This window comes from Ornithorhynchus anatinus, chromosome 15, assembly GCF_004115215.2.
Source record: "Ornithorhynchus anatinus isolate Pmale09 chromosome 15, mOrnAna1.pri.v4, whole genome shotgun sequence".
Classification (NCBI taxonomy): Eukaryota; Metazoa; Chordata; class Mammalia; order Monotremata; family Ornithorhynchidae; genus Ornithorhynchus; species Ornithorhynchus anatinus.
Genome location: NC_041742.1, coordinates 17,332,867 through 17,621,224, shown reverse-complemented (window position 1 = coordinate 17,621,224; position 288,358 = coordinate 17,332,867). Strand labels below are relative to the sequence as shown.

General features: G+C 45.5%; 5 protein-coding genes across 11 annotated transcripts; 3 read left to right on the top strand and 2 right to left on the bottom strand.

Moving 5' to 3' along the window:
* Window positions 1-6,777: 6,777 nt before the first annotated feature.
* LOC100083912 (arylsulfatase F) lies at window positions 6,778-21,144 on the bottom strand. Its single transcript, XM_029079582.2, has 10 exons — window positions 21,134-21,144; window positions 17,902-18,051; window positions 16,028-16,149; window positions 15,003-15,125; window positions 13,480-13,903; window positions 11,208-11,344; window positions 10,039-10,173; window positions 9,192-9,354; window positions 8,082-8,203; window positions 6,778-7,325 (listed from the first exon to the last, which is right to left on the bottom strand). Exons 1-10 carry the CDS (start codon window positions 21,142-21,144, stop codon window positions 6,940-6,942), a joined length of 1,773 nt encoding a protein of 590 aa, XP_028935415.1. The 3' UTR covers window positions 6,778-6,939.
* A 24,231-nt stretch (window positions 21,145-45,375) lies between these two features.
* On the bottom strand, window positions 45,376-64,657 carry ARSH (arylsulfatase family member H). The gene is made up of 10 exons (XM_007670450.2): window positions 64,623-64,657; window positions 59,083-59,190; window positions 58,502-58,623; window positions 54,734-54,859; window positions 53,990-54,413; window positions 52,924-53,060; window positions 50,322-50,456; window positions 49,698-49,860; window positions 46,383-46,504; window positions 45,376-45,746 (listed from the first exon to the last, which is right to left on the bottom strand). Exons 1-10 carry the CDS (start codon window positions 64,655-64,657, stop codon window positions 45,376-45,378), a joined length of 1,743 nt encoding a protein of 580 aa, XP_007668640.2.
* Window positions 64,658-68,649: 3,992 nt separating this feature from the next.
* Window positions 68,650-85,557, top strand: ARSL (arylsulfatase L). Its single transcript, XM_016228003.3, has 12 exons — window positions 68,650-68,735; window positions 69,250-69,646; window positions 70,342-70,450; window positions 71,365-71,514; window positions 72,993-73,114; window positions 75,256-75,378; window positions 76,289-76,712; window positions 78,431-78,567; window positions 80,236-80,370; window positions 82,290-82,452; window positions 83,653-83,774; window positions 85,036-85,557. Exons 3-12 carry the CDS (start codon window positions 70,428-70,430, stop codon window positions 85,404-85,406), a joined length of 1,770 nt encoding a protein of 589 aa, XP_016083489.2. The 5' UTR covers window positions 68,650-68,735; window positions 69,250-69,646; window positions 70,342-70,427; the 3' UTR covers window positions 85,407-85,557.
* A 3,874-nt stretch (window positions 85,558-89,431) lies between these two features.
* Window positions 89,432-107,912, top strand: LOC100083853 (arylsulfatase D-like). 4 transcript variants are annotated; one of them, XM_029080124.2, is made up of 10 exons: window positions 89,432-89,622; window positions 96,158-96,307; window positions 97,352-97,473; window positions 98,382-98,504; window positions 101,028-101,451; window positions 102,070-102,206; window positions 103,402-103,536; window positions 104,008-104,170; window positions 106,222-106,343; window positions 107,358-107,912. In XM_029080124.2, exons 2-10 carry the CDS (start codon window positions 96,174-96,176, stop codon window positions 107,726-107,728), a joined length of 1,731 nt encoding a protein of 576 aa, XP_028935957.1. In that variant the 5' UTR covers window positions 89,432-89,622; window positions 96,158-96,173; the 3' UTR covers window positions 107,729-107,912. The 4 variants fall into 4 exon arrangements, with proteins under 4 accessions (XP_028935957.1, XP_001514413.2, XP_039770162.1 ...); XM_001514363.4 differs by having other exon boundaries at window positions 89,528-89,604; XM_029080123.2 differs by lacking the exon at window positions 89,432-89,622 and adding an exon at window positions 89,959-90,039.
* Window positions 107,913-130,193: 22,281 nt separating this feature from the next.
* On the top strand, window positions 130,194-278,351 carry CDKL5 (cyclin dependent kinase like 5). Of its 4 annotated transcripts, none has more exons than XM_029079692.2 (19): window positions 130,194-130,293; window positions 185,688-185,878; window positions 187,988-188,022; window positions 220,399-220,444; window positions 226,456-226,592; window positions 230,285-230,405; window positions 232,830-232,889; window positions 236,168-236,258; window positions 237,719-237,908; window positions 241,410-241,490; window positions 243,435-243,595; window positions 249,572-250,541; window positions 254,691-254,792; window positions 255,020-255,125; window positions 258,407-258,530; window positions 267,992-268,091; window positions 274,483-274,605; window positions 275,753-275,872; window positions 277,910-278,351. In XM_029079692.2, exons 2-19 carry the CDS (start codon window positions 185,860-185,862, stop codon window positions 278,303-278,305), a joined length of 2,982 nt encoding a protein of 993 aa, XP_028935525.1. In that variant the 5' UTR covers window positions 130,194-130,293; window positions 185,688-185,859; the 3' UTR covers window positions 278,306-278,351. The 4 variants fall into 4 exon arrangements, with proteins under 4 accessions (XP_028935525.1, XP_028935523.1, XP_007668543.1 ...); XM_029079690.2 differs by having other exon boundaries at window positions 185,688-185,923; XM_029079691.2 differs by lacking the exon at window positions 130,194-130,293 and adding an exon at window positions 138,549-138,746 and having other exon boundaries at window positions 185,688-185,923.
* The last annotated feature ends 10,007 nt before the right edge of the window (window positions 278,352-288,358 follow it).

Here is a 288,358-nt window from a genome sequence, read left to right as displayed (position 1 = left end):
GGGTTCTAATTTCGGGCTCCACCAGTTGTCTGCTGCATGACCTCGGGCAAGTCAGTTAACTTCCCTGTGCCTCAGTTACCTCATCTGTAAAATGGGGATTCAAAGTGTGAGCCCCATGTGGGACAGGGTCTGTGACCAATCTGATTAACTCATACCCACCCCAGTGCTTAGTACAGTGCTTGGCCCGTAGTAAGCACTTAACCTATGCCACTATTATTATAATAAAGAACATAAGATCACAGGAAATGCCATTCATTTTTTTAAAAAGAAAAAGGTATTTGTTAAGGGCTTACTACATGCCAAGCACTGTACTAAGCACTGAGGGTGGAGACAAGCCAATCAGGTTGAATACAGTTTGGGTCTCCCATGGGGCTCACAGTCTTAATCCCCGTTTTGCAGATGAGGGAACTGAGACCCAGACAAGTGAATTGCCCAAGGTCCCGCAGCAGACAAGTGTCAGAGCCGGGATTAGAACCCAGGACCTCTGACTCCCAAACCTATGCTCTTTCCACTAGGCCACAGTACTCCTCTACGGGATCAGATGAACAATTTTTCCAGCCATTATCCCAGCTCTGACACTGGAAACAGGATTTTCTGAAGGAACAGTGTGATGATTGCTCTCTCTGACATCATTTCTCCTATTTATTGTTGTTTGATCCCTAACTTTCCCACTAATGATCCATTATAGGCCATTCATATGACACTTTTTCCGAACGCATGTTGGACGTGCTGATATTTTTGGCATGTAGATATTCCTGCAGTAAGAAATTCCATATGCATAACACCTGCTGGGTAAAGAACTGATCTTTATGTTTGTCTTGAACAATCACCAATAAGCTTCCATAAATGCCCCTCTTCCTGTTGTTTTAGGATTTTGGTGGAATGCAATTTTCCATTTGTCCTTCACTCTTCATGAGGTTTACTAAATTTTCCATCCTGTTGTCCCCTCGATCACTGATCTTCAGTGCCTAGCTTCCAGAGAAGCAGCGTTGTCTCATGGATAGAGCCTTGGCGTTGGAGGCCGAGGAACAGGGTTCTAATCCCAGCTCCACCATTTGCCTGCTGTGTGGCCTTAGGCAGGTCACTTACCTTCTCTGTGCCTCACTTCCCTCATGTGTAAAATGGGCATTAAGACAGTGAGCCCCATGTGCGACAGGAACTCTGTCCGGCTTGTTTTGCTTATATCTACTCCAGCACTTAGAGTCTTGAACCATGAACACTATGTAGCAAGCATTTTCTGGTAGAATATGGTAGGCTTTTTTTTATTATACTTTAATTTGCTCTTCGTGTCTAACTAGTTGTTTAGATGTTTACCAAAAGTTTGATGTGCCTTTGGAGAGTGGCTGAATTATGTTTCTCTATTACCAACCTGAAATCTGGGAAAAAATGGATTTAGTGTGTATGTGTTTATAATACATTTTTCAGACAAATATGATAGGGTGAATATGGAGGAGATTCTGGCTTTGTAATTTGGGGTAATGTGTGTGTATATATAGAGAGAGATGACATTTTTCTTGAATCATATTCAGGAAATAGAACAAACATAAAAAGTACTTAATGTATATGATTTATGACATCTGAATTCCACCCATCCCAGAGCACTTAGATACCTGTCTTTAAAACTGTTGCTTCCCCATACCTATCGTTTATTTTATGGTTGGTCTTCACTTGATAGTAAACCCCTTGAAAAAGGTATTAGAGCTAATTCTCTTGTACTCTCCCAAGTCCTTTTTACAGTGCTCTGAATTTTTAATTGATTGATTGACTTAGACTGGCATTCTCCCCTTCTTAGTAACGTCTAGGGTGCTGCGTAGACTAGTGGAAAGAGCTCGGGCCTGGGAGCCAGAGGACCTGGGTTCTATTCCCAGCTCCACCACTTGCCTGCTGCGTGGCCTTGGGCAAATCACTTAACTTCTCTGTGCCTCAGTTCCCTCGTGTAAAATGGACATTAAGACTGTGAGCCCCATGTGTGACAGGGACTGCGTCCAACTCGATTTGCTTGTATCTATTCCAGCGCATAAAACAGTGCCTGGCACATAGTAAGCGCTTAACAAATACCACGATTATTATTATTGTTATTATTCTTCTTCTGCTTGACTGTGAGCCCATGGTGGAACAGGGACTGAGTCCAACCCAATTAGCTTGTAACTATCCTCGTGCTCAGGATCGTGGCTGGCACTAGTAAGTGCTTAACAAATACCTTTAAAAAAAAAAAAGAGGGATAGCAACCCCATCAAGAGCTAAATGGCCACAGTGCAGGGAAATTAAACCAGTAAAAGAGATGACCAGATTTCCATAGTTAGCTCATGGCAGACTGGCACTGGATCATTTTTCTTCACTAGAGTGGAACCATTCACAATATGAATCAGGAAAGTGAAGAAAAAGGCAAACCCTTTGGGGAAAAAAAACAAAGTTTAAGAGCTACACCTAGTGGTACTCATTATCGAGTTTGTTGAAAACATATGGATTTGGGGGGATGAAAGAAGCTGTGGAAAATTAAAATTATGTATTAAAAACAATAGTGTAGTCATTTGTGTCTTTCTCTCTTTTTCCTGGAGAAAGAAAAAGAGAAAGAAAATTGCATTGAAATCTGAGGATGGGTATGCTTTACAGAGCCAGTCCAGGATTAAATTGAACTATTTCTCCACCTAGTGGCTCAGCTCCTGCAGCGGAAGAAAAATTATGGATTGAATAGTATGTGTAATTAAGATAAGCATTCTATAAATCACACATGTATTCAGTAATGAAATCCCTCTAGTCTAATGGAAAAAATGAAGGGCTAGGAATAAAGAGTCCCAGGTTCTAGTACCAGCTTTGCCACTGACCTGGGCAAGCCACTTCACCTCCCTGTGCCTGAAGTGCCTCAGCTAGAAAGTGGGGATGAAAAAAATCAGCCTCTGCCCATCTCTCAGAGAAGATGTGAGACTAAAATGAGGTAATCTATGTGACACTGCTTTGGAAAAAATAGAAGTGCTATAAAAAAGCAATCTATGAAAGAAAAGCTCTGGGAAAGTAACTGCCCAAAAGTGACAGTTTAGGAGTCCCAAAGAGAGACCTATTTTGCTATCTGACAGAAAGGGAGATTTTGGGGTTTTATGCTTGTTCATCTTGGCACTGGTAGAGATACATTTGAAGCTACCAGATAGTAATCTCAAAGCATCCTCTTCGGGCCTGCTTCATAATAATTGTAATACTTACTCTGGTATTTATTAAGCACTTATTATGTCCCAGACACTGTTCTAAGCACTGGGGAAGATGCAAGATGATTGGGTTGGAAACAGTCCCTATCCCACATAGGGCTCACAGTCTTAATACCCATTTTGCAGATGAGAGAACTGAAGCTCATAGAAGTGAAATGACTTGCCCAAGGTCACCCAGCAGACAAGTGGCGGAGTCAGGATTGGAACCCAGGTCCTTCTGACTCCCAGGCCTGTGCTCTACCCACTAGTCCACGCTGCTAGTCTGCCAACACTGCATGGTTGAGAATGCAGAGGACAAGTTCACTTTCTCGGTTTCAGCCTCGGTGCAGTCTTGAATTGTGGTTTTCATTAGGTGGTTCCAGTGTATGACCAATCAAGCCATTTAACAAACACGCAGAGGGAAAGGGAAATATCCAAATACCAGCCACCAGAGGGTACCTCGAGAAATCATGCATTCGTTCAATCCTATTTATTGAGCGCTTACTGGGTGTAGAGCACTGTACCAGGTGCTTGGGAGAGTACAGTCCAACAGTAAACAGACACGTTCCCTGCCCACAAGGAGAATTCAGTGGAGAACATAAAACTGATAGTCTTCAATCAACAGTCTTTATTGAGCGCTTATACTAGTGACCGGTCTTCAAGAATCCTAACACAATATACCGAGGGTACGTATCTTAATTCCTCACAAGGGTTCACCATAAATTGCATTTCCCAGCAACGATCCTTCAGAAACTGCTCTTAAATGTGCAGGAGAGAATGAAATTGGGATGAGAATTCTCCAGACGGAGTGGGTGGGATCCATAGTTTGAAGGGACTTCAGTTTCCTCCATATCAAATTCAGAGTGCTTCTGGCTCCTCGACATCTGTTTCTACCATTCTAACCTCTTTACAGCCTCATTACTAGCCTAAGTCTAGGGGGGACAGAGTTAGGCTGTTAGATATAGGGTGGAGAAATGGGTGGTCAGAGCAGGGATAGTTGTTCTGTCCAGGAATATTTCATTAGATGAAGAACAGGGGTATGCAGGCTTATAAAATCTGGGTTTTAGTAGGGTTCTGTCTGTCCACGATCAGTGATGAGTCTCTGGCAAGGTGGTGCTGATCTCTAAGGAAGAAGCAGAGGCTGCTTCTTGAGAAGCAGCATAGCCTAGTGGGTAGAACACAGGCCTGGGAGCCAGAAGGACCTGGGTTCTAATCCTGGCTCCTCCACCTGTCAGCCTGGGCCGTGCCACTTCTCTGGACTCACTTGTCAAATGGGGATGAAGATTGTGAGCCCCATGTGGTACAGAGACTGTGTCCGACCTGATTAGCTTGTATCTACCCCAGCGCTTAGTACTGTGCCTGGCACATAGTAACTGCTAAACAAATACCATTATTAGGGGATTCACAGTTGAGCCGTGAGTTGCAAGTATGGTCTTCTGTGGAACAAATCCCATCCCTTCCAAAGCAGCTAACCCTGTGCGGCCTTTGAAGGAACCTCATCATCACTTTTCAGACGGTGCCCTCATTGTGCCCAGATGGGAAGATCAGTCGGTCTGGGTGGCGTGCTATCAGAGAAATTATGACAGAGAACCCCAGAAAGAGTGGGAAAGCAATGAAACAAAGCTTTTCCACCTCACCACTTGTGTCGCCGGTGTACTCCTTATTTCTCTTAGAAATAGCCTGCGGCTTCTCTTTCTTTTATCCCTCAGCTCATCCCTCTGATTTATCCCACTCAAGAAGAACCTTTGTTTCTAGATAATCCCAATCACGAGTTAAGTCGCGTACTATTCATGGAAAATTCCAGGGAAGATTATATTCGAAGAGATTTTCAAACCCCAGTCCACTTTCATTACACCAAGTAGTTGTCCCAGGTCTTTCCCATCACCTTAAAACAACAATCGGAAAAGAAATTGTGATATACAGTTAAATCGGTTTTTGGTCCTGGACTGGACTATCTCCATGCCCTCCCGATTTTGGAGGAGGAAATTAAGGATGATTTTTATAAGCAGTGATAGCGGTTCAGGCCAGGAAAAGGAGTTGGGTCAAATCCCATCACCACAGATTTCGGCTCGTAGCAGGGTCAGGCTAACTGAGGCACACACACTCTGAAGAGGAAGAGGTGGAGAAGCAGTATGGCCTCGTGGAGAGAGCCTGGGCTTGGGAGTCACAAGGGCCTGGGTTCTAATCCTATCTTCGCCACTTGTTGGCTGTGTGACCTTGAGCAAGTCACTTCATTTCTCTGGGCCTCAGTTCCCTCATCTGGAAAATGGGGAGTGAGTCTGTGAGTCCCATGTGGGACGGGGACTGTGTCCAACCCAATTTGCTTGTATCCACCTGGTGCTTAGTACAGGGCTTGGCACATCATAAGCATTTAACAGATACCATGATTGTTATTATTATTCTTCTCTGGACCTCAGTTACCACATCTGTAAAATGAGGATGAGTCCCATGTGGGATCGGGACTGTGGCCATCCTGATTTGCTCGAATCCACCCCACTGATTAGTACAGTGCCGGCCCATAGTAAATGCTTAGCAAATACCGCAGTAACAGCTACCACAATGACGTGGAGGAATTACTCTAATTCACTTCCTGCCTATTGTCTATAAAACTAGTAAAAGATATAGTCTCTACTACCCACTTACCTTCCTATTTTCCCTCCTATTTTTCTTCTCATTTTTTCTTTCGTTCCACTTAGTGCTAGACTCGCTTCCCCACATATTAGCCCCTCCCCTCTTCCGGGGTTGCAAACCTTATGTCCCAAAATGGGCTACTAGGCGAGTGAATATGGTAGCCAATTAAAGATAACCCTAGGTCATTTTGGGTCAGCCTCTTCCTCCTCTCTGTCCCCCAAAATCCAGGAAGAGAGAAGCGGGAGAGGGCAACAGGATTTGAAGGATTCGTGCCTCCAAGACCCTCTGGACAAGGCCTGGCCCCAGAGATGCCCAGCACAGGCACTGGTTGGCAGTAGGGTAGAATGTCACCACTGCAGTCACGGAACCTCAGGAAACCCCGGCTCAGACTCCCTGACTAAGCTCCCCTTTCCTCTTCCCCCACTCCCTTCTGCCTGGCCCTGACTCACTCCCTTTATTCACCCCACTCCCAGCCCCAGAGTGCTTATGTACGTAACCGCAATTTCTTTCTCTTTATATCGGTCTTCCCCTGTAGATTGTAAATTCATTATGGGATGGGAATGTGTCTGTTAGAATGTTATTTTGGAGAAGCAGGATGGCTTAGTGGCTAGAGCACGGGCCTGGGAGTTAGAAGTTCATGAGTTTTGATCCTGACTCAGCCATTTGTCTGCTGTGTGAGCTTTCAATCAGTCGTACTTTTGAGCACTTACTGGCTGCAGAGCACTGTACTAAGTGCTTGGAGACACAATACAACAATTAACAGATACATTCCCTGCCCACAACGAGCTTACAGTCCAGACCTGGGACAAGTCACTTCACTTCTCTCTGCCTCAGTCACCTCATCCGTAAGATGGGGATTGAGACTGTGAGCCCATGTGGGATGAGGATTGTGTCCAACCTAGTTTGCTTGTATCCACCCCAGCGCTTAGTATAGTGCCTGCCACATAATAAGTGCTTAACAAATATCACTATTATTAGTATTATATTGTACTTTCCCAAGCGCTTCGTACAGCGCTCTGCACATGAGCTGACCAAGAATTTATAGTTTTCCCCAAAGCCAGTCATCAGAAATGGAAAGCTTGGAAAAAAAAAACAAACCCAAAAGCCCGTGTAGTGGTGTGGAAACGAGCTAGGCCGATTTGTCTCCGTCTCCCTGAGCCCCGGAATGACCGTCCTCCTTATCGCACAGGCAGAACGGGAAGACCCCACAGCACGGCTTCCTCCACGCGGAGTGCTCATTCTGCTCCGAGAGCACTTGGGGCACGGGGGTCAGCGACCTGCGATGACGCTTCAAGGCTTCCCCGACCGTTTGGATCACCGAGTCATACAGGGGCTCACTCTCCCGGGACAGGGGCTGGGACTCCGAAGGGTCTTTCGAAAGATCGAAGAGCAGAGGAGGGTCGTGATGGGTTACATTTTCCCCATAGCAGGCGCAAAATATTATCTCGTAGCAGGCGCCCGCTCCCTTGGGTTCAAAGATGGGGGTCACGTAATGGACCTTCCAGACGGCGGCACCTGGGAAAAACACACACACACAAACACACGCGTGGAGAAACAGAGATTAGGAAAACCCTCAGCCGTACATACAACCTCGCCTGCACTCTGTTCTAAGTCCGGTCTGTCTGTGCTAGATTAAAAACTCTTTTCACTATCTCCCTCCTGGGGAGATAATCTCAATAATAATTGTTAAATCAGAAGCAAGGTGGCCTAGTGGAAAGAGCATGGGCCTCAGAGTCAGAGGAGCTGGGTTCTACTCTTCTGGGTGACCTCGGGCAATTCACTTCACTTTGTCGTGGGCTGGGAAGGGTCTTTTTATTGTTGCATTGTACTTTCCCAAGCGCTTAGTACTGTGTTATGTCCACAGTAAATGGGCAATAAATATGATGGAATGAAAGAATCTTCCAGGAAGGCGAGGCCCAGAATAATAAGAACGATATTTGTTAAGTGCTGGAAAAATATAACTTAATCAGGTTAGACACAATCCCTGTCTCACATGGTGCTCACACTCTTAATCCCCATTTTCCAGATGAGGTACCCGAGGCCCAGAGAAGCAAAGTGACTGCCCAAGATCACCCAGCAGACACTTGGCAGATCCGGGATTAGAACGCAGGTCCTTCTGACTCCCGGGCAGGCGCTCTATCCACTAGGCCACGTTGCTTCAGAACACATGATAACAAGAACACCCAGCTTTGGAACATTTCCCCCAGAAGATGTCGTGCATTTAACTGTGGTCCGGAAGGCAGGGCAGATGGGGGAGTTCTCTCTACTTACTGTTTTTGGGTTGCCACCGTGCGGCATGTAGATAAGACCCACAGTAGTGGAACAGGAACTCGTGGTCCGAGCGCTGAACATCTCCGCGCAGTAACGGCATCAGGTCCCGGCCGTCAATCACCCTGACGGGACGGACAGAAAAGTCATTCAGTCGGATTTATTGAGTGCTTACTGTGTGCGGAGCACTGTACTAAGCACTTGGAAGAATACAAAACAACAATAAACAGGCACATTCCTTGCCCACAGTGAGCTTACAGTCTAGAGGGGAAAAGATGTCTCCCACTTGGAGCAGAGATCTTTGGACTTGGATGTTCGCCCCAACCCCACAGCACTTATATCCAGGTCTTTATATGTAATAAATTACTCATTTATTCACATTATTTTCTGTCTCTCCCTCTAGACTGCAAGCTTTTTATTCATTCAGTCATATTTATTGAGTGTTTACTATTTGTAAAGCACTGTACTAAGCACTTGGAAGAGTACAGTTTAACAACAAAGAGATACATTCCCTGCCCACAACGACTTTATAGTCTAGAGGGGCAGGGAGCGTGTCTGCTAATTCTGTTGTGCTTTGCACAGAGTAAGCACTCAGTTAATAACACACATTAATTGATGGATTGGAAAAGCTGGTGACCCCATGAGGGATATGTACTGAGCACCAGCTGGGCCCAGGCCACTAAGTTAGGTGCAGTGGAGAGTTACAAAGCAAATCATAGGCAACATCTTTGTCTTCCGGGAGCTGATCATCAATTGGGGAACAGGAAAAACTCAAATGAATCTTATAAACACAAAGGACAGAAGCAGCGTGACCTAGTGAGGAAAACCCAGGCCTGGGAGTCAGAAGGACCTGGATTCTAATCCCCGTTCCATCACTGGTCTGCTTTGTGACCTTGGGCAAGTCACTTTACTTCTCTGTACCTCAGTTCCCTCATCTGGGAAATGGGGATGAAGAATGTGAGTCCCATGTGGGACAGAGACTGGGTCCAACCTGATGATCTTGTATGTACCCCAGCGCTTAGTACAGTGCCTGGCACATAGTAAGCGCTTAAGAAATCCCACAGTTATTATTATGGTGATAAAATCTGTGGAGTAAAGGTGTGATTTCCATACCTGTCTTTTGGCAAGATTCCTCCGCCTAAGGCAGCCATGGTTGGGTAGAAATCCATGGAACTGGTGAGTTGGTTGATGACAGTTCCCGCCGGTAGCACCCCGGGCCATCGGGCTATGGCCGGCACGCGGATTCCTCCTTCCCAGCCGCCCATCCCTTTACCGCCTGAGGGGCAGACAGAACCACTTCAGTTTCCCTCCTCTTTAACTTCCCCAACCAGTCACTCAATCAGTCAGTGGGATTTATTGAGCACTTACCGTGTGCAGAGCACTACCGCCTCCTGCCACACCTGGCTACTCTCCTACTCCCAGCCTGCACACTTTTCTCCTCTAATGCCGACCTGCTCACCTTACCTCTTCTCGTTTATCTCACCGCCGACCATTGGCCCACATCCTCCCTCTGGCCTGGAACACCCTCCCTCCTCAAATCTGACAGACAATTCTTCTCCCCCCCCTTCAAAACCTTATCGAAGGCCCTTCTCCTCCAAGAGGCCTTCCCAGACTAACCCCTCCTTTCCTCTTCTCCCACTCCCTTCTAAATCTCCCTGACTCGCTCCCTTAATCCCGGCCCCACAGCGCTTACGTCCATGTCTGTCATATCTTTTTTTCTATTAATACGTCTCCCCCTCTAGACTTTAAGCTCGGTGCAGGCAGCGTCTGTTATATTGTTGTATCGTACTCTCCCGAGTGCTTAGTACAGTGCTTTGCCCACGGTAAGCACTCAATAAATACTACCGAATGAATGAATGATTGAACGTTTCCATCAGGGGGTCACCTTAGAATACGAAGGACAGCTCTAGCCGATTATAACGACCGATCATAAACACCGTTACGAGTCACTGCAAGTCACCTTTGTATATTCCATTCCAGCCTCCCATCTGGATATGCCCATTCCTAGCTTCCAGGTGGCCTCCGTGGTCTGAGGTGAACAGGATCAAGGTGTTGTTCCCCAAACCGTTAGCGTCGACGGCGTCCACGAGCTTCCCTGAGAGGATAAAAGGCGAAGCCCAGAATTGTCATTTTTGTGGGAATCGAGAATGGTAGTCTGATTAGGTAGAGAGCTGGGGTTGCCTGCATCCTTCTCTCTCAGAGTAAGGGAGTTGTTAGGCCATCCTCTCCTCTGTGTCTGGCGCATCACACTCTTCCACTTGTCTGCTGGGCAACTCGCTTCACTTTTCTGGGACTCAGATCCTTCATCTGTGAAATGGGAATTAAGACTAGGAGCCCCACTGGGAACAGGGATGGTGACCCTGGGGATGTCATTTCACTTCTCTGGACCTCAGTTACCTCATCTGGGGTAGAGAAGCAGGGTGTTCTAGTGGATAGATTTGGGGACTGGGAGTCAGAAGGGCCTTGTTTCTACTATCCCGGCTCTGCCACTTGTCTGCTGGGTGACCTTGGGCAAATCACTTCACTTCTTTGGGCCTCAGCTACCTCAACTGTGAAATGGGGATTTAGACCATGAGGCCCTTGTGGGACAGGGACTGTGTCCAACCCGATTTGCTTGTTTCCACCCCAACGCTTAGTATAGTACCCGGTACATAGTAAACCCTTGACAGATGTCACAGTTATCATCTGTAAAATGAGGATTAAACCCATGAGCCCCATGTGAGATAGGGGCAGTGACCTTAGGCAAGTCATTTCACTTCTCTGGATCCCGGGTCCCTCATCTGTAAAATGGGAATTAAGACTATGAGCCCCATGTGGGACAGGGACTTTGTCTAACCTGTTTTGCAGGTCCCTACCCCAATGCTTAGTACAGTGCCTGGTACATAGTAAATGCTTAACAAGTACCATTTTAAAAAAGGGGAATAACAATGATGATATGGTAGACACTTACTAGGTACCGAGCTCTGTGGTAGATAAAATAATTCTGGGATTTATTAAGCGTTTTCTCTGTGTCAAGCACTGTTCACACTGCTTCTAAAGGTTAATCCCCTGCCTCTACTTTTTCCACTAAACCTCACTGCTTCTAAAAGTTAAAGGTATGACCCTTTCTGCCGATCTCAGTTCACTCACCCAGCAGGGAGTCCATCTCTTCCACATTGTCCCCATACAAGCCATGCTGGCTCACTCCGAGGAACTCCTTCGTTGTAGGGAGGGGCACATGAACGTGTAAGAAGGAGAAAAACAGCAGGAAAGGCCCCTCCCGGTTTCTGAAAAGACAGAAATTGCCTCATGCCACCTCCATTGCACAGTCAAACTTTGATTTTTTAGCTGCTGTTCTTGGCTCTCTGTCTCGCCGCCGACACCTCGCCCACGTCCTGCCTCTGGCCTGGAATGTACTCCCTCTCCAGACCCGACAGGCGATCGCTCTCTCCCACCTTCAGAGCCATACCGAAGGCACATCTCCTCCAAGAGGCCTTCCCCCACTAAGCCCTCATCGCCTCTTCTCCCACTTCCTTCTGCATCCTCCTGCCACTTGGATTCTCTACCGGAAGCAGACGGTTTCCCCACTTCTCAGGAAGCCCTCTTGAGCCCATCAGGGCTATTGTTAGCCCCGAAGTGGCTGCCAACACAGTCAAAGCAAAGGTCACCAGTTGAAGTCTGAACGATAATAATAAAGATAATTATGGTACTTGTTAAGCGCTTTCTGTGTGCCAGGCACTGTTCAAAGCGCTGGGTTAGATACAAGGTAAGCAGGTCGGACAGAGTCCCTGTCCCACAGGGTGCTCACGCTCTTATTCCCGATTTTACAGATGATGGAACTAAGGCCCAGAGAAGTGTCTTGTCCAACGTCACGCAGTTGACACGTGACAGAGCTGGGATTAGAACCCAGGTGCTTCTGGCTCCCAGGCCCGTGCTCTATCCTGTTGACTGTGTGCACAACACTGTACTAAGCACTCGGGAGAGCTCAACAAAACAGTGAACAGACACATCCCCTGCCCACAACGAGTTTACACTGTAGGGACATTCATTCATTCAGTCGTATTTATTGAGTGCTTACTGTGTGCAGAGAGACGAACTTAAGTCTAGAGCTCCATGGTCCACTCAGGACTCGGTCACCAACGATCATAGGTTGTTCAATGATGATAGTATGTAGTAAGTGCTCACTATGTGCCAAACCTTGTTCTAAAGCGCCCAGGCAGATACAACATAATCCTGTTGGACACAGTCTATGTCCCATATGGGGCTCAGAGTCTTTGTAAGGGGAAGGAGGAGGCACAGAGAAGTTAAGTGACGCAGGACAGAGCCAGAGAGGTTTTTGGAGTAACCACGTCACAGTGGCCCCCTCAGACACTTAAATTGTCCCATCACTAAGGCTGGACTTCTCTGGGTCTCAGTTTCCTCTTCTGTAAAATTGGGATTAAGAGTAGAGAAGCAGCGTGGCCTTGTACATAGAGCACAGGCTTTTGAGTCAGAATGATTGGGTTCTAGTCCCGGCTCTGCCACTTGTCTGCTTCGTGACCTTGGGCAAGTCACTTCCTTTCCTCTGGGCCTCAGTGTCCTCAGCTGTAATATGGGGATTAAGACTGTGAGCCCCAAGTGGGATGTGATTCTACCCAAATGTTTAGAACAGTGCCTGGCATGTAGTTAGCCCTTGACAAATGCCATAAAAACGACTGTGAGCCCTGTGTGGGACATGGATGGTTTTCAACCTGATTAGCTTTTACCTACTCCAGGGCTTAGTAACTGTACAGATGTGCTCAGTAAATATGATTAAGTGATAGATCTACCAGCTAACAGTTCCCTTTTTTTTAAATGACATTGGTTCAGTGCTTACAATGTGCCAGGCACTACTAAACACTGGGGTAGATAGAAGCTAATCAGGATGGACGCAGTCCTTGTCCAACATAGCGTTCACAGTCTCAATCCCCATTTAACAGATGGGGCAACTGGGGCAGACAAGTGAGTTGCTAAGATCTATCCACTAGGCCACACTGCCTTCATACCCTTAAATTCTCCTCTTCCCTGTGTATCTATCCAGTGAGTAAATGAGTTGGGGGCATTTGTCCAGGGCGACCAGGAGATGTGTCACAACTGAATTTCCCAGGAAATGTCAATGAGAAAAACAGCAAGGGAACCAAATGATTAATAACATGATTAAATGCCCCCTGGCAGCTGGCAGTTCACCCCTCCCTTCACCCCCACAGCACTTAAGTACCAATCATAATTTATATTAACATCCGCCTCACCCTCTACTCTGTGGGCTCCTTCCGGGCAGGGAAAGTGTCTTCCCAGTCTGTCATACGGGACCCTCCCAAGCGCTTAGTCCAGGGTTCTGCCCACAGGAAACACTCAACAAATACCGTTGTACGACAGATGGAAACATAGGGCGGTGGCATTATACCTCTGAAGAAACGAAACCGCCTCCTTCAGCATGATCGACCCCGCTCGTTCTCCTTTCATGGGCTGCTCCGTGATCTCCTGGTTTCTCATCAGAATGCAGTCCCAGTAGAGGCTGGATGTGTAACTGGAATACCAGGAAAGAGCCAGGAGGAAGCCAAACGTAGCAATGAAGAGAATGAGGAGCCAGGGAGTGTCGAGCCAGCCTTTCAGCTTCATGAAGATCAGGGTGACCAGAGCGATCAGGAGGAGCTGCATGCATAACCACAGCCTCCTCTCGAAGGCCAGCTCCGTGTCCCTGGATGGGTCCGGCCAACACGGAGGAATGAGAGTGTAGGGCATGCCGTAGTACGACTGAAACCCGTAGTGGATTGGGTGGTGACAGTGGTCGTTGTGAGTTTTACAGTTTAGTCCCTGGTGCCATTTCCCTGAATGAAAAAAAAAGTCACCTCATGAAACCTAGGGGTTGGGTTCAGAAGCAGCCCAGTCTAGCGGCCAGAGCCCGGGCCTGAGAGTCACGGGATCATGGTTTCTGATCCCGCCTCCGCCACCCGTCTGCCGTGTGACCTTGGGCTAGTCACTTCACTTCTCTGGCCCTCGGGTACCTCATCTGGAAAATGGGGATTGAGACTGAGACCCCCAAGTGGGACAAGGGACCAACCCGATTTGCTTGTCTCCACCCCAATGCTTAGTACAGTGCCTGGCACATAGTAAGCGCTTAACATTCATGCAATAGTATTTATTGAGCGCTTACTATGGGCAGAGCACTGTACTAAGCGCTTGGAATGTACGATTCGGCAACAGATAGAGACAGTCCCTGCCATTGAAGGGCTTACAATCTCATCGGGGGAGACAGATGGACAAAAACAAGACAACTTAATTGCAATAAATAGGGTCAAGGGGATGTACACCTCAGTAAAAAAAATAAATAGGGTAATAAAAATCTATACATATGAGCACAGTGCTGAGGAGAGGGGAAGGGAGAAGGGGAGGAGCACAGGGAAAGGGGGCAAGAGGGGCTTAGCTGAGGGGAGGTGAAGGGGGGGCAGGGAGGAAGCAGAGGGAAAAGGGGAAGCTCAATCTGGGAAGGCCTCTTGGAGGAGGTGAGCTTTCAGTAGGGCCTACGGCGCTCTGCCCACAGTAAGTGCTCAGTAAGTACGGCTGAATGACTTTCTTCCAAGAGGCCTTCCCTGACTAAGCCCTCTTTTCCTTTACTACCACCCCCTTCTGCATCACCCTGCCTTGCTCCCTTTATTTGTCCCCATCTTAGCTCCACAGCACTTGTGTACTTATCATATGAACATTTTGTACATAATTTCTTTCTGTTAGTGTCTGTCTCCCCCTCTAGACTGTAAGCTCATTGTGGTCGGGGAAAGCGTCTGTTTATTGTTCTGTTTGTCCTCTCCCAAGTGCATAGTCCAGTGCTCTGCACACAGGAAGTGCTCAGTAAATTCGACTGACCGACCAACTGACTGGCTCCATCATCCTGGAATCACAGAGGTAAAAACCAAAGAGCTTCCCACTTACCTATAATCCCCGTGCTATAGCCTTGCTTCTCGAGTAAGGCTGCAAAGGTGGTTTCATTCCGAGGGAGCCCTCCAGAGACATCCAGGGATAGGAACACCCGGTTATCATTGTTGGAAGCCATTCCTAAAGATACGGTAGAAGCGGACAATTATCTCCAGATGCCAGTTGTTTGTTTCATTATTGTGCTCTCCCAAGCACTTAGTCCAGTGCCCTGCACATAGTAAGTGCTCAGTAAATACAATGGATTGTTTTCTGGTATGTGTCAAACGCTTACTATGTATTAAGCACTGTTTTAAGTGCTGGGGTAGATACAAGTTAATCAGATCAGATTAATTAGAGAAAGCAGCGTGACTTAGTGGAAAGAACACGGGCTTGGGAGTCAAAGTCAAAAGGCTAATCCCAGCTCCACCACTTAGCAGCTCTGTGACCTTGGGCAAGTCACCTAACTTCTCTGTGCCTCAGTTACCTCATTTGTAAAATGGAAATTAAGACTGCGAGCCCCAAGTGGGGCAATGTGATTACCTTGAATCTCCCCTAGCGCTTAGAACGGTGCTTGCACATAGTGAGCATTTAACAAATACCATCATCATCATTATTATTATTAGATCAGACTCAGTCCTAGTCCTGCATTGGGCTCACAGTCTAAGAAGGAGGGAGAACAGATAAAAATAATGATAGTATTTGCTAAACACTTACTATATGCCAGGCACCGTACTAAGCGCTGGGGTGGATACCAGCAGATCAGGTTGGACACGGTCCCCGTCCCACGTGGGGCTCACAGTCTCTTTCCCCATTTTACGGCGAGGGGATGGGGGGGCACAGAGAAGTGAAGCGACTTGCCCAGGGTCTCCCCAGCAAGCGATCGGCAGAGCCAGGATGAGACCCAGGTCCTTCTGACTCCCGGGCCCAGGCTCCAGCCACTTCGACCCTGCTACTTCTCTCCAGTTTGGGAGGAGGCGACCAGAACCGTTGTGTCTTGAAGGATAGAACGGTGTTTGCAGTGCGGCTGCGGGGCGGTGCCAGACCTGATCGGACGGGATATCTGCCGGTCAGGATAGCGGCTCGACTTGGAGTGCACATGGAAGCAGCAGATATGTGCTGTGTCAATCTCACTCCTTGTTTCGCAAGGCGGTCGATATTAGGGGTTCTAAAAAAAGAAAAGGAAAGACGGTATTGCAGCCAAAACTAATTTTTTTTTTTCAGATTGTCTCAGTAAAATATCCTGTATTTCAATTGATCAACTACCAATTCATCAGTGGTATTTCTTGAGCATTTCCTGTAAGCAGAACACTGTAGTAGGCACTTGGGAGAGTACAACAGGACAGTATAGGAGCAACATCAAGAAAAAAAATGACCTCTTTTTTCATTAGCATAAAGCATTTGGCTTTGCATTCTGACTGAGGGTGTGTCAGTGAGATCCAAGTATGAATGTAGTAGACTTTGATGGAATTTCAAAGAACAAAGAAAAATGGTATTTTTAAATTTTTTCAGGAGTAGCTAAAATGAGGCAGGGGAGAGAACCACAGGAGGTAATTCATTTATTATTTATTTACTCATATTGATGTCTATCTCCCCCCGTCTAGACTGTGGGTTCACTGTGGGCAGGGAATGTGTCTATTTATTGTTATACTGTACTCTCCCAAGTGCTCAGTACAGTGCTTTGGACACAGTAAGTGCTCAATAAATACAACGGAACGAATGGATGAATGAATATAATATCCACGTTCCCTGCCCACAACGAGCTTCTGGTCTAGATTATCCCAAGTCATCCATTCCAAGGGAGGAAAGTCACCCCCTGAGCTTCCTGGCCCAAGCAGGGCTGAGGGAATAGGACTCTTTCCAGCGTCAACAAGCCTCGACTCCTTGGGAGGAAGAATTGGGAGCATCACCCACTCACGCCCGCCCACTGAAATCTGGGCAAAGGCTTGGCACCCTAAAAGTAAAGTCTTGCTATTTCCTAAGACGTCCGACTGTCAGCCTTTAGTATGCAATTCAGAACGTCCACCTGGCTCTTTAAAGAATAACATTTACAATTCGGGTCAATGGCACCGTCGCCCCAGACCAGGCTCGATCAATCCGGCAGTCAGAGGTATTTCTTGAATGCCCCCTGGGTGCAGAACAGTGTATTGAGCGCTGGGGAGGACACCATCTAAAAGAGTTGGTAGGCATGATCCCTTCTGTTGAGAAGGTTGTGAGAGGCTTGTTGTGTTGTCCTGTCCGAAGCACTTAGTAGAGTGCTCTGTACACAGTAAGCGCTCAATAAATACCATTCATTGATTCACTGCTTGAAGTCATAGTCCTCTAGACTGTAAGCTCATCGAGGGCAGAGATCGTGTCTATCAGAATGTGTCTGTTATATTGTATTCTCCCGAGCCCTTAGTGCTCTGTACGCAGCAAGCACTGGTAAATACAGCGGATTGTCACCAACTCTTGTACTGTACTCTCCCAAGTGCTTAAAAGAGTGCTCTGCACACGGTAAGGGCTCAATAAATACCATTGATTGATAGCCAACTCTGTTTTATTGTAATAATAATAATAATGGTATTTGTTAAGCACTTACTAAGTGCCAAGCACTGTTCTGAGTGCTGAGGTAGATACAAGAAAATCAGGTCGTCCCGTGTGGGGCTCACAGTCTCAATCCCCATTTTCCAGATGAGGTAATCGAGGCACAGAGAAGTGAAGTGACTTGGCCAAAGTCACGCAGTCGATAAGTGGCAGAGCTGGGATTAAAACCACGACCTCTGACTCCTAAACCCGGGCTCTTTCCAGTGAGCCACGCTGCTTCCCTCTTCCAAGTGCTCAGTACAGCGCTGTGAATACAGTAAGGGCTCAGTACATCCGATTGCTGGGTCAAAGCTCGTCTAGGGCCCTCACTGTCCGGTTAAGGTGAAATCCTTACCTCATGGTGTCGTTGCCATAGCAACCTAGGTCCCCAATCCCGAGGTCATCGACGACTATCAGCATGATATTGGGCTTGGAGCCAGCCTCCCCGTTCGATCTGCAGGGTTGCCAAAACAGGCCCACCAAGGGCAGGAGAAAGAGACCCTTCCTAAAGTGAACATCAGAAGAGAGACGTTTTAGTAGACAACTCCCCTATCAAATCATCTTTTCCCCAGCTAGCTCTCATTCATTCAACTGTATTTATTGAGAGCTTATTGTGCGCAGAGCATATCACGTACATACCTTTAAATTATGTTGTAAATTACACATTTATTCATATCGGTGTCTGTCACCCCCTCCAGACTGCAAGCTGCTAGAATGATGATAATCCGAAGGAGAGCAAAGTCTCCGTAGACAGACTTGGCCTGTCTGAGAGAGTTGAGAACCCGAAACTCCCTGGGGTTGGCAGGAGAAGCAGCGTGTGATCAAGGAAAGGGTCTGCTAATTCTGTTGAACTGTACTCTCCCAAGCGCTTAGCGCATTGCTCTGTGCATAGTAAGCGCTCAGTTAATGCCACTGATTGACTGATAACTCCCCAGGTGCCTTCGGAACCGTGAAAAAAGCAGAGAGATATTGAAAAATCCGTGGTGGCAACAGCCTCTTTGCTTACACGGTCTGTCCCTACCCAAGGTGGATAGTAAATTGCTCAAGTGCGTTGACTCTTCACAAATAATAGGAAGCGGTGTTGCCTAGTAGGCAGAGCATATGGGCCTGGGAGTCAGAAGAAACTGGATTCTAATCCCGGCTTTGCTACTCAGCTGCTGTATGACCCTGGGCAAGTCACTTCTCTTCCCTGGGGCCTGTTGCCTCATCATGAGGATTAAGACTGTGAGCCCCATGTGGGGGACATGGACTGTGTCCAACCTGCTTAGTACAGTGCCTGGTGCGTAGTAAGCACCTAATAAATCCCATAAAAAAACCCCTCTTTACCTCTTTCCTGACACCCCATGCCGTTCTTAGTATTTGCAGACTGATGATTTATTCTTGTTTCTTCACTGCTATGCTAGTTATTCTGTAATTACCAGGATTAGTGTGGTGCTGTGTTGTTAGACCCAATACTTAATCACTACCTCCCTAGAGGGATTCGGAGAGAAGAGATAACATCTAGCACTAAGCTTCCTATATAGTAATGACTAAAGTCTCGGACACATATGTAAGATAGTGCACAAGGACAGCGCCTGAGAGAACAAAATCGCAGATCCCGGGCCCCAGACACAGTCCCTAAAAGCAGAAGACCGTGAGCAGAGTCATTCCTATGTCTCCCAAGTTCCTAGTACAGTGGTCTGCGCAGAGTAAGAATGGAATCAATGCCACCAATTGATCGATTCTTTGATTGGATTATACTCACAGCTCATACAAAACAGATTCAGCCTCCAGGAATGACACCACCCTTTGTTTTTTTAAGGTATTTGTTAAGCGCTCACTATGTGTCTAACACTCTTCTAAGCATTGGGGTAGGTCAATCAGTCAATAGGTGCTATTTATTGAGTGCTAGTTATGGGCAGAGCACTGTAGTAAGCACTTGGGAGAGATAGAAGTTCAGCAGGTTGGACCCAGTCCCTGTCCTACATGGGGCTCACACTGATTTCCTTGATTCTACCTTAGCGCTTAGTACAGTGCCTGGCACATAATAGCGCATACCAAATACCACAGTTCTTCTTAATTAATATAAGCTTGTAACATTGGAAAATGTTTTTAATGATATACAAAATTAGGGAAAAAATCCAAAATTTAACAATTTAAGTTAGCACACTTCCTGCTTAGGCTGGTTTTCTCCAACATGAAAGCGGCCAGGTGGGAGACAAAGAAGACAGGAAGGAGTCAAACAGTGTAGTATGGTGGAAAGAGCCCGGGTCCGGGAGTCAGGGGGATTGGTTTTTAATTCCGACTACTTCACTTATCTTCTGTGTGACCTGAGTGGAGCCACTTTGCTTCTCCAGGCTTAAATTCTCTCATCTGTAAAATGGGGATGAAGACCATGAGCCCCACCTGGGACTGGAACTGCATACAACCTGCTGACCTTGAGGCTATCCCAGCACTTAGTAAGGTACCGGGCATTTAGTAAGCACTTAACAAATACCACTTAAAAAAAAAGACAGGAGAGAATGGACTAATGTGGGAGAGCATTCATGCATTCAGGCATATTTATTGAGCGCTTACTGTGTGCAGAGCACTGAATGCAGGACCTCAAGGATGAGGAGAGAGGTGGGAAAGAACTAGAAAACAAAATAGTGAAGGGGAAGAGAAAACAGGTAGAGGATTGTAGTACATCTCCCTCTGAGGTTCTGCTTTTGGATGCACATTTTAATTAAAGCCTGACTTTTTTTTTCCTCCCCTTTCTGCCTTTTCTCTCTCCCGGCATGCCTCTTTCTTTCTCCTTCCCTCTCCCCAATTCCACACCCTCTCTGGCCTCTCCAAGCCTAAAGCGTACTTAATCCGGCCAAGAGACCCAGCCCTGAAAACACCGCAGATGTACAAACACAAACAATAATGGTGCAGACTGAGACATTTCAGGCATTCAGAGAAAGCAACAACCTTCCTATAGAAACAAAATGGAACAAAGGAAATGCTGACATTGAGCACAAGCAAAAAGATGTGTCAAATTAGTGGGATGGGTAGAGGAGAAGGGGGATTTGAATGTCAAGGGAGTTTTGCTGTCATTACACCTAAGCGGTTGAGACTTCCTCTTAGAACTGGCTCTTCGGGAGATATTGATTGAGCTGACAAGCAGAGAGGCGGATTGCGATTCCCAGGTGTAAGGGGGAGAGTGAGGTGCCAAAGAGATCTCTAGCATGTTGAAGAATTCAATAGCGGGTGTTGGCTGGGATATAGAATAGGGATTTGAATGTCACAGGAGTTTTGCTTCTGCTCCACCTAAGCAGTTGAGACTTCCTGTTAGAGCTGGCTCTACTGGAGGTACTGAATGAGCTGACAAATGGAGAGGAAGATTGCAATTCCTAGGTGTAAATCAGATGAGGAAGGGAGCTCTAGTGCTTTGAAGAGCTCAGCGGAATGGCCTGGGAGAAAAAAAGAGAGACTTTCAGAGCCTCAGGAGGATTAACGTGTCATCATCTGTTCTTTGCCAGGGCTAAATCAGAAGAGGTGGCAGGCCTGAAACTCCAAGGATAAAAAGGGTTTTATGTAGGAGATGTCCCAAATGAAAATCAGTCTTGCTTATATATTCTCCTTACCAGGGCTTCATCGGGTGTGTCCACATTTCCTTATCGATTTCTTGGAAGTGGGTCTATGATGATAATCTGTAAAATCAAAATGTCAATGACTTTGAAGTCAGGAAGCGCTCTCTCTCTCTGTGCAGATATACATATATGTTAGATACATATTTTAGGTGATTGAGATATATTTGTACATATAGCTGAGCTATGTCATGAGCTATCTTTAGATGATTGAGATATACATATAAGTATATATCTCAGTCATCTAAACTGTAACTCATAAGTCTCGTCTTCAACATCATCATCATCATCATCAGTATTTGTGGAGTTTCTTAACCTTTTGTAAAAGCAGCGTACAAGTCACTTAATAATTGTAGTATTGGTTGCTTTATCCATCCCAGTGCTTAGTACAGTGTCTGGCACATAGTAAACACTTAACAAATACGGTCATTATTATTATTATTATGAGCTAATCAAGTTGGATCCAATCCCTGTCCCACCTGTGGCTCACCGTCTTCACCCCCATTTTACAGCTGAGGTCACTGAGGCCCAGAGAAGTGAAGTGACTTTCCTGAGGTCGTACAGCAGGTGAGTGGCAGAGCCGGGTTTAGAACCCATGACCTTCTGCCTCTCGAGCCCGTGCTCTATCCACTACGCCATGCTATTCCCGAATTTACCGCAACACTTAAGCCGGCGACCGGCACATAGTAAGCACTTAACGAATATCATAAAACACACACACATATGCGCACACATGTACGTATGACCCCTGATCAAATCACGGCTTCCAGATTCTTTCAAATGTCCCGCTTTTTCCCATGGTATTAAAAAGACAAAGCAAAAACATCTTCATCAGTTATATGCCAGTCTCCTCCCCTCAAGCATCCAAACATCCCCAGACTTACCCGGCTGATTTCCCCATGCGACTGACTTCAAGAGGGAACTGGCTTCGCTCTCCTTTTCTTGGATCCCGGGGACAGAGTGTTTCCGGAAACACCCGCTGCAGCCCTGCCAACTCCCGGAGAATCCCAGCAACCCCCAGTAGAGCAGGAGTCTGACTGGCAGAGGAGAAGGAGGAGGAGGCAGGGCGTGGTTGGGGTTGAAGAGTTTGGCTGCGGTCGGTTGGGTCCTGGCTGGCAGGATCTTCCTTCCACCTGCCCTCGTCCTTGGTTAAGTGTCCGTGGCCCTGATTTGCATGACTTATCATGACTCTGTGGTTGAGTCTGCCCTGGCCTGACCCTGCACAGGGGAAGAAAGAACATGTAGGCAAGGGTTGTGTCTGTTTATTGCAGGATTGTCCTCTCCCAAGTGCTCAGTACAGTGCTCTCCACACAGTAAGTGCTCAATAAATAGGATTGAATAAATGAATAGTAACAATATTAATAATAATATGGGCTTGTTTAGCGTTTTCCTCATGCCAGACACTGTACTAAGTGCCGGGGTGGATACATGCAAGTTGGGTTGGACACAGTCCTCGTCTACCGTGGGGCTCACAGTCTCAATCTCCACATTATAGATGAGGTAACTGAGGCCCAGAGAAGTGACTTTTCCAAGGTCACACAGCAGACCAGTGGCGGAGCTGGGATTAGAACCCAGGCTCTTCTGACTCCCAGGCCCATGCTCTATCTTAGTCCATGTTGCTTCCCAGGTGCTCAGTACATGGTAAACCCGTAAAGGGCAGGGAGCGTGTCTGCTCATTCTGTTGGATTGGACTCTCTCGAGTCCTCAGTACCATGTAAACTCTTGATGGACAGGGAACGTGTCTGCTAATTCTTTCGGATTGGACTCTTCCAAGCAATTAGCACAGAGTTCTGCACAGAGTAAGCGCTCAATAGATACCATTGATTAATGGTTTTCTCCCAAGTTGCCTAGAAATGGATTTCATGGGACTCAAGGACCCTTCCATTAAAACATATTTGTATTTCTAAAGTGCTTACTATGTTCCAGGAATTGTACTAAGTGGATACAGGCAAATTGGGTTGGACACAGTCCCTGTTTCACATGAGGCTCAAAGTCAATCCCCATTTTCCAGGTGAGGGAACTGAGGAGCAGAGAAGTAAAACTACTTGCCCAAGGTCACCCAGCAGACAAGTGACTCAACCAAGATTAAAAACAAGGCCCTTCTGACTCCCAGGCCCGGGGTCTATCTGCTAGGCCACGCTGTTTCTATGTGCCAGGCACTGTATTAAGCAGTGGGGGTAGATACAGGATCATCAGTTTGGACATAGTCCCTGTCTCACAAGGGGCTCACAGTCTTCATCCGCATTTTACAGATGAGGGAACTGAGGCAGAAAGAAATGAAGTGAGTTGCCCAGGGTCACACAGCAGACAGGTGGCGGAGTTGGGATAAGAACCTATGACCTTGTGACTCCCAGGCTGGTGCTCTTTCCCCTAGGCCACACTGGTCCTCTAACCACCTAAATGAGGAAAACTTTCTCCGTGAAAGGAGAATCAACCAATCAAAAAGTGGTATTTCTTGAGTGCTTACTGTGTGCCGAGCACTGTACCAAATGTTTGGGAGAGTATAGTAGACACATTCCCTGCTCACAATGCACTTACAGTCTAGAGAAGTGACCTTCCCCTGGCAAAGGGAATGGGAAGCCACTCTACTTTCAAGATACACTGGCCTTGGCCCGATATCAGTTAGTGGTATTTATTGAGTGTTTACTGTGTGCAGAGCACTGTACTGAGCCCTGGATAGAGGACGATGGGACAGAGTGGGTAGACACATTCCCTGCCCACAGTGAGCTTACTGTGTAGAGAGAGGACAGACGTTAACCAATCAGTGGCATTTATTGAGCATTTACTGTGTGCAGAGCACCCTACTAAGTGCTCGGGAATGGACAGGAGAACTGAGTAGGGAGTGAGACATATGGCCCTGGACTGTCCTAACCCCCTGCTTGGATCTGGACCCATGGAGGGTCTTTCTTCCCCCACCTTCCCTTCATCAGAATGACCTGGGTTCTAATCCCAACTCCGTCCCATTTCTGCTCTGTGACCTCGGCCAAGTCACTTCAATTCTCTGGGCCCCAGGTCCCTCACCTAGCTCGTTATGGGTAGCGGAGGTGTCTCTAATTCTGTTGTACTTTCCCAAGTGCTTAGTACAGTGCTCTGTGCACATTGAGTGCTCATCTGTCTTGCTGCCAAACCCTCACCTACATCCTGCCCCTGGCCTCCCTCCCTCCCTCCTCATATCCAACTCTCCCACCTCTTCAAAGCCTTAATGCAGGCCCATCTCCTCCAAGAGGCCTTCCCTGATTTCCCTCTTCTCCCACTCCCTTCTGGGTCACCCTGACTTGTTCCCTTTATTCATTCCCCGCTTGTAGCCCCACAGCAGTTATATACATATCTGTAATCTATATATTTATATTAATGCCTGTCTCCCCTTCTAGACTGTAAGCTCATTCTGGGGCAGGAATGTGTCTGTTTATTGTTATATTGTACTCTCCCAAACACACAGTAAGCACTCAACAAATACGAGTGCAGGAATGACTGAATGAAAATATCATTGAATGATTGATTTCTAATAATCGGAGCAACATTGTGCCTCTACCTGCAACACACACACACACACACACAGACACACACACTTACATATAAGACTAATCTGTTAAGCAAGTATTATGTGCCAAGCACTGTAGGAGATACAATATAATCACCTCAGACACAGTTTCTCTCCCACATGGGCCTCACTGCCTAGAACAGAGAGAGAGCAGGGACTTTATCCCCTCTACACAGTTGAGAAAGCTGAGAGCCCAAGAAGTGAAGTGATTTGCCCAAAACCACACAACAAGCAAGTGACAGAGCTGAGATTAGAATCCACATCCTCTGACTCCCAGGCCTGGGGTCTTTCCAGCTCTTGGGCAGGGAATATTTCTGTTTATTTTTATCTTGTACTTTCCCAAGTAATTAATCTAGAGGGTGGGAGAGTGAGGAAGGAGAGAGAGATGTATATGAATGTCTGTCACCCCCTCTAGACTATAAACTCATTGTGGGCGGGGAATGCATCTGTTTATTGTTCTAGTGTATTCTCCTAAGCGCTTAGTTCAGTGCTCTCTACACAGTAAGCGGTCAACAGATACGAATGACTGAATGAATGAATGAATGAATAAATGAGAGAGATAGAGAATAAGAGAAAGAGAGAGAACAAGAAATGTCTTCCACGTTCAAAGATGACTGTTGCCAGTGAGATTTCCCTCCCATTTGTGATCGTGGTAGAAAAGACCATCTGTACTTCACCATAGATATCTAGATAAGTAGGACTTCTCTACTGACCTCTCGGTTAATAGAAGGAAGCAATTCGCATCTGCCCAGAACTCCTCAGACTCCTCAGAGAAATGCTGGGAAAAGTTTCTCCTGTTTCCCCAGAGACCGAACAGCCACAGCCGGACATTTCAGAAGCTGCTCGGTCTTTTGGATTATCCCCAGGGCCTCAGGGAAATCAGAAGTGTCTGATGGTTTCAAAAATTTCCATTAGCATAGGGCACGCCTCATCAAAATGGTACTCACGGCTTGCTTTTGGAAGCCGGCGGTCGGCGAGGTGAATTATATTTGCCGACTCAAGTCCGAGACATCAGACGAATCAGCAGAGTTAAAAGCTTGGTTTCCCCTTCTCTCCCTCCCACACCTCAAGGACACACAGGTAATTAAGGCCCTCCAATGAAGCCGTGAGGCACAGTCATCTGAACCATGAGATTTGAAAGCTCAAATTAGCCTCCTGACGGCTCGCCCAAGGGGCAAGGGACTGTTTATCCCTTAATCCTAAACCCAGATGGGAATCAAAGGTTCAGGCTTTCTTAACAGAAGCCCATTCTGTTAGCTCAGTGTAAACTCCCCGGCTTGATTGTAAGCTCCTTGAGGGTGTGGCTCGTCTAGGACTTTTTTTAAGTGCATAGTACAGAGGTCTGTATAGGGTAAGCGTTCAATAATGAGAAGCAGCAAGGTAAAGTCGGCAGAACACGGGCCTGGGAGTCAGAAGGACCTGGGCATTAGTTCTGGCTCTGCCACTTGTCTGATATGTGACCTCAGGTGAGTCACTCCGCTTCTCTGGGTCTCAGTTCCCTCATCTGCAGAATGGGGATTCCTTATCTTCAGAAGCAGTGTGGCCTAGAGGATAGAGCACGGGACTGGGAGTCAGAAGAATCTGGGTTCTAAACCCGGGTCTAGCACTTGTGTGCTGTGTGATCTTGGGTGAGTCACTCCACTTCTCTGTGCCTCAGTTCTCTGTCAATGGAGAATAAGACTGTGACTGTGACTGTGACCCTTTGTAGGACAGGGACTGTGTTCAAATTGATTCGCTTATATCCACCCCAGTGCTTAGTACAGTGCCTGACACATAGAGGTGAACACGTACCATCAAAAAATAATAGAGCTGTAGAGGGAAACATTACAAGAGCAGATTGGCAGGGAAGGTAAGGAGTGGAGGACAGGATGGGTGGGGATGAATTCACAGTGTTGACGTAAAGTCCAAGAAAGGCTCAAAGCTGCAGAAGCCAAGAGACAGAGTCAGTCAGTCCATCGTATTTACTGAGCGCTTACTGCGTGCAGAGCACTAGGCTAAGAGCTTAGGAGACCCATTCCCCGCCCAGAACGAGCTTACCGTCTAGCAGGAGAGCGGGGAAAAGGCGTGCGTGGCATCAAAGAAGTGTGACATGACGTCAGACCAATCAGTCGTATTTATTGAGCTCTTACTGTGTGCAGAGCACTGTACAAAGCGCTTAGGAGAGGACAGTATAGGAGTCGGTAGACCCATGCCCTGCTCTCATCTGAGCTAATGTTCACAACTTCTGTGGGCTAGAGGAGAGAAATTTTATATTCTGATGGCTATGAAGCAGCAACGGACTGCAGGAGCAGCACGGCTTAGTGGATAGAGCACGGGCCTGGGAGCCAGAGGACCTGGGTTTTAATCCTGGTCCTCCATTCATCTGCTACGTGACCCTAGGTGAGTCACGCTACTTCTCTGTACCTCCATTTCCTCATCTTTAAAATGGAGATGAAATATAACAATAATGATAGTGGTGGTATTTGTTAAACGCTTACTATGTGCCAAAGCACTGTTCTAAGCACTGGGGTAGATAGAAGATAATCGTGTTGTCCCATGTGGGGCTCATAGACTTAATCCCCATTTTACAGATGCGGTAACTTTGGCTCAGAGAAGTTAGGTGTCTCGCCCAAAGTCATACAGCAGATAAGTGGTGGAGGCAGGATTAGAACATACTTATTGCGAGTCCCACGTGTCCAACCTGATGAGCTTGTATCTACCCCAGTGCTTAGTAGAGTACCTGGCACATAGCAAGCGCTTAACAAATACCACTCTTTTTTTAAAAAAGGACTTCTGCAGAGAAGGAGATGATGGAGCATTTAGTAATTAGGATGAATCTTTGTCTAATTACTGTAAGAATTCCCTCCCCTCATTATAGATCTGGGTCCATCTGACTCATCTATCTATTTAACATCGCTCTAGCCTCCAACTATCACCCTATCTCCCCACCAATCTCTTGTCCTGCTTTCTGCCGCTTATAGGTTTTTGGCACGCTAGGCGGCAGGCTCTGTGACCCGAAAGGTCTGCAGTGAGTGAGATGGACCCCTAATTCTGAATCATTCATCGCCATTAGCTACCGCATATTCCAGACCTTGCAAGAGTATGGTAGGTTCCTTTGTTGTTTTTTCAGAGTTACACGGAAAAGTTTATTAAGTCCAAATGAAATCCCAGCTCTGCTATATTTCGAGGCCAAATTTTCCAACAGCCACCACCCCGGTAAGCAGATTTCTTGGGTCTTTCACCAAGGGTATTCCTGGCAGATGGGAGGCCTGCCTTATCCAGGAGACCATGAGCCTCCTGAGAGAAAAGGGACTGTTTCTTACCTAATTATCTTGTAATAAAATAATAATAATTATGGTACTCGTCAAGCACTAACTATGTGCTAAGCACTGTTCTAAACGCCGGGGGAGATATAAATTAATCAGGCTGGCCCCTGTCCCCATTTTACAGATGAAGTGACTGAGGCCCAGACAAGTGAAGTGACTTGCCCCAGGTCACACACAGACAAGTGTATTATTATTATAGGATACCACCAGGAGGATGCTGGCAAAATGCAGGCCTTCTAGTAATTATAAAGATGTCTATGGTATTGGTTAAGTCCTTACTATGTGCTAGGCGTTGCACTGAGCACTGGGGGAGATACAAGTTGATCAAATTGGAAACAGTCCCTGCCCCTTGGAAAGCTCACAGCCTAAGAGGGGAGAGAGAGTCTGGATAAAGTCCCCCATTTGACAGATGAGGAAGCTGAGGCCTAGAGAAGCAGCATGGCCTAATGGGTAGAGTGTGAGCCATCAGGGTTCTAATCCCGGCTCTGCCACTTGTCTGCTGGGTGACTTGGAGAGGATCACTTCACACTTCTTTGAGCCTCAGTTCCCTCATCTGTCAAATGGGGATTAAGACTGCGAGCCCCATGTGGGTCATGGACCATGTCCAACCTTGTATCTATCCCAGTACTTAGAATAGTCCTTGGCACATAGTAAGTGCTTAACAAATACCATTAAAAAAAAAGTTCAGTGATCTGAGCGAGGTCACACCAAAGGCAAGTGGTGTAGCAGGATTAGAGGCCAGGTCCATGACTTCGACTCACCCTCCCACCCTGCACTCTTCTAGACTGTCAGCTCGCTGTGGGCAGGGAATGTGTCTGTTTATTGTTGTATTCACACTCTCCCAAGCGCTTAGTACAGTTCTCTGCGTGCAGTAAGTGCTCGATAAATATGAATGAGTGACCGGCTGACCTGCAGCAATCAGTAGCAGCTCTGAGAAGGGTTGCCAAGACAGTCATTAAAGGGGACAATTTACCCCCTTAAATGCAGGGCCCAAGAATGTGGGCGGACTTAGTTCTGGCCAAGATTCTAGACCGTAAGCTCTTCTTCTAGACCGTAAACTCATTATGGGCAGAGAACGTGTCTGCTCATTCTGTTGGATTGGACTCTCCCAAGCACTCAGTACAGCGGAAGTGCATTATGGGCAGGGAATAAGTGCTTGCCCAAGCACTTAGTACAGTCCTCTAAACTGTAAACTCATTATGGTCAGGGAATGTGTCTTTATTGTTGAATTATACTCCACCAAGCGCTTAGTGCAGTGCTCTGCACATAGTAAGCACTCAGTAAATACGATCGATTGATCGATTGCAAGGTCGTTATGGGCAGGGAATGTTTCTGTCATTCAGTTCTCTTATACTCTCCCAGGCACTTAGGACCATGCTAGTAAGTGCTCAATAAATACCACTGATTGATTGCAAGAGACCACTGGGGCAGTGGAGTGTTTGGTCACTGCTCTGAGCACTAGGCATCAGGTCCAGGAGCAGAGCCCAGTGAAACGGCAAGATTATAAACTCCTCGAAGGCAGGAATCATGCTTACCAACTACATTGTTCCCTCTCAGGGCTTAGTCCAGGGCTCTGCACAGAGTAAACACCCAATAAATACCACTGAGCGATTGAGAGATGGTCAGAGAGGCAGCAGGAAAGGAAGAAAACAACCACAGTTGTAAGTTCAATTCTTGCTCCTCTCTTTCTCCCATCTCTCCTAGTAGGTGTATTTATGTGTATTTGCATCAGTAGATGTCCATCTGCTTTTTTACCTCAGGGCTCAAAACAGTGCTTTTTACACAGTGGATGCGTAATTCAATAGTATCAGTGTTACTACTACCAGATTTTCAGAAGGAAAAGAACAGGCCAGCCCAGCCCATTCTTCTAATTTCACTATGGCATGTTCAGGCTGTTTTGATTTTGGCCCAGTTACATTTCCAGGGTAGCACATGCCAACCTTGCAGGCAGATTTAGATTGGGGAATGAACCCACAGATGACGTAGGGCACAATCAACCAGACTAGGGAAGTGCATACACCCATCGTAAAGACTTTGCGCTGCACTCTCACTTGGAGGGGAAAGAGATGGGAGAGGGATCATTCCACTCTAGCTCCTTGAGAAGAGAATTACTCTCTCTCGCTCCCTCCCCCCCCCCATCTTCCTTCTCTCTTCTTTTAATCCCTCTCTCTTTCCTTCTCTCTATCTCCCTTTTTCTCCCCATTCCTTTCTGCCTCTCCTTCCTTTCCCCTTTCCTCATCTCTCTTTTCTCCTCATCTCTCTTTTCTCCTCTCTTCTTTCTTCTCTCTCTCCCCCACATTTCTCCCCCCTCTTTCCTTCTCTTCCTTCTTTGAAGTGAGAATCTCAATTGTTCCTTTCCCGGAGCTCTTCATATCCTCATTTTAAATGAAATTTTGTTCTCCCCAGAGGTCCAACCCAGGGATCACAGTTGCAGGGAGAATCATGTCAGCTTGTTTGGCTCAAATGTTCATCCAGAATTCTTTGCAGTGAGGGAGTTTGGGTGGGCAGGTGGCTGAAAAGGGGTCAGGGGAGTGGGAGAAAAAGACAGGCAATGACTCAGAAAGGAACTTTCTTGCGAGACGCGAGTGGGAAGGGGGAAGAGAAGCACTGTGGCCAAGAGGAAAGAGTACAGACCTGGGAGTCAGAAGGACCCAGGTTCTAATTCCAGCTCCACCATTCGTCTGACGTATGACCTTGGGCACTTCACTCCTCTGGACCTCAGTTCTCTCATCTGTAAAATGAGAATTAAGACTGTGAACCCCGTGTTGGACAGGGACTGCGTCCATCCTGATTACCTGGTATCTACTCCAAAGGCTTAGTACAGTGTCTGGCTCATAGTAAGTGCTTAAACAAGTACCATTAAAGAAAAAAGGAAAGGGGGAGCATTATTGGGTTGAAGACATGAATAAGTATCAGGTTTCTGTCTTCTCTAAACCGAGCGTAAGCTCTTTTCTTTGGGACCTTTCTCCTCATCTCCCCTGTCCCCCTACCCCCAACCCATCTTTCTCTCCCACTCCCTCTCTCTTGAGTTTTGGACAGTTGACCAGGACCAATAAATCCCTTTTCTCTCCTCTCCGCACCCTGTTTAAACTCACAGCTCTTCCAAGTGGCGTCCAGAAATGCCTCCTGATTTCAGATAGCCTTGTCTTGTCTTGTGCCGTTGAGTCGTCTCCGACCCGTAGGGAGGCCATGGACACATGTCTCCCAACACACCCCGCCTCCATCTGCAATCATTCTGGTAGTTGGATCCCTAGGGTTTTCTTGGGAAAAATCCAGAAGTGGTTTACCACTACTGCCTTGAGTCTCCGCCCTTGATTCCATCCCATGCCGCTGCCACCCAGCTGTTGAGAGAGAAATAATAATTGTTGTATTTGTTAAGCATTAGTAATTGTCTTAATAATTCGTTGATGGTTGTGGTATTTGTGAAGGAGGAAAGGAGGCAGATGGGACGGTGCCTGGGGCGGGGAGGGGTGGTAGGGGATGATGTCTCTGAGCAAAGTGAAGACGGCAACAACTTCTGAAAGACTAATCTCGCCTCAGTGATTCAAGCATTGTGACAAAGCCTCAAAGGAGTCGAACCCACTCTTCCTAAGGATAAACCTGAGGAAAAGTTTCATCTTTCAGGCTATGGCCTTTGTGGTGATTTCCTCCAAAATTAGATTTATGGCTGTTTTGCTACTAGAAGCCTTATCCTCAGGGGTAGAATAAGCATCTGAAAGATCAGACCCCTTGAGGGCAGGGATCAAGTCTACTAACTCTACTGTACTCTCCCAAGTACTTAGAACGGTGCTCTGCACGGAGTAAGTACCTAATAGATGCCGATGGTTGATTAATTGCTTGTCTTGGTCCCACCTCTTAGGATTTCTTCCTTGTCTGAGTTCACCACAGGTGGCCTCAGAGCTCATTCATTCAAGCGTATATTTTGAGTGCTTACTCAGCATGTGCGGAGCTCTGTACTAAGCACTTGGGAGAATCCAACAGAACAATAAACAGACACATTCCCTGCCCACAACGAGCTGACAGTCTAGAGCTCTCACTGTTGGCAGTTGGGTATTCTGCTCACGATAGGTGGCTTCTCTGCGAGCGCCCACCGTTGCTGTTGGCATCAGGACAGTCCCGAAATGTCATCACTAAGCACGTGGCACCACCGTGGCCCTAGGAGTGAGGCTCAGATGAGGGAAGTGACTTGCCCAAGGTCACACAGCACCGTGGCCCCCGGAAGGGGACTGATCACCATCAGAGGCCTCAGGGCACCACACAGTATTTGAGGCAGAAGGTCCGGCAGCCCAATCCATCCACTGTTCTGGTTCTCGTCATCATCATTATTATTATTATCGTTATTATTATTATTTGTTCAGCTCTTACTATGTGTCAAGCACTGTTCTGAGTCCTGGAGTAGAACAAGTTAATCAGGTTAGACACAGTCCTCTGTCCCACATCGGGCTCACAACCTAAATAAGAAGGGCAACGGGAATTTAATAGGGATCCAAAGCTTGCTCTCCCTCACCTGGAATGGGAATCAGTCTGTCATATTTATTAATAATAATAATAATGTTGGTATTTGTTATGAGCTTACTATGTGCCGAGCACTGTTCTAAGCGCTGGGGTAGACACAAGGGAATCAGGTTGTCCCACGTGGGGCTCACAGTCTTAATCCCCATTTTACAGATGAGGTAACTGAGGCACAGAGAAGTTAAGTGACTTGCCCAGAGTCACACAGCTGACAAGTGGCGGAGCTGGGATTTGAACTCATGACCTCTGACTCCAAAGCCCGTGCTCTTTCCACTGAGCCACGCTGCTTCATTTATTGATTTATTGATCACTCGCAGTGTGCAGAGCACTGTACTGAGCACTTTGGAGAGTACAATAGATCAACACAACAGAGTTGGTAGCTACAGTTCTGAACTCAATATCTACGTATCTCTATCAATATCTACACCTCAATATCTATCAATATGCTACTGATGCCAGTTGCTCTGTTTTGTTGTCTGTCTCCCCTCTTCTAGACTGTGTGCCCATTGAGTAGGGATTGTCTCTATTCGTTGCCGAATTGTACTTTCCAAGCACTTAGTATAGTGCTCTGCACACAGTAAATGCTCAATAAATACGAATGAATGAATGAATGAATGAATGAATGAACGAATGAATGAATATCTACCGCAGCGCTTAGTACAGTTCTCGGCATGTAGTAAGCACAACAGATTTAATCCACATTTTACCATTGAGGAAACTGAAGCGTGGGGAAGTTAACTGACTTGCCCAATGTCACACAGCAGCGTGGCTCAGTGGAAAGAGCCTGGGCTTCGGAGTCAGAGGTCATGGGTTCGATCCCCGGCTCTGCCACTTGTCAGCTGTGTGACGTTGGGCAAGTCACTTAACTTCTTTGTGCCTCGGTTACCTCATCTGTGAAATGGGGATTAACTGTGAGCCTCACGTGGGACAACCTCATTACCCTGTATCTATCCCATACCCTGTATCTATCCCAGCGCTTAGAAGTCTATCCCATACCCTGTATCTATCCCAGCGCTTAGAATAGTGCTCAGCACATAGTAAGCGCTTAACAAATACCAACACAGCAAGCAGTTGGCAGAGCTGGAATTATAACCCAGATCATCTGACTCCCAGGCGCGTGCACTTTCCACTAGGCCACGCTGCTTCAGATAAACAGTGTTGTTTATTGAACCTTTACTTTGTGCAGAGCATTGAACTAAGGACTTCAGAGAGTACAATAGAGTTGACAGATGCTCAGTGATCAATCAGTCAGTGGTTTTCAATGAGTGCTGTGTTCAGAGCACTGTACTGCACGCTTGGGAGATGCCACACAATAGAGTCGGTTGACAATCTCTGCCCTGAAGGAGCTTCAGTCTAGCTGGGGAGACAGCCGCTAAAAGAAACTATGGGTAGGGGAAGCAATTGATTGTGGGGGTTAGTGTTGCATATAACAATAATAATAATTATGGTAATAATTACGGTACTTGTTAAACGCTTTTTATATGCCAAGCACTGTTCTAAGCACTGGGATAGCTGTAAGTTCAAGTGGGACTCATGGTCTACATAGGAGGGATTAGGATTTAGTTCCCATTTTACAGATGAGGGAAGTGAGGCTCAGAGAAGTGAAATGACTTGCCCGGGGTCACACAGCAGACATGTGGCAGAGAACCCAGAAATAGCACTGTATTAAGCGCTTGGGAAAGTACAATACAGCAATATCCCAGACACATTCCTTGCCCACAACGAGCTTCCGGGCTAGAGAGGGAGATAGATATTAATAGAAAGAAATGAATTACATGGCCAGGGTTGGCAACCGGGAGGACAGTGCTCTTTGCCACCTGGGGATCCATGGCTCAAGCCTCTCTGGATTTTCCTCTGCTTCTTAAAGCCCTTAGTACAGTGCCCTACATGTGCTTACCAATAAATATGATTGATTAGTTGGCAGTGGCAGCAGTTACCTCTATTACTGCTAATAATAATAATGATAACTGTGGTATTTGTTAAACACTTACTTTGTGCCAGACACTTAACTAAGCCCTGGGGTGGATTCAAGCAGATCGGGTTGGATACGGTCCTTGCCCCACATGGGGCTCACAGACTCAATCCCCATTTTACAGATGAGGGCAAGGAAGGCCTAGAGAAATGAAGTGACTTGCCCTAGGTCATGCACAGCAGACAAGTGGCAGAATCAGGATTAGAACCCAGCTCCTTCTGACTCCCGGGCCCAGCCTCTATCCATTAGGCCACGCATTTGTTCGTTGCTTTCCTGTTTTGACGCATTCTGCCCTGCTCGAAGGGTGGTGGCAGTCCCTTTTTCATTTTTAAAAGTGAACTACTGGGATATTAGAGGGATCAAGATTGAAAAGCAGCATGGTGTAGTGGATACAGCCCTGCCCTGGGAGTCAGAAGGTCGTGGTTTCTAATCCTGGCTCTGCTACTTGTCTGCTGTGTGACCTTGGGCAAGTCACTTCACTTCTCTAGGCCTCAGTTACCTCATCTGTAAAATGGGGATTGAGACTATGAGTCCCACATGGGACAGGGACTGTGTCCAACCCGATTTGTTTCTATCCACCCCAGCGCTTAGTAAGTGTGTGGCACATAATAAGCACTTAACCAATACTATTATTATTATTTTAACATCAATCTGAGAGGGGAGAGAAACCGAGAAGTAGGAAATGAGGAGGAGAGGAGAAGGAAAGGAAAGAAGGGGGTCAAGTCCGAGGAGGCAAATCAATCAATTGTATCTGTTGAGCACTTACTATATGTAGAGTACTGTGCTAAGCCCTTGGGTGATCACAATAAAGCAATATAACAGACACATTCCCTGCCCACGATGAGCTTACAGTCTAGAGAGGGAGACAGATGATAAATAAATTATGGACATGGAGATAAGTTCTGAATATCTGGGAGGAGGGATGAATAAAGGGAGCAAGCCAGGGTGATGCAGAAGGGAGAGGGAGAAGAAGAATAAAGGGCGGCTTAGTCGGGGAAGGCCTCTTGGAGGAGATGGGCCTGCAACAAGGCTCTGAAGAGGGGGAGAGTCATTGTTTGTCGGATGTGAAGAGGGAGGGTGTTCCAGGCCAGAGAGAGGGCGTTCCAGGCCAGAGGCGGGATGTGGGCGAGAGGTCGGCTGCGAGAGGCACGAGACTGAGGTACAGGGAGAAGGTTGGCGTTAGGGGAGCGAAGTGTGTGGGCTGGGTCGAAGTAGGAGAGCAGCGAGATGAAGTAGGAGGGGGCGAGGTGACTGAGGGCTTTAAAGCTGATAGCGAGGGCAAAATTAGAGAATGGGCCAGGGGGTGGGGGGCGGCGGGGGAGAGATGGTGGTTGAGGGGGAGAAGAAAGGTCCTGACTCAACCCACGTTCCTCCCATGGCCCACAGCGTGGTAGTCTTCCGAAGGGAAGCAGAGCGCCCTAGCGGGTAGAACCCCGACCTGGTTCTAATCCCGGCTCCACCACTTGTCTAATGTAGAGTGGCCTAGTGGGTAGAACACCGACTTGAAGGCCAGAAGGACCTGGGTTCTAATTCCGGCTCCACCCCTTGTCTACTTGTGTGATCTTGGGCAAGTCACTTCTCTTCTTGGGGTCTAAGTGACCTCATCTGTAAAATGGGGGTTAAGACTGTGAGCCCCATGTGGGATGTGGACTGTGTCTAACCTGATTAGCTCGTATCTCCTCCAGCACTTAGTACAGTGTCTGGCACGTAGGAAACACTGAACACATACCACTAGGAAAAAACAAAAAATGAGTCAACCTCCCGTATCCTCCAGCAAGCTCAGCCGGTCTTTTCCGAGCTCCTCCAGGAAGTCAAACCAAGTGGGAAACTGCTGACTTGCAACTGGCTCGGGGGAGGACCTTGCCCTGCATGTTCACGATAGGCGTCTGCTCCAGACTGCTCAGTGGGGATGCCTCAACAGCGGGTGGGTGGTGCTTCTGAGAAGAAACACTGAGGCCTGGATGCTAAGATCCCTGTGAGCAGGAATTGTTGTCTGCATGGCCTGGTGGCCAGAACCTGGGCCTGGGGATCAGAAGGATCTGGGTTCGTATCCCGCTTCACCCCTTCCCCGCTGTGTGACCTTGGGCAAGTCACTTCACTTCTCTTGGCCTCAGTTCCCTCATCTGGAAAACGGGGATTACGACGGCGAGCCCCATGTGGGACAGGGACGGCGTCCGACCTGATTATCTCCTCTCTACCACAGTGCGTAGATCAGTGCTTGACACATAGTAAGAGCTTATCAAATGAAATTAAATAATCATTATTATTACCAACACTTCTTCATGGGAACTGGTAAACATGTACTATGTGTCAAACACAGTTCTAAGCACCAGGGTAGGTACAAGCGAATTAGGTCAGACACAGTCCCTTTCCCGCAAGGGTCTTACAGGCTAAGTAGGCAGGAGAACAGGAATGACATCCCCATTTTACCGTTGAAGAAACTGAGGGACAGAGACGTGAAGTGACTTGTCCAAGGTCACACAAGGGCTCGCAGGCCCGGGCTCTCTCTTCTTGGCCATGCAACACTCTTGAAGTGTCGTCTCCCAAGTGCTTAGTACAGTGCTCTGGACATAGTAAGCGCTCCGTAAATACCACTGACCGATTGATATGTGATGCCTTATTAGGGCAAACCGCGTTCCCTGCCCACAAGCTTAGCATCTGGTAAGGAGCTTGCAGTCGTGAAGAGCTAGCTCCAGAAAGGAAATAGAAAGAAACCTCCAGAAATCAGCCAGACAGGGGCTGCCGTCCCAGTCTCGGTGGGGAGGGGCTGACGAGATTCTTCTCCGACAGCCTCGACTGCCAGCAGGTCAAATTAGCCTCGCTTGATCCCCAGGAATCTGGGCTCAACCAACCCGGTGGCTTGTTTTATGATGAATCCATGATTCCCCTCCCTATGGCTCCAATCCAGTGTCTGGAGGCTCAGGTGAGACCAATTCAGGAATTGCTTTTGTTTTGGTTTCTTTTTTAAATGGTATTTGTTAAGCACTTACTATGTGCCAGGCACTGTACTAAGCACCGGGGGAGCTACAAGTTAATCAGGTTGGATGCAGCCCCTGTCCCGCCTGGGGCTCACAGTCATCATCCCCATTTTACAGATGAGGTTACGGAGCCACAAAGAAGTGAAGTGACTGGCCCAAGGTCCTCTAGCAGACAGTTGGTGGAGCGGGGGTTAGAACCCAGGTCCTTCTGACCTCCGGGCCCAGGCTCTATCCAATCAGCTCACCCCTTCCTACCTCACCTCACTGATCCACTCCAGCCCAGCCCGCAAACTCGGCTCCTCTAATGCCAGCTTCCTCCCTGGGCCCCGATCTCATCTATCTCACCCCTTTCCCAACTCTTCCCACTAGCCTGGAATTCTCTCCCCCTTCATATACGCCAAGCAACCCCTCTCTCCACCTTCAAAGCACTATTAAGGTCACATCTCCTCCGAGAGGCCCTCCCCGATTGAACCTTCTTTTCCCCAGCTCGCTCTCCGTTCTGCATCTTTTACACACTTAGATCTGTGACCTCTGGACATTTGATATTGGCCCCACCCACCAACCCCACAGCACTTAGGTCCATATCTTTATATGTTGTAAATTCCTTATTTTATTCATATCGATATCAGTCTCCCCCTCTAGACTCTAAGCTCTGCATGGGCAGGGAACGTGTCTGCTAATTCTGTTGTATTGTCCCCCTCACATTGTAGGGGAGAGGGAGGACAGCATGGCGCAGTGGCCAGAGCCCGGACCTGGGAGACAGAAGGTCATGGCTTCTAATCCCAGCTCCGCCACTTGTCTGCTGTTCGTGGCCTTGGGCAAATCACTTCACTTCTCGGCCTCAGTGGTCTCATCTATAAAATGGGGGGTTAAGATTGCGACCCCAGGTGGGACAGGGTCTGTGTGCAGCCCGATTTGCTTGTATTCACCCCAGCGCTTAGTACGGTGCCTGGCACATAGTAAGCATTTCACAAGTACCACAGTTATTAACATTACAGTGTTCTGCATGTAGTAAGCACTCAATAAATGCCGTCGATCGATAGTTTGACGTTGGGTCGTAGTTCAACCCCTTCGCTTCTGGATGGGTCGAAAGGCTAGGACACCCAGGCAGACATGTAAGCCAAACAAACACCTCTTATGCAAATCCCACCCCCGTCGCAGAAGCAGAAGGAGTTTCTTGGGAGGGTTGGGTTGGCCTTGGCAGCTTCCAGTGATGACTTGGTGACTTGAGCTGCCGTAAATCATGCCCATCGTGACCCAGATGTCACTCTTTCCAGAGTGGCCTTCCAGATTCTGGAATGTTCTCAAGTCACCGAGAATATCCCACCCTCCCCACCGCCATCAGAAATCCAACAGGATGCGGCTTGGCTCTGCAGAGTCAGGGCTTGGCCTGGCAGGGCTCAGATTGGCATGGATTCCTCCATCGCAATCAATCATCTGCGTGTTGATTTCGCAGTTCTTATCTCCTGGTGAGGTTCAAACCAACCCTACCCAGCCTCGCGGCATTCTTCTTAGCAGGAGGCCAAGATTGTCTCGTGACAGCGCTGATCTCTCATACTCTCCCAAGGACTTAGTACAGTGCTCTGCACACACTTAAGCGCTCAGTAAATACCGATGGTGACGAAGTATGGTGCTCTTGGAGTTCAATATTGCCAGATCATTTGGAGTGAGAAAGAATGACAATCTTTATTGAGAGAGATGCATCAGTCCTCTAGATGGTATGATCGTTGTGGACAGGGAATGCGTCCGTTTATTGTTCTACTGTACTCTCCCAAGCACTCGGTACAGTGCTCTGCACACACTAATTGGTCAATAAATAAGAATGATGGTATTTGTTAAGCGTTTACTATGTACCAGGCACTGTTCTAAGCGCTGGCACGATTGACTGACTGGTACTGAATTACTGACGTAGATTCCTAGGTAAGGCTCCTATCTCGATTCCCATGGAACTCTCACTGGTTTAGGGGAGTCTAGGCAGTAGATGTTCACTTGATTTCATCTTCTCCTTTTACACTAGAGTGGCTTTTACTATCAGTCAAACAGTGGCATTTACTGAATGCTTACGGTGTGCAAAACCCTGCACTAAGTGCTCGGGAAAGTCCACTGTAACAGAATTAGCAGACATGTTCCTTGCCCATAATGAGCTTCAAATCTAGAGGACCACCACTGTACTTCCATTATACCATGAGAATAATCACCACTACTAGCCAGAACACAGGCCTGGGATCCAGGAGCTCTGAGTTCTCATACCAACTCCAACACACGCCTGTGGTACGACCTTGGGCAAGTCACTTGACTTCTCTGGGCCTCAGTTTTCTCAAGAGGTGTTTTGTTTCATTAACCGCTTTGTGTCACTGATGACATTCACTTGAGTTATCTCTGATAACTAAAACATTCATCTCTGCAAGAAAAAAGCAATGTGGACTAGTGGGTAGGGCAAAGGCCTGGGAGTCAGAAGGACCTGGATTCTAATGCTGGTTCTACCACTTGCCTGCTATGTGACCTTGGGCAAATCACTTCACATCTCTGTGCTTCGGTGACCTCATCTATAAAATGGGGATTAAGACGGTGAGCCCTATGTGGGGCAGGGACTGGGTCCAACCTGATTAGCTTGTATCTACCCTAGCACTTATTACAGTGCTTGGAACTATAAAAAATAATAAAAAAAGCATTCCTTAACCACTTCATCTCAGTAACCTGTTGAAATAAAATGCTTTATTTATGGGAAGTTTGGTCCTTGAAGTCAGCACTTGGTTACGCATTCTAGCCCCACAATACTTATGGAAATAGTCTTATACTTGACTAGTTCTCCTATCTCTAATCTCTTTGGATGTCCATCTCCCCGTGTAACCTGTAAGCCCCTTGTGGACAGGAATCATGTCTACCCAAGCTCTGCACACTGTAAGTGCTCAGTAATTACTATTGATTGATTATAAAATTGGGATTGTCTGTTCTCCCTCTCCCTGACCACTGTGAGCCCCATGTTTGGGAGGAACTATGTCTGATCTGCTTGTATACATAGTAAGCACTTAACAAATATTATTATTACTATAAATAGTAATGGTGGTAACAATAATCCCACCAGTTCAGAAACTCTCAAGAATATGCAGAATATAACACTCAGGGATAAGTCTTTGAGTGATTTTTTTTTCAGCTCCCTCAAAGCCTAACCAAAATTCCAAAGTTCTCAATCAATCAATCAATCAGTCAATCAGTGACATGTATTGAGCACTTAATGTTGTCAGAGCACTGTAGTAAGCACTTGGGAGAATACATTACAATTGAATTGGTAGACGTGATCCCTGCCCACGAGAAGCTTACAGTCTACAGGGGGAGGCAGACAAAATGAATTGCAGATCAGGGAAATAGTAGAGTATAAGGCTGTGGACATAACTTTTGTGGGACTGGGGTGAGTATTAAAGTGTTGAAGCATCAATAGCATCTTCATCACAGCCTTGACAGTGTTCCCACTAAGTGCCGAGACCTTGACCAGACCTAGAGAGAACAGGCAGCATTACAAGCCAAGTCCAGTTTTATTTGTGACAAGACTGAAGACTGATGGATTCATGACAAGCTTAATGGGTCAAAAATAGGTCTTTTCCTTTCCTTAATGCAGCACGTATGTGTTAGAGCCCATATTCCCCCTAAGCACTTTGATATTCACCCCATCCTCCACCCCCACTTACGTACATATCCTTATGCTCTGTTGCTTTCCCTAACTGGAATTTAACAGTCAATAGGAGAGGAAATGGAGAAGAAACACAAATGTAATAAAGAGGACCATCTCATGAGGGGTTTTTTAGTCAGGAGAACAGCAAGCTCAGGAATGAGAAAACAGTCATCAAACATACAAAGAAGTTTTGAGTAAGATGCTGTTCACTTATTCTCCAGATGTACTACAACCAATAAGAGGAAATGAGCTGAAAATAAAGCAGTAAAGGGTTCACTTAGAAACATAGAGGCAGCGTGGCCTAATGGAAAGAGCACAGCCTTGGAGTCAGAGGACTAGGGTTCTGATCCCGGCCCTGCCACTTGCCTGCTGTGTGACCTTAAATAAGTCACTTCACTTCTCAGTGCATGTTCCTCCCACCTGAAAAGTGGAGATTAAATATCTGTTCTCCCTCCCCCTTAGACTGTGATCCCCTTGTGGGACAGGGACTGTGCCCGACCCGATGATCTTGGGCCTATCCCAGTGCTTAGTGCATTCATTCATTCATTCAATCATATTTATTGAGTGCTTACTATGTGCAGAGCATTTTACTAAGCGCTTGGAATGTACTATTCAGCAACCGATAGAGACAATCCCTGCCCAACAACGGGCTCGCGGTCTAAAAGGGGGAGACAGACCACAAAACAAAACAGATGCAGTGTCTGACACCCAGTAAATGCTTAACAAAGATGATGATTACTATTACTGTTATTGTGAGGACAACAGTAGACCCACAAAATCCCCAGGCCAGGGGACTGGACCAGATGAACTCTTCCGGCTCCTATCATTTCCCTGAGTCTATTCTATGACTTTGTTTTGACACCATTTAATGGTTTTGTTTGTGCAAAGTATTACACACTGAAGAGAAGCGTGCGCCGCTTATTATATACACTCTCGTTAATGCTAACCTCCAATTACGGTGAGCAGATTGCATTTCCTGGAACTGCACACTCCCATATTGCCGCCGCTATCGTGATGAAATTCTTCTACTTGTTGACAGTCTCCCTGCCTGACTCCTGTCACCAGGAAGATTATTAAAACATTTTCATAGGCCCAGACTCCAGGCCACAGTTTTTAACTCGGATCAAAAGACCCCTGGGGATTCGTTCAAGGATCAGAGAAGCTTTGGCATGCATTACGCCTTCGGCTGCCATCTTCTTTGAGTTGAGGGCAAGCCAGGATAATAAAACGATAATTTTTATTATACTCATATATGTGTTAAGCACTCACTGTGTGCTGAGCAGTGAGGAAGATACCACCTAACCAGATCACAGTCCCTGTCTCATAAGAAGACCAGGTTTTGAATCCCCATTTTCCCAATGAGGAAGCTTTGCTGAAATTCCCAAAGCAAATTTCCACACTAGGGAATTGGCCGTGGTGGTGGAATTGAAAGTTTGTTGTTTGGGGTTTTTTTAATAGGTATTCGTTAAGCACCTACTGTGTGCTGAGCGCCGTTCTAAACACCGGGGTAGATACGAGTCTATCAGGTCAGACAGAGACCCTGTCCCACATAGGAATCCCAGTCTAAGTTGGAGGGAGCGAGATTCATCGCTCAATACAGTGCCTGGCGTGTAGTAAGCGCTTAACAAATACCAGAATAATTATTAATATTATTATCGAATCCTCATTTTAAAGGTGAGGTGACTGAGGCGTAGTGAAGTGATTTGCCCAAGGTTCCACAGCCAGCAGTGGTCCTCTATCAGGCCCGGGCTCTTTCCACTAGGCCCCGCTGGTCTCACTTCTGCCTAGACTGTGAGCCCCATGTACAACATAGTCTGTGTCAGACCCGATTATCTTGTGTCTGTCACGGTGCTTAGTACGGTGCTCGGCACCTAGTAGGTGCTTAACAAATAGTATTTTTCTTATTCTTCTTCCTCCTCCTCTTCTTATTCAAAGTGAAATGAAGAAATGAGTACATTAATGCCTTTCTCCCCCTCTAGACTGCAAACTCACTTTGGACAGGGAACGTGTCTACCACCTCTGTTATACCGTACTTACTTACTCTGCACAAAGAAACCCATTAAATGGTGTCCAAACAAAGTCATAGACTCAGAGAAAGGATAGGAGCCGGAAGAGTTCATTTGGTCCAGTCCCCTGTCCTGGGGAGTTTGTGGGTCTATCTTTGTCCTCACAGTAGTAACAATAATAGTAAGTGCTTAGTCCAGTGCTCTGCACACAGTGAGTGCTCAATAAATACCAGCGATGATGAGTAAGAACATTTTATTACAGGCCGCGTACGTGTGAGTGCACGATAGTAGGCCAAAGTAAACAGGACTCCTAGTAATTTTCTGCTTTTGAAACTTCAGGATAAGAACATAATGAACTGCCGAGCTTTATTTTCCCATCTTTTGGAGGGTGGGAAATCTTAGGCAAATAAAGGTACTCTGCCAGGGTGTCCCAAATTGCCAAACAGTGGTACCTTGCCCTTGCTTACAGCATGTCTGTATCTGGCAGTAGCACAGAGATCAAACCACACACCCTTCACACCCTGCAAGGTTCTTGAGCGGGTATACTCACCCCTAGAAGCAGCGTGGCCAAGTGGAAAGAGCACGGGCCTGGGACTCAGAGGACCTGTGTTCTGATCCAGGCTCCGCCACTTGTCTGCTGTGTGACCTGGACCTCATCTGTAAAATGGGGATTAAATCCTACCCTCACCTACCTAGACTGTGAGTCCCATGTGGGATGGGGTCTGTCCCCGACCTGATTATTTCCTATCTATCCTGGAGTTTAGAATGGTGCTTGTCACAGAGTAGGCGCTTAACAATAACAATGATAATAAGAATGATGATCGCCCAAGATTATGAGCATCTGGAGAACCCCAAAACCTGTAAAAGAAGAGGCCTTCAGACAGTAGCATCAGAAATCACGTAACCTCGTCCTCTCAACCATAAGCTTCTTATGGCCAGGGAGCGTGTCTGGTAATTCTATTGTACTGGCCTCTCCTAAGCGCTTAGTGCGGGGCTCTGCACATAGTAAGCACTCAAAAAATATGATTGATCGATTGATAGATCGTGAACTTGGAGAAGCAGTGCAGCCCAATGGAAAGAGCCCAGGTCCGAGAGGCAGATGACTTGGGTTCTAATCCTGACTCTGCTGTGTTTCCGCCCTGTGATCTTGAGCGAGTTCACTTAACTCTCCTCTGCACCTCCGTACTCTCATCTGTGAAATGGGGATTAAGTGCTATTCCCTCCTATCTAGACTGTGAGCCCCATAGGGGACAGGGACTGGGTCCTGCTTTTCCTGAATTTATCCCAGCATGTAAAACAGTGCTTGGCACATAGTAAGCATCTAACAAGTGCATTTATAACAATAGCAATTATAATTATGATGATAAATGGAATTGTCCAAGAATTTATGAGTGCCTGGAGAACTCCAAAACCTGAAAAGGAAGAGGCATTGGGAACGTAGCTTTAGAAACCGTGTATTTGGAGAAGTGGTGCGGCCCGGTGGAAAGGGTCCACGCCTGTAAATCAGAACACTTCTAATCCCGGCTCTGTCACGTGCCCTCCCTCCCAGTCCCTTCCCCCCTGCGACCTAGGGCAAGTCGCTTCACCTCTCGGTGCCTAAATTCCCTCCTCTGTAAAATGAGGATTAAATCCTATTCCCTCCTATCTAGGCTGTGAGCCCCATATGGGTCAGGGATTGTGTCCTGATATTCTGGAATCTACCCCAATGCTTAGAAGAGTGTTTGACACATAATAAGTACTTAAATACAAAAAGAATAATGATATGCTAATCGTCCAAGAATATGACTGTCTGGAGAACCCCAAAACCTGAAAAGGAAGAGGGCTTGGGGAGCCTAGCATTAGAAATCATGAATCATGAATTGGAGAAGCAGCAGGGTGTAGTGGAAGGAGTCCGGGCCTGGGAGTCAGAACACCTGGTTTCTAATCCCAACTCCGCCACTTGTCTGCCGTGTGACCTTGGGCAAGTCACTTAACGTCTCTGCGCCTCAGTTCCCTCATCTATATTTAAAATGGGGATTGAAACTCTGAGCCCCATGCGGACAGGGACCGCATCTAACCAGATTTGCTCGTATCCACCCCAACGCTGAGTACAGTGCCTGGCACATAGTAAGCTCTTAACGAACACTATCATTATTATTATTATTATTATTATTAACGACCACCACGATGGTGATTGTCTTCCAAACGATAACTGGGGCTGGGGAGCGAATGAGACGAACTTCCGGCTAGCCCCCGGCGCCTCCCAGCTCTTTTCCTCATGGGACTGCGGGAAGGCTGCCGTTGTCCTCCTTGTCGCAGCCACAGAAGGGGAAATTGCCACAGCACGGCTGCAGCCATGGCTTCCAGAGAGAGTTGAAGAAGGAGAATTGTTGAGGCGCCGGGGAGAGACGCTCCCGGTGCTCCCTCACCGCCTCTGCCATTTTGGCCACGACGGCGTCGAAGAGAGCTTCGTTGTCGGGGGTCAGGGTCTCTGCCTCGCGGGGGTCCCGCGAGAGGTCAAAGAGGAGAGGGGGGTCGTGCTGGTTCACCTCTCCGGAACATGGGCACAGCTGGCTCCCGTAGCAGGCTCCGGCTTCCGGCGGGGTGAACTTGGGGGTCACGTAATGGGCCTTCCATACTGTCCCACCTGGAAGAGGACGCTTAGTGAGGGGGGCGTTCCGAGCCATCCGAGGGCTCTGCACACAGTAAGCGCTCAATAAATACGAAATATGCTAATATGTAAAATATGCTCATCTGAGTCAATCAGTAAGCGCTTTAACAACGTTGTTACTTAACAAATACCGATATTTAATGTTGTTAGCACAACAATAAACATATTTACATAATGTAGATAAAGCCCGGGCCTGGGAGTCAGAAGGACCTGGTTTCTAATCGCGGCTCTTCCGCTTGTCTGCGGTGTAACCTTGGGCAAGTCACTTCATTTCCCTGGGCCTCAGTTCCCTCATCTGTAAAATGGGGATTGAGACTGTGAGCCCCATGTGGGACAGAAACTGTGTCCAACCGGATTAGCTCGTACCTACCCCAGCGTTTAGTACAGTGCCTGGCACATTGAAAGCGCTTAGTAAATACCATAAAACAAAAATTACACCGCTCCCAGTGCTCCATCGTAACTGTAATGTATTGAAATGTCTATCTCTCCCATTAAATGAAATGCTCCTTGAGAGAACTTGTCTGCCAACTCTGTTGTATGCTCCCATGGGTCTAGTACAGTGCTCTGCAAGGGTAAGTGCTCTAGAAATCCCACTGATTGATGGATACTCACAGTCTTTTTGGTGCCACCGTATCGCGTGCAAATGGGTCCCACAGTAGTGAAACAAAAATTCGTGCCCTGATTGGTTGACTTCTCCCCGCAGTAAAGGAAAAAGGTTCCTCCCGTCGATCACCCTGAGAAAAAGCACGGAATGCAGAACAGAGAGCTTAGTACAGTGCCTAGCCCGTAGAGAGCGCTTAACAAATACCATAATTATCAGAGAGGAACCCAGGAGGAAACGAATGGTGCGTCCGATCCTCTTATAGAACAAAAAGGAAAATAATTCAAGATCTTGCCTATTAGAAATTCTTCATCTGTATTATCAATCAGTCGATCTGTTGTGTTTATTGAGTGTCTGCCGTGTGCAGAGCGCTGTACGAAGCACTTGGAAGAGTACACTGTAACAATATAATTAGTGTCGGTTGTCCCCCCCCAGACTGTAAACTCGTTGTATGCAGGGCATGTGTCTGCTAACTCTGTTGGATTGGACTCTCCCAAGCGCTTAGTACAGTGCTCTCCACAGAGTTAGGCGCTCAATAAATGCCATTGATTGAGTGATTATTCTGTGCGTAGTAAGTGCTCAAGGAATAATTTTGGACAGTTGGGTGCTTTTACTTGGAGGTATTTCTTGTTCAACACATCACAGCTAGGGAATCATTCCTAGCAAGATTTACTACAAAAACCGAAATACTCTTTCCAGCTTTTGTCCTGTTCCTGGGCGAGTTAATCACCCTCATTTCCTCCTTCCCTGGTATTTCAAGGTAGCGTTCCTATAGTTAGGAAGACGTGGTGTGGCCAAGTGGAAGGGGCACGGGCCTGGGAGTCAGAGCACCTGGGTTCTAATCCCAGTTCCGCCCCTTAACCTGGGGCAAAGTCACGTAACTTTTCTGGGCCTCGGTTTCCTCATCTGCAAAATGTAGATTCAGTACCTGTTCTTCCTCCTATCCAGACTGTGAACCCCATGTGAGACCTGATTATTTTGTATCAACCCCAGGATGTAAAACAGTGCTTGCCACATAGTAAGCGCTTAACAAATAGCATAGTTATTATCTCAACTCCACCAGTCGTCTGCTGTGTAACATCGGGCAAAGTCACTTAAACTGGGCAAAGTCACTAAACTTCTCTGTGCCTCAGTTCCCTCATCTGTGAAACGGGCATTCATGAGAAGTAGCGTGACTTAGTGGAAAGAGCACGGACTTGGGAGTCAGAGGTCCTGGGTTTTAATCCCTGCTCTGCCACTCTCCAGCTGTGTGACTTTGGGCAAATCACTTCACTTCTCTGTGCCTCAGTTCCCTCATCTTTAAAATGGGGATGAAGACTGTGAGCCCCACTTGATACAACCTGATAACCCCGTATCTCCCCCCCAGCGTTTAGAACAGTGCTTGGCACATAGTAAGCGCTTCACGAATTCCATCATTATCATTATCATTATTATTATTATTACCTGTCCTCCCTCCTATTTAGACTATGAGCCCCATGTGGGACTTGATTATCTTGCATCTACCTCAGCGCTTAGTGCTTAGCATATAGAATGCTCTTAACAAATGCCTCTATCGTTATTAGTAGTAGTGGTAATATCGTTGTGATTATTGTCATTATTAGTATTATTAGTATTATTATAGTCCAGATAGGCAGTCGGCCCACGCCCCCCGGTGGTCATCCACTACATTACGGTTGCATGAAGGAAATGAGGCTGGAAGGTCATTTAGGAGGTAGAACCTGAAAGGTTTCAGGAAGGATTAAGCGCCATTTGGCTTGTAAACTCTAGTATCTAGACCGTAAACTCCTTGTGGGGAAGGAAAGTGTCTACCAACTCTCCCAAGCGCTTAGTACAGTGCTCTGCAAACAGTAAGCACTCAATAAATACCATCGTGTGATTGAATCTTGGGGAGAAATTCTGCTCCTCTAGCCAAAGCTCCCTACTAACATTTTGCTTTTTATTTCGTGTCCTGCATATATCGGGCTTTGCCCCTTATGCTGTTTTAATGTTTTTGTGTTTCACTGTTCCCAGTCTGTCTACCCTCAGTCCTCCCCAGGCCTCCCCTGTATTCACGCAGAGTGGATAAAGCACCGACCTGGGAGTCATCCCACCTCTCTGGGTCTAATCAGGTGGTCATGGGTTTGAATCCCGGCTCCACCACTTGTCTGCTGTGTGACCTGGGGCAAGTCACTTAAATTCTCTGTGCCTCAGTTCCCTCATCTGTCAAGTGGAGATTAAGACTCTGAGCCCTCAGTGGGACCGGGATGGGGTCCAACCCGATTATCCTGTATCTATCGCAGCACTTAGGACAGTGCTTGGCACATAGTAAGCGCTTAACAAATGCCACAATTATTATTACCCCAGTCCTTGATGTGTAGTAAGCGCTGAACAAATACAATTTTTTAACCAGTGATTGTTGCTACTTTGAGTGAAATAAACAAACAGGAAACCCGATCTAATCAGCTAGAGTGGTAATAGTAATAATAGATTTATTAATAGCTTACTGTGTGCAGAGTACTGTGCTGAGCACTGGGAGAGTACCCAGGTGGATCTAAATACCATCCCTGTCCTTCAGGGGACTCACAGCCTAAAATAAAAAGAGGGAGAGGGGAAAGGTGACAGACCCATCAGGGGAGATGAAACAAAGCATTAAGACAACATAAAGAGAAAAGCCAAAGATCTGTAAGGGACGGGGGCTAGATAATGTTTGCTGGTTCAAATTAATCCATCAGCCAATCAATGGTATCAGTTGAGCACTTACCATGAACAGAGCCTTATACTAAACGCTTGAGAGAGTACATTACAACAGAATGAGCAGATTGGATTCCTGATCGTAACGAGCTTACCGTGTAGAGGGGGAGTCAGGCATCAATATGAATAAATAAGTAATTTATACTAGATCATTTAAAGCTACGTGCATAAACGCAGTGGCGTTGGGGGCGGAATCTAGGTGCATGGATGACGGAAAAGGGAAACTGAGCTGAGGAAAAGAGGGTTTAAGCGTGGAAGGCCTCTTGGAGGAGGTGTGACCTTACTATTGCTTTGGCGGTGGGGAGAGGTATGGCGTTTATGAAGGGGGAGGGAGTTCCAGGCTAGGGGGAGGATGTGGGAAAGGGGTCGGTGGTGACATAGAGGAGATCGGGGTCCAGTGAGGGAACTGGCACTAGAGGAGCGGAGTGTGTGGGTTGGGCTGGAGTAGGAGTTCAGTGAGGTGAAGTAGGAGGGGGCCAGATAATTGAGTGCTTTAAAGAAACCATTTTGAAATCGGGGACTTTTGTCGACATTGGTTTTGCTGTAGAGAAGCGGTAGAGATCTTAGAAGAGATTCAGTGGCTCCGGAGTCTCTACCTGTTGCGGGGCAGGGTTCCTCCACCCAGGAAGGTCACGGTAGGGTAAATATCCATGAGGCTCGTGGGTTCATCGATGACCACGCTGGCGGGCAGCACGCCCGGCCACCGGAAAATCCCGGGCACGCGGATCCCGCCTTCCCAGCCTCCCATTCCTTTGCCACCTGCAGGTCAAAGCAGTTTGCCAGAGTTCATCTGAGGAAAATGCTGAGAAAAATGTTATCGTACTCCCCCAGTAATAATAGCGGTGGTGTTTGTTACGCATTTACTATGTGCCAGGCACTGTTCAGCACTGGGGTGGATCCAAGATAATCAGGTTGAACACAGTCCTTGTCCATGGGGCTCAAAGTCTTCATCCTCATTTTACAGAGGAGACCACTGAGGCCCAGAGAAGCAAAGTGACCTGCCCAAAGTCACACAGCAGACAAGTGACGGAGCCGGGATTAGAACCCAGGACCTTATGACTCCTAGGCCCGTTGCTCTATCCACCAGGTCACGCTTCTTCTAATTAGCTGATTAGCTTGTATCTACCCCAGCACTTAGTACAGTGCCTGGCACATATTCGAAAGAAATAGGTCTTCAGCCTATTGGGCCCTACTCCCGGTCAACCTCTTTGTTTCCTCACCTTTATATATTCCATTCCATCCACCCAACTGCGAAGTTTGATCTTGAGATTCCAAATGTCCTCCGTTGTCAGAGGTAAAATACACCAGGGTGTTGAATCTCAAGCTTTCCTTGTCGATTACATCGATAATTTTTCCTACAGAGCACCAAATCAAACAAGAAGAGGGAAGGTGGGCTCTAGTTAAGCTGGTTCGTGTATATTTTTAGCAGGTGACATTTTGGGGAAATATCACAGGATGGGGAAAATTCAGAAAAGTAGAGTCAAGACTAAGCCCCAGAGAGCCACTTTTGATTAGCTAATGAAGACAGAAGAGGGAGACCGAGAGTTTGGTCGTCATGGAACTTATTGAGCGCTTGCTGTGTACAGAGCACTGTACTAAGCACTTGGAAGAGTACAGTACAATAGATATCCATCAATCAGTGGTATTTATTGAGGGTTTATTAAGTACAGAGCACTGGCCTAAGCGCTTGGGAGAATACAGACAATAAAGCAGCACAGCTTAGTGGATAGAGCACGGGCCTGGGAGTCAGAAGGTCCTGGGTTCTAGTCCTAGCTCTGCCACTTGTCTGCGATGTGACCTTGGGTAAGTCACTTCACTTCTCTGTGCCTCAGTTACCTCATCTGTAAAATGGGGGTGAAGCCTGTGAGCCCCTTATGGGTTAGGACCTGTGTCCAACCTGATCTAATTTGTATCTTCCCCAGTGCTTAGAACAGTGCCTGGCACTTAGTAAGCACTTAACAGATTCCGTAGTTATTATTATCATCATTACTATAGTTGGTAGATATGATCCAGCAGCGTGGCTCAGTGGAAAGAGCATGGGCTTTGGAGTCAGAGGTCATGGGTTCGAATCCCGGCTTGGCCACTTGTCAGCTGTGTGACTTTGGGCAAGTCACTTAACTTCTCGGTGCCTCAGTTACCTCATTTGTAAAATGGGGATTAAGACTGTGAGCCCCACGTGGGACAACCTGATTCCCCTGTGTCTACCCCAGCGCTTAGAACAGTGCTCGGCACATAGTAAGCGCTTAACAAATACCAACATTATTATTATTATTATCCTTGCACTCAAGGAGTTGAGAATCTAATGCGTTTAAAATCTAGCAATCTAACCTTATTCCAACGACTCCTCATTTCTCTCTCCATTTTAGCCCCTTACCTTCAAAAGACTAAGGGTCAATTTAAACAATGAGAAAGTAAGCCCCTAAGAAAAAGTCATATTTTTCTCTTCACGCATTTGAGATGTCTTCAACTTTCTTCAAGTTCTCCTAATGCCCCACTCACAAGAATGGGTGACAGCCCAGTGGAACTGTTCTTAGCATGTAGAAGAAATCCCCAGAGGAATTAGTGACCTCCTTTCAGGCTAGGAGATTGGGTGTGGGAAGTTTGCATTAGTAAGTTAAGGAATATTAAGTGTTTATTATTGCCGTTCACTGTGCTGTGCCCGGGGGTAGGTACAGATAGCACTTGAATCAAATGCTTTGGTATTAATTTTAACACCATTCTTCCACCATGGACTTCCTGAGGTTGAGGAGAGGATGGAAAAGCAAGGGAGAGAAAGGAAATCATTTCAGGAATCTGGTCCAGGAAGAGAAAACACAGGCAGCAGAATTAGGGCAAGACTCAGTATTCTTGCTGAAAGGAAGCAGTGTTTGTTTACAGAGAAAAAACGAGGGAGAGGCTCCTAAATGAGCCACCTATAAACACTCAAAAAAGACTCTTCATGTATTAACTTTTATCATCAAAGAGAGCACATCTTTTTTTCCCAAAGAAATTCCAAGATCTTTTCTTCATTTTCAATATGAACAACAGGACATCCCACCTTGAACTCTGTATCTTCAGTTATGGTCACCATATTATCACACTGCTCTTCATTTGGCTAAAAGTAATATTTGAATATTTACACTGTATTTTTCTCCCAAGTTGCTAATAGCATGTGTTTTTTTAAGCACACACCAGAGGATAGAAACCTTGCTAGATCCTTGGGTTGGAAGATGGGAGGTGTCTTAGATTAGACATGGTCCCTGTCTTTATTAACATTGCCGTTAACCTTTCCATTCATTCATTCAGTCGTATTCATTGACTGTGCACTATGTGCAGAGCACTGTACTAAGCACCTGGGAGAGTAGAATACAACAACAGACAGACACATTCCCTGCCCACAACAAGCTTAGTATTCATCAGAGAAACACCTGAGCCCCAGAAAGGATAAATAAGGGGCCTGCAGGCTCACAAGTCATTGCTAAGAAAGTTAAGGCTAAAGAAATTCCTAATTTTTTCCAATGTGTTCGTTAAGCACATACTGTGAGCCAGACACTCTACTAAACCCTGGGGGAAATACGGACTAATCAGGTTGGACATAGTCTCTGTCCCACATGGGGCTCACGGTCTTGATCCCCATTTTAGAGATGAGGTCACAGGCCCAGAGAAGCGAAGTGGCTTCCCCAAGATCAGTCAGCAGACAAGTGGCAGAGGCAGGATTAGAACCCAGGTCCTTTTGACTCCCAGGCCCGTGCTCTATCCAGTAGGCCACACTGCTTCACTTGTGGAAATTGGGTTGGAGTCAACGTCTGCAGTAGATGTCTTAAAGGGCTGAGAGCCACTTACCTGTCATCCAATCCATTTCTTCCACGTTGTCTCCATAGGATCCATGCTTGCTGTGGCCAACAGATTCCTCTGTGGTCAACAGGGGAGCCCGGACATGTAAGAAGGAAACATAGAGGAGAAAAGGGCCGTGCTTGTTCCTAGGGGGAAAGAGATTCAGTTTTTTTTATTTAATATTTTTACGGTCTTTGTTATCAATCAAGCAGTGGTATTTACTGAGCGCTTACTGTGTGCTGGGCAGATAATAATCAAAATAATAATGTTGGTATTTGTTAAGCACTTACGATGTGCAGAGCACTGTTGTAAGTCCTGGGGGAGCTACAGGGTAATCAGGTTGTCCCACGTGAGGCTCACAGTCTTAATCCACATTTTACAGATAAGGTAACTGAGGCACAGAGAAGTGAAGTGACTTGCCCACAGTCACACACCTGAGAGTGGCAGAGCCGGGATTCAAACCCATGACCTCTGACTCCCAAGCCCGCGCTCTTTCCACTGAGCCACGCTGCTTCCCGTGGTACTAAGCGCTTGGGACAATTAGCAGACACGTTCCCTGCTCATAATGAGTTAAGTGCATATCACATCCCAATCACTGTACTAAGCTCTGTATAATGCTGGACAAGTCACTTAATTTCTCTGTGCCTCAGTTACTTCATCTGAAAAATGGGGATTAGGACTGTGAGTCCCATGTGGGACCTAGACTGTGTCTAACCTTTCATTAACCCCAGCACTTTGGTACAGTGCTTGGGAGATAGTAAATGTTTAACAAGTACCATTAAAAAGAAAAAATAATAATGATAAAATGCTCCAATCACCTCTGCCCTCATTGAAACATTCAGAATGACTGAGAATACACTCTTTGCTACTCAGATATCCCACAGACTGTTAGCTTGCTGTGGGCAGGGAATGTGGCTACCAACTCTATTGCCTTGTAGTTTCCCAAGCACTTAGTACAGTTCCCTGTATGTAGTAAGCGCTCAATAAACATCATTGATGATGACTGTCCTTTAGAGAAACGGAACAAGAAAAAGAAGGGGGGCTTCATCTAGGGATGGAACTGAGGGTTCCTTGCCTTTCGATGAAGGCCAGAGCCTCTCTCAGCATAAGGGAAGTCACTCTTTCTTCCTCCATCGGCTGCTGAATGATCTCGTGGTTCTTCATGAGGATGCAATTCCAACGGCGGACGAAGCCGTAGCTGGAGTACCAGGAAGCGAAAAACAGCAGGGCGCCTACGGCGGCGACCGCGACGACCGTCCAGGGGACGGGGTACCAGCCGACGATCGTGGGGACGAGGAGGAGGGCGGGGACCAGGCCCAGGGTGACGCTGGAAATCCAGAGTTTCGTCCGGAGGTCCCTGTGCAGTTCGGGGGTCTTGGAGAGTTGGCAGTCATTTAACATGGTGTGTGGGGGCCCATAGAAATAGTCAAACCCGTGGTTCAGCGGGTGGAAACAGTGGTCGTTGCGTGACGCGCAGCTCAAGCCCAGGTGCCATTTTCCTGGCCAGAGAAAAAAAGAGGTTCTGTCATGAGAAGAGGCGTGGCATTTTAGGGAAGCGGCAGAGCCCAGTGGATCGAGCATGGGCCCGGGAGTCAGAAGGTCATGCCACTTGTCTGCTGTGCCACCTCACTTCTCTGGGCCCCGGTTCCCTCATTCGGAAAATGGGGGTTGAGACCGTGAGCCCCACCTGGGACGGGGACCGCGTCCAACCTCATTTGCTTGGATCCACCCCAGCGCCCAGCACAGTGCCTGGCACATTGGAAGCGCTTAACAAATACCACAATTATGATTATTATCCGAGAGGCCCCAGTCGTTTTACCTATCAGTCCCGTCCGATACCCTCGCTGCTGTAGCAGTGTCGCAAAGGTGGTTTCATTGGTGGGAAGCCCCCCTGACCCTCCTAGCCACGCGAGGGCCCGGTTCATGTTGAAAGAAGATGTCATTCCTGAAATGGAACAGAAGCAGGCAGATTAGTTTTAGCTAATCTCGAAGAAGGACGCAGTCGTCCTCAACCACCAGAATCTGGTTCATCGAGGTCCATTAGTAAATGATTTAGAGGCACCCATCGGAGATGCTCATGTTCATAATTCGTTTCATATCCTGGTTATTGCTGCTGCTATCTGGTTAATTTATTCATTCATTCAGTCGTATTTACTGAGTGCTTACTATGTACCGAGCACTGTACTAATCGCTTGGGAAAGTACAACAATAAACTGACACATTCCCTGCCCACAGAGAGCTTACAGTCTAGACGACATTAATAGAAATAAATGACAGATGTGGACGTAAGCGCAATGGGGCTGGGAGAGGGGAAGAACAAAGGGAGCAAGTCAGAGCGATGCAGAAGGGAGTGGGAGAGAGGAAAGGGGGGCCTCATCTGGGAAGGCCTCCTGGAGAAGATGGGCCTTCAATAAAGCTTTGAAGGCGGAGAGAGTCACTGTCTGTGGGATTTGAGGAGGGAGGGCGTTCCAGGCCAGAGGCGGGACGTGGGCCAGGGGTCAATGGCGAGAGAGGGGAGAGTGAGGCACAGTGAGAAGGTTCATAATAAGTACAAAACATTAAAACAACTAAAACAAAATTACATTCACCGCCTTACCCTTCCCTGGAATTTTTCCTGTCAATGAGAAGCGATGAATTAAAAGCAAGTCTATCCCTTGCATTCATTCAAACGTATTTATTGAGCACTGGACTTCAGCGCTTGGAAGAGTACAGTAAAATAACAGACACATTGTCTGCCCACAATGAAGTTACAGTCTAGAAGGAGACAGACACTATTAGAAATAAAAAGATTACAAATATGTACATAAGTGCTGTGAGGCTGGGATGGGGGATGAACAACCAGTCCTCCATCAGGCTTATTATTGCTTAATAGATTTGCCATTAGACCCACATCTCTTTTCTCCTATCATTTGATATGCATTAATTTGAGCTTGTAGGAATACCTGGATTAGGACTATCTAGAATTTGAAAGCATACAAGGAAGCTCTTAGAAATGTAGTTCTGAGAAATAAATGCATTCATATGGAAATTAATAATAATAATAATGTTGGTATTTGTTAAGCGCTTACTATGTGCAGAGCACTGTTCTAAGCGCTGGGGTAGATAAAGGGTAATCAGGTTTTCCCACGTGAGGCTCACAGTTAATCCCCATTTTACAGATGAGGGAACTGAGGCACAGAGAAGTTAAGTGACTTGCCCACAGTCACACAGCTGACAAGTGGCAGAGGCGGAATAGTCGAACTCATGACCTCTGACTCCCAAGCCCGGGCTCTTTCCAATGAGCCACACTGCTTCTCTAAATTATCACATCTGCATCTAATTTTACATAGTCCTCGATATGCTCGTTATAAGACACGTGCCGATTAGCTGAAGGAATAATACGTCCGCAGAAAAACATGAAAATGCATTTGTTTTCGAGAAGCGCTTTAGAAAAATGTAATGTTTTTTCCTCACAGGTTCTGGCGTAATTTGGAGGGGTTCAGATTCCCTTCACCTAGAAAATTGCTTGTGTCTAGCAGGAGACAGTTGAAGTAGAAAGTTTGCTAATCTAAAAAGGGTTAACATCAAATGCCCACAGTCCCCTTTTTGTGCTTCCATGCAGGAATTCTAAACCAACAGAATTCTCTTGGCAGTTGTGGCCATTAGAACCAAAGAAAAGGGGTGTGCTCTAATTATCTGGAAAGTTCAGGTGAAAAAGCATTTTGTTGATGTGGATAATAATAGTAATAATGATGATAGTAGTTTTTATTAAACATTTACTGTGTGCTAAGCACCGTATTAAGCACTGGGGTAGATATAAGATAAGTAGGTTGGCCACAGTCCCTGTCCCACACGAGACTCACAGTCTAAGTTGGAGGGAGCAGGATTTAATCCCCATTTTACAGATGAGTAAAGTGACCTGCCGAGACTTTCCCAAGTTCAGCCAGCAGCCAAGTGGTGGAGCCGGGATGAGAACCCAGGTCCTCTGACTCCCAGGCCCGGACTCTCCCCAACTGGCTAAGCTGCTTCTCTAGAGATGGTCTGCCCAGCCAAGGGTTCTGTTCCTGGGAGAATTTAGTGATCGTGACCCACAGTGGGCGTGCATATACTGCTACCACCCATCATAAACCTATCACCCCTTGTCATCCATCTTCTTTTAAACCAGATTTTGGGTTGGAGGAGGTTTCCACAGGCTTGATCAGAGCTGGAGGCCACCAGGAAATGGCTCAGATGGTAGGGTGCTTTCGGGGGGAGATATGAGGGGCAGTTTATGGTATTTGTTAAGCACTTACTATGTGCCAGGCACTCTACTAAACTCTGGGGGACACTCAAGCTAATCAGATTGGACACAGTCAATGTCCCATATGGGGCCCATAATCTTTTCTCTTTTTTTAAATTGTATCTGTTCATTCATTGATTAATTCATTCAATCATACTTGTCGAGTGCTTACTGTGTGCAAAGCTCTGAACTAAGCCCTTGGGGGACTATAATATAACAATAAACAGACACTTTCCCTGCTCATGAGCAGTTATTACTACTACCAACTACTGTTACTACTTGTGAAGCAGAGTACTAGTGGATAGTGCTCAGGCCTGGGAGTCAGAAAGACCTGGGTTCTAATCCCGGCTCCACCACTTGGCTGCCATGTGACCTGGGGCGGGTCACTTCACTTCTTTATGCCTCTGCGACCTCATCTGTAACATCGGGATTAAGACTGTGAGCCCCAAGTGGGACAGAGATTGGGTCCGACCCAATTTTTTTGTATCTGCCCCAGCCCTTAGTATAGTGGCTGGCACATAGTAAGCACTTAACAAATACTATTATTATTGTCATTATTTTTGTTATTTTTACTATACATCAGGCACTAAGCGCTGGAGAAGGCTTTTGTAAGTACCATGGACTGCCCAAAAAACAAACAAATGGGTTTTGGAGTACATTAAGCCATGGTGGTCTTTGGAGGGCCAAATGATTCAATTTAGATTAACATATTTTGGACATATCATCGGGATGACTGATTCTCTGGAGAAGACGTTAATGGAAGGAAAAGTCCAGGGAAAAGGAGGAAGAGCTGACCAGCAGCTAGGTGGATAGAAACCGTAACAGTGATAATGGAAGAACTGTTAGCAAGGTCATGGATTATGGCAGAAGATAGGACGTTCTGAAGAAAGTGTATCCATAGAGTTGCCGTGAATCGGGAATGACTCGACAGCATTTGTTAATAATAATAATAAGCGCTGCAGTAGATAGAAGATAATCAGGTTGGGCACAGTCCATGTCCCACATGGGACTCACAGTCTTTTTTTTTTTTTAAAAAAAAGGTATATTTTAAGCGCTTCTTATATGCCAGGCACTGGACTAAGCACCGGGGTAGATATAAGCTAATCAGGTTGGGCACAGTCCATGTTCCCACTTAGGGCTCATAGTCTTAATCCCCATTTTCCAGATGAGGGAACGGAAGCCTAGAAAAGCCAAGTGACTTGCCCAAGGTCACACAGCAGACAAATGGCAGAGCTGGGATTAGAAGCCAGGTCCTCTGACCTTCAGGCCCCAGGCTCTTTCCCCTTGGCCACGAGAAGCTGACTTTCTTATCCCTGAGGTTTTCCCGACCTGATCGGATGGGATATCTCCCTGTGAGGAAAGCTGCTCTGCTCGGGCTGCACACGGAGGCTGCCGCCAGGTGTTGAGTCAGCTTCACTCCTTCTCTTGCAAGACGGTCAATGTTAGGTGTGCTAGAAAGAAAAATGGACAATTCGGGGCCAATTTAATTCCATCAATCCATCAATCAATCAATGCAGCACGGCCTAGTGGATAGAGGACGGCCTCAGAAGGACATGGGTTCTAATCCTGGCTCCGCCACTCATCTACTGTGTAAGCTCAGGCTAGTCACTTCACTTCTCTAGGCCTCAGTTACCTCATCTGTCAAATGGAAATTAAGACTATGAACCCCATACGGTACATAGACTGTGTCCAACCTGATTATCTTGAATCTACCCCAGAGCTTAGTACTGGCCTTTGCAGATGAGGGAACTGAGGCACAGAGAAATGAGGTGATTTGCCCAAAGCCACACAAGAGACAAGTGGCAGAGCCAGACTCACACCCCAGGTCCTTCTGACTGCCAGGCCCAGGCCCTATTCACTAGGCCACGCTGCCTCTCTATACTAGGAAGGACTTTGAGGGAAATATTTACCTCATGGTGGTGTTACCGTAGCACCCAAGGTCTCCAATTCCAAGATCATCAGCCATAAGCAACAGAATGTTGGGTCTAGAGTTTATTATAAGATGATGCGAAGCGATTCTCCAAAACAGGCAGCACACAGACACAAAAACCCAACTGCTCCTGAAACATTTTTTTTTTCATTAGCAAAGCCATCGTTTGAGTTAGTATTTGGAACAGTCCGATAAGATAACAGAACAGAGAAATAAAAAAAAAACTCTTCAGTTCCTAGTGGGGAAAAATGGAAATCAGGAATCTCTATGGCGGTATTAAATCGAAAGGGAATGGAAAATGAGAAGCAGCGTGACCTCGTGGAAAGAGCAAGGGCCTGGGAGTCAGAGGGCCTGGCTTTTAATTCCGGCTCCACCACTCATCTGCTGTGTGACCTTGGGCAAGTCACTTCACTTCTCTGTGCCTCAGTTCAGGGGGCTTAGTATAGTTATGATTTTGGTTTTTAATGGTATTTGTTAAGTGCTTACTCTCTGCCAGGAAAAGTACTAAACACTGGGGTAGATAGAAGCTAATCAGGTTGAACACAGCCCCTGTCCCACATGGGGCTCACAGTCTTAATCCCCATTAATCCCCAGCCTTAGTCCCCACAGGGACTGTGTCTAACCTGATTTGCCTGTGTCCACCCCAGTGCTCAGTACAGCGCCTGACACATAGGCAGTGCTCAACAAATGCCACAATTATTGTTATTATTATTATATGGACACCTGGGGGGCTTGGATATGCCCTAACAATAATTGTAGTAAGTGTAGTGTGTGTTCTGTGCTCACTCTGTGCTCAACACTGTGCTGAGTGCTGGGGTAGGTCCAGAGTAAGCAGAAGAGACACAGTCCCTGTCCCACAAAAGGCTCACAGTCTGAAGGGGAGGGAGAACAGGTTCCTTATCCCCATTTTACACAAGAGGAAACTGAAGCGCAAAAAAGGGAAGTGGTTTGCCCAAGGTCACCCAGCAGATAAGTGGCAGAGTTGGGACTGAAATTTTGGTCCTTCTGACTCCCAGGCCCTTTCTCTTTTCACTAGGTCACGCTGCCTCTCAGCGTAGAAAGATATTCCTAAATCTATTGCCAATCCCTCTTGCTGCAGGGAAAGCAGTTAGCCCCTTAGGAAATCAACCTAATGCAATCCTAAATCTATCACCAATCCGTCTTGCTGCAGGGAGAAGAGTTAGCCCCTTAGGACATCAGCCTGATGCAATCCTAAATCTATCACCAATCCCTCTTGCTGCAGGGAGAAGAGTTAGCCCCTTAGGAAATCAACCTGATGCAATCAGCACAGCCCCATGTGTTTCAAGGGGAAATGTATTCTAATCTCATTTACAGGTATGGATAAATGATGAATTCTGTCCTATTACCTGCTAAGCAGTGGGCAGGTCATGGCCTTCTCGGGTATTTTTACCTAGGGAGGAAAGAGGAGCAGGTAAATGTACAAGGCAATTAAGTTGACTTTATGTATTTATAGTGTTTGTGAAGCACTTACTATGTTCAAACACCGTTCTAAGCGCTGAGGTAGGTTCAAGTTAACTAGGTCACCCAGGCCCTGTCCCGCTCGGCGCTCACAGTCTAAGTAGGAAGGAGAACAGATGTACCCATTTTACAATTGAGGAAACTGAGGCACAGAGAAGTGAAGTGACTTGCCCAGAATCATTGAGCAGGCAAGGGGCAGAGCCAAGATTAGAACCCAGGTCTCCTATCTAACTCCCAGGCCTGGGCTCTTTTCCTTCTGAACTTAAGAACCCAAATGGTCCAGCCAATCAAGAGTTCTGAGTCCGATCACGGGAAAGCAACATGGCATAATGGATAGAGCCGGGGCTGGGATATCAGAAGGTCAAGAGTTCTAATCCCGGCTCCGCCACTTGTCTGCTGTGTGGCCTCGGGCAAGTCACTTCACTTCTCTGGGCCTGTTACCACATTGGTAAAATGGGGATTAAGACTGTTAGCCCCATGTGGGACGGGGATTGTGTCCAACCTGATTTGCTTGTATCTACCCAATGCTTAGTAAAGTGCATAGCACATGGTAGCACTTGACAAATACCTCAATCATTATTATTATTATTATTATCAAAGAAGAGTATAATGCTTGCCTTCACTTGTAATGCTTGCAGATCACCTTTGATCCTCTGGAACTTTCTTCTCAAAAGTCTACCATTGGGATTTTTTTTAGGGGGGGTGGGAGGGCCTGCCCCTTTTAATTAGACTTCTACCCCTATATCAATTTTTGTTTATTAGAGGTAAATCTGGGGAAAAAAATCATTTAAAAAACCAAAAAAAACCTTAAACTGCCACAATGGACATGTCAGTTTTTGAAGACATCTTAATTCTGCCTTCCCAACCCATCCTGTTGACCTCTCTGCGGCCCCTCTTTCACTTTCTCTGAAATGGCCCCACGGTGCATCTTTGTCTGGGCCAAAGATCTAGGTTCCGAGCAAGGTTGTTCCTCCAATCCAGTCTTGAACTAAAGTTCAGCCCAAGCAGATCAAAATAATATTAATAATAGTAACTTCCCAAATTCGTGTCTACTCCGGCTCCTAACTCAGCACTGAGCAACTGTCGTGTTACCTCAGACCAGTTTAGGAGTAGAAATGATATCAACTGGGATAAGACAAGGCCTAAACACCAAATGTAGCACCCTGGGGAATGATGTTCAGTGAGCTTTGCAGAGAAGAAAACAGGAAGAATTCTAAATGTTTTTCAGTTCCCAAGGCCACATGTCAAGTCAAATGCTGGCAACTTGATGAGGGACATATACATCTCCTGGGCTTCCCCCTGATGCCTTGTAGATGCAGGAAGATACATTTCTTAATCACATATAATGATAATAATATACATTTTTATAGTGCCTTTCATCCAAGGACTAATAACATTTCCGAGCAGCCCAAGGAGGAAATTGGGAGATGAATGCCTCAACATCTTGACATTTTAACATGAGGAAAACCAACTCCAAACTAGTAAAACCACTTGTCCAAGCCTATGAAATACATTCCAGTCAGTCAGTCAATCACAGTCGTATTTATTGAGTGCTTTCTATGTGCAGATCACTGTACTAAGCATTTGAAGGAGTACAGTGTAACAACATAACAGGCACATTACCGTCCCACAATGGACTTAGAATCTAGAAGGGGAGACAGACATTAATAGAAATAAATAAATGACAGATATAGACATAAGTGCTGAGGGGCTGGGAGGGGGGATGAATAAAGGAAGCAAGTCAGGGCATTGCAGAAGGGAGTGGAAGTGGGATTCTGGTGAATCAAGCCCTGTGACTGGGAAAATTATTTAGGATAAATCCCTGCTCATGCTCTTTCTTGGTCAGGTCTTCCTGAACTAAAGTTCAGCCCAAGCATGATGGGCACATGTTGCTGAGCAGATTAAAACAATAATAATAATAAATGGTAGTATTTGTGAATTGCTTACTATGTGCCAAGCAGATTGAACACCACCCCTGCCTCATATAGGGCTCACAATCCAAGAGGGAGGAAGAACAGTGTTTTTTTCCATTTTACAGCTGAGAAAACTGAGGCACAGCGAAGTTACGTGAGTTGCCCAAGGTTTCACAGCAGGCAAGAGGCAGAGCTGGAATTCGATCCCAAGTCCCATGACTCCCAAGTCTGGGCTATTTCCCCACAGTGTGTCCCTGGCTGATTCATACTCTTTGTATTTTTTTTTAATGGTACTTGTTAAACACTTACTATGCGCCAGACACCATGCTAAGCACTGGGGTAGATACAAGAGAAATCAGCCCGTGTCCCACCAGGGGCTCACAAGCTAAATCGGAGGGAGGGTTTTACAGATGAGGTAAGTGAGGTGCAGAGAAACGATGTGACTCTCCCAAGATCCCACAGTAGAAAAGAGGAGGATCCAGAATTAGCACCCAGTTCTTCTGACTCCCACAGCTTCCTCCCCCTTACCCAAGCTATGGCTCCTCATATTAGAAGTCACTTGATTTTTCTTCAGAACATTTTTTGGGCTTTTCTGCTCTTTCATTGCCCATCTTGGAAGGTCATAGATTACAGCTTCCTGTCTCGATATGTAAAAAAAAACAACCCAAAACCCACTGTTGCTACTGTAGGGTTGGGAGGGGAGAGAAAAAAGCCAGAATGATAAGGGCCTGCGAAACAGCAGGTAAGAAGGAGAAAAGAGAGAATCGATTTTAAACGTTCATTTTCTCCTTTTCCTCTTCCTCCTCTTCTGAGGCCTCCTCAACTGCTCCTGCCTCTGCTACTAGTGCAGCACTTCTGTCTGTCTATATCCACAATTTATTTATTTTTATTAATGTCAGTCTCCCCCTCTAAGCCGTGAACGCATGTGGGCAGGGAACGTGTCTACCACCTCTGTTGTATTGTACTTTCTCAATTATTTAGTCCCATGATCTGCACACAGTAAGCATTCAAATACCAGTGATTGTTTTTTTATGGTATGTATTAAGTGCTTATTATGAGTCAAACACTGTTCTAAGCACTGGAGTAGGTACAAGTTAATTAGGTCAGACACAGTCCCTTGTTCCACATGGGCCTCACAGGATGCCCAGGCTCTTTCCAAACAGGCCATGCTGTTGATTGATAGCAACTCAGGCCCCGCCCTGCTCAATGCCCTGGTGGTTTTGAACCCAAGCAGAGGTCTGATGCCATAATAAATAAATAAATAGTAAATAAATGCCCATTAATTCATTCAATCGTATTTATTGAAGATGATGGAAAACTCTCCAGGCCAGGGAGTAGTAAAGCAAGGAGTTGAATGTAATGTAAGTCCAAAAAGCTCAGCACTGGAATTTTTCTTTAAGCAATGTCAATTCCTACTTTAGTTTTGAAAGGAATGGCGTTCACTCCTACTTGTTCATCGGGACAATTCTTGGTTCTCATCTTTTTTTTCCCAGAGTCTACCTGATTATTTCAGATTTCATTCTAGTGTATCACAGAATTTATCTCCTCTGCAGAGTCTCTACATTCAGTCCTACCCAGTTTTACACTCAGTCCGGCACTGTAGCGCTCCCACCCCGATTTCCATTTTCCCTCTTACATCTCCTTCATTTGGAGTCTTTTAAAAAGGTACTCTCCAGTGAATTCATTCATTCAGTCATATTTATTGAACATTTACTGTGTGCAAAGCACTATACTAAGCACTTGGGAGAATACAAAAGAAGAATAAACAGACCCATTCCCTGCCCACTATGAACTTATTGACACTAGTGAATGAGAGGTTTTCATATTATCACCTGTAAAGATGTAGCTACTCTCCATCTTAACTTCTCCAAACCTCAGTTCCCTCAACTGTAAAATGGGTCCTAAGAACATGAGCCCCATGAGGAATAGATTCAGTCCAACCTTTTATCTACCCCAGCACTCAGTACAGTGTCTGCCATATATTAAGCGCTTAACAAAAAGTCCGATATACCAAGGTTCAAACACTTTGAGAAACATGTCTAACCCTCCTTCAACCCTTCATCTTCCACTGTAATGACAAAGCATATCTAGAATGGAAGCTAAAATTCAGTTTGGCAAATTCACGTACCTGAAAGCCAATAGCGTCTCTTTCGCCTCCTCCATTTGTGTAAGCCGTGAGTACTGCCAAGTTCCCGAGACAACGCTCCACTTTAGTGACTGACTTTACATAATATTTATTGAACTCAGACAGAATGCTGGCCTCTGCCATGCAGAACATAGAATTAGCCCATCTACCAATTACTTTTATAATTAGGAAATAGCCTATCAGGCAGGGGTATCGAGTCACGATGGGTAGAGTCAATTAGTCACAGTCTCATCGATGGCTAAATCATATTTATTACCGGGGCAAATCGAAGGAATCGAGCATATAAAAACTGAATCCGGTGGCATGTTAAGTCCTCTTAACTGAAACTTAACTTCATTCCGAAATTGCCAGCCGGGAAAACTAGCAGAATGATCCCAATATGATGATAAAGTGGTTAATAATGCTTTGCACTCTGTAGCTTGCTTTTCATCCTTTGATATCAAAGGGCTTTTAAATATTACTTCGTTAAGGCTCACGACACTCCTCCGAAGCAGCTCAATATCATTAGCCTCCGTTAGTAGAAAGGGGACTGAAATCACAAAGGACACCTTAAGCACAAGGTCACAAAACAGGTTGGGGTTAAGATAAGAAGGCCGGAATTCCTGACAAGATTGCAGACACCAAATAGTTCTCTGCACTCTCTCCCCGCAGAGAGGCCCCATTCCCCAGAAACCCATTTAGGGAGTTATAGGAGGGACCCCCTAAAGTTGTATAAGTTTAATGACCATCATGAAAACTTTAATTTTCTCCCTGGGAATGATGGGTACTGAGAGAATATTACAGTTTCTACAATGTTGTGAATTGTTATTCCAGAGCTGGCAACGTATAGTTTCACCACATGAGGACAGTGTTTGGGGTTTTTTGGGTTTTTTGGTGGTACTTCTTAAGCACTTATTAGGTGTCAGTCATTGGGCTAAGCACTGGGGTAGATACAGGCTAATCAGGTTGGACGCATTCTCTGTCCCACAAAGGGCTCACAGTCTTAATCCCCATTCTACAGGTGAAGAAACTGGGGCACAGAGAAGTTCAGTGACCTGCCCAGGATCACACAGCAAGTATGTGGCCGAGTCAGAATTAGAACCCAAGTCCTTCTGACTCCCAGTCCCAGGCTCCATCCAGTAGGCAACACTGCTTCAGTATTAAAGTGAATCAATCCACAGTATTTTTTGAGTACCTATTCTTGTGCTTAGCACTGTACTAAATGCTCGAGAAGATACGTCTTGAGGCAGTAAGCATGACCCCTAACGTCAAGGAGCTTACCTACTTAGGGTTGTTATTTTCCTACTCCTAAAGATACACTGGCTGTTATAAATCTTTTGAGTCCTTCAGCCGGTTTTGTCACCATCTTTATGTAGCCATTCCGTTTCTTATTCCTATTCGCCAACTGACCTGTCTTCTCAGCATAGTAGTGTCCACTGCTCTGTAACAATATTTGAGGTTTTGGCTTTGTCGTGTATTCTTTCTGTCCTTTCCTATACTTACCTTAGTTTATCTCACCATAAAGTAGTGATTTTGGTATTCTATCATCCATAATCATATGTCGCACCCAGCCAAAGCATGATGAGGAAAGTAGAGAAGCAGTGTGATTTAGTGGATAGAGGCCGGGCCTGGCAGTCGGAAGGAACTGAGTTCTAATTCCACCTCCACCACCTGTCTGCTGTGTGACCTAGGGCAAGTAGCTTCACTTCTCTGGGCATCAGTGACCTCATAGGTACAATGGAAATTAAGGCTGTGAACCCCATGTGGAACATGACTGTGTCCAGCCTGATTAGCTTGTATCTATCCCACTGTTCAGTACAGTGCTTGGCACATAGTAAGCACTTAACCGATGTGATTAAAAAAAGCATTGGCTCTACATTTCATTGTTTGGGATCCTCTCTCTTGAGATAAAAGGCTATATGTAGATGGCAGTGATTGAACTGTTCAAGATATTGAAGTGGGTTGAACCTTTACATTTACGCTTTACCCTGTAGGGAAGCAATATAGCCTAGAGGAAAGAGCCTGGGCTAACTGGGTTCTAAACCCGGCTCTGCCACATGTCTGATATTGGGCAAATCCCTTAACTTCTCTGGGCCTCAGTAACTTCATCTGTAAAATGGGAATGAAGAGTGCGATCCCCATGTGGGACAGGGACTGTGTCCAACCTGAATAACTTGTATCTCCCCCAGCGCTTAGAACACTGCTTGGCACATAGTAAGCACTTAACAAGGACCATAATTATTATTATAATTATTACTGTTGCCTGTTGTGTGACTTTGGCCAAGTCACGTCAGTTCTCTGTTTCCCTCATCTACAAAATGTGGATTCAATACCTGTTCTCCCTCCGACTTAGACTGTGAGTCCCGTGTGAGATCTGATGATCTGGTGTTCACCCCAGTGCTTAGTATAGGACTTGGTTCATTGTAAGCGCCTATCGAACACCACAGTTATTATAGCCTGTGGGGTTATTTCAGCAGTGCGCGTCCACTGGTTTGTAGAAAGGATATTCAGGAGAGAATGCACAGAGATACTAACAATTATCCCAACCTGCAAACATACTGCAATTCCTAATTACATTTACAACGAAGCCTCATTACAGCACAAATAGGTCCAGCAGATGAACAGGTGTTCATTACTGTCAGGATTCCCTACCTGAAATCTCTCAGTTGAACTAATTTGAGGCTCATGTGAAAAAAAATAAATAGCGTATTTCTTAAGCAGTTACTATGTGCCAGGCACTAAGCGCTGGGGTAGATACAAGCTAAGCATGTTGCACACAGTCCAAGTTCCACATGGTCTTAATCCCCATTTACAGTCGAGATAAATGAGGCCCAGAAAAATGAAGTGACTTGACCAAGTTCACCCAGTAGACAGATGGTGGAGCTGGGATTTTAACCCAGGTTTTTCTGACTCCCAGGCCCATGATCTATCTGCTAGGGCATGCTGCTTCTCAAAGCTTGAAATATAGTAAGCACTCAATAAATACCAAAATGATCAATTATTATTATTATTATTCAGCTCACTGCTGAGCCAGAACTCAGATGACAATGAAGTGTTTTCAGTAATGATCTGCTCTCCTCGAGGGCAGGCATCATGACAACTAGCTAAACCCAAAAGAGATAGAGATAGAAAAGCAGCATGGCCTACTGGCTAGAGCCTGGGCCCGACAGTCTCAGTTTGTCTTGTCTTATGCCGTCGCGTTGTTTCAGACCCATAGTGACACCATGGACACATCACTCTCATAACGCCCAGCTCTTCATCTGCATTCATTTTGGTAGTGTGTCCATAGAGTTTACCTTATCTTTAAAATGAGAATTGAGACTGAGGCTGTGTCCAACCCTACTTACTTGCACCCACCCCAGCGCTTAGTACAGTCCCTGGCACATAGTTTATGTTTTAACAAATACCACAATTATTATTCTTATTAAGTCACCTCACTTCTCTGAGCCTCAGTTGCCTCATCTGTAATATCGGGATGAAAGCTGGGACCCCACGTGGAATAGGGACCGTGTCTAACCGGATGAGCTTATATTTACTCCAGCACTTAGTGCCTGCCACATTAGTGAGAACTTAACAAATCGAAAAGTGTACAGCTTTACCTTGGGACCTATAGAATTTTGGCTTAGATTAAAACAAACATCCCAGAATGCTAGTAGACTGTAACCACCCATGCTTCCCCTCCAACCTTTGTCTTTACGAGGATGGGAGGGAGAGAAGGGGGAAGCAATTTGGAGATTGGAACCAGATTTAACAGCCTGAAGGTGACAAGATCCCGAAATGAGTCTGAGCCAGCAATGCCAAGAGTTGAACTCCCCTGCTGCAAAGCCAAATTCTTGCCTTTTTCAATTACATCCCTGAGGAGCGTTTGACCAAAATAAAGACGTGCCCCGTTGCCCACCCTATCGGGTAGTAGAAATCACTAGAAAAATTTCAGTCGAGTCCCCTGCCAGATCCTAATGGAAGTGAGGTCAGCAGTGATGTCAGAGAAAGGAAGTATCAGCTCGAGTGAGGGGAGAGAGAGAGGGAGGCAGAAAAAGAATTCCAGCTCAAGGGCAAGGAGTTGGAAGGCTATTGGATAGTCCTGAAAAGAAGACAATTCTGGAAACCTATGAAAAGGTTAGAAAGCAATAAATACTCATGAGAGGCTCATGACGGGAGATTAGCGGTTCCAGGATAGGAGACGGGGGGAGAAGGGCAGGAACAGGACAAGCCAAAATCAGTATCTAGCTTTCTGTGCCAGCATCATTTTTGAAGTTCAGTCCAAAAGCAAATATGAATTAGCTTAAGTGTAAGGTCGTGGCAGGTATTTGCAGTTAAAACTTCAAAGATCTGAAAAGCCCTTTAGAGTTAGCTTACATTCGTACATTTTAGAACGTATAATTTATCTCGCTTCTAAATGTATTCAACTCAGACCTAAGGAAATACATTCCTTTGGGATTCCAGGCTTCTTTGCAGGGTCTGTGTTCCAAAAGTTTTGTCCTTTCCTAAGTGCCAAGGAGAGATGTCAGGAGGAAAAAAAATACATGAAAATGATATGACTGCCTTTTGAATTCAAGGATGTGGCTGCAGCAAAACAATTGCAGCTTTGAAAGGTTATCATAAATATTTGGGATCTTTTTTTTTCCCCTAGATCCTGGAGCTCATAGCTGCCCGACATGAATCACGTACTGTTCTACCGATAGCCTCGCCTGAGTGGTTTGAAAGTTACTCTCGGTAAACAAGAACAGGAGGTCCCATCCTCTGTGTAAGAATCAAATAAAACGAGCCGTTAGAGCGGTCTTGGAATTTCTCTGGGCTTCCTTCTCCCAGAGCAGTCTGAAACAAGGAAGCTTTGTCAACGAAACGGCTCCGGTTTCCGTGCAGTCTGGCGTTCGTGTGATGCTGCTACTCCAGCCTAAAGTGAAAATAGATGATATATTCCAGACTACCAGGGAGTGAACTGGTAGTGAGGAAGGAATTGCTCAATTCAAGGGCTCACCAGACGTGGAGAACTCTGAAGCCCCCCTCTTACGGAGTCACCCCTTCAGGTATTGATCAACTATGCCGGGGTTTTTTTTATAGTATTCGTTAAGCTCTTACTGTGTGCCAGGCACTCTACTAAGTGCTGGGGTAGATACAAGCCAATCAGATTGGACACAGTCCATGTCCTGCATGGGACTCACAGTCTTAATCCCCATTTTATGGATGAGGGAACTGAACACCAGAAAGTGGAGTGAATCCCCCAAAGTCTCACAGAAGATGAGTGGTGGAGCTGGGATTAGAACCCAGGTCCTCTGGCTCCGAGGCCTGACTCATTCCGCTATGCCACGCTACTTCCCTTTTGTTTATGCTTGTTCGGAGACAGGCAGACCCTTATTTATGGTTTACGTTCAGCGCTTCCTCTGTGCCAGGCACTGTTCTAAGCGCTGAGGAAGATAGAAACGAATCAAATTGGACACTGTCCTGCACGGGGCTCATAGGAATGTGTAGCTGCTTCTCTCCTTCCAACACAGCAGAGGTGGCGGACACATTGCCTGCCCACAACGAACAGTGTGGTTTTTATCTTTTTTTAATTTTCTTCCAGCCGCAGGTGAAGAGAGCTGGGTGGGGAGAGCAGAGATACAAGCAGTTTTTAAAGGTGGGAGGGTCTTATTCCTCAGCTCCCAGCATGGCTTGGTTCTATCAATCCCACCCGCACCCACCCTCAATCTGTCTCATTCTACTTGTTCACTTTTGCCATCAGGACTGGCTGATCAAGTCCTTTCTTCTTGAAGCCTGCATCACTGTTGACACGAATCTATCTAGCCATCCCTCAGTGTGAAGAAGAGCATGAGGTACCCGGCAGGTTGCTGGTAAGACATATTTCTTGGAATTTTAAAATAACCCTACACTAACTTTCGGTTTTTAAATTCTATCTAAAGAAGGTCCTTGGGCTATCTGTATTTTGCCTGGTTCGCCCAGTGGAAGGTTAACGACAGATAAAACAGAACCTTTGGCTCTCAAAAAACGGATGCACATCCTTTTTTTTTTTTTGGATGGTATTTGTTGAGCACTACTATGTGCCAGGCACTGTACTAAGTACTGGGGAGGATAGAAGATAATCAGGATGGACACAGACCATGTCCCACATGGGCTCAAAGTCTTAACCCCCATTTTAAAGGTAACTGAGTCACGGAGAAGTGAAGGGCACTTGTCCAAGGTCACACAGCAGACAAGTGGAGGAGCTGGGATTAGAAGCCAGGTCCTTGTAACTCCCGGGCCTGGGCTCTATCCACTAGGCCATGCTGCTTGATTGCATGAGGTAGACGCTCTCCTCTAAGGGGGCACACTTATCCCCGGTCTTGGGTATCTCATGATCTGGGAACTGGGAGAAGGCAGGAGATGCTCTCTTGGTGCAGAATTAGTCAGTCTGAGCACTTACTAGGTACCGAGCACTGTATTAAGCACTTGGGAGAGTACAATAGAACAGCATAACGGGAGAATTCCCTACAACAGCTTACACTCTGGAGGGGGAGACAGACATTAATGTAAATAAATAAATTACAGAAATGTACACAAGTGCTGTGGGGCTGGGACGGGGAGATGAATAAAGGGAGTAAGTCAGGGCGACGCAGAAGGGAGTGAGAAGAGGAAAGGACGGCTTAGGGAAGGCCTCTTGGAAGGCTTTGGAGGAGGGAAGAATAAGCGCTTAGGACAGTGCTCTGCACATAGTAAGCGCTCAGTAAATACCATTGATTGATTGACTGATTTCTTATCTTGGTTCCAGGCACTACGTGCTGATCACCCTTGGTTTATTCCTGGCTTTGCATCCATCAGGATCGATTGATTTAGCTGGCTCCCGGCCCAATATTGTCCTGTTCCTGGCAGATGATCTTGGAATCGGAGATCTCGGTTGCTATGGTAATGACACCTTAAGGTAAGAAGTTTTTCTCTCTCCCTTCTACATCACCTCTGCACTTCGGTCTTATCCTTTAAGCCCTTTGATAAGCAGTACAACCTAGTGGATAATAAGAGTAATAATGATATTTGTTAAGTGCTTATTGGGTGCCAAGCACTGTTCTAAGCACTGGGGGGGGGGGGGGGCAGGGGAATACAAGGTAATCAGGTTGTCCCACGTGGGGCTCACAGTCTTAATCCCCATTTTACAGATGAGGTAACTCAGGCACAGAGAAGTTAACTTAGTTGCCCAAAGTCACACAGCTGACAAGCGGTGGAGGTGGGACTGGAACCCATGACCTCTGACTCCCAAGCCCACGCTCTTTCCACTGAGCCATGCTGCTTCCCCCATTCCTTCACACAGTATCAAAACACTTGCTCCCTCCCTTCTTCCCTCCCTAACTGCCATATTCCACTGTTCGCTCTCCACTGGCTTCTTCCCCATTGCTTTCAAACGTCCCCATGTCTCCCCTCTCCTAAAAAAAAAAACAACCTTCCCTGGACCCCACGGCTCCCTCCACTTTTCACTCCATCTCCCTCCTCCCATTCCTCTCCAACTCCCTGTGCAAGTTGTCTACACCCACTGTCTCAGGATCCTCCTGTAGTACTGTGTGCCAGGCATGTATTCGAAGCGCTGGCGTGGATACAAGCTAATCAGGTTGGACACAGCTCATGTCCCACAGGGGACTCACAGATTATAGATGAGGGAACGGAGTCGTGGAGAAGCCAAATTACTTGCCCAAGGATACACAACAGACAAGTGGAGGAGTTGGTATTTGAACCCAGGTCCTTTGAACTCCCAGGCCTGTGCTCTATCCACTAGGCCACGCTGCTTCTCTATGTCACCATAACAAACACCATAATAGCACCTTTTTTTTTCTTTTGGTTTCTGTAAGGCACCACACGCTGTGGCAAACGTAGGCTTAACGGAAAGAACGTGGGCCTGGGAGCCGGAAAAACCTGCATTCTTATCCCAGCTCAGACTCTTGTCCTTTGGGTCCCCTGGGTGAACTCACTAGGCTTCTCTGCTTCTCAGTTTCCCCATCAGTAAAATGGGAATTCAATTCGTATTCCCCTTCATTCATTCATTGTCGGATTTATTGACCACTCTTTGTGTGCAAAGCTCTGTAATGAGTGCTTGGGAGAGAACAATATAACAGTAAACAGACACATTCCCAGCTCACAGTCTTGAGTGGGGGACAGACATTAATATACCTAAATTAAATTAAATTAAAGATATATACATAAGTACCGTGGGGCTGGGAGAGGGGATGAGTGAACAGAGCAAGGTAGGGTGAGCTCCATAAGGGACAGGGAACATGGCCTTGGGAACTGATGGGATTATCATGTCTCTACCCCAAGGCGGGACACAAAGCGGGAGGGGGAAAAATGATGATACTGTAACAGGCTTGACTGTCTTAATGAGGAGAGTTTGACTTGAGTTTGTTTCCGGGCTAGAACGCCCAATATCGATCGCCTGGCCCAGGAGGGAGTGAGACTGACCCAGCATATCTCGGCGGCGTCTGTCTGCACCCCGAGCCGAGCAGCCTTCCTCACAGGAAGATACCCCATCCGCTCAGGTCAGTCTCATTCATTTCCCTTTTTTATTTATGCCATTTGTTAAGCACGTACTCTGTGCCAGACACTATGAGCATGGGCCGGGGAGTCAGAAGAACCTGAGTTCTAATTTCGGCTCTGCCACTCGTCAGCACCTCACTCCTCTGGGCCTCTGTAACCTCAGCTGTAAAATGGGGATTAAGACTGTGAGCCCCATGTGGGACAGGGATCTAATGTTGGTATTTGTTAAGCGCTTACTATGTGCCGAGCACTGTTCTAAGCGCTGGGGTAGACACAGGGGAATCAGGTTGTCCCACGTGGGGCTCACAGTCTTAATCCCCATTTTACAGATGAGGGAACTGAGGCACAGAGAAGTTAAGTGACTTGCCCACAGTCACACAGCTGACAAGTGGCAGAGCTGGGATTTGAACTCATGAGCCCTGACTCCAAAGCCCGTGCTCTTTCCACTGAGCCACGCTGCTTCTCGTATCTGTGTCGAGCCCAATTACCTTGCATCTACCCCAGTGCTTAGTATGAAGCAGCTTGGCTTAGTGGAAAGAGCACAGGCTTGGGAGTCAGAGGATGCGGGTTCTGATCCTGGCTCTGCCACTTATCTGCTGTGTGACCTTGGGCAAGCCACTTAACTTCTCTGTGCCTCAGTTACTTCATCTGCAAAATGGGGATTATGACTGCGAGTCCCATGGGGGACGACCTGATTATCTTCTATCTACCTCAGTGCTTAGAACTGTGCTTGGCACAAAGTAAGTGCTTAACAAATACCATAATTATTACTTATTATTATTTGCAGCGCCTGACATATAGTAAGTTCTTAGAAAAAACCACTATTATTATTATTCCTGAGTGCCGAAGTAGGTTCAAGCTAATCAAGTGGAGCCTCATGTGTGAGGCTCAGAGTCTTATTCAACCCCATTTTGCAGATGAGGGAACTGAGGCCCAGAGACATGAAGTGGGGAGCAAGTGGCGGACGCCCAGGCCCAGGCTCTAGCCCCTGGGCCACACACTGCTTCTCTGTCACTGCTGACGTCCGGCTGTGGTGATGTCTGGAATGGCCTCAGAGGAGCTTTTTGGGGATGCCTTGAGCCAGTCAGTAAATGAAGCATCACAAACAGGAGCACATTCCTGTTTCCCAGTAGGAAAAATCCCAGAGAGCATGGCCATTCATGCATTTATAACTCTCTCTTCTGGGGGAATAAACAAAGTAACCTCTATCAAAAACATCACAGCGAAGGTTCAGAAACACTGAAAATGGTCTGCCCTAAAAGCAATCTCTATTTCTGGAGAATCTACTTTTTTTTAGTGGTATTTGTTAAGCCTTCCTTGTCAAGGGACTGAACTAAACTCTGGGTAGATAAAAGCTAATCAAGTTGCACAGAGTCCACGTCCCACATGGGGCTCACAGTCTTGATCTCCATTTTACAGATGAGGGAACTGAGGCCCAGTGAAGTGACTTCAAAGTCACTCAGAGGACAAGTGGCAGAGCATTCTAAGTATGCACCCTTACACCCCAGCCTCTAAGCTCCCAGACACATAATTAAACTAACTCCTAAGACACTCTGGAGTGGGTGTTTAATAAATGCATGCAAATCATTATTGTTGTGAACTATAATTCAGTGCCTAACCTGACTTATCTTAACTATCAGGGGAGCAGTAGGCCTCGTAATTATGAATGGAAGAGCTCTCTCGCGTGCCAATTAAAGGTTTTTTAGGCAATTTCAGCCAGGTATATTTAGAATCCAGAAAGGGAAAAAGGCATTTCCAGGCCTAGGCTCTTTCCTCTTGGCCACGTTGCTGCTCCTTGTTTCAATTATTTCTGTATTTATCAGCATCCTTGTCTTTTACATTTTTCTTTTTTCACTGTTTGATTGTTCTTTGTGCATCTGTGCACCACCTGCTCTCCCCACCCACTTATTCTCAGACTGTAAACCCCTAGGAAGCCAGGGACTATGTCAAAATTTTCCCCATGTAACTTTTCCCAGCACATAGCACAGTGCTCTTCACGCAGTGGGTATTTAATAAATACTACCACGACATATCTGGGCAGATGGGGCGAGAGGAATTTCTCCGAACTTTAGAACCGAGTTGATTTTTAAAAGCAAACTCAAGTTCTGTCTCCTTTTCCACAATTACATTTGGCTATCCTCAGGCATGATCTCCAGTGATGGATACAGAGTTCTTCGATGGACTGCCTGTTCGGGGGGGCTCCCCGCAAATGAAACAACTTTTGGAGAGATACTACAAGAGCAAGGCTATTCCACTGGATTAATAGGTACCGTATGTCCATTCCTGTCTTGTCTTATGCCGTCGAGTCGTGTCCGACCCACAGCAACACCATGGACACATCTCTCCCATAACGGCCCCCATCCATCTGCAATCGTTCTGGTAGTGCATCCATAGAGTTTTCTTGGTAAAAATCCAGAAGGCTTTTACCAGTGCCTCCTTCCGCAAAGTAAACTTGAGTCTGTGCCCTTGACTCTCTCCCAGCACGGGTGAGTTTTGACTTGTAGCGGATGGCCTTCCACTCGCTAGCCACTGCCCAAGCTAGGAATGGAATGGGTAGACCTCTGCCTGACTCTCCCTCCCAGGGTCGAGACCGGTAGAGAACTGGAAACTCTCCAGTGCTACCCTGAGATGGGCTATGTCCATCAGGACCCTGTTTAAGCTCATTAATGTGTGCAGAACGCTCCGTTTAGTGAGATAAAATGCATATCAACACCTGGCCATTTCTGGAAAAGCGTGCAACGGGATTAGGTAATTCACGCAGCAGCCATCAGCCATGAAGTGTTTGGAAATCTGATGGTGTGGTTTCGTGAAATAAAGACACAGTTCCGGCCTGGGACCCAAGAGGGTCGGCTCCCTCCTTCTCTTGGGAAGCAGGGAGTCAAGGGAGCTGGGCTCAAATCCCAGCTCTGCTACTTGGCTCCTGTGTGGCACTGGGTAAAGTTGCTTCACTGCTCTGTGCCTCAGTTCCCTCATCTGTAAACTGGGGATTCGGAACCTGTTCTCCCTTTTAAACTGTGAGCCCCATGTGACTGATACAGGGACTGGATCCAACCTGATTAACTCATATCTACCCCAGCACTTAAACAGTGCTAGACTCATAATAAACACTGACCAAATAGCGAGCACGCAATCAATGCGATGGGACGAATGAAGGAATGTCCCCGGTCCGATTGCAGGGAAATGGCACCAGGGACTGAACTGCGAACGGAGTTGGGACCACTGCCATCACCCCCTGAACCACGGGTTCGACTACTTCTTCGGGATGCCCTTCTCCCTCATGGGGGATTGCCAGCTCTCCCTGCACTCGGAGAAGCGGGCCCGCTTAGAGAACCAGTTCTCCCTGGCCGCCCAGAGCCTCGCCCTCGCCAGCCTCACCCTGGCCTTGGGCCGGGCCACGGGCCTGGTCCCGGCCCCGGGGAAGCTGAGCGCCTCCGTGGCCGGGGCCGCCGTCCTGGCGTTCGTCGCCTCTCGCCTCACCCACGCGCTCATCAAGCACGCGGACTGCTTCCTGATGAGGAACCACCTGATCGTCGAGCAGCCAATGGTCCTAGAGAGGACGTCGCCCCAGATGCTCAGGGAGGCCGTGGCCTTCGTCGAAAGGTAACCACGCCCCGATCGGTGGGCCCTGTTGGCCTGCGTCTCCTCGGGGAGAGTCGAGCTTCCTCAGGGACGGAGCCACGTTTCAGTCAGTCGATCAGTCGTAGTTGTGGAGCGCCGACCGTGTGCACGGCACCGGGTTTCAATCAGGCAGTGAGTGGTGCTTGTTGAGCCCTGACTGGGCGCAGAACAATGTGTTTAGCGTTTGGGAGAGCATGATCTAACAGATTTCTTTTTCATCGTTTTTCATGATATTGGCTAAGCTCTTATTATGTGCCAGGCATCCTGCTAAGCACTGGGGTAGGTACAAGCTAATCTGTTAGGACACAGTCCCTGTCCCACAGGGGACTCCCAGTCTTAGTAGTAATAATGGTAATAATGATGTTTCTGAAGCACTTACTGTGTGCCAGGCACTGTACTAAGAGCTGTAGTGGATACCAAAAAATCAGGTTGGACACAGTCCCTGAACCACATGGGGTTCACAGTCCGAATCCCTATTTTACAGATGAGGTATTTGAGGCCCAGAGCAATGAAGTGACTTGCCCAAGATCACACTGCAGACAAGTGGCGGAGGCTGCATTAGAACCCAGGTCCTTCTGCCTCCCAGGCCTGTGCTCTATCCCCTTGGGCCATGCTGCTTCTCACATGTAGTTCTTGCATTTTTAATTGTATTTTCTAAGCACTTACTAAGTGCCAGGCACTGTTTTAAAACGCTGGGATACACTCAAGCTAATCAGACCGGACACAGTAACCTAATTAATAGATCCTGTTTAGTTTTTGCCAGCAGAGGGCAGAGCTAGCGGCCTCTGTACACAAAAAAGGAGATTGGGAAAAGTGGTATTGACCCTCTCTCTTCTCTCTCAACTTTCTCAGCAATACAGTTTGCCCTGAAGGGGTCAGGAGATCGCTAGCCAGCCAGAAGCAAGATTAAAAAATGGGGCTAAAACTACAATAAAGGGAAACTCGTAACAAATGAATGAATAAAAGTAGTAACCTAACACAATATAGGTTGAGAATAATAATAATAATCGTGGTATTTGTTAAGCGCTTACCTTACGTTAGCCCTGTACTACAGTGCTGGGGTAGATATAAGATAATCAGGTCTCATATGGGGCTCAAACTACACAGAAGGGAGAACAGGTATTGAGTCCGCATTTTGTAGATGAGGGAACTGAGGCCCGGTGAAGAGAAGTGATATGCCCAAGGTCATAGGCCAGACAAGTGGCGGAGTCGGTATTAAAACCCAGGTCCTTTGACTACCGGGTCCGTGAGCTTTCCAATGGGCCATCCTGCTTCTCCAGGGTGGCTGTTGGAGTGATAGGGTCTGGGTGAGGAAATTCTTTGGAGAATATGTCTGCTGGCCTAAGTGGGTATTTTTTGAATGCTTACCTGTCCAAAGCACCGTACTGAGCGCTTGGGAGAATACAATAATTTTTTTTAATGATATCTGTTAAGTGCTTACTGTGTACCAGGAACTCTACTAAGCTCTGGGGTATTTACAAGCTAAGCAGGTTGGACATAGTCCCTGTCCCACATGTGGCTCACAGTCTTAATCTCCATTTTCCAGATGAGGTAACTGAGGTACAGAGAAGCGAAGTGACTTGCCCAAGGTTACAAGGAGAACTGGGATTAGAACCCAGGGCCAGGCTCTATGCACTAGACCATAATGTATTAGACATTATCCCTGCCTTCAAGAACTGTAATGCATTTTCCGTTTTTAGGAACAAGAAGGGACCTTTCCTCCTCTTCATCTCATGGTTGCATGTCCATTCCCCACTGGTGACCACAGAGAAGTTTCTGGGAACAAGCAAACACGGCCTGTACGGCGATAATGTAGAAGAGATGGATTGGATGGTAGGTGAGTGACTTCTATCACATTTCCGTATTGAAATTTGGGAAGCGACAGGCCTAGTGGAAAGAGCCTAGGCCCGAGAGTCCGAGGTTCTAATCCCAGCTTCATCGCTTGTCTGCTGTGTGACCTTAGACAAGTCTTTTCACTCCTTTGTGCCTCAGCTACCTCAAAACGGGGATTAAGACTGTGAGCCCCTTGTGGGACAGGGACTGTGTCCAACTGGAGTGTCTTGCATAATAATAATAATAATAATGTTGGTATTTGTTAAGCACTTTCTATGTGCAGAGCACTGTTCTAAGCCCTGGGGTAGATACAGGGTAATCAGGTTGTCCCACGGGAGGCTCACAGTTAATCCCCATTTTACAGATGAGGTAACTGAGGCACAGAGAAGTTAAGTGACTTGCCCACAGTCACACAGCTGACAAGTGGCAGAGCCGGGAGTAGAACTCATGACCTCTGCCTCCGAAGCCCAGGCTCTTTTCCGCTGAGCCACGCTGCTTCCCCATCTACCCCAGTGCTTAGTACAATGCCTGACACATAGTAAATGGTTAAGACATACCACCAAAAAAAAACCCCTGGCGGGTGGTGGATCAGTTGGAGGAAGAGAGCCCAACAAGGGACTTTAAACCAAGAATCAGGAGTTTCTGCTTGAGGTGGAGAGGAATTGGCAGCCATCGATGGCTTTTGAGGAATGGGGAGAGTGTGGAGAAACTAGATGAAAAACAACAGCTTTGGAGAACAAAATAAAACCTACACGGATTTTAAAAGACTGCCCAGAGTTCCTTACTGTTTGAGATCACACATGAGAATTTGTTTTATAACAGCCCCAAGCTTCTAAATAACTTGTGTTTGTTAATGTGTATATGTAACATGAACTGGAATGAAAACTCACTGCGGGTGAGGATTACAACCCAAGTGCTTAATACAGTGCTCTGCACACAGTAAGCACTCAGTAAATATTACTACTAGTACCATTATTATTAATTTGTTTTATTCATTTATTGAGTGCCTGCTGAGTATTGTGCTAAGCGCTAGGGAGAGTGAGATAGAGTAAGAAGATATGATCCCTGCCCTCCAGGAGTTTATCCACATTAGGGCAGAGGAGATCCATCCTTATTTGCAAACAGTGTGGAAGGTACTGTCCAACTTGCAGCAAAGCAGCATTGCCTACTGGAAAGAACACAGGCCTGGGAGTCAGAGGACCTGGGTTCTAATCCCAGTTCTGCCTACTGCTTGTTGCGTGACCTTGGGCAAGTCATTTAACTTCTTTGTGCCTCAGTTTCCTCTACTGTAAAATGGAGATTACATTCCTGTTCTCCTTCATACTCAGACCGTGAAACCTAGCAGGGACAGGAACTGTGTCCAATTAGCCTGTTCCGTGAGCTTTAGACTCTAAGTTCATTGTGGGCAGGGAATGTGTCCGTTTATTGTTTTACGTAGTCTCCCAAGCACTTAGTCCAGTGCTTTGCAAACAGTAAATGCTCAATAAATACAATTGATTGATTGATTGACTATAACTACCCCAGCACTTAGAACAGTTAAAAAAAAAACCGGTGAGGTCCACCCGGAAGGATAGAATCTTACTGACAGTAGCATCGTCTTTGAAAATGAAGTCCTCTCTCTTTATAAATACACTTCTGACTGACTAAATGTGGTGGGTTTTTATTTTCCCAGGCCAAGTTCTGGATGCTTTAGACAAGGCGGGTTTGACAAATCACACCCTCACGTACTTTGCCTCTGACCATGGAGGATCCTTAGAATCCCGAGAAGGGAATGACCAGCGTGGCGGCTGGAATGGAATATATAAAGGTAAGAATTCTGAAGTGGAAAAGGACATAGATTCCCAAGCACTTAGTTCTGTGCTCTGCGCACAGTAAGCGCTCAATAAATACATTCGAATGAATGAAGCGGGAGCAGAGGTCCATCATTATTTCGTAGAGGAGAAGCAGCGTGGCCTAGTGGAAAGAGCAAGGGCCTGGGAGTCAGAAGGACTGGGATTCTAATTCTACCTCTGCCAGTTGCTTGCTGTGTGACCTTGGGTGAGTCACATCACTTCTCCGTGCCTCAGATCCCTCAACTATAAAATAGGGATTCAAAACCTGTTCTCCCTCCTACTTAGATTATGAACCCCATGTGGGATGGAGACTGTGTCCAATCTAATTAGCTTGTACCTTCTCCAGAACTTAGAGCGGTGTTTGACCCAACGTGTGTGCTTAACAAATACCATAAAAAAAGAGGAATGGGGTGGGAGGAGGAGGAGTGGGGTGGGAAGAGGGGATGGAGAATGAGAAGAAAGGAATGGGAAGAAGGTAGAAATAGGGGAAGGAAAGGAATAAGGTACTAGCCTTTGCACTTGTATTATCACCTTTAGTGTAGTCTAGTGGTGAGAGCATGGACCTGGGGGTCAGAGGACCTGGGTTCTAATCCCAGCTTTGCCACTGCTCTGCTGAGTGACCTTGGGCAAGTCACTTCACTTCTCTACACCTCATCTGTTCCCTCCTCTGTAAAATGGGGATGAAGACTGTGAGGCCCAAGTAGGACATGTGTGAGATCTAACTCTGTGTCTACCTCACTACTTAGTTCAGTGCCTGGCGCTTAACAAGTACCCTTAAAAAAAAGAAAAAAAGAAGCAGTACCACCTGGATAGTAAAGAAGGGCAGTGGCCCAATATAAGGAGCCACATGCTGATTCAATAATTAGTAATTATTGTTAAGCGCTTACTATGTGCCAAGCACTGTTATCATAGCTGGGGTAGATACAAGATTTTCAGGTGGACAACAGTTCCCATCCCGCATGGGGCTCACAACGTAGGTATTAATCCTAATTTGCCAGGTGAGGAAACTGACACCCAAAGAAGTTAATACCCGAGAAAAAATGTTTAGTTGATTAAAAATTGCTCACATATCTGACAAACCTCAGGATTTCCAAACAGCAAAGTCATCACCTTTACTATTATCCACAGGGAAGGCCCAGTGGGCTTTAGGCTAGAGAACGCAAACCTTCCAAATTTCCCTGCAGGGAAACTTTATTCCAAAACTGAGATCATCTGAGATTTTTAAAACATAAAGGAAATTGAAATGGTGAGTAGCATCTGGCCGTTGGACAAGTGGTTTGAATAAATGCCCAGAAAAGCCGTTTTTTTTTGTTTTTATAAATCATACCGCAAGGTAGACGAAGGGTAACAGAAAAGGATTATTGAAACCTAAATAAAGGAGGTATGTCAGGTGACACCATAACTTTTGGAAAAATCCCCTGTGGTTTTTTTTATGGAACTTGTTAAGCACTTACTGTATGTCAAAGAATGTAGACTCTAGACTATAAGTTCACTGTGGGTAGGGAATTTGTTTATTGTTACATTGTACTCTCCCAAGTGCTTAATAGAGTGTGTTACACACAGTGAGCGCCCAATAACTACGATTGAATGGACTGTTCTAAGCATTGAAGTAGATACAAGCCAATTATGTTGGACACTGTCTCTGTCCTTCAGCAGACTCAATCCCCATTTTACAGATGAGGGAACTGAGGCACAGAGAAGCGAAGTGACTTGCTCAAGGTCACAGAGCAGACAAGTGGCTGGGCCGGGATGAGAACCGAGGTCCTTCTGACTCCCAGGCCCGGGCTGTAGCCACTAGGCCACACAGGTTTTATGACTCCACATCTGGGCTCTTTCCAGTAGGCCATGCTGCTTCTCACTCTGTTGTCTTTCTTTCTCACTCTTAAAACTGCAGGAGGCAAAGGAATGGGAGGCTGGGAAGGCGGGATCCGCGTGCCGGGGATTTTCCGGTGGCCGGGCGTGCTGCCCGCCGGCGGGGTCATCGATGAACCCACGAGCCTCATGGATATTTTGCCCACCGTGGCCTCCTTGGGCGGAGGAACCCTGCCCCGTGACAGGTAGCGAAACTTGACTCCATTCGCCGAGGCAATTTTCATTATCCCTGAATTCCTCATTATAATTAGGCGGTAACAGGATAGTGGAAAAAATAGTAGGCGAGCCTCTCTGACTATCAATCAAGCAATCAATCTTTTTTGATATTTTGGTATTGAGTGTTTCCTTTGTACAGAGCACTGTATTAAGCGCATGGCTTAGAGGAAAAAGCACGGGCTTGGGAGCCAGAGGTCGTGAGTTCTAATCCGGACTCCACCATGTGCCAGCTGTGTGACTTTGGGCAAGTTACTTAACTTCTCTGTGCCTCAGTTACCTCATCTGTAAAATGGGAATTAAGACTGTGAGCCCCACGTGGGGCAACACTGATTACCTTGTCTCTACCCCAGCACTTAGAACAGTGCTTGGAACATAGTAAGCGCTTAACAAATACCATCATTATTATTATCATCATTATAATGCCAGGCTCACTGTACCTCGCTCCCATCTATGTCGCCGCCAAGCTCTCGCCCACGGCCTGGAACACCCTACCTCCTCAAATCCGTCAGACAATTTCTCCCCCCCCCTTCAAAGCCTGATTGAAGGCCCATCTCCTCCAAGAGGCCTTCCCACATTTCCTCACCTCCCACTCCCTTCTTTGTCAACCTGACTTGCTCCTTTTATTCACCCCCCACCCAGCCCCAGAGCACTTATGTTTATACCTATAATTTGTTTATAATAATGTCTGCCTCCCTCTCTAAGCTGTAAGCTCGATGTGTGCAGGGAAGTGTCTGTTTATAATTTTATTGTACACTCCCAAGTGCTTAGTACCATGCTCTGTACACAGTGAACACTTAATGAATAAAATGGACTGACTGAGAGTATACAAGGACAGAATTAGGAGACACATTCCCTGCCCATAATGAGCTAGTATGTTAGCCAAATTAATAATTGTTATGGTATTTGGTAAGCGCTTACTATGTGCCAGAAACTGAACTAAGTGCTCGTGTGTATAGAAACAAATGGGGTCGATAGGGCTCACAGTCTCAATTCCCAATTTCCAGAGGAGGTCACCGAGACCCAGAGAAATGAAGTGATTAGCCCGAGATCACACAGCAGACGACTGGCGGAGCCGGAACTAGAAGCCATGACCTTCTGACTCCCAGGCCCGGGCTCTACCCACTAGACCATGCTGCTTCTAGCCACTTCTTCTCTCTCTTCTGAATCAGGGTGATGGATGGCCAGAACCTGATCCCTTTACTGCAAGGAACCACCCAACGCTCAGATCACGAGTTCCTCTTTCATTACTGTGAGACCTATTTACATGCAGTACGATGGCACCACAGGGAAAGTAAGTAAAAATACTTTCATCGGTTCCAAATTCTGAATGGCAACGGTAATGACAGTATTTGTTAAGCACCAAGAACGGCCCTAAGCGCTGGAGTAGATACAAGATAATCAGGTCAGACACAGTCCCTGTGTCCCTCATGGAGTTCACAGTCTAATAATCATAAAAATAATGAGAATTATGGTATTTCTTAAGCACTTACTATGTGCCAAGCACTATTCTAAGAGCTGCGGTAGATAAAAGATAATCAGGTTGGACACAGTCCCACATGGGCCTCACAGTCTAAATCCCCATTTTACAGATGAGGTAACTGAGGCACAGAGAAGTTAAGTGACTTGCCGGCGGTCACACAGCAGACAAGTGGTGGAGTCGGGATTAGAACCGACGTCCTCTGACTCCCAAGCCTGTGCTCTTGCTACTAGGCCATGCTGCTCCTCAGTCAGAGGGAGAATACGGTTGTATTTCCATTTTACAGTAGAGGTAACTGAGGCACAGAGATGATAATCATTGTGATAATTGTATTTATTCAGCACTTACTATGTGCCAAGCACTATACTAAGCCCTGGGGTAGATACCAGATATTCAGGTTGGACACAGTCCCCGACCCACATGGGGCTCACGGTTTAAGTATGATTTAGTCCTCATTTTACAATTGAGGAAACTGAAGCTCAGAGAAATTAGTTGACTTGCCCAGGGTCACACAGCAGGTAAGTGGCAGAGCCAGGATTAGGACTCAGGTCTCTGACTCCCAGGCCTGAGCTCTTTCTACTAAGCCACCTCTCGGAAAGAGAGAGGGCAGTTGCATCCATCATTTGTGGAAAAACAAAAGAAATTCCCTTTGGCTTTGGTTTCAAATGTTGAAATTTGCTTGAGCCAGTTCAGGAGGTTCAAACCATAAAGAACCACATAGAGCCGCAGTATGGCCTTGTGACTCGTGCCCAGACCTGGGAGTCAGAAGGACCTGGGTTCTAATCACCACTCCACCCCTTGTCTCCTTTGCCAACTTGGGCAAGTCACTTCACTTCTCTGTGCCTCAGATCCCTCATCCATAAAATGGAGATTAAGACCATGAGCCCTCTGTGGAACGGGGACCGTATCCAACCCGATTAACTTCTGTCTTCTCTAGCGTTGAGTACAGTTCCTGGAACATAATAAATGCTTGACATATACCATAAAAGAATAGGAATCGCTTAACAAATACCATTATTTATCATCCTCCTCTTTATTACGGCAAACCAGATGAGCCATCCTTCCCTTCTCACAGGCGGTGCCGTCTGGAAAGTCCACTACGTGACTCCCGTCTTCCATCCCAAGGGAGCGGGAGCCTGTTACGGGAGGTTGGTCTGCCCGTGCTTCGGGGACCGCGTGACCCATCACGACCCGCCTTTGCTGTTTGACCTCTCCAGTGACCCGTCGGAAGCCAACCCGCTCTCCCCCGACACCGAGCCGCTGTTCGGCACGGTGCTGGAGAGCGTGGAGCGAGCCGTGGAGGCCCACAGGAGGACCATCACGCCTGTGCCTCTCCAGCTCAACACGCTCAGTAACGCCTGGAGGCCGTGGCTGCAGCCCTGCTGTGGCACGTTCCCCTTCTGTTGGTGCGATTCGGAAGGGAGCCGCCCACAGCCTTCCGCTTGACACCCAGAAGATCGTGGGATTGACCGACGCCAATGGTGTGGGAAGGCTGGTTCCCGCTTCCTCAGAGTCCCTCAGAAACCAGAGTAGCAGCGTGGCCTAGTGCATAGAACACGAGCCTGGGAGTCAGAGAAACCTGGGTTCTCATCCTGCTACTGCCACTTACTTGTCTGCTGGGTGACTTTGGGCAAGTCACCTCACTTTTCTGGGGCTCAGGTACCTCATCTGTAAAATGGCGATTGAGACTTGTTCATTCATGCATTCAGTTGTATTTATTGAGCGCTTACTACGTGCAGAGCACTGAACTAAGTGCTTGGAATGTACATTTCGGCAACAGATAGAAACAATCCCTGCCCAATAACGGGCTCACAGGCTAAATGCAGAGACAGATGGCAAAGCAAAACAGAACAAAACAAAACAAGTAGTCTGGCGTCGCTATCATCAAGATAAATATAATCATAGATGTATACACATCATTTACAAAATAGAGTAATAAATAATATATACAAATATGCACAGTGCTGTGAGCCCTATGCGGGACAGGGACTGTTTCTTACCTATCTAGCTTGTACCTATCCCAGCGCTTAGTAGAGCGCTGGACACATAGTAAGTGCTTAACAAATATCATATTAAAAAAGCTCTGATATCAGCCATCTGATGAGCTGATTCTTAAAGAGATTTTCCCCTCATTTTCCTTCTTGATAGATATTCTTGCCAAATGTGTTTTTTGCATTTTCTACCTATATCAGGGAGTGAACAGAAATTTGTTCATCATCGTGGTTTGGAGCAAATAACTTTTGATATTTTTTTCCCTTGGTTGGGTTTAAATTTCCAGCTCACTCGCACAGGTCAGTGTAAAATAAGAAGTGGTGGAGCTAGTCCTAGCTCCACCACTTGTCTACCATGTGACCTTGGGCCAATCATTTCTCTGAGCCTCAGTTACCTTATCTGCGCATTGTAGGCAGGGAACGCATCTACAAACTCTGTTATACTGTCTTTTTCCAAGTGCTTACTGTGGTATTCTGCACACATTAAGCACTGAATAAATACGATTGATTGATTAAAATGGGGACGGAGATTGTGAGCCCCATGGGAGACATGGACTGTGTCATCCTGATTAGCTTGTATCTACCCCAGTGCTTAGTACAGTATCTGACGCATAGTAAGTGCTTAACAAGTGCCATTTTTTTTTAAAGGTGGCATAGTCATACAAGTTAATCATTGATACATGGAGTAATCCTAGATACAAAAATATCGGGTTGGACAAAATCCATATCCCACATGGTGTTCAAAAGTTAAGGGGGAGAGGTATTGAATCACCACTTAGCCTGAATCTGCCCCAGTGCTTAGTACACATCCTCCCGCTGTCCTGGAATACCCTCCGTCCTCACCTCCGCCAAACTAATTCTCTTCCCCTCTTCAAAGCCCTACTGAGAGCTCACCTCCTCCAAGAGGCCTTCCCAGACTGAGCTTCCCCTTTTCCCTCTGCTCCCTCTGCTACTTCTCTGCCCCCCTTCACCTCCCCTCAGCTAAGCCCCCTTTTCCCCCGCTTTCCCTCTGCTCCTCCCCCTCTCCCTTTCCTCCCTTCAGCACTGTGCTCGTCCGCTCATCTGTATATATTTTTAGTACCCTATTTATTTTGTTAAAGAGATGTACAAGCCCTTGATTCTATTTATTGCTATTGTTTTAATGCGATGTACAACCCCTTGATTCTATTTATTGCTCTTGTTTTTGTCTGTCTCCCCCGATTAGACTGTAAACCCGTCATTGGGCAGGGATTGTCTCTATCTGTTGCCAAATTGTACATTCCAAGCGCTTCGTACAGTGCTCTGCACGTAGTAATCGATTAATAAATACTATCGAATGAATACAGTTCCGGGCACATAGTAAGCACTTAAGAAATACCATTTAAAAAATAAAGTCCAGGAGCCAGGCCTAGGACAGAGAGAATCGCCCTTGGAGGTGGGAGATGAGAAGCTGACCCTTTGGGAAAGACAGGATACTGGTCAGATGGACAGTTGGCCTGACTCAATTGCCCAGGTTCATGGATTCAAAGAAAATATGTCCATCTGCTTTGCTCTGCGCTATCCAGCCAAGGATTATTGTCTTTGCTCCACCTCAATTGTTATCTAAAGGACCACACCTTTTTAATCCTTTGGCCCTGGGCCAAGGCAGCATTTTCTTTTAGTGTTTGAAACGCTCAGCGGGTGGGATTAAACTGGTAAATTCTAGGCCCCGCCCCACCGAAAGGAACCCGTAGTCTGGAGAAGGGGAGGTTAATTATTTTTTACTTTTTTTTTTCATTTTTCACTCACTAAGGGTCGGAGGCAAAAGCACAAGACAAAAGTTTTTTTGTTTGTTTTTGAATATTATGAGAAACACTTGGAAAATTAAAGGTTATTTACACTTATGCATACAAGAAAAAACCAAATGCAGAATTACTGCTACTTGATCCTGTTCCAAACCCAACGGATAGAGCCCGGGCCTGGGAGTTGGTGGAACCTGGGTTGTAATGCCGTGTCTGCTGTGTGACCTTGGGCAAATCACTTCTCTTCACCTTATTTACCTCATCTACCAAAGGGGGACTAAGAGTGTGAGTCCCACATAAAACAGGGACTGTGTCCAACAGGATTAGCTGCTATCTACTCCAGCACTTACAGCAGTGCTGGGCACATACGTGGTAAGTGCTTAACAACTACCATCGTTATTTTGAACAAGAACCATAATTATTATTAAGCCCCTGGAAAGCCCATAGTGCCCAAGAAGCAAGACTTCATCTTTATTAGATTCCCAGGGTTGGCTCCTTCATTGCCTTTGACAAATCCCCTAGCTTTTGGGGGTTTTTTCTGCTGCAAAATGGAGGCATTTAATGAGGATTAAATGACTGCTCAAGTCCTTCCACAGCTGAGAGCAGTTACAGACCATCATATTTCCCCTACAGACTGTAAACTCATTGCTGGCAGAGGCCATGTCTACCGATTTTATTGTACTCTCCTAAATGCTTAGTAATAATAAAATAATAATGGTCTCCGTTAAGCGCTTACTATGTGCCCAGCACTGTTCTAAGCATTGGGGTAGATGCAAGCAGCGTGGTTTAGTGGAAAGAGCACGGGATTGGGAGTCAGAGGACATGGGTTCTAAGCCCTGCCCTGCCACTTTTCTGCTGTGTGACTTTGGGCAGGTCACTTAACTTCTCGGTATCTCAGTTACCTCATCTATAAAATGGGGAATGAGGCTGTGAGCTCCACGGGGCAACCTGATTACCTTGTATCCATCCCAGTGCTCAGAACAGTGCTTGGTACAGAGTAAGAGCTTAAGAAATACAATTATTATTATTATAATGAGGATTAAAGCTGAGACCCCCACATGGGACAAGCAGATAACCTTGTATCCACTCCACCACTCAGAACACGCCTTGGCACAAAGTAAGCGCTTAATACCAAAATTATTATTATTGTTAAAATGGGGATTAAGGCTGTGGGACAACCTGCTAACCTTGTATCCACCCCAGCGCTCAGAACAGTCCTTGGCACAAAATAAGCGCTAAATAAATACCATCATCATTATTCAGTGGAAAGAGCACGGTTTTAGGAGTCAGAGGTCATGGATTTTAATCCCTGCTCCGTCACCTGTCAACTGTGTGACTTTGGACAAGTCACTTAACTTCCCGGTGCCTCAGTTCCCTCATCTGTAAAATGGGGATGAAGACTGTGAGCCTCACGTGGGACCACCTGATTACCCTGTATCGACCCCTGCGCTTAGAACAGTGCTTTGCACATAGGAAGCGCTTAACAAATACCAACATTATTATTATTATTACAACGTTTTCAGGTTGTTTCAGTGTCGTAATCCCCATTTTCCAGGTGAGGGAGTGGAGGCCTAGCGAAGTGATCTACCCAAGGTCACACTGCAGGGAAGTAGGGGAGGAGGGAGGAATAGATCCCAGGTGGTCTGAGTTCCAGGCTTGGGCTCTTGCCAGTAAAGTAGAAAGAAGAGAGGGAGAGACGTGCACAGCTGGAGCTCGTTCCAGTCCCTACCCTGTCCCTCTCGGAGGCTGTCGGGTGTTTGGTTTGGAGCACGAGGGACTGGCTTCCCCCCACCCACTTTCTCCTCCTCCTGCTTTTTCCTGCTTTTTCCTACTTTCTCCTGCTTCGTTGCTGCTGCTGCTGCAGAGACCCGAGGGCCGGGGTCGCCCCCGCAGGTTTGGGGTCGTGGAAAGGTCACTTCGAGTTATTGGGAAGGCCGGGGTCACCCCGAGAGATCTGGGGGTCGTTCTGGGGGGTCTCTTTGAGATGCCCTGGGGTCCCGGAGGCTGGGGGTGGCCTTTGGGGCCTCCGGAGTTAATAGTGATGGCATTTGTTAAACGTTTACTATGTGCGGGGGACCCTGGGGGGAGATCCCGGAGAGATCCGGGGGTCTCAGCAGAGCGGTGGGGGCTAACACGAATCGTTGCGGTATTGGTTACCTCCTGGCTAAGTGTCGAGCACTATACTAAGCGCTGGGATGGAGCCAAGTTCAACAAGTCCCATGTGGAGCTTACAGTCTCAGGGGGAGACCGGTGATTAAATCTCTCTTTTGCAAATGAGGGAACTGACGGCCAGAGAAAGGGAGTGACTTGCCCGAGGTCACCCAGCAGGTAAGTGAGGGAGGCGGGATAAGAACCCAGGTCCTCTGGCTCCCAGGCCCAGACTCTTTCCACTCTTGCTGCTTCCCCAATTTCTCACGGGGGAGAGGGGGAATTATGGTGGCCAAACTGTGACCCCCTGAGTGATCATTTTGTACCCCCATTAGAATCCCACCCTCTGACACTTTCCATTATTTATCATCCTACCGAGCCTATGATTTCTATTAATATCTGTATCCCCCTTTAGATTCTAACCTCGTCATGGGTAGGGATGTTGTAATGTACTCTCCCGAGCGCTTGGTACAGTATTTCACGCTCAAAAAATTCCACCGATTCCTCCCTCCAGAAACATCCCTTACGGGAGGCTCTTAGGCGGCAGGCCCTGCGAGAGGTTAATTTTCAAGTGGATGCTGAAGTGGAGACGTCTGTTTGATAGCTGCAGGGTTTTCTCTTTCTAGCTGGCTAGAGTATGTGTTGTGTGGGCTATGTATTGTGTGCCAGGGCATTGTAGTACAAGCTTGGGAGAATACAGAAGAATTAGTTGGCAGGATCCCGGCGCTTAAGGATGTTAAAGTCTAGCAGAAGATGCAGATACAAAAATGATTTCCGGATCACAAAAATGATTTATACATAGAAGCTAGTATGGGCAGGGAACATGTCTACGAACTCTACTCTTCCAAGTATGTAGCATAGTGCTTTACACACAGTAAGCACTAATCAAACAAATGATTAATAATAATGATGGTATTTGTTAAGTATGGGAAGAGGGAGGTGCACAAGAATTAATGCTTAGGTGATGAGATATGTAACATAGGTGTTTGAGGTTCAGGAACACTTAGCTCTTAGAACAGTGCTTGGCACATAGAAGTACTTAAATGCCATAATTACCATGATATTATTATTATTATCATTAATAAGAGAAGTGGCAGGGAAGATACCAGGTGGGGATGTTACAGATTAATCAGAGAAGGTTTATTGTCATTTTCTCCCATCTTCAAGGTTTTAAACGTCTTGGACAAGCAATTGTATTGGGTGCTTACTTTGTGCAGAGCACTGTACTAAATGCATGGGAGAGTTCAATAGAACAGTATATAACAATATATAACAAAGCTGTATATAACAGTATATAACAATATAACATGTACCCAGCCCACAGGGAGCTTTTCTGAGGCATTTTCTATTTAAGCGAATTAAAACCATTGGAAGCTTCCAAACCTCACCTGATAGCACCACTTGTGAAACCGTTTGTTACTCAAACATCGGTATTTATCGAATATTGTGTGCAAAGCACTGTACTAAGTGCTTGGGGAAGTACAATACGATAAAATTGGTAGATATGAATCCTGCCCCCAAGGAGTTTAGAATATAGGGGGGAGAGAGAGACATAAAATAAATTTCAAAGAGAGTATAGTGCTATGTAGGTAAATGCTGTGGGGTTGGGAGGAGTATCAAAATGCTCAAAGGGAAAGCATTTGCTAGAGGTGATGCCCCAGGATGGATAAAATACAATCACATCAGACACTGTCCCTGCTTTGGTGTGGGCTCACAGTCCGAGGGGGAAGGAGAACAGGGATTTATTCCCCATTTTACAGCTGAGGAAATTGAGGCACAGAGATGTAAGGTCACAGCAGTAGGCACGTGGCAGAGGTAGGATTAGAACCCAGGTCTCCAGACTTTTATCCCGTCCTCCATCCACCAGGCCGTGCTGCTTCTCACCATGATTTTTGCTGCCTCTTACCATTATTTTTGCTGCCGAAAGATATAAAATTGGTTTAACAGAACTGCTCCTAGTTCTTAGTTCCAGTCACAGGGGAACCCGGATTCTTGATTTGCAAATAAACTCCCTGGTGGCACAAGATAAGAAAGATAAAATACTTTGAAAGTAAGTGTTGAAAAGCTTGTGGTAATTGGTTTATTGCCTTGCCTAGCTCCAATCCATCTGATATTTGCTGTGGGTTTATTGTGTGGACCCTGATTTGGCTCCCTTTATTCATTTCCCCTTACAGCTCCATGGCATTTAGGTCCATATCCGCTATTTCTCTCCTCTGTCTCCCCATCTAGAACCTAAATTCGTTGTGGGCAGGGAATGTGTCTGTTGCTGTTCTCTCCCAAGTACTTAGTATTCTGCACACAGAAGATGCTCAATAAATACATATGTCTGACTGTAGAATGCTTTACTAAGTGCTTGGCATAGTACAATAATCAGTAGACACCACAAGTGTTTCGAGAGAGCTCGGTCTCTAATCTCTGCTGGGGCATTGAGCAAGAGGCAAGTAGAGGTGCAGTAGGTGAGGAAATGTTCTTAAAAGTTTTCTATTATACCTGAGGGACCTGCTTGTTGCCTAAATGACTGCAGCATTGAGCCCACACTCCGCTGCAGACTGACAACCCTCAGGTTGATTGAGGCAGATTGATCCTCAGAGCGGCCAGCCTGTTTTTCTGGATCCCTGTTAGATCGACCTGTTTGGGGCAAGGAAAGTGTCTACCCTACTCTGTTACACTGTCCTGCCCCAAACGCTTAAAACAGTGCTCTGCACCCAGTAAACATTCGCTAAATACCGATTGTTTACCCTCCAAGGTTTCTTAGTTGGAAAATTTCACTCGGCTGTGTAAGCTCATTGTGGGCAGGGAATATATCTGCCGATTGTTGTAATGTACTCTCCCAAGCGCTTAGTACAGTGCTCTGCCCATAGTAAGCAGTCAATAGATACAATTGAGAGAATGAATATAATACCATGAGACCGACTTTAAAGCAGGCAGCCGTTGTAAGAAAGTGAGGATTTATCTTTCCGCACAAGCAATGTGGCAAAGGTATGTTTTAGTCAGATTTGATCTGATCGATTAGTCATATTTAATGAGCATTGACAGTGAGCAGAACACTCTGCTCAGCACTTGGCAGAGTATTCATTCATTCATTCATTCAATAGTATTTATTGAGCGCTTACTATGTGCAGAGCACTGTACTAAGCGCTTGGGATGAACAAGTCGGCAACAGATAGAGACAGTCCCTGCCGTTTGACGGGCTTACAGTCTAATCGGGGGAGACGGACAGACAAGAACAATGGCACTAAACAGCGTCAAGGGGAAGAACATCTCGTAAAAACAATGGCAAAGTACAAAACACCAGAGTTGGTAGCCATGGTCCGTGCGCCTGGTGACCTCGCAGTCAGTTGACCATCAATAGCATCATCAGCCATAATGAAAGACAAATATCTCTATCAATCACTCATACTTATTGAGGATTTACTGTGTGTAGAGTGTCGTACTAGAAGCTGTGCTTATCTATACATACCTTTCACTGTGGAAATGAAATGTCTATCTTTCATATTGAAATGATATATAGGGGTGTATGTATTTCCCAGCATCCTGAGCCAAACATCGCTAAACTCCCCTTAGCACTCAGGTACATATATGTGTTTGATTAATCCTATAATCGAATTGTACTTTCCAAGCGCTTAGTAGAATGCCCTGTACAAAGTAAGCGCTCAATAAATACGATTCAATGAGTTGTTCGTTATGACAGCATTGTAGAGTTTTATATTTTTCTCCTCTGTTAAGCTCCTTGTGGGCAGGGAATATATCAGTCGATCAGTCATATTTATTGAGCACTCACCATGTGCAAGAGCACTGAGCTAAGCTCTTGGGAGAATACAATGTAATAGTTGGTAGTCACGTTCCCTGCCCAAGACAAGCTTGTAATTTCAGGGGAGTGACAGATGTTAATAGAAATAAATAAATTCTGCATATGGACATAAGTGCTGTGGGGCTGAGGGAGAGTGAATAAAGGGTGGAAATCGAAGTCACTTTTTTCATTCTGTATTTCCCAAACATGCAGTCAAGTGCACTGCCCCAAGTGAAGGGAAGCAGCATGGCTTAGTGGAAAGAGTACGGGCTTGCGAGTCAGAGATTCTGGATTCTAATTCTGGCTCCACCACTTGTCAGCTGTGTGACTTTGGGCAAGTCACTTAACTTCTCTGTGCCTCACCTCATCTGTAAAATGGGAATTAAAACTGTGAACCCTACGAGGGACAACCTGTTCACCTTGTATCTACCCCAGCGCTTAGAGCACGGTTTGGCTCATAGTAAGCGCTTAACAAATACCATTATTTTTATTAAGTGGGTGCTGAATAAGTACTACTACCGTGAAACCAGCAAGCATCTCCAAAATGATTTGTATCATTTTTCAAACAGGGTTATTGTCTCTGGGTGTCATTTTTCTCAGCGGCGAAAGCACAGGCGCGATTGACTCAGCCTTGTGATCCTTTGTGTCCCTTGCCTTCCCTGCCGTCAAGGACCGAAACAGGGATAGGAGGAGGAGAGGAAGTAAATCTAGGCAAGGAATTGAGAATGTTTTCAAGAGAATATTTTAGGTCTTTTGAGAGACTTAGTATTATGTCCCTTCTCCATTGAGTTGAATTCCTTAGAAAGCCCTTAATGGCAACTATGGTGCAAAACCACAGTGCGTTTAAATCAAGTTGCTTTGAACCCAATATGTGGTGTTAGCTCATTTGGAGCAAAACAGTGACTGAATCAAGGATTCTTGATCAGCAGTCGAAATCAGAATCGTTCAGATTTCTCAGCGGTAACATACCTTCACACGCACACTTTAATCAGTGGTGTTTATTGAGCACTTACTACGTGCCGAGCACTGTCCTAAGCTCTTGAGGGAGTACAGTGCAACAGAATTAGCAGACATGCTCCCTGCCCATAATGAGCTTACGGTCTAGAGGGGGAGACAGATATTAATACCTTTAAACGATCTATTAAAAGTTATTTTCATTCAATCGTATTGCAGATGTGTGCAGAGCACTGTACTAAGCTCTTGGAATGTACAATTCAGCAACAGATAGAGACAATTCCTACCAAACAATGGGCTCACAGTCTGGAAGGGGCAGACAGACAACAAAACAAAACAAGGAGACAGGCATCAATACCATCCGAATAGATAAAAAGAATTATAGATATGTATATATATACATATATATATTTAATAAAATAGTAATGAATACATACAAATATACACAAGCGCTGTAGGGAGGGAAAGGGGTAGAGGAGAGGGAGGGAGTGGGGACGATGGGGAGGGGAGGAGGAGCAGAGGAAAAGGGGGGCTCGGTCTGGGAAGGCCTCCAGGAGGAGATGAGCTCTCAATAGGGCTTTGCAGAGGGGAAGAGAGGATGTGAGGACGGAGGGCATCCCAGGTCAGTGGTAGGACCTGGGCCAGGGGTCGACAGCAGGACGGGCGCGAACGAGGGATCATGAGGTTATCGGTAGAGGAGCGGAGTGTACGGGGTGGGGAGGAGAAGGAGAGAAGGGAGGGGAGGTAGGAGGGGGCAAGGGGATGCAGAGCTTTGAGGCCAAGAGTGAGGAGTTTTTCCCTCATGCAAAGGTAGATAGGCAACCACTGGAGGTTTTTGAGGAGTTACTTTTAGTTGGAATTATTTCTAAGCTGCTTCATGTTTTATTTTCTCCTATGCCACCTGCTAGATCGACAGAGCAATTTAGTAATAATGATTCACTCAATCTTATTGACTGAGTACTACTATGTGCAAAGCACTGTACTAAGCCCTTGGGAGACTACAATGTAAGAATAGCGTGGCTTAGTGGAAAGAGCATGGGCTTGGGAGTCAGAGGACATGGGTTCTATTCCCGGCTCCACCACTGGTCTGCTGTGTGACCTTGGGCAAACCACTTAACTCCTCTGTGCTTCAGTTACCTTATCTGTAAAATGGGAATTAGGACTGAGCCCCACATTGGACAACCTGATTAGCTTGTATCTACCCCAGTGCTTAGAACAGTGCTTGGCACATAGTAAACACTTAAAAATTTACCATCATTATTATTATTTATATTCCCTGCCCACAATGAGCTTAAACTCTAAAGATGATATTTAAGCACTTACAGTGTGTCAAGCACCGTTCTAAGTGCTGGGATAGATACAAGCTAATCAGGTTGGACCCAGTCGTTGGCCCCCATATAGGAACCTGACTTTCATATTTGTTCTTTGCTTTGTAAGTTTGATCATTCAGATCTAGTACATGCACTTTGAGTCAGTGATACGGTTGAATTCAAGTTCTTGCCTCGTGAGAGAGTTTCGATACCAGCGTGGCTGATGAATTGATTGATTTTTCAGGAGCAGCTTTGCCATTATGCCAGTCATATGTCTGCTTCTTGGGGCCCTGGGCCTGTGTTCGGCAGCTGATTCCAAACCCAATATTCTCCTGATAATGGCCGACGACCTTGGTATCGGGGATGTTGGTTGCTATGGAAATGATACTCTCAGGTGAAGATTCCGTATCTAAGGATGCGTGTTTGGATTGTCGGTGGTATTTAGTGAGCGCTTTCCATGAGCAGAGCACTGTACCAACCACTTGGGAGAGTATCCTAGAGTGGAGAGGAGTAATTGTGTGATGAAAAAAAAAACCAAGAGCCCGGGCTTGGGAATCAGAGGTCATGGGTCTGAATCCCCGCTCTGCCACTTGTCAGCTGTGTGACTGTGGGCAAGTCACTTAACTTCTCTGTGCCTCAGTTACCTCATCTGTGAAATGGGGATTAACTGTGAGCCTCACGTGGGACAACCTGATTATCCTGTATCTACCCCAGCGCTTAGAACGGTGTTCTGCACATAGTAAGCGCTTAACAAATACCACTGTTATTATTATTATCATTATGAGGAAATTTTTTCGGAGAAAGGGGGCTTCAAAATGATTACTGGCAAAAAGAAATCCAGTTGTGGGTGTCTCTCAGACTCTGAGTTTGTATGTCTCAAATCACATTTATTGTGGTTTTATCTTTGGCAGAAAGCCAGTTTGGGGCTAGGTTTAGCAAAACACTACCAAAACTCGTAATTGAGGAAGAGGCCGAGACTCTTTCCATGGAACGAAGCGGATGGAATTCTCGAGTGTAGCGCTTCCCCCTCCTCTCTCCTCCGGCCGTGGTCCTGGCGGGAAGTCCGGCAGGTGGGGTGAGCTTCCATGGGCTTCAGTCCAGCCCAGCCCTGCTCTCGGGCCTGAAACAGTCTGACAGACCATGGCAGACTTCGACTCCTTTGCTTAGCCTCCATGAGGTGTAAAGCAAGTCATTTAGGGAAATGGAGCTCTTGTGGGCAGGAAATGTATCTTTTCTTGTATTGGACTCTTCCAAGCGCTTAGTAGGGTGCTCTGCACACATAGTAAGCGCTCCATATGACAGAATGAATGAATGAGTCAGTTTCTCAGGGAGAGCTTTTCAATCACGTGAACTTTTTTTCCCACTTATTTTCAGTTCTGTGATGTGCAGTTTGGAATTTGCCACCAGTAAGCATGGGTTCTCGTCCTGTCTCCTTTAGGACCCCAAATATCGATCGGCTTGCAAAAGAGGGGGTGAAACTGACTCAGCACTTAGCCGCCGCTCCCTTGTGTACCCCGAGTCGAGCTGCTTTTCTAACTGGCAGACACGCCTTCAGATCAGGTGAGCCGTTTTGGGGCAAACAGTGGATTGTGTGGAATTTGTGCAGATTTGAATACGCATCTGGAATGGTTTATTCAGCAAAATAAGGCTTAATGAAAAGGGTGAAAGAAAATATTCAAGATAAAGAAAAAAGAATCCTCACTGTCTTTTTGCATACCACAAGAGCACCTAACCTATTTTGGATGAATCGGAGAAGCTGCATGGCCTAGTGAATACAACAAGGACCTGGGAGTTAGGAGCCCCTTGGTTCTAATCCTGGCTCTGCCACTTTTTTTTTAAAGGTACGTGTTAAGTGCTTACGATGTGCCAGGCACATGGAGCAGGGGTTAAATATGAGATAATCAGGTTGGACAGAGTCCATGCCCCACAAGGGGCTCACAGTATAAAACTCCAGATGACATAACTGCGGCCCAGAGAAGTGAAATGACTTTAAGAAGTGAAGGTCACCCGGCAGACGAGTGGCGGATCTGGGATTAGAACCCAGACCCCGCTGACTCGGAGGCCCGGGCTCTATCCACTAGGTCGTGCTGCTTCCACTCGCTTTAGATAGTTGTTCTGCTACTAAATATCTCGATTCACCGAGTTGTGACACTGGTTTTTGGTGCTCTTTGTTCTAAAGTGGGTCGTTTCTATTTGGCACGCTCTGACGTACGGAGAAACACGCCTGTGTGCTCTCTTTCCCTCTCCTCGAAAAGTATGAGTCTGCTCTCCGGTCACTGATCCGTTCCTTAATCCAGATAGCCTCCGCGCTGTAATTTTGCCTGGTTCAATTCAGTTTATTAGTGCCAGAGAGAGGCCTGTTCAGAGACGGACCGCTAGCCCTGGTGTCTGACTAGTTTAACCGTCGGCATAGGTTTGCGTCGGGTTTTTAAGTGGCCCAAAATGAATCCGCTTTTAATGTTCCATAGGCATGGAAGCCAGCAACGGGTACCGTGTCCTACAGTGGAATGGGGGGTCAGGGGGACTCCCCATTAATGAAACCACCTTTGCCAAGATACTGCAACAACAAGGCTATGCCACGGGACTTATCGGTAAGCGGAAACGTGTTCCGTATTGCATTAGTGCAGTAATGTTTCCCAGAGGGAGATAGAGTTTTGCTTCCCCACGGTCTGATTAGAATGAAAGAGGGTCCTGCTGTTCACCCTATGATCGGGGACGGGAGAAAAACAACCTCCCCACTCCCAGTGAACAGAAAGCTTTATTTGATCCACAATGGTGTGTTACATTTGGATGGGGTTGAGGGACAGCGTCATCTAGATCAAAAGCCTCAGACAGTGGATTCATCTCCCTGTCCCAAGAGTAATCATTGGTATTTATTGCGTACTTTCTGTGTGCAGGAGCGCTTTACTAAGCCCTTGGGAGAGCACCGGGTGACAGAGTGGGTAGGCACGTTCCCTGCCCACAGCCAGCTTCCAGTCTAGAGGGATCTGCGGGTCCCCCTTTGGTCATATTCTCCTCGGAAAAAGGAGGAGGCCCGTTGTTCTCACAGGTTGTATTTCTGAGCTTGCACCCTAGTCAGCGAGTGGAAGGCCGACCTGTTTGGTCAGTGCCTTTGACAAGGGGCTTATAATCATTTATTAAATCAGTCATTCCATTAAACTGATCCACCCTGAGAAGGGTCCGTTTTTCCTTCTACAAATACCTTTTTTTTTAAAATGGTATTTAACCGCTTACTATGTGCCAGACACTGTACTGAGCGCTAGGGTAGATGCAAGCCGATCAGATTGGATGCCGTTCCTGTCCCATGTGGGGCTCACAGTCTTAATTCCCATTTTACAGATGAGGGATCTGCAGCACAGTGACTTGCCCAAGGTCACACAGCAGACAAGTGGCAGAGTGGTTATTAGAACTCAGATCCTTCTGACTCCTAGGCCCATGCTCTAACCATTAGGCCGCTGCACCTCTGCTATAACGTCTGACCGTTCTAGAGCATTGTTATATGCTTGTTTTATGTAGAACTCAGTTTTTCCACATTATCAGAGACTTAGGTTGGTAAGTAAATTTTTGGCAGGATAATGGCATCTATTGAGTGCTTACTATATGCAGAGCACTGTACTGATCGCTTGGATAAGTGTCCTCCTCTCACTCTAATAATAATAATAATAAGGAGGAACCATAGTGTCCGTTTTAAAACTTTAAATTTTTGATGGCATTTTCTTCTTCCCCTCCTCCTCATATGTTTTCCTCCTCCTCCTTACCGAATCAAGGTCAATTCGAAATACAGTCAATCTATCAGTGGTATTTGTTGTGCTCTTAGTGTTTACAAATGACTGTACTAAAGGGCTTGGGAGAGTAATGATTTGTTGTGCTCTTAGTGTTTACAAATGACTGAACTAAAGTGCTTGGGAGAGTAATGATAGAATGAGTAGACAGTCCCTGCCCTCAGGTTTTACAGCTTCAAATAGCTTTTGGTTTTTGAATGTTGTCAATTTCCATCTGTGTGTGAGCCTCTCAGCCACACTGCACTAAAAGCAAGGGAGAGTACACATTATTAGTAGTAGTAGAGTTGGATAGATGTGTTCCTTGCCCACAGCAATTTAATAATAATAATAATGTTGGTATTTGTTAAGCGCTTACTATGTGCCGAGCACTGTTCTAAGCGCTGGGGTAGACATAGGGGAATCAGGTTGTCCCACGTGGGGCTCACAGTCTTAATCCCCATTTTACAGATGAGGGAACTGAGGCACAGAGAAGTTAAGTGACTTGCCCACAGTCACACAGCCGACAAGTGGCAGAGCTGGGATTCGAACTCATGAGTCCTGACTCCAAAGCCCAGGCTCTTTCCACTGAGCCACGCTGCTTCAATTTACACACAAGCCTGGTAGTCAGGGGACCCGGGTTCTAAGCCCAGCTCTCCGACTTGCCCGCTGTATGACCTTGGGCAAGTCACTTAACACCTCCGCCCTTCAGTTTCCTCAGACTGTGAACCGCATTTATGACAGGAACCGATTATCTCGTGTTTACAGCAGTGCTTAGAACAGCGCTTGGCCCGTAGTATGGACCTGTGCCCGATGGGCATTGGATATTCAACCTGTCCTTAGCCGCACAGCACCTATGTACATATCTGCAAATTGTTTATTTCCCCCTCTGACTCCTAGATTGTAAGCTCTTATGGGCAGGGAATATTTCTGCCAGCTCTATTGCGTTGTACTCTCCCAAGCACTTTACACGGTGCTCTGTGTGCAGTAAGTGCTCAATAAATACCTTTGATTAACAAATATCTTAATAATAATAATAATTTAATAACATCAGGAAGGTGATGAGCAGAAGACAGTGCCATTTTAAAACCAGGTGACATTCAATCCTTACTCGTTGTGTGCAGGGAACAGATCCTACCAACTCTTTTGTATTGTATGGTCCCCATCAGTGGTATTTACTAAGTGCTTACTGTGTGCGGAGCACTGTACTAAGTGCTCGAAAGAGTCCAACACAACAGAAATAGCAGGCGCGCTGCCTGCCCAAAATGAGCTTACAGTCTAAAGGGCTCTGCGTGTACTGAGCACTCAGTGAATACCGTGGATTGATTTTTTGTATTGATTTTTTTTAATCTCCAGGGAAGTGGCATCAGGGAGTGAACTGTGAATCTCGGAATGACTCCTGCCATCACCCGTTGAACCATGGCTTCGACTTCTTCTACGGCATGCCTTTCACCCTGATAAACGACTGTCAGATAGGCAAGCCCCCTCATATGGATGCGGCCTTTCGAGCAAAACTCTGGTTTTCCACGCAGGTCATGGTCTTGGCGGTGCTCACGCTCACCCTGAGTAAAGTGACCGGCTTAGCTCCCGTTTCCTGGACCGTCATTTTGGGTTGTGGTCTCCTGACGCTTCTGTTTTTCCTCTGTTGGTACTCCAGTTTGGGTTTTGTACGCTACTGGAATTGTCTCCTGATGAGAAACTATGAAGTTACTCAACAGCCAATGGTTTTAGAAAAAGCAGCCCCTCTTATGCTGAAGGAGGCGATTTCATTTATTCAAAGGTAACCCAACTTTCTCATTTTCTCGGAGAGCGTGCGTTGCCTGAAATGTCATCGATGGTACTTACTGAGCGCTTCCTATGTGCGGAGCACTGTACTAGGCGCTTGGGTCACCCTATACCAGAGTTTTGATTTATATTGGAAAATTGTGGTATTCGTCCATTCATTCATTCTTTGTCAAATTTATTGATCACATACTGTGTGCAGAGCACCGTATTAAGCCCTTGGAAAGTACAATTCAGCCACAGAGACGATCCCTGCCCACAGCGGGCTCACAGTCTAGAAGCAAGGAGACAGACATCAAAACAAGTAAACAGGCAATGCTTACTATGTGCCACACGCTCTGCTAAATACTGGGGAAGATGCAAGATAATCAGGTCAGACATGGTTCTTGTAAGCTCCTTGTGGGTAGGGAGCATGTCTACCAACTCTGTTATTTTGTAGTTTCCCAGGAGCTTAGTTCAGTGCTCTGCACACAGGAAGCGCTTACACGCCACTGATTGGTTGACAACATTCCTGTCTCTTGGCATGCAAAGGAACAGAAGCGGAAAGTTAATCGTGCCTTTCGATCGGGGTCCGAGGGAGGCCACTCGTCTTAAAGAGATGATTTGATTCTTTTAGAAACAGGAAGGGGCCATTCCTCCTCTTCGTTTCTTTGCTGCATGTCCACATTCCACTGGTCACCACCGAGAGGTTTCGGGGAAAGAGCAAACACGGAGCCTATGGAGACAGCGTCGAGGAGATGGATTGGCTGATAGGTTGGTGAACATATGGCTGGATCATCTCTCGGACTTAGCTGAACGTAGAAAGCAGCCCAACAAATATGTCTTTTTCCATCAATTTCATACGCCCTAATACTTGAGCCTTTTGGTCCTGCTTTTTTTTTTAAATGGTATAATTTGGGGAGAGGTGCGTCCGTGGAGTTGCTATGGTTTGGAGACGTCATGACAGCGTAAGACAAGAATCACTTGTGTCAAGCGCCAGTTCTAAGCACTGGGTAGATACAAGTTAATCAGGTTGGACACAGGTCCTGTCCCACGTGAGGCTCACAGTCTGAGGAGGAGGGAGTAGTAATAACTGTGATATTTGTTAAGCGTTTACTCTGTGCCGGGCACTGTACTAAGCGCTGGAGTATGATTTAATCCCCATTTTTCGGTTTTTCAGTTCTCTGAGGCACAGAGAAGTTAGATGACTCGCCAAGGTCTCACAGCAAGCAAGCAGCAGAGCCAGGATTAGAACCCAGGCCCCTGCCCTTTCCACTAGGCCATGCTACTTCCTTGTTGTCCTGGAAGAAGGAGTAGTATTTATTAGGCAGTTACTGTGTGCAGAGCACTGTACGAGGCACTGGGAGAGAAAACACAGGTCGGTTTTAGACATAGTCCCTGTCCCTTAGGAGGCTCTCAATGACTGTCAGAATTAGAGCATTGAATGAGGTTGACATGTCCCTTTGAGGGACAGGGACCCTGTCTAATTCCCAGCTGTGTATTCTCTCCCAGAGCTTAGTACAGTGTCCCGCACACCACAAGTACTTAACAAATGTGATGATTACTATGGTAAGCGGCACGGCCTAGTGGATAGAGCGCGGGCCTGGGAGTTAGAAGGACCTGGGTTCTAGTTCCGACTCCTTGGCCAAGTCACTTCACTTCTTTGGGTCTCAGTTCCCTCATCTGTAAAAAGGGGATGAAGAGTGTGAGCCCCATGAGTGACAGGGACTGTGTCCAACCTGATTAGCTTGTATCTACCCCACCGCGTAATAATAATAATTGTGGTATTTAAGCCTGGCACAAACTAAGCGCTTCAAAAACACCATTAAAAACAAAAAATCCTCGGTGGCCCGAGAGTGATACTGTCCTTCCCACACCAGCAATTTAGTGTTTTCATTTGTCGAATCGAGAGACAGTAGGGTCCGTTAGTTCCTATGGTATTTTTCACCACCTTTCTCTTTCATTGCAGGAGAAATTCTTGCCACCATTGAAGAGGAAGGCTTGACAAATAGGACTCTGACTTACTTTACCTCAGACCACGGAGGACACTTGGAGGCGAGGGAGGGGGTCTCTCAGCTTGGAGGCTGGAATGGAAGATATAAAGGTGAGACCAGCAGGATTTCTTAAAGCAGTAGGCAAGCAGGACACGGGGCGTTTAAAGCAGCCTTGTGTCGTGGAAAGACCATGGGCCTGGGAGTCAGGCCCTGCCCCTAGGAATCTCGCAATAAACACCATTGATTGATTGGAGGATGTGAACTCGTATGAAGATGAAGCAGGTTGCAACTGAATTAAACATTTTTTGTTTCTTCTGCACTTACCCAGAGAGGTTAAGTGCCTTGCCTAATGTCATCCAGTAGCAAAGTGGTGGAACTCATTCTTTCCACTAGGCCGTGCCCAGATGTTCAGTTATCATTTATTGATTTTTATCAGTGATACTAAGCACTGACGGTATGCAGAGCACCATACTAAGGACTCGATTTATCCCTAGGCCTGCCCAGTCTAGTAAAGAATGATCCTGTCAACAGCTTGAGAGTCTTACGGGCTCATTGTGGTTTCTGCTGTTGTCAATCTGCAGGAGGCAAAGGAATGGGAGGCTGGGAAGGCGGGATCCGCGTGCCGGGGATTTTCCGGTGGCCGGGCGTGCTGCCCGCCGGCGGGGTCATCGACGAACCCACGAGCCTCATGGATATTTTGCCCACCGTGGCCTCCTTGGGTGGAGGAACCCTGCCCCGCGACAGGTAGGGAAACAAAAACCTTCCGGGAAAGATTTCGTTCCCGTGTGAATATCTGTGGTGTTTCTTCCTTTCTTCAAGCACCATCAGCGGTGTTAGTGAGGAGGTCAATTTTGTTCCAAATGGATTTTATCCCCCGTGTTTTCCGTCGGAGTGGGACAGGATGATTCTGGAAAGCCAACGGTCAGCAAGCTGCGGGATTTCATGTGATTATGGATTGTGTGGGCCATTTAATTTAGAAAGGTTGATTGTGTTTATGATGATGAAACCGGTGGAGAATGCCAAGGATTCGTTTTTTCAAAAGCTGTGAATGATTACCTAAAGTTAAGTATTCTGCCACATTTTGGGCAAAGGATATATAGGCCTTAGTTTCCCCTCCTGGATCCGGGCATGTGTGTGTTTGTAAAAGTGTGAGCTTTTTAATAAGGTGCAGATGATCACCAAAGGCTGTACGTGCTCTGTGATCTTAGAGGATGACTTGAACCTCTCTGTGCCTGTTTCCTCACCGGTCAGATGGGCAAAGAAGAGTCAACTGGTCAAAAAAGCCCATTGTTCCTAACACTTAGCCCTGAGCCCTGTTAAGACTGGGGTTGTGTTCTCTTCTGTTTACTTTCCCCTGCGCTTGGCATTTATTAGGGTTGTTCTGTTCAGAGACAGAACTGCCGATGGTGAGATTGGACTGATGGGTCTGAATGTCACACTCCTACCCGGCCTAAGAAAAGAAAGCAGGGACTCCCATCTGTATGGAGTGAGCAAGACTCCAATGACTGTCGTCAGTGGTATTTATTAAGCGCTTGCTATGTGCAGAGCACTGTACTAAGCGCTTGGGAGAATGCAATACAAGAGTTAGCCAACATGTTCCCTGCCCACAACGAGCTTTACGGTCTAGAGGGGGAGATGGACCCTAATACAAATAAATGATAATAGAGATGTAAAGATATGTAGGTTCATGTTGCAGGTTTGAGGGTGGAGTGAATACTCTACGCCCCAAAACCCCAAGCGGGACATGCGCCCGAATTGTTTTTACAGTAGAAATTTCGCATTCCCCATCCTGTAGTCCCACAGCAGCACCAAAAGACTTGGATACTTACACCGCTATAGGACTTACAGGCATATCTTTATGTTATGGTTATTATTGTGTTAAGCTCATACTATATGCCAAGCGCTGTTCTAAGCCCAGGGATGCATACGAGGCACCCAGGTCAGATGCAGACCCTGCTTCACAAGGAGCTCACAGTCTGAGCGGGAGGGAGCACGGAGGTAGAATTCCCATTTTTCAGATGAGGAAACGGAGGCCCGGAGGATTTAAACGTCTTACCCGAGGTCCCACAAATGCCAAGTGGCAGAGCTGGGATTAGAAGCCAGGTCCTCTGACTCCTAGGATCCTTCCACTAGGCCATGCTGTTTCCTTACTCTAGTACTGCCTCCTACCTGGAATTTATTCTCCTCCTCCCACCCCCCAACTTGATTGTCAATTCCTTGAGGGCCTGGTTAATCCCTTTTAATTCTGTTGTACTCACGAAAGAGCTCGGTACAGTGCTCTTCACACACAAGTTGTTCAGCTAATCAATCACTGGTATTTAGGAAGCGGCTCTGCCGCATGTCAGTGTGACCTTGGGCAAGCCACTTCACTTCTCTGGGCCTCAGTTGCCTCATTTGAACAGTGAGGATTTGAGCCTTTGAGACCCATCTGGGACAGGTACTGTCTCCAACCCAATTTGTTTGCATCCACCCCAGCACTTAATATAGTGCCTGGTACACATTAAGTACCACAAATATTATATTTTTTGTTCTTTTGTCCCAGGCGATTAGTACACTGCCGTGCACATAGTAAACACTCAATGAATATGATGGGTTGATGGAATATGACCTTCCTGGGCTTAATTTAAAGCCTGACTTTGGTTATGGATATCATGTCAATTAGTATTCTGTCTTCGCTCTGACTTTCTTCCTCCTGAGCATGCTGATGTCTTAATTTAATGTCTGAGTTTTGGCCTATAGCATATGAAATTAGCATTCTGCCTCCATTCTGACTTCCTCTCTCTCCCCTGAATCAGGGTGATTGATGGCCAGGATCTGATGCCTTTGCTAAAAGGAGCAGTTCAACATTCTCCACACGAGTTCCTGTTCCACTATTGTGGGAAACACTTGCATGCTGTTCGATGGCATCAAAAGAGCAGTGAGTATAAATCTTCTCCACCCGGTGTAGACTCAACTTGGTTTTTATAATTGATTGCCTTAGAATCGAATGGATAATGCTGGAATTGAATCAGGACCTGAGTTTTACTCCCTACTCTGCCACTTGTCTGCTGTGTGGCCTTGGGCAAGGTGGTGAGCCCCATGTGTCCGACCTGACTGGCTTGTATCTGCCCCAGCTCTTAGTACGGTGACCGGCACATAGTGAGCACGAAACAAAAAACCACCGAGTGACAGCTGAGAGAGGAGGACAAGAGATCAAGTGGCTTTACTCAAGGCTTTAATGATAGTCCTGATCTTCCAGGTATTCCTTTGGAGAACCCCCAAAAAAGAGATAGCTTCGTACAGGTCAAGTGGAATCCATTACTGAATAAACTTATTGTCCAATGATTCAGTTTTCTGCTAAGGGAGTAGGGGGAGATTAGAATAAATTATGGTGGTGGGAGGGAGAAATACAACTGGCAAGAGGCAGGAGTCAGAAAGAGACAAGAATCAATCAGGCAATGGTACTTACTGAGCACTTACTGTGTGCAGAGCCCTGTACTAAGTGCTTAGAAGAGTATAGTAGAAGAGAGTTGGTAGACACATTCCCTGCCCACAGTGAGCTGCCAGTCTAGAATGGGGAGGCAGAAATAATGAGAGTTGAGATAATGAAAATTCCGTGTCCGTTCACGGGACCCAGCTCTGAACGTGAACATGTTTTCAGCTAGGACAAAACTTGAAGTGTTCTGGTCAAAAGCTGCCATTTAACAAATGGTTAAACCTTTGCCACAACCTTAGAGGAAACTAGATCATTGGAAAGTTTTGCTCGGAAATGGATTCCACTTTTCCCATATGTTGAGTGTCTGATTTTGGTGGGTTATTCGTCTGGGAGACAAGGACTTTTAGAGAATCCTGGTTCACGAGGCTGCTTCAGTATGAATTTTCCTTCTGAGAAAGCCACGAAATCTCCTTGTCCCAAACCGACTTCCCTAACAACTCTCTCCTACCCTTCCAGGCGGTGCCGTCTGGAAAGTCCACTACGTGACGCCCGTCTTCCACCCCGAGGGAGCCGGAGCCTGCTATGGGAGAGAGATTTGCCCGTGTTTCGGGGCCCATGTGACCCACCACGACCTGCCCTTGCTGTTTGACCTCTCCGGGGACCCTTCGGAAGCCAACCCGCTCTCCCCCGCCACCGAGCCGCTGTTCGGCACGGTGCTGGAGAGGGTGGAACGAGCTGTGGAGGCCCACAGGAGGACCATCACGCCTGTTCCCCAGCAGTTCTCCTTGTCCAATATCGTGTGGAGACCGTGGCTTCAGCCTTGCTGCGGGACATTCCCCTTCTGTTTCTGTGACACTGAAGCCGACCTCTCCTCTCCCCGTCCCTAAACTAATCTGGGCTGAAGTCAGCCAAGCAATCCATGGTATTTTAGTGCTTACTGAATGCAGAGCACTGTAGTAAGCACGAGGGAGAGTACTGCAGGGAATGCGTCTGTTATATTGTACTCTCTCATGCGTTTAGTGCAGTGCTGTGCACACAGAAAGTGGTCAATAAATACAGTTGTTTGATTGTTTGATGATCTCTTCCCTGAAGGTGCTTACTGGGTAGCTTGTAAAGGACATAGGTGACCCATTTTTGGCTCTCGACAGTTTATCCGATCACTTTGGTCCATCCCTATCTGCTGTGGCTCACACGAGATGAGCTCCAGTTTCCGTATAAGTTTTAATGGAGTCCTTTTTCTCCTCTTGTATATGCTCAAATTTTTGAGATGTTGGGTCGACGCGTACTTTGTATGTACAAACTTTGCGTGGTGATGGAAAGTATCGTGGACTAGCTCCCAGCCCGAAGCACCCTTCAAATCGATGCTTTCTCAGTGGTTGAAAAATAGGAGTCCCTGGATTGCGGGAATATTGTATTTTTCCTCATTTTCCCATCGAGATTTCCAAGGAACGTGACTATTAACCTAATGAGTTTTTCATTCATTTTGACATTTTTGCTTTGCCCCCAAACTGTTTGCAAATTAATTCTGGTTTTGCAAATTTAGGGTGGAGAGCATCAGCGTTGAGGGTCATCCCCAGCTTTTCCATCCAAGGCTTCCCGTGCCCCTCATTCATCTGGAACTAGTGAAGGTAAGAGTGGGAGTGTGACTGGAAGATCGATGCCCTCTCACCATTTGGGTGTAGAAAGTTGTGCATTTTTTGAATGGCATCAGTCTAGCAGTGTATTTCCCATTTTTGTCATGTGAGAGGAGAAGAGAGGAAAGGGGTGAGAGATAGGAAAGAGGTGAGAGAGAGTAGAGCAGAGGGGTGAGAGCGCTCACAGGGTATGAAACTAGAGTTCAGGCGGCAGTTATGTACACTGACTCTGTGATTCTGTTGCTACCTTCCCAACTCTCTGATGTCTTCGCTTACCCAGACTGTTGCAATCCTGATTCCTGCTCCAGTGCTGCCCCCACACCCCGCTACCCTCAACTCGGTCCCGACAGGTCCTCTGGGCACCCCTGGCCCACCAGTGTCAGAGGCAGGAGGGGCCACACAAATGGAATGGTGGAAATCTGATCCTAAAAGTATTCATTGTTCCTGCTCTTACCTTCCCCCTGTGCCGGAGTTTTTTGATGGAACATCCTTCGCCTGATAAACCGTCTCTCAGAATCTTTGCTAACCTTTGCTGCCTTAGGGAGGTGCTCAGTAAACCATCTTTGATGATGATTGAGATGTGATTGTGATGAGTTTGCCAACGGGCCCGGCTGAGCCATATGGGTTGGACTTGTGCCTTCACTTGTCCTTGTGAAATTCGTCCTGCTGTGTTCTCTTCCTTTTGCTTCCTTGGTTAGCTGCTCTTTGAGTTATTATCATTCTCATTATTATCATTATCATCATATTTGTTAGGCACTTACTATGGTTCAAGCACTTTTTTAATAAAAATGTTAGGTCTTAAGCGTTTACTGTGTGTCAAGCACTCTTCTTAGCACGAGGGTAGATGCAAGTTAAGTTATCCATCAGTGGTATTTATTAAGTGCTTACTGTGTGCCGAGCACCAGGGAGAGCACAGTACAACCGAATTGGTAGAAGCGTTCCCTGCTCACAAGAAGCTAGAGCATCTGGTCACTGAGATTGATTTTCTCTGAGAACAGTCAATATGAGAGGGATTGATAAAACACAGATCAACCTTCAGAGATAAAGGTCATGCCTAAATTCCCATGGTAAGAAGTCTGGTCTTTCAAGATGGACTGGGGAAAGAATTGCTTGATCTCAACATACTTTCTACCCTTTTAGAAAGTCAGCCAACTCCTTAATATCTGAGCCATAATCAATCAGTGGTATTTACTGAGCACTTACTGTGTGTGGAGCACTCTACTAAGCCCTTGAGAGTATTAGGTCACCCTTGGACGTGACCCATCTATCCCTCAATTGCAACAAAGAGGTGAGGAGTGAGAGAGAGGGATGAGAAGCAACGTGACCTAGTGTAAAGAACCAATGAATGGGACTCGGGCGATTTTTGGAAGGTATTTGTTAAGCGCTTACTATGTGCCAGGTACTAGTGCTAGGGTAGATACAGGCTAATCAGGTTCGACAAAGTCCATGTCCCACGCGGGGCTCAGTTTTCATTCATTTTTAACAAATGAGGATTAAACAGTCCTAACCACCCCACTCAGACTCAGAGTGCCTTGTGGGACAGGGGCTGTGTCTAATCTAGCCTAGTTCTGGGCATGTAATATGGGCCTAACGAATACCACAGTTGTCATCATTAATGATGATGCTTATTAACTCTTAGTAGGAGACCTTGCCTAGTAAAGGAGGGTATACAGATATTGTCCTCTGGACTGTTAACTGACAGTAAGGCTTAGTGTTAGTAAATACAGTAAAACTTTAACCCAGCCTGTCCTATTAACTATGCACAGGAAATAAGGGAAAAGAAACAGGAGGCAGGAAGCAGCTGCAAGTGGTGAGAAATGTCTCTTAGGGAAACACCCTTCCATAAGCAATGGCATTTACCGAGTGCTCCCTGTGTGCAGAGCACCGGACTGTACGCTTGGGAGAGTCCAGTACAAGTTCTACGGCCTAATACGCTTATGGCTTGGTGGAGAACGCCTGGGCCTGGAGCCTGAAGGACCTGGGGTCTAAGCCTGGCTCGGCCACTTGACTGCTATGCGACCTCGGGCAAGTCACTTTACTTTTCTGGGCCTCATTTGACCTCGTCTGTAAAATGGAGATTAAATCCTTCCAATTTAGACCGTGAGCCCCACGTGGCACAGGGACTTTGTCCGACCTGATAAACTTGTATCTACCCCGGCATTCCTCTTCACCTGTCGACTGCGATGAACATTCACTCCGCTCCACCCTCCCGTATGCTTACAGATCTATTCCCCTTCAGAAGAAGAGGGTGGCTTTTGGGATCCTGTAGGTGGCAGACCTTGGAGAAGGAGCATTGATCAATCCGTAAATCATATTGGATTATTTTATGGCATTTGTTAAGCGCTTACTATGCGCCAGGCACCGTTCTAAGCACTGGGGCTCACAGTCAATCCCCATGGCTTTACAGATGGGGATTTCACAGTAGGTCAAGGTGCTTTCCCTCTGTCCATGAATGCCATGTGGGACAGGGTCTCTTGTCTTGCCAAACGCAATGCTTGGCACATAGGAAGCGCTTAATAAATACCACAAATAGCTTTGTCCTTTTATATGTGCCCTCCTTTGCCCCTTCTCCCCTGCTCACACACTTTGTTCCTTCCAAGCTAAACATCTCCCCGTACCTTTTACCGAGATCCCACTCTGGAAAAAGCCATGAGGTAGGCAGTTCCTGGAACCCGAAAGCCAGTTCCAAGTTGGAAAGGGACATGGGGCGGGGAGGTCACGCACAGACTCCCTCCACTTGTCGGGTGGGCGGGGAGAACGGTCTGCCTTTTGACCTACAGTGACCTACTTGACTCCAGCCCTTTCTAGGTGCAGAATCATCCATCCCTGCCCACCCTGAGAAGCAGCGTGGCCTAGTAGATAGAACACGGGCCTGGGAGTCAGAAGGACTTGGGTTCCAATCCCGGCTGCGTGACTTGAAGTCACTTCACTTCTCTGTGCCTCAGTTTCTTCATCTTTAAAATGGGGATAAGAGTGTGAGCCCCATGTAGGACAGGGAGTGTGTCCAGCCTGATTAACCGGTCTTTTCCCCAGCATTTAGTACAGTGCCTGGCATTTAGTAAGCACTTAACAAATACCAAAAAATGTGTTTTCCTTAGGGTTGAGCTTTGTTTCTAAAGGTTTTCCTTTCTCCTCAGGTCTCAGGCCCCGCTCTGCCTCACCTTGCTCAGGACAAGTGTTCCATTAGGAGAACATTTCCTCTGCTAAGGAATTGTGATTTAGCCTCCTCCAGGCCTGCAGAGAAGGAACCGTGAAATACCTTTCAGGATACAGGTGAGAGAATCCGACCACGTAGCCTGCTGGCCTGGCTTCAGTCAGTCAATCAGTCAGTGGTTTTATTGAGCGCTGATGGTGACAGAACACTGTACTGAGCGCTTGGGGAGCGTACAGTATAACAGAGTTGGCAGAAACGTTCCCTGCCCACAATGAGCTTAGAGTTCCTTGTGGGCAGGGGTTGCATCTGCCAACTCTATTGTGTTGTAATTTCCCAATCAGACCGTGGTGTTTTTTGAACATTTACTAAGTGCAGGGCACTGTCCTAGGCACTTGGGAGAGTACGGTACAACAGAAATAGTAGAAGTGCTATCCTAAGTGCTTAGTACAATGCTCTGCACAAAATAAGCACTCAGTCAACACCAGTGACTTTTTTAATGGCTTTTGTTAAGTGAGTACTTTGTACAAAGGCACTGTTTTAAGAACAGGGGTAGATACAAGTCCTATCTTCAGTCAGTAGTATTTTTTTGAATTCTTATTGTGTGCAGAGCACTGTACTAAGCCCTTGGGAGAGTACACTACAACAGAGTTGGAAGAAGTGCTTTCCAAAATGCTTAATACAGTGCTCTGCTCCCAATAAGCACTTAATGAACACCATTGATTTTTTTAAAATTTTTAAATGGTATTTGTGAAGCACTTACTGTGTGCCAGGTACTCTGCTAAGCACTGGGTAGATACAAGCTAATCAGGTAGGAGACAGTCCAAGTCCCACATGGGGCTCACAGTCTTAGCCTTCACTTCACCGGGTGGGGTAACTGAGGCACAGAAAAGTGTGGTGACTTTGTCCGAAAGCAGACGAATGGCTGAGCCGGCGACTAGAACCCAGATCCTCTGACTCCCAGGCCCGAACTCTTTCCGCTAGGCCACTTCACTCCTCGGGAGGGCTTGTTCCCAGATTCTCCGAACCAAGAGCGCAGAGCCACGTAACCCAAGTGAGGATGGCAAATAGACCCCTTCTGTAGCTACTACAAAGGAGCCACATTGGCGAGGGTTTAGAAGATAGCCGCTTCCAAAACTTTCGGATCGTTGATCCTTGGGGTTTAAAACATGGCTGTGTTCTGTTCCTCTTCGGCTAATGGGAGAAACAAGGAGTTGGCCGTGGTCCACTGTGGAGTGTGTTTTGTGAGGATCCCAGCCCTGAGCTAGCTTTCTCTGCCAACCTCTCTCCCTCTCTCCCATGGGCACATCATGAACCCCGCTCCAGTCGGCGCCACACACCACTTGTAAGAATCACCTGCTTGGCAAGAGAAGCGGCTTGCCTGCTGGGTGTAGCGCATAGGCCAGGGAAGCAGAAGGACCTGGGTCCTAATTCTGGCTCTGCCGCTTGTCCGCTCTCCGACCTCGGGCAAATCACTTCACCTCTCTGGGCCTCAGTTACCTCATCTATAAAATGGGGATCGTGAGTCTCATGTGGGAACTGGGTCCGATCTGCTTATATCGTGCCTAGGTCAGTGCGTAATTCGGTGCTGACACACAAAACCATCATTATTATTACTATCATCATTTTTATCATTATTATTATCACATTACCGGCAGTATTTAAAATATCACAAGTTTCAGGTTTCCAGAATTTCCCAGAGTTTCTGTTTCGGTATCTAGGAAATGACACTTCAAGAAATAGTAAACCTAAGGCCACTGGAAAGCAAAATGAGGTGAATTTACCATGGCAGGAAAGCCAGTATAAATAACCAGAAACTGTTAGAAATATTCAGGCCTTCAGTCCCCCCTGCTGGTCTCCAGAGGAGACATTGCCGGACTGACTTTTATCCTTGCATCGCGTTGATTTTCGGGAGCTACTTTACCCTCGGGCTGATTTTGTGTCCGAGACTGCAGTTGTCTGTGTCAAGCACCAACAAACCGGTATCGTGCTGATAATGGCAGATGAGCTGGGTATCGGTGACGTAGGATGCTGTGGAAATACCACAATAAGGTGAGGGGGTTTTGCGTATGCTAGCCGCTGTAGAAGGGTTCAAAATATATTTCCAACTTGCATAGAAAGTGGTGGCCACAATCTCCTACCCATAAGAGGGATTCCTACAAATAGGTTCTAATCCCAGCGCTGCCACTTTTTTTTTTAAAGGTACATGTTATGTGTTTACTATGTGCCAGGCACATGGAGCAGGGGTTAGATATGAGATAATCAGGTTGGACAGAGTCCATGCCCCACAAGGGGCTCACAGTATAAAACTCCAGATATGAGATAACTGCGGCCCAGAGAAGTGAAATGACTTTAAGAAGTGAAGGTCACCCGGCAGACGAGTGGCGGATCTGGGATTAGAACCCAGACCCCGCTGACTCGGAGGCCCGGGCTCTATCCACTAGGTCGTGCTGCTTCCACTCGCTTTAGATAGTTGTTCTGCTACTAAATATCTCGATTCACCGAGTTGTGACACTGGTTTTTGGTGCTCTTTGTTCTAAAGTGGGTCGTTTCTATTTGGCACGCTCTGACGTACGGAGAAACACGCCTGTGTGCTCTCTTTCCCTCTCCTCGAAAAGTATGAGTCTGGTCTCCGGTCACTGATCCGTTGCTTAATCCAGATAGCCTCCGCGCTGTAATTTTGCCTGGTTCAATTCAGTTTATTAGTGCCAGAGAGAGGCCTGTTCAGAGACGGACCGCTAGCCCTGGTGTCTGACTAGTTTTAACCGTCGGCATAGGTTTGCGTCGGGTTTTTAAGTGGCCCAAAATGAATCCGCTTTTAATGTTCCATAGGCATGGAAGCCAGCAACAGCAATCAAAAATTGGATTGGCACTAGATTATTAGTTCTCTAAATGAAAACATTGGCTATTTAAAAAATATTTACCAAAACAGCAATTTTTTATGTACATTTTAAGCGCTTACTCTGTGCTAGGCACTGTACTAAGCTCTGGGGTAAATACGAACTAATCAGCTAAAATTGCTTAAAATTGTTAATGGGACATAGCGATCGTCGCGATCATCACATCTATCGATACTCTATAAACAACGGGCCCTGCTTTTGCCAAGAAACTCTAGGGTTTATGTAAATATCCCGTCACTCCCCACCATGAGCATTAGCACAGCCTTGTGGATTGAGCACAGGCCTGGGAGTCAGAAGGATCTGGGTTCTATTTCCGGCTCCGTCACCTCATTATCCATTATCTACCCCAGTACTTAGAACAGTGCCTGGCACTAGTAGGCGCTTAACAAATACCATAAAAAAAAATTCCTTTTCAGTAACCTTAGAGACGAGAATGATATATTCTGATCCCAGCTCTGCCTCGTGCCTGCTGTGTGACTTGGACAAGTCACTTCACTTCTCTGTGCTTCAGTTCCCTCATCTGCAAAAAGGGAATTCCAAACCTGTTCTCTCTCCTACTTAGATGGTGAGACCCATGTGAGATCTGGTTATCTTATGTCTAACCCAGTGCTTTGATTGACTGATGGATCAATCCATCAGGCCATAGGGCAGAGGGCAAAAAAAAATTAGAGATTCAGATTGTCCTTGGTAAGTTCATTAGCTATTCCTAGCACTTTTTTGAAAAAATGACTTGTCCATTAGAACTCCAGTTCTAAGAGGGGCATTATTGATTTTTTGTTTAATAGTATTTGTTAAGCACTAACTCTGTGCCAAGCAATGTACTAAGAGCTGAGGTTTTATCTTTGTTACTATTATTCTTCATTATGTCTAGTCGTTCCTAATTCATAGCGTCTCCATGGATATACTTTCTCCAGAACGTCCTGTCCTCTGCCATAACCCGCAACCTTTCTAACGGTTCTTCCGTTATCGTTGTTATGGTCTGTGTCCATTTAGCTGCCACTCTGCCTCTTCCACGTTTTCCCCGGACTTTTCCTAATTCTTCTCCAGGGAATTAGTCCTTCCGATGATGTGTCCCAAATATGCCAAGTCTAGTCGTTTGGCCTTGTGGGAAATATAAGATAATCGGGTTGGACACAGTCCCTGTCACAAAGGGCTCACAGTCTCAATCTCCATTTTACAGATGAGTTAATTGAAGCACAGAGAAGTGAAGGGACTAGCTCAAGTTCACATAGCAGACAAGTGAGAGACACAATTAGAACCCAGGACCTTTGACTCCCAGGCCCGTGCTCTTTGCACTAGGCCACACCGCTTCTCAATTGATCACATTTTCAGTGGTCTCACTATTGGAGAGGCCGAAGCGTGAGACGGGAACAATCAGTTGTATTTATTGAGCACTTACTGTGTGCATAGGAAGTGTTCAATATAACAGATGTGGTAGACTAGACACACTCTCTACCACAACAAGTTTACAGTCCGGAGCAGTAGACAGACTTTGATATAAACCAATAAAATTACGGATATGTACATTAAGTTCTTGGAGGCCGAGGAGGGTGCAAATCTGAGCACAATCCAGGAGACAACTTTCAAGTGGGTCGAATTCAGCAAAAATTCGCCCAAGTCGTCAACGTGCTCTTCTCTTACCTATTTAGATTGATCTTTTTGATCAAATCAAGACTGAAAAGTCTTACTTTTTCACCTGATGTGCCTTTGCAGTGGGTTAAGCACTCAAAAGCCAGTGACATTAAATAAGGATACTAAGACCCTCTAAGATCTTCCTCTTGTCAAAATAGTATTTTTCCTTAGATAAACATCAAGAAAGGGAAGGGGTGGGTCGGGGGAGGGTGGTCTAAACCTTTAGGATATTAGAATGTCTAAGTGCACTAACTGAAAGGGAGCCAGGAACCAATCAAGCCGAAACCCAGCTTAGTTGACTCCAAGACTTCTTTAAAACAACTAGTGTTTTTCCAGTAAAAAGAGTAAAAGATCAAAAAAGGTGTCACATTGGTCTCCTAGTTGAATAGACCTCCTTTTGCCTCAAATTAGATTAAAAACTGGTGCCAGTTTGCTGAAATCTATGCGCGTCATAGGATTTGATATTGGCTGGATAAAAAAGTTAGTGAAGAAAGGTTATTTCAAAATGTATCCCTGTTCTTAAAAAGTGAATCAGGGCAAACTCATTATACCTCCCTTTCTTACAGTGCATTCTGTTGATTAAAGCTACTGGAATATGGCTTCCAATTACTTTTATTCCTGCTTTCTCTTACAGTACATTCTACTTGATTAAGGTTGTAATTTGATTTTCAGTTACTTTAAACCTTAAATTTAATGCTAATGAAAACCTCGCTTTAATGTACCTCAGACCAACACCCTGAGCACCTTCAAAGCATTATTAAGGTCACGTCTCCTCATTGTAGGCAGCGAATGTGTCCGTTTACTGTTATCTTGTACTCCCCCAAGTGTGTAGTGTGTGCTTTGCGCACAGAAAGTGCGCAATAAATACGACTTAATGAATGAATTGCCTCCAAATGGCCTTCCTTGATTAAACTCTTTTTCCTCTGTAAAAAGTTCTTTTTCATCTTTAAATGGGGATAAAACACTTGTTCTCCCTCTACTTAGACTCTGAACTCCACGTAGGACCCGATTATCTTGTATCTACCCCGATGCTTAGTACATTGCTTGGCCCGTAGTAAGCTATTAATACATACAGTTATTAAGCAGCGTGGCTCAGTGGAAAGAGCCCGGGCTTTGGAGTCAGAGGTCATGAGTTCAAATCCCGCTCTGCCACTTGCCAGCTGTGTGACTGTGGGCAAGTCGCTTCACTTCCCTGTGCCTCAGTTACCTCATCTGTAAAATGGGGATGAAGACTGTGAGCCCCACGTGGGACAACCTGATTCCCCTGTGTCTACCCCAGCGCTTAGAACAGTGCTCTGCACATAGTAAGCGCTTAACAAATACCATCATCATTATTATTATTATTATTACTATAAATTATTGTTATTAATAATATTATATAAGTGCTTGAACCCCATGTAGGATAGGGATTGTGTCCAACCTGATTACCTTTTATCTACTCTAGCATTTAGTAGATTGCTTGATGCACAATAAACACTTTACAAATACAATTATTATTATGAATCATTATTGCTATTAATAACAATACATAATTGCTTGACCTCCACACGGGACAGGGACTGTGTCCAACCTGATTATCTTTTATCAACCCTAGAATTTAATAGTGTTTGGCATAGATTAAGTGTTTATAGAGAAGCAGCCTGGCTCAGGGGAAAGAACCCGGGCTTGGGAGTCAGAGGTTGTGAGTTTTAATCCCGGCTCTGCCACTTGTCAGCTGTGTGACTTTAGGCAAGTCACTTCACTTCTTGGGACCTCAGTTCCCTCATCTGTAAAATGGGGATTAAGACTCTGAGCCCCATCTGGGACAACCAGATAACCTTGTATCTAGCCCAGTGCTTTGCACATAGTAAGTGCTTAACAAATACCATCATCATTATTATTATTAACAGATATAACAATTTTATTATGCTACTTTGCTCACATGAAGCCAAGTTCTACGTAGTGTTCTAGGCAATAGCTTCCAAGCCCTTTCTGTCAAGGCAGATCAGTAACCCCTAGACCTGCTTGTTTCTTCACTGAAATAAGCTTCTGCATTCATCCAGTTAAAAATTTCCTCAACTTCCTGTTGATTCACACCAGAAATATAATTTACTGGATCTGCCACAGTGTATAAAATTGCCCCTTTGTGTTTTTCTAGATAAACAACTGAGAATCTTAGTCTTTCAGTCTGGGTCCTATAAAATTTTATTATGTTTACTAAGTCCAATCAGACAAGTTTATATGGCCCTTACTTAATGGGCCTCCTTCCACTCCAACCTTTTTTTTATGATTCTCCTCCTCTCTGCTAGTAGCCAGCAGGTTTTCTCTCACAGATTCCCTGTTGGGTTGCTGGTCCCACCAGAAGATATGGTGGCTGTTAATTTATTCTATCTGTAATCCATTTATATATCTGCAATTATTTATGATCACATCTGTCTCCGCCTCTAGCCTGTCAGCTCGTTGCGGGCAGGGGATGGATCAGTTTATTGTAGAATTATACTCTCCCAAGTGCTTAGTACAGTGTTCTGCACACAGTGAGCACTCAGTAAATAAAATTGACTAGAAAGGGCTAGGGAGAGCCCATGTTGGCAATACGCAAACTTCACACACAACCTGGAGAATGAAGACAGGGGATATGCAGGTATTGATGATAAAAGTTCCTATTTTATTCAATTACCTCCTTGGGAATGTTGATTAGTTGACTTTTGGTTTGCTCACCAACACTCTAAGATAGAATGCGTTCTAGGAAAGAAGCAAGAGAGTCATGCCCCCTTTAAGTGTGAGGTGAAATGTTTAAAAGAGTTGTCGGGAAGAATCAGACCCTTGTCTCTTTCGTCAGCTAGCCTACCTACTTGGCTTCTTCCCACCACATGAAACAAACAGGCTCTAAGACTTTTTAAAGACTACTCTGGCAAGTGCAGGTTGGGATTGCTCTCTGGAGGTCTCGTGGGGGGAAACAGTTGTAAATGTTTGTGGTGTGAACAGCCATAAATAGATTAAATCCTTGTGTAAACAGGACTGCCAACCAGTTCTGAATTGGTGGGGAATATCTTGAATTTGAGGTACTTTAGTGTATGTTTCTTAAAATAATGAATGTTGCAATAATGCAAGTTTTCCTGCTTTTAATATTGGCAACTTCATAGCTAAGAATAAATGAAAAAGCAAACATTGGAAACCAAGCGACAGAGTTTGCCGTGGATATTAAATTCCCCAAGGGGAGCATAACAGAAGTACACAAATTTCAAGAAGCCTATGTGAAAACAAAAAATTAGCCAAACACTTCTAATGTGGAAGAAAAGAGGGATCTCAGCTAACATGTCATTTCCAAACAACTTCCAACAGAATTCCCTGAAGGGTTTTCTTAATGATCCAAAATGGCATTTCTCACCTTTTTTATTTGTTTCAAAGGTCACCGAAGACATGAGATGGAGGCAGCAGACACAAAAAAACTCCTTTAAGTAGAGTGAATCGAGTGCACAGATTTTATCTACTTACCCTACTGTAACCTCTCACGGTCGCACCTGGAGAGTTTCCCCGTACTCTACCAGTCTCGGCTCCGGGAGGGAGAGTCAAGCGGAGGCGGCCTGTCCATTCCATTCCTAGCTTGGCCAGTGGCTACCGAGTCAAAACTCACCTGTGCTGGCCAGCAGCGGCATGGGAGAGTGTCGAGGGCAGAGACTCGTTTACTGAGAGGAGGAGGGCCTTTTTGATTCTGATTTTTACCTTTTTTTAAAATGGTATTTATGAAGTGCTTATCATGTGCCAGGCACTGTATAGCTGGGCTATATATAAGGTAGTCAAATTACACACAGTTCATGACTCCTTCAGGGCTCAAAGTCTTAATCCTCATTTTACAACTGAGGGAACTGAGGCAAAAAGAAGTGAAGTGACTTGACCAAGGTCACACAAGCAGACAAGGCAGAGTGGAGATTAGAACCCAGATCCTTCTGACTCCTAATGTCATGCTCTATCCACTAAGCCATGCTGTTTCTCTACTTCTTTGTCCATCCTCGCATCAGGCAGCAGAATTTTGTGGCAGAATTTATTATTATTTATTTATGAAGTGCTTCTTACATGCCAGGCACTGTTTTAAGTGCTGAGGTAGACAATTGTGGTATTTGTTAAGCGCTTACTACGTGACAGGCACTGTTCTGAACACTGCGATATCTAATATCGTATCTAATATCGGTTAAGCATTTACTATGTGCCAGGCACTCTGCTAAGGGCTGGAGTAGATACAAGGTAATCAGACTGGATAGAGTCCATGTCCTACATGGGGATCACGGTCTCAATCCCCATTTTGCAGATGAGGTAACTGAGGCACAGAGAAGTGAAGTGACTTGTCCAAGGTCCCACAGCCGGCAAGTAGTGGAGCTGGGATTAGAACCGAGGTCCTTCTAATTTCCAGGCCCCGGGTTTTATCCACCAGGCCACACTGCTTCCCAACTGAACAGAAGTTTTATAAATAAAGATACGTTGAAACGCTGCATTAGAACTGCACTGAAATTAATTTCCAAATCTAAAGTCATAAAAAAGTTTGTGTTGATTACGTACCGACTACCCACGGTCTCGGCACGTTTTTATGTTTTAATCAATTATATTGATTGAATACTTATTATATCTACTAACCTCTAGGGAGAGTACACTTCAATAGTAGATAGGATTCCTTCCCTCAAGGAATTTACATTTTAGCTGGAGGGACAGAGACAAAAAAAAATTACAGATGGAAGTAACAGAGTATAAAAATAAATTTGCATGTGCCTTCGGGTGATGTGTTTTGTTATGGGCTTGGGTTGCTTAGGGCTGCTGAAGTAGCAGATGGTGGGAAAAATGCAAATCATTAGTGTACCTGTATCGTAATTAAAAAAATAGAATCCCCCCCCCCAAAAATACAGCTGCTTTTGTAAAAGAATAATTACTGTAGTTTTTTGTGTAGTTAGTTTAATTGTATCTGCTGCTTTCCTTCGGTAGATGTCACTATAGGACAATGATAAAGGTTTTAAAAAAAATCTTAGCCTGAAGCAAGAAAAACAAAAAAAAAAAACCCTCTCACCATTATGAAGAAAGTTGCCCTGAGGGATCTTGTCCTAAGAAAACAGAGGTTCTCAGTCGATGAATCAATCATATTTATTGAGCGCTTACTCTGCGTACAGCCCTGTACTAAATGCTTGGGAAAGAACAATATAACAGTATACAATATTCTTTTACAAAAGCAACTGGATTTTTGGGGGGGTGTGTGTATATTTTAGGCTAAGGGGCCTAAAATACAGATTCAAAGGAGGAACTAGGAAGGATACTTTGACAGTGGTTGATAATTTTGTTTTAGATGGAATAAGAGCCTGGAGATTTTGTGAAGGCAAAGATGCATTTGCTCAGAGCCTGGAGGGGAGGGAAAGTTTCTTAGAGAGGAATATTGTACAGTTAATATTCGGTTTTCTAGAATGCAGGGGTTGGGTTCTTCGTGAATCTCGTGTTACTGAAAACTTGAGTTATAGTGCAGGGGCTTTAGATCGATGGCGTGTGGGTGTGTTTGTGTGCGCACAACTGCTTTGTCCCACAGTACAACATGTTCTACTCAGGTAGGCCATGTTGCTGGAAAATTGCTCCTTAAATCTGCAACAGAGTCCAATCCACACGTAATAAAAATACATGTCTGGAAGAATCAGTTAATATTTAGTGAGTACTTATTGGATGCACAACACTCTTCTACGTGCTGAGGGAAGCACCTTAGAATTAGTAGACATGATCCCTAATTAGTAGACAGATAATTGCTCCCCCCGACACTTCATAGCTTTACTGAAGTCCCATCTCCTCCAAGAAGCCTTCCCTGACTAAGCCCTCCTCTCCTCTTCTCCCACTCCCTTCTGCATCACCCTGACTTGCTCCTTTTATTGTTGGTATTTGTTAAGCGCTTACTAGGTGCCGAGCACTGTTCTAAGCACTGGGGGAGATACAGGGTCATCAGGTTTTCCCATGTGGGGCTCACGCACTTTTAATCCCCATTTTACAGATGAGGGAACTGAGGCACAGAGAAGTTAAGTGACTTGCCCACAGTCACACAGCTGACAAGTGGCAGAGCTGGGAGTCGAACTCATGACCTCTGACTCCGAAGCCTGTGCTCTTTCCACTGAGCCACGCTGCTTTTATTCATCCCCCCCCTCTCAGCCACACAGCACATTCATATATATCTGTAACTTATTTATTTATATTAATGTCTGTCTGCCCCCTCTAGACTGTGAGCTCATTGTAGGCAGGGAATCTGTCTGCTTGTTGTTGTATTGTACTCTCCCAAGTGCCAAGTGACAAATTTCTTCCTATTCCTTTTAAAATACAGAGACCAAACCTGAACTTCATAGCCTCTAGACTGTAAGCTCCTCTAGATTGTAAACTTTTCATTGGCAGGGACTTTGTTATATTCTCTATTGTAGTCTCCCAAGTCCTTCATTCATTCCATTGTATTTATTGAGCATTTACTATGTGCAGAGCACTGTACTAAGCCCTTGGAATGTACAGTTCAGCAACAGAGAGACAATTCCTGCCCGACAACGGGCTCACAGTCTAAGCGGGGGAGAGATACAACAAGACAAAACAGAGCAAGACAAAACAAGTAGTCTGGCGTAAATATCAAGATAAATAGAATCGTAGATATATACACATCATTAATAAAATTAATAGAGTAATAATATATACCCATATGCACAAATATGCACAGTGTTGTGGGGAGGAGAAGGGGGAAGAGCAGAGGGAGGAAGGGGGGGGAATGGGGAGGGGAGGAGGAGCAGAGGGAAATACAGTGTTCTGCACACAGTAAATGCTCAATAAATATGATTGTTTAATAGCCAACTCACCCACACCTAGTTCATTCACATATAGTTCATTCATTCATAGATATTTGACCTGGATTCTAATCCAGGCCCTGCCACTTGAATGCCGAGTGACCTCGGGCGAGTCACTTAACATCTCTATACCTCATTTCCCACATCTGTAAAATGGGGATTAAAACTGTGAGCCCCAGGTGGGACAGGAACTGCGTCCAGTCCGATTTGCTTGCATCCACCCCAGTGCTTAGCACAGCACCTGGTACCTAGTGAGCCCTAAACAGATACTTATAATAATTATTATGTCAGAAGAAGCCAAACCTTTTTTAAGCCTTTTGGGCTGTATTGTATTTTCCCAGGCACATAGTACAGTGCTGTGCACAGAGTAAGCGCTCAACAAATACCACCTATTGATTGATAACACTATGAAGTCCTAGTCGAGAGGGCCATTTGCTCTAATTTATTTGGTGGAATTTGGTCCATCAGTAAGTCAATCAATTAATGGTATTTACTAAGCTCTTACTGTGTTGAGAGCACTCTGCTAGTCGCTAGACATAATCCCTGCCCACAGTGATTTTACTGAAAGCTCACCTCCGGGAGGCCTTCCCACACTAAGCCCCCCTTTTCCTCAGCTCCCCTTCCCCTCCCTATCGCCCCGACTCCCTCCCTTTGCTTTATCCCCCATAGCACTTGTGTATACAGGTACATAGTTAGAATTCTATTTATATTAATGATGCATAGATATCTAGAATTCTATTTATTTATATTGATGCTATTGATGCCTGTTTACTTGTTTTGATGCTTGTCTCCCCCCTTCGAGACTATGACCCCATTGTGGGCAGGGGTTGTTGCTGAATTGTACTTTCCAAGCCCTTAGTAGAGGGCTCTGCACAGAGCAAGCGCTCAATAAATACGACTGAATGAATGAATTACTCAGAGGTGGAGTCTTGGTCAGTTCCTTTTTACACTGTCTATTTTGGATGATTTCAGATTCCTTCCTAAGCTACTACACCAAACCTCACCCAACAGAAGAGTAGATTTCATGCGGTGTTACAACGAGGCAGCCCCGGGAGTTGTAAGATTCACTCGTTCATTCGGCCATATTCATTGAGCGCTTATGGTGTGCAGAGCACCGAGCTAAACTCTTGGGAGGATACAAACTGAGCAGACACATTCCGTGCCCCCAACGAGCTTACGACAATCCAGCAAAGGTCATTTTTCAACGTACTGAATGCCTAAGGAACCGTCAGCCGAACACTGGTTTTATCCTCCACATGTGCCCAGAGCAAAATCTCACCACGAGTAAGCGTCATCTTCAGATTCAAAGAAGAGCTTTCTGTAAAAATAGAATCTGTTATATGAACAATCCATTATATTTAGAATGTCCCCAATTGCAGGTCAGAGGAGAGGCAATATTAATAGTAATGGGGCTTGCAGAGGCGAAGATGAAATCTGTGGACAGATGAAATGTGGATAAAGAGAACTCCATCTTCCTAAAATTCTACTTATAAGAGCACTGGTCCCAATTGGGGTTTTTCATATGAGGAGGGATGCTGAATGGAAGAAAACCGATGTATTGGGCAAGTTGTAAGGAACTGAGATCAATTGCGGAAGAGAACGGAAGGATGCACGATATTTGGAAGGTTATTTTGAAGAGAAAAGTGAAGTCATCTGTCCTATTTACTGACCAATAGAAGAGAATGAGAAGAATTGAACCCACTTTGCTGCAAGAGAGAGATGAAAAGAGTGCATGGCACATAGTCAGTGCTTAACAAATAATAATAATAATAATGGTATTTGTTAAGCACTGATGATATACCAAGCACTGTTCTAAGCGCTGGGGTAGAGACAGGTCATCAGATGGTCCCACGTGGGGCTCACGGTCTTTATCCCCATTTTACAGGTGAGGTAACTGAGGCCCAGAGAAGTTAAGTGGCTTGCCCAAGGTCACACAGCAGTCAACGTGGCAGAGCTGGGATTAGAACCTAAGTCCTCTGACTCCCAAGCCCGGGCTCTTTCCCCTAAGCCGTGCTGCTTCTCAAATACCTTTATTATTATACAGATAATCATTATACAAATAATAATGAGAAGGAGCATGGCTTAGGGGAAAGAGCCCGGGCTTGGGAGTCAGAGGATGTGGGTTCTAATCCTGGCTCTGTCACTTGGCAGCTGTGTGACTTGGGGCAAGCCGCTTAACTTCTCTGTGCCTCAGGGACCTCACCTGTAAAATGGGGGTGAAGACTGTGAGCCCCACGTGGGACAACCCGATGACCTTGTATCTCCTCCAGGGCTTAGAACAGTGCATTGCACCTACTAAGTGCTTAACAGATGCCATCATTAGTATACAAAGAGGAACCAGCATGGCCCGGTGGATCGAGCAGGGGTTCTAATCCCGCTCTGCCACTTATCTGCTGTGTGACCTTGGGCGAGTCATTTCACTTCTCCGGGCCTCAGTTACCTCATCTGTCAAATGGGCAATAAGACTGTGAGTCCCACGTGGGACACGGATGGCTTTTAACCTGATTAGCTTGTATCTACATCAGCACTTAGTGCACATGGTAAGCACTTTGCAAATTTCTTAAAAAAGAGGGTTTCTTTTTTAGTGTCATTAGTCAAACAGAGCCAAGAAGATGGGTAAGATTAGGTCAGAGTAGAGCGTTGTAACAAAATTTCCCCCGAAAGAGCTCCACGGCACTTGTGTATATTTGTGCATATTTATTATTCTATTTATTAATGATGTGTATAGATTTATAATTCTCTTTATCTATTTTGATGCTATCGATGCCTGTCTACTTGTTCTGTTTTGTTGTCTGTCTCCCCTGTTGAGACTGTGAGCTCGTTGTTGGGTAGGGATTGTCTCTGTTGCCGAATCGTACTTTCCGAGCGCTTGGTACAGTGCTCGGCACCTAGTAAGCGCTCAATAAATACGATGGAATGAATGAATGGGGACTTGGGTGAGGGAGTCTCAGTAGAGAGAAAAAGATGAAATCCAGATTTCAGAGGACCGAGAAAACAGCAAATCTAAGCAGCCCATCCAAGGAATCTGAGGGAAAGAGGTCCAAATTGAACCTTTGGGGTGGGGAAGACCCAAGCTTGTTTGCACCCAGAGAAGAATATTAAGGGATCGACGACTGCAAATAAAGAAGGGAAGCAGGCGAGAGCAAATTCTTTTTTGGGAAATGAGAGGAGATGGGATCCAAGGGACGAAAATTGGGGATTTAATACCCGAGAAGCACCAGTGCGTGTATAAACGTGACGGAAGCAGACGTGATTTTTTCCTCTGTTGTCGTCGTTGAAACACAAATACAGAATTTAACCAGTTGCAGAGGACTCGCGAGGAAGCGTCGGGTTCTGGATTTTGGTTTGCCCTGTTTCCTTTCGCCCCCTTTCCTTCTCTGTCAAACCTCTGTTCCTTCTTAGAAAATTAACCAGTGCTGCTCCTGCAAAGCTAAAGAAGGCCCTCCATTTCTCTCACGATTCTCCATCACGATATTTGCAGGTTTATTAGTGTGACACCGTGGCACAAAGGGATCAGAGTCGGTGATGGGGTGGGTAGCTAAAGGGCGTCTCTTCCCATTATGCTTTTTTTTTTGTTTTGTTTTACATTTGGGAGCTGATCTTTTGCCTTTCTAATGGGAAATCATTTTACAATTTCAAGCATTCTGGGTGCAGTCCCTTTGTCCAGCGGTGGTGGAAAAAAAAAAATCCCTCTGCTTTTGAAATCTCCTCTCTTCCCCCTCTTGGATCCTGCGAGGACGGGCTTTATGTTCCTACATATTTCTCCTTCCACCTGTGATGACTTCATCCCCAAGCCCGTCAAACGGCAGGGACTGTCACTATCTGTTGCCGACTTGTTCATCCCAAGCGCTTAGTACAGTGCTCTGCACCTAGTAAGCGCTCAATAAATACTATTGAATGAATGAATGAATGAAACGGAATGCGGGAGCCAGGGCGTGCGGTTTTTGTGTGGCGAATTCTCAGCCTCCCGGCTGGGGAGGGCATGCCCCATGCAGATTATCATCATTATCTTTAATAGTCATATTTATTGAGCGCTTCCTGTGTGCGAGGCCCTGCACTAAGCACTTGGGAGAGGGCACTGCGACGTCCAACGCATTCCCAGCCCACGACGAGATCACAGTCTAGATGCATTTTGCCAGGTGGGCCAATGCATGGTCCGTGTGAACTTGTGTGAACATGCCTGTGTCCAAAGTGTTGTGTGTGTGTGTCCAAAGCATGCTTTTCCAAAGTATGCGTGTGTCCAAAGCTTGTGTGTGTGTACAATGTATGTATGTGTCCAAAGCATGTGTGTCCCTGACGCATGTGCCCCCCCCAAAGAATGTGTGTCCCTAAAGCAAGTGTGTCCAAAGTATATGTCCCCAAAGCATGTGCGTGCAAAGTATGTGTGTCCCCAAAGCATGTGTGTCTAAAGTATGTGTTCCCAAAGCATGTGTGTGTCCCCAAAGCATGTGTGTCCCCAAAACATGTGTGTGACCAAAGTATGTTTGTGTCCCCAAAGCATGTGTGGGTCCCCAAAGCATGTGTGTGACCCCAAAACATCATGATAACAATAATAATGTTGGTATTTGTTAAGCGTTTACTATGTGCCCAGCACTGTTCTAAGTGCTGGGGGGATATAAGGTGATCAGGTGGTCCCACGTGAGGCTCACAGTCTTCATCCCCATTTTCCAGATGAGATCACTGAGGCCCAGAGAAGTGAAGTGACTTGCCCACAGTCACACAGCTGACTGGGGGCAGAGCTGGGATCCGAACCCACGCCCTCTGACTCCCCATCCTGGGCTCTTTCCACTGAGCCACGGTGTGTGTGACCCCAAAGCAGGAGTGTCCCCAAAGCATGTGTGTGTGTGTGTGTGTGTGAGAGTGTGTGTGTCCAAACCTTTGCATGCGCCTAAGGCGGTGAGAGCGCAGCATCTCACACACACACACACACACACACACACACACACACACACACAGATGGTAGATATAGATAGATGTGATATGATAGATATGATGGATAGGGATGATAAATATGATAGATATGAGAGGTAGATATGATAGATATAATGATAGATATGATAGATTGATAGAGATGACAAATATGATATAGGTAAATAGATATGTTAGATATAGATAGATATAGATGAATAGAGATGATAGATACGATAGATGAATAGATTAGAGATGATAGATATGATATGGTAGATAAATAGATATAGATAGATATAGAGATTATAGATATGATGATAGATATGATAGAGAGATAGAGATGATAGATTGCATAAGATAGAGATGAAAGATTGATAGATATGATGCTAGATATGATAGAGATGATGGATATGATGGATAGATAGATATGATAGATATGATGATGGGCAGATAATAATAATAATAATGTTGGTATTTGTTAAGCGCTTACTATGTGCCGAGCACTGTTCTAAGCGCTGGGGTAGACACAGGGGAATCAGGTTGTCCCACGTGGGGCTCACAGTCTTCATCCCCATTTTACAGATGAGGGAACTGAGGCACAGAGAAGTGAAGTGACTCGCCCACAGTCACCCAGCCGACAAGTGGCAGAGCTGGGATTCGAACTCATGAGCCCTGACTCCAAAGCCCGTGCTCTTTCCACTGAGCCACGCTGCTTCTAGATGTGATATGATAGATAAATAGATGTGATGATGGATAGGGATGATAGATATGATAGATATGATAGGTAGATTTGATAGAGATGATTGATAGATGGATAGAGATGATAGGATATTATAGATAGAGATAGAGAGATGATAGAGATGATAGAGATGATAGATCGATATGATCGATAGGATAGATGAAGATATGATAGAGATGAGAGAGAGAGAGAGAGAGAGAGAGAGATGATAGATTACATTAGAGAGCTAGAGATGAAAGATAGATAAGTAGATGATAGATAGGATAGATATGTTAGGTAGATTTGATAGAGATGATTGATAGATCGATAGAGATGATAGGATATTATAGATAGATATGATAGAGATATGATAGAGATGATAGATCGATATGATCGATAGGATAGATGAAGATATGATAGAGATGAGAGAGAGAGAGAGATGATAGATTACATTAGAGAGCTAGAGATGAAAGATAGATAAATAGATGATAGATAGGATAGATATGTTAGGTAGATTTGATAGAGATGATTGATAGATCGATAGAGATGATAGGATATTATAGATAGATATGATAGAGAGATGATAGAGATGATAGAGATGATAGATCGATATGATCGATAGGATAGATGAAGATATGATAGAGATGAGAGAGAGAGAGAGAGAGAGATGATAGATTACATTAGAGAGCTAGAGATGAAAGATAGATAAATAGATGATAGATAGGATAGATATGATGATAGGTTGATCGATAGGACGATAGATGGATAGATAGATATGATGGATAGAAAAGCAGCTGGAAACCCCCAGGAGGCAACCCCCGCCCCCCCCTCGGCCCCGCCCCCCGCGCGAGGGTCGCGTGGCAACCAAACCTCACGCGGAGGCTGAGGAAAGCCCCGGCCTCATTGGTCCGTCCACGCCCGAGGGGGCGGGGCTGCTGAGGAAAGCCCCGTCCTCATTGGTCCGTCCACGCCCGAGGGGGCGGGGCTGCTGAGGAAAGCCCCGGCCTCATTGGTCCGTCCACGCCCGAGGGGGCGGGGCTGCTGAGGAAAGCCCCGTCCTCATTGGTCCGTCCTCGCCCCAGGGGGCGGGGCTGCTGAGGAAAGCCCCGGCCTCATTGGTCCGTCCTCACCCGAGGGGGCGGGGCTTGGGGGGAGCGGGGCTTCTGAGGAAAGCCCCGGCCTCATTGGTCCGTCCACGCCCGAGGGGGCGGGGCTTCTGAGGAAAGCCCCGGCCTCATTGGTTCGTCCTCGCCCGAGGGGGCGGGGCTTGGGGGGAGCGGGGCTTCTGAGGAAAGCCCAGGCCTCATTGGTCCGTCCACGCCCAAGGAGGCGGGGTTGCTGAGGAAAGCCCCGGCCTCATTGGTCCGTCCTCACCCGAGGGGGCGGGGCTTGGGGGGCGGGGCTGCTGAGGAAAGCCCCGGCCTCATTGGTCCGTCCACGCCCGAAAGGGAGGGGGCGGACGGGGGGAAGGGGGGAAACGCCTGCTGAGGAAACCCACCTCCCCATTGGTCCGTCCGCACCCGAGGGGGCGGGGCATCTGCGGGGAGGGGGCGGGGGCGAGGCGGGGGGGTGCGGTTGGTCTCCGCTGAGGGCGGCGGCGGCGGCGGCGGCGTTGGCGCGGCATCATCCTCATCCTCATCCCCCAGCTCCGTCGTCCTCCTCCGGGTCCGGCTCCCCGCACGCACCACAGCGGGGTGAGTCACGGTCACCTGTGTGTGTGTGTGTGTGCCCGCAAATCGCCCCCTCATTAGCCTTCGTGACGGACACCCCGCCTGCAGCAGCTGCAGCAGCTGCAGCAGCTGCAGCAGCATCCCCAGCAGCAGCAGCAGCAGCAGCATCCTCAGCAGCAGCAGCAGCAGCAGCAGCGTAAGGGGAGCTCCATTCATCCATTCATCCATTCATTCATTCGTCGGTTTGGAGGGCGCGCCCACTGTGTGCAGAGCGCTGGGGGAACACGTTGGGAAGAAGGAGGTTAAGGGGGCATCGTTCATTCATCCATTTCTTGGGAGGGAGGCAGCGCCCACTGTGTGCCAAGCGCTGGGGAAACGGTGGGGAAGGAGAATGATAACGGCCCATTCATTCATTCATTCGTCGGCTTGGAGGGAGCACCCACTGTGTGCAGAGCGCTGGGGGAACACGTTGGGAAGAAGGAGGTTAAGGGGGCATCGTTCATTCATCCATTCCTTGGGAGGGAGGCAGCGCCCACTGTGTGCCAAGCGCTGGGGAAACGGTGGGGAAGAAGAATGACAAAGGGCCTATTCATTCATTCATTCGTTAGTTTGGAGGGGGCGCCCACTGTGTGCGCAGCGCTGGGGAAACGGTGGGGAAGAAGAACGACAAGGGCCTATTCATTCATTCATTCGTCGGTTTGCAGGGCGCGCCCACTGTGTGCAGAGCGCTGGGGGAACACGTTGGGAAGAAGGAGGTTAAGGGGGCATCGTTCATTCATCCATTCCTTGGGAGGGAGGCAGCGCCCACTGTGTGCCAAGCGCTGGGGAAAAGGTGGGGAAGGAGAACGATAAGGACCTATTCATTCATTCATTCGTCGGTGGGGAGGGAGCGCCCACTGTGTGCCAAGCGCTGGGGGAAGATGTTGGGAAGAAGGATGTTAAGGGTGCATCATTCATTCATCCATTCCTTGGGAGGGAGGGAGCGCCCACTGTGTGCCAAGCACTGGGGGAAGATGTTGGGAAGAAGGATGTTAAGGGTGCATCGTTCATTCATCCATTCCTTGGGAGGGAGGGAGCGCCCACTGTGTGCCAAGCGCTGGGGAAATGGTTGGGAAGAAGAATGACAAAGGGCCTATTCATTCATTCATTCGTTAGTTTGGAGGGAGCGCCCACTGTGTGCAGAGCGCTGGGGGAACACGTTGGGAAGAAGGAGGTTAAGGGTGCATCGTTCATTCATCCATTCGTTGATAGGGAGGGAGCGCCCACTGTGTGCCAAGCGCTGGGGAAACGGTGGGGAAGAAGAACGATAAGGACCTATTCATTCATTCATTCGTCGGCGGGGAGAGAGCGCCCACTGTGTGCACAGCGCTGGGGGAAGATGTTGGGAAGAAGGATGTTAAGGGTGCATCATTCATTCATCCATTCCTTGGGAGGGAGGGAGCGCCCACTGTGTGCCAAGCACTGGGGGAAGATGTTGGGAAGAAGGATGTTAAGGGTGCATCGTTCATTCATCCATTCCTTGGGAGGGAGGGAGCGCCCACTGTGTGCCAAGCGCTGGGGAAATGGTTGGGAAGAAGAATGACAAAGGGCCTATTCATTCATTCATTCGTTAGTTTGGAGGGAGCGCCCACTGTGTGCAGAGCGCTGGGGGAACACGTTGGGAAGAAGGAGGTTAAGGGTGCATCGTTCATTCATCCATTCGTTGATAGGGAGGGAGCGCCCACTGTGTGCCACGCGCTGGGGAAACGGTGGGGAAGAAGAACGATAAGGGCCCATCCATTCATTCATTCGTCGGCAGGGAGGGAGCACCCACTGTGTGCACAGCGCTGGGGGAAGACTTTGGGAAGAAGGAGGTTAAGGGTGTATCATGCATTCATTCATCCAGTCCTAGTGAAGGAGCGCTGACTGTGTGCAAAGCGCTGGGGGGAGCCCTGGGGAACAATGATGTTAAGGGTGTATCATTCATTCATTCACTGGTATGGAGGGAGTGCCCACTGTGTGCACAGCGCTGGGGAAACGGTGGGGAAGAAGAATGGCAAGGCCCTATTCATTCATTCATTCGTCGGGGTGGAGGGAGCGCCCACTGCGTGCAGAGCGCTGGGGGAAGACGTTGGGAATAATGATGTTAAGGGTGCATCGTTCATTCATTCATTCATTGGTATGGAGAGAGCGCCCACTGTGTGCAGAGCTCTGGGAAGACGGTTGGGTAGAAGAACGATAAGGGCCTATTCATTCATTCATTGGTTTGGAGGGAGCACCCACTGTGTGCAGAGCGCTGGGGAAAGACGTTGGGAATAACGATGTTAAGGGTGCATCGTTCATTCATCCATTCATTGGCATGGAGGGAGCGCCCACTGTGTGCAGAGCGCTGGGGAAACGGTGGGGAAGAAGAATGACAAAGGGCCCATCCATTCATTCATCCATTCGTCGGTTTGGAGGCAGCGCCCACTGCGTGCAGAGCGCTGGGGGAAGACGTTGGGAAGAAGGAGGTTAAGGGGGCATCGTTCATTCATTCATTCGTCGGTAGGGAGGGAGCGCCCACTGTGTGCAGAGCGCTGGGGCGAAGCCCTGGGGAATAAGATGTTACGGGTGTATCGTTCATTCATTCACCCAGTCCTAGTGAAGGAGCGCTGACTGTGCAAAGCGCTGGGGGAAGCCCTGGGGAACAATGATGTTAAGGGTGTATCGTTCATTCATTCATTCATTGGTATGGCGGGAGCGCCCACTGTGTGCAAAGCGCTGGGGAAGCGGTGGGGAAGAAGAATGACAAGGGCCTATTCATTCATTCATTCGTTAGTTTGGAGGGAGCGCCCACTGTGCGCTGGGGGAAGACGTTGGGAATAACGATGCGAAGGGTGCGTCATTCATTCGTTCATCGGTATGGAGGGAGCGCCCACTCTGTGCGGAGCGCTGGGGGAAGCCCTGGGGAATAAGATGTTAAGGGTGTATCGTCCATTCATTCATCCAGTCCTATCGAATGAGCGCCGACTGTGCGCAAAGCGCTGGGGGAAGACGTTGGGCGCAGTGATGTTAAGGGTGCATCATGCATTCAGTCGTAGGGAGGCAGCGCCCACTGTGTGCAAAGCGCTGGGGGAAGCCCTGGGCAATAATGATAATAATAATAATGTTGGTATTTGTTAAGCGCTTACTTTGTGCCGAGCACTGTTCTAAGCGCTGGGGGAGGTACAGGGGAATGAGGTGGTCCCACGTGGGGCTCACAGTCTTAATCCCCATTTTACAGATGAGGGAACTGAGGCACCGAGAAGTGAAGCGACTTGCCCAAAGTCACACAGCCGACAGGTGGCCGAGCAGGGATTCGAACCCATGACCTCTGACTCCAAAGCCCGTGCTCTCTCCACTGAGCCACGCTGCTTCTCTTATGATGATAAGGGCGATTCATTCATTCATTCACTGGTATTGAGGGAGCGCTGACGGTGTGCAAAGCGCTGGGGGAGGCCCTTGGGGATAATGATGATAAGGGCAGTTCCTTCATTCATTCGTTTAGTCCAATCGAAGGAGCGCCGACCGTGTGCAAAGCGCCGAGGGAAGAGGTTGGGAATAATGATGATGAGGGTATATCATTCATTCATTCAGTCATATCGAGGGAGCGCCGACTGTGTGCAAAGCGCTGGGGAGAGCTGTTGGGAAGAATAATGATAACAGCGTATCGTTCATTCATTCGGTCGCATTTAGGGAGCGCTCACTGTGTGCAGAGCATTGGGGTAAGCGCTTGGAAATGATGATAATGGTATATCATACATTCATTCCTTCAGTCGTATCGAGGGAGCGCCGGCTGGGTGCAAAGCGCTGGGGTAAGCGCTTGGGAACGATAGTAATAATAATGAGGATGGGGTTTCATTCGGTCCGTTGTATTGAGTGGGCGCGGACTGTGTGCAGAGCGCTGGGGGAAGCCCTGGGGAAGAAGAATGAGAATGGCATCTCATTCATTCATTCATTCATTCATTCATTCATTCAATCGTATTGAGGGAGCCCTGACTGTGTGCAAAGCACTGGGGTAAGAGCATGGGAATAATAATGATTATGGCATACCATTCATTCATTCATTCATTCAGTCAGTCAGTCAGTCATATTGAGTGCGCGCTCACTGTGTACAAAGCACTGGGGTAAGCGGTTGGGAGTAAGAATGATAATGGTATATTTCATTCATTCGTTCGGTCGTATTGAGTGAGCGCTGACTGTGCAAAGCACTGGACTAAGCGCTTGGGAACGATAACAATGGCAAGCGCTTGGGAATAATAATAATAATCTTGGTGTTTCATTCCTAGAGTTGTGTTTAGGGAGCGCTCACTGTGTGCGAAACACTGTACTAAGCCCTTGGGAATAAGAGTATTCCCTTTGACTCTATTTATTCTTGACTCTATTCATTCCCTTTGACTCTATTCTTATTGACTCTATTTATTCTTGACTCTATCGCCATCGTTCTCGTCTGTCCGTCTCCCCCGATTAGACCGTAAGCCCGTCAAACGGCAGGGACGGTCTCTATCTGTTGCCGACTTGTTCATTCCAAGCGCTTAGTGCAGTGCTCTGCACATAGTAAACGCTCAATAAATACTATTGAAGGAATGAATGAATGAGTAATTGGGTTTCGTTCATTCATTCAGTGGTATTTAGTGAACACGGACTGTGTGCAAAGCACTGGAGTAAGGGCTTGGTGATGATAATAATCCTGCTAGTTCATCAAGTCGTATTTATTGGGTGCTCACCGTGTGCAAAGCGCTGGAGTAAACACTTGGAAATAATAATGAGAATAATGAAGATACTTCATTCGGTCGTAAGGGTTAGCGCAGTGCTCTGCAGACAGTCAGCGCTCAATAAATACAATCGAATGAAGGAGTGAACCGAGCGCTGACTGTGTGCAAAGCACTAGAGGAAGCGCTGGGGAATAATGATGATGATGGTAGTTCTTTCCGTCGTCCTGAGCGCTGACTGTGTGCAAAGCACTGGACTCAGGGCCTGAGAACGATAGTGATAATGGTGCTTCATTCATTCAGTCTTATTTATTGAACGCTGACTGTGTGCAAAACACTGGACTAAGTGCTTGGGAATAATAATAAAAATATTAGTGGTGTCAAGCACCGTTCTGAGCGCTAGGGTAGAGACAAGGTGATCAGCTGGTCCCACGTGGGGCTCCCAGCCATCGTCCCCGTTTTACAGATGAGGTCACTGAGGCACGGGGAAGTGAAGTGACTTGCCCCGAGTCCCACAGCTGACGAGCGGCGGGGGCGGGATTAGAACCCACAGCCTCGGACTCCCAATCCCGGTCTCTTGACGCAAAGCCACCCGCTTCTCCAGGGCAGCCAGCGAGAGAGACGGTCCCAGCTCACAACGGCCTCGCAGTTTAGAGGACGAGGTATTGGTTAAGTGCTTACTCTGTGCTAAGTGCCGTTCTGAGGGCAGCGTGGCCCGGGCTTGGGAGTCAGAGGACGTGGGTTCTAATCCAGGCCCTGCCGTTTGTCTGCTGTGTGTCCTTGGTCAAGCTGCTTCACTTCTCTGGACCTCTGTTCCCTCGTCTGTAAAATGGGGATTTGAGACCGTGAGCCCCACGAGGGACAACCTGCGTGGCTTCTATCTGCCCCGGCGTTTAGAACGGTGCTTGGCACGTAGCGAGCGCTTATCAAATACTTGATATTTATTATTGTTATTATTTCTAAGCGCTGGGGTAGATCCAAGCTGAGCAGGTTGCCCCCTGTGCGGCTCACAGTCTTAATCCCCGTTTTACAGAGGAGGGAACTGAGGCCCAGAGAGGTGAAGCGGCTTGCCCGAGATCACACAGCGGACCGTAAATAACAACGATGATGGTATTTGTTGAGCGCTTACTATGTGCCAAGCACTGTTCTGAGCGCTGGGGTCGGTGCAGGGTCATCAGGTTATCCCCTGTGGGGTTCCCAGTCCTAATCCCCATTTTACAGAGGAGGGAACTGAGGGCACAGAGAAGTGAAGGGGCTCGCCCCAGGTCACACAGCAGACAGGTGGCGGAGGCAGGATCGGAACCCACGTCCTCCGACTCCCAAACCCCTGCTTTTTCCACGATGCTACGCTGCTTCTTCATAATTCAAAACCTCCGTCGTATTCATTGAGCGCTTCCTGTGCCCTGTCCGAAGCGCTCAGGCCAGCTAGTTCAATCGTATTTATCGTGTGTTTCCTCTGTGCGCTGCACTAAGCACTCAGGGCACTCAGGACAGCTATTTCTGTTGCATTAGACTCTCCCAGGCGCTTAGTACAGCGCACAGAGGAAGCACTCAATAAATAGCACCGATGGAGATGAGGCGGGGACAAGTTCAGGGCTGCGCATCTAGCACTTACCGACCTCGGCTTCTGGGAGGGGATGGAGGGGGCAGAGTGACAGCCGATCGATCAATCAGGGGTATATATTGAGCGTTTAACCTATGCGGGACACTGTACTAAGCGCTCGGGAAAGTACCCACTAGTCTGCTGTGTGACCTTAGACAAGTCCCTTCACTTCTCTGGGCTGCAGTTCCCTCAACTGTAAAATTGGCGATGGAGACTGTGAGCCCCGCGTGGGACAGGGACTGTGTCCAACCCGATTTGCTTGTATCCGCTCCAGTGCTTAGTACAGTGCCCGGCACATAGTAAGCGACTAACAAACACCATTATGATTATTATGAATATTACAGCAGAATTATTACTCTATTGTCATTCTGTCACTTGACTGCTATATTGTACTTTCCCAAGCGCTTAGTACAGTGCTCCGCACACAGTCAGCACTCGCGTGGCTCAGTGGAAAGAGCGCGATCTTAGGAGTCAGAGGTCATGGGTTCTAACCCCCGCTCCGCCATTTGTCAGCTGCGTGTCTTGGGGCAAGTCACTTCACTTCCTTGGGCCTCAGTTCCCTCATCTGTTAAATGGGGATGAGGACCGTGAGCCTCACGTGGGGCAACCTGATTACCCTGTATCTGCCCCAGTGCTTAGAACAGTGCTCGGCACAGAGTAAGCGCTTAACAGATACCAACATCATCGTCGTCATCATCATCATCATCATCACTCAACAAATAGGGCTGAATGACTCAGCCGACGTACGTGTTCCTCACCCATAAGGAGCTGTTGCGTCCCGCGTGATTTGTCGCGTTTTCCGAACAAGTTCAAATAATTTCCATCAAGTTTTACTGGGGGGAGGGATTGAGGGGGATGGAACCGTTGCCTGTCTCTGATACCTTGGTGGTTTTTTGGGGGGAGAAAAAATTTTATTTAAAATTTAAAATTCCTTCGTCACTGATCTTGGAGGAGTGAAGCAGATGGAACACTGTCGTCAGTGTTTTTCCGCTCTCCCAAGCGCTCAGCACAGTGCCCTGCAAACGGGAAGTGCTCAAATACCCATTATGATGGTTACTCCTTTCAACCCGGCTATCGTTTGAACATTTTTAAAGGTCATCACTCAATGGGATTGGAGTGCTTACTGGGTGCAGAGCCCTGTAATAAGCACTTGGGAGAGTATACTACAGCAGAGTTGACAAGGCACGTTCTCCTCTCCCAGTGCCTAGGAAATGCAGGGGTGAAAGGGTTTTTTTGGTCGTATTTTAGTCTCTAAAATGCTCTAAAATTTTAGTCCTCATGTGATACCCGGATCCAACATGAGATGAAAGAAGCTGGAATTTAAAAATAGTGGCAAATCTGTAGTCTGTAAACACAATCTTTAGCTGGTTAATCAACTGAATTATTGTAGACGACAATGGGGAAAAGATTTTAATACATCAGCATCGGGTCCTTGATGATCTTTCAGTTTGCTCTTTATATGAATTAAGTAAAAAAACGGTGGACAGATTAATCAGCTTCTCGAATAACACTTGACCTTGTTGGAAGTGTTCAGGGTATTTTAAATGTACACGGGAATTAAATTCTTGAATGTTACAGCTGCGTCTCGTAGAAATTTCTTTAACCTGCTTTTGTCGAACCGGGAAGTGAGAAGGATGTCCTCTGGGACTCTTTTGCATACGTTCCAGTCCAATATTTGTGCGAATTGGGTTTTTACTAAAAAAAAAATTTTAAACCGTTGTGGTAAAGGTGAGAGAAGGCCCTTCCCCCCCAGATCCTGATCATTTAGTATTAGAAAGTATGTGCTGTAATAACGCATTATCACAGCCCGTCTGGAACTTAATTCACCCTATATCGGTTTAGAACGTTTCCTCCTTTGGTGAAAAATGATGGAGGAAAATGAGCGACGAAGCGTTTTAAAACTTCGGATGACGTGTACACGGTAACGGGGCAGGTGTGAGGTTGTTTTTTTTTATGCAAGCATTAACCCTGGAAGAGGATATGGTCGCCTAGACCAGCAGTATTATATCAGCTTGATGCTAAGAGTAGGTGTTTTTGTAGAGGAGTATGTAGAATCGGTCGAATTTAGCAGAGGACATTGCAGAAAGGCGGTATTTGGAAGAGGCAGGAAAGACAGAGAACTTGAACCGAAGCTTCGTGCCCAGTGAATAAGGATCATTTTTCAGGTAGGAGAAATTCCGGTTATAAAAAGAATAGCGGATGATTATTGTTTTTAATTATTCAGAGTTAAATGAGGAATCGTTTGGGGTTGGAAAGTCCAAATTGGGGAGAAATTATCCAGGGAGCTAGAGTTATCTTGTTTTGACAGAGCGAGGGTTACGATTAGCTCCAGATTTTTATTTCTGTGCATTTTATAGCATCCACACTTGGAAATCATGCCTTTCTCTAGACGGTCTTTTCCCAGAAGGAATTTTAGTCCGTGCCGAATGCTTTGGATTTGATCCCTTTGTTCTTATTTTTTCTGACTGCTGAATTTCAAGTCGCGTCTGTTGTCCCCTAGACTCTTGCTCGTTAATTTCCATTTAAAATTTTGGGGGTCCCGAAAACCAATATCTAAAGAGGATTTTCAAAATGAAACAAATCATAAACGGAGTTTGCATAGACGACTGGTGGGAGGGTGTGTGATTTCCCACGGAGTATATCCCAAACCGAGTCTGCTCACAGCAGTCTCATTTAAGGAGAACCAGACTTTTAAATTGTGTTTTTCTCTTTGAAGATTAAGTTGAGACAAATTGAAAGGTGGAGGTGGAGAACACCTCACAGCGTGCTTTTTTTTTTTATCCTAGCATGCTGTCAGTCACTCTGAGACAATGTGAGTCAACAATCGTATTAATACTCCAAATTAACCTTCTAATGGTCATTTTAATGAGGAGGTTTAAGGTGACTGTTGAAGAATTCTGCACAGATCGACTGTTCTGGCTCAGAAATTTGTTTACTAAAACTTGAGGCAATGTATTCCTTAGTTTCCAAGGAAATGGAGAGTAAATTCCACCTTGTTTGTTAAAATTTTCAGTCGGATTTTTCTGCTTTTGGGTTACTTGAGCTGTCTCTGGTGATTTATTCTTCTAAGAGACTATGGGAGATGATAAAGGTAAAATAACTATTCTGGGAATAGAAGTATTTACAGCTAAATTTCTCCACCTGTACAGTCAAAACTGTTTTCAGAGTAATTCTTTTCTAGAGGAATTTGATTTTCATAATTTTTTTTTTAAGAAAATAGAATGACACTCTTTAGGATGCGAATTTTATCAAGTGGTGGTTGACGCATCATTATCACAGTTAAGATTCTCCAAGACTTTCCCTGTCTGCACCAGTTCACTCGTAATTCTCCTCCGGATGGCTGGGAATCTTTCGAAGGTGGAGCGGGCTATCAAGATCCTCTAAGATGCTGTTGGGGAAAATTGTCCGAATGGCAGTAGAAAATAACGTTGCCGGACTGGCAACCAAATGATGTGCAGATTTATGGAAAAAGCCATTAGCATTTCTTCCAGCAGGCAAGCGATTCCTCTAGTACGTCTTCCAGCCATTTTGTACCGTCAGATATCTCATGAGGCAGTGGTGTGTGATTTCTTAGTGTTAATTTTTTACATATTGCCACCCTTTAGGACTGAGGTCTTTTTTTTAGCCCGAGCTGGGAATGCAGCAGAACATGAATAATAGCAGTGCTGGCTCCCCCCCGCCCTCCCCGCCCCCTTGATTTCTTCGATTTGTTTGATTTGTATATTTATTTCACATTTACGAGGATTGTCTCATGAGAATGAGTGCTGATTGAAAGAGTTCAGGGCCTCATACCTTTGGAAGTTGAGGCTGGAGATTTCAAGTACCAGGATTCCTCTCGAATAAGCCCGTTGTGGGCAAAAAGCGTGCCTGCCAACTCTGCTGTATCATAACTCACCCAAGTGCTTAGCGCAGTGCTCTGCACACAGCACTAGGTCAAGTACCGTCCGTGATAATGATCATAAGCGAATCCTGTGTTGGAGAGAGAAATTAGCCCCGGTAGTATTTCTCAGGTGGTTGAAGTCTTTGCGATTTCATTCATTTAATAGTATTTATTGAGCGCTTACTATGTGCAGAGCACTGTACTAAGCACTTGGATTGTACAGTTCGAAAACAGACACAATCCCTGCCCTTTGACGGGCCCGTGAAATACAGTAAGATGTTTTGGGGAGCTATCGTACAGTGTACGTGAGAAGCAGCGAGGCTTAAGGGAAAGAGATTGGGCTTGGAAAATAGAGGATCTGGATTCTAATCCCGGCTCTGCCAGCTGCTTGCAGGGTGACCCTGGTCAGGTCACTTAATTTCCTTGTGCCTCCGCTTTCTCAACTGTAAAATGGTGATTAAATACCTGTTCTCCCTCCTCTTTAGACTCGGGACCTGCAGTATGACAGGACCTGTGTCCAACCTGATTAACTTGTATCTACCCCGGGGCTTAGTACAGTGCTTTTGGCTTGTTGGATAGAGCTCGGGCCTGGGCGTCAGGAAGACCTGGGTTCTAATACAGGCTCCGCCACGTCTGCTGTGTGACCTCGGGCGAGTCACTTAACTTCTCTGGGCCTCAGTTACCTCATCTGTAAATTGGGGATTAAGACTGTGAGCCTCATGTGCGACAGGGACCGTGTCCAATCTGATTAACTTCTATCTACCCCAGGGCTGAGAACAGTGCAAGGCACATAGTAAGCGCCCAACAAGTACCATCGTTATTATTACACCTAGTAAGCACTTAACAGATACAGTATTAATAACGATAGGCACATGCGGAGCGTGCTTTGGGCCGAAACCAAACTTTGCTGTGTGGAAAAATAGAATTTTTCATTTCCCAAAACCCCTGGGTGAACTTCGAGTGGTCTGGTAAGCGAGAATTTCATTGCAGCCTACCCTCAAGGAATCAAAGGCACAGGGAGGGATTGCTCCACTTGCATTGGGGAAAGAAGACCTTAACTTTCATTGCACAATTGATAAAAGTCATATTTGCTTCAGTTACTCCGAGAGCCTAAAAGCGGTGATTAATCGACTAAGACCTCAGGGGTGTAGACTGCCTTGGCAGAAATTGGGCAATCAGTTCTACAAATGTGATACTAAATCTTCTGCTTATTCATTCAAAAGCTGCCTTTTTTATATTGCTGTTTCCGCCTATTTGTTTTTGAATCCTGGCCATTTTGCTTCCGCTGGGGTCCTAGGGCTGGTAAATAGAAATAATTGCAATAAGTTTTGAGAGGGGACTTTAGATGGGATGAAATGAAGACATCAAGTGGATTACGATCCATCAGGACAAAAGTCTTTGCGGTGCTCGACAGTATTGTTCCTTCTCATACACAGTGATTATCACATTTTTCAGCCAAATATACCAAAATTATTTTGCACCCTATGCCTTTTTCAAGGAGAAAATTGAGCCTACTTCGAGTGGGATAGAAAAATTCAGTACGTGGAACAGATTTAGTTTATTTAGGAATGAGCAGAGATGGTGTCCTGCCACACAAACTTCAGCAAAGCTCTTTCCTGGACATTTAAGAAAGCTTGTTCAGATTCTTGAAATGTTAGAATGATAACTGTGGTATTTAAGTGCTCGCTGTTCATCAAGGACAGTGCGAGATACACAGTGTGTTCCGATCAGACGCCTTCCTTGTCACAAATGGGGCTCCCGAGTCTAAGAGGGAGGGAGAAGTGGTATTTAATCCCCATTTTACAGATGAGGAAACTGAGTCACAGAAGTTAAATGACGTACCCAGTATAGTACAGCAGGCTAGTGGCAGAAAGAGGATCAGTATCCATGTCCTCAGACTCCCAATCCTGTCCTATTTCCCCTGGGTCTTGCTTCTTCTCTTTGGACATTGAGAAATCATGGAGACTCCTGCAGAGAAGGACACAAAAGCAGGATAGCAGGGAAAGGCTGTTTGTATTTGGAAACTGGTCTGGTTCTCTTGATTTAGCTCTGTACCCCTTTGTTCTGAAGTACTGTTGGAGTTCATGGGAAATCAATAACTGTAGGTGATCAATTTTGGCCCAGTGGTTTAATTCACACACACCAAAAATTGAGGCACTTCACACTAGCCAATTAGCAGCATCCTGTGCCCTTACTCTCATGACCGTAACATTTTCTGAAAGTAAAAAATTCATCTTTAGTACTGTATTTACATGTGTAATTGCCTCCACACTATAGGCCCACCCCAGTTTTTCAGGAGGAAGGAAAATTCCATTTTTTGTACCACAAAAGGTAAGCAGTGATAGCCATCTGCTAGAGGAGAGGGAGGAGGAGGAGAAAGGTGAGCACAGAACAAAGCAGGTAGGGTTAAGAGTAATCTATTAATCCTGCGTGGGAGGGGGAGGAAGAGGAGGAGCTGGAGATGAAGATGATAAAGATAAAGCAGGTAGCTGTAGTTAATGCCTTAAGACCCTCAGGCCAAGGAAGGAGGAGCAGAAGGGTGAGAACACAGACAAACACAGCAAGGGATGAGGGATTAATTTATTGTAGGCAATACCTGGGAGAGTATGATAGAAATAAGAGAAGCAAAAGTGATGCTCAAGTGGGGTAACTGTGGGACGAAAGTCAGTTCTCACTTCTGATTTTCTCTTACTAAGTTTTTGAGAGGATCCCTCCCGTCCTCCCAAAGGGAGACTTTGTCGCAAAGTATAATTGAAGAAGAAAACATTGAAAAATGTCGCGGTAAGCAGGAGTTGTGTGATTTGGAGTGCATTATCGTATGCATAATGGGCTGGCAGTGAAGGTGACACGTTTGGTGGCCAAAAAACAAACAAGAAACCCCAAGCCCAAACAAACAAAAAAATGGAGCCCAAGCATTGCTGGGCAGAGTGGGGCCTGGGTTCCTCTACATTTGATGGGGTTTGTCCCGGTGCCCAGTTTGTAAGCTTGTTGTGGGCAGGAAATGTGTCCGTTCTATTGCACTCTCCCAAGCGCTTAGCACAGTGCTCTGCACCCAGGAAATACGGTCGACTGACCAGTGCTCTCCCCTCTTTCCCCGACAGGCTACCTACCGTTCCCAGCCTATTTTAGGCTGGATTTGGCCCAGGGAGCTGTCACATGGTGGCTCTTCCAATGGTGCCCTTAGTCGGCAGGGACCATGTCTACCAAGTGCTGTGTATTGGCCTGACCCTTCCAAGTGCTTAGTACAGTGCTCTGCACACAGTAAGCACTCAATAAATACCATTGGTTTGATTTCATCAGCCCATAGAGGAAATCCCAGATTGACGTCTAACAACCCAGGTGAGGTAGCATGGCCTCTCCCCACTCTTTTATTCATTCATTCATTCATTCATTCATTCATTCATTCATTCGGTATTCATTGAGCAGATACTGTGTGCAAAGCACTGTACTAAGCACTTAGGAGGGTACAATATAACAACCAACACAGATTCCTGCCCACAAAGAGCTCATAGTCTAGCTGGGCTCATCAGGATTTGCCTTGGCTTGGACAGGCCAGAATTAATAATAATAATAATGATGATACTGATAATCATCATCATTATGGTGTTTTTTAAGTGCTTACAATGTGCCAGGTACTGTACTAAGCACTGGGGTGAATACATGCAAATCGAGTTGGACACAGTCCCTGCCCCCACATGAGGCTCACAGTCTTAATCCCCATTTTACAGGTGAGGGAACTGAGGCACAGACAAATGAAGTGACTTGCCCAAGGCCACACCGCAGACAAGTGACGGAGTGCGATTAGAACCCGTGACCTTCTGAGTCCCAGGCCTGGGCTCTCCCTCTCCCCCAGGCCACGAGGGCTTGGACCATGTCAGTCTGACAAAATCCCGTGGCAGAGACACATCCGACCTTAAAATTCCCTGCCTTCTCTCCACCTGTTTTTCTAGCCTAAGTATTCATTTATTCAATAGTATTTATTGAGCACTTACTGTGTGCAGAGCACTGGACTAAGTGCTTGGAATGTACAGTTCGGCAACAGATAAAGATAATCCCTGCCCGATGTCGGGCTCGCAGTCTAAAACGGGGAGCTCCATCGCTTCCGACCGTTGGCATTGATGGGCTATCTGCCGGGTGCTTGTCCCTATTAACGGAGGGCCGGGGCTTGTGCTGCAGTCCTTCCTGTACAGCAAAGCTCCGCTCTTGGCACTGCCCTCATGCTGCTAATGTTTGAACCAACCGGGCCCATTTCCAGAGTATCTGCATTCACTTTCCTCCTTTCCTTTGCTTCTGAAATAGAGTATTCCAGGAGAAGTGATAGGAAAAAAAGGTTCATTACATCCCTCGTTCTGAAGGCGGTGGTTTTACACTTTTTGAAAGCTTCACTTCCATTTTACTCCCTTAAACATTCACTCAGTCGTATTTATTGAGCACTTCCCGTATGCAGAGCGCTGTCCTAAGCGCTTGGAATGGACAGTTGGGCAACAGGGAGAGACCATCCCTGCCCAACAACGGGCTCACAGTCTAAAACGGGGAGGCAGACAGCGAAGCAAAACAAGTATACTTAGTACAGTGAATAAATGAATAAATGTGAATAAATTCAGTGAATAAATACCCTTGATGGACTGATTTTTGACTTTTATCTGGAAGTGCCGTTGGGTCCCTGAATATCTCCAGTGAAACTTAATTTTTACATATAGATAATATATATAAGTATATATAATAATAATATAATAATATGTATGTGTATACTATATATATGTATATATAGATTATTATCCTTAATGTTTGAAGATCATGGTGGGATGAGACTGTGAGCCCGTCAACGGGCAGGGATTGTCTCTATCTGTTGCCGAATTGTATATTCCAAGCGCTTAGACCATATGCTCATTGTGGGCAGGGAATGCGCCTGCCAGCTGGGTTTTATTCCCCCAAGCCCGTAGTACAGGGCTGTGTATAGTGAGTGTTCAATAAATAGCACTGTTTGATGGATTGATTAATTTATGGCCCATCCAAAGCTGTTGTAACTTTTGCCATATGCTGTGATGTGTTATCATCTTGACTTTTGAGAGATGCTATAAAAGCTACATTCAAGAGGTTTTTTTGAAAATCTCCTCTTTTCTTAGTTTGCTCTTTAGGTTAAAAAATACTTGATTTGTGGTTGGTTTGGGGTTTTTTGAGGGATTTGGAACCTCAGAGAATAACTTTAGATACATTGTTCAAATTCATCTTTTTTAACCCCAAGTCCCTTTCATCTCTGTTTGCATCTGATAGTACAAGAGAGTGAAGGATTACAAAGAAAAATATGAGTTGCACTGCAATTTTAAAAATTGCTTCCGACGGTCAAGTCGTATGCCCTTGATTCTATATGGTTATAGTAAGGATACCACAGAAATTAGTTGGTGCATTTTTTTATTTATTTAAATTCTTAAAAATGTTGGATTATTGAAACAGTATTCTGGTTTGGTCAGAGTGAATTTTCCGATGCAGACTTTTGTGACTTCTGCTTTGATTTATTCTGGTGAGGTCCTTGGAAAAGCAATATTGCATTTTCTAAAGGCGTTCTAATTACATGCTAATAAAAGATGAGAGATGCCATACTCCATCAGGATAGACCACTGACCATTCAGTTGAGAGTTCTGCCTCTGACAGGGATAAGAAAGAAATCTCAGGGTGTGGTGATTACCCACTTGGTCATTCACGTGCATGGTTTGAGACACTTCAACATTTTGTAATAATAATAATGTTGGTATTTGTTAAGCGCTTACTATGTGCAGAGCACTGTTCTAAGCGCTGGGGTAGACACAGGGGAATCAGGTTGTCCCACGTGGGGCTCACAGTCTTAATCCCCATTTTACAGATGAGGGAACTGAGGCACAGAGAAGTGAAGTGACTTGCCCACAGTCACACAGCTGACAAGTGGCAGAGCTGGGATTCGAACTCATGAGCCCTGACTCCAAAGCCCGTGCTCTTTCCACTGCGACACGCTGCTTCACTTGCTGGTGTCCACACGTTCCATACTTCCAGATTTCTAATACTCGCCCTTTTTTTCCCCCTTACTGGAGGGTAGAAGGTAGTTGACAGAAGTAGTAAGCATTGAGCCAAGAACACGTTATTTTTTTGGTGTTGTTAATAGCCACCTAATGCCAGTGTTAATGAGAGGTTGATGATTTGAATTCACCCAGGGATAGTATTTATCTAGAACTGTTCAATTGGATATTAATGAAGGGAACCATTACATTATTTCACCAAACTCCTATTACCTGGGTCAGAGAGAGAATCCTGGCCTCGACAGACTGTTCGTCTAACTGAGAAGAGGGAATTATGTCTGTATGTTTTCTGGAGGAATACTTGATGCCTACTCTTAAATTTAGAATTGAGACTGAAGTAATTAGTTTGGTTCACCGTGGCAGCACTGAATTTATACAACTTGGTATTACCCAATTTTTCAGAAATCCATAGTCTGCTTTGAAAAATTTTTATGTATGAAAGTTAACATTTGGTCTCTACCGAAAATCCCAATATGTAGTTTGCCGAAAAAAATCAGCTAGAAGATTTTTTTTTTCCTCACGAGTCCGATGATGAATTTACCACATGCAAATTTATTTTTGAAGAGCCAGTGATGCAAAGAGGTTGCCCCCTCACTAGCCTCCTACTATAACCCGGCCCGCATACTTTGCCCCTCTAATGCCAACCTTCTCATATACCACAGTCTCACCTATCTCACCACCGGCCCCTCGCCTGCATTCGGCGTCTGGCCTGGAATATCCTTCCTCCTCAAATCTGACTGACAATGACTCTCCCTGCCTTCAGAGCCTTATTCAAGTCCCATCTCCTCCAAGAGGCCTTCCCTGATTAAGCCCTCCTTTCCTCTTCTCCCATTCCCTTCTGCATCACCCTGACTCGCTCCCTTTGTTCATCGCCCCCTTCCAGCCTCACAGCACTTATGTACATTATCTGTCATTTATATATTTATATTAATGTCTGTCTCCTCCTTCCCCCACCTGCAGACTGTAAACTCATTGTGGACAGGGATTGTGTCTGTTTATTGTTATATTGTACTCTCCCAAGCACTTGGCACAGGGCTCTGCACACAGTAAGGGCTCAGTAAATTCAATCGATCCACAGGCTGATTAAAGCGGTGGCGCCTGTGCCTTTTCTTTTCACTAGGGAAAGCACAGGTTTGGGAGTCAGAATGCCTGGGTTCTCATCCTGGCTCTGCCACTTGCCTGCTGGTTTACCTTGGGCAAGTCACTTCTCTAAGCCTCAGTTTCCTCTTCTGTAACATAATAATGTTGGTATTTGTTAAGCGCTTACTATGTGCAGAGCAATGTTCTAAGCGCTGGGGTAGACACAAGGGAATCAGGTTGTCCCACGTGGGGCTCACAGTCTTAATCCCCATTTTACAGATGAGGTAACTGAGGCACAGAGAAGTTAAGTGACTTGCCCACAGTCACACAGCTGACAAGTGGCAGAGCGGGGATTCGAACCCATGACCTCTGACTCCAAAGCCCATGCTCTTTCCACTGAGCCACGCTGCTTCTCATGAGCATTCAATGCCCATTCTCTCTCCCACCTTGTTTGTGAGCCCAATGTGGGACAGAGACAGCCCAATTGGGTTATCTGGTATCTACCCCAGCACTTAGAATAGTGCTTGGCACATAACAGGTGCTTCAACAAATATCCCCTCCCACCTCCGCCAAATCACAGTTTTTCCCGGCAGAGAATTTGGGAAGGGAAACAAATATTTGAAAATATAGTCATTCATTTTATAAGTGCATAATCTGTGAAAGACCACAGATATGCTCAGAAAGTAATCAGCTGGTAGAAAAATTGAACAGGGAATCCTGACATAGCTTGAATTGATCGACTGATTGGTTGAATTTTTACTTCCAGTGCCCCAGTGGCTGTTTGGGAGGAAATATTGAGAGGTGTTCTTCTGAATACTGATACCTTTTAGAGTTACTGAAAAATAATAATGATGATTGAAGTATTTCTTTAGCACTTGCTATGTACCAAGCACTCTACTAAGCACTGGGGTAGGTACAGGATCAGTAGGTCCCCCTTGAAGCTCATAATCTAAGTAGGAGGAAGAACAGATATTGAATCTCCATTTTGCAGATGAGGAAACTGAGGCGCAGAGAAGTTAAATGACTTGCCCAAGATCACACAGCCGACAAGTAGCAGAATGGGGATCAGAGCCCGCGTCCTCTGACTCCCAGGCCATGCTCTTTCCGCTAGGCCACGCTGCTCCTCACTGAACGCTTCTTACCCTGTTCTACCTACTTTGTTCCATCTACTTCATATTTAATACCATTCTCATCATTTGAATTTGGCATTCTTCTTTTCCCTCCCTTCTCCCAGCACTACTTTGCAATGTAGAAAGTGTATTTAACTTGAGAGTTGGAGACAATATCAAGTGCTTACAGAGTAGATCTGGCCCTCCTCCCACTCAGGGTTCAGAGTCTGCTTGGGGGGGAGGGGAAGACATTTGAGGACAATAACAGTGGAAAAAAAATGACATGAGTAATCTAAAATAAAAATGTTCAGCTGAGTATCTAAACAACTACTTGATGGGGGTCTCTCTTACCCTTCCAGTCCAGCCAACAATCTTTGTTTATCTCCCATGGATTGCAAAGTATGTATGGTTTGCCGTATGATGCTAAATTGTCGTGGGAGAAACGGTACGCACAGTGATGGATGATTTTATTTGCTAGCTAACTGGATTTGTCTGTAAATATGTGGCCTCTTGGGAGGACCTCTTTATATGAGAGGAAACCAATTCTCACTGTGTGTCCTTTTCCCAGGGCAGAAAATGCTTTGTACACAGATGCTTAATACATTTGGTGACTACTGAAAGATAATCTTGCTCTGTGTGGCCATGTGATTATCATCGGATATAATGACTACTCACACCGGTTATTTTTTGAGAATGCTGTAATCTCACCATAATGATAGTTCATCTGAATTTGCAAGTAATGATGCACACCGGTATTAATAATGACCTGGTACTAATGTTGAGAACATTTCTCCTTTTGGATAGGGAGGAACAGATAAGAAAAATCCAAAGTATTTTTGGCGTAGAATTTAATCAGGCCCAAGTAAAGCCTCTAGAAGGATTTTTAAATGTATTCATTACAGTGGTAGACATGAGCAGCACCCTTGCTTAAGGGGATGAAAAATATTGTGTGTAAACCTTTTGACAGTGAGGTCACAGAAAACAACATGAGTGACTAAATGAAAGAAAAGAAGTCCAGGGTAGAAAGAATCCTCTTGTTCTTTCAGTTGAAGAAAAAAAGACCATTTTTCTAGGGGTTTTTTTTTTAATTTTGCAAGAAGTTTTCACATTCCTCTCTGTGGATTATGCTTCAGAATGAGAATGCAACATTATCAGAGTTAATTTTACACTAACCACCTTGATTATACCCATTCTAATTCATTCTGGGGCTCCTGTTAAAAAATACAGTTTGGGGAAGCCAAAAATAACTTCACAGTGGGAGGTTTCTTAAGAGAAAGCTGGCTGTGCTCCTTGATGGCTTTCTGTTTATAATAAAAATTTACATTTCAATAAGGTGCAGGGAATGTTTATCTTTGGGGCAACCTAGTGGAGAGGGGCTTCCCTCCTGCACGCGCCTGCTCATCGCCCTTGGACCTGGGTGATCCACCTCATGGGCCCTGACAAGGTGGCCGGACTCTGGGGTGGAGGGTTGGGCGGTTGCTAGGCACTAGGGATGGAGGAGGTAGATTGGCAGTTGTTGGTCTCTAAGGGTATAGGAGGTGGTTGCTGGGCGACGGGTGTAGGAGCCAGATTGGCGGTTGCTAGGTGGTAGGGCTGTCGGACCTAGATGGGAAGCTGCTGGGTGATAGGGAAGTAGGAGCTAGATTGGTGCTTGCTGGGCGATAGGAGTGGAGGAGCTAGATGGGATTTGCTGGATGCTAAGGGTGGAGGAGCTAGATTGGAGGTTGCTGGGTGATACGGCTGTAGGAAGCAGATTAGCGCGTTCCGGGTGCTTAATTTGAGGCGCTAGATGGGCGGTTGCTGGGCGATAGGGGTGTAGAAGCTGGACTGATGAGTGCTGAGGCACTAGGGGTGCAGGCGCTAGATGGACGGTTGCTGGACGCTTAAGGGTGCCGGAGCTAGACTGGCAGTTGCAAGGAGTTTGAAGTAGGCCGGCGGCAAGGATGGTCCAGTAAATCTTCCTAGGCTCAAGTGTTTCCCCGACACATGCCGCCGGGCAAAATTGATTAGCGAGTGATATTCCTGCCGGGCAGAGCCCCCTGGGGCTCCCGAAGAAGATGTCGTCCAAGGGCCCTTCAAATCAGTGGCATTTCAATTTTGAATTGAAATAATCCAGCGAAACTGGAAGTTAAAAGAAGATGCTAGATTGGTGTAGGACTGCAACTATTAAATTTTTCAATTTAGACCGAGGCTCATTAACTACTAATTTCCTTTATTTCATCCCCGTTGTCACAAAATAGAAGGCTTGTTTGCTCACTGTACTGTTTTTTAATAATCAAAAAGCTTAACCCGTGTCTGAATTTCAGTTGGTTTTGGCTGCCAAATATCTTGAAACAGAACTGCAACTCTGCCAATCCCATCTTATAGCCAACTTTGTAAAAGTGTAACCACAGAACAAACTGAAGAGCAGATGAACATTATCCTCAAGTATCAGGGACAGTTTGAATCTCAAGGGAACTTATATTTCCAGATCGTTTTCCAAGTATTGCTAATTGGAATTTCTTACTCTTAATTTCAGCTTATCGCCAACTCACTGCACCAACCATTAGCTTCCAGGGCCTTTTATCTTTTCCGTTATTAACACAGGGAAAATAGACCTCATGGATTTTCACATCATGACTGCATTTATACTTGCAAAGCACTTTATCATGTCGCAAAAATCCTAGGAGAAGAAATTCACGGTGACTGCCTAAATGTTTTGGAAAGAGCACGTGGAAGCAGCTTGGCCTAGTGGAAAGAGCATATAAGAGCATGGGCCGAGAAGTCAGAGGACCTGGTTTCTAATCCTTGCTCTGTCAATCGCTTGCCGTATGACCTTGAGCAAGTCACTTAACTTCTTTGGGCATTTGGGAGAGTACAGTGCGGTAGAGTCGTGCGCCCTGTCCCCAGAGAGGTGACAGTCTACAGCGGGGAGGCAGACATTAAAAATAAATTATAGAGAGGGAATGGAAGGTAACAGTAGACACGATCAGAGAACAGAGCCCGGGCCTACCCCAGGGCTTAGAAGAGTGTTCGACACTTTGTAAGTGCTTAGCCAATTCCATAAAAAGGAAGGAAAAACTTTGACCCACTTGCTAAACTGAAGGAGACCGAAGGAGCATCGTCAGTGGTATCTTTCGAGCGCTTAATGCGTGCAGAACACTGTACTAAGCACTTGGGAGAGACAATGCACCAGAGTTGGTAGACACATTCCCTTCCCACAAAGAGCTTACGGTCCAGAGGGGCAAAATCTCAGTGAGAAATGGTGCCTTTTAAAACCCAATTCCATCCTGCAGACATAGAGACTTAATTTGGTTCTTGCTAAGTTACTGTGGGAACTCAGAATTTGAATTGCATGACTATAAAACCTCAAGCATGATTCTAAGTGATTTTTCCTCATGTTTTGACAAACTCCTGAAATATTCTGCCTTTTTAAGAACGGCGTGATGTTGACCAGATTTGGAAATATCATCAGAGGAATTAGGAATTTTGGATAAAAATCATAATTGATACGGCTGCATGAGGATGTTTTTCTAGGAATGAGGAGGAAGTGTGAATGAACAAACTGTGTTGGCATTAATCTAGCTCTCTCTGCAGTAATATCCTTGTGGTAAATGCATTTGTAAATAGTAAAACAATATAAAAAGACCTAAAATTGCTTGTTTCAAGAATTAGATTTGGAAATGTTTGACAGTGTGGAACAGAAGTGAGAGACATGTGAATCTATTTCCATTCACTGCATACAGCCGCTTTCATGTACTCTATTTCTCGCTCCTCATGAAACATGTAGGGGGTGAATTGAATAGGACCGTTGAGGAATAGGCCAGAAACCGAAAAATGTAGCACAAAAAGCAATTTTCAGGTCCTAAACTGTTGAAAGATTGATGGCGGGAAGAGGTCAAAATGGAATGGTCTGTCTTCCTCGGTTGGATGCTGAAATATAAAGCGCTAATTAAGTGCTGGTCTAAGTTATTAAATATTCATACAGAGTATAATTAATTGCGACCCAAATTTCAGCTATTTGTGTGGATTATGAATTACATTTATGCGGCGTAGTATTCGATTCCCAAGTCTCCGACTCCAAGCAGGCTCACAAAATTCATTCATTCATTCGTATTTATCGAGCACTTACCGTGTGCAGAGCACTGTACTAACCGCTTGGGAAATAGAGTTCGGCAACAGATAGAGACAATCCCTACCCAGCAATGGGCTCACAGTCTAGAAGGATGGGGCAGACAGATGATAAAACAAAAGAAGTAGACAGGCATCACTACCATCAAAATAGATAAATAGAACGATAGAAAAATGCACATCATTAATAAAATCAATCGAGCAATTAATCTGCCCAAATATATACAAGTGCAGTGGGGAGGGGAGGAGGAACGAAGCAGTGAAACATTGGCATAGGGTGGATCTACATCCTATCTAGGTCATGGATTCTAATCCCGGCTCTGCCACTTGTCGGCTGTGTGACTTTGGGCAAGTCATTTCACTTCCCTGTGCCTCAGTTACCTCACCTGTCAAATGGGGATTAAGACTGTGAGCCCCACGTGGGACAACCTGATTACCTCCTATCTACTCCAGTGCTTAGAACGGCGTTTGGCACATAGTAAGCGCTTAAATGCCATCGTTATTATTATTATTACAAATACTTGCTTGACGCCTTCATTAATAAGGCCAGAAAGGCCAGTTAGAGGATGCGTAGAGGAGGATGAAATGATGTCTTCAGAGACTTCTAGTCTTGCTCTTGATTCACCACCCAAGCTCCAGGTTTTTCTTGTTCAGTCAATTCATGGTACTTAGTGAGCGCCTACTCTGTGTAGAGCAGTGTACTAAGGGCATGGGAGAGTGCCTTAGAGCAGGGTGAGCAGATGTTTTGTGCCCACACTGAGCTTCCAGTCTACAGGGGGAGACAGACATTCATATAATTAAGACATTTATGATTTGGAATTTAAAATTATGTCCTGAGAGGTTGACTATGGGTTGACTATCAAATGCCCAAAGATCACTGATCTAGGCGCATAAATGACACAGAAGGGGGAGGGAGCCGGGGAAAAGAGGGCTTAATCGCGGAAGGCCTCTAGGAGGAGTCGCGACCTTGACAAGTGCGCCGCTTTATTTTTAGGGAAAACCAGGAAAATTTCCCACCTACTCTAAGCTCTCTCAGTTCCGGAGCTGAATTTCCAAACTAAGGAGTCCACATTCCACCCATGCCGAATTCTTACGCGTTTGGCTCGACCGTTCGCCGAACAAACGCTGGTCCGACGCCATTTAGCAGGATGGTTTTAAAACTGGGGAGCGACTCTCCTCCCGCCACTTGTTTGAATCGATAAATGAACATGCGATGACACCTGGGTGGGGTTTCGTTTCCTTCCGTTCCCGAGAATATCGTTGTACGGAACACCAGTGTGCTGTTGGCAGTTGATGAATATGTAATTATCATTGTGGTGACCTCCTCTGATTGTGATGTGCAAACATATTCCAGTGCGGTTACTCTAAGACCACGATTACACCCCAGTGCCAGTGAGTATGTATCTGTAATTCTATTTACTTTGGTGCTACTGAAGCCCGTCTACTTGTTTTGTTGTCTGTGTGTCCCCCCCAGACTGTGAGCCCATTGTTGGGTAGGGATCGTCTCCATCTGTTGCCGAATTTTACTTTCCAAGCACTCAGTCCAGTGCTCTGCACACGGTAAGTACTCAATAAATACGACTGAATGAATGAGTGAGAGAGGCGTGCTGCCTGGAGCAGAAATAAACACTTTTTAAGTAGGGCTGACGGGAAAGACCTAGGGGGTGTTTGAACTCTTTGTGGTTAGGTGATCAGTCAGTTAATCGTATTTTCTGTGTGCAGGGCACTGAACTAAGCATTTGGGCGAGTATGGGCATCCTCAAACACTAAGTCTTCCTTAGGGAGCTAGTCCTCGCAAAGGGCCTACACCACACTAGACCGTAAGCTCTTTGTGGACAGGGAATGTGTCTGTAATATTGTACTCTCCTAAGCGCTCAGTACAGTCATCTGCACCCAGTAATTACGATCGACTGACTGACTACAGTATAACAGAGTTTGTCGACCCATCTCCTGCCCCAGGATGATAATGATGGTGGTACTGAAGCGCTTACTACTGTACAAAACACCATACTAAACTCTGGGCTAGATCGAGATGACGGGGTCCAACATGGGGCTTTAGGGTCATCTTCTGATGCCTCTGCTCATCACAGATGTGGCACGGCTGGGGAAAAAGCCGGGTGGGCACAGATTCTCGGGCTCCTGCCACTCTCTTCATCTCGGAGTGCAGCTTGAGGATCATGATGATAATGATAGTATTCGTTGAACGCTTATTATGTGCCAAGCACTGTGCCGAGTGCTGGGGTAGATACAAGATTACCAGGTTGGAAGCAGTCCCGGTCCCATGTAGGGAACATATCTTAATCCCCATTTTACAGATGAGGCCCCTGAGGCCCAGAGAAGTGACATGGCGAAGGTCACACAGCAGACGAGTGGCAGATTAGAACCCAGGTCCTTCTGGCTCTCAGGCCCGGGCTTTACCCGCTGCGCAATACTGTGAATTCGGGGAGGGACCAGGGATCCCGTGCCGCTTACCTGGACTCTTGCCTGTTTTCTGCTCTTAATAATAATAATAATAATAATGATGGTATTTGTTAGGCACTTACTATGTGCCAAACAGTGTTCTAAGCACTGGGGTCGATAGAAGGGAATCAGCTTGCCCCACATGGGGCTCACAGTCTTCATCCCCATTTTACAGGTGAGGTAACTGAGGCACAGAGAAGTTAAGTGGCTTGCCCAAGGTCTCACAACAGACAAGTGGAGGAGTTGGGATTAGAACCCACGACCTGTGACTCCCAAGCTCCTGCTCTTTTCACTAAGCCACGCTGCTTCTCTGTTAACGACAGAGGAGACCCAAACACCAAAAATGTTATATCATACTCCCCCGAGCGCTCCGTGCAGTCTCTTGCACACGGTAAGTGCTCAATAAATACAGTTGAATGAAAACACCTCCACAACCTTCACCCGCCTACCCACCCACCACAACCGTTCAGAAGGTGTCCAGTGAACCTTGGTAAAAAGAATTACCTAAGTGAAATAGGAATCCTTTACAAATATATAATATAGTCACTTAGACCCGAAAAAAATGTTTATTTTAAAGAGCAAAAAAGGCATAGCTGATGTCTGACCTTTCCCTTTTTAAAAAGGATATGCCTTGTTTAAAACTAAATGCCAGGCAGAAAAATTCTGTGGAATGACTTTCCTGGGTGGAAACTTAGGGAAATCTGCACGCAGAAGGTAGGCGCCTAATGAATCTAGACAGAGCTCTGATCATGCAAAAGATTTTTTTTTCCTCCTACAGAATCACATTTCATAGTCCAGCAGCCATTATGCATTATCCAGGATGTCCTTTTATTTCTCTTACTAATTGCTCACAAAAGAGTTGGTGAATTACCACTCTTGAGAAGCTATTGATTATGGGGAAATAAGCACATGTACTTATTTATGGTCTTTAAGCACTTATCATGTGCCAGGCACCGTACTAAATGCTGGGTAGATCAGACGTAGCCCACGTTCCACGTGGGGCTCACAGTCTCAATCCCCGTTTTACAGATGAGGGAACTGAGGCACAGAGAAGTGAAGTGACTTGCCCAAGGTCACAGCAGATAGTTGGCAGAGCCGGGATGAGAACCCAGGTCCTTCTGAATCCCAGGACCTTGCTCTATCCATTAGACCACACTGCTTCTAATGAAGATTTTTTCAGCAGGCAAAAGCAGCCTAGCGTGAAGTTTAGGAAGTGTTATTTCTTTCTCTTCCACCTCCCCTCTGCCTTTTCCTAAAAAGGGACTCAAGCATGAAGCAAAAGCCCCCTTTCAAACGTTTTAATTGGTTGTAGTTTTAAAACCCATCTCTATTGGCATAAATAAAAGGTTAGCATCTGCTCTGAATTATTCCTGGTATTTATCCCAGAGTTACTGATGCTTCATGAGACTTTGGAAAAATATTCTATTTTGAGATACCTTGGGATTTTTTTTGTCTCTCTCCTTTTTTCTTAGGATGACTATATGCCCAGAAATTGGGTCTTTTGGTTGCTGAAGCTTTTGTTTACTTGTTACCTGGTGTCGTCAGTTTGGTTTTGTGATCCCGTAATTTTTAGGGGAGTGAATCATAACAATTCTCAAGGAGTGGAGTCTTCACGGATGTTGGAATTTGACTTCTGAACCATTACTATTAAAGAACTATTTAACGCTAAGTAGTTTAGAAAAGTGGTGTGGCCTAGTGGTAAGAGCACAGGCCTGGAGGTCAGAGGACTTGGGTTCTAATCTCGACTCTGCCACGCCTTGGGCCATGGGAAGGTCACTTCACTCCTCTGTGCCTCAGTTCCCTCATCAGTAAATGGGGATTAAAACTGTGAACCCCGTGTGGGATGTGGACTGTGTCTAGTCTGATGAGCTTGCCTGACACAGTGCTTGGCACAGAGTAAGTGCTTAACAAATACCATTAAAAAACAAAAAAGATTATATAGAAGAGCGTAACGACAGTAATAGCTGCTTACTGTATGCTATGTGCTGGGGTAGATGATCGGGTTGGACACCGTCCCTAATCAAAGAGGGAGAGCGAAAAATTATTTTATCCCCATTTCACAGGAGGGTTTAAAACCCAACTTCAAGCACAAAATTATATCTGTGGGTGGACTATCTCTCTCGCTTTTTTCCCTTCATTTCAAGCACTAGGAAGTGAAAGGAGCATCTTGCCATTCATGAGCTACTGCACTCTTTTATCCGAATGTTTTCTCAATGTTCGCTAATAATGGCATTGCTGCTGGTGAAGGGCTAATTAAGAAAGATGACAGAGGAAAGTCACGTGACTTGTTTGAGACTAATTAGTAAGGCAGAGAAAGCCAGTATCACCATTTACTGACTCTAATCTGATCATTTAGTTTATTAGGCAGTATTTTTTTTTCTAGTTCTGTTTTACAAGAAAATTAGGGAACATTATGCCACCGACGCGAACGGAAGAAGAAATGTATCTGCCGCTCCCTTCATCTTCAGATGTGGGTCTTTGAGAATCTGTGGGTAAGCGCGTTTCTTTGTGTTCTCCTGGTACAGTGCTCTGCCTAGAGTGAGCGCTCAGTAAATACTATTGATTGAGGGTAGGTGAGTATGGGTTCCGGGAAAATACCCCTCAGCCTTGGATCTTGCTGTAGGGGTTAGGGAAAAAAAATTTCAGCGTTAATTCTCTCCTAGCCAGGTGGGATGAGTGTGTATTATTCCTCCCCCCACCCCCAACAATGATTTTCATCCCTGATTTTAATCCTGTGATAATTATAACCAACTCTTGATTATACAGGAACTGATTCTAGGTTACCTAGAGCTGTGCTTCTGTTTCTCCTTCTCAGTACACCTTTTGGCCTCTTCACTAGCCATTAGCATCGCTACTTTGTGGTTTGGAAAGAAAAAGCCCAAATCCTACCACGTTGTTAATGGCTGAGAAGGAACCTTTGAAGGAAATTGAAGTTGTCGGTCAGTTGAAGATCTGTTAGCCACGCAAGCAAGTGGCACTGATTAATAAAAATACCCGGTGGGTAAGTTCAACAGAAGCACAAGCCGAGTTTCCTGACCACAAGGAGCTTGCGTGTTAGCATTCCCGTTATTCATGAGCGAGGAAAACTGGGAAGGGATTCAGTCGCAGTGTTGGGCCCAGAGACTGCCTTCTTAGTTCTCAGTTTTTCTAATATCTTATGTTGCCCCAGTCGAACACCAGTAATGGAAAGGCTGATCCTTTCCTCTGGGACAGTGAACGTCGGTAATGTTCTCAGAAAAGAGAGATTCATATAGTGATAGGTATTTATTCGGATATGGGAAATCTTGTTATTCCCTGTTTAAACATTATTCTTTCCTGTTTACCAGAGGGGTTAGTGTTTTCTTTTTTTCTGAGATCCACTCTAGTGAATAAGATGATTTTGAGTGACCAAATCCATGATGTATTGAGAAATATATATATTCAAAGCATGTATATATAAATATATGAAATGCAAATATTAGACAAGTGCTGTAAAACAAGAGGTGAAGTATCAGCTTTAGAAAGTAAGTACACTAAGGATTATTTATGAATTCACTGGTTGCCCATCCACCTCCACATCAAACAAAAAGTCTTCACCATGGACTTTAAAGCAGTTCATCACCTTGCCCCACTCCGACCTCATCTCGCCTCTCTCCTTCTCCAACCCAGCCCGCGCACTTCGCTCCTCTAGTGCCGCTAACCTTCTCACGGGCCTCCATCTCGCCTGTCCCGCCTCCGACCCCTAGCCCACGTCCTGCTTCTGGCCTGGAATGCCCTCCCTCCTCAGATTATTTGACCATCTTTCCAAGCCTTACTGAAGGTGTATCTCCTCTAAGAGGCCTTCCCAGTCCAAGCCCCCCCCCCCCCCCCACCTCATCTTCCACTCCCTTTTGCATCACCCTGACTTGCGCCCTTTGCTTTTCCCCCCTCCCAGCCCCACAGCACTCACATAGACATCTGTAATTTTATTTATGTTTGTATTGATGTCTCTCTCCCCACCTCTAGCCTGTAAGCTCGTTGTGGGCAGGGAATGTCACCGTTTATTGTTGCCTTGTGCTTTACCAAGAGCTGTACTGCACTGTACTACACAGTGCACTGTACTACACTGTGCACTGTACTGAGAGCTGGGGGAGAAGTAAAAAGAGGTGGGCACGGTTCCCGTCCCATGTGGGCTCACAGTCTCAATCCCCATTTTCCAGATGAGGTAAATTGCTCTGTACAAGGCAAGCACTCAATAAATATGATTGAATGAATGAATGAATGTGGAGGATCCTGAACTTCTAAGCATCTGTTTTCTATTTCCACTGAGGAGAAGACCTAAGCCAATGGGTCCCGATCGAAGGAGGGAATTAGGTTTGGCGTTAGGGAGAAGTGACTCAGTGTGAGGACCTTTTAGAGTGATTTCTCGAGAACAGATAAGGAGCATATTTTCTGCACATTTGAAGAACACCGTGGACTCGTCTGTGTAGTTTATTGGCAGTGCCTTTGGGGAGCAGGCAAACAGACCAGGCGGTTTCTCCAACCCTTCCGACCTTGATGCAATGTGTCGAAACCGATTAGGACCTAATAAGCAGCGTGGCTTAAGTGCAAGGAGCACTTTTCAGAGGATCTGCGTTCTAATCCCGGCTCCGTCGCTTCCCTCATAAAGGTATTTGTTAAGCGCTTACTATGTTCTGTATACACAAACCTGTATAACCCAAAGCTAGTTTTTAAAATTTTTTTTTCCAGTTTTATGGTATTTGTTAAGTGCTTACTCTGTGCCAGGCTCTGTAATAATAATAATCATAATGGTATTTGTTATGCGCTTAATATGTGCCAGGCACTATACTAAGAGCTGGGGTAGAAGTAAATAGAGTTGGACACGGTTCCCGTCCCATTTGGGGCTCACAGTCTCAATCCCCATTTTCCAGATGAGGTAACTGAGGCCCAGAGAAGTGAAGTGACTTGCCCAAGATCACACAGCAGACAAGCCCCGCTTTTGCTCATCCCAGCTCCCTTGTGCATCTCCCCGACTTGCTCCCTTTGTTCTTCCCCCTTTCCCAACCCCACAGCACTTATGTATATATCTGTAATTTGATTTATTTGCACTTATGTCTTTTTATCTGTACAGATGTCTCCCCCCGCCCATCTAGTCTATGAGCTCGTTATGGACAGGGATTGTCACCCTTTATTGTTGTATTATACTTAGTACAGTGTTCTGCACAGGAAGTGCTTAATAAATACGATTGAATGAAAGTGGTGGAGCTGGGATTAGAACTCATGACCCTCTGACGCCTAAGCCCATGCTCTATCCACTCTGCCACATCGCTTCTCCTACTGCTTTGTGACCTTTGGGGAAGTCACGCACCTGCAAAATGGGGATTCAGTACCTGTGCTCTCTCCTACTCAGAATGTGAACCCCAGATCGGACCTGATTATTTTGTATCTATCCCAGCACTTAGGACGGTGCTAGGCATGTAGTAAGCACTGTAATTTTATATATTTGTATTGATGTCTTTCTCCCCCATTCTAGACTATGAGCTCTCTTTGGTCAGGGCATGTCACTGTTAGTTGTTGTATTGTACTTTCCCAAATGCTTAGTACCTTTGGGAAATAAATATGATTGAATGAGTGAATGAATGAACAAATACCCCAATTATTCTTATTTCCTGAAACGACTATGAAGATAGGGAAATCTAAATTCTTTCATTTCATTCAGTCGTATTTATTGAGTCATTACTCTGTGCAGAACACTATAGTAAGCCCTTGGAAAATACAGTTCAGCAACAAAATAGAGACAATCTCTACCCAACAACGGGCTCACAGTCTAGAAGGAGGGAGACAGACAACAAAACAAAACAAGCACAGTCAAAAAGAGGAGCGATTACAGAACTGACAACACTCAAGAGGAGTCTTAGTGTGTCCAGTAATTTCACGGAGGCGAGTCGGGAGGTGAATTACCTTGGTTAAAAATACAGGAAATGTAAATAGAAAGGAGGCAAAAGCTGACAGGTTTAATAGAGTGCTTGGAAAGGTGGACGGAGAAAGACGGTTGGGGAGAGTGGGATGGATAGGGGAGGAAGGAGTAAAAATGAGAATTGGACATTTGTTAGGTGTCACATCGTGTAAGTGGGGTAGTTTTCTTTTTTATACACCCTATCCCACGCACTCAGTCCCCTTGCAACTGGCTGCCGTGGGGAGTTGGAAGTGGGGACCCTCAGAGGGCCTCCCGCTGGGATGAGGAACAGAAAGTGATTAAAAAAAGAATCCTGAGAATGTAGGACAAGAGTTAGAGCGCGTTGTGGTGTAGAGAATAGGTTGATGATGGAAAGTTTTCCAACACACTGTGGGAAAGATAGAAGATGGAGAAGCAGCATGGCCTCGTGTATAGAGCATCAGAAAGACCTGGGTTCTAATCCCAGCTCCACCTCTTGTCTGCTTTTGGGACCTTGGGCAAGGCACTTCACTTCTCTGGGCCTCACTTGCCTCATCTGGAAAATGGGTTTAATACCGTGAGCCCCGTGGGGGACAGGGATTGGGTCTAGTCTGATTAGCTTCTGTCTACCCCAGCACTTAGTAAGCGCTTAACAAATATCTTTTAAAAAAAAGACTTGTAATTTAATTAAGAGCACAGGGGAAAAGTGATACTAGGCAATAACCTTTTCAAATATATCTAGAGAGAGGAGAATAAGAAGAAAATTGCCTTTATATAAATAACGAGGTATGAAGTCAGACTTTCTGCGATTGAAGTACAGGACATTTTCTCTAAAATCTGACTTTACTTCCTAATTGCCTTTTTCCGTACTATTAAAGTCAACCATTCAAAAATAGCTGTGGCTAATAAAAGCTGGTAAAAGAATCCTTTGAAAATTTAAAGCTGTCTGGGGTGAAACGATTGGCAAAATGGAAGGAGACACATTTCTCTTCTATAAATATTTCTGGGGATATTGGGCCAAGTAGTCCAGTAGCAAGATAATCCCGCATTAGTGGGAGAACGAGCCACACCTACCTTCGGACAACCTGCCCCAGATGGAATAAATGAAAGAAAATCCTTTAGGATGGGTTCGTCTATCTATCCTGAGGCTTAAAATCCAAAGAAGGCAGAGCCCAGCAATGAGGGAAGACAGAGACAGTAAGATTCTATTAGAAACTTGAAGGAAAATTGAAAACGTGCTTCTCGGGTCCCTTTCAATATTCCTAGCTGGAAAATCGGAGGAGGTGATGAGAGATCGGAGAGGACTTGGGTGAGAAAAGGATTTAGTAAGTCGTGGCATTATGAAGGTTGTTCTGTTCCCCCTCATTTCTGAGAGAGAGGAGAGTGTGCTCCGGGAAATCCAGATTTTTGCTTTCTATTTTATCACTCTGTCGTGACTCCGCAAGACGGCATCTCCCCGAGAGGCCGGATCTTATTTTGGAATCCCCAGTGGCCCACAGACAGGAGAAAATCTTCCGGGTTGTGCATCTGCCCATTTCAGGGTGTCACTCCTCCTCGTAAATTGGCTTCTCGTTATTAGAAGGTGTCGACCTAATTCCTCCCCGTGGCCTCTTGCTCGGTGGGGTACTTTACCAGAGTCCATCCATGCGGTGCTCAGCTCTTAGAACGGAGCTTGGCACATAGTAGGCGCATAACAAATACCAAAACTAATTAATCAGTTAATGCATTTTAGTTGCTTATCAGCTAAGAAGCAGTGTGGCGTAGTGGATAGAGCACGGGCCTGGGAATCATAAGGTCGTGGGTTCTAATCCCAGCGCCGCCACCTGTCTGCTGTGTGACCTTGGGCAAGTCACTGTACGTCTGTGTGCCTCGGTTACCTCATCTGTAAAATGGGGATTGAGATTGGGAGAGAAGCAGCGTGGCTCAGTGGAAAGAGCATGGGCTTGAGAGTCAGAGGTTGTGGGTTCTAATTTCGGCTCGGTCACTTGTCAGCAGTGTGACTTTGGTCAGTCACTTAACTTCTCTGTGCTTCAGTGACCTCACATGTAAAATGGGGATTAAGACTGAGCCCCACATGGGGCAACCTGATTACCTTGTATCTACCCAAATGCTTAGAACAGTGTTTGGCACATAGTAAGCACTTAACAAATACCATTATTATTAATAATAAAATAACAGTGAAATAAAATAGATTAGATGCATCTATTACATGTAGGATTCTAGGACTCGATTCTACTGGTGTCTACCAACTCATGTTGTACTCTCCCAGGCGCTTAGTATAAAGCTCTGCACAAGGTAAGCACTCAATTGACACCATTGATTGATTGACTGTGAGATCAGTGGGACAGTGGGTATAGTGGTTCCAAATTGAGTTAGTTTGCCCACGGCAGTTCCCCTAGTTGAGCAGCAACAGGAGGGTATACTCTGTGTGAAATATAGACTCCAAAATACAGACCTTGGAAAATCCCTTTCAAAAAGTACCCCCTTGCCCATACAGACCTGTCTTTTGACAGAAATTGACATGGCCAGGCTTGAAATTGGCATACAGACTCCTGGACAGACATTCAACAAAGTAAATGACGCGGTGACATTTTTCATTTTACCGTATTTTTAAAAAATACACAAATCAGCTAGGTTGGGCCATTTATATGGATCAAAGTGTTATAAATTACTCTAATGACAGTGCTCTAATTTTTAATATCTTTCCCCCACCCAATGCCATGAACTGAAAGCTTACCCACCCAGCAAAAAATTGGGCGGAATTAAGAAGGGTAAGAGCCTCTTGAGATGTGGCCAAAGGAGAGTTGCATGCCTTGGTAGGTTAAAGCTCTTGGAGGTTTTTAAGTTTTCTTCCAGGTAGTCAAGAACATCACAGTGAAGGAGCAGAAAAATTAGAAGTTTTTTGAATTACGGGAAGGGACGGATGATCTGAGAGAGAACGTGGAATTCCAGTCATGAAGAATAGCCTGAGTAAGGTTTGAGGAGTTCAGACAACTGGCTGGTTATTAAATCAAAGAAATGTATGCATTTTCAAAATTGCTTTGGATTTGGGACCAAAATATGAAGGTGAACAGCCCCTCAAGGTGGTAACTGGTCACCTTGAATGGGATATTGATTGCCAAGTCCTGAGAACATTGATTATAATGAGTCTCTCTACTCAGTTCCTCTGTTTGGGGGACATCAAGGACATATTGGAGATGAGGTGTGAACAGATCTCCCCAAATGTAATCAGCGCACATTTTGCAGATGGTTCTTTGTCCCTGAGACTTCTGGTGTGTTTAATTTTTCCGTCATTCATTTTTACCAGCGTTAGAATTCCCAAAGAGTTCCTTTATCAGTGTCTAAGTAGCTACCCGCAGCTACCGTATTGCTAAACTTAGCCCACTGTAGCGACTTCCTAATGTCAGATCCACGGCGATGGCCCATGGCCTAGTGGAAAGAGCTCAGGGCCGGGAATCAGAGAGCCTGGGTCCTAATTGCAGCTCCTCTACTTGCCTTAGAGAAGTCCCTCCGCTTCTCTCAGCCCATGTCCTTCTCTCTTTGGAAACAGCACAAATTTGGGAGTCAGAGGTCATGGGTTCTAATCCTGGCTCTGCCACTTGTCAGCTGTGTAACTTTGGGCAAGTTACTTAGCTTCTCTGGGCTTCATTGACCCCATCTGTAAAATGGGGATGAAGACTGTGAGACCCACGTGGGACCACCTGATTACCTTGTATCTCCCCCAGTGCTTAGAACAGTGCTTGGCACATAGTAAGCGCTTAACAAATACCATTATTCTGAGAAGCAGCCTGGCTTAGTGGAAAGAGCATGGGCTTGGGAGTCAGAGGTTGTGGGTTCTAATCCTGATTCTGCCACTTGTCAGCTCTGTGACTTTGGGCAATTCTCTTAACTTCTCTGTGTCTCAGTTACCTTATCTGTAAAATGAGGATTAAGGCTGTGAGCCCCACGTGGGACAACCTGATTACCTTGTATATACCCCAATGCTTAGAACAGTGCTTGGCACATAGTAAATGTTTACAAATATCATCATTTTTATTTTCTCACCGACTTAGATGGTGAGTCCCTTATGGGATGGTGACGGTATCTCTCCTTGTGCTTAGTTCAGTGATTGTCACTTAGTAAGTGCCTAACAAATGGCACAGTTTTCATTGTTCTGTGGGCCAAATTCCTTATTTTTCCTAACCCTAAATATATTTCTTATTTTTCCTTACCCTGAATATATTTGCAAATCTTTTCCATCATTCTTTCTGAGCCCTTTTGTACATCGGTAATGTATCGTATATTCTGTATTCTGTAATCTCTATGTCATTTTAGAGGAGCTCAAAGCACTTAATCGATTAATCCCAAACACTTGACCTTCTCTTTCCCTGGATATGCTTGTCTAATAAACAACGATGGCCTACGATAAGGAAGAGAGTTAATTATTCTCTCCGTATTTTAGTTGAAGCCCTGGAGGCACAGAGATGAGAAGCATGATTGACTTTTGAAAATTTTATATGGTATTTTAGTGCTTACTATGTATCCGGCACGCTACGAAGCACCAGGTACGATACAAGCTAATCAGGTTGGACACAGTCCCTGTCCCACTTGGGGGTTCACAGTCTTAAATCCCTATTTCACAGATGAGGTAACTGGGGCCCAGAGAAGTGAAGTGACTTACCCAAGGTCACACAGCAGGCATGTGGCAGAGCCGGAATTAGAAACCAGGTCCTCTGCCTCCCGGGCCTGTGTCTTTCCGTTAGGCCACACGATTGTGTCTACCTACTGGATTGAATTGTACTGTACTAAGTGCTTATTAGTGCTCTGCCCACAGAAAGCGCTCAGTAAATACCATCGATTGATTGCTGGTGTGAGCTCCTTGAGGGCAGGGATTGTGTCTGGTGGCTTTGATTGTTCGCTCCCAAATGTTTAGTAGAGTGTTCTGCACACAGTGGACATTCCATAAGTACTATGGATTATTTTCCTCTGGAAGGGAATGAAATCTTCTGAGGCACCTGCCTACTGGATGAAAAGCAGCATGGCCTAGTGGATAGAGCACTGGCCTGGGAGTCAAAAGACCTAGGTTCTAGTCCTGCCTCCACCATTTGTCTGCTGTGTGACCTTAGGCAAGTCACTTAACTTCTCTGTGCCTCAGCTCAACTGTCAAGTTGGGTTTAAGACCGTGAGCCTCATTTCAGATCGGGACTGTGTCCAACCTGATTAGATCGTGTCTACCTTAGCACTTAGTATAGTCCTTGACACATAGTAAGCACTTAACAAATACCATTATTATTATTATCATTAATATTATTTTTTTTCACCTTCCCCAGATGAAAATGCTCCCTATGTGGCCACTTGACAGTGCCATATTGTCGAAAACAATTTGTCCCTCTTAAAAAGTGTTCAAAATGTGTGCTTTTCCCTTTCCTATCAAGGAAATCACTTTTTTTTTTTCTTTCTGCTTATATTTTATGAGGGAAATAACACTATGAGCAGTTGGATCTTTGAACATGAGCAACAAGAAATGTTCTCTCCTACTTGTTTTCCTTCCCTATTGTGTCATCTATGAAGCGAAAGAAACACACTTAATCTGCTGGACAGAGCACCTTTCACGCTGTGTATTTTGAGTAATAAACTGGTCAGAGCATGTTTAACCTCATAAAATAAATTATCTTTGAAGTGTCAGTGAAACCACGGCAGTTGATTTCATGTCTTCACCACAAAGTCCGTCTTAGGGTCCTTAGTGACTTCAAGTGTCGGGGATTCTTTTTTGTGTAGACAGAATTTATGAGAAAATTTGAATGGAATGTGTTGAATAGTGTGCAAATGCCGAGTACAGTGCTTTGCACACAGCAAGCGCCTATTAATTTACCATGGATGATAATAGAATTGTAATTTCTTAAGGTTTGTAAAATAACTTCGGATACCCACCCATTGCCGTTTATAAACAGTGATGAATAAGTTCAAAAACATTTTGTCCCTTCCATAGCAAAATTTAATGGGATCAAGTTGGGTTATAAAAACTGTTGAAGAAGCCTGTTCACTATACCAAATTAATGTGCATTTGTGACAGTTGACCTAAAGAGCTGCAAAAGTGTTTTGAGCAGGAAAGAAATGGTTTTGAAAGCTGATCCCAGATGAACAAAAGGTAATGGTACCTTGCATAAAGCTGAACCCATATGCCCGAAACTGTAGAAGTGAGAAGCAGCGTGTCTTAGTGGAAAGAGCCTGGGCTTGGGATTCAGAGGTCATGGGTTCTAATTCCGGCTCTGCCACTTATCAGCTGTGTGACTTTGGGCAAGTCACTTCCGTGGCTCAGTGGAAAGAGCATGGGCTTTGGAGTCAGAGGTCATGAGTTCGAATCCCAGCTCTGCCACTTGTCAGCTGTGTGACTGTGGGCAAGTCACTTAACTTCTCTGTGCCTCAGTTCCCTCAACTGTAAAATGGGGATTAAGACTGTAAGCCCCACGTGGGACAACCTGATTCCCCTGTGTCTACTCCAGCGCTTAGAACAGTGCTCTGCACATAGTAAGCGCTTAACAAATACCAACATTATTATTCTCTGTGCCTGAGTTACGTCATCTGTGAAACGGGGATGAAGACTGTGAGCCCTACGTGGGACAACCTCATTACCTTGTGTCTACCCCAGCGCTTAGAACAGTGCTTGGCACATAGCTTAACAAATACCGTTATTATTATTATTATGTTTAGTAATATTTGGTCACTTTTTCTATTGAAGTGTAGGGCCAAAGGTCATTTTTCTACTGACTAACTTTTAGCCCTAGTCAATATCTGCATGGTCTTTTTCCCTAGTAAAAAGTTTCAATTCACAAGTTAAGAAAAGGGGTAGAGAACTAGAATATATTCAAGAATTGCAAGAGTCAGGCTATCACTGGTTGAAATTTTTCTTCCTATCCAGATTGATTATTTTAAAACTCAATTTGGAAAGATTAGCATCTCAAACAAGATGCTCAACAGGATGGTTTGACTGAGATTTTTGGCTAGTAAGGCATTTAGAATTTTAGTAATTTAGATGTAATATATGCCTCCGTTTTGCTTTGTAGTTAGCTTTTGGAACAAATTTAAGACAAAATATTAGATTCTAATCTTTCCTTAGAGTAGGTTGCTTTTATCACCTGCTTTTATCAGCTGCTTGAGGTTTGTTTTTGATTTTCTAGAAACCTGGTGGATGATGGAAATCTACATTTAAGGTATTTTGTATGACTTGTAAAACACTAACATGGCAGAGAGATCTATTTCAGCTATAATTAGATGAGCCACAATTTGGGGACAGGCTTCATGGGAAAGAAAGCGATGTTCCCTTTATAATGCTGGAACATTTTATTGAGACACTGAAATGAAATATGGGCAGTGGCTTTAAAAGAATATCGCACTTCTTGGAGACACAGAACCACTGTGTCCTATGGCAACAATGTCTCAGCACTAGTTTTAAGTTCCTTGTGGGTGGGAAACATGTTTATTCAATCTGCACTGTACTCTCCCAAGCGCTTAGCACACTGCTTTGCAAACAGTAAGTGCTCAACAAATGTCACTGCATGATATATATTCATTCACATATATGTTCTTGCTTGTAATAGAATCACCCATATCTTTTCTTCTCATTTTAAATGCGAAGGATACCCAGCCGGGTACCACAAAAATTAAATTGCGTCACATTTATATAGACTCTCAGTTTGCCTTTTTTGGTGATTCACATGGTCATAAACTCGGGTTTTATAGATTCATGTAGGATGTATTCAGTTTTGCTAGATACATTAGGAGAGATTGGTTTGATCAATATAAGAACAGTGCTAATTTTCCAACAAACACTGCCCGGTTTTATGATTTCGATGCAAGAGATCATATTTGAATCTGTCATGAAGAGATGGCTCAACTTTCATGTGATAAAAAGGCGGGTGGAACATGAAAAAATTAGAGCAATACTGTGTCTAGGCATAAGTGTGGCTCTTATAATGTTTATCCGCAGCACACAGAGATGGAAGACAAAGTTATTTCAGGGATTAAGATGTTATTTGATATTTATACTTACTCATGGACCTGGTTTACAGAATAGAGCTGGCACTCCATACCTCAAAGTTTGCCAATCTCTGCTAGAGCATTTCATTTTCAAGGACCGCAGAACTAGACATATTTCCTTAATAGGCCCTAAATTGAGAGATGCTACAAATTAAATAATCCTCTCCAATTCCTTTTTATTAAAACAATAACATAGATGAGTATTTAATACAGGTTGCCAAAGTAGTGTGTATATAGGAAAGTAATCGGGTATTGGCAGTGCTTGAATATGTTGGGCCAATATTTTTTTGCTTAGAGAATCATTCCCTTTAAACAATAACTGCCGTGAAATGCTCAGAATCAACACGTGTTCCCATGGAAACAAATGGATGAAGCTGGCTAGGGCTGTGATAGAAAATTTATGTCTGGTTAGTTTTCAGTACAAATTTATATCAAATTGTGGAAAATAATACATAATCATTACACAGTTGGTTTTTTTGAATAGAGCACTGCACTGAAAGTCAGACCTCGGTTGGCTGGGCGGAATCATTTTTGAACGCTTTTGTTTTCATTTTATCAGTGATATGAATTGAATAATCTTGTCCACTTAATGGAATGATTGACAGTTGCTGATAAAGATTCATATAATAGTGAACTATGATGGTACTTTTGAATTTGATACCTTTTCTCCCCACCAAAAGTTAAATCGTCCTATGTAGTTTGACCTTCTACAGTCGATCGACAATATTTGTTAAGTGCTTACTGTGTGCAGAGAACCGTACTAAATGCTTGGAAAAGGACGATACAGTAACTACTGGCCCAATTTAAAGCTGGAGAAAAAGGCCCAGAGGTATAAACTGTGAGCCCATCCTGGGCAGGGTTTGTCTTATATGTTTCTGAATTGTACTTCCCAAGCGCTTAGTACAGTGCTCTGCACACAGTAAGTGCTCAATACATACGAGTGAATGAATGAATGAAGTGACTTGGTACCTATTCAGGGCTGTGACTGGAATAAAGTGACCAGATCTCATGACTTAAGTCAGGGAAGTCCTGGAATTTCTGGGACTCTCTGGGTATTTTGGTATTTAAGCTCTTACTGTGTGCCAGGCACTGTACTAAGCACTGAGGTGGATACAAGCAAATAGGGTTGGACACAGTCCCTGTCCCACCTGGGGCTAACTTGACGAGAGTTCACTTGTGCAGAACACCACATTAATCATTTTGGGAAGTTAGAGAGATGTCCGTTATATTTGCTCCAGGGAACTTTTCAAGCCATCTTGAAGTTTATATTTCATCCAGTTAACACCTGGAATTGAGTGCTGCCAGAGGCTTACCCAACCGCCCCGTTAATGCCTTGCAAATTAGGAACGTTTTTTTATTATTTTTTTAATCCATGGAGGGTTCTAGGTTGCTTCACGATCTGAAAGTTGCTGAAACCATGCCTTTCTGGCCATCCAAGCGGTCTGACATTGTGCTGGTTTACACTTGCCCCCACAAACCTAATGGATAGAGCCCTGGCCTGGCAGTCGGAAGGTCCTGAGTTCTAATCCTGGATCCTTCATTCATTCATTCAATAGTATTTATTGAGCGCTTACTGTGTGCAGAGCACTGTACTAAGCGCTCGGAATGGACAAATTGGTAACAGATAGAGACTCCCTGCCCTTTTGGAAAAGTCACTTCGCTTCTCAGGGCCTCAGTTATTTAATCTGGAAAATGAAGATTTAAACTGGGAGCCCTGGAGCACAGGGAACTGAGTCCAACTTGATTTGCTTGTATTCACCCCAGCGTTTAGTACACTGCTTGTCATATACTAAGCGCTTAACATATGCTATTATTTGGGTCAAAGGATGATGGCATAAAGGGAGTAAATCCAAGTGCAAGGCTGACACAGAAGGGAGTAGGATAAGAAGTTTAAGGCCCTGGAGCAAGATGGGAAGGCATGATCAGGTCTATCTTGGAGAAGCATTCCAGGATTGGGTGATCATTCACCTAGTAACATCCAGAAGTAAGATTTTGGATATTACTGCTTCAGGGAAACAAGACAGAAGGGTAATTGGAGGGAAAAAAAAGAGTAGGCGTCAAAGGCATCAGATGGCATTTATTTCCCTGGCTGTTGGCTGATCCACGTTTAACTGACAAAGATCTTTCAAGAACTCTGGTGAAGGCTGAATATGGTCAGAATTGGGTAGATTTTAGCAAAGTGGCCTTAGTATGACATCATCACACTATGCTGCCTGCTAGAGTAATGTTTGTGATGTTGCATGCATCATAGGGTATGATTTTTTTTAATGGTCACTGTCCATCCAGTGAGCAAAAGAGGACTTTTTTTCTATAGTGCCTCTTATTTTGAGGATTTCCAAGTCCTTAAGAACCTTCCCCAAGGGAACTTTAAGATCTCTGTCAGTTAAATGTGAATCAACCAACAGCCAGAAGAATAAATGCAAACTGATGCTTTGACTCCCTTTCTCCTCACTCGTTTCCCCCCCCCGCCCCATCTCCCTTATGTCTTGTTTCCGTGCAGCAAAATCTTCCTTTTTGATTTGTTGTTACAAGGTGGATGATTTGATTGGGTAAGGATTTAATGGGAAGGGCTGAACATTCCTTTAGTCCAGAATGGAGTTAATTTGTCTGCCCATTGGTCTTTTTCTTTCACTTGCTCAGTCAGTGATATTGAGTGCTTACTGTGTGCAGATCACTGTCCTGAGCACTCGGGAGGGTTCAATACCACAGTACAACAGAATTAGCAGAAAGGTTCCCTGCCGATAATGAGCTTACAGACTAGATATCCTAGCGGATCATTTTCCCCCTGCACGATTGAGCGTCCCAATAAGAATGGGGCTTAGCCATTGATAATTCTCTGGAATTGACTGCGGAATCCTCTTTTATAACAATTCATTTCATCTCCGTGCACGCCATCTACATGACCATTTTCTTTTTCGTAGTTCTTGTGCTGCAAAAATAGTGCCAAATTGAAGAATCTATTAAATTGGAGTCCTGCCCGTCTCCTTGAAGATGTGGCATTAAAGCACTTAGCTTCAAAATCGATTCCCTTGAATAAAATCCAGATGTGTCTATCTGGGAAAGATTTTACTTATCCCTGTCTGCCCCTATTTTTTATCTTATTCTCTGAACTCCATGGTGACAGGCCTCCCTTGATGCTAACAATAGTCTTTGTCTCCTCTTACCTTATATTTTGTTTCATGCTTCTTCTCATAATTCAGAGTCTCCTGATATACCAAGCGTACTCCCCTCTTTCCAAAATCCAGTTCTCTTGAAGTGTTTCTGGGCTGTTCTAATTATAGATGCGATTTGATCGTCCTGTCCTTGTGATTTAAGTGGCTGTGTGCAGGAGCTGTGGAATTTGACAAGAATGTGTGGAGAAGCAGCAGCACTTTGGAAATCTCACCAATCTGTTAGTAAAAGGCTTGATAAGGGTTAACCGCAGATTTATTTCAACTGAATTGTATAGCTGAAGTTGTCAATTATGGGATGACAGTGTTGAATCTGTAACTGTGGAAATTCTTTTTAAATGCCGCGTCGTTGTCGTAAATGACAATGTTTTTAGTGTGTGATGTAAACGTGTTCTTCATTTTTACCCCAAAATGATTTGTGCACAATACTGATTAGGTGGCCAAAGGGAGACTAGAACTTTCCAAGGGATTAAGGACTCTCTTGTTATTCTCATCCCAAATGTGAATTAGTACATTCTGTTTCTCACTCTTAGGTTGTGGCTCATGACTCCTTGGGGGAACAGTTGCAGAATTGAAAGGAACAGATTTTTTTTCACCCAAGCCAAAACCACGACTGGTTCAGTACCAGCCAATGAAAGAGATTTATGTTGGCCACAGGGGAGAGGAAGATTAGCAGAATGCGGAGGCCTGTTAACTGGGTAGATTGTGCTAGATTGTGGGTAACTTGGAATGGAATGGGAATAATGAAATGGCAGTTCCAGGCCTCTTTTGGAAGAATTGATTCTTTTCCCGTTAAAAGGAGGATGGCAAATAGCGTTTCTCTACAGGCGATTATTTTGATAGACTCACACGGTGAGCTTTGATTGCAAGCAGTTCAACTGACATCCTCCACGGACTCATGTTATCAGAAAATGTGACCAATTTAGAACTATTCAGACTCTGCGTGGGAATATGGGGATTAATCCAGATAGTTACTGAAGCTCACTTGCGTTCAAAGTTCATTATTATTTTTCTTGTCAGGAGTGGGGAAAAAGGGTTAAAAGCTCAAGTTAACAAATATGGAAGAAGGAACTCAATCTCGGCCATAGTTCTGGAGAGCGAGGACCCAAAGTTCAATTATTCCACTGTTTTTGAAACGTTTACGGCATCTGTCAGGGGGTATAATCTTATTTTTTTTACTATGGATTGTTATTGAGTATTAACAACGGATAGGGAAAATGGTTTCTCCAAATCTAGGTATTTATGCAAATGACATTTCTCACATGACCTGCAGAGCTTCAGAAAATTGCACACTGTCATTAAAGTTGTGACTCATAGCATTCAGCAGAAGGTGTGTTGAAGCTTTTAAAATACTACCAGAATTACTGCAGGCTGATAAACACCCTGCAATGGAAAATTACTTTAGCTTCCAATACATCATATCATGCAACCTGCTATGAATACCATTGCCTATTAAAAAGTAGCATATGAGTAGACAGATGGAGTTGCTCTGCACTCTAACAGTTTCTAAGTTTGTGAAGAAATGGATGCAAATAGAAAAGCCAGCTATTGCAGAAGATTCTGAGGTTATTTTTCTGCCATGAAAAATGAGATAATCTTTCAAGTACCTGCTCCAATTTTATATTGTGCGCTACCGAACTAATGCGATGTATATAGTAACCTTTCTTAGAAATGTTAAGATAATTCAATGGCAATTTCATTTTGATTGAAGGAAGAATAGTTGGGATGATTTCTTAAGTCAGCTTTACAGATTTTTTTTTTTAACTATCCAACCCACTTTTTCAGCAGCTCTCCCCATAATTCCCAGCCTTTTTGCAAAATGCCCCTTCTGGAAATGAACATGACAGGACTTAAAGTCTTAATCTCATCGTCAGTATTTTGTTGAAGATATAATAGCCTTGCGCAACTTCTCTCACACCTAGGATCCTTGTGATTTTTCAAGGGTCAGTCATTCATTCTATTAGTGGAATGGGTAAAAGCTTTAAAGTTCCATAAAATATATTTTTTTAATAACTTCAGACCAACTCCTTAAGTACCTCCAAAGATCTCAAATACCCAGGAATTTCTTAAATCACATAATGTAGCGAATCGATGGATGGTATTTATTGAGCACTTACTGGGTGCAGAGCACTGTAGGAAGCGCTTTGGAGAGTCCAGTATACAACAGAGTTGGCAGACATGTTCCCTGACCACAACAAGCTTGCAGTCTAGAGGGGGAGACCAACATTACTATAAATAATTTATAGATAGTGGATGAGCAAGAGAATTAGAATGAGTGAAAAGTAATGCATTCATTCATTCAATAGTATTTATTGAGCGCTTACTATGTGCAGAGCACTGTACTAAGCGCTTGGAATGAACAAGTCGGCAACAGATAGAGACGGTCCCTGCCCTTTGACGGGCTTACGGTCTAATTGGGGGAGACGGACAGACGAGAACAGTGGCGATAAATAGAGTTAAGGGAAAGAACATCTCGTAAAAACAATGGCGACTAAATAGAATTGAGGCGATGTACATTTCATTAACAAAATAAATAGGGTAATGAAAATATATACAGTTGAGTGGACAAGTACAGTGCTGAGGTGATGGGAAGGGAGAGGGGGAGGAGCAGAGGGAGATGGGGGGAAAAGAGGGTTTAGCTGCGGAGAGGTGAAGGGGGTGCAGTAGAGGGAGTAGAGGGAGAAGGGGAGCTCAGTCTGAGCAGGCGTCTTGGAGGAAGTGAGTTTTAAGTAGGGTTTTGAAGAGGGGAAGAGAATCAGTTTGGTGGAGGTGAGGAGGGAGGGCGTTCCGGACGTGGCCCAGGGGTCAACGGTGGGATAGGCGAGACCGAGGGACGGCGAGGAGGTGGGCGACGGAGGAGCGGAGCGTGCGGGGTGGGCGGTAGAAAGAGAGAAGGGAGGAGAGGTAGGAAGGGGCAAGGTGATGGAGAGCTTCAAAGCCTAGAGGGAGGAGTTTTTGTTTGGAGCGGAGGCTGATAGGCAACCACTGGAGGTGTTTAAGAAGGGGAGTGACATGCCCAGAGCATTTTTGCAGAAAGATGAGCCGGGCAGCGGAGTGAAGAATAGACCGGAGTGGGGCGAGAGAGGAGGAAGGGAGATAAGAGAGAAGGCTGACACAGTAGTCTAGCACAAAGCCACTTTCTGTGATGATCTTCTGTTGAAACTGTGGGACAAGCCTCAGTTCTGACAGTTGGGGTGCATTTGGAGGTGCCGGGGAGGCCAAAATGTGAGGTACACGGACGATGGCAATCTGTGCAGATGAGGGCCAGCAATGGCAAAAAACAATCCATTTTAAAAATTCAGTCATTCATTCAGTTCATTCAGTAGTATTTATTGAGTGCTTACCATGTGCAAAGCACTGTACTAAATGCTTGGAAAGTACAATTCAGCAATAAAGAGAGACAATCCCTGCCTACAGCGGGCTTACAGTCTAGAAGGGGGAGACAGATATAATAATGTTGGTATTTGTTAAGCGCTTACTATGTGCAGAGCACTGTTCTAAGCACTGGGGTAAACACAGGGGAATCAGGTTGTCCCACGTGGGGCTCACAGTCTTCATCCCCATTTTACAGATGAGGTAACTGAGGCACAGAGAAGTGAAGCGACTTGCCCACAGTCACACAGCTGACAAGTGGCAGAGTCGGGATTCGAACCCATGACCTCTTGCTCCCAAGCCCGGGCTCTTTCCACTGAGCCACACTGCTTCTCCATCAAAACAAGTTAATAGGCATCAGTATAAATAAATAGAAGGAAACACAACCATATTTTCTCGTGGATTTTCAGGAAGAGAAACAATGATCAGTCACCTTAGTAAGGGAAAATGTCCAGTAGCTGAATTGTGTACATAGGGAATAGGTCTCTTTAGCTATTATTATAATAATTATTCTTTTTCTGGTACTTGTTAAGCACTTACTATGTTCCAGACACTATTCTAAGCACTGGCAGAGATTCAGGTTAATCAAGCTGGACGCAGTTCCTGTCTCCTATTGGACTCACACTCTGAATCCCCGTTTTCCAGAGGAGGGAACCGAGGCCCTGAGAAGTGAAGTGACTTGCCCGAGATCATCCAGCGGACGAGGGGCGGAGCAGGGATTAGAATCCATGTCCTCTGACTCCCAAGCCCATGCTCTTGACACTAGGCCATAGTGCCACGGTAGTGCAAACCATTGGTACGTGACGTGTCAAAGTATGGGCGTGTCCGCTGCTGACATTATCCGGGCATGTCTGAGGCCTTGAGGGAGTTGAGGTGATAGAGTGAATGCCGTCTGACCGGATGCCTGGACACATCTGGTCTTTTTCTTTCTCCCACACAGCTCCCGATGGTGCCATACCTTCTCAGAGGGACCCAGGGTCTGATAATAATAATAATAATAATGATGATGGTATTTCTTAAGCACTTACTTTGTGCCAGGCACTATACTAAGCACTGGGGTGGATACGAGCAAATCAGGATGGACACAGTCCCTGTCCCACACGGGGCTCCCGGTCTTCATCTCTGTTTTACAGATGAGGTAGCTAAGGCCCAGAGAAGTGCAGTGACTTGCCCAATGTCACGGAGCAGGTAAGTGGCAGAGCCGGGATGAGAACCCATGACCTTCTGACTCCCAGATCCATTGTCTAGCCACTAGGCTATGCTACTCCCCACCTCTGATGCTCTCAGAGTTTAGGGGAGAGCAGGGGGATGCGGCAGTTCCCCCCCCGGTAAGCGCTAGTTTGCTGGAGCATCATTACTTTTTAGCCTTTGGAGCTCGCCTGGTGTCCTCAGTGCTTAGTACAGTGCTTGGCACACAGTCAGAGCTCAATCAATACCATTAAATGAATGAGTGAATGTGGCCAGGGTCTGAGTTCCCAGCCTAGCCTTGAGTTCAAGCAGACCACACCTTTTTTTTTTTTTGGTATTTGTTAAGCGTTTACTATGCGCCAGGCACTGTACTATGTGCTGGGGCTGATAAAAGCTACTCAGGTTGGAACCAGTCCCTGTCCCACATAGGGCTCACAGTCTTAATCCCTATTTTTCAGATGAGGGAACTGAGGGACAGAAAAGTGAAGTGACTTGCTCAAGGTAACACAGAGCTGGGATAATTATGATGGTATTTGTTAAGTGCTTACTATGTGCCAAGCACTGTTTCTAACCTAGATCCTTCTGACTCCCAGGCTAATGGTCTTTCCACTAGACCACTCTGCTCCTCCGGCATCTGAAGAAACATCTGTCTTCTGCTAGTTCTGTCGTATTGTACTCTTCCAAGCGCTCAGTACAGTGCTCTGTACATAGGTGTATGGTGCCCCTTTGGAGCCTTATAATAAGATCATTTCATGGGAAGGGCTTGGAATTATCAATGGGTTGGACAAGTTCAGAGTTTTATTTGCAAGGCTTCAGTAAATGCATTTTATCTCTTTCTAGCCGTTCATACATTTCGTGGGGCTCGCTCTTCATTTTAATCTCTCATTATGCCAATGCTCTATTAAACAGCCGATCATTTTAGAAATCTTTTATTTAAAGAAATGGATAAGGACGCACGGAGATTTCTTTCAATTTCTGAATCTTTTTAGGCACCTGGGTGAAGCAACTCCAGATTATCCATATCTATACTTGTAAGGAACTTGTTTCTTCTAGGCTGGGATTGTAAAATGAGGCTTATTTGGAGAACGTTGACATCGCACCTTTAATGGAAGCAGTGTTTTAATTATGACACCTTTCCAGGAGTGCACATTTTGACACATTTTTCAATAATCAGGCTGCACATCCATTCTTAAACCATTTGGTTGAATTGCAGTCTGAAAATGACCCCAACCAGGCAAAAGGTGACTCTGGGTTTATCCTAGTAAGATTAAGAGTATGGACAATGTCTGAGGCAGAAATTGTTGGAGCTGAGAGGGGAGTGGTTGTTGAAGCCAGCTTGTAGATGTTTAAGTCGTAAGAGTGAACCAGTTATTTGTAATTCCATAAAATTTTCGTGGCCTCTGTAAGTATCAGAGAAACGGTACGACTAGGCCGCGTAGCCTAGGGGAAAGAACAATGGATGATCAGTCACTCATTCAGTCATATTCATTAAGCGCTTACTGTGCGCAGAGCACTGTACTGACTGCTTGGGAGAGTTTCAGTACAACAGTATAACAAGACCCATTCCCTAGTCAGGGGACCCAGGTTCTAATTCCAGTTTTACCACTAATGTACTGGGTTATCTTTGGCAAGTTGCCTAACATCTGCTTGCCTCAGTTTCCTCATCTGAAAAATGGGGTTAAGATGCCTGCCCTCTCTACTTCTCAGCCTGTGCTCTCTGCGGGTGAGGGCGGGAGGAAGTGTGTCTAATTATTTTGTATTTGCGCCAGCAGGTAGCCTAGTGCGTGGCATTTAAGTGCTTAATAAAAACTGTAATTAGTAGTATTTTAATCTGCATTTTCATTTTTACACAAAAGGGAAAAAAAACTCTCTCTCCACATATCCAGATGTCATGGATAATGTTCCTATCATCTTTTATCATGTTTCATTTATTGCCTTCTTTGTTGGTTTGGTTTTGTTTTTTTAATAAGTTGTCAGAAAGAAACTAAATCTTGCTCCTTTAATAAAAGCATTAATGGTCTAGGACAAAATAAATTTCCTTATACTATCAAGCGATCTTGGGAATTCACAGAAGTCTAGACATCTGATGAAACACAGGATGAGCTTTGTGAAGCAAGGGTGCTCATTTATTTTTCTGTCAGGGACCAAACGGGACTTCTCAATGGGGTTAGATGACACCATCCTTATTCATTATGAGTACTTCAATAAATTAAAGTCATTTTATGTACAGAAGTTGGCTCATGGGCCTGTTTGTACAATGCACTCAGGCTCTGGAGATGTGGAAATTGTGAGCGCACACACCTTCAAGTAGAAATTTTCCGGAGTCAATGCATCCCTGATTTCAGTTAGATTTCTGAGCACCTTTATGTAGACTTTTAATTTATGGTCCTGAATATTCCATGTCAGAGATTGAATTGGAGAAAACTGCAGAGAATGCTTTTCCTTGAAAAACAGTATTCTGGGGGCTCGAGCGAATGAGCCAACTGGCAAACAATTAAAATGGCTTCCAATATCATAAAAAGTGGGCCAGCATAGTTCTGAAAGACAGTGGTCCGAAAGGGCAGGGCCTTTAAGGATGAACCCGTTTTGCCATTTAAAAAAGGGAAACGGATTTGGTTGTTCACAGACCCGATGGGAATCTTATATAATTCCAAATGAGTCAGGGAATTGCTTCTTGCTGCTGGATTACCTTGGGCATTCATTAAAGTTCCTGGACAACATCAGAGGAGCAAGATCTGAAAAAGATTTGGTATGAAACACTGGGGAAGAAGAGTACATTTTAAGGTCCGATTCTTCTTGAAATTTGTATCCTCTATTAAGAGATGATTAGCTCCAACCTGTGAAACACTCAGTAAACACTCATCAGAGCCCCTTCTCCCTTCCCGTGTTGGCCACAATTTAATTAGTTGACTTGGTGTAATTTTAGTAATAGGAAGAAATTAATGTGTGTACTTAATGAACTGGTAAACTACTTGAAAATGGATTCTGCGTTTTTGAATTTATTGCCAACTTACTACAAGGGCAATCTTTGTCTTCTTCTCTACTTAAAGTATCAGGCCATTGAACAAGTACCCCATGATATACCAGCATTTTGCTCTTCTTCCTTTTTTTTCCACTTCAGTGGTCACAAGGGAAAGCAAAGTCGAGGAAAGCACAATCAATAGAAATTGAAGGCCGATCTCCGACGTGGATCTCATCAATATACCCGTTCGACCTTAGTTCAGTTCTCAATTAGTGCCCCTCCTCTGCAAACCCTTCTGCCCTTCATTTCTTCCTTCCATTCTCGAGCTATTGCTCGAACGGTCCCTTGTGCAGACCACCTCCTTTTCACTCTCCTTTTGTGGGTCCTATTTCTCATCCTCTTTGAAACTCCAAGGAAAGCATTGAGACGTAGTGGTTAAAACACGGGCCCAGGAGTCGAAGGGCTTGGGTTCTCATCTGGTCTCTGCCACTCGTCTGCTTTGAGACCTTGGGCAAGTCATTTCATTCCTCTATGCTGCAGTTACCTCATCTGTCATAAAGGGAAGACGGTGAGCCCCATGTAGGACATGGACTGCGTCCGGTTTGATTAGCTCGTAGTAATAATAAGAATAATGATGATGTTGGTATTTGTCTAACGCTTACTATGTGCAGAGCTCTGTTCTAAGCTCTGGGGTAGATACAGGGTAATCAGGTTGTCCCACGTGAGGCTCACAGTCTTCATCCCCATTTTACAAATGAGGTCACTGAGGCCCAGAGAAGTTAAGTGACTTGCCCACAGTCAGCTGACAAGTGGCAGATCAGGGATTCGAATCCATGACCTCTGACTTCCCCAGATAAAAAGAACGAGTCCAACTGCACCATCAGGTGTTTCCTCCTCTTTGAAATAGAGATTTGGTGTCTCATATTCAAGTATTTGGGGTTAAATGGAAGTGCTCCAGCCCAGCTCCACCCTTGAAGAGTCAGGTATTTTCTCCTCCTCATTTCCAGGATCCTAATATTCGTGGGCTGCAGCTGCAGTAAGGGATCCGAAGCAATTTAGCCTCAAAGCCTTTTGGAAACTGCATGTTGTCTATCTGTCATGAAGTCTTTGAAGATAGCTCCGCATTACCTTTGTGGCTTTCTTACTTGCTTAAAAACAAAGTGATAGGATCAAGGCCGGCATCCAGAGCCTTTGTAATGGAGAAATGTTGATCACATACTCTAAATTGCTTGGGTATTTCCACAACAAATACTGCTTTGATGATAACACTTGCTGTTTAGGCTTCAAAAGTGCTAGATAAACGCTCCTGATGAAATCCCCTTTCTTTGAGCATTCCTTTTCTGCCAACACCACAGCATTTTCTAAGGGAGTGGCGCCATTCAGCAGACAAACAGCTCTAGTTGGGTTGTTTTCTAGTCAATGGGTTGTTTTCTAATCAATCCGTGGTATTTATTGAGTGTTTACTCTGTGCAGAACACTGTACTAAGGGAGAGTACAGAATAACAGTTGATAAACATGTTCCTTGCCCACAATGAGCTATTATTATTATTTAAACAAGGCTCCCCATAGCTTCAAATGAAAATTGGTTACATATAATGTGCACACACATTCACGCATGGATTCATTCGCATGGTGCTTCTTTTAGCATGAATCATCTTCAAAGAAGATTTGTGTTCACTACACCCGGTCCCTAGAGAAACGGGACAGGTTTGGTTCACTCCGCTGCCCGGCTCATCTTCCTGCAGAAACGATCTGGGCCTGTCACTCCCCTTCTTAAACAACTCCAGTGGTTGCCTATCAACCTCCGCTCCAAACAAAAACTCCTCACTCTAGGCTTCGAGGCTCTACATCACCTTGCCCCTTCCTACCTCTCCTCCCTTCTCTCTTTCTACCACCCACCCCGCACGCTCCCCTCCTCCGCCGCCAACCTCCTCACCGTCCCCCGGTCTCGCCTATCCCGCCGTCGACCCCCGGGCCACGTCCTCCCTCCTCACCTCCGCCAAACTGATTCTCTTCCCCTCTTCAAAACCCTACTTAAAACTCACCTCCTCCAAGAGGCCTTCCCAGACTGAGCTCCTCTTCTCCCTCTACTCCCTCTGCCAGCCCCCCTTCACCTCTCTGCAGCTAAACCCTCTTTTTGCCCTTTTCCCCCTGCTCCTCCACCTCTCTCTTTCCATCCCCACAGCACTGTACTCGTCCGCTCAACTATATATATTTCCATTACCCTATTTATTTTGTTAATGAATTGTACATCGCCTCGATTCTATTTAGTTGCCATTGTTTTTACGAGATGTTCTTCCCCTTGACTCTATTTATTGCCATCGTTCTTGTCTGTCCATCTCCCCCGATTAGACTGTAAGCCCATCAAACGGCAGGGACTGTCCCTATCTGTTGCCGACTTGTTCATCCCAAGCGCTTAGTACAGTGCTCTGCACATAGTAAGCACTCAATAAATACTATTGAATGAATGAATGAGTGAATATTAATGTCTCTCTTCCCCTCTAGATTGTAAACTCATTGTGGGCAGGGAAGTTGTCTCCCAACTCTTTACTGTACTCTCCAAAGTGCTTAGTATAGTGCTCTGCCCACAGTAAGTGCTCAGTAAATACCACCGATTGACTAAGGCAAATGTGTCTTGAAGCAATATGTATCCTATGCAGTTTGGCCTTTGAGGTATAAGTGGATTGGGCCAATTCCTCCTTTAGGATTTCTACATCAGTCATATTTATTGAGCACTTACTGTGTGCTGAGCATTGTACTAAGCTCTTGAGAGAGTTCCTGCCAGTTGCCATTTAAAAATGGAGCTAAAATGGAACGTCAGAGACTACCATAAATCTGGAACGTCACTTAGGCTGGGTGGTCGGAACAGTAGGTTCTCTAGCAGCGTGGCAGGCTTTGCTTCCAGACCAAGCCCATCGGATGTGGTCAGCCACCCTAGCATTGCCCTTTTCCCCTTCCATCAGTTCTGCCCCCCAACCCTTATCCATGTGTGTAATTACCCTGTCCTTATTGCACCTCTCACCCTAATTGTCTCCTGCTCACCATGGTCATTCCCATCCCCGGGAACGGCTGCTCAGATCCCCTGCTCGCCGGATCGATTAAAATAATCGTTTTGCTTCGTGGCTCTCGGGCCCAGAGTTTGCCAGCCTTCGTTCCGTGAAGCCACCCGGGGCTAAGCCACCGCCGAGGGGTGGGGATTCTTCTTTGGGGTTTATGGGACTCCAGGGTCATCTTTCAAATCATTCAGTACAGTGCCCTGCACACGGTAAGCGATCAATAAATAAGATTGAATGAATGAACCTGAATAACCCTCCAAAATGTATTTTAGCTACGTGGAACACAAGTGGAAACCTACTCTTACTTTGGGTAAAGAAAAAGTGAATTTGCTGTTGAGATACATGTACCAGTAAGTCTTTTGGAGTTCAAGCTCCAAGATCTCAAGGAAGGTGGTGTGATGGTATTTGTTTTAGAAGATTTTCTTAAGTGCTTGATATGGGCGGGGTGGGCGGGGGTGCCTAGGAGATGAAGCACTAGCCCAAACTATCTGCAATTTCAAATATCAGTTTTTGTTTATAGCCCTGGAAGCCGCGACCACTTAAGAATCCGTTGTACTTTCTTGTTCTCTTGAGACTTGAGCCCGCCTTGCCGCGTCAAACGCTCTTCCGAGATCCTCTCCTTTTTCCTCCTCATTTTTCCATTTTTCCTCATTTTACCGTACCGTCAACCGAGTTCCCGACCACAATGATATAATGATGAGACTTGGCCGTTTTGATCGTGCAGGATCCAGCAGAGCCTGGCCATCGATCCACCAGCTACGTGCGCGTTTAATGCCTTAGTTTCCTAACCACCTGCGGAGTTCTTCTCAAAGTGTAGTCTCTTTCCTAGGGCTCCGAGATGGAAGCAGCAAGTGCAGGTTAAAATGATTTTTGCCATTTGTTTTTTGTCACGCTGTTCCAACCCAGCGTTTTATCTATTTCGTTGATTTTGTTGCAGTAGCGCTGAAAGGGATCTTGCCGAATATTGTTTAGTTCGGCCATGATTTCCGCAAGATGGAGATGGGATGCTGAAATTTCTTCCTTTGGCACCTGCCCGTTTATGTAATCACCATATTTTTCCTCTTCTAAACCCATTTTCCCTCTGAGCTCCAGATATTAGAGGTTTAGTTGTTGCAGCAGGCGCCCTTAATGAAATAGAGTGAGGCTCATGTCGTTAGCCTTACGGACATTTTTTTGGCACTCAAAAGAGGCTGGAACTTTGGTGCGGCGTTGAACCTTCAGTTGGGTGCAAGAAGGTAGGAAACAGAGGTAGACTAGGGAGATCCAGAGGGGAGGAGGAAGGTAGAAGTGGAGGGAAGGAGTGTTGGATAGAGGAATCCACTCTTAAACGTCTCAGAAACAGATATTTACGAAGGTAAATGTTGGCTTTGGAGTGGCAAGCTGAGGCTGGAGCAGGTAAAGCAAAGGGAAATAGCATTCGCCGTACCCCCTTTCTCTCAGTGATGGCTTCTTTCAATCGTGCTACTACCGGCTGAGCAGAATTCCCGCGATCATTGCCCTGGAAGCCATCCAAGGGGCCTAAAAGGTACCGGATCAGCCAGAGGAAGAGCATCTTGTCTGCTGCGTGGCCTTAGACAAGTCACTTCACTTCTCTGTGCTTCAGTTCCCTCAGCTGTAAAATGGGATCGAGACTGTGAGCCCTCTGGGGATCAAGGACTGGGTCCAACCCGATTGGCGTGTATCAGCCACAGTGCTTAGTACAGTGCCTGGCATATAGTAAGCACTTATCAGATACCATAAAAAATGGTGCTGACAAGAGAATAGGGGGCAGAGAAAGCTAGGCCTGAGTGGACTAATAGTAAATGTGTTCTTTATAAAGCACTTCCTGGGTGCAGAGTGCTGTACTAAGCTCTGGGAAGGAATATACAGGAGGGAATTAGCTACCTTGGGAGTTGACAGTCTACCGATAAAAAAGGGGAGAGGGGACCAGCAGTAAATACATAAGGAGAGAAGAGACAAAACACAAACACAACGTGTTTCATCGTGGGTAGAGTCCGCGTCTGCCAACTCGGTTGTATTGGACTCGCCCAAGCGCTTAGTACAGTGCTCTGCACCTAAGCACTCTAAACACCATCGATGATGCTGAAGACAAAAACAAAGATCAGTTATTTGGGTGATCTGGCTAGTGGAGCAGATGGTCAGGTGATCGAGAGTCCACAGTCATAATGGTAGCCACGGTGACCACCAAATCAGAAGCCACCTCAGCCTTCCGGAGGTTTTTAGTGGAAATGGTGGCGGCTGTGGCGGCTTTTCTCCATCTCTCCGGGTTGACAGGAGGCAGGTCGGAGCGGGCGATCATTTTTCCCCTTACCCGCTACAGCCACGTCAATGGATCGTATTCCCTCAGTGCTTACCATGTGCAGAACACCGTACTAAGGGAGAGTACGATATAAGAGTTGGTAGACACATTCTCTGCCGATATAAGAGTTGGTAGACACATTCCCTGCCCACAAGTAGCTTACAGTCCAGAGGCGAGCTTACAATCCAGAGGCGAGCTGATTGGGAGAATCTGCCATCACATCTTCCAAAAATGGACAGTGTGGCTAAATTTGTATCATTCGTGACCTGTGGCTAGGCCTGGTTCATCCTTGCTTCACAATCTGAGTGTGAATTCCCGAAACAGTTTCATATTCTGCTTCCTGATTTACCGCCGACATCACGAGGCAAGCCACCATCTTATTTTGGAACGAGTTGTTTTTAATCAAGCACACTGTGATTTAAGATCTGCCGCTCTTAATTGTGCTCTTTGTGTCTTTCCAGGGAGCCTTTTTATGCTTCAAAATTATGACAAGTACGTGAGGATTTCTATCAACCAACGTGGATTTCTTTCTTCCAACAACTTTCCTGCTCCCCTGCCTCCTGCCTAGTTTTCTCGGGAAACCCTCATCTCTGCCATGTTCTACGGCTCTCAACACAAGAGGAGTTTGTCTTCATGAAGATTCCTAACATTGGTAATGTGATGAATAAATTTGAGATCCTTGGGGTTGTAGGTGAAGGTAAGTTGGTTTTCTTGAATTAACCAGATTTCCAAGGATGCTAAATATGCTGCTTCTTTCTTGGGGAAGCAGGAAGAGGCTCCGTTGAATGTTTAATCGGTTTGGAAGCATCGTGGGCAAGATCACAGATGTGATTTAAAAATTTAAATCTTAATTGGACAGAAAAAATTTTACCTCTCTCCCCTGATATAAAATGGACCAAAAATTGTTTCTCTTTTTCGAGTGGGAAAAGTGTCTTTTCTCCCAACTATTTTGAGTAGAAAAAGTGCCCAACCCTTTCAGGTCAGATATGCGAGGGGAGAAGTGTAATTTTTTATCACTAGGATGTCCAAATCCTGATACCCTCAAATTAAAGGTCTGTAACCAAATTCTTTTCCGTGGAATCTCTGTCCTCCTCCTCTGGAGATTTTTTTATTTTTTCCTCTTGAACCGGTGAAGTGGGTTAGACCTGGCGGTGAAAGCGCCTTGTTTGGGTGGATCGACCTCCTCGGGGGTCAGTTCCGGTGCCGTTGAATTCCCGAAAGAATAGTATTCTCCACCTAGGCGAGGAAGGGGCAGAAGTTCTCTCCCTCCCCTCTCAGGATTCCCACAATCCTGACCAACATGTAGGAGCAGAGTCATTTGAGTAGGGCCCGCCTGGGCAGGCATGAAAGGTGGTCTCTTCCAGCCCCCTACAGCTTTTCCGGGAGGCGGCTTCTGGGCAAAGCCTGGGCTGCCCTCCACCTCAGCTGTGTGTTTATCTCTACCTAGGGAGGGCTGTCCCAGCCTGTCTCCAGCCCTGCGTCCACTCAGTTCTGCAATTAATTGCTAAGCAGGCCTACCCACGGATGAAGTCGTCTGCAGGCCAGCACCCAGGCCGGCTTCTTCCAAGCTCTTAGAAAAGCAGCGTGGTCTAGTGGATAGAGTATAGACCTGGGCGTCCCAAGAACCTGGGTTCTCATCCCGCCTCCTCCTCTTGTCTGCTGTGTGGCCTTGGGCCAGTCACTTCACTTCTCTGGGCGTCAGTTACCTCATCTATAAACTGGGGAGGAGAGCGTGAGCCCCATGAAGGACAGGGACTGTGTCCAACCTGATGAGCTTGTATCTACCCTTGTGCTTCGAACAGTGCTTGACACACAGTAAGCAGTTAGCAAATACCGTCATTGTTCATTCAGTAGTATTTATTGAGCGCTTACTGTGTGCAAGACACTGTTCTAAGCACTTATTGTTAGTACTATTGTTATTGTTAAGGAGCCCACAAGAATCCAAAAGACTCCTGCAAATCACACTGTTCTCTGTGCCCCAGCAGACAAACGGTTCCTGGGAGACAATAATAATAATAATAATAATAATGGTATTTGTTAAGCACTTACTATGTGGCAGGCACCGTACTAAGCGCTGGTTGGATACAAGCATATCGGGTTGGACTCAGTCACTGTCCCACATGGGGCTCACAGGCTCAATCCTCATTTTACAGCTGAGGTAACTGAGGTCCAGAGAATTGAAGCGACTTGCCCAAGGTCACACAGCAGGCAAGTGGTGGAGCCGGGATTAGAACCCATGGCCTCCTGACTCCGAGGCCTGTGTTCTATCCACTACACCATGCTGCAGAGGACTTTGCCAGACCTTTGAAAAATGAACGAAAGATACCATTTGAGATTTGCATGAAGCCCCCAGGACACTTAAATGAGTGATCAGGGGTCATTGAATATGTAATTCTTCCATTCACTCATGTTTTCACTCTAGGTTTTGGATAGGGGATTAGGGAACATTCTTCCAAGAACACGTGTAAACCCAAAGCCTTAACACAGTCTCTGCATTATAAAACTGGGTGTTTGCAAAGCCATCCCCTGTCAGAATGAAATTATTTAGTTTTTCTCAAGACATTTCTAAAGTGCTTGAAGCTACCTTTTGTCGAGAATAATTAACACTGTTTTCATATATTTTGTTGCTGAGCTGAGGATCCTGATAGTTTTGATTTTTCGATGTGAAGGTTATTTATTGCTCATTGGCATTTAAATGACAGTTTTCAACCTTTGAAATTGGATTTTAAATACTTATGTGCATCTTTCAATTCTATTACAGGAGCCTATGGGGTTGTTTTGAAATGCAGGCACAAGGTAAGTGCACCGAGTTACAATTTGAACCTATTCAGGTATTAAACCTAGAATCCAGCCAAGTGCTTTAAATGTTTGGGCACTTAGGGTGTTGTTGAAGATGGTCATGAGATTCAGTGAATTATAAAGCACTGAAGCGGGAACGTAGGATAAAAGACAAGGGAGAAGTATCTGATGCATCAGGTTCTGGAACAGGGTTCGTCGGCTTAGGGAGTCATTTTTGATTATGGACACTTCTTTGGAGAAATGTCATACCAGCGAAAGGCTGTGTCCAAGATAATAATTGTGGCATTTGCCAAGTGCTTACTGGGTGCTGGGGTGGAAACCAGCAAATCGGGTTGGACACGGTATCCCTGTCCCATATGGGGCTCACAGTCTCAGTCCCCATTTTACAGATGAGGTCACTGAAGCACAGAGAAATAAAGTGACTTGCCCAAGGTCAGAGAGCAGACAAGTGGCAGAGCCGGGATCAGAACCCATGACCTTCTGACCCACAGGTCCCTGGTCTGTCCACTATGCAAGATGGGTTGGAGACGGCAGGGGAAGAAGGAAAGGAATAAGAAGAACGTGAGCCTGGGAATCAGTAGGACGTGGATTCTAATCCCAGCTCTGCCACGTGTTTGCTGCGTCACCTTGGGCAAGTCACTTAACTTCTCTGGGCCTCAGTTCCCTCATTTGTAAAAATAGGGATTAAGACCGTGAGCCCCACGTGGGTATGTGGACTGCGTCCGACATGATTAGCTGATATCTGCTAATATCAGCTTAGTACCATGCCCGGAACCTATGCCATAAATAAGGGGGCGGGGGCAATGAAAGATTTATTTGAGTTACAGCTCTACACAAATATTTATAGACAACAGACTTTTGATTAAGGACTTCTTGTCTAAACCTGCTAACTGGCATAATCCTGTTGATAAAAGTCCGGATCGGAAAAAAAACAACAAGGGAATAGTATTGTGTATTTCCTGGCTGTCTTAGTTTCCCGTACAAGCTTGAAATTAATCAAATTAACTGGTTGTTTCACTGCGGTAGTCGCTACCGATTGTTCAGGCAAGTTATGTGGCATTTCCTCAGCTGCCGCTTGAGAAATAAGTGCCCGGTGCAAACACGTTAGCTATAACAAGGCGTATGTTGAAGCTATACTGTGAAGGGCTAAAATGCATGTTAGTAATGATTTCAGACTCAAGATTGTAAATGTGACTAATAATGAAAAAAGAAGGCTCCAGATCTGAGCAGGCGTGTTTTTCTTCACGTGGGCTTAGTTGCTAAGTTCCAGAATTTCCGTCTCGATACGCAGCTTGTGTTACCGTGTACAGCATCTGGGGTTTGCCTGGGGTATCAGTCCAAGTCACGGGATTCGATCGCTTGGATCCGTTTCACCCGTCAGGTGCAATTTTTGCTGTAAGCCTGACTCGGGAGTTGGTTGGCTTTTCCAATTTTTCCACTCTTCCCCTTCTCCCTTCTGCGTCACCCTTGCAATGGGATTTGCATGCTTTATTCACCCCTCCCTCAGCCCCAGTGCACTTAGGAACATAGTAATTTGTTAATGGCTGCCTCCCCCTCTGATCCTTGTTAAGCGCTTACTATATGCCAGGCACTGTACTGTGCACTGGGTGGATACAACCTATTCAGGTTGGACACAGTCCCTGTCCCCCATGGGGCTCACAGTCTCAATCCCCATTTTACAGATGAGGTAACTGAGGCGCAGAGAAGTGAAGTGACTTGTCTAAGGTCACGCAGCAGACAGGTGGCGGAGCCGGGATTAGAACCCATTACCTTCTGCCTCCCAGGCCAGTGCTGTATCCATTACACCATGCTGCTTGTCAGCTCGTTGCGGGCAGGGAGCGTATCTATCAAGTTTGCGGTAGCGTACTTTCCCAAGCGCTTAGTACAGTGCTCTCCATCACAGTAAGCACTCAAATACGGTTGACTGATTATCCATCTCCATCCCCCTACATTCCTCCCTCTCCCCAACGCTAGGTTTCAGGTGTATTCGTTTGTTCTGTGTTGTGTTTTCTTCCCAGGGGAGTTTTCTGTTTTGGGTTGTATTCTTCCCAGGGGAGTTTTCTTGTTCAAACTAGTTTCAGACCTCTCAACTTAATCCAGTTCAAAAAATTGAATTTCCTAACATTACCAAAGGTTGGAGGTTATATAAATCGCTGACTTTTCCGACTAGAAATTTGAGGAGGCCTACTTGTCAAAAAAGAATCATCTTCACGAAGAGGTGGTAACTGTTTCAGTTCTTGAGAAGTTAATTAAGGGTGGTTAGAGTTTCAAGGTGATCACAGACAGAGCAGGCGTTTCTTCTTCTGCAGGAGCCTTGGAAAAAACCAGGAATGGGTCTGTAAGGAGCTATCCCAACCCTGCCCAGAAAACCCCAAACCTTTTCTCTGGGACTGATATTTTAGTGAGGACTATTTCTCAAGATTCAGGAATCTCTGGGAACTTGAACCCCAGAGGTCAGTAGTTTGGGGTCACTTGCAAAGGGGCCAACAGGCTTCTCTCCAACCCAGCCTGCACACTTGGCTGCTGTGGTGCTAACCTTCTCACTGGGGCCTCATTCTCACCTGTCCCGCTGTGGACCCTTGGCCCATGTCCTACCTCCTCCAATCTGCCAAAGCCTTATTCAAAGGCCCACCTCCTCCAAGAGGCCTACCCTGACTAAGCCCCACTTTTCCTCATCTCCCACTCCCTTTTGTGTCGCCCTCATTTGCACCTTTTGCTCTTCCCGGCTCTCCCCGCCCTACACCACTTATGTATGTATCTGTCATTTTATTTATTTAGATGGATGTTTGCTTATTTGTATTGCCGTCTGTCTCCCCGCCAGTCCGTGAGCTCGTTGTGGGCAGGGATAGTCACTCTTTATTGCTGTATTGTACTTTCCCAAGTGCTTAGTACAGTGCTCTGTATTGACGATTGAATGAATGAATTAATGAATGACAAAGGCTAAGTTTAAAGAGATTTTTTTAAAAAATCTCTTACGATGCCAAAATGAAACCAATTGAGCATCCCTGAAAGAATTCCCATTTTTTATGATTCGACCCTTAAAAGTATTTTTTAAAATCCCAGTGCAGAACTCACTCTTAGGGATTCAGAGGTGACCCCAAGAATTCTAGACTGAGTTTCTCTTCTAAACCCAGCATCCCGGAAGACTCAAAGTTAAATTGAGGATCAGTGAGAAGATGCTGGTGATAGTATTCATTTATTCATTGATTCGATCGTGTTTAATTGAGCGCTTACTGTGTGCAAGGCACCGTACTAAGCACTTGGGAGAGTACAAGAGAACAACAAAAAGACACATTCTTGCCCACACAAACTCACAGTCTGGAGATCACAGCTCAATAATGAAGGTACTTGTTAATCGCTTACTATGTGCCAAGCACTGTTCTACTAGTAATAATAATGATGGTACGTGTAAAGCGCTTATTATGTGCCAAGCACTGTTCTAAACGCTGGGGGAGATACAAGGTTATCAGGTTGGCCCACGTGGGGCTCACAGTCTTAACCCCCATTTTCCAGAAGAGATCACTGAGGCCCAGAGAAGTGAAGTGGCTTGCCCACCCAGCAGATAGGTGGCGGAGCTGGGATTAGAACCCATGTCCTCTGCTTCCCAAATCCAGGCTCTTGCCACTAAGCCACGCCGCTTCTCACAGGGGACAAGCGAAAGGGTACGTGTAGAAAGAGGAGTGGGGCATTGTGGCTGGAGAAGCAGAGGTTTGGGCTCCTTGTCGCTCGGAGATCCTCCGGCACGGCCGGAATGGGGGCGGCGCCTGCAGCCCTAGCAACCTTCGGAAGGTTGAGGGGGCTTCATGTTGTTTGCCCCCTCCTCACCATCCCAGCTGGAGGCTGAGCTCACAGTGGGAGCTCCAGAAGAGGATGGGGGAGTGAGAGGCCTCTGTCCCTCGTGGCGGACTTGGGCTCTGGATGGCTGAGGTTTCCCGTCGCTACCTCCTCCTCCTCCTCTGCCTCTTCTTTCCTGGAAAAGGAGAAGCCTTTGGATGAACTGAATCGTGGCAATTGGCCCTCAAGGTGGGCAGTCACTCTACTGTTACTCCAACTATTTCTGACCCCCCCCCATTATAGCAGTGCTTAGTACAGTGCCTGGCACATAGTAAGCGCTTAACAAATACCATTATTATTTCTTGTGGTCATTGCTTACATTTTTATTTTTTCACTTCCGGTCCAATGTTCAGATCTGTCAGTAGGGTGGAGAACGTGTCTCTTGATTGTTGTACGTACTCCAAGCGCTTAGTACAGTACTCTGCACCTAGAAAACGCTCAATAAATGCTATTGAACATAGTATGCGCTCAGTAAATACAATTGACTGACAGTAAGATTGCAAGCTCATTGTGGGCAGGGACTGCATCTGTTTTCTGTTGTATCCTTCTCCTGTAAGCGCTTAATACGGTTCTCTGCAGACAGTAAGCACTCAAAAAATACGATTGAAGGAATTCCCGCTTTTTTGATAGGCGTACATGCTCAGTAAATATGATTGACTGGCTGACAATAAAATACAGGGTTCTCCGTGATCGTCCTTGGGTGTGTGACTGGGGCTGTGAAAAACATCTGTGTTCTGTATTTTTTTTTTAACTCACGTCTTCTGGATGGTGATGAGATCGAGCTTGGTTCTTTGGGGAGAGCCGAATCCACATTTTATTTATTCTTTTTTTTTTCCACAGAGGAGATTTAATCCACCATTCAGACTGGTCTCTCACTCTTAATAATGTTGGTATTTGTTAAGCGCTTACTATGTGCCGAGCACTGTTCTCAGCGCTGGGGTAGACACAGGGGAATCAGGTTGTCCCACTTGGGGCTCACAGTCTTAATCCCCATTTTACAGATGAGGTAACTGAGGCACTGAGAAGTTAAGCGACTTGCCCAAAGTCAGCTGAAAAGTGGCCGATCTGGGATTCGAACCCATGACCTCTAACTCCATAGCCCGCGCTCTTTCCACTGAGCCATGCTGCTTCTTCACCTTCAATTGGGGTAGATCGAATCTGTGGATGCCTCAGATTTTGGGGGATAAAGTAGTTGCTGCATCCTTATCTCCCCACTGTGTTTTCCTGCACATTTAGAAGGTAACCTTCCTCCAATGGAAGGTTTCAGCCTTTTTTCGATTTTCCATTTTTTGAGTCAGGATGTGCTCTCTCAGAATTTTAACATCTAAAAAAGATGGTTCTGGAAGAAACATTCCGAGCATAAATTAATGCCTAATTTAGAGTAACTTGCAACTTTTTTTAGGCTCTGCAGCTGTTGAGTCTCTAAACTTGCCACATTTTTTCCTTTCCCAAATGTAAAGTGTAACATATGAAAAGTAGAATCAGAGTCTTTGGTACTTCTTGGATGATTTAGGATCTAGGAATGAGTGAATAAATTGTTATAAACTCTCATGAATTGGTGGGAGATTAATACAGTCTGATGATCATCTTTTGTCAGTAGTCCTTATAAATATAGTGTGTGTACTTCGATGACACATGCTATAATCGTAATCAGAACTGAAGTCAAAGACCCAGAATCTGAAATCCTTTGAAAATCATACAGATCAAAATCAACTCAGCTGAAAGAATGTCATGTAGGACAGGGCAAATTTTATGTGCTATCCTTTTTTTTTGGTGAATTTTGGACGATAAGACCATGAAATTTCAAATTGTGGTATTTATTGAGCACTTATTCGGTGTGTAGAGCACTGTTCCAAACACTAAAAAGATTTTAGATTTTATTAGTTAACTTTCCTATGATTAATTATGCAGCTGTCATGCTGAAGCCTATAGGGTGAACTCAGTGAGTTGAATTATTTGGCTGTGTGGGTGTATATATAGCTCTGTAGTTATTTTTGCATATGGTAGAATAGATGAGCAAACGAAGGCTTTTTTTAATTTTAATCAAATGTTAAGGCTGTTGCAGGAGCTTGTGCAAATGGATGTTAACAAGCAGAGGTACGGACACCCGTTTTATATATGCAATAGTGCCAGACACTTCCAAGCTCTCTCTAGCCAACGAGTAAGTTTTTCAGTCCCCTAACCTGCCTGCCGTTATGATAAAAAAAAAAAAAGCCCATCCTATCATACTGTTGGGAAATCCTCATTTTATTGTGAGGATATGTATTTATTTGTAGCAGCAGTTAAGTGACATCTCCTCCAGGACATCTTCCCTGACGATAATAATCGTGATGGTCTTTGTGAAGCGCTATGTGCCAAGCACTGTTCTAATCTCGCTACCTTATAATTCCCCCACTACTGCTTCTTGAGCACCTCTGCATCACCTAAGCACCTTTGAGTGATGATAATAATTCATAATTCATGGTGTTTGGTAAGCCCTTACTATGTGTGAGTCACTATATTGAGCCCTGGGGTAAATACAAGCTAATCAAGTTGGATGCAGTCCCTGTCTCCTGAGGCTCACGGTCTCAGTCCCCATTTTCCAGATGAGGTCACCGAGGCACAGAGAAGTGAAGTGGCCTGCGCAAGGTCACACCACAGATGGCTCAGTGGAAAGAGCACGGGCTTTGGAGTCAGAGGTCATGGGTTCGAATCCCGGATCGGCCACTTGTTAGCTGTGTGACTGTGGGCAAGTCACTTAACTTCTCTGTGCCTCAGTTACCTCATCTATAAAATTGGGATGAAGACTGTGAGCCCCACGTGGGACAACCTGATTCCCCTTTGTCTACCCCAATGCTTAGAACAGTGCTCTGCACATAGTAAGCGCTTAACAAATATCACCATTATTAGATAAAGGGTGGATCCGGGATTAGAACCCATGACCTGACTCTCAGGCTCGGGCTCTATCCACTAAGCCATGCTGCTTCTCAAAGTTCGCAAGCATCATATCATCCAATTTGACGGTGCTGAACTTTGCCGAGCGCTTAGTACCGGGCTCTGTACACAACGCTCAGTGCCACTGATTGATTATTGAGTGTCCACAATACAGTACCCCTTGAATGAAGGAAACAAGCAAACAACGTATTCCTGCCCACGAGGAGGTTACACTCATTACGCAGTTCATAAGTGCTGATTGCCTTTCCCCTCCGCACTTGCGCATAGGTCTATGCTCCTACCCGTAATTCTTCCTCATACTTGTAATTTTTTTAGTATTATTCTCCCTCTGTAGATTTAAGATCTAGAGGTTACTTTTTGAACCTTAAATTAGGCTTCTCCTAATGCGACAATAGGATTTTATTTTCATTTCTATGAATAGATCCCCTTCTGCTACAAACCCGCCTCCATCCATAACTCCCCTCCGATAAGCGCTTGGAAGAAATAGTGCTGCCTAACGTCCAACGTGATCATCACGCGTTTCCTAAATGCGGTATTCTCCGGAGAAAGGCATCATGTGAATGCAGGCTGTGTTTATTGTTCGTGTCTCTCTGTCAAGTGCTGAGCGGCGGAATTCGAGTGCCAATCTGGGCCGAACCCCCACTCTTTCAGCATTGGATCGCTTGAGCCCAGACCGTCAAGTTCCTTTTCTTCCTCCTCTTTTCCCAATATCATTTTCCGAATAACCTCATGTTCCTTTTCTTTCTTCGTCAGTGTAGTTTCAATTGTTTTTTTTCACATGAGAAATCAAGAGGTTTGTTTCCGTCAGCCTAGCGGTTACTCATTTTGTTCCATTTATTGGGTGTTTTTTTCATGAATATCGGGATTCTTTAGATGTATTTTAGCGATCTAAAGTGGTATTCAGAAAAGATGTTAGTGTACACCCGAGACCCAATATATCACATTTGTCATGAATCACCAGGGTGTGCAGCACAGCAGTCATTTTCACCTCCAACCGTTCTCCGTCATGTTAACGTTAGCAGAAAGAAGGGGAAACGCTTCATTGTGGAAATTCTCTTTCCTTGGATAATAGCTATTAGCTAAATGTATGAACTGAACAGTGTAAATAATAGATCCAAAAATGTAATTTAAAAATTGGATGATCGTCTTATTTCCTACAGAAATCAAAACAAATGTTTGCCAGCAGTGATTTTTATACCATTTTATGGTCAGTTGGAGTCTCATACCATTTTATACCATTTGAGTATAGTCTTATACCATTTTATGGCTCAGTTCTGGAACCCCCATCCTCCAATTATATCCAGCCCCTTGGAGAATTCATTCACTCCTATGGCTTTAACTATCACCCCTTCACAGACGATTCCCAAATCCCCATCGCCAGCCTTGAACTCTCTCTTTCTCTGCAGTCTCGGAATTCCTCTTGCCATCAGGACATCTCTAGTCGGATGCACTGCTGATGCTTTCTTTTATGGTATTTTTTAAGCACGTATCTCCAACTTAACATGGCTGAAACATGACTCACTGTCTTGTCTTCTCCCTGTTTTTCCCATCACCGTAGACGGCACCACCGTCCTCGTTGTCTCTCAAGCCCCTTAACCATGGTGTTATCCTCTCTTTGTCTCTCGCACTCAACCTACATATTCAGTCAAATCCCATTGGCTTTACCTTCACAACAACTCTAGAATTAGCCCTCTCCTGTCCACCCAAACTGCTTCCCACTGATCCAAGCTCTTATCATATCCCATCCCAAGAGCTCTATACGTCTCCTCATTAACCCTCCTGCCTCCTGTCTCTCCCTCTCCCGTCCTTCACTCTGCTCCCCGGATCATTTTTCTAAGAAAAATCTTCAGTCCATATCGTACCCACTCGTTAAGAACTGACAGTGTTTGCCGATCTATCTCCACGTTTAACAGAAACTCCTTACCATCCACTTTAAAGCACACAATCAGCTCTTCCTTTTTTTTGAATGTCTGTCCTCCCCTCTAGACTCCAAGCGCCTTGTGGGCGAGAGACATGTCTACCAGCTCTGTTATATTGTTCTCTCCCAAGCACTAAATACAGAGCTACGCACACATTGATTGAAAATCCTCAGGGATCAGCAAGGCTGAGAACCTAGCTCAAAAAGTTGCGAGAACAATCACCCCCTAAGTGTAGACACCTATTTTTTTTAAATGATATTTAAGCACCTCCTACGTGCCCGGCACCGTACTAAGTGGTGGAGTAGGTATAGGCTAATCAGGTTGGACACGGTCCCTGTCTTGCATAGGACTCACAGCCTTCATCCCCATTTTACAGATGAGTTAACAGAGGCACGGAGAAGGGAAGCGTACTAAGCGGTGGAGTAGGTATAGGCTAATCAGGTTGGACACGGTCCCTGTCTTGCATAGGACTCATAGCCTTCATCCCCATTTTACAGATGAGTTAACAGAGGCACGGAGAAGGGAAGCGACTCACCCAAAATCAATCGGCAGACAAGTGGCCGAGGTGGGATTAGAGCCCGGGTCCTTCTGACTCCCAGGCTTGTGATCTATCCACTGGGCTTTGCTGCTTCTCTGTTTAAGGATTCGAGGCAGTTACTGAGGTGGTGGGTTTCTGGAGCAGGGAGGGCGATGTGTACTTTTATGTTTCTCCGTAAAATGGCCCTCCGCCTCTCCCATTTTCCGTAGGGAATAAACTATTCGCAGATACTGAGTTAAATTTATCAGAAATATGTTAAGGTAACCCAATACACTGAATCTCATCCGTGTCAAAAAAGCAAAGGCTGTATTCAGCACAGAGCTCCCGTTCCCCGCACTTCTTTTTCTCCTGTCACTGTCGTTCATTTCAGGGTTCGTCTTAAAGCGATGCAAGTATGAGATCCTAGTTAGAAAGGCGTATAATACATCTTAGAAGATACAGCTTAATAGTTACCCTCCTGGGAGTTGCAATTCATCTGGGTTGCCTATTTACTCCACATCGAAACTTTAATCACCCTCATTACTTGTATAATGACTGCAGTTTCATTTGTAGTTTTTTTAGCTCCGAACAGGACTGTGGCAGTAAGCAAAACATTTTGTGTAAGAAGTCACTTCTTTCCTTTAAATCTGAATAGTCATTTATCATTCTAATCTCCACTCTTGTGGGTGGAACAATAAAAGTGAATACTGAAATATGGCAGTGGGTAATGTGTCCGGAGGACAGTTGGGAAAAACCTTTAATTCAATTAAGCCACAGAGTGTTTATTGAGCATGTGCTCTCTCTTTTCCAATTGATGACCTCTATTTTAGCTTTGTCTCCGTGAACCGTTTTTTCAGATGACTTTCACAGAAAACAAATGAATGAACAACCAAAAAAAGCTTCATTAAGAACTCTCAGGGAACTCTGAATCTGTCCTTAAGCTTGATTTGGGGGTGGGTACATGTGTGTGTCTAGCGGGAAGGGATCAGGATTGGAAGCCACCTTGTCCGGGCCTGGATTGACCAAGTTCATTCGAAGGCCCCATGATGTGTGGCCCTGTTGGTCCTGGGGTCCTGGGAGGCAAGAAACTACAGGGAGCACACGACGTCAGAGTCCTGGACAGCAGAGCGGCTCCCCAGGGGGCAGTGGGATGGACAGACTTACTTTTCACAGCACCCGGACCTGTGGGAAAGGGGTGTTTCCTAGTCAGAACGGTCGCTTGTATTTATTGAGCTCTTGGGAGAGTACAGTAGAACAAGAAACAAACACATTCTCTGTCTACAACAAGCATACACTTTAAAGGGGGAACTACAGAACCCTCTCCAATCTAGCAGCTTCTAGAGAGTGGAAATACCTCCTGCCTTAATAGCTCTGCTCCTTAAACCACCCCCTCCCCTGGATTAATCCCAGGGGCACATCAGAGTTCAGAAAAGTGGATATTTGGATTCCAGATAGATTTTTCCATAGTCAAGGAGTTGCTGGTCTCGAACAGACATCCAGGGGAGCATCTTTATTCTCTGCAATAGTGGTAAACTCTAGGGAGCTGGAGTAGAGGGAAGGGATATCACAACTTTCCAATAATTTTCCATACTGTTGTTCTCGGAAAATTTCTGCAGGGCAGGGGGTTTTTTTGGGGGGGAATCTTTGCATGCTAATTTTATCATTAAAACTAAAAAAAAAGCTGTGCTTTGTTTCAAGTTCCCTCCCCTTCTAAATCTCTTGCCACCCAATAATAACTGACTATTAGGATTCTATTCCCTTGTCGACTAATTGTCAGCTATTTGAAGAATTGGAATGACTAACCTTTAGTTAAAAAATTAAAATGCTGAATTGTTATATTTTTCCACTCATAGATTGGTATCATTTCACGGTTGCTGAATATTTTCTTATATTATCCAAAATATCCAGGGGATAGTCTTCAAACCTAAAATGCAAGGGGCAGTTGCTTCTTAGTTTTCCTGGAAGCCATTTGCTGAGCAGCTAAGGTGACTCATGCTTAAATATTTTTATCCTTTTGAATCGCAATCTTCCTTGCACAGCTAAAGCTTTTCAGAATTTAGTGTCTGGAATTGAAGATGTCTTTTAGTAGAGATCTAGAAGCATCCTATGACTTCAGCTCCCTCCTTCAAGGCTGCACATTTCTACCCGATGATTCTGTGTGCAAAGGACAAATTTCTTGGGCCAACAGATGCCCATCAGAAGGTTTTTTTTCATAATCTGATTTCAATTAGGTATTATAAATTATTTGTATTCATGTTTGTCTCCCCCTGCAGACTCTTATTTCGTTGTGGCTGGGGATTGTGGCTGCTAACTCCGTTCTCTCCCAATGTCTTCTCTCCAGAAGCCCAAGTAAACAGGGTTTGCATCCGCCCTGAGAAATTTTTATATGCCCCAGCACTTAGAATCAGTGCTTGACCCATAGTAAGCCACCAGTGGCTTTTCCCTTCTCCTACATAGGGGTCACAGGCAGTGTGTCAGGATGGTAGCACTTAGGCAACCAAGGAGAATAAAGGGCTGGGTTTTTATTTTTATTACAACGGTGCCCCACTGAAAGCTTTTGAAATCATCGCTTACCTGTTGTGCATGTAATAACTGCTATTTAGCTATACTAGCCTATTTTAAGGCACAATTTATTTCCTTAGGATATATTAAATCAGCTCTTTTAGCATATTTTTAAAACCGCTCTCCTCCACTTTCCAGAAACCTTTCTAGTCAGTGGATAAGGGAGGAAGCCCAATCAAGTGTAAGTGCATGACAAATCATCCTCTGGAAACATGTGTATGCAAGATCAAATCAAGCCTATATATGAAATGTTAATCCGGTTCATGTCCTTGAGGCCTAATCATAATAAATTGCTTTCATTACTTAATTGAAGAAGACGTCAGAACATCAGAAATGTCATTACTGGGGCCTATTGCACTTTCGATCCGTACGAATTCCTGCGGCAATGAATTCCATACGCTTGCCACCCGCCGTGTGAAGAAATGTTCCCTTTAGCTGTTGATTTTTCTTTTTTTTTAAACCACCTTCACGCTTCATTGGGTACCCCTTGTCATGATCACGTGGGGTTCCAAACAACAAGTTCTGTCTGTCAGACCCATTGTGATTTTTTTCCTAGGCTTCACTGATGCTCCTTCTCAGTCTTTACTCTTTGAGACATATGCATTTTGAGCCTATCTCTTTAAGGAAGCTTCTCCATCGTATACCCTTTTGGTTGCTCTCTTTTACGCCTTCTCCAGGGCTAATCTGTCCATCTGTGCAGGCGGGGACAAAATGGAGATAAACCCGGCCTTCGTATTTATTTCGGTTGTGTCTTCTGCAGCCGAAAAGTCTGAAACAAAGCCAGAGATGTGTCCAGACACTAGAGACCGTAGGAGAGCCACAGAAAACGGAAGCAGATTTAGCAAAGCTAATGGGCCGGGGTGGGAGAGCGAGAGAGAGGGCACTCTGATTTGTTCTTCCTCCTTGGCTCTGTTAACGAGGTCTGGGCCACACCGGACCTCCCTGCTCCCGCTGCAGGTGGGACTGAATGGGACCCAGTGGCCTCTAAGGGAAGGAGGTGGGCCGGGACCACGTCAGCCAGGATCCTCGTCGCCCAAGGCCAAGCAGGCCGGGACCCATTTTGCAGGTCCCCGGCCTTCAAAAATAACAGTAACCACGGTATGTATTCAGCACTTTTGCCAAGCACCGTACTAAGCGCTGGGGAGTGAACATAAGATGCTTAGGTCCCACGTGGGCTCACAGTCTAAGTCACTGAGACCCAGAGAAGTTCAAGTGATTTGCCCAGGGTCACACAGCAGGTACATGGCAGTGCTGGGATGAGAATGCAGGACCTCTGACTCCCAGGGGTCTTTCCACTAGTCTGCATCTACGATCCACTCCCAGCCAGCTGTCACCAAGAACAAGTGACTTTATTCTCTCAACCCCAGCCTGGATTGAGATATCTCAACTGAAGTGCCTCTGTCTACTCACTCTTCCCACAGAGAAGCAGCGAGGCCTACTGGGTTGAGCGCGGGCCTGGGAGTCAGAAGGACCTGGGTTCTAATCCCGGCTCCGCCGCTTGCCTGGTCGGTGATCTTGGGCAAATGATTTCACTTCTCTGGGCCTCAGTTACCTCATCTGTAAAATGGGGATTGAGACTGTGAGTCCCATCTGGGAAAGGGACTGTGTCCAACTCCATTTGCTTGTATCCACCCCAACACTTAATACAGTGCCTGGCACATAGTAGGTGCTTAACAAATACCATTATTATTATTATTATTATTATTACTACAGAGATTGACGCATAGTAAGCACTTAACAAATACCATAAAACTGGAAAAAAAAACCCTAGCCTTTGGGTTATACATATATGTGATTTTTTTCCTCCCCACCCTGAAATTTAAGGCTTCATAGGAATGTCAGCTCTAGATTATAAGGTCCTGGTGGGCAGGGAACATATCCACCAACTCAACTGTATTCTCCCAAGACTCAGTTGTCGACTCCCAAGAGCTTATGCAGAGCACTGTACACAGTAAGTGCTCAGTAAATACCATTAATTGATAGAATTGGAGATTTGTGCTGTAAAAATAGAAAGTCATTACTCTTAGAGAAGCAGCATGGCTTAGTTGCAAAGAGCCCGGGCTTGGAAGTCAGAGATCATGGGTTCTAATCCCGGCTCTGCCACTTGTCTGCTATGTGACTTTGGGGAAGTCACTTCACTTCTCTGTGTCTCAGTTACCTCATCTGTTAAAATGGGAATTAAAACTGTGAGCCCCACCTGGGACAATCTGATAACTTTCTATCTCCCCCAGTGCTTAGAATAGTGCTTGGCACATAGTAAGCACTTCAACAACTACCATCATTATCATTATTATCATTATTACTAGTAAAAGTACACTCCGTATTGGATCCTACAACCAAAGTCTCCAAAAATGGGAGTTATGGCAGAACTAACCAAGGCAAGAAACAGATGCTTTGACGTATAGAGCGTTGTGCTGATTTCTTCTTTGACGTGTGCATATATTAATTGGAAAGCTGCCATACTCACCAGGGAATGTGGAGAGGTCAAATAATGGGAAACCTGTTGTTATATGTTATATGTTGTTATATGTATTGTGACTCTGTAGGGAAGCAGTGTGGCTTAGTGGAAAGAGCCCGGGCTTGGAAGTCCAAAGTCGTGGGTTCTAATCCCGGTCCCGCGACTTGTCAGCTGTGTGACTTTGGGCAAGTCACTTAACTTCTCTGTGCCCCAGTGACCTCATCTGTAAAATAGTGATTAAGACTGTGAGCCTCACATGGGACAACCTCATAACCTCGTATCTGTCCCAGCGCTTAGAACAGTGCTTGGCACAAAGTAAGCCCTTTACAAATACCATCATTATTATAGGGTTATATTGCCTGGGCTGTGGACATTAAACAAAGTCGTTCTTCCCCCATGATAGAAGTCGACCGCAGGATCAATTTGAACTTCCCCAAGCCTCGTTTCAGAATCAGATGAAGTTCCACTCCTCCATCTGGATGAAATGTAATACACTCGCCTTCACCAGAAGGCACTCGGAACTTTTATCTGTGGAACATCTGAAGCCCACATACCTTGGGCAGTTTCACCCGGGAGTGTTGATCGCAGAGAATCCCTCCATTATTTTTATCTCGACTCTTCACTGTTAATTAATCCTTCTGAAAGATCCTCCATGTTCATGAAATGAGCGAGAAGCAAACCTGGGAAAGAAATGCAGAGAGAAATCAGAAAGTACCACGTTCCTGCTCTCTGGAATCTTCCGGTCCAGACTGAGCGATGCTGACCCCAGAGTTTATGCGCACTCAAGAAAGTTAATCCCAGGGGCACGGACAGGTAGTTTTCTTTTGAAAAGAAACTTCCCAGGAGGCAGCTTTCTGTTTCCAAAGTGGCAATCTTGAGATTATGAGTAAGTGAAGATTTAAACCGCCTGTCCCAAGTCGTTGGGGGGCAGGGCGGAGGGATGCGTTTTAGTCGAACTTCCCCCCGCCCCTTTGGATTGGAAAGGCTCCTGGCCTGGAATGCCCCCTCTCCCTCCTCCCCACCTCCATTCTGAACCCATAAGACTCTTTCACGGTGGATCGTACTATTTTCAGCAGTCATTTCACACCCCGACTCTCCCGTTTTGCATCCTCACTATTTAATTGTGCTTCCAGGCAGTCCAATCAACACCTCCTATGGTTTTTTTTGACTCTGTGCCTAACCAATTCCGTGGTAAAAATAGCCTCACAGAGTAGGAGTAAGGTGGTGGAACCTCGTTGTCTTAGAATAGTGTGGGGTCGAGGATGAAGAGGGTTGGGGGAAAGAGGAGGGGCAAAGGGGGTAGTAGAGAAGCAGCATTGTGTAGTGGATAGAGTGTGGGCCTAGGAGTCAGGAGGTCATGGGTTCTAATTCCACTCCGCTGCTTATTCATTCATTCAGTAGTATTTATTGAGCACTTACTATGTGCAGAGTGCTTGGAATGGACAATTCGGCAACAGATAGAGACAATCCCTGCCCGATAACGGGCTCACTTAGGTGCTGTGTGACCTCGGGCAAGTCACGTCACTTCCCTGCGCCTCAGTTAACTTATGGGTAAAATGGGGATTGAGACGGTGAGCCCATTTGGGACAGGGACCGTGTCCAACCCGATTTGCTTGTATCCACCCCAGCGCTTGGAGTGGTGCCTAACACATAGTAAGCGCTCAACAAATACCATAATTATCATTATCAAGTCTACTGTGTTGTACTCTATTGAACACTTAATACAGCGCTCTGTGCACAGGTGTCAATGCTGTTGATTGAAGACAGATGAAAAACAGAGGCAGTCTTGCCTAGTAATAATAATGATGGCATTTGTTAAGCGCTTACTATGTGCCAAGCATCGTTCCAAGCTCTGGTAGAAAAGGCACGCTACCAGGAGTCAAGAGACCTGGGTTCTAGTGCCGGCTCTGCCGCTTACCTTCTAAGGCATCTTAAACTTTACCTCGCCCTGCCTCAGTTTCGTCGTTTGTTAAGTGGGGTTGAAATGCCAGTTTTTCCTCCCTCTTAGCCTGAGAACCCCATTTGAGAAGCAGTGAGTCCTACGGACAAAGAGCCTGGGCCTAGAAGTTAGAGGACCTGGGTTCTAGTCCTGGCTCTGCCACTTGCCTGCTGTGTGACTCTGGGCAAGTCGCTTCTCTTTGCTGTGCCTCAGTTCCTCATCTGTAAAATGGGTTTAAATACTTGTTCTCCCTCCTACTTAGAATGTGGGCCAGGGACTCTGCCTGACCTGATTATCTCATATCTACCCCACTGCTTGGAACAGCGCTTGACTCATAATAAGTGCTTAATAAACACCACAGTTATTCTGACTATTCCTTATGTCAGAACCCCAGCGTTTGCACATAGTAAGAGCATTAAAAGTAACTTGTAAAAAAATAAGGGGGGGGCGCTCGGGGCAGAGATGGAAGGGCAGTAGGCCACCCAGAATTCAGCTGCTTGCAAGCTTGCCTTAACAATAATAATAATGATGATAATTATGGTATTTGTTGGGTGCTAACTGTATGCCAAGTGCAGATCTAAGTGCTGTGGTAGCTACAGGTTTAACAGGTTGGACACAGTCTCAGTCCCCATTTTCCTTAGTATAGGGCACTGCACACAGTAAGTGCTCAATAAATACGATCTGAGTGAATTTTCCAGGTGAGATAACTAAGGCCACAGGGAAGTGAAGTGACACAGCAGACAAGTGGCGAAGCCTGGATTAGAACCCGTAACCTTCTGACACACAGGTCCCTCCCATAGCCGAGACTGGTAGAGGACTGGAAACTCCAGGAGCCATCCTGAGAGGGGCCAGGTATGATATGTCTGCCTATATTACCACGTTGCCAGCCTCGTGGCAAGGGAACGTATGGCCACGATGTAGCTATTTGCCTGATTTTTTTTCTTTTATGGTATATGTTAAGCCCTTACTATGTTCCAGACACTGTACTAAGTGCTGGGATAAGTAGAAACTGATCAGGTTGGATGCAGTCCACATCCCACATGGGGCTCACAATCTTAACCCCCATTTTCAAGATGAGGGGACTGAGGCACAGAGAAGTGACTTGCCCAAGGTCACACGCTAGACGTCTGGCGGAACTGGGATTAGAACCCAAGTCTTGGCACACCCAGGCCCGTGCTCTCTCCACTAGGCCACACTCGTTTGGTCGTTGCTACTGCTGCTAGACAAGCTTAGGACCAGTGAAGCCGCGACTTTGCCGGGCTGGAGTTTGGACACCCGGTTCCAATTTCTTTACTTGGATTGCATGTTCCCAAGAATGAAAGGAGTTGCTCACTTCATTGTGCTGCTAATGTTGATTTGGGCATCCAGTTTAAAGTTCCATCTGGATAGAAAATGTATCTTCTTTCCTTCGCTTTAAAAGAAAAATCATATTTTATATGTGAGGAAAAAAAGGCTCGTGTTTCTGCCAAGTATAAGGCTGGAAGGTTTTTTTGGGGGGGAGGGGTGTTTGATTGCATTTAAGTTCTTACTACGGGCCAGGCGCTGTACTAAGCACCGGGGTAGATACAAGCTCATCGGGTTGGGCTCGGTCCCTTTCCCGCACCCAATTTACAGATGAGGTAACTGAGGCACAGAGAAGTTGAATGATTTGCCCGGGATCGCCCAGCAAACAAGTGGTGGAGCCAGGATAAGAACCCAGCTTCTCTGTCTCCCAGGCCCGAGCTCTTTTCAGTAGGCCACACCGCTTGCCAGGTTAGATAAAATCCCAGTTGAGCTGCACTGTTCCTCTCTCTTGGATTGGCTCAGGATCTGGTGGCATGGAAGAAAATTTTCCACTTGGAATTAGAGGAAACCTTAAGAAAAAATAGAGGATTGCCATCTCCTTTTTTCCACGTCTTTGCCAGTGAAATCCCTAGCCTCTGCAGATCACCATGGTTTTGGGCTTTGGATATCAGAAATAGTTGTTCTGTTTTTGAATTAATTTATTTAAGTGGTTTAGTGTACTTAAGTCTTTTAAGTACCTTTTAGTACAAAAGTAGGTGGCGACCTAATTCTTATTTGTATTCACGAGTCAGCCAAATCCTCCACCTGCTTACCTACTGTTGTGCTTTGCCTTTTGTACCTTTAAAATTTAAGTTCACCGTTGGTGTTTAATGAGTACTCGTTATGAATTAGATAAATTCCCCTATTAAGAAAAAGGTCCTTGTTGCCTAGACCCCTTGTTTTTCCATTGAAGAGGTGTTGATATTTTTCTGTTAGGCATTAACCAGGAAATCAGGGTTGGTGTGCAGTAAAATTTTCATGTACTGTTGAATAGAGTTTGGAGTTTTATTGCCCTAATAATACAGGGTTTTCTAAAGGAAATTTCTGCTGATGGTGTATGTGTTTTTGTGAAGGCATTATTTGTCATTCTCTGGCAGGGCACAAAGTAAAGCATCCTGAGAAATCAGTCGATCAGTGTTTTTTGTTGAGTACTTCCTCTGTGCAGAGCACTGTACTAAGCACTTGGGAGAGTCCAGTACAACAGAGTTGGTGGACACATTCCCTGCCCACAAGGAGCTTACAGACCAGAGGGAAGTAGTTTAAGCCAAAACTGGTGCCGGGAGGGACGAGACAGGTCTTTATGGGAGTAACTTTTGAATCAATAAATCATATTTATTGAGCACTTATTGTGTGCAGTGCGGAGTGAATAGAGCATAGGCATGGGAGTCAGAAGGTCATGGGTTCTTATTCTGCCTCTACCACTTTTCTGCTGTTGGATCTTGAGCAAGTTATTTTATTTTTCTGTGCCTGAGTTACCTTATCTATAAAGTGGGGATTAAGACCATGAGCCTCATGGGGGACAGGGACTGTGTCCAACCTGATTTCCTTGCACCCTGGCGCTTAATAGAGTTCCTGGCGCATAGCGCTTAAATGTCACAATAATAATAATAATGGCTATTATTATAATTATTTTTCCAAGATATTATAAATAATTTTGGGATAGATATAATCTTGAGATAGAAGTACTCTTATCTGCACTTAAATCTTGAGCAGTGTTTGTAATTTTAGACTATATGCTCATTGTGGGCAGGGAACGTATCTACCATCTCTGGTGTCTTGTACTCTCCCAAGTAATAATAATAATAATTGTACTTGTTAAGCACATACTATGTGCCAGGCACTATACTAAGCACTTGGGCGGAAACAAGGAAATTGGGTTGGTCACAGTCCCTATGTCCCCCAGAGTTTACAGTCTTAATCCCCATTTTACAGATGACATAACTGCGGCAAAAAGAAATCAAGTCATTTGCCCAAGGTCACACAGTAGACAAGTGGTGAAGCCGGGATTAGAACCCAGGTCCTTCTGACTCCCAAGCCCAGGCTTTATCCACTAGACCTTGCTGCTTCTCCCAAGTACCGTGTTCTGCACATGTCAAGTGCTCAATAAATACCATTTTTTATATGAATTGCACATCTCTACCCCTTTTTAAAGTTCTGCAAAATGTCTTTGGTTGTCAGGATTTTGACCATAAAAATCTGTGGATTTTTGAACTCTCGGATACATTGATTTTCAGTTAGTCAATTAACATTTCAAAGCAAAGGAGATTTGAAGATGTTAAGTGCCTGGTTCTTCTACAGCAAAGCCTTTTGTAAATGGAGAAAAAGAAGTCCATAGTTGGTTTTCAGTAGATGTCAACAATGAAAAAAATTCTTGGAGAGGGGAAATATAAGTGGAAGGAAGAGTCTTAGAAAGATCAGTCTTTTCTTCACCATCCTGAAACTGCCCTTCAGAGGCCTTAGTACTGAGGGATTGTATGCTTCTCCTCTTGCTCAACTCTTTTCTCCTGTCTCCAGATTAATTTGCCGTTCTGGGGCTCTTTAAAAAAAAATAAACCCCTGGTGAAATCTAAGTAAAGACTAGTTTATGACAATATAAGCAGATTAGACACAATAAAACCAAGGACTTCATCGTGGGGTTAATTTGCTTTGAAAAGATTTTTTTTTTCCCATTATCGAGGTTTCGACAAAGGGAGCTCAAAGCCATTTATTTTGACTGAGGACTGAAAGTCAAGGATGAATGACAATATAACATTTGTTGCCGAATTGTACTTTCCAAGCACTTAGTACAGTGCTCTGCACACAGTAAGCACTCAATAAATACGAGTGAATGAATGAATATGGAAGTTCTAGAATCTCCACTACCTTCTGTCATAGTAATTATGGTACTTGTTAAGCGCTCACTGTGTGTCAAGCACTCTTCTAAGCCCTGGGATCGATACAACTTAATCAGGTTGGCCACGGTCTCTGTCCCACATGGGGCTCACACTCTGAATCCCCATTTTACAGATGAGGGAACTGAGGCCCAGAGTTGGTAAGTGACTTGCCCAAGGTCACCCAACAGACAGATGGAGGAGCCCTGCTGCCTATAGGCGATGTGGCTGAAGTTGGGTAAAGTAGTAAGAGAGTGCCTCAGTGGTTCCAGTGATGAAGCAAATGTAAACATGATTGATTTGCCTCAACATCTGTTGGGAACTGCATTTATCAGATGAGCTGAAATTTGGAGACTGAAAAGTGGGAGCGAAGGAAGGCTGCAGAGGCTCAATGAAGCAAAACCTCGAGCAAGGTGGGAAGGCCTTGGACAGCTGGGAGGCAACAGCAGAAGATCGATCATTGTGACACTGAGCAATTAGAAAGGGGACGACTGTCTTAGAACCGATAGAGAAGTTCAGCAAAACTGCAAATGACTGCAGCCCAAAGAAAGAGAAATGAAAAGAATGGCAAGAGAGTGAGACCGTTCCGAAAGGACCATCTTGACTTGCACAAAATGTGGAAAGGAATTATCAGCCTCATATCAGTTTCTATCAATTCCATCCACAGATGGTGATTTTTTAAAAAAACAAAACCCTTCAGAGTCACTAGCATGATCTTTAAACCAAAATCTGTCTACCAATGGGAAGCAGCGTGGCTCAGTGGAAGAAGCCTGGTGTTGGGAGTCAAAGGTCATGCGTTCGAATCCCAGCTCTGCCACTTGTCAGCTGTGTGACTGTGGGCAAGTCACTTAACTTCTCTGGGCCTCAGTTACCTCATCTTAAAATGGGGATTAACTGTGAACCTCACGTGGGACAACCTGATGATCCTGTATCTACCCCAGCACTTAGAACAGTGCTCTGCTCATAGTAAGCACTTAACAAATACCAACATTATTATTATTTATTTTATATAATAATTTTTTTATATTAATGTTTGCCCCCCCCCCCCCAACTCCAAGCTCACTGTAAGCAGGGAATGTGTCTGTTATATTGTTTTATTGTACTCTCCCAAGGGCTTAGTTGCTCTGCACACAGTAAGTGCTCAATAAATACCACTGATGGAGTCATTTATTTAGCGCTTATGGTATGCACTGAACCCCAAGTGTATGTTTGTGCCTAAGTACACTGCAGAGTCCCCAACAAAGCGTTTAAATGTTTTTTTATACTCCAGATTAGACTGTGAGCTCATTGTGGGTAGGGAATGCCACCATTTGTTGTATTGTACTTTCCCATGTGCAGTATAGTGTTCTGCACACAATAAGCACATAATAAAAGCGATTAAGCAAATGAATGAATGAATGAACTCAAATGGCAGCGATTGATAAAATGGCAGGCAGGCAAATGATCAACACTGAATCTTTATCATCTAAATCCTGTTGCTAAGAATTTTTTTTTAAGTTGCTGCAGAATTTCAGGCCTTGATATTTTATACTCTTTTCTAGAGATGGTTCTAATTAACCGTGTTGCAAAGTATGCCAAATAAAAGAACAGTCATGTTTCTGGTAAAGACAAACACAGTGAATAAAGGTCAATTGTGTTTAATCTATGAAGAGAGGAACTAGATCTTCTAAAAGAAAATATCAAAAAGTAATACATTTGAGGTTGAAGAAGTTAATCTGTATAATACTTGAATACTTCAATTTTTATTTAGGACCTATTCTGGCCCCAAATTTTGCAACCTTTGCATCGCTGCTGGTATTTTTCAGGACTAAGAGTCTTTGAGGATAAAATAATTCAGGTGTCTAAAAACAACAAAATATAATGAAGTATTAACCCAAGAAATACATCAAATTTCCACCATCACCAATTAGGTTCATCATCAGGAAAGGTCTGGTTGCGTAGAATGGTGAGAAGGAGATAAAAAACAAGCAACCAAAAAATCAAAAAAAAAAAGTGCTCTCCATTGCCCAGTGTTTTTTAAATGCAACACAGTAAATATTTTTTTATGGTATTTAAGTGCATTTCTATGTGCTTAGGCACCGTGCTAAACAGCAGGTTAGATACAAACTAATCAGATTGGAAACAGGCCTTGTCCCACATGGGGCTAACCATCATGGGTTCGAATCCTGGCTCTGTAAAATGGGGATTAAGACTGTGAGCCTCCCGAGGGACAACCTGATTACCCTGTATCTACCCCAGCGCTTAGAACAGAGCTCTGCACATAGTAAGCGCTTAACCCATACCAACATTATTATTATTTTATAGCTGTGGTAACTGAGGCCCAGAGAAGTGAAGTGACCTGCCCAGGGTCACCCACATCAGACAAGTGGCAGATCCGGGATTAAAACTGGTCTTCCGACTCCCAGGCCCACGCTCTTTCCATCAAGCCCTATTACTTTCCAATCTCTCTGACCGTTTTTGCCCCAGAGGTACTCTTCGAGGGCTCCGATCCATATATGACTTTTGGAGACGAAGTTGAAAGTAAAATTAGAAGCTGTGTTTAACAGTTGATCTGCACCATCAAGCCTCGGTGCACCTAAGGAATATATTTATGCACCACTAAAACTTGCCTTGTCTTGTCAGGCTTTAATGAAGTTCCAGGGCCAGCGATCTGTTGGGGAGAGCATTAGTAATGCAGCTGTGGTTAATATTAATGCTTGTACCACCACGAACTCCACATGCTTCTGCTAAATCTGTCCCGCGATATCAATGAACAGACTCTTCCCATCCTCGGTTATTTGCCTGGAAGATTTTTCTCTCTCAGTAAATCAGTATTTAACATTGCCTCGGCTTATTTATTCAGCTGAACTCCCACCCACGGTGTTTATGTCCTTTCGAAACCCTGAAAGGAAGCACTGGTGAGGATGCGCTCTTTCCCTCATTGTGCTCGGTTGAAGCACCCATCTAATAATAGCATTGTCTTCGTTCCAGCCTCGAACAATTGTGTTTCTGTCAGAAAAGAGGAGATGTCGTTACTCAGAGGCCTGATCTCTAAAGGAGGACATCCTGACCGTATAGTTAAGGTGGTGTCGGGTCACACGCGAGGGTCCGAGATACCTTACGAGGGCTACACAGTCCAATGCTGAATGAGGATTAGGGCAGCTAGATTTCACACTAAACTGGGTTTTGGGGTTTTTTTTTTAATGATATTTGTCAAGTGCTTACTACCTGTCAAATCCTGTTCTAAGTGCTGGGGTAGATCCTAGTCCATTTAGTCGAACAAAGGCCCTGTTCCACGTGGGGCTCATGGTCTAAATAGGAGGGATAACAGGAGAACCGAGGCATAGAGAAGTGAAGTGACTTGCCCAAAGTCACACAACAAGCAGTGGATTAGAACCCATGACCTATGACTCCCCAGACTCTGCTGTTTCCACTAAGCCATGCTGTACCAACTTTATATCCTTAATGCTTCCCCTACCCCTTACTTATTTTAATGTGTGTCTCCTTGCTTAGATCGTAAGCTCCTTGACGGCAGGGATCGTATCTCTTTGCGCCGTTGTACTTTGGCATGAGCTTAGTAGTCTCCCACAGGAAGCGCTCAGTGAATCCATTGACTGATTACTGTTGAAGCGCCTAGTCCTCGACATACTCATCTTTCCAGTCCCTTTTCTTTCCTCGCAGGAAATTATTTTCCTTCTCCCCCCGTTAGGCTGTAAGCTCCTTGAGGATGGGGGACATGTCTCCTGCTAGTCTTGTATTGTTTCTGGGAGAGAAGCAGCAGGGCGTAGTGGATAGATCCCGGGCTTGGGAGTCCGAAGGTCATGGGTTCTAATCCCGGCTCCACCGCTTGGCTGGCACTTGACCTTGGGCAAGTCACTTTGCTTCTCCGTGCCTCAGTTACCTCAAATGTAAAATGGGGATTGAGACTGTGAGTCCCAGGTGGGACAAGGAACTGTGTCCAGTCCAATTTGCTTGTATCCACCCCAGCGCTTAGTAGGGCCTGGCATCATTAATAATAATGTTGATGGTGGTATTTGTTAAGCGCTTACTATTATCATTATTCTGTGCTTAGCACCCAGTAGACGTTCACTAAATGCTGGTGATGTAAGCCCTATTTCTGTACACTGCGGGCAGGGAACGTAACTTCCAACTCTGTCATATTGTACTCTTCCAGGCACTTAGTACAGTGCTCTGCACACAGTAAGCGTTCAATAAATGCCATTGGTTGATGGGACATGGGTCAATCCTCAGGAAATTTTACCCTGCGTGGTTTGGGCTATAAGGTTACATCACAGAGAATGTTTCTTCATTATCTTGAGTTGAAATCATGATTGACCCAATTGAACCTTATATTGAACAAAATAATTACAAAAAAAAGGAGAAGGAAGGAATTTCTGGTAAAAAAAAATAATAATAAATCCCAATTACCTGTTTCATTTAACCTTAAATACTGCATTTCCAGAGGGTTCCTTGAATAACATGAGAAAAATAATGTGATTCATTTTATTGTGACTTTACCTGCTTTGCAGAACAAGGAAAGGGCTCTTTGGCAGGAAGGCATAAAAGGGAATTTCTCATAAAAGCAGTATAATTCTTTGTCATACATCCTACTTGAATCCTGCATAAAGAAGACTATAAAACTAGCCAACTGGCTTTTGGAAGGGTCTCATTTTATAAACCAGTGGGGAATCCAGAATGACACAGAGTCCTTTATATTTTGAGTTTCTGATTTTGGTGCATGAAACAGACCTTTCCAGGATATTCTGGATGAAAAAGAAATAACAGCAAGAACCTTTTTTCTCACTACATGTGTGTTTTTTTTCCCTCCCTCTCTCACGGTCCTTGTTTGTTCCTTGATTTTATGTCTTTGCTTTGTCTCCCTTGTTTTATGTGCTAAAATCTTTTGTTTACGTTGTGTGGGAGGTTCACAGATTAGTTCCTGGTTTTACTTATGTTCTAAAACCAGCCGCCCCCCCCCCCCCCCTTCAAAGGGTGGACCTCCAAGGGTTGGGGAAGCAGCGTGGCTTAGTGGGTAGAGCACGGGCGTGGAGTCAGAAGGCCCGGGTTCTATTTCCAGCTCTGCCACATGTCTGCTGTGTGATTCAGCAAGTCACTTATCTTCTCTGTGCCTCAGTTACCTCATCTGTAAAATGGGGATGAGTGGGAACCCTATGTGGGATGCATGATTCATTCATTCATTCAATAGTATTTATTGAGCACTTATTATGTGCAGAGCAGTATACTAAGCACTTGGAATGTACAATTTGGCAACAGATAGGGACAATCCCTGCCTAGCGAAGGGTTCACAGTCTAAACGGGGGAGGCAGACGGCAAAGCAGAATGAAACAAAACAAAACGTCATGAAAATAAATAGAATCAAGGAGATATACACCTCATCAACAAAATAAAAAGGGTAATAAATAATATATACAAATGAACACAGTGCTGAGGGGAGGGAAAGGGGGAAGGGCAGAGGGTGGAGGTGGAGCAGAGGGAAAGAGGGGGCTCAGTCTGGGAAGGCCTCCTGGAGGAGGTGAGCTCTCAGTAGGGCATTGAAGAGGGGAAGCGAGTTAGTTTGGCGGAGGTGAGGAGGGAGGGCATTGCAGGACTGCGGGAGGATGGGGGTCGGGGGTCGACGGCGGGACAGGCGCGAACGGGGGACCATGAGGAGGTGAGCGGCAGAGGAGCAGAGCCTACGGGGTGGGCGGTAGAAAGAGAGAAGAGAGGTCAGGTAGGAGGGGGTAAGGTGATGGACAGCCTTGAAGCCAAGAGTGAGGAGTTTTTGTTTCATGTGAAGGTCAATAGGCCACCACTGGAGGTTTTTGAGGAGGGGAGTGACATGCCCAGAGCCTTTGTGTAGGAAGATGATCCGGGCAGTGAAATGAAAAATAGACTGGAGCGGGGAGAGACAAGAGGAAGGGAGATCAGAGAGAAGGCTGACAGAATAATCCAGTCGGGATATTATGAGAGCTTGTACCAGCACGATAGCCATTTGGATGGAGAGGTAAGGGCAGATCTTGGGGATATTGTGAAGGTGAGACCGGCAGGTGTTGGTGACGGATTGGATGTGTGGGGTGAATGAGAGAGCCGAATCAAGGACGACCCCAAGTTTGCTGGCCTGTGAAACGGGAAAGATGGTTGTGTCGTCCACAGTGTCAGGGAGTCTGGGAGAGGACAGGGTTTGGGAGGGAAGATAAGGAGCTCAGGTAACATAACTTTTGGCCAACATTTTACAAGGAAGGATGTTAGAAGAGCTCACAACTGGACTGTTGCTCCGGGTACATCTGGAACTGAAAAGTGGGGGCAGAAAAATCTTGGAAAGTGATGAGATGAGTTGTTATGGTATTTGTTGAGGGCTCTCTGAATGTGAAGCACCATTCTAAGCGCCGGGGTAGATAACGTATACACTGTGTCAGGTTGGACACAATCCCTGTCCCACATGGGGCTCCGAGTGGGTGTCCTTGTACGACAGACCTGTATTTCCGAGGCCCTCCAAGGCCCAAAGAACTCAACTCGTTGCGCCTTTGGTTCCGATCGGGGATGGAGCGTGCCAGGTGTTGGGAGAGCAGAGGGACTGCGGTGCGGCCAAAGACTGCGTAGTTGAAAGGCCACTCTACAGCAGCAGTTAGAGCAGTCGGACTCTTTGGCCCCGATAATTATGGGGCTGAAATACAGAAAGCAAGTCAGTGGTTGAATTTTAGGGCCCCTCGTGGCATGATGAGATCAAATCAATTCAGGGTCCTACCTGGAGAAAGGCTTTCTGGGAGGATTTGAGAGGGGAGAAGTTCACTGGACCCAAGCTTTATCAGAGGAGCTCTAAAAAGAAAACCGTCCCGCCACCGTCAACCTTTGGTTGAGAGCCCGGTTTCGAGACAGAGACGGAAGGACGAGGGCAGTGGCGTGAGGAGAGCGTGGTACGGTTCTTCAGAAATGTTTGTTCCACAGAGTGGAGCTGGGGAATTCAGAGCAACGTTTTGATAGTGAGTGGGGACGAGTAGCTTTTTATAAACACCCCCTCCCCCGCCGCTTCCTCCACTTGCCTTTTCCTAACCTACTTTTAATTTCTCTTGCCGGTTAATTATGGAACACCTCCTGAATGTTTTTAACCTCGATTAACTGAAGTACCAGGATCCTCCCCCTTTAGGGTGCCACGGGGGAAAAATGAAGGAATATAAACTTCTAAATGGGTCAGTAGGTGAATAGGAGTTAGCTGGGAAGCTTTTCCTTTGTTTAGTGGGCTTTATGATACTCATCGGGTATTTGGAGTTGCGGCGTAAAATATCTCTAACAAAATATTACTTAAGGTAAGGCGTAATCAACTTGGGGATTTCACTGTCCCAGAACAGAATTAAATCTTGTAAATGCTTCTGGATTTTTAAATGGCCTGCTTAATTTTATGACTGATAGTGTCATAAAGAGAAGCAGCTTGGCCTAGTGGAAAGAGCCACAGGTTCGGGAGTCAGAGGACCTGGGTTCTAATTCTGGCCTCACCACTTGTCTGCGGTGTGACCTAGGGTAAGTCATTTAACTTTTCTCTGGGCCTCAATTCCCTCGTCTGTCAAACGGAGATTAAGACTATGAGCCCCAGGTGGGACAGGGACTTTGACCAACCTGGTTATCTTGTGTCTTCCTCAGCGCTCATTTCAGTGCATGGCACATAGTAAGCACTTTAACAGATACCATTTAAATAAAAATAATGCCAGTCAGTAGTCCTGCCAGCCCAAAATCCTGAGGAGGAAAATCTGACCTATGCCTCAGGGGTTGAAAGATATTCAAGGAATCAATCAATCAATGATATTTTCTGAGCGCTTACCATATGCAGAGCACTGAACTAAATACTTGGGAGAGTTACCTCATCCGTAAATTGGGGATTAAAACCATGAGCCATATGTGGGACAGGGACTGCATCCAACCTTATTAATAATAATGGTAATAGTAATAATGGTGGTATCTGTTAAGCACTTACAATGTGCCAAGCACTGTTCTAAGAGCTGGGGTAGATAGAAGGTAATCAAGTTGTCCCACGTGGGGCTCACGGTCTCGATCCCCATTATGCAGACGAGGTAGCTGCGGCAGAGAGAGGGTGAGTGACTTGCCCAAGGTCACATGGCGGACAAGTGGAGGAGCCGGGATTAGAACCCACGTCCTCTGACTCCCGAGCCCGGGCTCTTGCCACCGAGCCACGCTGCTTCACGACTGTGGAGCCTGGACGGAAGGGGTGATAACGTTCAGAATGCTGATAACGAGTGGAGGAAGGCTTGTCGGAGGAGGGATTTGATGAGGGGGAGTTTTCCAAGCCTTTTTTTGTTCGCAGAGATTCTCACAGCATTCCTAGTCTGTCACACGGGCAGATGTGCCACAGAGCTCCTCCACCTTCTTCCATTTCATTTCCAAAGTAAATATTTCCATCTGCTACAGAAGAAAACCCAAAGTTACGGGCAGGGAATATTTTATTTATTTACCTATTTCTATGAATGTCTCTGTTCCCCGCTAGACTGTAAGATCATTGTGGACAGGGAATATGTCTGTTTATTGTTATAGTGTACTCTCCCAACTCTTAGTACGGTCCTCTGCACACGGTAGGCGCTCAATAAATACGACTGAATGAATACTAAAAATGAATACCTTCTTGAACTGCAGAAAGGATTATTCAACTTTGTCTGTTTCCCCTTCTGGACTGTGAGCTCGTTGTGGGCAGCCAATGTGCCTCTTGTTGTATTGTACTCTCCCAAGCGTTTAGTACAGTGCTTTGCACACATTGTAAGTGCTCCATAAAGACGATTGAATGAATGAATAAAAAATGACTTAGGGATGGGCTTCAGGGAAAGTTCTGTTAAATTGACCGCACCTTGGGAAATACTTCTTAATCCCAAAGGTTTTCCCTCTTTTAATGTTCACAATTTGGGTTTGCAGATAATTAATTGTGCAGAAATGCCCTTATAATGCGTGGGTCACTCGGACCCTCAAAATGAGGAGTTAATGACTGATTTTTTTCTCTAGAAGCTTAGGACCACAGTAGCCGAAAGCCCACATGACAAATTACAAGCCTGGAAATTTAGAACTTAAAACAACAGGTTTGGCATCATTTCCAATGACTTTCCCCTAAACTTAATCTTAAATCGAAGTAAGTTTAATCTGAGGGAAGACTTTGGTTTTTCACTGAGAATACACTAAATGGAGAAATAGAGTCTAAGGCTGGGCTTAAAGGGGATATGATTTAACACTTCTAAATATTTTGGGTAAAATGTTTCAATTAGCATTAAAATAAGGCTTTAAAACCTTATTTGTAAATCATTTTGTTCATGTGAAATGCAGCAAGTAAAATGGGTAGCAAATTATTTGGGCCCCCTTTTTTTCCCCGTATAACTTGATGACATTGTATCGACAAAGAGCATGAAAATAAGCCAACCCAAAAGAAAATCTTCCGTTGGATGTCAGTCATCACTGAGGTCAAAGCCAGTCCGTGAATGCAAAACTTATTCTTGCCAAGATCACACATTTCCGCCTGGAGCCTGAACTTCAAAAGGCCAGCCGCTCAAAAAAAAACAGCACACATTTTTACCCGAACTACGTCTCAACAGAAAGGCTTTTAGCAACATAGCACTCCTAATAAAGCAATTTACCTACCTCAGCCTTTCCGGACTACGTACTTGTGATGTTGTTTCACGTGGCTGACTGAGAAGCAGGCAAACCCCCACCTCTGTTGTTCTGTACTCTTCCGAGTGCTTAGTTTAGTACTCCGCACACAGTAAGCTCTCAGTAAATACCACCGATTGATCAAATTTGCAGGTGGGCTCTGAAGATGGGGAGGTATGAGATCTGGCAGCTTTGAAAGGGTTTTGCGGTGACGACTGAATCGGAGGTGAGAGTGAAGGTATAGTAAGATAGGCCTGATTGGAGCTAATAGGACAAGCCGGGGTGTGGCAGGTGAAGAGAGCATCTAATAACAATAACGATGATGGTATTTAAGCGCTAACTATGTGCCAGGCACTGTACTGAGCGCTGGGGTGGATACAAGTAAATAGGGTTGGACACAAGCCTTGTCCCACAGCCTCAGTCATCATTTTCCAGCTGAGGTAACTGAAGCCCAGAGAAGCGAAGCGACCTGCTCGAAGTCACACAGCAGAGAAGTAGCGGAGCTGGGATCATAACCCAGGTCCTTCTGACTCCCAGGCCTGGGCTCTACCCACTACGCCGTGCTGCTTTTCAAATCTGGAAAGTGAGCTGACTGAGGGCCTTCGAGTCTACAGGTCAAGAGTTCGGGTAAAGTGGAGAAGGGGACAACTGTTGGAAATTTTTACAGAGCAGAGCCATGTATCCTGAGCACTATTTCAGGAAAGCCAGCCAGCCAGAGAATGCAGGGTAGCTTGAAGAGGGGGGGACTAGAGACATAATTAGCTTCAGTTTTGCCTGCGGATAACTGAGGGTCTTCAATATCTGGGTTACTCAGCCTCAGCTACACGTGTTGCCAATGCTTGAGGAAGCTTTAACATTTAAGGCCATTAACTGTAGCATTTGTAGAGAGAAAATAACTGGTTTCACTCTGTCTGTTTGGGATCTTTCTGGGACAAAATGTACAATTGATTTTTCTGCTTGGATTGATTTATAAGGACAAATCCTCTTGTGCAGTTCTTAGTTGGGAATTAGAGTTGTTTTACAGAAATCCACCTGAACCCCATAACCCAAGCATCACTCCCTGCCTCCACCAACTTCCTTACCAGTTCTATTTTCTGCTAGTTTCTCTTGCAAACTCATGTCTCAGCAGGTATAGTTGATAATAATGATGGCATTTGTTAAGCTCCTACTATGTGCCAAGCACTGTTCTAAGCACTGGGATAGATACAGAGTAATCAGGTTGTCCCACGTGGGGCTCACAGTCTCGATCTCCATTTTACAGATGAGGTCACTGAGGCACAGAGAAGTGAAGTGACTTGCCCAAAATCACACAGCTGACAAGCGGAGGAGACGGGATTAGAACCCACGACCACTGACTCCCAAGCTCGGGCTCTTTCCACGAAGCCACACCGCTGATTAGGTCAACTGAATCACGTGTGCCTTTTGATTTTAGGAGGTTACAATTTCAAATTAATGTAAAATATTCTGAGTAAGGAAGAACAGATTGAGGGAAATTTCTGAGGCCACTGAGGGAGAAAATGAGTTCTGCTATTCAGTAACACACATATTTTCTCATAGGTGAATCACCCCGTCTTCTTTGAGTGTAGGGATCTAGCTCATGACGCATTTCATTCGAGAAGCAGAGTGGCTCAGTGAAAAGAGTCCGGGCTTGGGAGTCAGAGGTCATGGGTTCTAATCCTGGCTCCGCCACTTGTCAGCTGTGTGACTTTGGGCAAGTCACTTCACTTCTCTGTGCCTCAGTGACCTCATCTGTAAAATGGAGATCGAGACTGTGAGCCCCACGTGGGACAACCTGATGACCTTGTATCTCCCCCAGCACTTAGAACAGTGCTTTGCACAGAGTAAGCGCTTAACAAATACCATTATTATTATTTGGAAGATGCTGCAGGACAAAGTGGGTGTTCTTTAATCAGTTGGTGCTTCTGCTATGTGGTAATGATTGGGTTCTGTCCCGCACACCAGTTTATAAGATTTCCAAAGTTTGGGAGTGGGGAGAGATGGGAGGTGTTTCTGGAGGAGAAGTAAGTCAGGATATTATTCAAACCCTGCTACTTCAAAGGAATGCAATATAGCAGTGCTTGATGTGGCATGTAAATGTGCTTTCTGAAGCATCAAAACATATTTGCAACACAGTAAAGGTACACTTAATTGTCCAGGCTTATAGATGTAAATCGTTATTAAAGGGAGAGAAAAATCTCTCTGATGGCATAGATGCAAATAGATTAACAGACCTGTTGGTCTGTGAGGTGTTTGCCAGCTCTAATACTTCCAAATTAAGCCATTATTTGCAACTATCTTGCAAAAACAGTACTGACATTGACTTGATTTGAACTAATAGTGTTAAGGAAATGAACTGCTCACTTCGAGGTAATTTCATGACTGGTTTTTTTTCATTCTTTCAGGAGACCCATGAAATTGTGGCCATCAAGAAATTCAAGGACAGTGAAGGTATTTTTTTCTGTGAAGAATCTTCATACCCAGTGAATGTTTCAGTGGAAATCATAATCATAATAATTGTGGCATTTGTTAAGCACTTACTGTGTTCCAGCCACTGTACTAAGTGCTAAGGTAGAGACGAGCAAATCAGGTTGGACACAGTCCCTGTCCCCAGTCTGGCTCACGGGAGTAATCCCCATTTTCCGGGTGATGAGGCAGAGAATTGAAGTGACTTGCCCAAGGTCACTCGGCAGGTAAGTGGTGGATCTGGGATTAGAACCCTGGTCCTTCTGATTCCCAGAGCACTCCCGTGCTCTGCCCAATAAGCCACGTGGCTGTAGACTTTGGCTTTGTGTGTTTTGGTCAAGAACTGTGCCCGTGGCTTATATTGTACTCTCCCGAGTGCTTAGAACAGTGGTCTGCATACAGTACGTGTTCAATAAATACTATAGAATCAGTGAATGAAAGGCAAGATCTAATCACTGGTTGGGATATGGTTTTAAAATGAAGTTTGCAGAAGTTGGACTGTTATTAAGTTAGCTCCCTTTGCTTTGATATACTCACTCCCTCCAAAGTGACTAGCTTAAATAACAGCTAATAGGTACCAGAAAACTCAGTCTGTTCCGGTGCTTAAAGGAAGTTATCAGGAAAACTTGATCCAAATTCTGGGTAGGAAAAATGAAAAATAAGCTACCCCTTTGTCACGTACTAATTGGAGGTGATTTTTTCCTTAAGCTGAAGCAAGTTGCAGAGTTCACTAGGACTGGATTTGCCCAGCCCAAGCCAAGTGGATGATTTAGCACATCTTGATTTGCCAAATACCATAATAATAGTAATAATAATAATAATGATAATAATAATAATTTACCCTAAGGGCATGACTCCAGTGGATAACTCGGTTGCTGAAGTGAATTTTTGGGAGAGGCTGAATTATTCAGCTGGACTATCTGAAGTGAATCAACTGCAGGGTTACTGTGTTGCTTCTAGAATTTCAGTTTTCCACTCAAGGCTAGTCTTGTAAGAATAGGGGCTGGGGCTGAGAGGTTATTATTATTATTATTGTTATGATATTTGTTAAGCGCTTACTATGTGCCGAGCAGTGTTCTAAGCCCTGGGGTAGATACAAGGTAATCGGGTTGTCCTACGTGGGGCTCACGGGTTTAATCCTCATTTTACAAATGAGGTAACTGAAGCACAGAGAAGTTAAGTGGCTTTGTGAAGTTACACAGCAGACGAGTGGCGGAGCCGGGATTAGAACCCACGTCCTCTGACTCGCAAGCCCGGGCTCTTTCCACTGAGTCACGCTGCTTCCCAGTGCATCCAAATGCACCAACTAATATTTTAGACTGTGTTAGTAGGGTGACAGTTCCTCTGGGAATGACGCCCTGCTTTGTAAATATCATTTCTCTTCCCGTGCTTTCGTGGAATCAATCAGTCAATGATATTTATTGAGCACCTACTGGGTGCAGAGCATTGTAGGAAGCTCTTGGGAGAGTCCAAAATGACAGATTTGGGAGTCACGTTCCCTGCTCAATTCTCTAGATACACGATCCATTCCCTTAGATTGTATTGTGCTCTCCCAAGCGCTTAGTACAGTGTACTGCACACAGTAAGCCCTTGATAAGTACCACTGATTAATTATGAGTTCCCATGGGTAGGCATTGTCTCTCCATTAGTCAGTAGTATTAATTGAGTGCCTACTTTGTTCATAATAATAGTAATGATGACATTTGTTATTATTATTACCTTGTTGAGACCACCGTACTCAACACAGGAGTTGACAACTAATAATAATAATAATTATGGTACTTGTTAAGCGCTTACTATGTGCCCAGCACTGTTCTAAGCACAGGGGTAGATCCAAGTTCATCAGGCTGGACACATTCCTTGTCCCACATGGGGTTCACACTCTTATCCATATTTTACAGATGAGGGAACTGAGGCATAGAGAAGTGAAGCGATTTGCCCTAGGCCACACAGCAGACATGTGGCGGGTGGGATTAGAACCCAGGTCCTCTGACTCCTAGGCCTGGGCTCTATCCACTAGGCCATTCACTCATTCAATAGTATTTATTGAGCACTTACTATGTGCAGAGCACAGTACCAAGCGCTTGGAATGTACAAATCGGCAACAGATAGAGGCAGTCCCTGCAGACTGGTACTAATGGAGTGCCTCTCGAGTGAATTAGGTGCCTTAAAGGTCCAACAGAAAAATAAGAGACTTGTTATTTCCTGCCCACTGGAAGCCTACTGGAGGGAAGTCTCTCAAGAATTCAGAGCCATGCTCTGCTCTTCATCGATTAGATGCTGCCGGCATAGAGATGTTTGAATGGGGAAAACTGACTTCGATCGTCTCTCTATGGAGTTCGCTGATTCCCCCGATGAGAATTCTTAAGACAAGAAAGAAAATGTATGACAGGATAGGAACCCCATTTCTCTAATGGGATCAGTTAGCTTCTGGCTGCCTTCTGTAGATACCGGATCTTCTCACCAGCGGAGGCTCATCGGACCTTAATAACTAAACCACAGGCAAGTTTTACATATTCAGTCTGCTCCCCCCATTCAACCGCCCGGCTGTCTGGACTGATAAATTGTAGGTTGCACGCAGGTGAGCAGAGGTGTTTGGTAATTTAGAGAGTATCTATTTTGGGCATATGTTTACCTGCGTTCTAAGTGACAACCTGACCTCATTTGGCAAGAAAAAACTGGAAGAATTAGATAAGGCAAAGAAGACCGTATTTATCGAAAGGGGTGCAAGAAAAATCAAGCTGAAGAGCATGGGGATAATAGAAAAGAAGACCCTATGACCTCTTTGCATTTCATTAGGACATCGAGTTGTATAATTCCTTCATCGATTGGTACAGATCGAAAGGAAAGGATTGAAACGACTTTGTCCCACTACCAAATGATGTCAGTGGTTAATAAATATAGCCAAATTTTCCCAAAAGTCAACATGTAAAAACGTGTATAGTCAGATTAATGTGTTTGTTGTTTTATTGTACTCTCCCAAGTGCTTAGTACAGTGCCTTTCATACGGTAAGTGCTCAATAAATACTACTGAATGAACGAATTGATTCATTCAAAGCCAGGTGGGCCCTTTCTAAAATGAGACACTTTGAATTCATTCAGTTGTATTTATTAAGCACTTTACTGTGTGCAGAGCACTGTAGTAAGCGTTTGAATGGCTTCTGCTCTGTACCCTTCACGTGCTGGTGTGTGACTTTTTTTCCAGTATCTGCGTTTTCCTAACTTATATTCTGTTCATTCATTCAATTGTATTTATTAAGTGCTTACTGTGTGCAGAGCCCTGTACTAGGTGCTTGGAAAGGACAAATGAGCAAAAAGTAGAGGCAATCCCTGTTCACAATGGGCTCACAGTCTAGAATGGGGAAGACAGACATCAAAACAAGTAATCAGGCATCAATAGCATCCATATAAATGAATAGAATTATAGACACACATCAAAACAAGTAAATAGGCATTAATATAAATAGAATTATAGATTTGTACATATATACCAAAGTGCTGTGGGGCGGGGAGACGGGGGTAGAGAAAAGGGAGCGAGTCGGGGTGATGCAGAGGGAAGGTGGGAGCTGAGGAAAAGGGGGGCTTAGTCTGGGAAGACCTCTTGGAGGAGGTAGGGCTTTGAAGGGGAAAGGGTGATAGTTTGGCAGATTTGAGGAGAGAAGGCGTCCCAGGCCAGAGATAGGACATGGGCCAGGGGTCGATGGCGGGACAGGCGCGAACGAGGCCCAGTGAGAAGTGTCCGTACCAGAGGAGTGGAGTGTGCGGGGCGGGCTGGGCTGGAGAAGGAGAGAAGGGAGGAGAGGTAGGAGGGGGCCAGGGGATGGACAGCTTTGAAGGCAATAGTGAGGAGTTTTTGCTTCATGAGAAGGTTCATAGGCAACCCCTAGATTTTTGAGGAGGGGGGTGACATGCCCAGAGCATTTCTGTAGAAAGATAGCCAGGCAGCGGAGTGAAGTATGGACTGAAGTGGGGAGAGACAAGAGGTTGGGAGGTCAGAAAGGAGGCTGATGCAGTCATCCAGTCGAGATAGGATGAGGGATTGTACTCGTGGTACTAGTTTGGTAACGTTCTGTTTCTAGCACGTCATTCCATTTAGTCTATTGTCTCATTGTTACTAATGGTAATAACGATAAGTGTTTACTAAGTGCTAGATTGATATGAAACTCCTCATCCTTTAAGCTCGGAGTGGGCTGGTGCCCCATATTTTCAGAAGGAGGGGAGCAGATAGGCAGATGGTGGGGGAAACTTGGAGCACACTGGGGGTGAACTCAACAGACGCAGGCCCATTCTGCTTCTGACCCGACACCGCCCACTCAGGGAGTCACTCGGTCGATCGTAGTCATTGAGCGCTTACTGTGCACAGAGCCCTGTACTCAGCGCTGAGGAGAGTACGATACAGCAGTCAACAGACACGTTCCCCGCCCACAAGGAGCTTACGGTCTAGAAGGGGAGAAGGACGTTAATAGAAATAAGTGAATGACGCGCCAACGGAGCCATTGTCGTAGCGACCGGACATTCCCATCCACGTAGGCTCAGCCGTGCCTCGTGATGGGAAATATCACCCGCTCATCTCCGGCTCTCAGAGTAAACAGAGTAAACAGCAGCTGTTGCGACCAAGCAGACGTAGCCTTAAAAAGACGGGTTTCTCCTCGTCAAATGAGGTCAGGTAGTCACTTAGAATGCAGGTGAACGTACGCCCGAAATAGAAACTCTCTCAATTTCCCAACACCTCTGTTCACCTGCGTGCAACCTACAATTTATCAGTCCAGACAACTGGGCGGTTGAATGGGGGGAACAAACTGAATTTGCAAAACTTGCCTGTGGTTTAGCTATTAAAATCTAATGAGACTCTGCTGGTGAGAAGATCCAGCCTTACCAGTTTGCCTCTGAGTCTCATAGTTTGTTGTTTTTTTTTTACCGGGGGAAGGAAAACAGCTCATTGGTAATGCACCAGCCTATGAATAACCAGAGACTACCTGAGTGGCAATTATGAATGAATTAGGAAAGAATTAGGAATTAGGGCAGATGGAAATGTTGACTCACTCCTCTCCCAGCCCAGCCCTCATTTACTAGCTATGGGGCAATCTCAGGGATAATAATAATAATATTTATGGTATTTGTTAAGCGCTTACTGTGTGCCAGGCACTGTACTAAGCACTGGGGTGTATACAAGCAAATAGGGTTGGACACAGTCCCTGTCCCATGTGGGGCTTCCAGGCTCAGTCCCCATTTTACAGATGAGGTGACTGAGACCCAAAGAAGTTGTGACTTGCCCAAGGTCACACAGCAGACATTTGGTGGAGCTGGGATTATGTGCCCCTGTTTTTTCTCCTCTTGGTTGGTCCTGCATATCCTGTCAGCCCTTTGCATCTTCAAATGGACACTGTCAATTAATCATTACATCAATGGTACATCCCTAAATACCAGTGCTGGGCAGTCAGCATTAATGCCTCCAAAGATACTTCAAGGAATGCAAAAGGACAGTAAGCATCCTGGAAATGAAATATCGTAAGGAAATATCCCTGGTGCAGAAGTCTGGGACAGTAGATCGTTACTTCCAATACGAAAAGAAAAGTAATATATTTGGGTTTTATAATGCAAAACGAAAAGCAGCGTGACGTAAGAGAGGGAGCCCGGTCTTGGGAGTCAGAAGTTTTCAGTTCGGAGTTCTGATCCCAGCTCTACCATTAGCCTGCTGTGGGACTTTGGGCAAGTCACTTTACTTCTCTGGGCCTCAGTTCCCTCATCTATAAAATAAGAATTAAGGCTGTGAGCCACTTGTGGGACAGTGACTATGTCCAACCTGAGTAGCTTGTATCTATCCCAGTGCTTACAACAGTGCCCGGCACATAGTAACGGCTTAATGAATATCATTTAAAAAACAGTGTTGTCCAGCAGAAGCAGAAGCTTCAGCAAGAGAGAAGATTTCTCTCAGCAGAACTGGAAAGGTTTGCAAGGTTTAAACTGAGCTGTGTTTTCTGTCGTTTGTACTTCAGAAAATGAAGAAGTCAAGGAAACGACTTTACGGGAGCTAAAAATGCTTCGTACTCTGAAACAGGAAAACATCGTGGAGCTAAAGGAAGCCTTCCGCAGGAGAGGGAAGCTGTACTTGGTCTTTGAGTATGTGGAAAAAGTAAGGCATGGATCGGGGTTGGGTATATGACCCTTTTCATTCCATTTTTTAAGAAAATTGTTCCACATATAATGTATTCAGTTTGGACTGTTAAGTGCAATTTTCAAAGGTCATATATCCCCCGTCTTAAAAGACTGAAGTCATCCACATTGCTGATTTTAGAGCTGTGATAAGTTGTCCTAAATTACGTCATGTTCCTCTTAGGGCTGCTGTTGTTAGATTTGAACCCTGGCTTCTTAGCAGAGTCCAGCAAATGTGGGTTGTTGTTCGTGTGTGTGTGTGTATGTGTGTGTTTGTGTGCCCAACAATTAATGCTCATTTTAAAGCACACCTGTCTCCAGTTATGAACTCTATCGCAAGCAAAGCACCACACTTGCGAAATGGGTGATGTGATGTATCTGGCAGCCGTAATTCCCTTCCAGGCTAAACAGTCGCAAAGCAGGGCCAGAGTACATTGTTCCCCGTTTTTGCTGCTGCCTGCCAATAAGTAAGGTGATCTGCTTTAGGATTATGTGATTCCTGTAGGACAAAATCCCAGGTCTGTATCGATTTATCTTTTTAGACTTTTCCATTAGAGATATCTTTCCCATATAGCCAAAAGCAGAGCAACTTTCATTCCCGGCCCAAGGAAGAGAAAAGATGTTCTATTATTCTAAAGTGTTTGTAACTTGGCAGATGACATTCAAGATTTGAACAGATATTTATATTGAGCCTTTCTTCTCTAGATAGTAGAGTTTCTGTCCTATTCATGATACCTGAATAGAATGTAGTTCCTGGAGATCTATCTTGGTTATTTTCCCGATTGGCCTGGCTTAGATGTGGGAAGTCATTTAGAACGTATAATTTTGTGCAGAAGCCTTCCTTTGAAAGATATTGCCAAGGTCAGAGAAATTACAAAATCCCACAGAAAGAGGATGCAGAATTTGAATACTCCTGTAAGAATACCTGAAGGTTTCTTTGGAAGCCATGACTGTCATAAGCCAATTCAAGTGTAAGGAGGAAGGAAATGAATTGATTTTAAAAGAGGGTTCATGCTAATTTATCTTGTAACTTAGGTTTGGGGATACAATTTTCACATTTTTAGAGGTTTATCTTGGTTCTTACTAAAACCCAAATAAACCAAACCTGGGTTAAGCTCGTCTTTTTTTCTACCATCCGTGAAGAGCATGTGATCAGTTATTAGACAGGATTATAGCTCCTCCACTTTCTGTTCTGGTTCAGATTTTTAATGTGACCTCTAATGTGCAGCTGTCTAAAATAATCAGTGTTTGAATTCCTTTTTATATTTGGTGAGTGCTTACGTGCCAGCCACTTAAGGAGCGATGGGGTAGATTGCAAGCTAATGAAGTAGGACACAGTCCCTGCACGGGGCTTGCAGTCTTAATCGCCATTTTACAGATGTGGTAACAGAGGCACAGAGAAGGGCTTGCCCAAGCTCTCACAGCAGACAAGTGGAGGAAGCTGAGATTAGAACCCAGATCCTTCTGACTCCCAGGCCCATGCTCTATCCATTAGGCCATGCTGCTTCTCTGCCTCATCTCACTGATGATGATGATGATGATGATAATGGTGATAAGGGAGAGGAGGGGATAATCCAGGTCCACGTGGGGCTCACAGTCTCAGTAGGAAAGAGATCAGGTATTGAATCTTCATTTTTCAAGTGAAGGAAGTAAGGCACAGAGAAGTGAAATGTCCTGCCCCAGGTCACATAGCAGACAAGTGGGGGATCCGGGATTAGAACCCAGGTCATCTGACTCCCAAGCCCTTGCCCTGCCCAGTAATCCATTGTGCTTCTAATAAGAATCTTAAGGAAATACCATAATTACTAATTTCACATTTTCAGTATTTCTTCTCCCCTCCCCCCTTCACACATGCATTTTTGTCACTTGAGCCCTCTGTAGGCATTCTGTACAATTTCCACATCAGTTCCTTTGTGATCCTGCCGACTACGGATTCTTTTCAATTAGACTGTAAGCCCGTCAAACGGCAGGGACTGTCTCTATCTGTTGCTGACTTGTTCATTCCAAGCGCTTAGTACAGTGCTCTGCACATAGTAAGCACTCAATAAATACTATTGAATGAAGCAGGTTTCAGTCCATCCATTAATGGTGTTTGTTGAGCACCTACTGTGTGCAGAGCACCGTACTAAGCGCTTGGGAGAGATCAATAAAACAGAGCCCTTGACCCCACTCGACAGACGAAGGGCTCTCGAAACATTCAAACCGGTTTCCCACAGAAACCGTTTAATTTCAGAATCAGTTCTTAATTTTGATCATTCTGATTAAGGAAAGTAGCTTGGCTTAGTGGCTAGAGCACGGGCCTGGGAGTCAGAAGGACCTGGGTTCTAATCCCCTCTCTGCCACATGTCTGTTATGTGACCTTGAGCACCTCACTTCACTTCTCTGGGCTTCAGTTACCTCATCTGTAAAAAAAAGAGGAATAAGAATGTCAGTCCATGTGGGACAGGGACTGTGTCCAACCCGATTTGTTTGTAGAACAGTGCTTGGCATGTAGTAATAATAATAGTGTTGGTATTTGTTAAGCACTTACTATGTGCAGGAGAAGCAGCGTGGCTCAGTGGAAAGAGCACAGGCTTGGGAGTCAGAGGTCATGGGTTCCAATCCCGGCTCTGCCAATTGTCAGCTGTGTGATTGTGGGCAAGTCACTTCACTTCTCTGGGCCTCACTCACCTCATCTTTAAAATGGGGATTTAAGACTGTGAGCCTCACGTGGGACAACCTGATTACCCTGTATCTACCCCAGCACTTAGAACAGTGCTCTGCACATAGTAAGCGCTTAACAAATACCAACATTATTATGGGGATCTTAATCCCCATTTTACAGATGAGGTAACTGAGGCAGATTCATTCATTCAGTTGTATTTTTTGAGCACTTCGTGTGTGCAGAGCACTGTATCGAGCACCTGGGTAAGTACAGTGCGACAATAAACAGTGACAGTCCCTGCCCACAATAAGCTCACTGTCTAGAAAGGGGGAGACGGACATCAGTACAAATAAATAAAATCACAGATACGTGCGTAAGTGCTTTGGGAATGTCAGAGGGGAAGAGCAAAGGGAATAATTCAGGAAGCTGCTTTGCTTCCACTGCCTGGCTTTATCTTAGTTAATTTTCTTTTGAACTAGCAACCTTATTTTCCATCCTCCTGGTGATATGGAACTTTAAAGGTTTTGAGGCCCTTTTGCGAGAATGCCTATAACTTTCCCTCTTAAGACTTCCAAAGCTTGATTCCGGTCCGAGACCCCGCATAGATAACGGGAGCAGAATGATGAATATTTGACATTATGACTCTTTTTTTTTTCCTAACATTTCACAGCATGTCTCCTCTTTCTTCTCTCTGTAGAAAATCATTTTCTAGCCTAGTTTCTAAAGTGTTTCTAAAGAATGTCCACAGACATGGTGGAGAGGAAAGTGGACTGTGGAAGAGAGTAAATGATAATTGAGTGGCTTTGGACCTCAGGCAGTTGTGGATGGCCTCTTAAAATAACAAGCCCGGTTTAATGTGAAACCTCATATGGCGGAGCGCTTGGGTCGCATATGCTGCGGGTGGCGGGAGGGAGGGGCGTCGGTTTCATTTCGACTGCCGCCGGGTGTGTTTTTCATTGCTAAAAACTTAGTTCTAGACCCCGTGGAGCTAGCCATTGGTGATTAATATCTGCACGTTCAACATTTAGAATATGCTTGAATTGTTGGAAGAAATGCCGAACGGAGTTCCACCCGAAAAAGTCAAAAGCTATATCTACCAGCTTATCAAAGCAATTCACTGGTGCCACAAAAATGATATTGTTCATCGAGGTGAGTGTGTGTTTTTCCGAAGGCAGCGTACTGTAAGTGCCGAATCCCCAGCATTGTGGATGCTAAGGGTGTAGTGGGTATCTGGGAGAGTAATGATATTGGAGGTATTTGTTAATGATAATAATAATAATGATGGAATCTGTTAGGCGCTTACTATGTGCCAAGCACTGTTCTAAGCGCTGGGGTAGACGCAAGGTAAGCAGGTTGTCCCACGTGGGGCTCACAGTCTTCATCCCCATTTTACAGATGGGGCAAATGAGGCGCAGAGAATTCAAGTGACCTGCCCAAAGTCACACAGCCAAGTGGCTGAGCTGGGATTCGAACCCATGGCCTGCGACTCCCACGCCCATGCTCTTTCCACTGAGCCATGCGGCTCTCACTAAGCACTCACTGTGTGCCTGAGCATTATATTGAGCCCTAGAATAGACAGATTATAAGCAGGTTGACCACAGTCCCCGTTCCACAGAGGGCTCACCACGTAAGGGGTTCACGTCTTAAATTAGATTGCGTGAGAAGCAGCATGGCCTACGGGTTAGAGCCTGGGCGTCAGAAGGACCTGGTTCTAATCCCAGCTCTGCCACTTGTCTGCTGTGTGACCTCGGGCAAGTCACTTGAGCTCTCTGTGCCTCATTTCCCTCATCTATAAAATGGGGATGAACATTGTGTGCCCCTGCGGGTCAGGGACTGTGTCTAACGTAGTGCTCAGTTCAGTGCCTAGCTAAAAATGAGCGCTTTAAAAAAATAGGCTTTAGGGAGCTTGGGAAAAGTTAGATCTCTCGTCCTTAAAATCCATCTTGTGTCATGCAGAAACCCATCAAAATTTGGCGATTTATCTTCTGAGGCTCCATCACCAGTCAGTCAGTCATACTTATTGAGTGCTTAATGTGTGCAGGGCAATGTTCTAAATACTTGGGAGAATACAGCACAACAATAAACAGACACATCACCCCAGTGGGAAAAAGGGATTTTAACTCCTTGGCCCCAAGCTCTCCCCAGGGGAACGGGCGCCATACTCTTCCTTGAAACTTCCCCGGAGCTGCTGGGAATCCCAGAGCAACTGGGAATGCTTGCCTGCACGCCCAGGCATTTGTTGAAAATGCTCCAAATGAGATACTTCACCCGAGGCTTTCACAACCTCTGCATCACCACACAGAGGGAGAAATAAGTTAATGAAGCGAGGAAGCAGCAAGAAAATGATCCCAAACATAAATCTCGGGTAAATACAATGTCATATTTCCTCCAGGTTTTGCAGATTTTCACATCCAAATTTGAACAGGTGGTTATACAAGTGTTTTAAATCTATCCGTGCTATTTACTGAGTGATTACTGTGTGTAGGGCACTGTCCTCACCCCATGGGAGAATACAATGCACTCCAACAGGCCTTGGGTAAGATCCAGGGAAATCGAGACTCTTTCATAGATTACACAGTAAGGTAGGGACCGACATTCCAAACTTGTTCTTTCTAAATGGGAATTTTTTTAAGCACTCACAATGTGCCAGGCACTACTCTAAGCATTGGGGTAGATTCAAGCTCATCAAGTTGGACACAGTCCCTGTCCCATATGGGGCTCACATTCTTCATCGTCATTTTACAGATGAGGTAACTGAGGTACAGAGAAGTGAAACGACTTGCCCAAGGTCACCCAGCAGAGAAGTGGCAGAACTGGGATTGGAACTCAGGTCCTCTGACTCCCAGGCCCATGCTCTTTACCCTAGGCCATGCTTCTCCAAACTTCTAGTCCCTTTTTCTTAGTAGTATAATTCAACCCTCACACCTCTCCCCCTGTCTCATTCTCACCACTTAGTGAATGTTCTAGGTAAGAGATGAGGTGCTGTCAAATAAAGATGTGTCAAAAATAAGAATTTAGATTAGTGACTTAGAGAAGGAAGTAAAACTCCACTTTCTTGTAAGGCCTGGTCTTCCTGTCCAGAGTAACCTTTGAGCACCCACTGCTTTCTGACTTCATTCAGCACAACTCCAGGAAGCTGTTACTAAATAAAAAGCCCTTACAGGTTTAAGGAAAAGTTAAAGGTAGAAGATTTCTATTTTTGTATAGATTTCCGTCTGGTGAAAACTACGCGAATGTCAAACCACTCAGGTCACTGACTCCCGGGCCTAGGATCTTTTCATTAGGCCACACTGCATTCCACTGTATTGGTTAACATGTGGAAAATTTCCAGTTAAACGAATCCTTTTAAGGTACAAAAGAAAAAATAAAGCCATCCAGATTGGATGACCTGCATGTGTTGTAAAACTATGATTCGATGAATCATTAATATTCTCGCTTCAAATTTGTTTTGGTATTTTCTCTTTTTTTCAACTTCAGCATCTAAGTGCAGTTAAAATGAATTCACGATACTTTTAGTGTAAAATCAGAAGTGATTACAATTGTTTTACATAGTTTTTAATCTTAATGCTCCAGATATCAAACCAGAAAATCTCTTAATCAGCCATACTGACATTCTGAAGCTCTGTGACTTTGGTAAGTAGAAAAGAAATTGAATCACCTTCTTTATCAGAATAAAGGTTGCCCAAGAACTATTGAAGGTTCACGAAAAATGTTGTCCTCTGGACCCATTTAGGAGAGACTTCATTGAATGTACTCTTGAGAAATGTATCGTCTAGCAGTAAAATGAAAAATTAGGTCCCCTGGCGTAAAATAGATTTCAACACCGTGGCGGTCGCTGGTGTTAGAGGCATCATCGAATTGTAAATTTTGGAAGAACTATTAAGGTTTTGCCTCCTGCTTAAAATTATTGTGGAGGACCTGAAGGTTTTTTTTAATCCATCCATGAGACTGAAAGATATTTTTCGATCAGCTCCTTAAATTGGATGTTATTCTAAAGTAGAACCTTCATAAGACTACTCATTGGTATTTTATGTAAATTGATGTTTTTATTTAAAGGATGGTGTAAGTGAGCTCACTTATTAAAATATCTTCAGAGCTACCATTCAGTAGATGGAAAACTTATTTAAACCATCGTATTTATGAGGTTCGATGTGAAAAATCACCACCAAGGCTTTTAAACATGACTGATTTTTCATAGACTCAAGTGCAACCTAATTTGGGTTCTCCAAGTGGAAAATAAGAATCGGTTCATAGAGTAAATATTAGCACTGATTGCCTCAGAAATGCAATTAATAGTTTTGAAACAGAGGTAACGAAACCATTCTTCTCCCAGCCTTTGCAGAAATCTTGTTTTTGGCTGTTCGAGAAATCTAGGCCAAGAGGGCTGCTCTTTTAATCGTGTTTTTTGAGCACCTACTGGGTGCAAAGCTCTGAGCTAAGCGCTTGGGGGAATACCACAGAGTTAGTAGGCAGAACCCTGCCTTTGAAGATAGTACCATCTGGCGAATTTGTATTTGTATGTTTTTCACAGCCTCAAAAGCCCAACAATTGGTCTGATTTATTAAGCACTTACTCTGAACAGAGCAATATACTAAGAGCTTGGGAGAGTACAGTAAAATAATATAACAGTTGGTAGACGTGTTCCCTGCCCACAGCGAGTTTACAGTCTAGAGCTGTGGGAGAGGAAGTATTTCCACGTTACTGGCTTTTATGCTTGATTTTGCTATTAGTTTTTAAATTTTCTCTTGCTTAGTAGAGATGACTACAAGGAAGGACCCTTTCTTAAGATGATATAAAAGGATACTCCTCTTGAAGTGTGAAGCATCTGGGCGATTTTCAGATTCAGCCTAGTGAAAATAGGTCCCTGCTCAAGTTTTTGAGCCAAAAATCTCTAGTTGGCTTTGTCTGATTCTTGCCTAAAAAAATCTGACTGGCATTTTTTTTTTGGATGGGAGAGCATATGTCAAGTACCGTATATTAATGTTCATGTATTTGTGTGGGTACGTGAACTATTTGACCACTTGGGGAATTACGGAAATCACTAATGTGAATTCTGAATTCAAAAGAAATGCTAGTAGAATATTCAGTAAAGGCAAAAGTATACCTTGGTCACGCGATGTTACCAAGAAATATCCTTTCGTAATTAAAACAGGGAGGTGCTCAAGCCCTTCCACAAATTGCATATCTTCACAGTGAGTAGGTCGTGATGCCTCAATAATTTTTTAAAGCTTCCCAAGCAGAAATTAAAAGATTTCTTTGGATTATGATTTTTTTTTGAGGGGACCCCTAATTACGGGCAGAAGCGTCATTTTAAGTTGGAATAGTTTTCTCTTGAAAATTGGCCCACCATTGTTTTTTCTCCCCATCTTTTCTTAGTCCTCAGTTTTCCGGAGTGTTTCAAACGAGTTGCCGGTCATTTCCCTAACTAGAGCAACAAGAATCCAAATCTAATTGTTTCTTTTCCATCATGGATTCAGACATAGACCCAGAATGTCTTCACTTTGGTTTAGTTTTTCTCTTCAGAATCACAGTTTTCCTCAGTGTTATTTTTTTAGGGGTCTTTATTTAGAGTCCTTTGCAATGAACTTATTGTCTCAAAAGTTAATGTATAAATAGCTTCATTTCAGAACAAGATTCTTGGTTTTGTGTTCTTTTCTTTCAGCACTTCAGTTCTCTAAAATTTTTCCCGTCCTTATAAATACCTTGGGCTCATCGAGCTATACTTTGCCCTTTTTGTCCTTTGTGCCTCCCTGGTATAGATTGTATATGTTAATACTGACATTTAGTTACAAGAATCTTCTCGGTGAATTTATGCACCTGGATTCTGATATCCTTTGAACATTATTTCTAGTTGAACACTCTTTCCCAGGCTCCTTGTATTATTATCATTATTAGTATTTTTGTATTTGGAGCAGAAGGTATTGTATTATTTTTTCAGGAGGTGTGTATCCGCATTCTTTTTCTTATCCTTTTTATGGTGTAGCTTTTTCCATATTACTTGAATTAAGACCAACTCCTTTCTTTAGCTTCCTACCTAGTTTAAACACTTTTGTTAATGGAAAGCCAACAAGTTGGCAATCTACCAATCTTAGGCAGCAATCCCCAAGGCAAAACAACCAGCCTTATCTTTAATCGCATTAAGTATTAAAACTATAATACACTGAGTGTGTATAACACTTTTTTCCCCCAAAGCAATTTTTGTGTCTTTTCTCATTTTGTCCTCAGTACTTCATGAATTCTTAAACTTAAAACGATTTATATTCATCAACCTACCTCAAATATTAACTTTCCCTCTCTGTATAATCACACTGGATGAATCTTGATGAAAATAATCTCCATATTTTTTGTCTTCAGTTTTCTTGCAGATCAGTAAGTGATTAGTCTCTGATTCCTGTAAAATCTTTTACTTATTTTGAATTACCAACTAATTGGCACTTTCCAATGTTCCCACTGCTTTCTTCTGAAACTGCTACAGCTAACAAAAATACTGCAATTTCACTCTTCCACCTTAAAGCAATGCCATTTTTTTTTTTTTACATAATCTCAGTTCAACTATTATGTCTGTGCTTCCTAAAAACTTCTCAGTGAGCCCAAGGATTGTTTTTAAAGTAGCAACCTCTTTGAAGTTCACTAAGGTCCATACTCAGTACTTTAGAAGCGTGCCAGAATTATGCCTTTAGAAAAACAGATTTCTTTGGAAAAGGTGTCATCCGTGTTGGTTGTTAAAGCAGTTGTCAAAACATAAATACGAGACTAATGTTGGGAAAAGAATAGAATGGAAATCCAATAGGAAATTAATAAAGCGTGTTCTTTAGATGCTCGGTTTAGATCCATTTGCATCACATGCTTGGTGCCAAAAAGGGGATAAGGAATAAGTTCTTCCCTTGAATAACATGGGATTTCTCTTTTAGGTTTTGCTCGTAATCTGTCTGAGGGCAACAACGCCAATTATACGGAGTATGTGGCCACCAGATGGTATCGTTCACCTGAACTTTTACTGGGGTAAGCAATGTCCTACTTGGGTAAGAGTAGCGACGAGGAATTTTAAATCTCTCTGAGAGAGGATTTTCACCTTTGCTATTGCATATGGGGGCAACCGGGATTTCCCTCTGAGAATGTCAGCATCAATCAGTGAACTCTTTTGGGGTGGAATTGGAATGCTGGCCGAAACAAATGACATCCCCTTTGAGGGTTAGTCGAAAAACAGTCCAAATCGCATACATCGAACTCTCAGCGTGAATTCTGGGAGATAGACACTATCCCCGCTCCGTTGGGTAACTGGGAGACAGAGCGTTCCCGATTTCCGAGGCCAGCCGTCGCGAGCGCTAAAAAAGACCGTTGTCAACGCCCCAGCCACTCCCTATCCCCACAGCCTCTCTCTCTTGATGGGTCACGGGGAAGCAGCCGACTAATTGGTTTTCCTCCCTTGATACATGTCCGGATGGGTAGGGGGTGGGGGTAAACTAGCCATAGTTTCCAAGACGAAGCCGCTTGACCCTTTTCAGTGGCACATCATTCGCTCAGCCCCTCAGAACTTCTGCCCCTACCCATAATTTATTTTTATTACTGTCTAGTCTCCCCATCTAGACTTTAAGCTCGTCGTGGGCGGGTAATGTGTCTCCCAGCTCTGTTATATTGTACTCTCCCAAACGCTTAGTACAGGGCTCTGCACTCACTTAATTGGATTGATTGAGGATTTCATCCGTAATTTAACATTTGTGGTAGGAATAAAATCGAATCAGTTACACATGGAAATAAAACCAGACACTAAGGAAAGGTGTTAAAGCAAAGTCATATCTACAAAGCACACTCTTAGAAACCTTGATTCTCCATCTTCACTGCACCATATAAAAACCCAACCCATCATCAAACATTCTACTGAAACATTTTATAGGGGTGGGGTACACTAATTTTTTAATTACAAGATGGTGGTGTGAAGAGAATGAGGTTCACTGTGTGCTGTGGAAGAAGAAACATGGCCAAGTGGCAAGAGCCCGAGCTTGGGAGAACATGGGTTCTCATCCCAGCTTTGCCACTTGTCTGCTGTGTGACCTTGGACAAGTCACTTCACTTCTCTGGGCCTCAGTTGCCTCACCTGTAAAATGGGGATGAAGACTTTGAGCCCCACGTGGGACAACCTGATTACCTTGTATCTACCCCTGTGCTTAGAACAGTGCTCGGCATGTACTAAGAGCTTAACAGATATAATTATTATTATTATTAAGAGGATGCCCAGAAGCTTGTGCAGAATTGTTGATTGATTAATAATGGTAGAAGCCATGCTACTAATCACAAATAATTCATCCTCCACTTCAGTTGTAATACATGGGCACTTAGCTCTCTGACCATCATATGTCCATCTCGGAGTGCATTCAGAGAGCCCTGAATGGTTTTTTTTTAAAGCAGTTTAGGAATATTTCAAGTATTTGTTCCTTTAAATGGTGAGATTCTTTTTCTTTCAGAGCCCCGTATGGAAAATCTGTGGACATGTGGTCTGTGGGCTGTATTCTTGGAGAACTTAGTGATGGCCAGCCATTATTTCCTGGAGAAAGTGAAATTGACCAACTTTTTACCATTCAGAAGGTGCTGGGACCTCTTCCCCCAGAGCAGATGAAACTTTTCTACAGCAACCCTCGTTTTCACGGACTTCGGGTAAGCTCTTCGGGCGAGAGTCAAATTGCAGGACGGCTTTTAAAGATATGGTTTTGCCTAGGGAGCAAATTCTTAATCCGTTCACGGAAGAATTTTTTCCCCATTTCATAAGATTTCATTTAGTCCCTATCCTTTCATCAGAATCCCAGAAAATTGGTTTATACCAGTAAAAAAACATAAAACTCTGAAATTGAAGCTCTTGATGCCATATGTTTTGGTAAAGAGTTTACGTTTTTAAATCTGTTTCCATTCTGGCATGTCCGAGTATTTTCCTTTTATATGTCTCCTTACTCTGAATTTTTTTTTTGCTTTATTCAACAAAACAATACAGTGTAAAATGTCAGTGACGATGCTTCTGTTTCCAAGTCAATTTTGTTCACTTTTTTGGTGGTGATGGTCAATAATAGCAGTGATAATAATGATGGTGTTTGTTTAGCACTTTTTCTGTGCCAGACACTATACTAAGCACTGGGGTGGATACAAGCAAATCAGGTTAGACACAGTCCCATGTCCCACGTGGGGCTCACAGTCTCAATCCCCATTTTACAGATGAGGACACTGAGGCACAGAGAAGTGAAGTGATTTGCCCAAGGTCACATGGCAGACAAGTGGCAGAGCCGGAATTAGAACCCATGACCTTTTTACTCCCAGGCCCTTGCTCTCTCCACACTATGCTGCTTCTCCTGAAGAGTCCTGGTATTTACCACGACATGAGCATTAATAATAATAATAGTAATAATAGTTTTTGCTAAGCGCTTGCTATGTACCAAGCACTGTTCTAAGCGCTGGGACAGATACAGAGTAATCAGGTTGTCCCACTTGGGGCTCACAGGCTTTATCCCCATTTTACAGATGAGGTAGCTGAGGCCCAGAGAAGGTAAGTGCCTTGCCCAAAGTCACCCACCTGACAAGTGGCGGAGCCGGGATTAGAACCCACGACCTCTGACTCCCAAGCCCGTCCACTTTCCACTAAGCCAGATTTACAGTGGCAGGAGCACAAAAAAGCACTTCTCACGTACCTCAGTTCTGCCGGAACGCGTGATGGCAGTTGGCCTCAGATAGTACCCGAGAGCAGAGTGAGGGACAGTCTTAAAACAGCGAGCGTCTACCTGGTTCCGATACAGTGCGGTGTCAGTAAGAACGTTTGTGTATGTGCACCCGACGTTGAATAAGGGGGTGAATACTATAGGGTGAGTTTTCCTAAAGATGGGGTTCTGCAAGGATGCAACATCCACATTCTAGGAGAGCTAAACATATCGCTATTAATTAGTACTTCCTCAGGACGGTTCCCTTCAAATTCCAGTCATCGCACCTAATTTCTCAGATTTTTCTTTTTAAAGGAGGCCTAAAGAAAGGAAAGAAGTCATTTATTTTAAAGGGAAGACTTCATTTTTTTAAATTCATTCAATCGTATTTATTGAGCGTTTACCGTGCGCAGAGCACTGCGCTAAGCGCTTGGAATGTACAATTCAGTAACAGATAGAGACAATCCCTCCCCAACTACGGGCTCACGTTATCTTTTAAAGGATTCTCTTGACTAAGTGTGCTCCAGGGAACCCATTCAGATAAGGCCCCGGTTATCCGACTCAGAAGAACAGCGGCAAGAAAACATAAAAGCACGTACTGAGTCAGCCCTAAAGTTGCACTCCTTCGGGGAAGACCACTGAAAAGTGCTAGGTCTTGCCCTGCGCCCTGAGGTGAACACAGTGGAATCCTTAACAGGCTAGGGCAAGCCGGAGATTCCAGAGGAAGCGTCGAGGATGACCTCTTTAGAGGGTTTTCACAACAAAGCCCAACGGCAAACGAGATTGCTCCGTCGATTTGAACTCTTAGCTAAGGCTCCGTCTGCCTAACCTCGTCTCACTTTCCTCCTCGGTAAAATGAGATCCATGAAAGACCTCCAGACTGTAAACTCACTGCATGCGGGGAGCTCTGTTGATTTGTACCGTCCTAAGCGCTTAGTACGGTGCTCTGCCCCCAGCGAGTTCTCAGTAAATACCACGGATTGGCCGATACCTCTTTGAATATGCGGCCTGGGTGGCAACTAGAAGGATGCCGTCGATGAAGTGGCCATGTTGAGTTGGGATCTCTTTTTCTCAGGAAACCGAGACATATTTCAGTTGCTTTATTTCAATTCACCATGTGCTTGTGAGTCTCCGATTAAGCAGATGGCCATCATCCCTCTTATTCAGCCGGAGAACTCTCCGAGACTCGAGGTGACTTGTCCGAGAGCTCAGTCTTCCAGTTGAGGTCTCTTGACTCCCTGGCCCTCATTGACATGCTCAGCGTTATCACTGGTATTGACAGAGGGCCTATTGCGGGCAAAATGCATTTAAATACATTGCAAGCATTTACAAAAGTCAAGAAACCCATAAATGATTCCTTTATTCATTCATTCAGTTGTATTTATTGAGCACTTACTGTTTGCAGAGCATTGTACTAAGCGCTTGGAAGGTACAATTCGGCAGCAGAGAGAGACAATCCCTGCCCAGCGACGGGCTCACAATTAAACGGGAGAGACAGACAACAAAACAAAGCAAAAACGGGCGGCAGGTCTCATGCTTCAGTTTGGGGAGCGTTCACTGTGGGTCAGCTTGAGAAGGAGTGTGGCGGAGTGGCTAGAGCCTGGGCCCGGCAGGCAGAAGGACCTAGATTCTAATTCCACCTCCCTCACGTCTGCCGTGTGACCTTGGGCTAGTCACTGCACTTCTCTATGACTCAGTTACCTCAGCTGTAAAATGGGGGCTAAGACTCGGAGCCCCGTGTGGGACAGGGACTGTGGCCAACCTGTTAAACTCGTATTGGCCCTAGCCTTTAGTACAGTGTCTGGCACATAGTAAGCACTCGACAGATACCACGGGGAAAAAAAAGAAGGGAATGGAGACAGACCTGTCATTCATTCACTCATTTATTCATTCATTCATTCAGTAGTATTTATTGAGCGCTTACAAACAAGTCTTCCAGCCTCATTCGGCTGAACCGAGCTCCCCCACTCCTTCCCACCAGTGTCCCCATCGTTTGGAGGGAAGCAACATGGCCTAGTGAAAAGAGCACGGGACTGGGAGTCAGAAGACCTGGGTTCTAATCCCGGCTCTGCTGCTTGCACGCCGGGAGACCTCCGGCAAGTCACTTCACTTCTCTGTGCTTCAGTTTCCTCATCTGCAAAATGGGGACTCAGAACCCGTCCTCACTCCTACTTATGAGTCCCATATGGGACCTGATTATCTTGTATCTACCCCAGCGCTCAGTACAGTCCCTGTCATATAATAAGTGCTTATCTAGTGTCACTGTTATTATCGTTATTGTTTTTTATCATAGTTATTATTAAGTCCACAATCTCAGTATAAAACGAATGGAGTGATCGACAGCATAGCAGACGTGCCGAAATTGTTCGTCCCCAAAATGAGTTTAGCAGCCAGTGTCTTCTGATTGCTTTATGGAGTTTTGATCTGGGACTCACCAACCTATCCCCCAAGATTTTCATGTGTATTATTTTCACAGTTCCCGGCTGTTAATCACCCACAGTCTCTGGAGCGAAGATATCTAGGAATTTTAAGTGGTGTTCTACTTGACTTGATGAAGGTATGACTCTTTTCCCTCTCAGGAAATTCAGCTCTTATTTTGTGTTATCCTGAGGGAGATCCTCAAAGATGCAAAAAGTGATGTATGTTGAAGGACGATTTTTAATAGGAGATTATCAAGGCGCTCTGCCCACAGCCAGCGCTCAAATATGATTATCGATGCATCTGAAATTTATATTAATGTTTTATATTAATGTCTGTCTCCCCCGTAGACTGTATTTGCGATGCAGGCAGAGAACGTGTCTGTTTATTGTTATACTGTACTCTCCCGAGGGCTTAGTACTGCGCTCTCCCCACAGTCAGCGCTCAAATATGATTACAAACACATCTCAAATTTATTTATATTAATGTCCGTCTCCCCCTCGAGACCATATTCTCATTGTGGGCAGAGAGTGTGTCTGTTTATTGTTGTACCGTACTCTCTCGAGAGCTTAGTGCAGCGCTCTGCACACAGTAAGCACTCAAATATGATTATGAATGCATCTGAAATTTAGTTATATTAATGCCTGTCTCCCCCTCAAGACCATATTCTCACTGTGGGCGGAAAGTGTGTCTGTTTATTGTCGTACTGTATTCTCCCAAGCGCTTAGTACAGCGCTCTGCACATAGTAAGCACTCAGATATGATTATGTACATATCGGCAATTTATTTTATTGTCTGTCTCCCTCCCTAGACTGTAAGATCACTGTGGGCAGAGAATGTGTCTGTCTGTTGTTGCACTGTATTCTCCCAAGCGCTTAGTACAGTGCTCTGCACAAATTAAGCGCTCAATAAATACGATTGGCTGACTGGTCACGGTAGGCTGCAGCAGGCAGAGCCAGGACTTAGAACGGGGAGCTCGTTACGGGCAGGGAACGTGTCTGCTGGTTCTCTTACATTATACTCTCCCAAACGCTTAGTACAGTGCTCTGCACAGAGTTAAAGCTCAGTAAATATCACTGATTGATCGATTGCTCTTTCCACTGGACCAACAGCAGGGCTTTAAACCTTAATGAGGATGCGAACTGATAGATAAAACACGAGATCAGAGCCTTCAAAATTCCTGTACTACATTCTTCAGTTGGGCCATGAACTAGAAAATCTATCATGACCCCTGAAAACTTCCATTGCCTACATTCTCCCCTTTATATAAAATGGAGAGAGCCAGAAAAAATAGGTCCCGTGAGTTTTTAAAGCATGGCCTTGCAAGACGACTTGGCAACTTTTGATCGAAATAAAATGCAGGTGTACCTTCCTCGGTTGTTAGACTAAATTCCTTTTGCAGGATAATCATAGTGATTTTTCTCTTCTCCAGCTTTGATTTTGATTTTCTAATCTGAAAAATGCCCAAATTGCTTTGGAGACAGGTGTTGATCAGCAGAAATGTGAATTTCAGTTTTGTGTGAGCTATAGCTTGCAGTTTAGGAGTGAAAGTGCAGAGATTTTTAAAAAAAGCAACATATCAGCAGGCCAGATTTTGCCAGTTGGCTGCTGGTGACTGGCTAGCAGAAGTGAGCGTATGGCCTTTAAATTCTGTTGCCACTGCTTTGTCCCCCAGAGGGTCTGCCTATCTAAATCTTGCATTAATTTGGGGAACAGAAAGCCTAAATGTGGCAGTGATGGGGTGGAATTGGCCTTGGAAGAGATCCCCTGGGCTATTCAGGCCAGAAGTCGTTTCTGCCTTCTCGGAGACGTTTACATTTTCATCTGCTCGGGGTTCTGGTTTTAGCCTAAACATAGTTTAAATCAAGTAGTAAAGATATGTGCATATCATATAATTTTTCCTTTCTAAGTCTTATATCACCCACTGGATTAATGTTTAAATACTTTCCGGTAGCCAAAAACAATTTAAAAAATAAGCCCGGTGGGAAAAAAATGGAGTTGAAAAAAATAAAAGTTGAACACACCTGAATTTGTCATGTTTTGTGTTTTTTTCCCCCCCGATCCTGGACTCCATTTCCTGAAGAATTTATTGAAGCTGGACCCAGCCGATCGATTCTTGACCGAGCAGTGTTTGAATCACCCTTCGTTTCAAACCCAGAGACTTTTAGATCGTTGTGGAAGCTCCCCTTCACGGTCAGCAAAGAGAAAACCTTACCACGTAGAAAGCAACACATTGTCTAATAGGTAAATAACTATGCTGCAGGAAGTTGAAGAAGGCTTTAAATGTGTTCCGTTCATTTACTGTGTTCCTTGTGGAGCGTGATCCTTGGCAAAATGAAAATATAGGTACATATAGTAATTTAAACTGTTCTGTGCACATTCTTAGCATCTAGGTTTGGTATTTTTCAGCTTGCCCCTGTGAGAACTGACTGTATGTCCTTGTTATCATCCTAAAACTGTCCAATAGGGTGTTGGTCGATTATCCGAAACTTTTGCTTCAGTCCACACCTGAGGGGCCATGGGTGAGATGTGGGGGAAGGAGCAGTTTATGAGAGGAGAGAAGAAGAGAAACATGAGCATCTGTCCCCCTATTGTGACCATTTTTGTTGAGATCGTTTTGCTGAACATCCTGGAACTTTCTGGAAAAACATCAGCTGAGATCCATGGTTTCCTTTCTATTTTATTGCTCCATGCTGGGTGGCTCTTATCTGCATCAGAAGAAATGCTTTTTGTGACCAGTAACCTTTGATACTGGCTAGGCAGTTTAGTTCCTCTGGATAATTACAATAATAATAATTAAGGTATTTAAGTGCTCACTATATGCCAAGCACTGTACTCAAGGGCTGGGGCGCAGACAAGCCAATTGGGTTGGACACAGTCCCCGTCCCAAGTAAGGCTCCCAGTTTCGATCCCCATTTTACAGATGAGGTAACTGAAGCCCAGAGAAGTTAAATGACTTGCCCGAGGTCACCGAGCAGTCAGGTGGCGTAGCTGGGATTAGAACCCGTGACCTTCTGACTCCCAGGCCCGGGCTCTGTCTGCTGATGAAATGCTGATGAAACGGAGCTAACGTTGCTTGAATGTGGACTCCTTGCGGATGACAAGTAGATAGCAGACCTCTCCTGCAGTATGCCGGAAAAGTAGCATTTCAGTCAACCGATGGGATTTACTGAGCCATCTCTGTGTGCGTTGCACCATACTAAGCGTTTGGGACACTACACAGTACCACGGAGTCGGTAGACCCGCTCCCCGACCATAAAGAGCTTACAGTCTACTGGGGGAAGCAGGTATTAAAATAGATTAGGCCTGGGGGAAATAGAGTATAAAAATATTTGTATGTGCACTAGATGGCTGGGGTATCGAAGCACTTTGATTCACGTACTTTATAGAGCTATACTTATCGTGGGACTTGACCGTCTAAATGGGCCGGGATTGCCTCTCTCTACTGCCGAATGGTACCTTCCAAGCACGTAGTACAGTGCTCTGCACACACTAAGCGCTCAATAAGCACGACTGAATGCGTGACTGAATGAATCTAGAGAAGTGGAGTTTTATTCTTTTTAGGCTTTTGGAGAGCACACCTCACCATTCTTTCTAGAAATAATTTCGTCTTGCGGGAGCTATTGACCTTAGAACTTTTAAGGACCGCTTTACCAGGAGCCGAGCTCCTTTTTCGTCGACGATTTCATTTCCGCCAGCCAAAGCCTTCGCTTAAGACGACAGAGAGAGGGTCCCTACTTATACTTGCTCGTGTTAGGAAACAGAGGCAGCCCGGGTCTGGTCAAGGTTTTCTTTAGTCCTTCGGGAAGAGATATGGAGGGTTGAACCTCTCTACCACTCTCCACCTCTCTACCACAACATTTCGGGAGGATGGGTGGCTGCCAGAGAACGTAGAAGCAGCGTGGCCTGGAGGAGAGAGCAGAGGCCGGGGAGTCAGAAGGACCTGGGTTCTAATCCCGGCTCTGCCCCTTGTCTGTCGTGTGACCTGGGACAAGTCGCTTTAGTTCTCTGGACCTCACTGAGGTCTTCTGGAAACTGGGGAAGAAGACTGTGAGCCCCATGTGGGAAAGGGACTGTGTCCGACGTGATTCGCTTGTATGCACCCTGGCGCTTAATACAGTGCCTGACCCATAGTAAGCGCTTAACAGATGCCACAGTTATTATTACTATTATTGCCCCGTCTGTATATGTTCTTTAATTTGCTTTAGAAGATACCTACAGGTTCAAGTTCCCGCTCTTAATGGGGTGAGTAGCGTTTGCGGTCACCGCCTTCTCGGTTATTGAGCAGTCCCGGTTGTACAAAGACTGCCGGGAAAAACCCGGCTTGACGTGGTCCAGGGCTGCCTCTCAAGGGTGCTTGACTTTGACCTGGAGAGATCTGAACCCCTCCCAAAATAGCCATCCAAGTGGTTGGCGGTCTCATTCCTCTCTCAGAGGCATATTTCTCATTGGACCTTGGCAGGTTTCCAACCCCCAGTTAATCTGAAAGCCTGTTGTGTGGCGAGCTCTGTGTGGTAATCGTGTGGCCCAAATTAAATACCTCTACTTGAGACAGTCAGCCACGAGAGTTTTAGAGAGGCAGCATTCCCATCGAGCAGTCTTCCCCACTGTCCTGAAAATGGCCATTTTAGGGACATCCTCAGCCCAGATCAATTGGCAGCAAGGATCCCTCACTATCTATAGAGCCCAAGTGTGCAACTATCATTATTATTATTATTATTATTATATTAAGTGAGTAGTATTTATGGAGCCCTTACTGTGTGCAGAGCACTGTACTAAGCGCTTGAGAGAGTACAAGTCACTCGTCTGCCGGCTGACCTTGGGCAAGTCACTTCACTTCTCTGTCTCTCCGTTACCTCCTCTGTAAAAGGGGGATTGAGACTGGGGGCCCCATGGGGGACAGGGACTGCATCCAAACCGATTTGCTTGTTTCCACCCTAACGCCTGTCTGGCAGAAAGTAAGCGCATAACAAATACCATCATTATTATTATTATTATTATTATCATACAAGAGAGTAAGCAGACATGTTCCTTGGCCACAAGGAGCTTCTTTGTTAAGTGCTTACTATGTGTTGAGCACTGATCTAGGCATCGGGGTCGATAGATGTTAATCTGGTCGGGCTCAGTCCCCATTCCTGGACCCTGTCCTGAGATCATTCAGGCTGGCAGAGAGTGGATGGACAAGGCCGGGAACAGGAATAATCTGAATGACCGCCTGGTGATGATAATAATGTTGGTGTTTATTAAGCGCTGACTATGTGCCAAGCCCTGTTCTAAGCGCTGGGGGAGACACTGGGGAATCAGGTTGTCCCACGTGGGGCTCACAGTCTTCATCCCCATTTTACAGATGAGGTAACTGAGACACAGAGAAGTGAAGTGACTTGCCCAAGGTCACACAGCTGACAAGCGGCGGAGGCGGGATCGGAACCCGTGACCTCAGACTCCGAAGCCCGGGCTCTTGCCACTGAACCACGCTGCTTCTCAGATAAACGTGATCAGATAAATGTGCTCATGGCACAGTTTCCGAAAGAGGCTCGGTGAAGAGTACGGCACTCCAGGCCTTCCTCGTGTTTTTTTCTGTGGTCCAGATAATGTTTTGAAAGGAAAATTTCTGGATCCAAAATCCGGTCATCTTGTGTGGGCATTGTTACTCTGGGTGACCTCCTCTAGACTGTAAACTCGTGGTGGTTATGGGAACGTGCCTATCAGCTCAATTATATTGTCCACTCCCAAGTGCCTAGTACACACGGAAAGCACTTAATACCACTGATCGATTGACCTACTTCTCGCTACCTATTTTCAGTAGACTCAATCAACAGTATCTGAGCACCCGTATGCGCGGAGCACTGAACTGAGCGCTTCGGAAAGCGTTAGAGAGATGGACGCCATGATCCCTGCCTTCAAGTAGCTTTCAACCTAGAGGGGAAGACGGCCATAAAATGACTTACCGATGATCGTGATTCTCTAATATGATATATGAGTGCTCCCCTCATATAATTGAATGCTCCCCTCATATAACTGGCAGCAAATAGTGTTATAGAGTAGTGAATTAAACAGTATTTACTGAGCGCTTACTGCGTGCAGAACATTGTACTGAGTGCTTGGGAGAGTATAATGCAGGAGAGTTTGTCCACATTCCCTGCCCACAGTGAGCTTACAGTCTGGAGGGGGAGACAGACCTTAATGATAACCCTTCCCCTTCCCCCTATAAATCTATGAGGCAAATTAAAGTTAACCTAATTTCACCCACTTGTTGTGCAGATACTTAACAGCCTAGTCAAATATCTCAATATCCTGAACCATATCAATGCCATCTTATTTTTTGCAAACTAGTTAATGGGTAATGTTTTTAATCTCCTCTGAAGTTCTCTTCTTGGGCTACTCTTTTGATGTCGGGGAGTTCTTTTCATTAAGTAATGAAGCGATTCCGGAATTGGATTTCTTTGGTAAAATGCTTCCTGTTTAATTTTAGCTAGGATTTTTTTTCCCCCACGTCAGTTTAAGCTCTGGCTTTGAACTCTTTAGAGACATTTTTACATCTTCACGGTGGAGGCTTATTAGAATAGAAGAGAAATGTAGTTCTAAAAACTTCGAAAAGAATTGAACTGTGGATCTCTCCCTGCCCATACGTACCATTGATTAGAGCTGAGATGTTTTTATCGGTGTCTCTTTGTTTAAAAGGGAACCGTAGTACCTATTATTCTACTTTCATTTAAGAAGGAACTGTGGTACGTCAACCATTGTTCACGCAGGCTGGATCTAAACCCGAGCCTTTAAAACGAAATCTCTTTTTCCCAACCGGAGCCGAGGTTATCTGGGTTGAGGTGGCTATTGGTAAAATTATAGGTCAATAATTTCATCTTCCGGAGGATCTCTTTCTAGGACTGCCATTTGCCGTTCAGTGGTTTCCTGATGAAATTGTTTTTATTTCTAAGGTTCTGGCTCTTGTGACTGAACGTGAAGGACGTGACAGAAAAGAGGCATTCGGCATCACTGTGGGCTTGCTTTAATGTCAGGTTATTGAACAGTCTCTCGGCAGGATTTGGGCAGAGACGGCCCTTTTATAGGTGGGAAGACGGGACAGAGCCGCTAGCGTGGACTGGAGATGCTCAGAACGAAAATACGTAGCTGGTCATAGACTAGCGTACTGCTGGGAAAGTATGACATTTTTCTGACTGTGGCATAAAGGGAGTGAAAAGCCCTCCAACAAAAAATGTATATCTGCAGCAACATTTTTCCGTACCCCACTAAGTGGCAATAAAGCAGGGTGGTCTAGCGGATGGAGCCCAAACCTAGGAGTCCGAAGGACCCGGGTTCTAATCCCGGCTCTGCGGCTTGTCTGCTGCGTGACCTTGGGCAAGTCACTTCACTTCTCTGTGCCTCCGGTCCCTCGTCTGTGTAACAGGATTAAGGTTGTGAGCCCTATGTGGGACGGGAACTGTGTCCAACACAATTATCTTGTATCTTTCCCAGCTCTTAGAACAGTAAACCTGGCACCTAGTAAGTGCTTAACAAATATCACAGTTATTATTACTATTATTATTAGCAAGTCACATGTCCATACTGTCTCTCCTTTCTTGAAGGCCCATCTGTCAATTGCAGCTTCTTGGTCTTCAATTGTTAGAAGGAAACTAAATGTGCAACGTTTCCACTGTGCAAATTAAAGGGGAGATTTTCTTAGGATTCGTACTTTAATTTTAGAACTGACCCAGTAAGTGAATTTCTGCCCCGTAGAATCCGTCGGCGGTTTTTAGCGCGCGTGCTTACCACGTGCCGCACGTCACACTCGGGGCTCGAGATCGCAGTCCAGGTGGGAATAGAGGTAACGGGCTCTCGGTGCCGTTTGCGAATTTCATCTTCTTTTTAGAACGTTCTAGATGTTAAGCAGAAAAGACAACATTGGGCTGGCACCTGCTGTTAAAGGGAGGTTAATCGCTCTCCTGGAAGGAGATTGACTCTCTGGAGAAGCGAATGCCTTATAGATGCTCCGAGGGGCCTGCCAGAGTGAAGCCTCCTCAGAGACGAGCAGCTTTCGCCTCCGTTCCGGGGGGGTGACCCGGCCCCAAATCGAGCGACGGTTTCCCCTTACCCGGCGGGTGTCTTTCCTCGACGCCAGAGGTCCCGGAAGTCCCGAGCCACTTCTCCCGCCCTTTTCGACTCGGCGGAGAGCCAGGAGAGGGAGTGGCTCTAATCCCGCTGCTTCTTGTTTTCCCCCCGCAGAAACCAAGCCGGCAAAAGCGGCGGCCTGCAGGCCCACCACCGGTCGAACAGCAAAGACATCCAGAACCTGAGCGTCGGGCCGCCCCGGGGCGAGGACGGCCTTCAAGCCAACGAGAGCTTTCTGAACGGCAACCTGCCGGGGGCGGCCCACAGCCCCATGCACGCCAAAAACTACCCGGCCGGCGGCCAGCCCGGGGCCGCCGCCAAAGATCTCGCCAACAACAACATCCCCCACCTCCTCAGTCCCAAGGAAGCGAAACCCAAGTCGGAGTTCGACTTCGGCGTCGAGCAGAAGGCCTCGGACGGCCCCGGGTCGAAGTATCTCAAGTCGACGGGCCGGGCGCAGCAGAACCGGCACTCTCTCATGGAGGGCTCGCAGGGCAAGACGGGCACGCTGCAGCTCGGCGAGAAGCACGGCCGCCACGGCTACATCGACACCATCCCCCAGTCTTCTAAGAGCCCGTCCTACCGGACCAAGCCGAAAAGCCACGGGTCCCTGAGCGACTCCAAATCCGTCAGCAACCTCGCCGAAGCCAGGGCCCAGATCCCCGAGGGTAACGGCGGCGGGAGGTACTTCCCGTCCAGCTGCCTGGACTTGAACTCTCCCACCAGCCCGACGCCGCCCCGGCCCGGCGACAACAGAACGCTGCTCAGTCCTTCCGGGCGGACCAACCGGAGCGACGGCACCCTGGACTCGCGCCGGCCGACCCCGCGGCACTCGAAAACGATGGAGGAGCTGAAGCTGCCCGACCCCGTGGACGGGAGTCACTCTCACTCCCTGTCGGCGCCGCACGAGTCTTTTTCCTATGGTCTGGGCTACACCAGCCCCTTCTCTTCCCAGCAACGCCCTCACCGGCATTCCATGTACGTGACTCGGGACAAAGTGAGAGCAAAGGGCTCGGAAGGAGGCTTGAGCGTAGGGCAAGGGATGGCAGCCAGAGCCAACAGCCTTCAACTCTTATCACCACAGGTACAGCATAGGACACTCACGAGATCTGTTGGCTCTCCCTGGGAAGATGGCGCGGAGGATGGCGAGAGGGTCAGTCCGCAACCTCTGCCTCCGGAAGGATATCTTCCCTCCCTCCCGTCCGTCCGGATGGATGGCGAGACGAGATCCCCCAAACACTCGGAAAAGAAAATAAACGACAGAAAGCCCCGTTAGCCGGATCGGGTGACAAAATGGAGTCGGAGTCTCTGCCTCGTTAATCCGAGCATCCTCCATCCCCGAGGGAACGTAGATCGTGGCGAAACCTACTCCCTATTTACGTTTTCTGCCCCAGCCCGTTTTGGTCCGCCTTTAGGATCCCCGGTGGAACGGGTAGTCATCAGTCGATCGGTGGTACTTAGTGAGCGCTTACCGTGGGCGGAGCCCTGGACTAAGCGCGTGGGGAGAGTACGGTACGACAGAGGTGGTAGACCCGTTCCCCGCCCGTAATGATTGAGTTCTTCACCCGGGCTTTGAGAGCCCGGCGGAAATCTTCCACAGTTTCGCCTCCCGGGGAGTGTCCGAGAACCTAGGCCGAATACAGGCGACGTCCCTAACCGCTGATTCTCCGGTTGTCGGGAAGGCAGTTGGGCGAATGTCAGGAAACTGTCCCCACAGCAGATTTGTTTCTGTTGAACTTTGCCATTAAAAAACACGTTTTCTTTAATGTGGTATTCCCCGCCGAGGGTCCGTATTTCACCTTCCGGGTTCAGAGTCGCCCCCCGATCAATCGAAGCAGACGGCGCCTTTCAGTCGGTGTCGGGACACTTAGATTTACATTTCCCTAATGCCAGTCGTCGGGGTGGGTCGAGGGCCCTCGCGGTGAAATCTCCCTTGCTCTTTAAAAGAAGTGAAGAGAAACACCGTTTCGAGGAGAAAGATATAATGGGCAACTGCCGCAGCCGGGCCACTCGAATGTGAAATGGGAAATTCAACATCCTGGAATGGGTTAAGGGTCAGATTGTTCTTCGCTACCTAGAGAAAACGGCTGCTGGACCAGAGCCGTGTTTAGAGGGCTCCCCGGCCCCTTGGAGAATACCATTCCATTTCAGAATGTTCTCCGTAAATTGGAACATGGCTAGAAACAACAGAATTAAATTTGGGAGAGTGCACCAGGGCAAAAGGAACAATCAATATGTAATTGAAAGTGGCTGGCCACAAATGAGCTCATCTGGGAAATATTTAATTTATAGTCGCTGACGAGCGATGCCCGTCAATGAGACGCTCGGCGTCGTACTGAGCGTTGGCCAGGGATTTCTAGAATATTACGTCCGGAGTGCGTTCTCCGGCGAAGGAGGCTCAGAGGCGAGGGCAAGGATAATTAAATGGATAACTGAAGAATCTCTAGGGAAAGAATATGATGAGTAATCATGCAGAGGAGCAGGCAGTCGTTCATCTTTATCCAACGCTGACTCTGCAGACCAATGTACTGAGTGCTTGGGAGAGGACAGTGCAGCATTAAACGGACACATTCCCCGCCCACGGCGAGGTTACAGTTTAGAGGAGGATGGCCCGGTGGGGAAGCAGCGTGGCTCAGTGGCAAGAGTCCGGGTGTGGGTCACAAGACGTGGGTTCTAATCCCGCCTCTGCAACTCGTCTGCTGTGTGACCTCGGGCGAGTCACTCGACTTCTCTTTGCATCAGTGACCTCGTCTGTAAAATGGGAATTTAAGACTGTGAGCCCCACGTGGGACCCCCTGGATTACCTTTTATCTACCCCGGCGCCTAGAACGGTGCTTGACACACAATAGTCACTTAAGCAATACCGTCATTATTAGAACCCATGGCTTGCTGTGTGACCTTGGGCAAGTCATTTCACTTCTCCGGGCCTCAGTTCTCCTGATCTCCTCCCTACTTAAACTGCGAGCCCCGGGGGAGGGGCGAGACAGGGACGGTGTCCCACCTAATTAAGCTATAGGTACCCCAGCCCTTAGAACGGCATTAGACCCTCGGTCAGGATTTAACAAGTACCATAAAAGACAGAATGGTGAACGAGACTGAACACATATAGACAGCAGCAGGGTGGATTTAGGTTAGTGATCTGGAAGAATTTCTTGATAATGAGGGTGGTTACACCACCGAGTGAAGGATAGAGAGATATTGTAGAATCTCCATCACGGGGATTCTTTAAATCACAGGAAAAGATTTGCTTTAATTCTTTACATTCCCCCACCCTGGACCGTAGGCATCTGATGGTCAGGGATCTTGTCTACTAAGTCTGTTATATTGTACTCTTCCAAGCACTCGGTACAGAGCTCTGCGTGACGGAAGCGCTCAAATACGATCGATTGACAAATCGGACAGACTGTTGTCTTGCTGGGCTGGTTTAAACGTGATCAACCTTGAAAGTGGTGGGGGTGACTAGTCACCTTTCATGGTCTCAACCAATCCCAAGATTATCTCCTCAGTTTCAGTGAAATTCATTTTCACCCTTTTTTTGGGTGCCAAGCCAAGAAGTTAGTGATATCTAGTGGAATTCTCGTCATCAGAATTATTTCTTCACTCCCGCTGTGCCGACTTTCCCTCCCCCCACCCTTCCTCCTTGAAGGGAGAGCGTGGACCTTTTTTCCCCTTTATTTCCGGTAGGCACAGAGGTCTGTATCAGACTCCGATTCTTAGGGGGAGTGTGAAGAATTTGGAATGGAATTTCCCCGGTGAAGAACAACTAAATAATTAATGGGTTGGAAAATAGGACCTCTGTGGAAAGAGGAAAGGAATTATCAGGTTTTCTAGAAAGGAGAATTCATCTTAAAATTGAAGGGTTTTTGTCTTCATTTTCTTCTTCTTCACTTCTTTAAAGTGCTTACTATGTGCCAGGCACTGTACTAAGCACTGGAATAGATACACGCTAATCAGGTTGGACGGAGTCCCCGTCCCACTTAAGGCACACAGTCTTAATCCCCATGTTACAGATGAGGTAACTGAGGCAAAGAGAAGTCAAGCGACTTGCCCACGGTCATATAGAAGATGCCAGCGTTTCATTACAGAAAGAGGGATTACGATTCGTTAGGAGGAGAAGCAGCATGAGCTAGTGGCCAGAGTACGGGCTTGGGAGTCAGAGGACGTGAGTGCTAATCCCGGCTCTGCCACTTGTCTGCTGTGTGACTTTGGGCAAGTCACTTAATCTCCCTGTGCCTCAGTTACCTCATCTGTAAAATGGGGATTATGACTGTGAGCCCCAAATGGGACAACCTGATTACCTTGGATCGACCCCAGCGTTTAGAACAGTGCTCAGCATGTAGTAAGCGCTTAACAGATACCATAGTAATGATAACTTCATGACAGTATGATTATTAAATGGTGGAACTCGAATTTTATCAAGATGTTAGATGGTCGATGCCTTAATACTTTCTTATCGAAGACGCCTTTTCCCGGAGGGAGCCCGATAACAATAATAATTGTATTTAAGCGCTTACTATATGCAAAGCAATGTATTGAGCGCTAGCATAGATGCCAGGTCATCAAATCCCACGTAGGGCTCACAGTCTAAGTAGGGGGGAGAACAGGTATCCTATGGCCATTTTGCAGATGAGGGAACTGCGTTTAACCATGAAGGTGCCATTTCACCCGCGAGCTCCGCTTTCATCCACTCAGGTGGGCTTGCAGTGCAACAGTGGGGTGCTGGGACAGGAGACAGTTATATGATTTTGAAAATGCTGCTTTTTGCTTTTGAAACAACCAGACCTAAATTTGTGCCTGCCAGGACTGACCTGGTGCCTGCATTTCCCTGGCCCTGACTGAAAGAAATCCCTTCAGACTCCAGAGTCCAACCTTCGTCCCTTTCGTTTTTGTGCAGAGACCTTTTTCAAGCGTCAGATGTTTGTTTTTAATAAACAGAACGAGCTACACACTCCTCCCCTCCTCCAAAATTTGCCATAACAATTTAGTTTTTAGGACTTCTTCGATCGTAATCACTCTTCTGTTCTTTCTTTTCTGAAATGAGATAGAAACTACCTCATCCGTCGGCAAATTTTTCCATCCTCGAGTACCTTTATGCACGTTCATTTGAGGTGTGAGGAACTGATCGTACAACGATCTGTGATTGAGAATCCCGAAACTTAGGTGTCTTCCGTCCAAGGTATGAAAGGTCTGGACCCTCTGACCATTTTACGTAATCGTTTTTCTTTGTTTTCAGCCAGGTGAACAGATTCCTCCCGATATGAATCTCACGAGACCTCCAATGAAAGATCCATCCAGAGATGGCACCTCTGCATTTCACTCGCGGCAAAAGTCCGAGGTCTGAATTACTTACTAAATCTACTATTGCGGCTTCAGGCGCAGATTTTTAAACATTCTTTTGGCCTCTTGATCAGAGCGAATCATTTTTGCTCCGTAACGCGTTTGAGGGCTTTATTTTATCGAGGTTAATCAGAGATGTCAATTAGCTTCCGTGCAGGAGCATGTAGCTTCGATCCCGCCGAGTCTGTTTCGGTGTTGAATTTTAAAAATTGCTCCCTGCCTTAGGGTGGAGCTTACCATGACCCACATTCAGACGACGGAGCGGCCTCGAAAGAAAACAGACATCTCTACAACGATCCTGTTCCGAGAAGAGTTGGCAGCTTCTACAGAGGTAATTTCGCCGATACATTTTGCAAAGCTTCGGATGTCCTTTGATGTTTAATGCAGTGGAACCAGATGACTCGAGAACAGTTTAAACTCGGGATGATTAATGGAGTAGTCAGTGGAGAAGCAACAGATTGTGAATGGAGGGGTCCGGTGGTTCGGAACCCTCTGGGGAAGCTGGGGAGAAAATCACAGCCCCCACATTTAAGGTTTTTTTTCCCTGAATTGGTGGATCAGCTGCAAAGCCTTAGAAGGTAACTAACTCACATCCCACCTCCCTACTCTATATTTTAATTATTATTATCATTATTATGGCATTTGTTAAGTGCTTACTCTGGGCCAGGCTCTGTACTAAGTGCTGGGGTAGGTACAAGCTAATTAATAATAATAATAAAATTTGTTAAGTACTTACTATTTGCCAGGCATTGTACTGAGCGCTGGGGTGGATACAAGCCAATCAAGTTGGACACGGTCCCTGTCCCAAATGGGGCTCACAGTCCCGATCCCCATTTTAAAGATGAGGTAACAGACACAGAGAAGTCAAGTGACTTGCCCAAGGCCACACAGCAGGCAAGTGGCGGAGTCGGGATTAAAACCCCTGCCCTTCTGACTCCCAGGCCCCGTGCTTTATCCGCTCGGCCGTGCCGCTTCTCCAGTAGATTGGACTTGGTCCACATGGGGCTCACAGTCTTAATCCCCATTTTGCAGGTGGGGTAACGGAGTCACAGAGAAGAGATGTGACTTGCCCCGGGTCACACAGCAGGCGAGTGGCAGAGCCGGGATTAGAACCCAGGTCTTCTGACTGCCAGTCCCGGGCTCTTTCTACTAGGCCAAGGGTCTTCCCTGACCCAAGTGAAGGGGAACACTACGGACGGGAAGACATTTGGGAGGAGTCAGGGTGACCTCAGATTTGAAATAGAAGGCTGACCTATGTCTATGCTAAGGTGGGAACCCCATTCTAGAGAAGCAGCGTGGCTCAGTGGAAAGAGCACGGGTTTAGGAGTCAAGGGTCGTGGGTTCTAATCCCGGCCCTGCCACCCTTCAGCTGTGTGACTTTGGGTAAGTCACTTCACTTCTCGGTGCCTCCCTTTCCTCATCTGTAAAATGAGGATGAAGACTGTGAGCCTCTCGTGGGACAACCCGATTACCCTGTATCTATCTCAGCACTTAGAACGGTGCTCGGCACATAGTAAGCACTTGAATACCAACATTGTTATTGTTATTCTAATCAGTCAGCAGTAGCACTTGTTGAATAATAACTGTGGTTTTTCTAAAGTATGTACCAAGTACATATGAAAGGCTGGGACTGATGCAATATAAGGAGATTGGACACAGATCCTGCCCCACAAGGGTCTCACAGTCTAAGAGGGAGGTAGAATAGGTATTTTATTTTCATTTTAACAGGTGAGGTAACTGGGGCCCAGAGAAGTTGTGACTTGCCCAGTGTCACACAGCGGGCAGGAGGCAGAGCTGGTCCTAGAATCCAGATCCGCTGACTCCTAGGACCATGCTCTTCCACTGAGTTGTGCTGCTGTGTGCTCTGTATAGGGATAGATGCTTGGAAGGGTACACTCAAAGTATAAGTTGTGGTCTTCCCTCAGAGAGATTACAGTCTAATGGGGGAGACAGACACAAATTCTTTACAAAAGGAAGAGCATAAGAAAGGACAGCACTACAACTGTTGATTAAGCTCTATATTGGATTCATTTTTGCTTTGGCAATTCACTTGGGCCAATGAAAACATTTTAAATACTCTGAATTTTTCATGAAGACTCCAGATATGTATATTATAGAACATTAAATGAAATACCGCAAGTGCTCGGTGGAAAATGCAAGTAGTAGAGGGAGATTTTTATAGAGTTCAAGTCCGTTCCCTGAACAGACTGCTGTTGTTGGTTCAAATCTATATAACGCCTGAATAATTGGCCCAGTAGTCAGTGAAGGTGTACTGTAAAGTCAATGTTAATTTTAGAGGGATTAGAGCTGTCACTGGAGCCATGTGTTAGGCTTCACCCTCTGGAGAAATCGTTTAAATGATAGTAATAATAATAATAATAATGATAACGATGGCATTAAGTGCTTACTAAACACTCGGGTAAATGGAAGATGGTCACATTGGAGCCAGTCTCAAAGTGGGACTCAAAATCTAAGCGGTAGGGCGGGTGGGCATCTTCCCCTTATTTTACACTTTAGGAAACCGAGGCCCAGAGAAGTGGCGTGACTTGGACAAGGTCACACAACAGGCTAATGGCAGAGCTGGAAGTAGAACCCAAGTCTCCCGACTCGCAGTCTCAGGCGCCACTAGGACACATGGGAAAATGTCGGAGTCCGCTTGCATTAGTGCATCATTTTGCCTTGCAACGAATCCACTGTGTGGGTTGATGGATGAGCCACCCTGACAAACGCAGCCTTGAGCGAGGTCAAGTTTCAAGAGTAATGATGAAGTGGGAATGTTCGGTGTGCACCTAAGTTGATCATTCCTCCCCTTTGATTCTTAATGATTAAGCCAAAATAAAATTAAGCACACTTTACTAACCCTCTAAAGTGTCCTCCCCGATAGGCTTAGCAGTGCGTATCTTTTGCCGTAGAATACCGTGTCTGGTTTTCAGTGTTAAGCTGACACGCTCTTGTCAGAGGAAAAGCTACAACAGAAAAACATGTACTCAAATGCGAACTGAAATATTGTCATTTTCCCTTAATGAGCATTTGTATAACTTTTGTTCTTTTCATTAGTTCTTTTTGTTTTTGGAGACAATTGTGAAAAAAATTTAGAAAAAAGCATTCTCTAATGTTATTATATCCCTTATCCCTTATCATGTAGGTAACAGGTAAATGTTTTACATTTTGTTCAGCCTGTGGCCTCTTAAAAATGTCAGACGGTAAATATACGGTTGAGTAGATCAGTATGAGGAACACATTTATGTGCCTTAGAGATCGCTTCTGAATCCTGATTCTTCTATGTTGCAAAAAACAATCTCCCGATCGAGGAAAATAAAACCGTACAGCAAAAAACAAATGGGGATCCACGCTTATTAAGAAATGTTCAAATTCCTTTCACCCACAGGTATCTGAAGCAGGTATTCTTATGGAGGACCTGTTTGCTGTGGGCCTTGTCAGAGTTATAAATGCTTTCATAACATTGAAAAGTGGCCAGTTGCAAGGTTGGCGGTGTGTTATTTTTTCTTTTTCCTGTTTGGGGATTGCAAGCAGAGGGATGAAGCACAATAAACATGAGACCTGTTTTGGACAGAGAGGGATTAATACTGATTATTTTGTTTCTTTGTTCAGTTCCATCTCCTCGGCCAGATAATTCATTCCATGAAAATAATGTGTCGTCTCGCGTTTCATCACTGCCATCCGATAGCAGCTCTGCTACCAACCACTCAAAAAGACAAACAACTTTTGATCCATGGTAAACATTTTGTTTTGGTTTCGTTACAGACTTTACAAAAGGAAAAAAAAAATTAATCGCGAAAAGAGTTTCGGGGTCGAAAACTCTCTGGGCGCGGTTCCCCCGCTTTATCTCTTTTTCCGGAAGACTTGGTAGAATAAGAAGAGACTGTGGTTTAGCAGATTCCATAATGACTTTGAAAAACATTGAGTTTTATGCGGAAGAATGATCTTCTGGTGAGACCAGTGCATTGACTCGTCCTCTCAAATCTATGGTAGAGGGCTGACCGAATGATCGTCGTTCTTGATGAGGCCCTTGTGAAGTGAGCTGCTTATACTCTCCCGAGCGCTTAGTACAGTGCTTTGCAAACAGTAAGCGCTCAATAAATTCATTCAAGTGTATTTATTGAGTGCTTACTGTGTGTAGAGCACTGTACTAAGCACTTGAGAGAGTACATACAGCAATAAACAGACACGTTCTCTGCCCTATTGACAGATCTGAATATCGGAATGGAAGTGAAAAAATAAAAATTTAAGCAATAACAATAATAATAATTATGTATTTATTAAGCGCTTACTATGCTCCAGGCACGGATCTAAGCACTGCTATAATGTGGGGGGTGTCATACGATTGAGTAAATGAATGAATATTTTTTTTTATTATGATATCTGTTAAGTGCTTGCCAAGTGCCAGGCACTGTACTAAGCACTGGGGTAGATACAAGCTAATCAGGTTGGACACAGCCTATGCCCCCCATGGGGCTCACTCTTTGAATCCCCATTTTACAGATGAACTGAGGCCCAGGGAAGTGAAGCGACCTGCCCAAGGTCACAAAACAGACAAGGAGCGGAGCCGGGATTAGAACCCAGGTCCTTCCCACTCCCAGGCCCGTGCTCTATCCATTAGGCCCCTCTGCTGCTTCCGGCATGTCTGTTAGCATTTGCCTTCTGTCATGGGCAAGAGCAGAGGGTGATGATTCAGGTTATACCTTGTCTTAATAATTTGCGGGGCCTACAGGCAGCACGGAAAAGAGTTTTGTAAAATGTGCAGATGGATATTTCAAAAGACTACGTACCAAAGAGTCCCTAGTAGAAAGGTAAAAGTAAATTCCAGAGGCCCATTCTGGATCCCATCTAAACCACCTGCAGTTGCAGGCCAGTATTTCAAATGGCACCTGGGGCTTAAGACCGCGTAGCCCGTTTGGGAGTTGGACTCTGTCGAACCTGATTAGCTTGCACTTAGTACAGTGTCGGGCACATAGTAAATGCTTAACAAATGCCACAAAAAAAAAATCAGTCAGTCTGTAGTGTCATTGAGCAGCTGCTCTGTACATGGCATCGTAATCAGGTTTGGAGGGAGGTCAGTAAAGTTATTAGACAAGATCCCTGCCCTTGAAGAATTTATAGTCTTTCAGGACAGATGCTAAAATAAGTTTGAGAGAGGAGGAAAGGAGAAAAATAGGTATGTAGTTGAGGGAGTGCTTGGACAGGTCACTTCACGGTCTATACAAAAGTATAGCGGGTGGTTTTGAGTGTCTGTTTCCTTGTCAGGCTGTTGCTCTGAGGATCACCCCTAAGACGTGACGTGATTCATAGCATTTAGAATTTCCTGATAGTCATGGGAAGTCTGACTGGGCTTGGGGCTGAAAGGCCATGACCATTTAGGAGTGGCCTCGGGACCGAGAAGAGGTCGTGGGTCACTTTTGTCAACCGCCTTGGTTACCCTGCCTCAAAGTTGGTTTTAAGTTGTGGAGTCTGATTTGCGTCTCCGCACGTCTTCAAGTACGGATGTGGAGGAACTGGAGCGCGGTCCAGAGAAGAGCCATAGAAAAGATGAAAGCAGAAAGAAATAGATTCTCTAAGACACAGGGGCAAAGACCAGGGATTTGTTAACGGGGAGGCGAGAAGGCTCACTTCTCGCGTCAAGAAAGTTTGGCGATCGGGTGTCCGCCGGGTCCTCAGAGCACGGGACAAGACAGAATGGGCTGATATCAAAGCAGGTGAACTTCCATTTGAACATAAACTGATTTTTCAAAATGATAAAATTCTGGAACAGGGTTCCAAGGGAAACTGGGAACCTTGATCCTGGTACAGCTTTGCAAAAAGACTAGATGAATCACCTGTGCTGGAAGAGATGGTCATTCATTCACCTGTAGGCACGGGGTAAGGACTGGTGACCCACTGAAATTACTTAAGCAACAGGGTATGAGCTGTGGATGATCCCCACTGTGAAACCTGTTCTTGCTCTAATGTTGGTATGGGCTGGAAATGTTCCTAAAAATGTTTCTGCAGATATAGATTTTTACCGACTGAGGGTCAATAAAAATCTATCTTCAAGGCCTCATTACTACGGAACTTAACAGATATACATCTATCTATATGTAGGTAGAAAATAAATAATATGTGTGTATATGTATATACAAATACATAATACGTATATATATATATTTTTATGAGCAGTGAATTGGCCATCCAGCAACACCCCCCACGCGTCTGCTGTCCGTTTTTGCATTTCTTATGACTCTCATCCAAAAAGCCCGGAGAAGTCATGAAATGAGCGTGACTCAACTTGATCTTTTTTTTTTCCATTTTCCCCTAATCGGGTCTTTAATTTCTTCCCCAAGTGAAAGGTGTCCGTTGGAGCGAGAAGGGCCCCAAGTTTGAGACCTGTTATATTAGCAACATTCGAGGGCTCTGCTCTGCAGTTGTTCGTTGAGGTGGTATTGTTGAATGATTTCATGCTCTAGTTTAATTTTCACTAATGCGGCACTTGGGTTTCCTTGGGGGAAAATTTCTAGACCAACTATCTATAATACAGCAAGCTTCCGACTTGGAACTTGTCGTTACACAGTAGATTAACTGGTTTGTGGAAAGATTGGTGGAGACATTCTGATGGAGTCCATCTGGCTGCACTCGAGGGTGACTTGTGGAGCGGGGGTTTGTGTCCGATAGATGCAGCGGGTATTGTTCACCCCCTTAGCCCGCTTAGCCTCTTTTTTATAGTCAGTGGCATTTATTGAGCACCTACTGTGTACGGAGCACTGTACTCAGCACGCGGAAGGGTACAATAAAGTAGAGTTGGTTGGTAGATCCGTTCTCGGCCCACACGGAGCTTACAGCCTAGAGGTTATCGATATTAATCCGGTCCATCCGTGGTGCTTATTGTATGTCTTCTAAGTGTACTGAGCGCCTGGGAAAATACCACAGAAGCATGAGGCTCGTTCCCTGGTCACAGGGAACCTATGTTCTTAACAGGGAAGGTAAGCGTAAAGATGTTTACAACTCGTGAACTCAGAATAAGTAGTTGAATGTCCAACTTAATATAACCTCCTGCACTGGTGCGAAGTATTCACTGACTCGAGCGTTATTCTTTCGGATTTCAGCTTTTGGTATGGTGTTTTACCCTTCCTCCGAAGCTCTTCACTTATTTCGTCTGATGAAAAAGAGGCATGTTAGCAATTCCATTTAAAGCCTTTTCTTGACCCGTCTTTATTCGTGTTGCCCAGATGCTCCATTTGCAGGGTGCCTTGCCTTTGAGTTCTTATTTAGAAGATTTTTCTTTCTCCCTTCTCTCTCCCCTCTGAAAAATGGGGTAAATTGGATGCCATGGAAATAACTGTGGTTATTGCAGCAAAGGCAGCTGGACCGAGAGGCAGAATAAGCCAGTGAAAAGAGAAACTCCCAGCTGGAGTCTCAACCCAGCCGGACCATTAAATCTCAGAGCTTTCCTCCGGGCTAGTTCTTCACCTCTGGTCTGCTAGATTGGCTCACGGAGGCTTCGTGAGCGGCAGGTACTTGATTAGTGATTTTTCCTAGCCTTCTTCAAGATCAGTTGGTGGAATCTGCCGCAATTAGTTGAGCTCTCCTCTGGACTCTCCTGAGGGGTGCGTGTCTGTGCCTCCCGTTCCATAAAATCCCGCAAAAACAAAGCATCAGGTCGGCTCGCTCTAAAGAATCGAGCTGTACTAAGAGATGCAAGGTTGCGAGCATTTTTGCAGGGCTCACATCTTTAAGGAAAGGGCTGTGGATCTCTAATGAATCCTCTTTACTGACGCTCTCAGGTTTTCTGAGGCCTTGTGAGATTTGAGTTACGATGAGATAGAACACACAAGGTTTCTTTCTCTTTTAGAGGGTACGTGGTAGGGCATTTTACCCTCTTAGTGGTGTGCAACCAGTAACGGGATGGACCCCCGAAAGATCCGCTCTCTGTAACTGTTATTTTCTTAGCGATGGTGTAGCTTTTCCTGGAGATCTCCAAACATGTATATTTCACGGGTGGAGGGAGAGAATGACAAAGGCCCTAATAAATCGTTAGGCTGCAGTGAAGCACCTCCTTTTCTCCTAGAATATGAGGGTTTTATTGATGAGGAAACTCGGTTAAGGAAGGCGCCAGTGGGTGGCCAGACCCCCAGGGGAGGAAGCTACGTGAAAAATAAAGCAGAAGCCCCCAAAATCAACAGAACTACCAGGAGAAGAGCTGCAGTACAAAGGGACTGCACTGATCCATGTTTTACTGGCGACCAGAACATGTACGTGTCTACCAGCGCTTAGAACAGTGCTTGGCACATAGTAAGCACCTAAATACCATCATCATCATCATTATTATTACCAAGGCCACGTATCGTACCCTCCCAAGTACGGAGTACATTGTTCTATACACAGTAAGCGCTCAGTAAATGCCACCGACTGATTAGAGAGGCTAAACGGGCTAAGGGCTGGGTGTGAACAATACCCACTGCGTCTATGGGACATTATTCTTATTAGTAATAACAATGGCATTTGTTAAGTGTTTACTCTGTGCCGAGCACTGTTCTAAGCACTGGGATAGATACAGGGTTATCAGATTGTCCGTGGGGCTCACGGTCTTCATCCCCATTTCCCAGATGAGGTCACTGAGGCCCAGAGAAGTTAACACAGTTGTCCAAAGTCACACAGCTGACAAGTGGCGGAGCCGAGATTAGAATCCACGACCTCTGACTCCCAAGCCTCTGCTCTTTCCACTAAGCCACACTGCTTGTCTAGAACACGGATCAGTGTCTTCTTGTACTGCAGCTCTTGTTATTGGTCTTGATTTGGGGCTGGGTGGGGGCGGGCGGTTTGCTTTGTCTAATAGGTGTTCCAATCCCCCTGTTACAGACCTGAGCCACGGGGCTTCTCCTCAGCAATGACTGGAAGCAGGGGGAATGGCTCCTCAGACACCAGCGGAGTGTAGCAGCCACCGTCGCTGTGATTATCACTGTCTCACAGCCAAGCTACTCCCGCCATTTCAAGTTTGGGAAAACCCCATTCATAACCTGGTTGATTCTTGAAAAGAAAACGGATGGTCTCTCTCCTGCTCTTGAGGAGGAGGAATTTATCTTTTTCTACCGATGGTATTTAAGCGCTTACTATGTGGAAGACTGTGTTGATCGCCGCCGGCAGATGAGAACCTTCCTAAAGCTAATCATGATGATCGCGGTAGTTGGCAGTGTTTCCTTTGTGCCGCGTATTATACTATGCGCTGGGGCAGATACAGAATAATAATCATATTGGATACAGTCCCTGTCCCACAGGGGGCTCACTATTTCAGGAGGAGGGAAAAAGGTATTGAATCCCCATATTTAAGATGAGGAAACTGAGGCACAGAGAAGTAACTTGCTCAGGGTCACACAGCAGGCAAGTGGTGGAGCCGGGGCTCACAACTCCGGTGACTCCCAGGCCCGTGTTTTTTCCGCTAGACAGCAACTGCTTTTAAAAATGTAACGACCAATTGCGAGTAGTATTTCACTCTCTCATTCTGAGATGAATGCGTTCAGCGTCTGAGACAAGGTCCATTCTGTCCTTTGATTTTAATTAGTTTTGGAATTTTTGAATAACATAACGCATCTGGTTGTGCCTTTGTCGATGAATTAGTGTCCATATTTCAGGTAGAATGTGTCTCGTTTAATGAGTGTATGATAATGAGATTCTTCTTTTTACGCAGAACCGTTTTGCATTTTAATTTAATTACAAAGACCTGAAATAAGGGCTTTATGAGAACCCGCTGGCTTCAGACAGTGTTGACTTTTATTTACAATGACTCAGCCCTGGTATTTATTTCTGTTAGGTGACTTGGCAAGCACCAATTAGTAAAACGTGAGCCAGTTTTAGAAAAATAAACGCACGGATGTGTCCCGACTGTTTAACTTGGAAGGATATTCACCACACTTTTTAAATGAAGGCCGAAAAAAAATCAATCTTGGCGTTGCTCGGAATCTGGGATTTCTCAGAAATCAGGTGATGTTCTTGGTTAGAGATTTCTAGGTAGCGAGCCTGTGGCAAAGGAGGCCTATTAATTATGCCTTTGGGTTGTTTTTTTCATTTGTTTATGGAATTTAAAAGCAATTTTGTTCATATGATGACTCAGAGAAAAAGTCATCCCTGAAGGTATCATCCAAAATCGGATTTGGGACCTTCGTCGCTGCCCTGTTGGCAAGAATTGTACAGAGTGCTCTGAGATCCATGACACATAACCTAGATTTGGGGGTTCTCCAAATTCTTTTTGTTCTGTCTTCATTCAGTCATATTACTGAGTGCTTACTGTGGGCAGAACACTGTATTAAGCCCTTGGGAAAGTACAGTATAACAATAAACAGGCACATTCCCTGCCCACAACAAGCTGACAGTCCCGCTTCCCCTCTCCTGGTGTTTTTCCCCCTTCATTCCTCCTCTTTTCTCTCTCCTTGATGAGCTGGACTTTCATCTCTTCCTCTTTCTCCTGTCCACCTCCTGGACATTGTTGGAGATACCTGATCTTCACCTACTGTCTATCTTTCCCTTCCCTGCATCTCTCCTTTCAGTCATCCTCCTAACAGCAACCTTTGCTCCCAGCTCCTTTTTTTTTTTGGCTCTAGTCGATAGAATATGACCTGTTCGCATTAGGCAAATGCCACTATATTCACACGTACAGAGGCCTACCCATTCGTAGGTTGGGTAGTGGTTAGCGAGTGGAAGGCCATCCGCTGAAGGTCAGAACTCACCCAAGTTGGGCAGCAGCGGCAGGGGAGAGAGTCGAGGGTGGAGACTTGAGTTGACTGCGCGGAAGGAGGCGACGGTAAACCACTTTGGGATTTTTACCAAGAAAACTCTACGGATCCACTACCAGAGCGATTTCAGGTGGAGGAGAGGCGTTCTGGGAGAGATGCGTGGTGTCGGCTATGGGTCGCCATTAGACTAGTATTTAAATTGCCAAAAAGAACGGCATTGCCTCTGGCTACCTTCAGTGATTATCTCTCCACCTCACACCTTTCAGTTTATGTCCGCCAGCTCAAACGGGAGCTAAGTAGCCCTCACCCATCTCTTGGTGTGGTGATTTAGGTGGCCTGAATAGACACAATTAAGACTCCTGTGACTCTTTATCACCTTTGATTTTGGAGGATTTTGGAATGGCTTCATAAAGCCATTCATTTAAGGCCTAAGCTAAAGTTAGCAATGGTAATAAAAAATTCAATGCATGCCCTTCTCCCTTTCCAATGCAAAATATTTGATTTTAATGCTAATTTATATTCTCATTTCCTTGGTAATCTATACTATTTTATTTCCATTTCTACATACTTTTATGTTGCTTGGATCAATATTTTTGGATCTGTGCTATGCACTTAGGACAGCGCTTAGTATCCTGCTTAGTACTTGTCTGCTGTGTGACCTTGGGCAAGTCAATTCACGTCTCTGTGCCTCAGTTACCTCATCTGTAAAATGGGGATTGAAAGTGTGAGCCCCACATGGGACAACCCGATTATTCCATATCTACCCCTGGGCTTAGAACAGTACTTAGCCCATAGTAAGTGCTTAACAAATACCGTCATTATTATTATTACAATTACAGTGTTGAGTGCTTAGTACAGTGCTTTGCACACAGTAACTTCTCAATAAATCTGATTGAATGACTGGATGAACGCATCTTAAGAATGTATTCACGCAGCTTGGACAGTATGCTCTGAATAGGGAGGGAACATGTCTACTAACGCTTCTGTATTACACACTCCCAAGAGTTTAGTTCAGTGTCCTGCACCCAGTAAGCACTCAGTAAATCCCAATGATTGTTTTGCATTATTTCCCGTGGTCACCCCTATTGTGTTTTGCACTCTTTCGCTTAGGATTCTCTTTTCATGGCACCAGTCAGAGCTACTAACCCCAGATCAACAGTGCTCCGGGTCAAGAGCTTGACCCTTGACGTGAGATAATAATAATAATGGTAATAATAATTGTGATATTTGTTAAGCTCTTACTATGTGCCAGGCATTGTAGTAAGCGCTGGGGTAGATGCAAGGTATTGGGTTTGGACATAGTCTCTGTCCTGCAGAGGGCTCACAGTCTTATTCCCCATTTTACTGATGCAGTAACTGAGGCACAGAGACGTGAAGTGACTTGCCTAAGACCACACAGCAGACGAGTAGCGCAGCCGGGCTTAGAACCCATGACCTTCTGGCTCCCGGGACAGGGCTGTTTGCACTATGCCTGGTTGCTTCTAACATAAATTCTAATCTCCTTGTGTTGGTTTAATGGGATCTCTTTGAGGCAGGGGTAGAACTCGTTGACTCGTTAGATCCATCCCAACCTTGAGAGTCTGTGATTCTTCAGTCCGATTTGTCCTGGGGCCTATAGTTTTGGATCCTCATTCAGAGCACGGACTGACCAAATATAACATAAAATTTTGACATCCCGTTTGTTCTCAGTCGATGGCAGATAAAGAAAACCAATTCTTGCCTCTTTGATGACTTGAATATCAGCTACTCCCATAAATCACTTATGGGTAGCTAACTTAATGAATTGGGATCCAATCCCATCTTAAAACAGGGGAAATAAAATATCTTCCTATAGGCTCTGACTCATCATAAGAATAATTTATCATCCAGTTCCAGTTACAAGACTGAGGGAAAAGCTTCCAAGACTGTCTTCCTTAGCTCTAATAAAAGTCACCTCCTATCAAAATACCCTCACCCACTTTTCTAAATTATAGCTGAGCAAGAGATCCAGAGTGGCGTATTAAGAGGTGGACTCTTTTCTTACATTCTCGCAAAACCGGAAACATGAGATACAAAGCCACTTTGCCCCTGAGTCTTTAAAAGAGTTTTCGAGTCGTAAATCCACAGTGCTGAATATTGACCATTTTTACCACTTAAGGTATTCGTTAAGCACTCACTATGTACTCAACACTTTTGAAGGGCTGGGACAGATACAAAATAATCTGGTCCCACGTGGGGCTCACTGTCTAAGCGGGAGGGAGAACGGTTTTCGAATTCTCATTTTACAGTTGAGGAAACTAAGACATGGAAAAGTCAAATACCTTGCCCAAGGTCACGGAGCAGGCCTGTGACAGAGGCAGAGTTAGAACCCTGGTCCTCTGGCTCCCAGGCCCCAGGCTCTTTTCACTGGGTCACTCTATTTATTTAATATACATATTTTGTAGTGGAGAAAGAATCGTTGAAAACAGATGAACAAGATGATCCATTTCTTCCCGTTTAGGAAAAGTCCTGAAAACGTTAGTCACTCCGAACAACTCAAGGATAAGGAAAAGCAAGGCTTTTTCAGGTCGATGAAAAAGAAAAAAAAGAAATCTCAAACAGTAAGTAGACCACTCTACCATCACACCCGGGCCAAATGTGTTTTTTCTGTCCATACCGGCTGTCGTATTTTAACCCGGGCTGTGTGTGCAAGCGTCCTTTTAAAATGTATTTATGACTTTGTTCTGATACACTGTGTATATCTTCTGGGGGAAAATGATCGTCTTTTACACTCCTCATATCTTCTCGGCTCACAGAGGTCTCCCTGATCTCAAGGGGATCTCAATGGACTGGAAATGATGCATGGAAATGTGGAAGAGAAAGTGCATCTTATACCTCTATGACTAAACCTTCTTCACTGCTTGGCATACATCTCTCAGGCTGCTTAAAATCTGTCATTCTTCTGGACCAATTCTCTGGCAAACTTTACAGAAATGAGAAAAACAGGGACTGAACTTTAAAGGAAGTTTGAATTTAGACGTGCAGCAATAATCCAGCACCGTTGAGAGTTTTCACAATCCACTGTGGGGTGTAGAATTCCAAATTTCACCTTTTCTCCCCCCCAGAGTCACCGATGGGCTACGGAATGCGTCTTTTAGTCTGTCGGTACCTGAATGCAGGGCAGGCCAGGGTGATACCGTGCGGGCCTTGTTTTGCTAGACCATTTAAATTAATCCTGATGAAGGTGGGAAAATGTCACTCATCCATTGTCATCGTCAGCACCAAAGAATATGTTGAAATGCAAAGAACCGAAATGAATTTTAACTTGGAATTTAAGTCTTTTTCCACCCCCTCCACTTCCAGACTAGAGTTATCCTTATTGTTGGGTGGGAGGTGGAGGATGGAAGTTATTTCTTTTCCAAGTGATGTTCTGCTTTTACTTCAGGTTAATATTGACAGGAGAAAGGGGGCATTTCAAACTTTCGCAGGTCATCAGTTTTCAAAATAGGGAGTCACTAGTGTTTCACTATATGTGGGTGTGTGTTTTGTGTATATTAATCCACTTCTGCTACAGTGAAGGCAACAGAAATTCAGATATAACCTTAAGGAAGAATTGTTTTCTCCCAAAATCTTCTTCTAGATTAATCTATCAATGGTATTTGTTGAGTTCTTAACTCAACAGATCATTTGACTAAGCGCTTGGCAGATGCTTACCCTCAAAGAGTTTATAATCTTGAGAGGTAAACAGACATTAAAATAAGCTAGTTGGTAGACACAGTCCTTGCCCACAAGGATCTTATAATCTAGAGAGGTAGACAGGCCTCAAAAGAAACTACAAATATGAACAAATGTGCAGTGGGGCCGAAGCCGGGGTGAAAATCAAGATGTTGTAGATACCTTCAGCATGCATTTGTCATGTTTGAACACTAATTTTTGGTTACCGTCCATTTCAACCTCGCCATTTAACCGTGATTCTCATTATATGGATAAGAACGGCTGACGGAACAAAATAAATTTAATAGTCTAGGGGACAGGTTAGAGATAAGAAACCCCAAGCTGAAAAATATATAAAACCAGCAGAAATTCCCGTACATTGTGTTGGAAAGGCGTCAATGCAGCAGGTGTTGCCAGGCAGCCGACCAGTTTTATTTATTCAGTGCTTACTGTGTGCAGAGCACTGTACTAAGCGCTTGGGAGGGTACAGTATAACAGTAGAGCAGACACATTCCCTGCCAACAACAAGTTAATTGTAAAGGTACTGCCGATGCCGATGTGGAGCACTTACTGTTTTCCCTTTTCTGAAGTTAAATATGTAAATACAGCCAGTCCCCCTCCCTCCTCAGCCCATAGCCTCCTTCCCCCTACCTCCTGTTACCCTCAGGGACCCTCGCTAGTAAAGCAGGTGACTGGGATTCAAGGACAAGGCCCATTTTTCTGGAGAAAGACTTAATTTTAGCGAGAGAGACCCAGCCTGATGGGAATTTTAAGACATACAATAGATTACAGAGTAATCGTGCCAAGGAAATAAATATGACTTAACCGTTAGGAAACATTTGTTAAAATTCAAGTGAAGAGGAATAAAATCATTTGTATTTATTGAGCGCTTACTGTGGGCAGAAAACTCGTAGGTGCTTGGGAGAGTGCAATCTAGAGCTGGAGTGGCCACTCCTTTAGACGAAGGCACCACCGTAAGTGTTGTTTTGGGTTTTTTTATGGTATTTGTTAAGTGCTTACTCTGTGCCAGGCACTGTACTTAGCTCTGGGGCAGTTATAAGATAATCAGATTGAAAACAGTCCATGTCCCCCATGGGCCTCATGGTCTTCATCCCCATTTTACAGACGAGGTAACTGAGGCACAGAGAAGTGAAGTAACTTGCTTAAGGTCACAGAGCCGACAAGTGGCGGAGCCGGGCTTAGAACCCAGGTCCTTCTGACTCCCGAGCCCGGGCTCTATCCAAGAGGCCACGCTGCTTCTCGTTCTTTATGTTATGCCATCTCCTACCGCGGGAAGAACAGACATGGTAACCACCCAGCCCCAGTTGAAAACACCGCCAGGTCATGTCGGAATTGACAGCAGCAACCATTTTGCTCCTGAGATACTGTTGTCCCAGGGATCACTTACCCCTTCCCTAGGCAAGATGGGGCTTCAGTCACTTCTCTCTTCTCAGAGAAGCTGTGTGGCTCAGTGGAAAGAGCATGGGTTTAGGCTTCACAGGTCATGGGTTCTAATCCCGGCTCCGCCACTTGTCAACTGCATGACTTTGGGTAAATCTCTTAACTTCTCTGTGCCTCAGTTACCTCATCTGTAAAGTGGGGATTAAAGACTGTGATCCCTCCGTGGGACAACCCGATTATCTTGTATCGCTCCCCCAGCACTTAGAACAGTGCTTGGCATATAGTAACCTCCTTACAAGTACCATCATTGTTATTATTATTATTACTAGTAGAGCAGTGCTTGGCACACAGTAAGCGCTTAACAAGTATTATCATTATTATTATCATTATCCCGGCTCTGCCAGTTCCTTGCCGCTTGGCCTTAGGCAAGTCATTTCACTTCTCTGTGCCCTCGTCTGCAAAATGGGGATTAAGACTGCGAGCCCCACGTGGGGACATGGAACTGTGTCCAGCATGATTGACTTGTCTGTACTCCAGAGCTTAGTACAGTGCCTGGCGCATAGTAAACCCTTAAGAAATACCTTCCGTTGCCAAGATGTTACCATCTGCAGGGGCCATTTGGGCGCCCTATGGCAACTTGGGCGTTTTGGATAAGTCTAGCTGAACTGGAGGACGGCAAAGGGGTCTGAAGGGAGGCCTCTTGTCACTTGCGTCCAGGAAGCCCCGTTCCTAGCTCCATTCCAGACGTGAAGGGGAAAAACCATACACTCTTCAGAGAAGCGGCCTGGCCTAGCGGAAAGAACAGTGCTTGGCACACAGGAAGCGCTTAAAGAGTTATTAAAGAGTCCGAACCTGGGATTCAGATGACTTGGGTTCTAATCCCAGTTCTGCCCCTTGTCTGCTGGGTGACCTTGAGCGAGTCACTTCCCTTCTCGGGCCTCAGTTCTCCCTCCCGCTTAGACTGTGAGTCCCATGTGGGACATGGACTGTGTCCGACCTACTTCACTTGTATCTACCCTAGCACTTAGAAAAGTATCTGACATAGAGTAGGAAGTTAACAAATACCATAAAACCCCCCAAAACAACAACAACAAAAAATACCCAGGGAGGCCAAGGAGACTGGGCCTCCCCAGTCTAGAATTCTCTGGATGTCAATGTTTGGAGAGTGAAGATGAACTAACGGTGAGACAAAAACACACAGTCATTCTGGAATAGTATTTATTGAGTACTCAGTGGTATTTATTGAGTGCTTAGCACTGTGTTAAGTCCTGGAGAAGACTGCCATGAAGGATAAACAAAGCCTCGGAACCTGGCCCTCAGGGGAAGAATGGAAGAATGGTTCAGGGGATTTGGGTGGGGGATAATAACAATAATGGTATTTGTTAAGCGCTTACTATATGCAAAGCACCGTTCTAAGCACTGGGTGGGGGGGATACAAGGTGATTAGGTTGTCCCACGTGGGGCTCACAGTCTTAATCCCCATTTTACAGATGAGGGAACTGAGGCCCAGAGAAGTGAAGTGACTTGCCCAAAGTCACACAGCTGACAAGCGGCGGAGCTGGGATTAGAAGCCATGACCTCGGACTCCCAACCCCGGGCTCTTTCCACCAAGCCACGCTGCTTCTGTGTGAGGGGGTGGTTAATTCACAGAAATGGGAAGCGGCGTGGCTCAGTGGAAAGAGCTTGGGCTTGGGAGTCAGAGGTCGTGGGTTCGAATCCCAGCTCTGCCGCATGTCAGCTGTGTTGACTGTGGGCAAGTCAATTAACTTCTCTGGGCCTCAGTTCCCTCATCTGTAAAATGGGGATGAAGACTGTGAGCCTCATGTGGGAAACCTGATTACCCTATATCTACCCCAGCACTTAGAACAGTGCTCTGCACATAGTAAGTGCTTAACAAATACCAACATTATTATGAAGTATTTGGAGGATGTAGGCCAAGGGTTAGTACTAATAGCCTCTCTAAACTGTAAGCTCCTTGTGGGCAGAGAACATGACTATCAACTCTGCGCAACTGTGCTCTCCCAAATGCTTAATATAGTGCTCTACCCCCAGTAAGCACTCAGCATTGATTGATTGATTGATGGAGTGACCCCTGGGTGCAAAGCACTGTACTAAGTGTTTGGCAAGTGCATAACAAAAGTGACACAGTTCTTCCCCACAAGAAGCTCATACTTTAAGGAAAGCACCGGACTTTCTCCCTGAGAAAAAGGGATGATCACTTCGGGTGAGACTGTCACTTGGTGAAGTCTTAGAATGTGTGGCTTTCTGGTGTTTAAACCTTTACATTTTTGACATTTAAAAAGACGAAGGATTAAATGCAGCCTCCAACGTCATTTCCAAACCATAATTCCAATGTGTATCGATATTCAGAGGCAGATTTTTCAGGAGGGGTACAGTTCATCCTTCCAAATATTTGGTTCATTAAAGGAGCACCTAGATTAGCTGTTGTAAGAGAATAAGGGAAATTATGCATGACTTGGCGAGTATCGACCCTTTTTCTCTTTTTCCCGGCAGGGTAGGGTACTTAATTCCAAGTCATCTACGTTTAGTCAGTTACGACCACGAGTGAGATGGAGGCAGATCCGAGTTCGTCCCCCAATTCCCGTGTGTCCCCGAGTTTTCAAGCCTTCTCGCTGCCTGGCACCCGATTTTTGAATGTTTGCCTGTAGGAGTGGTGCCAGAATCGGTGTGGATAATAATGTTGTAGATCGCATGTTGGCAAGCGAAGATCTCCCCCATTCACTTAGCCCCCTCGAACGTGGTACCTTTGAGGAAGGGTGGAGAGAGAGGAGTCACTGAAAAGAGTACCCCAAAGTAACACCGCAGACGTTCGCTGCCTGCTTTGAAACAAGCGAAAGCGGAAGCCAACTTGGGAGATCTGGCTTCAAGTGGTATATCCCAAAAATATTTCATATGCTTTCGGAACATATGTTGACTTTTCCAACTTGGAAATGCTGTACTAGTAAATTGGTACCCAGGCTAGCTACAGCGTTTTGTTTTTAAAAGGTGTTTTGGGACTTGTGGGCAATGAGAGAAATGTAGTGAACCATGGCAGATAGTTTTGTTATTATTATTATTCTTATTACGGTATTTGTTTAGCGCTTACTAAATGTGCCAGGCATTGCTCTAAGCGCCGGGATAGATACAAGGTATTCAGGTTGTCCCACGTGGGGCTCACAGTTTCAATTCCCATTTTACAGATGAGGTAACTGAGGCACAGAGAAGTTAAGTGAGTTGCAAGGTGACACAGCAGACAAGTGGCAGAGCTGGGATTAGAACCCACTACCTCTGACTTCCAAGCCTGTGCTCTTGCCCCGAGGCCACGCTGCTTCTTGGCTCAAATGTTCCCATGGGTCAGATGTTTCAAAGGTCCCGAATGATTCCTTTTCCTTGTTTCAGATCCGTCACTGATATATTTGCTGAGGTGCTAGTTTCCTCATATTTATTTACAAGGTGTTGTTTTACCATTGGAGAGAATTCTTAAATTTGCTTTTATTAACTATGCTTTGAGTTGAAAATAAATCCAGTCTAAGTCTCCCGGTAGCACAAGAAAGATCGAAGGGGTTCTGAACAAACTCTTCCCGAGAACAATATTTCCGTTGGTAAAATAACGGCCGTATATTTCTAATCCAATGGAAGATACCTGAGGGCTTTTAGTGCTGTAGAATGTGTGCCGCCATGTCTTTTAACTCGGTTAGAAGTTCACCGATACCGTCGACATCCGTTACAGGCCTCTCGTGGACTCTAACAAAATCGAGCTTGTCATGAAGCAGAATGTGGGTATTATTCTGATTATCATTGACAGAATATATAGGTATGCAGTATTGTTCCAAGGACTAGTCTTTCTGAGACTAGCACTATTGTTTGCATTTAGTTTATTTGTATCTTATATTGCAGACAGAATCCGCCAACGGGGAGAATCCGAGCATCAAGAAATCCCTCTTTCCTCTTTTTAATTCAAAGAATCATGTAAAGCATAGCTCTTCTTTGAAAAAGCTTCCTGTAGTCCCTCTACCTATGGTATTAATTTTTAAATTGGGTAGCACTGAGAACTGCGCCAGTGAACTGATTTCACTGCCTACCAACAGCATGTGTTTTATTTTCATGGGGTCATAGTCTCTTTTTGCTGGTTAAGGAACTTGAGCCAGTTCCATAAATTCACTCCGGACCAAAACTGGGGCCCCTCTGGGTAATTTGAAGGAGCTAACCGAAAAGGGAGGCACCGTTGGTCTCGAAAAATTACCCAGATCCCTGGAAAGGCCAGTTGGAATTGGGTGCTCATCCAGCTGTTTGAATGGCAAGAGCCCCAAGATCACTTTCTCCCGCAAGAAGCGGGATGTTCTGATCGAAAAACGTCTAGGCGTCTGGCCCGCGGACTCATTGGATGGAGTCCTCATTTACAGTTTCTTTCAACCGAGTCAAGTTTCACCGATTAAAATCTCATCGGAAACCCGGGTTCCGTGAAAAAGCAGCTCCTGTTAGTTGGGTGCGCTCTGTTCTTGGCCTGCTCTAGTTTTGCTGATGACCTACTTTTGGTGCTAGGGCGTGGACCCTGATTTAGATGGAAATGGACTCATCACTGAAATGGAAGAAAAAAGATTCCTTACTATTTGTTGGGGGAATCTCCCTCATTTCGAATCATCCCAAGACATTGCATGGGTGAGGCGAAATCACCGGGCACTTGCCTGTTGAGCTGAGTGTTTGAAAAGATGGAATAAACCACGCTTTGTCCGCTGGGAGGCCGTTAAAGTTAACCAGACACCATTTCCCCCGCCAGATATGCTATGTGGATCCCTTCTCCCCCAGGGTAAAGTCTCGGTTTTATCGAACTGGTTCAGAACCTACCTGCCGAACGGAATGCTGTTGAATGAGGAGAAAACACAGTCATTCTTTCTGTAGCCGGTTTTAACTGCTCTCTCTTACAGCAACTAAACTAACAGCATGGGGGAATGCTTTGAGGGTTGAGGTGTTAACCCAGCTGCATGTTGGCCCATTTCTCCTTAATGCAGGGAGGCAGTTGTTAAGGAAAGCCACCCACCTAACCCGGGGAAATCACTTGCATCGTGTCCATCGGGTGTCTGTGGTCTTCCTTTCGGTCCGGGAGTGGTCGTCCCTCGACCGGGCCGTTAGACGAGACTGACCGCGAGCCTGTCCCGTCCTCTTCCAGGTGCCCAACACAGACGGCCAGGATCTCCTGGCGTTCCAGAAAGCCATGCATCCTTCTAATCACCAAAGCAGCAGGCCGAAGGAGTGGCGCCCCGAGAAGATGACAGACCTCCAGGCGCACGTACGTGGGAGGGGTTCTCGCCTCTTCTCGCGGCTTATTCAGGGCTGGGAGAGTTGGTTCTGGGGAAAATCCATGTTTCGGCAAAGATCCGGATAAGCGGCAGGCGAGGGGGAGGTGAAATGTTAGCGTAGGAGTCAAGCGGAAGGAAAGCGTGAGGGCTGCGGGGGGACGGAGCACAGGCCTGGGAGTAGGAAGGAACTGGGTTCTGATTCCAGATCTGCTACGAGTCTGCTGTGTGACCTGGGGCAAGTCACCTAACTTCTCTGTGCCTCATTTATAATGGCAATTAATAATAATAATAATAATAATGTTGGTATTTGTTAAGCGCTTACTATGTGCCAAGCACTGTTCTAAGCGCTGGGGTAGACATAGGGGAATCAGATTGTCCCCATTTTACAGATGAGGGAACTGAGGCACAGAGAAGTTAAGTGACTTGCCCACAGTCACACAGCTGACAAGTGGCAGAGCTGGGATTCGAACTCATGAGCCCTGACTCCAAAGCCCGTGCCCTTTCCACTGAGCCATAAGACTGTGAGCCCCATGGGTCGATCCAACCTGATTACCTTATGTCACAGAACAATGCCTGGCACATAGTACGCGCTCAATAAATGCCACAGTTATTTCAGGAGGCCAGGGACCACTGTGTCCTGAAGATCTCAAAATGGAGTCCCCGCTAGGAAGCTTCCCGAACGTGGGAGTTGTGCTTTTAAAATCGAGTACTTATTTTCCTTTTAACTTCCTCACGGGTGTCAACACCTACGCTTTATGAAAGGCCTTTTTGCAGAGTGGAAGGAAACGGTGAATTTGAAGCGGTTATCGTTAAGTTCTCGGGGAGGTGCTCGGGACCTGCTGTGAGAGTCAACAGATGAGCCCAACGTGATCCCGGCACCGCGGGCTTAGCGCGTGAGAGCAGAGTGACGGGGAATAACAGGTTGCGTCGCCCACAGCCCCGGAAAAGCCGCCGTTCCTCAAAACGGCAAGCCGTGGGAGTCGAGATGGGCGAGGCAGAATTGGGCATGGAGAAACAGAACAACGAGGGGCAGGGGAAACCTGGAGAGTCAGAGATCAGATACCGCAAACCTCGAAACACACAAGAACTGCATTGTGGATATTTGGGATTTGAGGATATTTGGGCGGAGATCAGGCAGGGTCTAAATTTAATGTTATGTACAGAAATGAGAACATAAAAACAAAAAGAAATGGCCCACCGGGCTTTTTCAGTGTTCCACATCTTGTCTCCGATAGTGGCACTGAATCATATCCCAAAGAGCAATATTATTGTTACCCTCCTGATCGGCTATTCTGATGGTCAGGAATGAGTCCTCTAGAATTCATAATTTTCCTCCCAATGCCTACCCAAAGCATACATCCTTTTTAAATAGGCCCAACTTTCCCCTTTCACATTCCTAACTTTTTTTTTCCAAATTATCAATTTTAGACTTCTTGCCCTCTTGGGCCCGTTGCTATTTTCTGCCAGCACAACTTGTAGCATTTACCCCTTTCTGTGGAGGAGAATTTCTTTTAGTCTGTTTGCAACTTTCCACCTTCAAGCTCAAGAAACCCCCGGTTCCTGTTGCTGTCGGATTGAGCGACTAACCGTTTCAATTCCAAACTGTCCCCGGCCTCTACGATTCTGTAGAGGTAGTGAGGCCTAGTGGATCAAACGTGGGTCTAGGAGTCCGAAAGGCCTGAGTCCTAATCCCATTTCCACCGCTTGGCTGCTGCGCGACCTAGACCGAATCACTTCCCTGCCGCAGTTATCTCATCTGTAAAATGGGGATTAAGACTGTGAGCCCCATGTGGGGACAGGGACTGTGTCGAACAGGATCAGCTTGAATCTATTTCACCGCTTAGTACGGTGCCTGGTACACAGTAAGCGCGTAGCAGATTCCTTTGGGAAAAAAAAGTGTTCCCACTTAGACTTTGTCTTTCCAAATTGAAGAGATTTAATCCTTCCAGCCTGGCGTCTTAGGAGAGTCTCGTCACTCTGATCATTTGCCTGATCTGATCTGTCTTTCCTCCTTCCCTTTCTTTCAGACCCAGCCTCTAAAATCCCTTCGCAAACTATTGCACCTCTCTTCCACCTCCAATCATCCACCTTCTTCAGACGCCCGCTTTCAGCCCATTCCAAGCCAGCCAGCCAAAGGTTCCTTCTCGGAGGTGCGCATTCACCCTCTGAGCCAAGCGTCCAGCAGCAGCAGCGGCAGCGGGAACGTCCGACAGGAAGGGGCGCCGAAGGGCCGGCCGACGCTGCAGCTGCCGGGCCAGATAGATCCCGGTTGGCACGTCCCTCCCGGGGGCAGGAGCCCCAACGAGGGCGCCTCCTACTCGGAACAACTGGGCTCCAAGGGCGGGCCCAACGGGCTCCCCTATAACAGAACAAACCGATCCCGGATGCCAAACCTGAATGACTTAAAAGAGACGGCCCTGTAATTAGACTCGGGGAGAAATCCAGTCCGGCTCGCGGCGGGGGGGTGGAAACGGGGCGGGCGGGGGTGGGGGGCGGGGTTAAGGTGCGGTGAGCCAAGTCTCTTCAGCTTTACGGAGGGGTGTAATATGTCTGTGCGGAGCGGGAGCGTCCGAGCGCCCACGTTGGTAGCCGGGGATCACGGTGGCAAGTAGTGACGGGCGGCCTAGGCCCACCAGGAGCCTCGCGGTGGCGGATGGGCAGAGCGTGCAGTTCGGGGAGACGCGTTATTCGGCCAGCTTTTCCCTCCCCCTCGCGCTCCGGCCCAGCACGCTCTCTGTCGGAGTTGAGGAGGTCCGTCCGGGCGATTCAAGGAGCGGGTAGAATTTGGGTCTGGAGCTGAGCCCCAGCCGCTCATTTCTTGTCGCCGGTGCCCCGGCGCCGGGCGGGGAGGGGAGCGCGGCGGGGATCAGTGGGACGGTCCACCCATCTCCGTCGCCGGGTTCGGAGCCAAGTTCTACGTCTTAAAATTTGTTTTTTAAGCTTCCATATTTGATAGGATTTATAATATTTATTTACGATGAACTGATATCGTACTGTTAGAATCATATCTCTCCCGTTACGACGTAAAGTTATTTTGAGCTGTTTGGAACATTGTGAAGCAGTGCGACAGCTTAGGTAGTTTCTATAAAAACTAAACAGTAACATTTATATATTGCATCAGGAGTATTTTATTCTCTATATAAATCTCTATATGGTAAATACCTGTCCGTTTTCTATATCCATTTAAAGAAAGTATTGTTATGACACTATCTGCCATATTTTTCTACATTTGTGATATAAAGTGCAGTATTATACTTCTAATAAAAGGGAGTTGATCCGTGGATACGTGTGACTGTAACAGTGAGAATCTTGCTCAGCTCTTAGAGCGCCGTACTGTAAGGCATTTTCTTGGCAGCAGCCAAAATGTAATCTTCGACTTCCAGACTTGATCGTCGACTGTTTTGCCGGAGCCCATGGCAGAGTACGAGACCGAAGAACTGTAATAGCGCAGTCTGTGCTCTGCTCCGGGCTTGCTCTTTAGACAGCTGCGTGCGTACAGGTAGAAAAGAGGCAGACCCAGGTCTGGCGTCGGTTTTACCGGGCCCTCGAGCCACAACCGAAAGGAGCGGATGCTCTTCCGCTTAATATTAGGGAATGGAGACCAAAGAAATCCAGTTTGGTTTGCAAGTGGGATGCCAGAGTTGTGGATCTGGAAACCGCACCAGACTGCAGCAAATCAGGGGATTCGCTTTATGCCCGGTGTACCATCCACATAGATTGCAGTCTACCAGTGCCTGGGTGTGAACGCTGGACTGGGGGTTCAAACAGCGGGGCGCTTATTTTTTGCCGTCTCCGGTTGGGCCAGGAAGCTCCTGAGCAGTGAAATTTGACTGGGGAGAACTCCTAGGAACCCCCTCTGTCCTCTGGTGTCGACCACCAGCAGACGATCTCTTTCAAGCTAGAGCTCCCGTCGCTACAGACGGCAGGATGTTTTCAAAGCAATTTCCAGTGGCGGGGCGATTTGAAGTAGAGCGAGTATAGTGTCAGAACAATACCATCTTTCTAATGTTTAACGTCTCTGAACTCATATGTTACTCCCAGATGTGGTTTGAGGCCTTGCCCACTTTTGACAGTTGCAAATGCTTGTGCCTCTGTGTATTTTTGTCCAGTATTAATAATAAAAGTAATGATTACCTAAATGTTTTCATCTCTCCATCCTGATAGATTGTTGGAAATAGCCATCTGGTAGCCCTGGAGGTCCCGAGTCGCTAGAGAGTACAGAAAATGGCCCGAAAATGTGATTTGCCAACTTCTGTCCTCAAACCAAAACGCTTTGACATTAAGCAAAGGCTTTTGTTCCAAGACTCAGTCTGTTGAGTTCCCATTGATGTTCCTTTCCTACCCTCCTTTTGAAAATCGAATACCATGCTGTCGATGACGTAGATGACCGAGCGAAATCTTCGTTTCTCTGTTGCCTATCTGAAGCTTGAGATCGGGGATTTGCTGTTCCGTTGTTTTATATGCTATGATTCCGTATGATCCTAAATTGGTAGATGACACGTAGGAACCATTCAAGAGGTGCTTTTTATTTTGTACTCAATAAATGACGGGCATTAGAGAGGGTAGCCGAGTAGACTGCGCTCATCACCGAAACTAGTTGGCGCTCACTATAAATGACCTCTCAAGGTGTTTCCGGTTCACCCACCACTGCCGTGCGTTTGCACTAACCTCGCATTTGGTGTGACCTGCAAGTTTTCTGAACGCTGCCGTGTCTTATTTGAGAGTCGGAAGCTAAGCGGTTCTCGATCGAATATCTGTGAGACGGCTAAAGTCCGGCCCCGACCCTTCTTCAGAATTGTTTCTTTTTCTTTGTTTATGTAAGCTGATTCACCATTCTTTAAAATGTAAAGATGTCTTCCCCTGCCCCACAGCAGACTTTTCACTGTGCCACCGTGCTCAGGCTCAGCGTGGAAACTCTTTGCATTCTTTAGCATATTTGGCGTCTGATGATATGTCATATTTCTTTTGCTTCACTTAGCGTCAGCGTTTGATTTCAGCTATACGGGGACCGTTTATGTCGGTTTGCCTTCAGAGCGAAGCTTGAGATTTTCCGAATAATTGTCCTTCACCTGCCATAAAGTGAGTCAAACTCAGCAGCCGATTAAAATGCGTCTAACACGGTACCCTGAAATAAGCCGGAAAGCCTGTACTTGTACCGAATGGTATTTTTATGGCCAGTATTCGAGACGGCTCTTGATTCTCCACTCAGCACTTTTTATCTTCAGAGCCATCATCCCTTCTCTATAAGCTGCAAGGAAATCGAAAGCTGGGCGGGCAATAATAGAATTCTCTTTCTTTTTCCAGAAGGGATATCAAAGTTTTCTCAAAAATCTGGCTGGTTTCTGAAAAAGGGAGCCCAGCTTTTTAACATCATCGATGTTTCCAGCATTTAGTGCATTACCAGTGCATTTGAACCAGAGCTCTCAAAAGACTCCTCACGGTCCGGTGGGAACCTGTAATTACCGAAACATGAGAGCATGGTATGGAGCAAACTGCATGAAAATAATCTTGATTTTCGAGGTGAGCAGCCCCAGGATATTTTCTACACTGGGGTTATACGCTGAAGATTTCCTGAGGCCAAAATGTTGAGTCTAGGACTTAGAAAAATGTCCTCAAAGAACTCCTTCGTCCCATAATGAGACTGATGATCTCACATAGAGGAGAAAGCCGTTGGTAGAAATGAAGATTATTTGCATAACGCTAGCTGCCTAAACATCTCTAAATGATTGGGAACCCCTTGGTCTTGCTGGAGTTTAAAGCAGAGAGATAAATCATTTGGAGAGTTACTGAATGTCCTAAGCACATAAACTCTCGTCCGATTTTCGGGGATCTGCTCACTTTCCCCAGTTAAACTTCACCGTCGCCACGACCCGCTTCTCTCCTCCGACGTCCCAGCTCTTTTCGTACTTTTCACTGCGGGTGGGCCAGCTGTGTGGCTTGATGACCCAGTGAGGTACTTTTGGCTTGAAGAGATGTGAGTGGCCTTCTAATGTCCCCGCGGTCACTGTCAGCACAGAGACCACCGGCCTTACCTTGTCCTCTGATCAATTCCCGAAACTGAATAAACCTTCTCTCTAGTGCCCTCCCTTACCTCTCTCTTAAAACCAGCCTCGTTGAAGCCTTATTAATGGTCTTATTCTTCTGTTGCTCTCTAGGCACGCTCTAGGCTTCCTGTCTCTTCAGAGGGTGACAGGGGTTTACCTCAGATTTGAAATTTGAATTCTAGACAGGCACCTCTTCCCAGCCTTCCAGCCGCGGTAATATGATCAGGCACTGTGGATTGTTTCTCAGAGATGGGCGAACTATGATTTTAGCATCTTAGATTGCCAGAGAGAATATGCCTTGGATTTGTATCCATGCTGACTTGGACTTGTGTCCAAGTTGGGCAGTTGTCAGGCAGAGGGTGTGTTGTGATGTTAAGAGCTGGTTGATTAAGTAACCTTGACCTGAAGATTACTGGAATAAGTCCAATAAAAGCTGTACAGTTTTCCTTTCTCGTTTTGTTCAGCGTCATGACGCCTATCTCATAAACTAATTTTTAAATGAACCCAGGAAAAAAGCCATTTATTTTTCTTGTAGCCATACATCGAAACTGTTTCATCAGTGTGGAGCCTCTTTTTAATTGCAGTGAGAATGTTTTTCAAATAATCTAACTTTTTGATCTGCCCCAATGATGACCGTCCCCCAAGGCTTAGAGCAATGATAGCAGTTTGTTGGAGCGCACTCTGAGCGCTCAGCTTTTTGACAAATCAGCATATTGCTTCCCTTTAGAGGAAAGCACGCTCTTGAGAGTGCTAATTTTCTATGTAACAGCTTATCATCTACTCCATCTACATCACGGAGAGGTCGCTCTACATGCTTTCGTATATTATAAGTACTCTCTTATGTGGACAAAGTAGTGGTCCAGAGAAGATAGCTTTAGATAGTGGGATGGATATCCTAACTTAATTATTAAGCAGAATTAAAGAGAATTTTCTGGCCTCTCATTTCAATGTTACCAGTTTAAAAAAAAAAGAAATGTGAAAGCAGACAGCTTCACCCTCAAATATGGACTTCTGTTCTTGGGGGCAGCTGTTGTTCGTACATCAAGAACATCACTGAAACCTCTTTAGTTGTCTTCTAGCAGAACCTTAATTTTCCTTGACCTCGAGATCATCTCTGACTTGTTCTCTTGCTTCTGTTAAAAGGCAGGAGGAAGGAGACACCCTGATTTACTTGACTCCCAGCTCTTCCTCGCCAGCGTAGCCGGGGAAGTCGGGTTAGCTAGTTAAAAGGTCCCCATCCCAAATGGTGGCTTAGAATAGACTAGAAGACGTGGGCTGAGAGGGTCGCACGTGCCGGCTTCGGGGGTGGGGGCGTCCCGGGTTGAATGGAAGGTCCTTCCGCCTCAGTGCCAGGAAGGAGCGGAAAGGCCGTACCGTCCGTCTCGTGAAAATAACCCAAAAGACCTTGGACCCTGGAGACCACGGGAATGTTTTTTTTGGCACTTTGAACCAACCGTTCCTTAAATGTCATTCTTTTTGGGTTTTGTTTAATCGAAAGCTCCCCAGTCCACCAATCGATATCGGGTCCGGAGCCTCTCTCCTCTTCCACTCTTCCCATCTAGGAGGTGACGTAGCCATTGGCTCTGGAGTTAATTCAACGGAATCAGTGTCGTCTGGCAGAGTGGCTATTTACCTCAAATTTGGGAGTTTCGTTTGCTATTCAACCCCCCGGCTCGTCCATTTTCACAACGCTGTGTTCCCGGTGTTGGCTCTCGCAGGCTTAGGCTACACACTATGAAACCCTCATGCTGAGCTTAAGCTTCATCAGATCCCCCTCTTGTACTTTGAGATTTATCGCCTTGTAGATTCCAGATGTTAAAGTTGCCTTGTTTGCTATTTTCCGACCCAGGGAATCAGGGAGGTAGAGGCCTTATCTGCTGTTTACCCTTTATTTGTTGTTTTTAAGGCTAGGTGTTTTAAGACGACATCCTCAGCATTTCCTTCGGTTAAAATCGCCACCCCTCTAAGAAGCATCAGTTGAGTTTCATTCCAGCTTAAGGACCAACTTGTTTTCTCTCCATTCCAGTTAGGATGGACTCAGAAATACGGAAGTAGGATTTTTCAGGTCGGAGTGCTGGTGTTTCTAAAATGTTTAGGATTAGGATGTTGAGGAAACTTGGCTTCTTTTGTCCAGACCGTCAGTCTCAAGACCGGAGAATGTTCTCTATGTGGTTGAGCTTGGATTCTCTACGGAGGTAAGTACGCTGTTGACAGGGCTGGTGTTCCTTTGGGAGATGCGATGGGTGGTGATCGGTTTGGAACGCTACCCTGCCCGTGGAGCTTTTTAACTGATTTGCTTTGAATATCAGTCCCATCTAACGTGGTAGAGTCGGGCTGGAGGATTGAAGTTGTTGCTAGAGAAATTTCTCACCTGGATATTTGGCTTAATCGGAACAGCGATCCCAAAATGTCATCTCCCCCTACCGCCTGAGGTTACTGGAAGTTCTGAGGTATTTGCTGAAATGAGAGAATAGATTTCGAACTTCTGAGAACCTCCATATGGTGGGGGATTTTGGGGGAGAAGGGATTGGAAGGCAGAGGCTCAAAGAAAAGCAGACGCACTGAATGACTTGATTTTCAGCGCCTGGGTGAGCGAAAAGATCAAGGCTAAAAGAGAAAACGATGTGAGTTTTTTGTCCAAATTTACATGTAAAAAATTAGCAGCTTTCATTAGCAGCTATCGGAATTTTAAATGCACACTTTATAATCATACCATACTTTATATGTGGAAGGGATGTGATATAGTGTTAGCCTTTTTAATCCTCCAGTCCAAACTGACTTTGAAATGTGTTGACTATTAAAAGAATACTTCACACTAGTTAATGAATAAACCATTTGTAAAGTGTTTATACAACTATTTATATCATGTGTTGGTGCAACGTATCAAGATTTTTCTGGCATGTATTCCATTCAAAACTTCTGTAAAATTTCTATTGTTACTGTAAATATTATAAAAATATTTATCCTGTGGTAACCTTAATTATCAGCATGGAAATGGTTAATTTTTACTGAGCACAATGTATTTTTGAATGGACCTTCCAAAATGTCTTTAATAAAATGCAGGTTTTGCACTAGAAAATTGATGTTTTCCTGAATAATGTACTTTTAAGGCCCTGCAGTTTTCAGCATTGCCTTTCCTCTATATTAGTTTAGCTACGTTGTTTATCTCTTCCCCGAACGATAAAGCATTCAACATCTGAGTGGAGAAGATTGTGCAGAGGACGGAGAAGTCAACTTGGGCCGTAGTTCTTGAAGGTGGATTTTGAACACAATCATATATATTTCATAACTAATTCTAGTAGAGGTATTCCTGCCATAATGAGATGTTTTTCTGGAGTATGATTTGGATCCAAGGTGATGGAAGGAGAGCGGAAAGTAATACTCTACGGTGCTGTGCATTGGTTATAACATTTGATGCAGCCCTGTCAGGAATGCCGTTTCATACACACGGACTGGTGCGATGATAAGGATAATACAAAAAATTATAACCGTTGTGGTAGTTAAGTGCTTACTCTGTGCCAAGCGCCGAGGTAGATACAAGGTAATCAGGTCCGTCACAGTGCCTGTCCCCTGTGGGACTCACGGTCTAAGTAGGAGAGGATAGGTATTCTATCTCCATTTTACAGATGAGGAAACTGGGGCACAGAGAAGTTGTGACTTAGTGACTTGCTCGGGTCCCAGAGCAGGGAAGTGGCAGAGCCGGGATGAGAACCCACGTCTCCTTTATTCCAGAGCTGAGTTCCTTCCATTAGGCCACCCTACTGCTAGTGACAACTCTGTGGACAGTAGTTCCTTAGTGTCGTAAAGGGAACAATCACGAATTATTGACCAAATATAGATTTTAAGCAGTAGCAAATTAATTCCTTGTCGACTATTGCTAAAGTATCAGAGGAGCAAGCGAATGGGAGTTCACTTCACGGGCCTGAAAAATTCCACAAACTTCTTGTATTTCACCGAGGCGGGGGAAGGAGACATTTACTACGGCTGTGGTTTTCCCTCACCCCTTACTTCCTTCTCCCTCCCCCGTACTTCCTTCCCACCGAAACAATTATTGACGCGAGATTTTCGACCACCTTCGGTTCACGGGAAGGTAGCTGCCATTTATATCTCCACCACCCTCATGAAGAACAGGTTAATGGTGACTAGAATGAGCCCTCAGTCCCTCCTTTGGGGAATAAGCCCCAAGGACCAACTGAAAGTATGCAACTTGGAAGAGAGGAGGAGGTATGACCTTCTCAGCTGCGCTTCCAGGCCTGGGCCGAGACACGTTGGTCCTAAATGTCCAGTTCCCTCCTCTCTCCCTCCTCCAAGCCCCAACTCTCATACATATCCGCATCTCCCTCTCGGTCACATCTGTAAAGGATTTCATCTCGGTCTTCCCCATCTGCCAAAGGAAGCGGAAGGTGGGAAAGTGTCCCTTGCTTGTTTTTCGCTTCTCACGCTTAATACCGTATCCAGTAGACTCTTAATGAATGCTATGTATCACTACTACTTTTACATGTAGTAATAGATGCTCTGTGAGGGCAGGGGTCATCTATGTGTCCGCTTTTATACTCTTCCCAGCACTTAGTACAGTGTTGTGCACACGGTAGACATTCAACACAAACTATTGATCGATTAATAGGCCCTCAACTACTGCTCTGGTATTGGTTAAGCACTTGCTATGTACTAAGCACTCCACGAAGCTCTGTGATAGATGCAACGGAGTCGGGGGGACACAGTCCTTTTCCCCCGTAGGGCTCACGGTCTAAGTAGGAAGGAGAATGGGTATTGAATCCCCATTTTGCAGATGAGGAAACTGAGGCCCAGAAAAGTTAAATGACTTGCCCAAGGCCACACGCTGCTGGCCGATCCTCTCCAAGAGCCGCTGACTTCGTTACTGCTGGACTTGCGGGACTGTCGATGGCTTGTTTTAACCAAGCGACGAGCTTTTCAAGCAACAAAACCAGATGGATCTTTTTGTGGATGATCTGATAGGTAGCTAACGATGTAACCTCATTGTTACCCAGAGTTCTCTTGTGAGGTAACGTTATTCAATTTTAATGCTAGAATTTCTTTCAGCCTCTCTCATTTGGGGGTGTTGCTGTCTAATTTTCTTTGGCTTAAGTACTTCCCTTCTCCTCTTTCGGTAGGGCCTTGACTGACTCCAACAGAGGGACCAGCAACAATTTCTACTGAGCATTAGTCGATTAACTCGAGTTGCCTTTTTGCTGTTTAGGATGTGAAAAATAACTTGGAAATTAAGTCCCGTATTTAAATGTGTACACGGATCTGATTAAAAGTCTCTCCCATTGGAACGAATTGTCGGTTAGTTATATTATGGCTCTATCATTGGTTTCAAATGTACATATATTTTAGTGTTTGGGGTACTGGGAAACTACAGTTCCTTTAATGCTCTTTCCCTTGACATTTATTTTTATAGAATCAATTCACGGTGTTTAATAGGGCATAATAGTCTGTTTTAAACTATGGACATTTTTGAAGAAAGAGGTGAGACAACTTCAGGATAACAATAATAATAATAATAATGATGGCATTTGTTATGTGCTTACTGCGCTGTTCTAACTGCTTGGGAAGATACAAGGTAATCAGGTTGCCCCATGTGGGGCTCACAGTCTTAATCCCCATTTTATAGATGAGGGAACTGAGGCACAGAGAATTGAAGTGACTTGCCCAAAGTCACATAGCTGATGAGTGGCAGAGCCAGGATTAGAACCCATGACCTCTGACTCCCAAGTCCGTGCTCTTTCCGGTCCCACTATATTGACAGGCCAGGTTCTCGTCCATAGTTTTTTTGGGTTTTTGAGACGTGTTATTGTTTCACTTCCTTTTCCCACAGCCTGAGCCTACACATTTGTGTCTCAAGGTACCATCCTCAAAGCTTTTATATAATATGCAATAGAAGACAACTTGGAAAAGTGATTTTTCTGGTTCTCCCTTTTCTAAAACATTTTTCCAAACTATTATTCAGTCATTAATCCGATTACAGCCCCAGTGCTCCTGTGCTATAGGTCACTAAATCGCCTCATCTCCCAGTTGAAGTTGAATTTAGCCAACACTCACTAGTTTTTCATTACACATAACATGAAAAGCTCCATTTGATTGGGTTGGGATTTTGAGATTCGGGGAGTGGGGGCCATTGGAGGTTAAAGAATTTTATGAAAGGAAAATGGATTTGAAACTCAGGATTAAGTGATGAGAAAATGTTCATTTATTTAAGTGCATCATTGGTTTGAATTGCTAATTCCAAAAGGTAATTCTGCTGTTTGGTGGGTTGTCTGGGGATATGGAAGATGCAGAAAACAAGTGGTGTATTTCTGCTATGTGATCAGTGGTATTTATTGAGGGCTTACTGTGTGCAGATACTGTCCTAAGTGCTCGGAAGAGTACCATATAAAAGTTGGTAGACAAGTTCCTTGCCCGTAAGGAATT

Bases quoted from the DNA above. Each gene is read 5' to 3' on its own strand.
- LOC100083912 (XM_029079582.2), bottom strand. The intron at 11,345-13,479 runs GTATAATGCCAC...CTGTCTTTTCAG, and splicing joins GCGGTTTCGTTTCTTCAGAG to AAACCGGGAGGGGCCTTTCC. The intron at 9,355-10,038 runs GTGACTTGCAGT...TCTGCCCCTCAG, and splicing joins CTGGAATGGAATATACAAAG to GCGGTAAAGGGATGGGCGGC.
- ARSH (XM_007670450.2), bottom strand. From the start codon at position 64,657: ATGGAGGAGGCGAAAGAGACGCTATTGGCTTTCAG. The intron at 58,624-59,082 runs GTAAATATTTCC...TTTTCTTTCTAG, and splicing joins TACGGTAACACCACCATGAG to CACACCTAACATTGACCGTC. The intron at 49,861-50,321 runs GTGAGGAAACAA...TTTGACCTGCAG, and splicing joins ATGGAATGGAATATATAAAG to GTGGCAAAGGAATGGGAGGC.
- ARSL (XM_016228003.3), top strand. From the start codon at position 70,428: ATGAGGTACCCGGCAGGTTGCTG. The intron at 80,371-82,289 runs GTAAGAATTCTG...TTAAAACTGCAG, and splicing joins CTGGAATGGAATATATAAAG to GAGGCAAAGGAATGGGAGGC. The intron at 82,453-83,652 runs GTAGCGAAACTT...CTTCTGAATCAG, and splicing joins GGAACCCTGCCCCGTGACAG to GGTGATGGATGGCCAGAACC.
- LOC100083853 (XM_029080124.2), top strand. From the start codon at position 96,174: ATGCCAGTCATATGTCTGCTTCTTGGGGCCCTGGGCCTGTGTTCGGCA. The intron at 104,171-106,221 runs GTAGGGAAACAA...CCCCTGAATCAG, and splicing joins GGAACCCTGCCCCGCGACAG to GGTGATTGATGGCCAGGATC. The intron at 106,344-107,357 runs GTGAGTATAAAT...CTACCCTTCCAG, and splicing joins TCGATGGCATCAAAAGAGCA to GCGGTGCCGTCTGGAAAGTC.
- CDKL5 (XM_029079690.2), top strand. From the start codon at position 185,860: ATGAAGATTCCTAACATTGGTAATGTGATGAATAAATTTGAGATCCTT. The intron at 243,596-249,571 runs GTAAATAACTAT...TTCCCCCCGCAG, and splicing joins AGCAACACATTGTCTAATAG to AAACCAAGCCGGCAAAAGCG. The intron at 268,092-274,482 runs GTAAGTAGACCA...CTTATATTGCAG, and splicing joins AAAAAAAGAAATCTCAAACA to ACAGAATCCGCCAACGGGGA.